General features: G+C 40.8%; 18 protein-coding genes across 27 annotated transcripts; 10 read left to right on the top strand and 8 right to left on the bottom strand.

The window, feature by feature from the left end:
• Positions 1-3,864: 3,864 nt before the first annotated feature.
• On the bottom strand, positions 3,865-6,784 carry LOC113161230 (nuclear factor interleukin-3-regulated protein-like). Its single transcript, XM_026358703.1, has 2 exons — positions 6,340-6,784; positions 3,865-5,753 (listed from the first exon to the last, which is right to left on the bottom strand). Exon 2 carries the CDS (start codon positions 5,693-5,695, stop codon positions 4,424-4,426), a length of 1,272 nt encoding a protein of 423 aa, XP_026214488.1. The 5' UTR covers positions 5,696-5,753; positions 6,340-6,784; the 3' UTR covers positions 3,865-4,423.
• An 8,101-nt stretch (positions 6,785-14,885) lies between these two features.
• klf1 (Kruppel-like factor 1 (erythroid)) lies at positions 14,886-18,706 on the bottom strand. The gene is made up of 3 exons (XM_026359425.1): positions 18,399-18,706; positions 16,932-17,772; positions 14,886-16,840 (listed from the first exon to the last, which is right to left on the bottom strand). The coding sequence occupies exons 1-3, from the start codon at positions 18,471-18,473 to the stop codon at positions 16,665-16,667; spliced, it is 1,092 nt and encodes a 363-aa protein (XP_026215210.1). The 5' UTR covers positions 18,474-18,706; the 3' UTR covers positions 14,886-16,664.
• Positions 18,707-19,889: 1,183 nt separating this feature from the next.
• On the top strand, positions 19,890-24,028 carry c1h22orf23 (chromosome 1 C22orf23 homolog). Of its 3 annotated transcripts, XM_026359428.1 has the most exons (8): positions 20,820-20,899; positions 21,442-21,535; positions 21,706-21,768; positions 22,079-22,252; positions 22,401-22,529; positions 22,609-22,709; positions 22,946-23,087; positions 23,305-24,028. In XM_026359428.1, exons 1-7 carry the CDS (start codon positions 20,855-20,857, stop codon positions 23,042-23,044), a joined length of 705 nt encoding a protein of 234 aa, XP_026215213.1. In that variant the 5' UTR covers positions 20,820-20,854; the 3' UTR covers positions 23,045-23,087; positions 23,305-24,028. The 3 variants fall into 3 exon arrangements, with proteins under 3 accessions (XP_026215214.1, XP_026215213.1, XP_026215212.1); XM_026359429.1 differs by lacking the exon at positions 20,820-20,899 and adding an exon at positions 19,890-19,959 and having other exon boundaries at positions 22,946-24,028; XM_026359427.1 differs by having other exon boundaries at positions 22,946-24,028.
• On the bottom strand, positions 23,251-37,140 carry micall1a (MICAL-like 1a). 2 transcript variants are annotated; one of them, XM_026359422.1, is made up of 16 exons: positions 36,179-37,140; positions 33,088-33,136; positions 31,117-31,258; positions 30,908-31,008; positions 29,628-29,776; positions 28,523-29,115; positions 28,377-28,437; positions 27,758-28,185; positions 26,710-27,065; positions 26,462-26,596; positions 26,230-26,356; positions 25,882-25,972; positions 25,602-25,675; positions 25,025-25,139; positions 24,890-24,936; positions 23,251-24,741 (listed from the first exon to the last, which is right to left on the bottom strand). In XM_026359422.1, the coding sequence occupies exons 1-16, from the start codon at positions 36,322-36,324 to the stop codon at positions 24,608-24,610; spliced, it is 2,748 nt and encodes a 915-aa protein (XP_026215207.1). In that variant the 5' UTR covers positions 36,325-37,140; the 3' UTR covers positions 23,251-24,607. The 2 variants fall into 2 exon arrangements, with proteins under 2 accessions (XP_026215207.1, XP_026215206.1); XM_026359421.1 differs by having other exon boundaries at positions 23,254-24,741; positions 26,710-27,107.
• Positions 37,141-37,245: 105 nt separating this feature from the next.
• LOC113161668 (ADP-ribosylation factor-binding protein GGA1-like) lies at positions 37,246-46,025 on the top strand. Its single transcript, XM_026359424.1, has 17 exons — positions 37,246-37,332; positions 37,997-38,081; positions 38,530-38,605; positions 38,713-38,811; positions 39,142-39,265; positions 39,885-39,985; positions 40,184-40,264; positions 40,812-40,949; positions 41,060-41,141; positions 41,274-41,384; positions 41,475-41,588; positions 41,847-41,890; positions 42,129-42,319; positions 42,502-42,722; positions 42,827-42,996; positions 43,166-43,276; positions 43,453-46,025. Exons 1-17 carry the CDS (start codon positions 37,287-37,289, stop codon positions 43,561-43,563), a joined length of 1,905 nt encoding a protein of 634 aa, XP_026215209.1. The 5' UTR covers positions 37,246-37,286; the 3' UTR covers positions 43,564-46,025.
• A 111-nt stretch (positions 46,026-46,136) lies between these two features.
• Positions 46,137-55,589, bottom strand: LOC113161667 (probable ATP-dependent RNA helicase DDX17). Its single transcript, XM_026359423.1, has 13 exons — positions 55,287-55,589; positions 52,800-52,959; positions 52,585-52,681; positions 52,204-52,337; positions 51,673-51,738; positions 51,414-51,555; positions 51,067-51,227; positions 50,754-50,926; positions 50,509-50,619; positions 50,318-50,379; positions 49,983-50,042; positions 47,575-47,808; positions 46,137-47,446 (listed from the first exon to the last, which is right to left on the bottom strand). Exons 1-13 carry the CDS (start codon positions 55,337-55,339, stop codon positions 46,950-46,952), a joined length of 1,950 nt encoding a protein of 649 aa, XP_026215208.1. The 5' UTR covers positions 55,340-55,589; the 3' UTR covers positions 46,137-46,949.
• Positions 55,590-55,737: 148 nt separating this feature from the next.
• On the top strand, positions 55,738-58,913 carry ntan1 (N-terminal asparagine amidase). Its single transcript, XM_026359426.1, has 10 exons — positions 55,738-55,983; positions 56,344-56,446; positions 56,631-56,696; positions 56,792-56,900; positions 57,011-57,084; positions 57,180-57,233; positions 57,326-57,379; positions 57,478-57,575; positions 57,651-57,764; positions 57,928-58,913. Exons 1-10 carry the CDS (start codon positions 55,903-55,905, stop codon positions 58,093-58,095), a joined length of 921 nt encoding a protein of 306 aa, XP_026215211.1. The 5' UTR covers positions 55,738-55,902; the 3' UTR covers positions 58,096-58,913.
• A 691-nt stretch (positions 58,914-59,604) lies between these two features.
• Positions 59,605-67,165, top strand: LOC113162602 (mpv17-like protein). The gene is made up of 5 exons (XM_026360829.1): positions 59,605-60,163; positions 63,887-63,906; positions 64,039-64,109; positions 64,490-64,519; positions 65,056-67,165. Exons 1-5 carry the CDS (start codon positions 59,880-59,882, stop codon positions 65,299-65,301), a joined length of 651 nt encoding a protein of 216 aa, XP_026216614.1. The 5' UTR covers positions 59,605-59,879; the 3' UTR covers positions 65,302-67,165.
• Positions 67,166-67,672: 507 nt separating this feature from the next.
• On the top strand, positions 67,673-77,957 carry bmerb1 (bMERB domain containing 1). Its single transcript, XM_026360966.1, has 6 exons — positions 67,673-67,921; positions 71,533-71,653; positions 73,691-73,764; positions 74,610-74,724; positions 75,638-75,720; positions 75,826-77,957. Exons 1-6 carry the CDS (start codon positions 67,834-67,836, stop codon positions 75,942-75,944), a joined length of 600 nt encoding a protein of 199 aa, XP_026216751.1. The 5' UTR covers positions 67,673-67,833; the 3' UTR covers positions 75,945-77,957.
• On the bottom strand, positions 76,982-90,752 carry LOC113162683 (meiosis regulator and mRNA stability factor 1). 6 transcript variants are annotated; one of them, XM_026360958.1, is made up of 27 exons: positions 90,643-90,752; positions 89,880-90,090; positions 88,724-89,626; positions 88,371-88,533; positions 87,987-88,201; positions 87,766-87,883; positions 87,485-87,657; positions 86,641-87,198; positions 85,626-85,780; positions 85,240-85,401; positions 84,907-85,096; positions 84,611-84,789; positions 84,384-84,464; positions 84,001-84,240; positions 83,669-83,788; positions 83,392-83,570; positions 83,024-83,244; positions 82,763-82,905; positions 82,484-82,617; positions 82,028-82,230; positions 81,593-81,820; positions 81,240-81,479; positions 80,906-81,148; positions 80,688-80,748; positions 80,497-80,601; positions 80,175-80,342; positions 76,982-79,900 (listed from the first exon to the last, which is right to left on the bottom strand). In XM_026360958.1, the coding sequence occupies exons 2-27, from the start codon at positions 90,033-90,035 to the stop codon at positions 79,695-79,697; spliced, it is 5,544 nt and encodes a 1,847-aa protein (XP_026216743.1). In that variant the 5' UTR covers positions 90,036-90,090; positions 90,643-90,752; the 3' UTR covers positions 76,982-79,694. The 6 variants fall into 6 exon arrangements, with proteins under 6 accessions (XP_026216743.1, XP_026216744.1, XP_026216745.1 ...); XM_026360959.1 differs by having other exon boundaries at positions 84,907-85,093; XM_026360960.1 differs by having other exon boundaries at positions 86,641-87,165.
• A 1,097-nt stretch (positions 90,753-91,849) lies between these two features.
• On the top strand, positions 91,850-95,876 carry LOC113162687 (pannexin-1). The gene is made up of 6 exons (XM_026360965.1): positions 91,850-92,033; positions 92,921-93,042; positions 93,188-93,387; positions 94,366-94,870; positions 94,955-95,114; positions 95,237-95,876. The coding sequence occupies exons 1-5, from the start codon at positions 91,853-91,855 to the stop codon at positions 95,102-95,104; spliced, it is 1,158 nt and encodes a 385-aa protein (XP_026216750.1). The 5' UTR covers positions 91,850-91,852; the 3' UTR covers positions 95,105-95,114; positions 95,237-95,876.
• Positions 95,877-96,293: 417 nt separating this feature from the next.
• LOC113162490 (nuclear distribution protein nudE homolog 1-B) lies at positions 96,294-102,434 on the top strand. Its single transcript, XM_026360639.1, has 9 exons — positions 96,294-96,454; positions 96,807-96,929; positions 97,041-97,194; positions 97,541-97,689; positions 97,869-98,005; positions 98,358-98,534; positions 98,629-98,714; positions 98,840-98,994; positions 99,306-102,434. The coding sequence occupies exons 2-9, from the start codon at positions 96,844-96,846 to the stop codon at positions 99,397-99,399; spliced, it is 1,038 nt and encodes a 345-aa protein (XP_026216424.1). The 5' UTR covers positions 96,294-96,454; positions 96,807-96,843; the 3' UTR covers positions 99,400-102,434.
• An 11-nt stretch (positions 102,435-102,445) lies between these two features.
• On the bottom strand, positions 102,446-129,530 carry myh11a (myosin, heavy chain 11a, smooth muscle). Of its 2 annotated transcripts, XM_026360638.1 has the most exons (42): positions 129,387-129,530; positions 125,856-126,220; positions 125,438-125,594; positions 121,500-121,527; positions 118,340-118,439; positions 116,074-116,166; positions 115,908-115,971; positions 115,463-115,561; positions 114,959-115,102; positions 114,567-114,662; positions 114,350-114,468; positions 114,021-114,173; positions 113,703-113,876; positions 113,397-113,570; positions 113,152-113,266; positions 112,757-112,950; positions 112,256-112,377; positions 112,069-112,138; positions 111,770-111,930; positions 111,500-111,608; positions 111,193-111,324; positions 110,789-110,995; positions 109,892-110,029; positions 109,645-109,768; positions 109,369-109,540; positions 109,036-109,248; positions 108,670-108,814; positions 108,346-108,552; positions 108,126-108,230; positions 107,838-107,990; positions 107,366-107,614; positions 106,966-107,178; positions 106,647-106,859; positions 106,381-106,542; positions 105,652-105,780; positions 105,476-105,564; positions 105,258-105,381; positions 104,934-105,142; positions 104,710-104,818; positions 104,375-104,547; positions 104,000-104,032; positions 103,377-103,513 (listed from the first exon to the last, which is right to left on the bottom strand). In XM_026360638.1, exons 2-41 carry the CDS (start codon positions 126,195-126,197, stop codon positions 104,008-104,010), a joined length of 5,805 nt encoding a protein of 1,934 aa, XP_026216423.1. In that variant the 5' UTR covers positions 126,198-126,220; positions 129,387-129,530; the 3' UTR covers positions 103,377-103,513; positions 104,000-104,007. The 2 variants fall into 2 exon arrangements, with proteins under 2 accessions (XP_026216422.1, XP_026216423.1); XM_026360637.1 differs by lacking the exon at positions 104,000-104,032 and having other exon boundaries at positions 102,446-103,513.
• Positions 129,531-133,295: 3,765 nt separating this feature from the next.
• On the bottom strand, positions 133,296-135,984 carry cep20 (centrosomal protein 20). The gene is made up of 4 exons (XM_026358939.1): positions 135,893-135,984; positions 135,174-135,371; positions 134,916-135,000; positions 133,296-134,530 (listed from the first exon to the last, which is right to left on the bottom strand). The coding sequence occupies exons 1-4, from the start codon at positions 135,948-135,950 to the stop codon at positions 134,401-134,403; spliced, it is 471 nt and encodes a 156-aa protein (XP_026214724.1). The 5' UTR covers positions 135,951-135,984; the 3' UTR covers positions 133,296-134,400.
• Positions 135,985-137,084: 1,100 nt separating this feature from the next.
• abcc6a (ATP-binding cassette, sub-family C (CFTR/MRP), member 6a) lies at positions 137,085-161,624 on the bottom strand. Its single transcript, XM_026360474.1, has 31 exons — positions 161,084-161,624; positions 157,873-158,049; positions 157,582-157,707; positions 153,335-153,472; positions 150,670-150,792; positions 149,493-149,554; positions 149,223-149,354; positions 148,184-148,390; positions 146,689-146,866; positions 146,291-146,452; positions 146,104-146,196; positions 145,344-145,547; positions 144,767-144,913; positions 144,564-144,651; positions 143,928-143,997; positions 143,712-143,838; positions 143,438-143,614; positions 143,179-143,346; positions 142,760-142,943; positions 142,550-142,634; positions 142,335-142,452; positions 141,490-141,697; positions 141,082-141,392; positions 140,582-140,781; positions 140,265-140,391; positions 139,917-140,018; positions 139,664-139,810; positions 139,389-139,547; positions 139,052-139,218; positions 138,678-138,872; positions 137,085-138,437 (listed from the first exon to the last, which is right to left on the bottom strand). Exons 1-31 carry the CDS (start codon positions 161,123-161,125, stop codon positions 138,329-138,331), a joined length of 4,533 nt encoding a protein of 1,510 aa, XP_026216259.1. The 5' UTR covers positions 161,126-161,624; the 3' UTR covers positions 137,085-138,328.
• Positions 161,625-173,274: 11,650 nt separating this feature from the next.
• On the top strand, positions 173,275-175,931 carry coq7 (coenzyme Q7 homolog, ubiquinone (yeast)). Its single transcript, XM_026358897.1, has 6 exons — positions 173,275-173,439; positions 173,822-174,000; positions 174,287-174,401; positions 174,719-174,858; positions 175,173-175,241; positions 175,579-175,931. The coding sequence occupies exons 1-6, from the start codon at positions 173,361-173,363 to the stop codon at positions 175,654-175,656; spliced, it is 660 nt and encodes a 219-aa protein (XP_026214682.1). The 5' UTR covers positions 173,275-173,360; the 3' UTR covers positions 175,657-175,931.
• A 9,884-nt stretch (positions 175,932-185,815) lies between these two features.
• Positions 185,816-189,984, top strand: notum2 (notum pectinacetylesterase 2). The gene is made up of 11 exons (XM_026360355.1): positions 185,816-186,156; positions 186,313-186,365; positions 186,835-186,930; positions 187,032-187,092; positions 187,228-187,340; positions 187,417-187,519; positions 187,934-188,122; positions 188,209-188,309; positions 188,866-189,013; positions 189,111-189,158; positions 189,681-189,984. Exons 1-11 carry the CDS (start codon positions 185,816-185,818, stop codon positions 189,982-189,984), a joined length of 1,557 nt encoding a protein of 518 aa, XP_026216140.1.
• A 1,547-nt stretch (positions 189,985-191,531) lies between these two features.
• Positions 191,532-195,333, top strand: rps15a (ribosomal protein S15a). The gene is made up of 5 exons (XM_026358730.1): positions 191,532-191,585; positions 192,502-192,639; positions 192,905-192,984; positions 193,193-193,278; positions 195,199-195,333. The coding sequence occupies exons 2-5, from the start codon at positions 192,507-192,509 to the stop codon at positions 195,290-195,292; spliced, it is 393 nt and encodes a 130-aa protein (XP_026214515.1). The 5' UTR covers positions 191,532-191,585; positions 192,502-192,506; the 3' UTR covers positions 195,293-195,333.
• Positions 195,334-203,210: the final 7,877 nt, after the last annotated feature.

Below are 203,210 nucleotides of genomic sequence, written 5' to 3'. Positions count from 1 at the left end.
CTCGTTAGTCCACACGTCCACTCGTTAGTCCACACGTCCACTCGTTAGTCCACATGTCCACAGGTCCACTCGTTAGTCCACACGTCCACTCGTTAGTCCACACGTCCACTCGTTAGTCCACATGTCCACTCGTAAATGCATGTTTTGTGCAGTTTCTTTTTCTTCCAGATGTGATGAATCAATCAGTAAAACCGCTTCATATAACATCAGAATGCAGCAGGTTTCTATGAATAAATTGTACTTCTGTACATTTTTACAACTTTAGTCACTTTTTTTCCAGAAGTAAATTCTTATGAGAAATAATTAACCAACTAACCTAACATACATTAACCAGCTGCTGTTTATAGTCTAAATTAAGTTTCTATGGTACCTTTGTCTTTCTTTTTTTACTGTATTAATTACTATGCATTGTCTTTCCCATAATTTTCACAATGTCAAACAAATGTGCACTATGTTATCATATTTACTGTATCAGCTGTATCAAATTCAATATTGTTTACGTTGTTTTCTTAGAGGAGTACTTGTACTTTTGTACTTACAGCATGTCTTGAGTACTTTGACTTGAGTAAAGCATTTGTTGCTTACACACTGTAGTTACGTATAATAGTAAAAAATAATAATATGATAATGATATAGAGCTCAGCTCCATTATATTGCTTAATGAGTACTTTTACTCTCACTGTCTGTCAGTGTGCTGACTTCTGATAATTCTGTTGTTCATATTGTTGATGCAGGGCTTTTACTTGTTTATCACACGTCTCACACTGTCCTTGTGTCAAATGTCAATTAAACATGAATATAATAGTATTTGAGTGTTTATATAATTGTATATAATAATATACAATTATACTATTACTGTTACTCTGTGTAGTGCAACAAAATGACATCAAAATACAACTGATTTTTCCTTCACAGCAGAACTATCCACCACGAACACGTACAACCTGTTGTGTGGCCCATTTGATATCAGGATCTCTAGGAAGGACAAACAGTGTACCTATTGTAATATGTTATGTCATAAGCGGGTAAATATAAATTCTTCTGACAGTGGTTTACGTCTTCCTCCTTCTCACAAACACAGTGTAAATGCATCCTGACTAGCTTCAGACTATCTACCATTAGATCACTGTATGTCAACCGAGTTGTGTTTTCAGTGACAGACAGCAGAGTTTAACCCTTTGTTTACATGCTAAGCTCTGATGATCTAGTTTTCTATTTTGCCTGCTTGGAATAAATCTCACATTTTGTCACAATGTGTTTTAAGATTTGGCATCATGAATAATAAATACTGACAGAGTCTGTCTTTTCTATCTCATGAATAATTCCAACATTTTCTTATTTTAGAAAACAACAACCAAAATAAAAAAAAAACTGACAATGAACTCTAATCACTGCAAATAAAATCAAACAAAAGTAGAAATAAAAATGTGCATACTATATGTATATATTCTTTGTTTAAATAATAATAATAATTCAATTTTAACCCTGCCATCAATTCTAATTTTTTTGTTTATCTACACAGGAAATGGAAGTGTATTATCAGCTTAGGAGCTTTTCTATTATCTCTCATCAACCTCATCACCATCAGAGCTCATGTGCAGCAACGTCAGCCCTGTTTCATATCAGACACACGTCCACTTCCAACCCACTTTCTCACTCACAACCCTTCCCCCTGCTTTGTCTCTGCACACACATGCATCCATTCACCACACACACACTCCATCATCACCACCATTAGACCATGTTGGGGAGACAGCGGCCTTGAACTTGTCTAGCTCCTCCCCCCCACCAGCCCCCTGTTGGAACCACCAACCCCCAACATATTCCTCCATCTCTCCAGCTGCCTCTGCATGCAGGCATTCCCTTGGCAACTGTGCTGGTGTGGTGGCGCCTGCCTAGCAACCAAAAGGCTATCACTCCTTCGTACATGGCTCATGGTGCTGGGGGGTTGCAGACTGGGCTGGATGAAGATTGATCACACACAAAAGACCTCATGCGTATCTTGTTTTTGTGGAGAAGCAGGGTCGAGGTCTAAACAATGGCTCACTGCAGCTGCAGAGGACTGGTGTGGACCTCTTTAAACTGACTCTTTAGAAATTAAAGTGGATTTGTGGTTGTAATTTCAAAGCTCCTGCCTCTTGCTTGAGTTGTGCTTTGTGGATAAAATTGATCATTTAAAGGTGGCAGTTCTCTGCTTCCATCACACACAAAAAATGCGTGCTCTGAATGTGCAGCATGTGCTACAATAGTAAGCACAAGGAAGAAGATAACCTCAGTAGTAAAACTGTGGTGAATGAATGAACAAATGTATGAGCCTGTAGCCTGTGTTGATAGAGACACTAGGCGCCACCTGGTGTAGATTTTAAAAATGGCTGAACACTGAAAATGGAAACTGAAAATACCAGTGATTTAAAAATAATTGTTAATACAGAATAATGTCATTCACCAAAGTGAATCATATTTCCAGAAATCCAGTATTCATCAGTGAATGTATTGCAGCTCTCTGGCTTCCCAGTGCTGTCAGAATATCTGCAGAATTGCACTCTTCCAGGTGTTGCTGTGTTCCTAACCTGTATCCTCCACTTCCATTTGGGCCAATCAGCCTCTAGCACAACTGCTTCAGTGCTAAAAATAGCTTTCTCACTGCTGACGTGATAGATGAGTCATGCACAGTCTTACAGTACTCCTCTCCCTGCATGTACCCCTCTCTCTCTGGCGGTGTCCGACACCCCGCAGTCCCCTTCAGCTTGGTGAGTTCAGTTCAATACAGACGGAGCGACATTGAGGCCGCAAATTAAATTCAGCTGGAAATGTAGCCAAAAAAAAGATAATAATAACTTGTGACATGTTCTCACTCCTGCACAGCTTTATCAGCCCAGCCACACTGAGGCAAACTGCAGTTTGAAAAAGGTTTAAGAGATGTTATATTGCATGTATATAACCTGCCCGTCCAAAACAAGTCACCACCTGGATCTAAATAAGCAAATAGGTAAGAGCCTCTCACTGGAACAACTATGTCTGAATACACATCCTGTGGTCGTGGAAAAGGTGTTAATCTGTTTCAGAAGGGTCAAATTATTGTCATGCATCAAGCAATGAAAACATCTGAGATTGATGACTAAAACTACTAAAACTGGGTTAAGAACTGTCCATTGGAAGAAGGTTGTGTGCTCTGATGAGTCCAGATTACTCTGTTCCTTCTTCTCTGTTGAGCTATGGGAGCATCGGGGTAAGAAGAGAGGAGGGTGAAGTGATGCACCCATCATGCCTAGTACTTACTGTTCAAGCCTGTGGGGGCAGTGCTATGATCTGGTGTTGATGCAGTTGTTCAGGTCTAGGTTCACCAATGTAATGTGTAAGAATGAGGTCAGCTGACTACCTGAATATACTGAATGACCGGCTTATTACATCAATGGAATTTTTCTTCCCTGATGGCACAAGTATAAAAAGGACAACACCAGGATTCATTGGGCTCAAATTGTGAAAGAGTGGTTCAGGAAGCATGACACATCATTTTCACACATGAATGGGTCACCACAGAGTCCCAATCTTTGGGAGGTGCTCGAGAAGAGTTTGCGCAGTGGCCCGACTCTCCCATCAATAAATGTTGTGAGATTACAGAAGCTCATTAAAATGATGCCACTGTGAATGTGTGTTGTAATCAAAGCTAAAGGCGGTCCAACAGGCATTGTTTTACGCTATCATGTTGATGGCTTAAACATATATGTGGCCTATAAACATAAACAACATAACAGCAATATCTCTAAGTCATTTCCTTTTATTCATATATTTTGTTATTTCTAAGTTAGTCATAAAAGATTCACCAGTCTTTTATGTAAAATATATTTTATTTACAAATACAGCTCACTTCAGTTACAGTTCTCGACAGTGACAACGATGGTTGTTTCTATGTAGCTTACAGTCATTATACAAACCAAATACAGATCTAGTTCATCATTACATGGAATCACACATTTAACCCATACTCAACATTTCTTGTGTTCAAAAAGTTTAACAAATATCTCATGTGGACGGGTGTATTGGTGGGACACAAGAGTTATGAATTATAAATGTGCGTGTATCTAACACATTCTTCCAGTGTTTCTGACTGACCTGTTCAGTCAAGTATGTAGATGTTCAGTGGCTTTAAAATCAGCAATAATCCAAGGGCACGGTGACTGACATGTGAAACACCTTTATTGTCATGTTATTTTAAAAGTGTTTTCCAGTAGTGGGGTGTTGACTATCGCTGGACGAACAAATAGACTACTGATACTGCGGCTGTAAATATAGTTTGACATTTCAGACGTGGCGGTTTACACCAGTTCTGTGTGGGCAGACTGTGAGATTGATGATTTGGAAAGATTTCATGTGAAATTTGTTTAATAACTTCCTGCTAGAGTGATTCTCATCTCCACACATCTTACACAATCTTGGAGCGCAGCTGCTGAGAGAAGAGCCTCTTGAGCTGAGCTACTTCCTGAGACAAACAGCTGATCTGTGACCTGAGACTGTTGTCCTCTGTCATATACTTGGGGTCCCTGGATGCCTGCAGAGTGGAATTACAATATCCAGACGATGGACCTTGACACTGCTGCCCAAGTGCATCACAGGCCTCATCCCTGGACCAAGGAGCCTGGCTCTCTGCCTGACTGTGACTGTCGCACGCCGCCTGCTGTTGGCTTCTCACCTGGATGTTTGGCCCCACTGTGGCTACAAGGGGTCCATTGTGTCTGGTATCAGAGGATGGTGACATCTCCCCTCCCTCATTGCTCCCACTGGGGCCTTTGAAGCGGAGCTTGTGTGGGAGGCTCCTCAAACCTTCAGGTGAGTCCTGCCTGTTTATGAACGGACCCTCATTGACCTCCAAGGGACTGATGTGGGAATCGTAGCTCTGCTGCTCCTCCAACAGCTCCCTCGGAGAAGGCCCACCGCGGTCGCTTAGTGTGTCATCAAAAAACACAGGGCTGCCCATATTAGAGCTGCATGAAGTGGAAATACCTGACTCCTCGGATACACTATGACCTGACAGAGGCCCACCTCCCCTCTGTCCATAGATGGCCCCCTGCTGCGGAGGGTGAGGGTGCATGTGATGGGTGCTGAGGCCAGGTTGTGCACTGAGGTATGACTGGGGTGCATCATTGTGAGGCTGGTAGTAATGTGTTGTACTGGGTGGGGGTTGGCCACAGTAGGACCCAGCAAGTGGCAGGATAGAGACGTCAGATGGGTCCTTGACTAGGCCGAAGCGAAACTTGAGAGCCAGCAGCTCGGCCCTCAGACGAGCATTCTCCTCCAGCAGGCCCAGGACCCGTTTCTCCAGCACCATGTCATTGGCTCGGCGCTTTTCCCTGGACCGTTTGGCTGCCTCATTGTTTTTTCTCCGCTTGTCCCAGTAACCGTCATCTTTTTTCTCATCGGGGATGAACTCTCTCTTGCGGCGTGAGTTGTTGCAGTTATCTTCATCGCAGCTGCTGCAAGCCTTAGCTTCTGCGTTGGCGAGGTTTTCCTTGTGTTTCAAGGCAAAGGTGCGACCCAAAAGGGTTCGAGCCAGCTGGCTTGTGGAAGTCAGGATGGACACAGCTTCATCAGTGAAGGACGCAGTCCCACCAAGAGGCCTGGAGTCCAGTCCCTCCGCACCCAGGAGTGAGGGCGCTGACATGTCCTGGATGACTGCTCCCACAGTCTGAGCTGTCATGTTCAATCACTTCAGGGAGCTGCTGGGTCTGGTAGAAACTGCGCTGTAATGGCGCCACCTAGTGGTGTAAAACACAAACACACGATGACCTGAGGATTTGTTGACAAGGTTGCAAAACATTTAATCTCCAGTAGACTGCTGACTGTAGAATGTTTCTTCTAATAATAATAATAATTTAATTAAGCTCATAAGAAAATAATTATTTGCTCACACTGAAGCTACATTGATGTATTATTGTGATAATCCATTGTCGAATTTGATACAGAAACTGTAAAACCATGTGCAAATTTGTAAAAATCAATTCACCTTAAAAAAAAAAAAAACATTAAGAATTGATTAAAAATTGATTTTGAAGTTTATAAAATTGCACATTTATTTGAAAGAGTTCGCAAATGCAATATCTGTATCGCTATTAATCTTTTCATTAAACTGAAAGCATCCTAAAAAGATAATTGATGAGCCATAAATATCTTCTTAAAATAAGATCAGCCTATAAAAGCCAATGCTATATACACCAATATCTGATTTAAATGTGAATATATATAATTATAAACCTTCTTAGAAGCCAATTAAATCGATCTTTGCACAACTATTGCTGCTATTTATCATGTGACAATGAAAATAGAAAAGACGTCTCACTCACGGAGTCAATCAGCTGCACAAACTGTCTCCTCAGTCAGACGCAAGAAACGCGCGGAGCTCCGCAGATCGTCTGGATGTTTCTGCTCCTCAAATGCTCCGCATCCCTCTGTCTTTCCTTCCCCCGCTCATCGGTTCAGCCAGGGTCGGATCCTCACCCCGGGTGACCCCCTCTCTCTCTCTCTCTCTCCTCCTCCTCCTCCTCCTCCTAACGGGAAGCCGGTTGAGTCACAGGAGGGGAGACACAGAGAATAAATAGGAAAAATCCAGGGCTGCTGTCAAAATAAATCCCAACCTGGTTGTTTCAGTAACATTATTTAAACGTGGCTGCAATTGGCAGAGGAAGGATAGAGACAATAAACGAGATTAGGGTTTAAAAATAAACTGTAAGTCGCACTGTAATCCTTCAACCAACGTGAACTGGAAATGCAGCAGATAGTCTGTGCTGTGACTTGCAGCACAGACACCAGTCTGCCACACTTTTATCTGTCAAAGTGGACATGTGATGTGTCTGTGTGAGATGCTCAGCCAATGACAGCCTCCACAGCCTACAGTAAATACCTGCACTACTGTAATTGGCCCTAAATGGCCCCTGGAAATTCACTTCAGACCACCTCTACTGTACTGAGGGTTACACCAGTTACAACACAAATCCCTGTAGGATTAATATCAGATCATTGTATTATGGTTTTATAGCTTAGTGTTTAGGTAACTCAGACAGAAACGTGAACATGAAATACAAACAAGAGAATAGCAGACTGAACAAGCAGGTTCTTGTAAAGCACTATACAATACTTATTAGAGACGCAGCCACGCTACATATTAACGTTGACAATGCAAACATGCTGACGTTAGGTAAATGTTTACAGTGTCAGTGGAGCATGCCTGGGGATCTTTAAAGTTACTAGTCTGCATTGTCTGGGCCCATTTCATTAGAGGTCTCTGAAAAGAAACGTGCACGGTTGATGTTGAAACATTTCCCAGGAGAAGCGAACACTTTGACCTGTGGCTGACGCTCACCTAGATCAGTCAGATTCCTTCCCCCGCTGATGATGAATGTCTGAGCAAAATGTGAGCACAAATGTTCCCAAACGTTATTGACATGTTTCAGTGTGGACCACAGTGTCAGATCAGCCAGCAGACTGACATTGCCACTAGCACGACTAAAAATAGTCGCAAAATCGAATGTCTTATTGGACTGCCAGGACGTCACTGCAGAGCCACTCTGAACGCCTCTACGTTCTTAAACAAGGATTGTACATTTATGTTTTTTCCTGGAGGACATGTTGCTTTAGTTTGTCTTTTACCTGGTTTTAAAGTTGTCACGTTAAACCTTCTTCAATCATTCAATAACCAGTGGAAGAAATCTCAGTGTACAAATTCTCTCTACTATACTGTACACAGGTCAGAAGGAACTTAGTGAATTATGTAACATGTTTGACTCTTAAAATATTCATTAAGAAAAACCAGAATAACCCTCCCACTGCTAATTAGTGGTTTGGGTTATCAGGTTGCAGTGAGACACTGATGATCTTCACAGGACATAGTGTTCATTTTTTTCGCTGAGACTGTATTTCAAGCCGAGCATGTTTCTTCACACAGTGGTAACCACTGCTAATCCACTTAGCAGCTTCTCTACGCCAACACGTCCAAGTTCTCTTTCAGTTTTTCTCCTCACTGTGTCAGATTGGATCATCCAGTTTAACAAGTTGTCCTCGTTTGCTCTTTGCAGGTGAGCGCCCGTAGTAAGCAGTTCAAGGTAACAGAGTTACATGGAAAATGTATTGTGTACGTGCTCGCTTTGTTTCTCTGAAAACACTCCACACGTGATTGGATTCTGATTTCGGTCACAACATTGGAATATCAAAGACACCATCTGTCACTGCCAAACAATAAAAAAGTGCCACTGTGTCACTCACTTTGTTATTGAGCGCAAAAGAAGTTCATCACTGTGTTACTGCACCTGTGAGTGTATGAACCATGTGACATGTGCTGTAAATGTCTAGTGTATAGAGAGCCACACAAAGTGTGTGACTTGAATGCCAGTTCACAGTGTGAATAGAAAAGGGAGCCGTTATGTAAGACACACACAGAGCGAGTGAGAGCATGTGAGGACTGCTCGCGGCTGGAAGTTCAGTTGGGGTGAGGTTGCACAGAAAAAAGGAACATTGTTCCATGAGCGTTCTGCTGGACAGAGATACTTCCTACCCGCACATGGAAATGCTTCACACTGGACCTCTGTCCCCCTGTCAGCCTCACCAGTTTCTCCATAACAATGCAGCAGCGCGAACCCCTCGTCATTTCATGAATGTATGTGCGTCCTCTCTGCGCTATTCAGTGACAACAGTGTCACTGTGGACCTGTGCCCGTGACCCTGACAGATCAGTTGGAACATGTCGGTGTACAGCTGTGACCTGCGGAGGTGCACACACACTCAGAGAAGAGGTTGGGGGGCAATTCTGAGAAAGGAAAACTGTACTGTTGTCCTAGGGTTCACCTGAATGACCTGCCAGCAAATTAGGTTAAATGACACATTCTGACTTCAGTTCCCGCCTCCGTCTTTTTTTTTTTAAAGGTTATCTTCTCTGAAAAGTATTTCCCAGATATGCTCATAACCATGGGCACTGCACATCAAAAACATCTTAATAAGACATCATCATGTGTACTATTTGCCCTTAAAAACATTTTTTTAAAAGAATATCATAATGTGGCTATGATTATTTAACCTGGTTCCAGTTCAAATCAAATTATTTGTTTTTGTGTTTTGCTTTGTTTTATATTGAAGTATTATTTTATTGATGCTAGTTTGGTACTGGTAGTAGTGTGTATTCTTTTCCACAAGGCAAACATTAGGGTCAATATTGGTTAAACATTTGAACTAAATGCTACCATCAACATGCAAACATGCTCATGTGTTACAGGTATGATGTTTAACTGGGCTCACCATTTAGGTTTAATGTGTTAGCATGTAAATAAAATTAAACAAATAAAAGATAATGTGTTAACATGCAAACAAATGAATAATAAAGAGTGGCAAATTACAAACAAATACAGCTGAAACGAAGGGATGAACATTTTGTTTGTGTGACAAAAGTTTCATAATTTCATTTCAACATGTGTTTGAAACAGAACAATGTGCTTCAAGTGTAGACTGTCCATTTTAACATAAGGGTTTTGTCAAAATTACTGTATCAAGCATGTAGGAATTTAAAATCTTTATAAATAGATCCCATTTTTTGGGCTGTAGTAATTAGACAAACTGCCTATAGTCTGGACCCCATAGATATGAGCCCATGCTGGTTGTCTGTCTCTGTGATAGACCTGTGGTGACCTGTCCAGGGTGTTCCCCGCCTCTCGCCCAATGACAGCCGGGACTGGCTCCAGCCCCCTGTGACTCTTCAGAGGCGAAGTTAGGATAATGGATGGATAGATGACTGTTCCTGATCTTCACAACTGCTGTAAAGAGGGTTTTTTCACCAGGGGAAGAATTTGTCTGTCACCCACCACACTCCTCCTGACTTCATTAGTGTGTCCTAGCAGCTGATTTGGCCTCACCTAATGTTTGTACAACCACTACTTTACAGCATGTAATATTTTGTATTCTTCTTTTAAAGTGAAGAAGACATTTGGCATGACAGGTGCAATAATCACAGAGATAAGTCATAACTCTCCTGGTACAGTAAAGTATGTCAACACACAACTACTGTACAAACACTAAATAAAACCTTTGAACATCAACTCTGTCCCTCCATGAAGGTTGGTGGTGTAACCTCAGTGGACATGTTCCACTGACAACGTGTCCACTCTGAACCATGGATTATGTAACCAAGAAAGTCACTCACTTATAGATGATAAATATTCTGCAGATTGGTGGAGGGAGCAGGAAATGACACAGTGAGAGTATTTTAGGATCATATTAAATATACAGATACCAGCAGATTGGTGACATTTTCTTAGCCAACTAACCACTACAGTCAATATTATTTTTTCATTTTGCCTCTGAGAGGACCACTAGTTCATACTGAAAAAACCTTTTTGGAAATTGTTTTTTGCACTGTGCAGCACTGAGGCACTGTGTTTTCTAAGTGTGTTCACTTTTTCTGTCTGTTTCATGTACACAGCAAGTAGCAAATGCAAATCAACATTAATGACATAAGATATTGTACATCCCTGTCAATTGTTTATATTATTTCACATATTGAACGATGTGCCACAACAATTCTTTGTGTGAATTTGTTTTTTCAAAATGTCCAAAAGCTGGCTTTGACATTTGCTTAAAAGAAAGAAAATGCATTTAACAAATGACATGTGACTTTAATAACATACTCAATTCACGTTGCCTTTACTGTCGTCATATTTACATCTAAAACAATCTTTGCACCTGTGGCAGAAAGATAAGTGATTGAGCAACAATGTCAATATTATATGTTACTTTCCACATTGCAAGCTATATCAACCTCATGTAGATTACATTAAAGGGGACATGATCAACTCTGACTTCATGGTTTATTCTACTATCTTGTTCTGTTTTCATCTTTGTTCTCTGCTTCCCGTTTGTTATGTTGGTCTGTTCCAGCCTGATTGCTTCCAGCTTAAAAACACCTGTACACCACATTTAACCTGTTTTTTTGCTGGTGTCTTTCTTCATTTCTCAAGTCCCCCACTTAAAATATATGTCACAGGTTATAGTAAATAAGATTAGGGTTTTATGGACACATCCACGGGCCAGTACAGAAGTCCTCGTGTGTTCATGTGCTTCATTAGATCCTCAAAAAAAAAAAAAAAAAAAAAAACAAAGGCAGAAAGCAGCTAACAGCGTGCTCTCAGAGCGAACAGTGGCCTTGTTTGACTTTGTGTGTGTACGCTTAGGTTCAAATCAGGAGAACCAGCTCACCCCCTACCCCCCCCCCTCTCTCCCTCCCTTCTCTCCCTGCTTTTAACATCCCTCGATCCACTTGGACTCACAGTCCCTCTCAACTCAGTCTCAGTACTGCAGCAGCTTTTACCACTCTAATCCTCATCCTGCTTTTGGACACCAGGCCAACATTCCCATTATGTGAGGTTATGCAATCGAAAACAAACAGTACAGTTGATAGCGCCACACACGCATTTCTAATTTACAGCAGCATACAGGGAATCAGTTACACACAAGTCAAAACATCTGGACAAGCTGATGCTCGGCAAGATTGTGTTTGTTCACGAATATGTTCAGACAGATGTGTCCGTGTGAAGACTGGTATCCGTTTTGTCCTGAAGTGGCACGGCTGAATAATGCAGAGAAAATCAATTTGTAGATATGGCCCGGAGAGACACAGCTCCTAAAAGACAAACACTACAGTATTCAGTGCACTGGAGTCTAACTGTGTGCTTGACTTTGACTGCAGAGGTTTGTTTGCTGAACTGAGGCAGCTCTTCTGTTCTGAAGATGTCCCCGCTTCCTCTCACTCGTTCTCTGTCCTTCTAGAGGGTTGACTCAGTGTTACACTGTCTCTTTGCCCGCAGGACAAGGAAACAATGCAATTTTGTCGCATTAAAATTGGTTACGCGTAGCTGAAGTCGCAGTTTAAAGAGTTCCTTGTCAACATGTTAAAGGCTAAATGAGGTGTTGCGATGACTTCTGACAGCACAGACATCGAGCATGCAGTGTACTATTCATGCAACAACAAGTACTGTAAATGAGGAAATGAAATACCATCATCACATTTTCACTTCTCAACGGCATTACTAAACATCTAAATTCAAATAGATTGTTCTCGTTTTCATTTTTTGAACATATATACACATCCATATGGCCTCTGCAACATCTCTGTTCTTTGATTTCATTAAACAATTAAATGTGCACTGAAATGTCCTATCCTCAGGAAAAAGATAGACTGTAGACTAGATAATCTGCATTTTTCCACAAAGGAAAACAAAAAAGGAAGAGGGAGTTTAATTACACATCTGTCCTCAGTAAACCTTCCCTATATTCTGTAGGTTTTCTTCCTGTTTCCATGTTGATCAAAAGTGCTTCTGTCCTCTGGTGCTGTGGGTGAATGGGAAGAAGAAGAGAAAATATTTCTCTCTTGTAAAACCATCAAGTGAAGTGGTTTAAAGAGCATTTTCCGTTCATAAAGTCCCATTATACAGTGGGGATTTACCAAAAGAAATTACTAAAAGAAACCAAATGCAAGCAAAAACATGAATTATCAGAATTATATATAGTTCATGGTATTCGGACTTTAATCCTTGGCCTTGTCACAAACATTATAATATTTGGTATTTTTGACCTTTGACCTGTTAAGCTGCTGGCCTCCAGTCAGACTCACTGTAAATGTTTCGTGCTCTAGTGCTTGTTTTTCTGACTGTTAACATTTTAATTGTGTTGTGACTTCATAATGCTTGCATGCCTGTAATACCCTCTCTAGATGTACAACATGATGTAAACAGAGAAGGAACTACTAGAAACTGGAAGTATAAAGGGAATTTAATTGATTGTTTGTTTTTTACAGGGCATTACAGGTCAGTACTCCACCTCTGTCCTCATGTCACCGCTAAATCCCAGATCACCCTTGAACGCTGCTCTAAAATAAACTCATACTGCAGATGGAGCATTGTGGCCAGTCGCTAAGCTGTTAGTGTGAGTCGTGTGAGTTGATCTTCTGCTGAATATCTTGCTATGTGAGCACTTCAACAACTTACTAATAGCCAATGTGTGTATCTGCAGCACCAACTAACAGGATTACTTCATGTGTAATTTTGGCCTTGAGCTGGACTGCTGACTGCTGTGTGTGTGTGTGTGTGTGTGTGTGTGTGTGTGTGTGTGTGTGTGTGTGTGTGTGTGTGTGTGTGTGTGTGTGTTACTGGCTCACTTCCCTGCTTGTTTGCTATCATGTCATTCAAGAAGCTAATCACAGCTATGATAGTAGGTTATACCAAAAGATTACCGACTATGCTGAGTGGATCCCATGTAGAACGGTGCAGTTTGCTTTCAGAGTGCAGATTAAATGTAAACTGGAAGGCAGAGTCTGTGGCCATCAGCTTCCTCTCCTATGGAACAGGCTCCCAGTTTGGGCTCAGGACACAGACACTACTCTCTACACTCGGTATAACTTTCCTTTTTGATAAAGGTCAAACTCAAAGGTGAACCATCTCTTAGTCATTAGCTTAACCAATAAACTAATAGGAATTTTCTCTCTTCTTTTCCCCACACTTGCTCTTTGTCTCGATCTCTCTGTAGCTATCCCTGGTTTGGAGGTGCATCTTTATTTTATATATATTATTTGATGTCATTTAGATAAAATTGAATAGCTTCAAATTGAATGTGTTTGGATAGCCTGTCTATATTAGAGCTAAGTAGGAGGAAATTCAACTTGTGCGACTGGTTTTACAAACTTGCTAAAAACTTGCCAAAAAGCTGGAGGACTAATTTAACGGAATTTCCTTCCATTGTTATAAATAATCTCCACGTGATAGCGGTGGCTGTTAGAAGTTGGAACCTTCCTTATTTTAACAATGTTAAACAACATCTCAGCGATTTAAAACCTGTCCAGCATTTAGTCATTTTCTTCTACTAAAGATCTGTACTTTATTCCCGCATTGAACAGGCTGTTCAGTCAGAGTGTTCAGAGCATGACCTCTTCACGCTGAGCCACATTTTAAAATGTAAAAAAAAGAGAAAAATGTTACATTATTGTATCTGTAAAAACTAATTGGTAACTAATACTCTTGGAAAGTACAAGTAACTCGACAAAGTTACTTGTTACTCTACAAAGTGTACTGAAGTGCAGTACTTGAGTAAATGTACTTCTTTATCACCTCAATCAATAAACTGTGGACACATTGTGCTTTTATTTTAGTGTTACTTTACCAAAACACCTGATGCTCAGTGATGTTTTGTGCCATCAAAATGACTCAGATAATGGCAATGTTAGGTCTAAAGTGAATCTAAACAAACTTTTAACAAAAATATCTACTGGTAATTCCCACATTGCTTACAATACATGCAGATTACCTTCTCTGTGTGTCAATAAGTATGGGTTGCTAATGTAGGCATGTGAAGGTATAGACATACATGCTTTTCTCAGTTTGTCTTTGCTAAGGCCATACATGCTTTTCTCAGTTTGTCTTTGCTAAGGCCATACATGCTTGTGCATATCTTTGAGAGGGGTGGGTGGGGCTCTATAATGTGACAACTTCCATCATCTGACATAATCAGGATGAATCAGTGAATGCTGAGTTACATAAACAGATTACTATCCTGAGATCACCCTGACACTGTCAACAGGATAATGACAGCAGCCTGCAGCCATAAGAGCTGACATAATAACAGTCTGCCACCTAAAGGCCAAATGCTGACATTACATTTAGCACATTTTTAAAAACTGGCTTTAGCACTGTGGAAACATGGGGTTGTAACAGGGACAGAAATTAGTAAAAAAAAATCTATCTTAATTAAAATCTTTACCTTTATGTGCTTACTACACCCATGCTTACTTTGTAGAAGAGTCACAAGTGAAATATCTTTACACTGAAGTTACACGAGAGGCAGTTTTACATCATTAGAGGTCTTTAATGGAATTATGACTTCAACAACAATAATTAAAAGACTTTAAAGCACTTTGGAGAATATAAAAAATATTGTACAATAAAATATTAGCTTATGTTGTTAAAAAAACACGTTAATAAATATTTAGCCATTTTTAGATGACAATAAACAACAGAGAAAGATGCAGATTATTTACAGCTTTCAGTTCTGTTTGATGAGAAACAAAACGGTTGACTTAAATCAAAATTTCCCACACAGATAATCATTTAGGAGACAAAATGACTTAAGCTAACATTTACTGTATAATCTAATCTTAAAGCTACAATCATCATTACCATAGGCGTTCTTACATAAGATATCAGATCATCTCACCAGGGGTACAGCTAAGCGGCCATGATAAGTGAGCCATTATGACAGGTGTGGCTCACCCTGGTCCTCGAGAGCTTCTGATTGGTTCGGGCACACCTGATCCAGGAAATCAGCAGTGGGTAGTGCAGGGATACGAGCAGGACTCTGGCTCTCAAAGATCAGGGTTGGCCACCCCTGGATTATAACCTCTGTTACACAAATTATTTATTAGTAGGTCTTTGGTAGTGTTTAAGTGTGCTACACATAAGTCCACATTGTGTACAGTGTTTTCCTGAGTGACTCCTATTGCGGAAAGCATGCTATATGTACACAGCTAATAAGTGCGCGTTCTTGTGCTGGTCTTCGGAGGATCACTTGTGTTTCCACTCAAGTGAGGATAATTTGGCTGCTCCTTTCTTCTTCAGTTGAGGAGTCTTGAGTTTAGGATAACAATTAGATTTAGGTGGAGATTAAGAGTAAGGCTTGACGTCAGGCACGCAGCTGTGTGTGAAAGATTAAAGAAGGTCAAAGTCTGAGTCTGCAACATTGTGTCTTGTCGATGTCCAAGTAACCAGTTTCAGTTCAGTCAAATAATGTTCATTAGAGGGGAAGTAAAGAAAAGAAGTTGTCTCAGGGAGAGGGAGCTCTGTAAAGTCTGCTAAATAGATTTAAGTGATGTCAGCATTGGTTAAGACTCCACATATGAAAAACGTGTGGATGTGTAGTTAGAAAGAAAGAGCTGACCGGATCTCTTTATAAGGCTGCTCCTCACCTGTGTTTAAGGCGAGAGGCACAGGTCTACAATATCATAACACAGCTACATCTACAATAAGATCATTGTAGATTTAGTTATGTTACGCTAGTAACGTTGTGGGTAATGCAGGTACCATGCTACGATATCCCTGGGTTTGCTGCACCAGTTTGGATGCTTTTTTTAAAAAAAGTACTCTGTACTCTTAGTGCAAAGCTGAATTGTTCTTTTTTAAATCTTGTTGGTTAAGCAGTTATTATTGGATGGTCATTCTTTAACAGTAGATTTCAGTCACTCTTTTCCAAAAAAATTGACTGATCAGATGAATTAGGCATTATTTGTCTTTTAAGAAAAAAAAACAAAAATTACCATCAAATTAACAAAACAACACGACGATCACAAAACTTCCCCAGACAGCATGTACCCAATTATTTATAATGCCAACCTATTACAGGTTGTGCTGTCAGTTTTCTTGGCCTAATTGTGGGCCTGTACCAAAAAATCAAGTACAGATATGAAGTTACTGAGATCATGTCGAAATATGTTAATACATGTGGTCACTGAGTCCAGGTTTAACTGCTCAGTATAATGATTTTATGAAATCAAAGACATGTAATTGATTGCAAGTTGTGTGCCTTGTATCCTCTTGGTTTAAATGCCAGAGGTTGTGTGTGTGTGTGTGTGTGTGTGTGTGTCTGTGGGCTTCAGGTGTGTCTCTTCATGTGCAGAGCCAGGTGGTCGGAGCGGGAGAAGGCCCTCTGACACAGCAGACACTCATACGGTTTTTGACCCGTGTGCTTGCGGTAGTGACGTGTCAGCTCATCTGAGCGGGCAAACTTCCAGCTGCAGCCCTCCCATGAGCAGTGATAAGGCTTTTCTCCTGATCAATAAACAATAAACAATTCAACAAAACGATCCAATAAATTATATAATATTTTTTAAATCATTTTAGAAAGACATGTGGGGTTTACCTGTGTGGGTGCGGAGGTGAGCTTTGAGGTGTGAGCTCTTGGTGTAGGTCTTGCTGCAGCCGGGGTATTCACAGCTGTGAATTGCAGGCCTCTTTTTCCCCGTGGCCCTTCGACCACGCTTCCCCTCCACCCCAGCAGGGGGCAGCTGGGGTCCAACCAGCAGGGGCTGTTGGTGATGGGGAAGATGACTAGAGGCCTGGCTTGAGACATAGTCACAGAAAAGGTTGGAGTTGTGATTAAAGTGGGGCATGTAGCCATAGTGTCTAGGATCGGGAGTCACAGCTTGAGGTGGGATGAACCTGCTGTCGGGGAACGTCACAACAGTGGGGTGCTGCTGGGGATAGTAGGGGTTGAAGTCCCATGATGTCATCTTACTTTGGCTTCCTCTGCCTCCTTGGGGGAAGCCAAACTGGTCTATGTTGGGCAGACTAGGAAGTGAAGTCCGACCTGATTGGTCGTTATTGTAACCATGATGGTACAGCTGTGGCTGGACTGACGCTGTGGTTTCACTGGTGGACAGGAGCTCCTCCATGAGGCTGCCACTGTTCACCTGCAGATGCTCCTGTCCAGGCTGTTCCTTAAACATACCCGCCTCTTGGTAGGTTGTGTTTTCATCGAGCTGTGGGAGCCGCTGGTCATTGTTGTCCAGAGATGGGTTGAGATCAGGCGATGGGTTGCTCCAGTCAGACAAGAGGAACTCAATATCCCAAGATGCTCCGCTGTCATCATCCAGGAGCTCCTCTGTTGTTTGTTGAGAGACCTGCAGCTGCTCAGAACTGTTTGGTGGTAGCTTGTTGCTTAGAGAGTCCAGAGGAAGAGAGCCACCCTCAGACTGCCACACCTGGAGTATTAAAAGATAGATTTTAAGATTTTGAAGTCTATATTAAAAAAATACTGACATGTTCATCTGTACACTGAGAGTTATCAGTTGCTGTAATTGTAAATCTATCCACGCTTTTCTATGTCTGTAGCAGCAGACAATCGTGTCTCAGTGCATCCCTCACAAACAAATTAAAGCGAGTAGTTCACATGCAGTACAAGTGTAAGAGCTCTCGAGAACTTATCAGATTTCACGTTATACGTCTGACAATCCTCACAGTGTAATGTTTGTTGTTTGGCGTCTTGATCAACTGCAGTCATTAAATGCGTAAATGCACACACAACTCATGTTTTTGGTAATGTGATTTAAAACTTACAAGAAATGCATCATGTTCAACCATATAATGGAAGATAGGTACAACTGTTATAAATGTAATTATGAAGTAATATGATGAATATATATACAGTATCTGAGGAAGGGAAAAATAATCAGTATACTAATGTCGACCGTCCAAGATAAACACATCTGAAATTGCATTAATTGCTTTGGTTCTGTTTAGATGATGGAATAAATCACACTGGACAAAATCTTTTTTTTTTCCTGTCATTGTGTAGGAATCAAACAGCTGAAGTCAGCACGATACTTACCTTCATATTGTCACCAGAGTGAGCGAGGCTGGAGAAGGAGCTGAAGGACGGGAGCACAGCCTGTGCAACAGCCATCAAGCGCTTTGAAATGACGTCAGTTGACAGTGGTGGCAGCAACAGTGCAGTTTCTCTTTTTGCCTTTTCTCTGATCACTTTGACATGACAGTCCGACCCTCAGCTAACGTGAAGTCAACCCGCGGCTGACCAGGCCTCTCACCCCGGTTACAATCCCCAGAAAGAGTTTCTTAAAGTTACTGTCTCTTTTTCTCCATCTCCCCCCTCCCTCCTCTGCTATCTCTCCCTCCTCTCTCTTGTCTATCTCTGTCAGCTGCAAGTCTGACTTCAAATCTCTCTTTTTCATGTAGGTTTTGACCGTTAGTAGGAGGAGCGTGTGCAATGAGTTATTTAGCTAGTTTCTTTTTTTTTTTTTTTAATATTCAATAAGATTGTTCTCCGACAATCAGTAATAAATGCTATTATCTCACCTCAACTCACTGTCTTCCTGTTCTGTGGGATTGTAGTAAAATGTCAACACTGAGAAAACTGATGCACACTAGTGTGGGATTTTCTTTTAAGAATAAAGACAAAAGATGTGCCTATAATCTATCAGTGCTCAAGTTCTGTACTTAATCTGAGCTCTGATAAATTGTATAAATTTTGCTGAATGGTGGACTGACTTTCTTAGGAAGACTATATTAAACTTTACAACATAAGGGGTTATTTACTATGAAGGTCAGCAAATAACAATGTTATTCAAAATTATTTTTACCTGAACAATATTTTCTCTATAGCTTCAATGTAATGCAGAGTTGTTAGTATGCATATAAACACACATGCATACTCTGTGGGTTTGTGCACGGGAAGTGTGCGCAAAAGTAAGAAAAAAATGGGAAAGTTCAACTCTAATCCTTGACAAGTTAGTATAAGGTTTAAAATTAGGCCACAAATATAGTGAGTAAAAATAAATATATAATTTTTAACTAAAATATATCATTTACGTGGCCACCAGATTACCACAATAAAATCTGTCCAACAAATTATTGTACAAAATGACTTGAAATGAGTCCCCAGCTCTGTTATTTTTCATTCACAAGTAAACATATCATTGCTCATTATCAGATGACAGGCTACTATCTAATGAAGCATGCTCTGGCACATAGTAACTGTTGGCGTAATTACGGTGAAGTGTACAAAAACAAAAACAAAACACTGACATTTTACATTATATTATATAGTGTGCAGAATTGAGAAAAACATGTTGCAGGTAATATTCATTTAAACAATGATTGGGTTTACATTTTATCAAATATCTACTAACAGGCCTTTAATGTGAATTTAGGAAACAAATAAGTACTAACAGAGTAACATAATCAACTTCACATGGCTGATAAACAAACTTGCAATACTTTTGCATGACTCAGGTTTAGGGGTGAGCTCATTCTCTCTACTGGGATCTCACCACTAATAGTTCTAACACTCTGGTTTGAACTCCACAGGTTGGTCTCTGGCTTTCCGGTGAGCACATGCGGCTCTAACTTCTGAGAAGCCCTGTGTGTAAAAGGTGATTATATTCTGCTGTTTATCTTTTGACATGGGGTTGTAGCAGGCTGCTGTCTTCACACAGATAATGGACGTCTGACTGCTGCTGATGGCAGATGACTAGCCCGCCACTGATAAAGACTCTCTTTCCCTCTGAGTGATGACTACACACACGGAAAACTGTGGTGGTCAGTTTCACAACAGATGAGAGAGATGACTGCTACAGACATTTGATGAACTTGTGATTTTGTGCGTATAATCCATTATTATATGACAGTGAATCACTAGAATAACGTGTGCTGTATGAAGCCATACCCTGTGTAATATAGAATCACATCACCACTGTGTTTATATAGCCATCTAAATATTATTAGCCTCTTATTTTATTTTAATGTAATCACTACATCCTTTCCATACCTATTCATTCTTTTTATAATATTACTTATAAAATTCTTTTGAGGCTTAGAGATTTGATGTGGATTTTTAGAAATTGGATTTTTTGGGAAAAGTGAAACTTTGTAACCGAAACGTGCAGAGGAACAGGAAATATTTCAGAAGGTTTAAATTTAATTTCGTGTCATCAATTGAAAATATAATATATAATATAATCTAGATCCTGAGTGTGAATAATAAACGCTCGTATGAACCATCGACTGTCTGTCTCCATCTAGTGGACAAATAGTGTCAGTGCAGCTGCATCTTTAAAAATAACGAGTGAGAAAATGAACGGTGCATCCAATCATACTGTTGTTTTCTAGTAGGCTGTCAGATAAAGAAATTTGTTTAATTAAAATAAAAAAATAAATGAGAACAAAACATCTTATTTTTGCTTTAACCTGATTTGAATTTACTCGTAGCTACTTGGTTGCTATGGCAACATGACTCGGTTGAACCAGAGGACATATCGAAATTAGCTCATGCTAAGTCTGCGAGAAAACTGGGATAAAAAAACAAGTGTTTCAGTAAGTCCCTTTGATTTTTTGTCAACGTATATGTCGTCTAATGCGTTTCTTTTCGTGTATAGTCAACTAGTGATCATACACGACGTGTGAGCCACTTATCAACAGCGCTAACTAGCCAGAGTAAACGAAACTGGCTAAGCTAAGCTAAAATAGGCCCTTTGTTGTTAGCTAAACGGCGTCTAAGTTGTGTAAAATCACTCTCTAAAACATCGTGAATTTAACTTATTATATCTTTAGTTGGCGCATTTTGGATTTTGTTTTTGTGTGACGCATTTTGGAAATATTATTATTATTTTTTTTTGTAATTAATATGCTACTACATATACAGTTCTAGCTCTAAGGTGGAGTTAAAGCCCTGAAACTAAGTGTCTTTCCATATTAATGTAAAATAAATTTAAGTGATTGATCATTCATTCATTCATTCATCATTATGTAAACTAATAGTGTCCTAGGGGCTGTAAATTATTCAGTATATGAAAACTCATTTATATATTTACCTTTTCATTCACATAACATCTATGTTTGTATCTTTAATGTTACAGATGGAGACGACCTCACAGAGTAGAGCTGGTGGGGGACTGTGGAACAATCCCAGAGCCACACAGTACAGCAAGGAGACCCAGGACATGCTGACATGTGAGATGATGTACTTCTTGATATGAAGGGGTGAATGGTTCTGTCCCAGTGGGACATACAAAGAGGAGTTGACTGTGTGTATGTGGTTGCAGTTATAAAGAAGTGAATGTGTTTCCCAGTGTATACACTCTGTGCTGTGTATTTTCATCATGCTCTCTCCTTGTGCCTAGTAATGATGCAGGAGTCAAGGCTCACCACCCTCCAAAAGAAGCAGATCAATGAATGCCTAAAGAGTAAGTTTGAGGCCTTTGGATGAGGGGTTGGGAGAGGTAGTTTGGTGATACTCAATTATAGTAATCAAGATAGCTCATCACATATTGCAACACTCAGCATATGACATATTGCTAAAATAGCATATTGTGGCACAAAGGTATTATAATAATAGGGGCCCTCTGATGATTCCCACCCTTACACTGAAATGTCAGCTAGCCACACATTTGCACTGTGCTAATTAAAATACGTAAGAACTTGCTGCTACTGCACTATTCCCTCTATGGGGAAACTCTTATTAGAAGCTTCTTATTATAAACTGTTCCTTTACAGACGGAGCAGCTTTGCCACTGGCCCCTGACCCCACATCGTCAGCTTCTGTCCCTCAGCCTAAAACCGATAAATCTGTCCAGAGGCACCTGTTAGGCAAGCCTCAAAGACGCAGCGCTGAATCTTGTCGCTCTGGGAACAGCTACGTTAGAGAAAAGTTCTGTCCTGGTCCTACACGTAAGTTCTGCATTTTTGTTTTGACAGGCCAATATTGCAAACATTTATATTGGTATATATTGTTGGTCATTCTTGACTACATTTAAACAATCATTTGTAATCTATTTTGTTTTCTTGTCACCTCTATTCTTTCTCCATTTCACCTTAGGTGACTTAGAGAAGGAGAAGAGGAGGCTTCAGAATATCTTGTCAACTGGACACAATAAACCTCCATCTTCTCCAAATGCTGCATGTCATAACCTAGAACTGTCAGAGGAGAGAGACCGATATCAGGAAGGTAAGGCTGACTGCAGACAATGAAAAGTTATGTTATCAACTACTGTAACAGTCTACATTAATATGTTTTTCTTTTGTAGTTTTGGATGAGATTGAAGAAAGAAGGCAGTTCCTAGCAGATATGGCCTCTCTGGGTCAGGAAAAGAAGTACATCAACATCATTAACACTGAGATATCACAGGTAAACTGCTCAAATTACGGTCTGAACTAAGCCATTTTAAATTTCCAAAAAGCTTTTTGATAGGTTTTTTGGTTTCAACTGATTTATCATGTATATTAAGTATAGTTATGGGGAGAACAGTTAATGCTTAAAATTGCAAGAGCTTCTGATTCCTTACAAACTAAGACGTGTATCATTCATTCACTTTAAAACACAAATGCACTTAAAATCTGTGCTGTGCCATGAATCAAATCCAGAAAATCAGAGAACTGGAGACTCTGGATAAGGCCCGTTCTTCCAAGAAGGATGCACCACCATCTGAGAGGAAAGAGTCAAGTGTAGAACAGATGAGATAACTGTGGAGATGCTGACTGATGGAATGCATTTCTTGGAAATCAGGTGCAAGCAATAAAAGCTGATAACCATTCAACAGAATTTCACATGAAAAGTTCAGATTATGCATGGGTTTAGTGCAAATTAATAATGTCTGATGCCTGAATAATGGTTACAGCTGACAGGCTGTCAGCAGTTGTGCTTGATGAAACTGTGTTGTGTTGTCAAGTGGTGACAGACATGAACAACTTGCATTAACTTATTTTATTCCTCTGCCTTCCAGTGTCAGTATTTGATATAATCCTGCTGCTGGCTTATGACAATGTACAACACTACAGAAGCCCTTAGTTTTAGCTGGACAGGAAGACAGGCACAGAACAAAGGACAAACAGACAATTTACATGACAAAACAGGGTCAGAACAAGTAAACGACATTTATCAGCTGTAACAAATAACATTCGTCAACATTGGCAATTAAATAAATGGTATTCATACAAACTGTAAATAGTGACACATTTGTCCTTTTAGCTTTAAGGCGAAATACAGAAAGGCTTAGTAAAATAAGAATGAATGATTGCATATTCAGTTTCCCCAATTGTTTTAAACTGTTCACTGGACATGTTTTGCTCCAGCTGTTAAAATACTGTATATCTGCCTTGTCTTATATTCATTATTGCATGTGTGACCTTTCGTATTAATAAAACATTCTAACAGACAACTGTACTTCAATAAAATCTTTCTAAAATCATCTCTCATTTTCTAAATCTCCAGTCACACCCACTCATAAACACTGTCTGTGTTCATGCATGTTTGATGATATGCATTTACACAAATGACACCATCACAAAAAAAACCTAAAAACAAAACCGGCTACAGTTGTAAGATAGCAGCTAGATAAGTTATGATATCAATGAGTGACTAAGGAGTTCAAGGGTAGATGTTCGGAACTTTAAAGCAGAGTTCATTAAAAAAAAAAAAAAAAAAAAAACTTTCACCACAGGCTCAAACCAGACATGACATCAAACGTTCAGACATCCACCTACTGACCTTTGACCACACGGAGCAGACAGGTATTCAAGGAGTCAAGATCAAAGTAAAAAAACTCCCGGTTGTCGGCGATGAGACTGCATCCAACTAACTTCCATCAAAGTGAAGTAATCACGCCACTGTTTAAAAAAAGGCCTGAAGAGTTGCAGTGCAATGAGGGTACAGTGAAGCTAGAACATACAACAAAGTAGTGCAGTAATTTAAAAAGCTACCCTACACTTTACTAGTTTGACAGGTCAGAGAACTTACAAAAATACATCAGCTCTTAAAGCACTTGTTTTACCGTGATTCAACACACCAAGGCAACAGAAGTAGTTTGTGGTCATTAAATGGTCAATAAAGAAACTTTTTTGGAGAAGCAGCAACTACAAAGTGAGCAGGAAGTAGTTTCTGGATCTCACTTGAAGTCATTAGTAACACAGTTTAAGGAGATGTCATTGCAAAGTCTTGACCCAAGTATTTCTTTTCTCACATCCTTTTTTATTTGCCTTAGTCTTGTTAGAATAGTCTTACATCCTCTTAGGGAATGTCACTGTTGGTCAGCTTTTCTCCTTGTGAGGGCTGTGGCTTTTGCCCGGTTCTCCTTTATGGCTCAGCCGTTTGAGCACCTTGATGGGTTTGAACTTTGCGCCCTTTTTCTTCTGCTGGTCACTGTCTGGGTCCTTGTGGAAGTCTGATAAAATAAAGAAAATTAAAGTCAATGTTCAAATATGTTCTACACTCAGAAAAAAAAGAATGTGAAGTTGACTTTTTCAAATTGTGAATGCTGTCATCTAAAGAATCTTAAATCTGCAAGAAATTAAAGCTTTTCTTCATTCTACCTTTTTTCTTCAGCATGGCTTCCATAAGTTTATCCTCCTCTTCTTCCCTGTGACAAACGGATGTTAGATTACCTCACATGTTTTATGTTCTCGGTAGCTGCAGATTTACACAATAACCACGAGCTGTTACATTACCTCTGCCTGTCCTGATCCATGCTGTTCACTATTTGGTTGCGCTGTTCAATGATGGTAACCAGGTCAGCCATTAGCTCCTGTTCCCTGCTCTTGTCTTCTTCTGTCCAGTCTTTCTCTGATCAAAGAGAGAAGGATGATGAATAATTCAAGGCCCTTTATATTTATTAATCTACTATCTGAATTGACCAAGTAATTATGAAGCACATATAAAAGCACAAGCACTTAGCAGGTGTTCAGAGGGTTTATAAATGATTTAAGAAACAGTAGTGCAACAGTAATCATACACATAAATGCACATCCTGTCTGATCTAGGAATTAGCATTTATAAATTAGAATTTATAACTGTCTGCTTTCTCCAATAAGATGATTTCTTAAAGTAATGTCATCAGGTTCCTTAACCTCATTGTGCTGTCGATATGACCCAGACACACACCATTTCCAAAATAAGTTCTGGGAGGAATATGTTACTGACCAGTTGGTACTGTAAATCTGCCGTTGTATGTAATCACAGATTTCCAGAAAGTTTGGAGTATACTGGCTACTTACAGAAAGTGAACACGAACCCATTCAAACACACCTGGTTTGTTGAGGAGACACCTCAGCTCATACTCCACATCAGCTTGCCTTTCTTCCAGGTTCTGCTGCTTCGCCCTGCAGTGAGCAACAAACAAACAGCATGTTAAATAGTCTCCTCTTCATTGTTTCAGAAAGTTCTCAAACATTCCTGCAGCAAAATTCCCTGCTCCTGTTTTAGTATCAGAGTCACAGGTCTAATTAAATTCCACTGATGTTAGGAGTTATGATTAATAGGCACAGTGACTGAATGATCTGCCTCTGGCTGCAGCCTGCAAACGTACGTGTAGACCAGCTCAGCTTCTCGTCGCACTAAAAGGTGTTTTTCATGGATCAGAGTGAACCAGTCCACCAACAGGCGTTCCTCGTCCTCATCTGTCAAATCGTAAAACAGATGCATTATTAGTTTGTTTTTCAGGCTTTTTGACTTGTTTTGCTTTTTGTCACAGATCATTTGTGGGCTACTTATTATTTTAGTAATGCTTCACTTTTGAATACAATTGATCACGGCATGTGGAGGTGGTTTCATATGTTTGCAATTTAAAATTACATTTGAAAACATTTACTTGGAATTGTTACATGCTACAATGGAAACACACTTGTACTCTCTCAAAAGCATTGCAATGTGATACCATTAGGGTTGTCTCTTAGCTTCTTCTCCAGCTCCACTCCCCTCTGCTCCAGCTCGTCCAGCTGTTTCTCTAGCTGACTCATTTCCCCGTGGATATCCTCCACTGGTATGTACTGATCTGACTGCACCTGAACAGAGGGTTGGACACAATGGACCATTTGATTACTTCTGTGTCTCACGAAGAATTTAAAACATTTCTATTTTCGGACACATTCTGCATTCAGTTTTTATACCTTGCGTTTGATAAGTGGGAAGCCATGTCCAGGGGCTGGGGGTCTGGCAGGACGGGGGCCTTTTGGCGGTTTGTTTATGGATTTAGCAGGAGAAGGAGAAGCTTTCCTGTTAAATGGATTCTCCTTACAGATCCTCTGAAATGAGAAAAGAGACCCAACTTGAATTAGTATGAAGTATAGAGAATAAAGAATGAAGTATAAACTTTATTTCTTTGTATTGGATTTTAGTTGGTGGGGGACCCCTTTACCTTGTTGTGGGATTGGTTAGCCTTAGTGGCCAGTGGGCTGGGGTTTGCTGGGGGTCGTGGAGGAGGTGCTCTGGCCCATTTTGTCTCTGAGCTGCGACTGGTCTGTGGGGTGGCTGGAGCTGAGCTGGCATTTGATGGCATGGCAGAAGGGTGAGGGCTTAGTGAAGAATGAGGCAGACGCTCGGTTGAGGAAGAGGAAGAGGAAGGGGAGGCGGCGGAGTCGCATGGTGAACAGATGGAAGGCTCTGAGATGCTTTTGGAGAAGGCGTGTTCCTGGTTGCTGCTGATGCTGCCATGCAAGGGGGGCTGGGAGGAGCTGTGGTCTGAGCCAGAGGACAGACTCTCTGTACTTAGTGCTGGAGAGGGAGAGCAAGAGGAGGACTGAGAGTGAGGGAAAACTGAAGAGGAAAGGTTTTAGTGGAAAAAAAAAGAGCAAAGAGAGCAGAGATGAAGCAGGAATCAAAGCAGTTGAGACAGATTAAAAAGGGAGGGAGGGTGGGTAAAAGAGCACAGAACAATAAGCATCGTCATCTCTCTCATTTCACTCCATCACTGTTTAGACAGAGGCTATTCTTTCCATCCTGTTAGCTCTATATTCAAACCTTCTCATCATTGTTCTAGTTCAGCTGTGTTTTATTTAAATTTGATGCAGCGTGAAGATGTTTATCATAGTTACTTAATATAGAAAGAGAAAGTAAACGATTTGAAGCTGCTTCTAGATGTGACATTTGCATCTGTTGTCTCTCAATATATGTCAGCAGAAAGCAAACCGTAGTGAGCATACAAATCCTGAGAGGCAAAAAATTTATTCAAATAATGTACTGACTCTTGTGCATTGTTGTGAAGCAAGATTACGCTGATGAACTCAGCAGATATGCAGGACGTGGTATACCACAGGAAAGCTAATGTGGTAAATGTGATGAAAAATTTCACTTTAATGCCATAGTAGTTCCATTTCTAAATAAATCTGAAACTAAATCTAAATAAATGTCCAAATGTTGATCTTCATTGATGTAATGTAATGACCAAGGAGGAAACTGTAACTGACCTTGGTTACCGGCAGGTCGCTGTGGGGCTGGGGGTGCTGGACGTTTCTTTCTCTTTACACTCTCGGGGCTACCAGATTGGGATGAGCTTGCTCCACATGGCTGATTGTTTGTACCTGTCGTGTCAGCTGCTGAGGTGATGCTGTACCATGGGTGAGTGGCGACCGCTGTGGATGGAATCGTACCTCCTTCGCTCCCCTCTTGCTCTTCTACCTCATTGTCTTCATCATCATCATCATCAAATGGATTGGATGGCGGAGGGGGTGTGCTGGGTCTGGAGCCCTCCCCTTTGAGAGAGGACAGAGAGCCTGTGTTGGGAGGGGTTGCCAGTCCTGCAGGGGGAGGGGGAGGGGCTTTCTTCTTCTTGGACTCTGACTGAACCAGGGCGAGCCAAGGTGGGTCTTTGGGTTTATGGGTGCCAGTGGACAGGCTGGACAGTGAGATACATAGATAGGAATGGAGGGGTCACAGAAGGGAAGACAACAAAATACAGCCAACCAGAGTCACTGAGGTAACAACAACAACAACAACAACAAGTAGTAAAAGGGAAGGAGTACAGTCATACGATGGAGGTAGATGAAATGAAAGAAAAAAACAACTGAGGCAACAAAATTCAGCTACCTTCCAGGAGACTGTGATCTTTCCCGAGGTTTTGGGGGAGTTGGAGGTTTCAGATGTTCACCTGAGATTTGAATTAAAATGTGAGGATCAACATTAACACACATATTTAACTTTCTGAGCATTTATTTTTTGCAATAAGCACACACCGACTGTAAGGCCATCTGATGTACGAGGTAGCCGAACCCGAGGGGCTGGGCGAGGAGGCGGCGTGGGTTCAGATACCCTGCGGGGTGCAGGGACAGGCCGGCTGGGGCCCTCATGATGACTGTCATGTGTCAATGAGGGAAGGTCCCCATTGGCTGTACATTTGTGAGTGTCTTCCTCTTTCGCTCCCTCTTCCTCCTCTTGATCGCTGTCATCAAAAGGGTTGGGAGGAGAAGAAGGACGTGGTTTCTCCTCTGTCTCTTCTCCACCTTCCATCTCTTTTGCTTTTTCCAAAGAGTCTGCTTCATTTGTTGTAACAGGAGTGGCTATAACAGAGTCACTGGTGGACTTGTCATTTGTTTGGCTCACTAGAGAAGGAGTCTCTGCCTGGTCCATTCCAGAGGGCAATGTGTGAGGAATAGTGCTGCAACCAGTGCTGGCAGATTGATCTGCCACTGGTTTCTTACTAAGGTCCTGTCGGCCATTCTGACTGGCTAAAGCATGCCGTGTAAGGTGATGTTTACAGACCAACAAGCCAGAGTCACTTTCTAATTTGTAGGATCCAGGAAGCAGAGTGCTGTGACATTCTGTGCACCTGAGAGTACAAAACAAGACACAAGAGGAGAGTAAGACCTTCAACAAGTCAACAAATCATAATCAGAAAAAAAAAATGTCATGTCAAAAAGGTAATGATACAACACTTAAATGACATGAATCTTATTTATTTCTTCCTATTAATTTTTACATGCTAATTGTTTGATACCAGTAGTTGTTTGGTAGCAAATCCAAATTTTTTTCCACTCTTAAATTTAAAATCCTTAGGATTTTCTTGAAATGTGACTGTTCAGTAAATAAATAAACCAGTTGGTCTCTGATGAACTCTCTCATCCCCAGTTTTGTGGAAACGGTAGTATTAAACCATCTTTGCTGTTACCATGACAACCATGGGTGCTGACAAATTAAACAAACTGAAATCTTAAGGATTAAGAAGATTAAAAGTTAAAGTTTTTTTCATTGCATGCTAAGAAATGTGTTAGGCCTCAACAGCACTGTGCACTCGTAGCTGTTAAACACACACTTGTCGGGAGCCATAGCTGCAGTATTCACCTGAAGCAGTTGCGATGGTAGAGCTTGCTGTCAACCAGGAACCTCTGCACCAGGTGGACATGTTTCTGGCAGGCGGCGCAGGTGCTGCTGAGTGTGTTGCGCTTGATCGCTGCAAATGCTGCTACACCTGTCTGCGCGGACTGGCTCAGCTAGTGCAAGTGACCAGGACATTGTTCGCGACGAGGGGTCAGGGAAGAGACATTAGGGGAAAGCAGGGGAGATGGAGAGTAATGGGGGAGGAGGAGATCAGATACGCATGTCAGGATTTGAGGATGTGGATTGTTCATTCTGTTTAGCTAGCTACATCTCTCTAGTTTCTGCAACATCTACTACTGATTGATGTATGTGGATCAACACTACATTTCTTTTTCAGTTTAAAACATAAATTTCTTAACAAAAGTATGTATGTATGTCGTGATAAAAAAAGTACTATTATTATTTAAAAAAATCTGAACAGCTAGGTTATTCCTTTGGAAGTCTCAAATTTGGCATATGATTGATGCTTAATATTGATATATTGTTTTACGCATTTGTATTTGGTTTGCTTTGAGTAAATTAGAAGGTTAGAAGCAGCATATTTGCAATCTTGGCACACAATGTTAGTCTTTATATGTACAAGAAATTGTTAATAAAAAATGACCCAACTGTTTTGCTTTTACCTCTTAGCCCACCCCCACCCCACCTCCTACTGTCTAGGTTCAGGACCAGAGAGTTGAGGAGGGATCAGATGTAAGGAGGAAGAAGAACAGGAAGAGGTCGGGGTGGAATGAATTTCCATCTGAAGAGGGTGGGAGGAAGTGGAAAATGTGGAGTAGGATGCCAGTGCATGGGAGTATGGGGATGAAGGAAAGAAGTTGTAGGCATGTGAAAGAAAGAGAAACAGGATATAGAGGCTATACACTTACTCTACCTCTGTCTCTTTGGTTTTCCCCTGCTGTGCAACACAAATCCCATATGAGGAAGAACTAATTATAAAACACACATGTGGATATTGTACATTGTTGTACTTAAATGGCCTCATGGGATTTGTATTGTACAGACCAGATGAGTTAATACCCCCAAATAGCACATGCAGAATTAGATATTGCAAGGAATACGATAATACAAAAATATTTCAGGCATCAAAAAGACACCATTGTTAATACCAAGGGATGTATATATCATGCTCATAGAGTTTAGTTAAAAGAGATTAAAATCCACCTTAAAATAATACTCAAACACATGCATAAGAGTAAGTCATGTTTGTCTCCACTTCCTCTGTTGCCAAGTTTTGTTTTTACCTGAGATTCAACCACTTTGTCTTCCAAAGGGGTTGGAGGCCTTTTCTGAGCTGGCTCAATATGACCAGCGGAACTCAGCCTCTTCATGCAAGGCGGGTTTGCTGTGGGAGAGGAAGTACACTCTTCAATTGAATTATGGATTATTCCTGCTAAACGTATGGGAACAATAACAAGTCAAGTCCAAAGCCAGCGGTATGCAGTGTACTTACCTTGAGACTTATTGTTGAAGAAATTGTAATACTGAGAGACATAGGTGATGATGCTGAGCCTGTCAGGCACTTTCATAGACACCATGTCCTCTGGGTCCAACAGGGCGGGAATCCCCAGCTCTGCCTCGGCCACTTCAAACGCCTTTGATGAGGCAAAGACAGAGAAAAGGAGGATATTAAAAGAGGCAGTAAGGAGAGGGAAAAGAGTAAAGGGAGGGTTTACATATATGCAAAAAAATTTAATAATCAACCAAAGCACAATGCTTTGGTTGATTATTACAACTGTTATCACTTTGCTCATATCAGGGATTAAAATCTTAAGTAACAGACATGAATTACTTAAACCTACTCAAACCTGGGCAAATAAAACCAAAGCTACATACCATGGACAAATGGGAATGCATGTTTTTAGTGATTAAGGTGAACCAACCCTTTAATGAAGCTGTCAAAACAATGAATAACTAGATGACTGTGCCCCAGAGTCCCATATGACATTTTAGTCAATATTATCATGGTTTTAACTGAAATACAATTACTTATTTCCAAGTAAACATACAGAAACAGGACGTGAGAATGTAGCTGTTGAATGTTTTCAACAAAGCAAGACACCTGCAATATTCCACTAACCAGCAGATACCTGATGCCCTGATTAATATAATTATGTTGCCAAAACATCAGTTAGTGTCTCATAATGTAACAGACAGTCCTCAAATGAAAAATTCCTCTTAAGCGCAGGTAAGGTTACATAACAGCACACATACAATCACCGACAGTCACACAACACAGACGTAATCCGGCCAACTAATCCTACACATGGATAATGTGGAACTAAACCTAAATTAATCAAAATGCACTGCACTCACAAATGAAAAAAAACCTGCTTTACAGATTAGTGGTACTCTCTTCTTTAGGTTTACCTGCTTTTCTGCAATTCACTGAAAACTAATAGAGAAAGTATGCACTGGACGGAAGACGTATTGCTGATTCACCACAAAGATTACCAAACACCGGTATGCTATGTAGAGTCATAGTTCCCTTCAGAATGATACAATACTGCAGGTTAAATATGTCACCCAAGCTGCCCTTATGCCGTTTACAGCAAATTAGGGATAACACTTTATTTGAATGTGAGTTATGTAAACATTTAAGTGATTAACAACAAGAGAGAGAGAGAGAGAGAGAGAATAGAAACAGCAGGCACACATTTATAGGCAAGCTAGAGTGTGAACAAACAGAAGGAAATGAAACTGACACTTATAGTAGCTGCCTATTCAGTGTAATAGAATTTAGCAAAAATGTATGAAGAAGTGCAGGTGCACATTGCAGTCTTTGACACTGACAGGAAGAGATGAGACATCAGCCTCAAACAACAGGCCGAACCTGTATTCAGGATACCGATGTCTTCTGTATGAAAAAGCTATTAGAAAAGTAATCCATGAACAAATGTGTCACACTAACATCTGGCTCTAAAATAGTAAAATCTGACCTTGAAGCTTTGTTCCTTCTCTGTATTAACAGCCAGGGATTACTGACGCTCAGGCCTTATGGATACTGTGAAGTATTTCACTTATTTATAAAAACCCAGGTGATCTGTTTGTCTCTGGTGCTACTGTCAACTGCCTCAATTTTCCTGAAAGCTGCTGGATAAAAATAATGTAATCAGTGGCAACGAGCTGCCAAAGCTTGGCTGAGACTGAAAATGAGGAGACTTACAGTAGAAAAGTGTTGTGGAAAAGCACAACGTGGAAAATATGAAGAAAGGCTCTTGGTTTTAATGTACTTGTAACATAAAGCAAATTCAGCGTTTTTGCACTTTAAATCCTCTTTACACGGGCTTAGGTCAAGAATTTGTCTTATTCACTGAATGCTCTGGCAAGTACAACCTTCTCTCCACACAGACACGCACGTAAACTGAAGTCACACCCATGACAGCGCATGAGCCTGAAAACATACAGCCGTTAAATTACTCACCAGTCGGTTGTTCTCGTAGACATTCTCTTTAGACAGTGAGCTGAAGTCTCTGGAATGATGAGGACAAAAATTGTTAAACATTCAAATAAACATTAAAATATGTTTTAGTGTGCAAGCTGGTATTGTTCAATTACAGCCTTCAACGGCTGCAGCTCATTGTACCTTTTGGGCAAGGGCCCTTACAGAAGATCATAAAGAGCCATGCTGATACAGGACAGGACTGTATTTAGCTTCCTGACATATTTCTACTTGTGCTATGAACCATCAATGCTATTATTGGCTTGACAGCATGACAGAAATGGTGAGCTGTTAAGCTTCCCAGATAACACAGCAGATAACTGGTCCTAAACTATACAGAAATGATGCCTGATGTGAAAATTTAGGAAGGACAAAGGTAAAGAAGAGCCTGCACTAAAGAGCAGCGATGGCCTGATAATTACAAGGCTCTGCTTTGAAATGCCTTGAGCGAGGAACTTATGCCTGGCTCTCACCAGTAAACATCCTGCAGTAAAACTGGAAAATGTCTGAGGTGTTCTGGGATCAAAGTGTGGCTATGTGCATAAGTAAATGTAGGCTGACACAAGTGTGTAGTCGTTAGGACAACAGTATGGCGGAAAAAACACAGCAACCCTGGTGAGAGCTTGTGGAGACCATGTGGAACTCTCAAGAAGGCGAAACCCTGTGAATGAGCTCCGTGTTAGAGGCGCACAAAGTGAGCTCTGTTCTCTCTAATCTAGTTCCCATGGTCACAAATACACAGAACAGCAGCTCAAACACCAAGATCATGTCAAAACAAGTGAACATTGTAAGATCTACCAACACAGACAGATGGAACTGCAGCAACTTATCCAAATACTACAAAAATAGTTACAGAGAGAGTTTACATTCTCCAGCTTCACAGTACAGACGGTGCCTGCCGACGCTGACACAGATGATGGAGCGCAGTGTGTGATCTGAATTGCAAACCTGATCTGCTGTGACACTGATTCTCGCTCACTCTCAGGTTTATTTTGGGAAAGAGGACTGCTGAGGAAGTGTGTGTGTGTGTGTGGCAGCCGTTTAAAAACCCACAGAACATGAGTGAACGAAGATATTTGCTAAATATAGTTTAGTCAGAAGAAAAAGTATGTGCCGGAGTAGGCAAAATTTGGATTAGATGATGTTGCGATAGTCAAAAAGGGAGCTTGTAAATTACTGGGTGAGATAAAACATTTTTTAGACACACTTCGATGCAGATAGGGCACAGAAAAACAAAGCAAAGTTACACTGCTAAGTTACATGAGAAAGTTTCAAAATGCACTGCTTAGTTTAAATGTCGTTTTTACTGCACGCTGCCATGCACTTGGGTTAACTAGGATGTGGATGATTTCTTGCAGCCATATCTAGTCTCCTCTCCAGCGAGTTGAGTGACAGTTGCTCTCAGCTGAGGTAATTCAGAAGAGGCCTACTGTGGTACTACAGTCTCTCGTCAAAGTGATGTGTTCTGATGAGAATTCATTGAACACAGAGTGCAGGACTACAATGGCCTGTTCCCTGCATTAGGCTAAATCCAGTTTGACAGCCAGAGGTCTCAGCTGAAGATTAGCCTGACAGACTGTCTGTCTGGATCAGAGGGAGTTCGGCTGGGCCACTGCAGCTACACAGAAGTCTGAACCGAGAGGCATGCTGGGCCATCAGCCGAAGAGGAAGAACTTAAAAGCTGGGTGTTTTGGATTTGTCTATTGCCGCATTCTGAGCTTCCCTGCTGTGCAGTGTATTCACATGTACTCCTTTCCACTTGTCCTTCAGTGACTGGCCCAGTGAATGTTTGCTTTACTACCATTCAAGCATAGTCCAATTTGCTCCAAAAAAATCTGGACCACATGAGAGGTGAACAGCATGAGCAAGGTGCTTATTGTCTAAAATCATTCCATCACACCACATTTTTCCCCCTGGCACACAGGAGGGGCATAACATACCGACTGGTTTTACACAAACCTCCTACAACAACAAGGCCTGTTGTTTTATTTCAGCAGTAATTGAACCATCAGCCCGATGCTGTCTGCAGCCTGCTCTACTCGCTAAGCTGCACACACAGCCACATAATGCTACGTAGGAGTAGTGCTTTTCCTCACAGCCCTGCATGAGTCATATGAAGGTCAGTGTTTCTGTGTACGTTCATTATCACACTGAAAATAATGGAAACTTATCAAACCAAATGATTTACCTATGCTGACACACAAGAACTAGAAACATACCTGTAGTAAACATGATTACTAAATACACATCCTCACTGATTAACACACAATTTCTCCTTTTACTAGAACTCACTTTTATGAGTTATGAAATATAAATTCACAAGTGTTTGATTTTTGAAGTCTCCACAAAAAAAAATTGGCAGTCATTACTCCCTCCTCCCTATAATAACTGATTTTAAATTGCACAGATACTGTGGTCTTGCAGTGGCCTCTGTGAAGAGTGTGTTGGTCGAAAATGCAGAGAGGAGAGTGTGTGGTCACAGTCAGGATATGGGTTGTCAGTCTGAGTTAAGCACAGCACACTGGCCTCTCACTCACTGCGCAATGTCCATACAAATATTATTACTGCTGATTTTGGCGGTGATAACATCCAGAGAACAAAAATATGAATAGATGCACATCTACACTGACACATGCAATGTCCATGACATGTTTTGTTGCACGAGTATGTAAAAGTGAAATCGCATCATACTCAGTCAGGTAGATGTAGTGTTAGTGAATTAAAAAGGCTTTCTGCTTAAAATATACATCTAAACCTACAGGTCTTTGTTGACATGTGTTTTACATAATCTCATGAAACTTCTCACAGAATGGGCTAAAACAGATATGATTTCACCACTGGGCCACTGACTTTGCTCTGTATTTGTATCCTGATTGAATTAACATAATCCATTTCTGATTACAGGTTCAACAAAAACAGTCCTCAACAATGTACAGTGTGTTCAGCTCTCACAGGGGCCAAGTAGTTCCCTCTACGTCAAACCACTGTACACTGTTTCTCCACTGTAGTGACCTTTTAGCCCATCTAAGTTACTCAGTACCAATGTGACACTGTTCGACTTCGGCTTACTTACATCAGATCTGGTCTGTAACGATGTATTATGGCACAAAACGCCAACCCGTCCCGAAAGGACGCTGCCATGTCCTTTATTTCCACATCGTTGTAATGTTCACACTGTATCCGACACCACTCCTGGAGAGCCTTGAGAGATCCCATCATACCACTGTCATAGAAATCCAAGTATCCTCGTCGATAAACTCGATGTTTTTTTGTCGCAGGCGTAACGGAAGACAACACAAAGTCTTTTCTCCAGTCACAAACGAGTCATCAGCGAGGTTTCGGTGAGGAGGGGACAGCCAGGCAACACCCGATGCGGCGCTTCGTTACATTCATTAACAGCCAGTGAGTCACGTTCACAGACTAGCCTGACTTGCTATCTAGACATGAGCTAAGTTCACTTTTGCAACAGCGTGCATTTTGTCCGCACTTTGTCTGCTGAGCGGAGTTATTCCGACAGCACAACAGCACTTTGACCAGGACTAAGTTACCCCGTTAGTCACGGGGTGGGGGGGGGGGTGTCCTGGGCTGATAACGGTAACGTTAGCTTGCCAACAAAGTTCTTGACGCAAGTTAGCTAACTTAGCTAACTAGCTACGCTAGCCTGCTGTTAGCGCCCGTCTGCAGTTTGCAGGTTGGCTTGTTTTTTGGTGAGCGGTGCCAGTTCCGGCCGATGCTGCAGTTTCCTTCGACACAGAGGTGATAGTTTCCTCCTTCAGGTGGATCACAAACAGTACAGTTTGTGATGATGCAGTGACCGCAACGCACTGGATACACAGTCTGTTGTTACTGACTGTTTATCCGTTACCCGCGACGCCCTCTTTGTAGCAACAAAACAAAAACATCCCAATCAATGAACGTAGAATGAAGCAGCCCAGCACCCAGTGTGAAACCATCCAAGCTGCACCGACTTGAGCTGTGTGTGTCTGTGTGTCTGTCTGTGTCTCTGTCTGTGTCTGTGTCTCTGTCTGTGTCTGTGTCGAACCTCCCTCCCTGACACCAGCACTCGGTGTCACGTTGTCGTGTCTCCTCTGACCTGCAGGGGGAGCTGCGCCGCCCCGTCCCGCTGTTCACGCGATATCTTACAAAGATCACGCGATAGCGACACTTCGAATTCCCGAAAGATGGCGGCGGCGCCTCCAGAAGAGGCCAGCCTGCAGTCTCGCATCAGTAAGTCCTCATATGTTACAGTATCACAGTTACACTTGAACGTAAAGCGGGGCGTAGGGGTGCGATCGTACTTTGTCACTGTAAATTTACCCGCGTCTCTTATAATAGCTAGTCTCTCTAGGGAATAGTGTTTTTAGCTCAATAGATCGAATCAATCACGTCAAAGTGCGGTGGACGACAGGAACAAACTGTCAGATAATGTTTCCTGTTGGGTCAGATGCGGTCTCTTTTTGAGCTCACACAGTTTAAGGTTAGTGACACAGACGTGACATTTAAACGTGAGACCCCAAGTAATGTCCAGTTGGGTGCTAGCTAGTGCAATAAACTAAGGTATGTTCGTTAACGCTAGCTGCTGACTTACCAGCCAGCTGAGCAAACCACTTCTGCTGTGACCTCGGGATTCAACCAGACATTTTTGTCACAAAGCGGAACTTCATTCATCTCCTCCAAACTAAACCACTACTTCACATATCACAAACACCCAGGGGTGAAAAAGACTTGTACTGTGAAAACCCCTGTGTGAGCTGTCATTATAACCTGTCATTATAACCTGTCATTATAACCTGTCATTACCTGGGGAAAGTTTGACTAACACATGCAGCGGTTTTAAAGTTTAGATGTTGAGCAGATGCTGAATTTAACTCTGTGTTTTGCTTTTACACAGACAAGGCCACAAACCCTCTAAATAAGGAGACTGACTGGGACAGTATCAAGGGTTTTTGTGATCAGCTCAATGATGAACCAGAAGGGTGAGATGATGATGATTATGATGATGATGATGAATCTAAACAAACTGACTTCCAAACAGGTTCACAGCTTTTACAGCTGGATGGGTTTTGCTGTCCTTTTGTCCTATAAGCGACAGCATATTTCATAATCATAGCAATAGTACAGTGTGTATAGCACTTGGCCTCTTGTTCTGAATGAGATACATCTATAAATATCTTTTTGTTTGCTTCTAGAATCTATAATTTACCTTTTTACACCACAACGTTTTATAGACAAAATGGTTACTTGAGAATCAACAGATTAATCAGTAATCATTCATTTTAGCCTTAAAACAACTACTAATTAAATTTAAAGTACAATTTTAGAGTGCATTGCTAAAACATTCTGAAATTACACGTGTATGTAACTGAAATATTCAAGTTTTAGTTATTTACTTTTTTTTTTTGTTTCATTTTTTATACTCATTAGCCCACAGCTTGCAACCAGACTTCTGGCCCATAAAATCCAGTCTCCTCAGGAGTGGGAGGCTATGCAGGCGCTTACGGTGGGTGTAAAGGTCTAGAAGAGTCTGTATCACATGCCATGTGTCATTTGTTTTTATAAGGCTTCTCTGTACAAATGTAAAACTAACCAACTGTAAATAATTCTCAGGTTCTTGAGACATGCATGAAGAACTGTGGGAAACGATTTCACAGTGAAGTGGGAAAGTTTCGCTTTCTCAATGAACTCATCAAGGTGGTCTCACCGAAGGTAATGATTGTAGTCCTATATTCTGTCACTGCTGCAGTTCAATATCTGTGAGAATTTTGAATGATGAACACATGTTGATGAACACATAAAAAAAACAACTTAATTTCTTCATCACACCGCTTAGATTTAAGAGGTGGTCTGGTGGCAGAATGAAGCATTGCAGATAAACACAATGTTATAATTAAGCTTTCAGTTTTTTTGGAACATGTAATATTCTTCTGACAATGAAAGCATGCTCTCAATGTCTAATATTTAAATACTGATATCAGTAGTCAGATTGGAACTGTTGTCACAAAACCCTTGTGTCAGATTATTACCCTTCCCTTCCAGTATTTGGGTGCCCGGGCTCCAGAGCCAGTGAAGAAGAAGGTTTTAGAAGTCATGTACAGCTGGACAGTGAGGCTTCCAGATGAGACCAAGATAGCAGAAGCATATCAGATGCTGAAAAAACAGGGTGGGTGCTGATCAAACCAAAGGTTTAAAGCAGCATGTTTTCCCACATGTGTGATGTGTCTTTCCACACACTGACCACATAGTGGCTTTTTGTGTTTTGTTTTGTTTCTAGTTCCCATATTTTACTGATATTGTGTTTTTGCTATTTTGTTTTTGTTGTTTCCCTTTGGTACTTGATATTTTTATTGGTTTAGGTCATGTTTTGTACAAAGTGGGATCACTTCTCCTTTTCTTTATGGTGATGAGAGAAAAGCATGAGACTAATGTACTTAGTCATGCTCAGCTGATTCTATTGGAGTCAAAACTAGCATAACATTCCTACTGTTCTTATGTTTTTTTTTATTATGTTTGTGCACTAAATCAAATGTCATAAATATATGTCTGACATAATACTGCTGGTTCTTTTTTAAGTAATTACGTACGTATGTAGAAGAAGTGTCAAGGACAACATAACAGCTGTATCACATGCCTCTGACAGTACTGTTACTAAGATGGGACTAATGATCTGTGACTGCTCATTGTATTTGGTGTATTGTAGAAACATATCAAATAGGAGCTATGCTGTTGACAGATTATGCCTTTTTATTGGGTTAAAAGTTCTTATCCTTGCCCTCTTTCAGGCATTGTCAAGCAGGATCCAGTCCTTCCTGATGACAAGCCGCTACCACCCCCTCCACCCAGAGCCAAAAGTGCCATCTTTGAGGATGAGGAGAAATCCAAGGTATGACAAAGAAGCACAAACCACATCACATAGCTTCACAAAGAGAAGGACTTGGTTGTCGTTCCCGTCTGATCCATGAAAATCTTGTGTAAACAAATAAACGCGAGGTGAAACTCCTGGGAAAATTGTTGAGGGAGCAGCAGTTCACAAACTGTCTTCCTCTTTTCTTTCCTTATCTGACCCTTCCTGTTTTTGCAGATGCTGTCTCGCTTGTTGAACAGCACCCAGCCAGAAGATCTAAGAGCGGCAAACAAGCTCATTAAGGAAATGGTCCAGGAGGTGAGTCATCTGTTTTGTTAACCAAATGTGCTCAGCAGTGTGTGATCTCACATGCATTTATATACAATAGAAATAAGAAAAACGAAAAGAGTACACACCTAATGATGTTGCATCATGATATTAATGCACCTGAATCACACTCTCAAGACCTTTTCAAAGCCTTGGTGTGACGAGGCTAGTGGTGTTCATTTCTTTACACTTTTTTTTTTTTAGGTACACCTAGCTAAAACTCGCAATTCTGCAAAGGATCTTGTCCACTCCTTTTATATCAGTGAGGCTTGGCTACAGTAAATAGAAACAGCATCTTTGATCATACAGTAAAATCATATCATCATTGCATATGATGAAAATACTTCCTAAAAATCAGTTATAAAAAAAACCAAAAACAAACGCAGGTTGTTCACAAAGTCAAAAAGAGGAATGATCTGGGCTTAATTAATTAATTAATTAATTAATTAATTAATTAATTAATCTAATTATGGTTATATCCATATAACAAAAAGAACACAAACGTAAATTTTTTTCTATACATCACTCTTCTTCTTAGGATCAAAAGCGCGTGGAGAAGGTATCAAAGCGAGTGAACGCCATCCAGGAGGTGAAGGAGAGTGTCAGCCTGCTCAGCCAGCTGCTGGAGGGCTACAGCAATGAGAACTGCTCCCAGAGCAACCGGGAGCTCATTAAGGTTTGCAGAGCTCAGCATGTTGAAACAGGCTGCAGCTGCAGTCCCCATAATCTGTATGTAACACCCACTAGATGTGTAGTTTTGGTGTTTTGACATGTTTCTTATTGCAGGATCTTTACCAGCGCTGTGAAAAGATGAGGCCTACGCTATTCCGGTTAGCAAGTGATACAGAGGACAATGACGAAGCCTTAGGTACGTTTGCTGATGTTGTGACTTTGACAGTGTGCCACGTTGTATAAAGACATTACGGAAGGTTTATTGTCTTTACAAATTTTTAGCTCAAGACTGAAACAAGCAGTTTGCTAATTAATTTTCTGCTTACAGCGGATATTTTAGAGGCCAATGACAGCTTGACGCAGGTCATCAATCTGTATAGGCAGCTGGTGCAGGGAGAGGAGGTGGCTAAAGATGACACAACCACACCCTCACAGCCAGGTAGTTGTTTCTGTTTTCACGGTCACTGCATTTGACACCAATCAGTGTAGTATACTGTATAACAGCACAGGTGTTTTCTGTTTAAATCAGGCAGCTGTAGCTCAGCTCTTGTCGACCTGATGGGACTTAATGCCTCAGCCAACACAGAGACCCTGACTCAGAATGCAGGCATCAGCCTCCTGGATGATGAACTCATGTCGCTGGGTAAGCACAGCTCATTGCAAGCAACATCAACACAAATGTGGAGCATTTTAAGAAAGCCTAAACAGATGAAGTCAGCAGTATAAATGGTTGTAGTCTGCACATAACATAAGCCACAATCATTCGCAGCCATTTCGCAGTTACCATTTAGCCAAACATGTCAGAAACTCTGACATAAGCATTGTTCTTCATTTGAAAAGTAGTGTTATTTTGTAATGCGTTTTAATGTTATCACCACCATTGTTGTTTCTGTTTTCTTAGGGCTGAATGTAACAGAAAACTGCCACCCACAGACAAGTTTTCAGGTGCGATTTGGATAATAATTGTGTACATATTCATATTGAAACCAGCATTTGTAATCTTTTAATTTTGGCACCACCCAGTGGAAATTTCAGAATGGTCTCTACTACTAATAAAAATAAAATATTCCATTATCACATAAAGACGCTGCACATAGTGACTTTATGAACACTGTCCCTGTGTATCATATCCTCCTCCCATGCGGTCATAAAACACACTTTAACCCTTTATTTCTTTTCTAAGTCTTCTGATAGCACAGAATCTTCTGCTCCATCTGCACCAACACCAGTGTTGCTCCCAGCCGTGATCCGAACACAGAAGGCTCCACTAGCAAGCAGCTCCACTGCTCCTCCGAAAGCCATGGAGGAGCTGGACTTGCTGGGGAAGACGTTGTTAAAGCAGTCCCTACCTCCAGAGAGCCAGCAGGTCAAATGGTGAGGGAAATGACATGTAGAAGATATTTGAGTTGAGCACAAATGTTATCCACTAAACTTTTACAAACCTGTAGCATTATTTAAGTGTAATATAGCTGTAATGTAGGGATTTATGTGATTGAAATGTTTTCCTTTAACATGTGTGCGACCGCTGTAGAATTTGTCTGTTCTTCTCCTTGCAGGGATAAACTCCAGCCTCAATCCAAAGTCACTTTAAGAGATCTCCAGATTAAGTCCAGCACCAATTGTGGAAATGCATCCACCCATTCGGAGCAGCACGACACACTCCTGCTCTCTAATCTCAGTCTCACAGCTGCTGAAAAAGGCCCATTAAACACCGCTGACCCCTACGACAACATCTCCCTGTCTGACGTTACGGTGCCTCTGGAATTAATCAAACCTAGTAAGCACAAGCAACGACGCCAGGCGTAGTCTTGGATACAGATTTCTCTTTATTTCTCTAGATGATGTTTTGATTTTCCCTTTGTTTTTGCACCTTTATTTCAGGCAGCTTATTACCAGTGACTGTATTCGACAAACGCAGCCTCCGGGTTTTGTTCACCTTTGCCCGTGACTGTCCGCCATCACGGCCTGATGTGCTTGTAGTGATCATCTCCATGCTGTCCTCAGCCCCCATTCCTGTTACCAACATCCGCTTTCAGGCAGCTGTACCCAAAGTAGGTTTCCTGTTGTCTGCTCCTTATGTTGACGAGAGTCATACCTAGTGGTTAGAATGCCACCATATACTTTTGACATTCAGTCAGTTGAAAACTATATTTTTTTTATTGCACATTCAAAATGTATTTCCATTGCTGTATGCTGTATTAATGGATGTACATTGTGTAGGTGATGAAAGTAAAACTACAGCCTCCCTCCAGCACTGAGCTCCCAGCTTTCAATCCCATCCTGCCTCCAGCTGCCATCACACAAATTCTGCTATTGGCTAACCCTCAGAAGGTACTCTACATGACCAGATATTGAAATCTCTCATTTCTGAACATATTCCAGATTCAGATCATTAGCTGTGATGTTTGAAATTGGGCCAAATGCTTCAGGTAACCCACACTAATTAGTGAGATTGTACTTAATTGACAAATTTGATTTTTTTTTTTTTTTGTCCCTACGTATTTCAGGAAAAAGTACGTTTGCGGTACAAACTAACATTCAACTTGGGGGACAAATCTCACGATGAATCCGGTGACGTCGACCAGTTCCCGCCTCCAAACACTTGGGGGAACCTTTAGTGGGAAGGACCTCACTCCTGTCATTTGATCTGCTGCTTCCTTTACATTTATGTTGAAGTTGTCCCTCATCACTGGCAGTGGCCCAGCAGCCTCTTTACACTTTAGCGGTTTCTGGTTTGGTAACAAGAACTGACACGAGACCATTTGTGGGAACCAGCTTCAACCTTGTGCCTTCCTTCACAGCCGTCCTGTCCTCATCCTATCATCTTCATGTCCCCGTGTTACATAGTTACAGTACTTTTGCTTCCTCAATAACTAACATCAGTCAAACAATGATTCAGTGAGGTTGACAAGTTGAGCCTTTTTTAAAAACCAAATGTGATCGATTCTCAAGTTGGGATTCAAGTGTTGTCACACTTAGCATGCCTACTGGTTATTTTGAATGTTCCTCGTCAAGTTGCAACAAATCAAAAGTTTCTAGTTTTCCCTTTAAGTGCTTAAAGCAATATTTTAAAAGTGCTTAAAATCTTAGCAAAAGCTAAAAAGCAAAGCCAGTGTTCAATTTGGTGTGGAATGAATGTGTTATATGCAGGTATGGCTGAAACAGCATTAATCAAAGGAAATCTAATTGTCAGTTCTCACCTTAGAAATCTTAATCTTATAGTGTTTTTTTTTTTTTCTCCTTTTGATTCCGTGGCTGAAACAGTTCGATGTGAGCAAATCAACTGAAATGCTATAATATCTGTAAAAGGATGGAAACGGGGAGCATACATAATGGATGGATAGTGGTCTTTTAGGCTTGAACTGGTTTTAATGTGATGTGTTTTGCAAACATTTGTGATCTGTGTGTATCCCTGCTGTGACAATAGGCCCTTTTCAAAGCAGACATTTTGACTTGTCATTTTAGGAAAAGCACAAAGGTTACTGTGCTGTGACAGTGAGGGAGCACACGGTTGCCTGTAACTTAAATAGCTAAGTGGAATTTAGCCATTTTTGAGAGGTATTTAGATATATGCTTTTCCTATTCTGATTTCCCTCAATGTCTTTGCCTTTCACGGAAGGCCACTAAATATGGGGCCTTTGAATTTTAGGTTGTTTTTTTTTAATTCTGTACTTTTTCTTTTTTTTTTTTGTTGAAGAGATTGGGACACAAGCCAATGTTGTTTCACTCAGGATTTTGATTTGGAGACTTATTTTACACAAACCAGACTTTCATGCACTTATTTTGTTTCAGTTTTGCACATGAAAACATTCCCTTTCACCGTACATTGTCATCTTCTCATTTGCTGCCTTTGTACTGTTGATTGACCCAAAGAGGGACATGTGAAGTCATGAGTTGATGATGCTGACATCTAGTTTGATTCTACCACATGTGCCTGAGATGAAACCTTTGATTTCTTTTTCTTTTGCTTAATATGTATAAATGTATAAATGACCAGTTTGATCTTCTGTTTTCGCTCATTTCCTTTGTTAAAAAAGACTTTGTTTAACAAATGACAAATCAAATGATGTTACTGAATCGCTGTTATGTCTGGTCAGAGTAGATGGGAGCACAGATCTAGGATTACTCGTTACGGCGAAAATAAAATACAGTTGGCGGCATAGTGGTTCCACCAGATAAATAAGTGAAATAATAATCATAAGGGATCACTTCAGTTTCCCACTGGGTAATAGGGATTCAATGAGAAACTTACTTAAAAGCAAGTATTAAATTTGAAATGTTAGATCAATCTGGTCACCACAGCTCCACTGACCATTCAGATAGGCCATTTCATTTGACCTTTTATGTTATTATCAAGAAAAGCAATAATGGCACAAAAGAGTAGCCTCAGCAAGCCTCTTTCATTGCTAAAGCAGAATGTAAATACCTTTTTACTCTCAGCATGCTTTATTGTAAACTATGCACTGTGGAGGTTCGTACAGGTTTGCTAACCTCTTCTGGGTGTAAAGTAGCACGTCCTGTGACTGGAGAGGAATTAATCAGTGGGTGTTCAAATTAGTCCAGGTCAGGCGGTCTCAAGATTTATGCAAGTCATCTGTGATTTGCTTTTCTTATGTGCACTGTGCACCAAGTGACAACTTCATGCCTGGGCTTAGTGTTCACTGAAGTATACTTCAAGGTACAGAACAAATGTATTGCCTATACTCTCACCAAACATGTTATAAATACATATCTGTTTAAATTAACCTTTAACTTTAATGACCCGTATATTAGGTTTACAGTGGTTATCGATTGAAGAAGCCTTGATCAATCACTGTGCATGCAATGCAGTCACTGTTGTACAGCTTCAGAATATGTATCAAGCTGGACTGTAACCCAAACTGTATTTAGCAGCTAAACTGGACTGGTACACAACAAAATGCAAAACTTACTGTTGGAAAGTGGAGCAGTGTGAGTGACAAGGCATAACTATATATATTTCAGAGGGAGATAAACTGTCTTTTCCATCTGTGCTCCTACTGTAAATAAGAACATCATGCCATTGTGTATGATAACCAATAAAAGCAACATATGTACATAATGCTGGGTACAAATTGAGAATGCACCACAAATGTGTATTTAAGGCAAATAAAGTTATTTGTATGGAGAATGTATAAATAATTTGGTCAGTAATTCTGAAACAAAATACAGATTTGAATCATTCATTTATTAAGAAACCACTGTAAAAAGAAAACTGAAAGAGGAAACAAGCAACAATCTGCTGTTTAGCTAACAAGCTGCATGAGAGTAAGTTTGCATCAATTGGTCTGCTTATGAAAATATGAGATAAAGGTTGCTACAGGGCAGGAAAAATTTAAATCATGCATGAAAAACCCATCTAAATATTTTTTAATGGTTCATCAGACAGAAGATGGTTGCATGGACAAACTATTGGACATTATTCACAAGTTCATATGCATTGCTTCAACATTTAGAGTACAAATTTAAAATCAATGTAATAATCAAAAATCAAATGTTTCCTTAAACAGAATTAGGTCAAGTTTAACGATGTGGAGGTCAGTAATAAGGTAAATTAGTAAAGGAGGGAGACAGGACTGGAATGTGATGGTATCTACAAGTAATCATTTCAAAACAAACATAATACTGAGGCCTGAGTATATCCTAGTGTTAATTTTGACCAGACTAACAACGCAGCTTAAACTAGAGAAGGGACAACAACAAATAAAATCCACTTCTTAGTGTTTAACTGAATTGAAAACAAACTTGAGCCTCCGTGGTAAATTACTTAATGCAACTGTATGAGATGCTGTTGACAAGCTATGTAGAAGAGATTTTATAGGGTAAAAGTTCCCAGTTTCCTTTTGCATAGAACATTGTGAAATTCACACATTGGTTGTATTAAAAAATACAAAACAACCTTCCATAGATATATGCCCTTGTTGGAGAGTTACAGAGTATGTGTGCTACTTGCACATATTAAAACACATTACCTCTGTGCTTATTTCTATTTCCGGGCTGTTGGAGGGCCTGGAGGAGGAGGGGGTGGAGAAGCAAAAGGATAAGGTGGTTGCCCCATGAAGCCCATGAGTGGGGGCTGTGGTGGAGCAAACGGCTGAGCCATCAGAGGCTGGGGGCCTCCTGTTGGTGGAGGTGGAGGAGGAGGCTGAATAAACTGACCTTGTGGTTGGCTGGACTGATCCTGAACACCCACACTACCTGACTGGCCTCCGCTGCGAGAGTTGTAAACCCCACTGCTGCTATAGCTCTGGTACTGATCCGAACCAGAGTTGTAGCTGTTCCTGCGATCCCGGCTTCTGTCCCTGTAGGAAGAAGAGGAAGTGGAGCAGTCCCCGCCACGGTTATTGCGGCCATCACGGCTGATGCCACTGCGGCTGTCTTTGCTGCCTCCGCCTCCGCTAGAACGCATGCGCCGATCACACTCTTCCTGGTACATCAGGTTAGGGTTGTTGGAGTTGCTGCCACGGTAACGCATTCTACCACCTGCAACAGACAAATTTCAACCCATAGATCACCGCCTCTCCATATCTACAGATATGTCCCCTAAATCCCCATCAGTTAGATTTTACATTGACTATGATAAATTAAGTTAAGAACACTTTCCCTCTTACCACTTCCACTACCACGGCCTGAATCCGCAAGCTGAAGCAATTTAGGATTGATGGCCTGCCGGGCTTCCTCCAACACCCGGACAAGATCGCGGGCCTGCCGCAGGTTCCCTGGGGTGAAGAAGGTGTAGGCAGTGCCTTTGTTGGTACTACGAGCTGTACGTCCAATCCGATGGACATAATCCTCAGAGCAGCTGGGATAGTCATAGTTGATGACAAACTTGACGTCTTCCACATCTTTTGGGTAAAGAATAATTTAGAGCATGGGGGAAGGAAAAGATGATAATCTCAAGGAAAGCAAACGTTTCGGAGAAAGAATAGATTTTTTTTTTTTCATTTTTATTCTTATTCTAATTCAGTGATAGAACACTAAGATTTTTTTTTTACATAACTAAAATGATGTCTTTCCTTTTTGTACTAAAAAAGATACTGTTTATTTTAGGTTAGGAATTAAAATCTGAATAGAGTAACTTACCTGCTGTATCAGGCATTCAGCTTTACGCCATTATAATTTAAGTTCAATACAGTTCACGCTCAACTTCAGGGTTTCATGCTTACTTCACATATAGCAAGCATGACTTTGAGGAGTAAAAAAACCATTTAGGCTTTGTAATCTTCACACCAGAGGAATGGAATGGTTAAAATGTGTGAAGACAAGGAGTCTGTTTCTCATTACAGAAGATGTGGGGCTCTGAGAGCACTGCCGATTAACAAGTCTCCATTTTCCCCTCCATCATGACAAAGGGAAGTCACTTCATCAGCCAAAACGTACTGAATAAAAAAATTAACGTGTGGCAGGACGAAACTGTACTATGCTTTGACTACAATATGGACAGGATGGAAGTGCCTGAATGTATGGTGAGCTCATGAAGGAGAAAGGGGTGGTGAGGTACTTACCCCCTTCATGTTGTTTCTACAAAGGTAGCCATTCCCCCCTGATCAGTCCTGGTTCATAGTGAGGGGCTGAGGGGGAGGGAGACAGGACTCATCCCTCACCTTCTGCACACACCAGCAACATCAGACGGGAGCAGAACCATTTTAGCTCATGAGACACACACGCAATCAGGCACATGCATGCAGGGACAAGCACACAAGGACACGCACATAGGGACAGGCACACAGGGACACGCACACCGGCTGGTTCTGTTGCTCTCTCGTCGCATTGCAGGACCCTCCTCAGACCCTGGCCAGGACTGGATCCAGACGAGCCCATCTAATTCTCTCTCTCCTGTCTGTCTGCTTTTTGGGAAGGACCGATGGGCAGACATACAGGCACCTCAGGCTGCTCCCAAGGAAGGCTCGCTGGATTTTCAAAGTCTGACAATACTGGGAAGAGGGGATTTTAGTTACCCCAGATGAATAAGAGGGGCTTTAATCCCTCTAAAACTAGCTGAGCTTCTACTTTAACGTGACTGAGGGGGCAGAAACAGCAGCGCAGACTGTTAGAGCTGCCGTGTGCTGCCAAACCCTGAGAGGAGAAGAGGGGAGAAAAGAACAATACGGTCATAGGAATTTTGGCAAGTCAAAGACACTTCACTTATTCCCGCTTTTAAGATTTGTCCAGTCAGATGTCAAACTAGCCTAGAATTCCTGACGTCTCATTAGATCTGGGGTAACTCAGTTGCACTACTCAAGTGGATCTGCAAAGCATAAACATTTGTAGCATACGTAGCGTACGTACAACTAGTGGAAAAATCTGTAATATACCTAAAAAACAAAAAGGAGACATAAGATGTGCAGGGGTATCTGACCCACACACCCGTCTGTTCAGGCAGCGTGCCAAAGAGCCCCGGTTAAAGGAAGCATTTTAACTAAAGTAACAAGAAACAGACAATAAACCTGGTGGACCAGAAGGCCTGCAGCCTCCATAATTGACATTACAGTTATATTAAGAGGGTTGTTAAATGTAGCATGTTCATTTTATACCATTATACATCACTAAATTCACAATAACTATACCTTCTGCTTTTTTCACACTTGTAGTTAAAATACAGTGATTACAGAGCACACTGGTAGTCTCATGATTAGTGGATGACATAACCGCGACGTAAAACCTTTTTTTTTCCTTTTTTGTTTTACATTCATATTTATCATTTTGTGACTTGGACAGATTGAAATTTAGCACCAATATGCCGTATATGTAGCAATAAAGTGTTGTTCTTAAGTCAGTTTGTTATAGCTGGTCTTAGCACATGTTCAGGATACTTACCTATGAGTCAAAATAAATTTTCAGAAAGGAACTGTGGTAGTATCTAAACATGTCAATGTGAATGTGGTGACTATATACTTGTTCTTCTAGTATGTATATCAGTATTATTTGCAGAAAAAAATCCATTGCATGAAAATAAAAAAGGGAGAGATTGTGAGATGGGCAGATTTCATTGCATCAACTGTATGTTGAGGAGACATACCCAGACCACGAGAGGCAACATCTGTAGCAATCAGTATAGGAGCTTTGCCACTCCGAAATTCTGTGGAATTAAATGCATAATACATAAGTTTGTCATATTAGAAGAACAAGAACATAAATATAAATGAAACTAAAAACTGAAAGGCTGGAATAAAATCACACACACTTATCTCAGGCAATGAATGAATAGATCAAAAACTAATACCTATTGATGAGCAGTCTATAGAAAGATGTGTTTCTACTATTCGTTGACTGACCCTTCTATTAATGAATGGTGAAAACCAGTTAAATTGACAAAAGGGAGGAAGTGGGTGTCTCGTCTTAGATGATTCTAACCTGTCAGTACCCAGTCTCTTTCTGGCTGGCTCTTGTCTCCATGGATACACATTGCTGGCCACCTAGAAAACAAACCACAATAAAGTGGCAACACAATTAATAAAATAAAGTATATTATAGTGAAATATTTGCATAATTCACATTGGAACTACTGCCTCTATGTTTTATTACACCTGACTATAATTCCTCACCCGTCCCGCCTCATTCTCCGAGTAAGATCATCACAACGCTTCTTAGTCTCCACAAAGATGATGGTTTTGTTCTCCTTTTCAGCCATAATTTCCTCCATCAGCTGAATAAGTCTGTCAGGCACATCAGAACTAATGATCTTAGTTTCAAATATATCAAAATATGAGCTCATATTCTCTAACACTATTAAAGCAGTTAATAAAATTGATCATGACATTCTGTCATTTTAGGTCAGATATTGTCTTACTTGTTGTCCTTCTCACTTTCCATGCAGACATCCACAATTTGCAGGATGTTGTGGTTAGCACTGAGCTCCAAAGCACCAATATTAATCTGGATGTATTCCCTCAAAAAGTCCTCTGCAAGCTGTCGAACCTCCTTTGGCCAGGTTGCACTCCACATCAGAGTCTGTCTGTCAGGCTGATAAACAAAGTGAGAGAAAGCAAGCAACTCATTCAACAGAAAACATTTTCTCTTCTTCCTAAAGATCATGATGAATTATCACTTCAGCAGCCAATGGTAATCAATTAGTAGTCATAGTAACTAAGCCTTTGTCCTACCCTGATCTGCTCAACTATCTTGCGAATCTGTGGCTCAAAGCCCATGTCCAGCATGCGGTCAGCCTCATCCAGCACTAAATAGGTACAGCGTCGGAGGTTAGTCTTCCCTGCCTCCAAGAAGTCAATGAGGCGACCAGGTGTGGCAATGCAGATTTCAACACCTACAGTACAACCATATAAAATCGACAGGACAAAAGTTTTACACATATTATATGTGCTCAGGTAGAACATTTAAAATACTGTATACTGAAGAAGATTTCAACAGTAGTATCAAAAGTTTTTTTTAACAATGCTTTTCATAGAGTTTGAAGAATCAGCTGTATGTTTCCATTAATGAGCATACCCACCCCTTTCAAGATCTCGAATCTGTGGTCCTTTGGGTGCTCCACCATAGACGCATGTGCTTTTGATACGAGAAGACTTGCCGTAGTCAAATGCAACCTGCTGAACCTGCTGTGCCAGCTCTCTGGTTGGGGCTAGCACCAGACACTGAGAAGAGAGGAGGAAGGGTTTTTATGAGTGATCGCTCATGAGAGAACAACACAATTTAGTTAGAAAACACTTTTTTGGCACACTTATTAGATACATTTTGACAAAGGTACTTACAATCGGACCATCTCCCCTTTCTAGATAGGGTTGATGATTAATGTGAACAATAGCAGGAAGAAGATACTGCAGGGAACAACAAGACAAATAGTTAGATAATGTGCAACAGTTTTAAGTCTCTCTCTTAAATGATCTGATCCCTGATCCCTCTGTGTATTGATGTTCCTTTAAAGTCCTGAAAAACCATAAAAAAAAAAGTCACGCCACATGAAAAGCCAAATTTAAATGATTGAAAAAACTGACATCTGTTTAAAATAAGGTTTCAAAATTATGATGGTAGAAGAAATGATAAGAAATGTTTTAATGGTCCAACTCCATAGTTCAGTACTACATTAGTACTTACTTACAAACTTTAGAAACGTTTCTAGCTCTCGTTTTGTTTTTTAACATGTTTAATATGTTTAGAAACAAATCAATTATTTCAATTTGCCCTTTTTTTAAGCTGTATTCTTCTCTGATGCTTACATATTTCTCTATGTTCAGATATGTGATGTGTCATCATCATGCTACATAATAGTCAGGCATACTTACAGCCAGAGTCTTTCCAGAGCCAGTCTGTGCAATGCCCACCATGTCTTTGCCACTGAGGGCTACAGGAAAACCCTGAGACTGGATCGCAGTGGGCTCCTTAAAGTTCTGCTGCATTAGCACATCTATCACATATTCTGCCAGAAGAGGGAGGGAGACAGTTTCTGTCTTGTAAAATACATTTCACATTGCATTTGCAAACATTGAAAATGGCTATTAAAACTTAGTTTATTGTTTTGTTTAAATTTACCACTGGTCTAAAAGAATGAAATGTTGAGGTATCTAAATGCTGGAACTGTTGTATGATTAATATCATGAATGCCAATGTTTCTTTTAAATATTAAGTGCAAATACTGTGGCAGATGCACTTTATGGTTTACTTACGAGGAAACTGTGCCTGGTGAAAAGCAGTGACTGCTTTTGGGCAACCAGAGCCTCTGATGGTGATCTCCTTTTTTCTGCGAAACTCTTCCACTTCATACTGTATAGGACATCAAAACGCAAAAGAGCACAACAAAACAGAAAACATACATGGAAGGATGGTTAATAGTTGTTCATATTTTCCATAATAATATTATTTTTCTGAATATAAGATTTACCTGGCCCATGCGTACGACCTCAGGGTGTTCATTGTAGAAGTTCTTCTCAAATTTTGGCAGCTCATCCAAGTTCCACCTCTTCTTGCGTAGTCGCTCACCTGGATTCCCAAACTTCACTGGTGGGGGTCCACTGCGACTGCTCATGGACCCGAACCGTGGCCTGAGAAATGAGGGTCAAACATTGAAAAGAACTGAGCAATCACTGTTTATACTACAGGTGCTACCTTTAACAAAGAGGTCATCCACTGATCATTTCTATCAGTCCCTTAATTGTCAGAGTAAATCCACATTCCCAGACTTAATTGTTGATACTGGCTTGCTCAGGTACACTTAATGTTTGGGGCCTGCTTTATTATACAGATCTGTGTTTCAGACGGATATAAGGTATGTACGATGATGCATGATCATCTGTATTTCTTAAAGGCATTAATCTGTCTGTTTCTTATATTATTTATCAGCAATTGTCTTTATTTCCATTCAGCTGTTCCCTTTCAGGGATTGCCACAGTGAATCATCTGCCTCCATTTAACCCTATCCTCTGCATCCCCTTCTCTCACACCAATTAACTTCATGTCCTCTCTCACATCCATAAATCTTCTCTTTGGTCTTCCTCTGGGCCTCCTACCTGGCAGCTCCAACCTCAGCATCCGTTTACTGATATGTTCACAATCTCTCCTCTGAACATGTCCAAACCACCTCAATCTGACCTCTCTGACTTTTTCTCCAAAACATCTGACATAGACTGTCCCTCTGATGTACTTCCTGATCCAAGAGGACCTCCAGCTCTGCCTCCTGACTTTTCTTCAGCGCCACTGTCTCTAAGCCGGATATTCTCGCTGGTCTCACCATCGTCTTGAACACCTTTCCTTTCATTCTCGCTGATACTCTTTTAACATAGAACAAGTCTGACTCTTTTCTCCACCCGTTCCATCCTGCTTGCAGACGCCTCTTCACCTCTTTTCCACATTCTCCGTTACTCTGAACCATTGACCCAAAGTACCTAAAGTCCTGCACCTTCTTCACCTTTGCTGCCTTTAACCTCATCGTTCCACTTGGTTCCCTTTCATTCATGCACATTTATCCTGTCTTGCTGCAGCTGACCTTCATTCCTCCGCTTTCATCTCTAGATTTTCCTCTGCCTTCTCTCTGCTCTCACCACAGATCACAGTGTCATCTGCGAACATCATAGTCCATGGAGATCTGTCAGCCTTTTCATCCTATGTTCCTGTCCCTTCTGGAAGAAAGTATTTACTACAGCTATATTCCATCCCTTTTGCAAAGTTTACCACCATTTGTCCTTCTGCATTCCTGTCCTGAAGACCAAACCTGCCCATCACAATCTCATCACCTCTGTTCCCTTCACCAACATGTCCACTGTAGTCTGCACCAATCAATACTGCCTCACCTCTGGGGATGCTCTGCATCACATCATCTTCTCAGTCCAGAATTTCTCAGTGAGACATAACACCTAACAACGTTTAACATCACAACTTCAATTTCCAGCTTTAGAGTCATCGCCCTATTTGATACTTTCTTCACTTCAAGAACATTCCTGACATACTCTTATTTCAGAATAACTCCTACTCCATTTCTCTTAGCATCCACTTCATGGTAAAACAACTTGAACCCTGATCCTAAGCTTCTAGCCTTGCTTCCTTCTTACCTGGTCTCCTTAACACACAGTAGGTCCACCTTTCTTCTCTGCATCATGTCAACCTTCCCTGTCTTAGCCCCAACATTCAAAGTCTGTTCTGTCAGTCCTACACTTTGCCTTCCTCCTCTCTTTCTTTGCCCAACAGTCCTATAGGTCACACAGCAAGAGTGGTGGTCAATGTTAACCAGGGCTGCGGCAGATAGATTGGTTTGGCAAATGTTTTGTGTTGGATGCCCTTCTCCACACAACCCTCTGCAATCATCCAGACTTGGAACTGGCACAAGATGACACTGGATTGTGCCCCCTTGTGGTTGCATTATATTATTATTTATATAAGTTTGTTTGTGTGCATACACTTCAAGACCTACTAATGTCTATGTTATAACGTTTAGTATGAGTTTTAGTTATAATATGCATGTAGTTTGTTTCAGGTGAGTGTATTATTAATGCTCTGTGATGATATAATTATGATGACTTGGACTTTTCCTGACGTTTAACCTTTAGTTTATATTCAACAAGGCAGTAACAGAGGACGTATGGTATGTGTCGAGTCTGCTGACTTGGACACCTTAGGATTCATTTCAGGTTAAAGTTACACTTGTAAGAATGTGCATTCATTTGTAACTTTGAGCGCTGTTCACTGTGAATCTAGCAACAACATTTCATTGCGCATTTTCGCTTTTGTGCTGAATTTATCGGCCCACTGCACAGAAAATAGTTAACGTTACTCGAGTGTCACAAACAGCCATGGCCTTGGCTCAAACTTCGTAACACTAATTTAATTCTGTGTTGTAGATGTATGTGGTGTTTCCTACCATGACCTGAAAACATACCTTTCTCGTCCACGGTCCCTGTCTCTGTCTCCGTAGGTAGAGCCCCCCCTCATTTTGACCAAACAGTCTAGCGTTAACGTTATTTGTAACGTTAGCTTAACGTTAACCTTTGCCACCGGTTGTGCGTTTTAATAAAGTGCAAAATAAACGCTACTTGAGCTTTAAAAGAAGCGCCGTGATAAACATACCACAGTGTGAATAATAAAACGACAACTGCGCTAAAACAAGGCTGTTGTTAAACAATTGTTGGGTGCGTCACGTAGATCGACGGCTTGGCTCCTTCCTTCCTCTCCTCCCTGCCCTCTTTAACGACGTAACTTCATCTACTGATTCTACGTAGCGTCGTTTCGCTAAAACAGCGTTACGTACGAATGTCCACTAAGTGCTAATAGTGAATTGGATTCGTGGACGCCGTCCTCCTGTGCAGCAGCTGGTGGCGGTGTGTACGAACTATTCCGGTCATAACATCGCAGAAGAAGTCATCCAGGAAATCGAGGCTGTGGACGGTGTTTGCAGTTACTCTGATATGTTTATTATGAGATATTAGGCGATTTAAAAATGAAGTTATCGTTTCTTATAATGGTATGTTAAGGAGCTGGATTTAAAGCTTAAGAAAATGCCTTTGTTTATTCAAAATAGAAGAATTGACCGCATAAGCTCGACAGAGGAACTCTTCGACAAATATCCCCACTTAAAGGTTTGTTTCCTCAAAGTGTGGCTAAATTTAGTTTGCCGAGAAGGTCTCACCATCAATCAGTAGTGTTTTTCTTTAAGAATTTACTCTAAAGTGCAATTATAATTAACCTGCAATTCTGAGTGTGACATGGCAGACGCGTTTGTTAAAAGCACAACTATCATGTATTAATAATCAAACTACTGCTCTAGTTAAATAGGAGCAGTCCGATCCCAGAGCTGAAGCTTTATAGTTTGTATTTATACGTGTGAAGTAACACTAATCTTAATAATCGTGGTTTAATGTTCTGGTTTCACATGGCTATATATATATATATATATATATATATTTTTTTTTTTTTTTTTTTTCTTTTACTCGTCACAGGAAAATGCTCGAACATTTCGCTCCAAGCCACTTGTTGATGTTGACCCAAAATGCCTCCTGTATGTCCAACAAAGAGAGTTTGCAGCAACTACACCTGCAGACAGTAAGTAAAGCTACATGGTGATAATCATGACCATCAATCCCTCACTTGAGTTATCCAAATATTAGTTATATAGCTGGAGTGTTAATGGCTTTCTTTTACATACTGCCGTGAAAAACAACACATTTCTGACAATACGCCATGTTAACTATTCTGGCTCCTAATGATGATTTCTTGTGTTCCACAGATTGTGTTTCAGTCATTGGCTCCGATGATGCCACCACCTGCCATTTGGTCGTGGTGCGACACACGGGTAGCTTTCTTTTGTCAAATGCATGCCTTGTACTTTTCTCTCCCTTTGTACGAAGTAAGAAAATTACATTTTAAATCTATTTGAAAAAATTTCAGGAAGCGGAGCTGTTTGCCTCGCTCACTGTGATGGCTCCAGCACTTGGTCTGAAGTCCCTCTACTTATAAAAGCTGTCACATCGTTGAGTAACGTCAGTGAGGAGGGCAGGTATAAAACACAGACAAACACACTGCTACAATATATATTTGGGCATGTTATTATGATTAAGTAATGAATAATAAGTCTTTTCCTTTTATATGTTTCTCATTATTACACAGACTTGAGCTTCATCTTGTAGGAGGATTTAATGATGAGTCAAAGACATCCCATAAACTCAGCCTTAACATATTGGGTATAAACCTTTTAAGTTACTTCAGAAACAATCGAAATATTATGAAGACAGCATTTAAGCTTTGCAATAACTTAAACAAATCGTTGTCTTTACAGTAGAATTCCAGAAACATAAAGAGGATATTCATCTGGAAACATGTTGTATCACAGGTACAAAGCTAAAGTTGGATATTTCATTTTGTTTATAAATTCTATTTTATTCTTCCATTACTTGTCTAATAATTTTATTTCCTATGTTGTAGAAATGAATGACATCATTGTTGGTGGAAATAACAGACCCATAGTATATGGAATAGGTATGTGATGAATATGCCGAAAATTAAGAAGGATGCAATCATTTAATAACATTGAATGTGACCTAAGGAATTGTATCTATGTCTGATTCTTCTCTCAGGTGTCAATGTTAAAACAGGGGATGTGTTCCCTGCATCATTCCCTTATAAAGGGCCTGCAGAGGAGCTGAGATCAGCACGGACTTTCACTGGGGGACAGGTAATTTAAAGTACAAAACAAAGTACAAAACTCAGTGTAAAAGGATCATAAATGCCATTTAACTTTATTTTGCAGATGGCTGATATATATGACTCAAGTCAGGGACATGTCAGAATCGGCCCCTGTAAGTGGTCTCCAAATCTGGATATTGCCTTCTGGTTGTCACAAGATGATGACACAATTTTAAAGGTAGGGCATATAGAAGTAATTACCCTTTAAATGTCTTACATTTATTCATTGTATCTACTTATCTGTTTTTGATTTAAGGATTATGTTGTAACACAAACACATGTTAAAATCAGAGTAACAAAGCACATTAGTAAGAGGTATGGTATCTTTCTTCTCTGTGCAGTACCTGTCCACCTCTCCCATGGCTGAGCCACCGTACTTTGTCCAGCACATGAAGTCGACCATCCGGTTCATTTTAGAGCACCCCAACTCTGATAGCCTGTTTTCTGCAGGTCAGCCACAGCTCTACCACAGGACGGAGAGGGGGGACTGGGAGAGGGTTGTCCCGTAATAGAGGCCTGATCTAATTTTTCACTGAACCTTAACGTACACCTCGACTGTTTTTGCCTGTCAGCTCAGTGGATACACTGTGACCCATCCACCCTATATCTGTTTTTTGTTCACCGTGTCTTAACCAAAAGGTGACCAAAGACTGGACCATATGCATATGTCTGATAAATGGCTCTCCAGCTGGCTGGTCCAGCATAGAGAGAAGAGAAGAGAGAAGAATAAGTGATTCTGATCTTGCCTGTTATTTTTCAATGTTATAACATTTTATTCAATCTCTCTCATCTTGCATGACGTGCATTAGTGCAGTAAGTCAAGTTTAGTGTCCTACTGTTCACTGTCTTACACCATACTGATTGTTTTTTATGTTTTCCAATGTTTGGCCTATAAACTAAAGAAGTTTATCTTTTAAGTTTGGTATTATGCCATAAGAAATTTAACTTTCATAGAATTCACATTTTATTGCCTTCATACTTTTAGCTCAGCATTAAGCAGGTATGGAAATTCTGAATATGAGTAAAGGATTATATGAATTATTAGTGCACTGGTCATTTTAAAGGCTGCTCTCACATCTGACATGTTGTCTTTTCCTAGACATACCTGAATGCAACACAAGGTTAGCATTGTTATGTGATATGCTATCTGAGAGAAATAGATAAAGCTGGTGATTGCCTAGACTGCAAGTTAAAACTCAAATGTCTGAAACCAAATTATCTAAAAAGCTCAAAGGTCAAAACATACATAAAAAACAACTGTTGTGGTCTTTAACTATAGACTGGAAAAAGAGTGAAACTTCCAGCAATAAACTACATACTGCCTGTATACTTTCAATGTCTGTGTTTAAAAAAAAATTGCATGTGTATAGGAGTCTTCTGCAGACAATAAGCATTCTGTTGAAATGGTAGTTTTGTCTTGTTTAAAAGTTTCAAGAGCATTGTCTGACACTTCATAAGGCCTTTTAATCAGTTCTGTTATTCAGACAGTTGCAGGGTGCTTAAAGCATTAAGTGCAACTTGTGTGAACACACCGTAACTGTTGCAAAATAAATGTAACTATACGTTTTCATGTTGACATTTCGGATTTTGTCGAGTTTTCGACTTAAATCACCTCATGAAAACTTCCTCATGGTTCATGGAGTGAAAGGGAGCTCAGCCTTTCTACAGAAGAATGATTTGCAAACCACTCTCTCTACTGCCTTTTAAAAACTACTACTATACGTTACATTTGAACTCAATAAAATGGCTGAACCAGTATTTTGGATGATCGTGATATCACATCAAATTTATATCACTTGAATAACTTGGTGGTGGATCTGATCAGCTTCACGCCTCGTTTTGCCGTGAGGTGAAGTGACTGATTTCCCACAGCAGAAACGTAAACACGTGGAGTATCACGATGTGCTGACAGCTGCAGGTAGCTGCAGGTACCGTCAGGTGCTGTCTTCCGGTGCGGCTCCTCCCACGGTTTGTGGTTTTTTTACGTAAAAAGGGGCGTTTTCGTTTTACGCAAACGGGACCGACTGGCCGGGTGACAGCCTGACAGTCCAGCGTCGGCGGACGGACACTAGAAAAAGCTCTTTTCTCGGATTATAACACCTTGTGGAGTTCAGTGTATGACGGACATCACCTGTTAGTCACCGATAAGCGTTGAAAACCGGACAGAAACGTACAGTAGCCAACTCGTGACGCGGGAGAGACCCAACCTCGTGTAACCACCAGTAACGTTCAGTTAACCAGCTGTACTTACAACGTCAGAGTAGACTCCCCGCGCCACGGTAACCGCAAAATAATGCGGGCTGCGTTTTTGGGACACGTCCGTCGTTTTCCGTGGGCCACCAACGTCACGCTGTACGGCTGCCTGTTCGCCGCGGGGGACCTCGTGCACCAGCGCTTCTCGCGGACGGACGAGCTGGACTGGAGACGCACGATGAACGTGGCGCTGGTCGCGTTCAGTTTCCATGGCAACTTCAACTTCTGGTGGATGCGCTTTCTGGAGGCGAAGTTTCCCGGAAGGTCCGCCGGCATGTTGGCCAGAAAACTGATCCTGGACCAGACTGCGGCGGCCCCCCTGGCCACCACTATGGCAAGCCGTAAGGGCCATTAAACGCCACTTTATAGCACGATTTACCTCTTAAAACGCCGCTTTTTCCGGCATCTAACCTGTCATGACGCCGTTTATTGCGGCGTCATCAAATGTACCGCCGTCAAAAGCGGCGAAAAATCTATTATAAAAACGGCGCTTTTTACAGCGTAAAGGAAACGCCGTCCAAAGCGCTGCTTTAATGAAAACCGGAGCGGCGCATTCGACGTCACTTCCGGTCGCGTCGGACGCCGTCGAAAACGCCGCTCTACTATGGTATAATGATCTCCGCCCTCAGGTTTTCACAGCCTATCATTTAAAACTTGAGTGGCCCAATCACGGCTGAACCAGAACAGTCTCGCCCAAGTGAACACAGATATGCAAAGATAGAAAGTGATGCCAAGGCTGTGTCTCATCCTGTAAGCTGTCCATTACATATTATTAAATCTGTGTGAAGCCTGTTAGCAATTCACTCGCATGGTATTTGTCTTTCAGAAAGTCAAACTATATTTTTGCAATGAATGAAATGGCTAACGATATACTTTAAAAAAAATAAACAACCATTATTCACCGGGGGCATCTGCGTATGCCTGTGCTGGACTCTACATGATAAAAGCTTAAAATTACGTCCCGATGATTATTATTATTCTTACACATTCACTGTTCATGTACTGTTCTTTGCTTGTGTAGAGCTGCGTTGCGAGATGTCATGTCAATTGTAAAAAGGGCTATACAGATTAATTGTTTCTAAAGGAATAGTTCGACTCTACATAATAAAAGCTTAAAACTACGTCTGAATTCCATCTGCCTGTATAGCTCACCGGGAAGGGCGGAGCGCCGGGAACCCGATGGTAACGAGTTCGATTCCCAGTCGTACCTTTTCAAATGTTGTTATTCACCATTTTACTTTTTGGTATAGGAATTGTGATAAAACATTTAATTACATTGTTTATCAATGAATATTGCTAATGTTAACTTTTATTGTACTCCTCATTTATATCTTTGCATCCTGTGCCATTTTAAATAATATCATGTTTATGTTCTTTTTCCTCAAACCTTCTATCTAACCCATGGTCAACTGGCAGCGTGTCGTTGGTGACTGCGCGATTCAACAGGTGTCGGTCATCACAGGACCATAAATTCCGTCTTCTAATTAACTGCTGATAGGGTTTTTACACATGACACTGGGTTTTTACACTCTTCTCCTACATAAGAAGACATGCATCACATTTGTATAGTTACATATGTATTGAAGTGACATACTAACTTAGACCCGGTATGCCAAAATAAAACATGTACCATACGGTCTCAACAAATTCACTCAGCTGTACAGCACTCTACAGACAAGAAAGAGTAATCAGTACGAAGTAAAAGCATTAAAGATGTTTATTGAATTGCTTGTAAAGAATAAAACATTTCAAAAGATATTGATATAGTTCCAAGTCTGTCAATTGTGAAACAACCTTTACAAACACCTGCTTTGATGTATTCCAAATTAAATGTTTGAAAGACTCATTGTCTCACTGTAACTCACTGTGTCCTAGACTCCAAGAAGGATATTAGGTCACATAGGGTTAATACGCCATGTTGTCCTCTGTTACCGCTAAGAGGGTCAAACTGTGCTCGAATCTGCTCCATTGTGGCATTGTCCAAGTTATGCTGGATAGCAGGCACAGTAACCCTCTCTGGCCAGTCTAGCGACATTGCTGATTCTCCAGTAGCAGAAGAAGTAGCAGCCTCAGTAGAGGCAAGTCCAGCATCCGTAGCAGCCACCAAAGCTGGAGTAGCAGGAGCAGTGCCAGGCGGAGCCACCAAGACTGGGTCGGCTGAAGCAGTGAGTGGACCAGCACCAGGAGCCCCAAAGATGTCTAGCATGGCAGTGGATTGTCTGCCTTGCTGTTCGAGACAGCCTCTGACAAACAATTGCAGTGGGGTCATAAGCCATGGTTGTTCCACTGCTTCATGAAGTCCGACAGATCTCTGTTTATCCTTGGTATGTAGATGTAGTGAAGAGCCCAGAGGTGCACTTCATTCTCAAGGTCAATGATGCCTTCATTTTCAAGATGGTGAAACAACCATTCTTTTACCCAGTAATAAAAACGAACTGTGAGGATGGCATGATGGAGTGGACCTGATTAAGTGGTCAGCCAGACAGACAGGTCAATGTAAGTAAGTATTATAAAAATTAGTGAGTCCAAATTACTTTGTTTACTGGTGGAGGGATTTGAGATGCTAGATAAACAAAAGGGAAGATATGGGAGAAAGCTAGATGAGGCACTCGGGTAGTTACACTGTTGTTCATAGAGGTGTACACTTGCATTGAGACAAAGTGCATGGTTTGTTTAAACACTATTCCTAGATGCCCAGAAATTCCAAAATACCGCTACGATTAAAACATGATGGTACACAACAATTGTTTATTTATGAATATTAATTATAATAGGAAGTTGAACTTGATTACAACAATCAAGTTGTAAGTATACAAATGTGATGCATGTCTTCTTATGTAGGAGAAGAGTGTAAAAACCCAGTGTCATGTGTAAAAACCCTATCAGCAGTTAATTAGAAGACGGAATTTATGGTCCTGTGATGACCGACACCTGTTGAATCGCGCAGTCACCAACGACACGCTGCCAGTTGACCATGGGTTAGATAGAAGGTTTGAGGAAAAAGAACATAAACATGATATTATTTAAAATGGCACAGGATGCAAAGATATAAATGAGGAGTACAATAAAAGTTAACATTAGCAATATTCATTGATAAACAATGTAATTAAATGTTTTATCACAATTCCTATACCAAAAAGTAAAATGGTGAATAACAACATTTGAAAAGGTACGACTGGGAATCGAACTCGTTACCATCGGGTTCCCGGCGCTCCGCCCTTCCCGGTGAGCTATACAGGCAGATGGAATTCAGACGTAGTTTTAAGCTTTTATTATGTAGAGTCGAACTATTCCTTTAGAAACAATTAATCTGTATAGCCCTTTTTACAATTGACATGACATCTCGCAACGCAGCTCTACACAAGCAAAGAACAGTACATGAACAGTGAATGTGTAAGAATAATAATAATCATCGGGACGTAATTTTAAGCTTTTATCATGTAGAGTCCAGCACAGGCATACGCAGATGCCCCCGGTGAATAATGGTTGTTTATTTTTTTTAAAGTATATCGTTAGCCATTTCATTCATTGCAAAAATATAGTTTGACTTTCTGAAAGACAAATACCATGCGAGTGAATTGCTAACAGGCTTCACACAGATTTAATAATATGTAATGGACAGCTTACAGGATGAGACACAGCCTTGGCATCACTTTCTATCTTTGCATATCTGTGTTCACTTGGGCGAGACTGTTCTGGTTCAGCCGTGATTGGGCCACTCAAGTTTTAAATGATAGGCTGTGAAAACCTGAGGGCGGAGATCATTATACCATAGTAGAGCGGCGTTTTCGACGGCGTCCGACGCGACCGGAAGTGACGTCGAATGCGCCGCTCCGGTTTTCATTAAAGCAGCGCTTTGGACGGCGTTTCCTTTACGCTGTAAAAAGCGCCGTTTTTATAATAGATTTTTCGCCGCTTTTGACGGCGGTACATTTGATGACGCCGCAATAAACGGCGTCATGACAGGTTAGATGCCGGAAAAAGCGGCGTTTTAGGAGGTAAATCGTGCTATAAAGTGGCGTTTTATGGCCCTTACGGCTTGCCATACACCACCGTCTTCTACACAGGTCGGCGAGTAGTTCAGCGCAAAACGAGCCCTTCGTAGCTGCTAGAAATGGGAATGATCTTTTCCTAAGACATACTGTGAATGTGAAGTACGGGGAAAGAATGATCGCTCAAATGTCTTGTGTGTCTTCTAGGTGTCAGCTTCCTGGAGGGCAAAGACGACATCATGGAAGATTGGAGAAAGAAATTCCTAAATACATATAAGGTGAGAGGAGAGACGGCATGTTTTAGTGAATTAGTTTTTTGTTTTTTTTCATTGTATATACGTGTGACTAAATATTGAGCTATAATATGCTGTCCTAGTTAGCATGTGCCTTTTCAAATCAAAATAAGAGTTGTAGTCAGTCAAAACAGCCCATGTTTTGTATTTCCCTGGCCATGTGTACGCACTCTGTATCATCTGCTATTATTTGGTCTTGTAGGGGACATTATGTGCAGTATGTCAGATGCCTCTGTTCACTAACCTTGAAAGATAATATTAGCTTTGGCATCAGTTGTTTCAGATGTGTTTTTTGAGGGTTTCTCCTAAACATTTCTAAACAAGTCTAAATAACTGGTGGGCTATCTGTCTGTTTCTCTTGTCAGACCGGGCTGATGTTCTGGCCGTTCATGCAGGTAAATATCAACATCTCAACTTTTGGGAACAACTATATATAAATGATGAAAAAAAAATGTAATTGATGTTTCAGCTACATCTCACAGAGCCTGGTGTGTGCATTAGTAAGTGGATCTATGAGTACAGATTCTCTTCACCATTCAAATATCACATTTCCATCAGTCTTGATGATTGTTAGAATATAAGGAAATTGAGCTGGGGTTAGTTTTTTTTCATAGCAGGATTGAATTGTGAAAGATATACCTTAGTAACCCTTAGATAACCCTTAGCAGTTTTTCAATTCAGATGTCACCACTGAAAAACTGAAAATGACATTGCCTGGAGGAGTTTTTCAGCTAGAAGCAGAGAGATATTTTAACATAGGGAGGTTTGAGACCATTCATATAAATATAGCACTAGGCAAGCCACCCTTATACAAGTTTTATTTATTTTACAAACCATTGCTCAATTAATTAATCTGAATTATTTATTGAGATATAAACATGTAATTTACCTGTGCTATAAATATTCAATAATGTCGGTCTGCCTTCCTCAGTTGCTGAACTTTGCCCTGGTGCCTCTGTACTTGCGGACCACTTTCACCGGCTGCTGCGGCTTTGTCTGGGCCACCTTCCTTTGCTTCTCACTTCAGAGCGGCGATGGCACAGCTGGTGCTGCTCTGGTGTGGTTGTTCCCTTTTAAAGGGGATAATGCAGAAGCTTTAAACGAGAATGCAGACACTGAAGACAAAGTAGTGACTCCCAAAGATGGTATGGTAGCATTTAAATCTACTCAGAACTGAAAGAGACTGAACCAGTCGTAGTTATGGAATCTGGTTGAGTTATAGCAACTGGACCTTCTTGTTAGGTTGAAACGCTTTCGCTACTCATCCAAGTAGCTTCTTCAGTCTGAAGATAGTTGGTTGGAGCCCACAAATTCAACCTAACAAGAAGTCCTGCCATGACTCAACTTCCAGAAAACTTCACCTGGATGACTGAGAATCTTCACCGGAGGAGTTATGGAAGGAGACAAAACATAAACCAGAAGACTCTGCTCTGAACAGCATGCAGCCAGTCCAATCCACAGCTGTCTTGTCTTTGATTAATGTTGCACTGTCACTGCTAGAGACTAAAATTGTGACACAGTTTAATGTGCTTGCGAAAACAGCCTCTAGCAAATGGATTATAGAAGAAGTACATTTTTTAATAATTGCACAGAATATCACCTCTTTGAAGAAATTTAATTTAGTCCTATCTTCCAGTGTCCTACTGTGGATAATCAGCACCTCATTTCATTGGCTGTATTTAATAATGTGTTCTTACATTTAGAATAAGATACTACCCTTATTTTAAGGTTGATGTTCCAGATTCCTCTGGTTTTCACCCAAATGAAAAACTGGATTGAGGAGTGTGTGAAAGAATTCTTATCACTATGTGGACTGGCAGCTAGCATTGTGTGACTGATTTATAGGGTGCCAAGACACACAATGCACAGTCAGTTATTTTATAAAAATCATCATTTTATTAGTAATTTATAGTTTTAGATACTTTATACACAAAGAGCATACTGTGCTGAGCTAGTAGGGGAACAACGTGGGTTCACAGAGTGCATCAAAGTACTGAAAACATTAAAACTACTAATACATTTTTAATTTTCCACATTTTGTGTCTGAATATTGTGGTAAAGAGATACTACTAAATATTACTTTTTATGTTGGATTGATACATCCACTTACTTGAATATGTTGCCTGCCTGTTTGCATGGTCTCTGCGGTATCTCTTTGCACAGTTTCTTGATTCTTCAGTTTGATATTGCAGCCTGTTTTTATGGTACATCAAAGTGAAGAATGGTACTTTATAGGTTTCTTTGCTTGCAGTGATTGTTGAAATGTCAGATGCCTTTATGAAGCCTTGTTTTATAAAGGTCATTTTTGTAAATAGAGTACAGCTCAATAGAAAATTAGATATTTATACTTGTCTCTTGTCTGTCTTCTCTAAAAACATCCTCTGCATTCACATGAGATTCCTGGTGTTTCAGAGAGATTTTTATATTTCATCCCTCTACATCTACTAACTTGAATCTGACTAACTAGTAGTGTAGTAGATTGTTTATTTCTTATTCATTCAGTCTTAATTATTGACTGTATATGCACTGAAATTCAAAGGTCGAATTCCATTGATTACTCCCTTTGGTCATATCTGCAACTGACACAGTAATCCACTAAAATCTGTGGGGTTTCTTTTTGTTTTTGTTTTTTGTTTTTGGATGAGAACAGCAGTTTGATCAGTGCAGTTGATTGATTGTAATTTATAATGTATGTAATGTAAGTATTTCATAAAATTTTGCACAACAACTGAGTTAAATGTAGTAGTACAATATTTATTATTATAATAAACTGATAACATCCCATTGATTCATTGTGTGTCTACTGAAAAGCAGCTGTATTTATAGAAGCACAAAGACATTTGAATTCATGGCTTTCAATAGAATACAAGTTGTATTCTTATACCCACTGTTGAAATATCACTTGGGCCTCTGATTTTGTACTGTCACAAATTAAATTAGATTTTTCCCTTCTACCTTGAAAATGTGAGTTAGTTGAAGTCAGGTTAATGTTATGAATTAAATGTAATTAATCTTAAGCGTGCTTGACATCATTTCTATTGTTAAAATAAACAACCATGACTTATTTTGACTTGTATTACAGAAACACATAAAGTTGCTTTGAATGAATGAGCTCTTGACACTACAAAATAAGAGCTTAAATTCTCAACCTGCTAGTTTTGTTTGGTTAAAAACGTCGTTTATTGACTGAGCAGTTCATGTTCATGTTTTCAACTGATCATATTAAATCAAAACGCATAAACTAGATAGTCTAATTTGAATTAACTTGAAATTAACAAGCCACACATGACAAGAGAAAGGCCTGGTGGATTTCACTAAATTCCTACATGAGGTTTTACAGTGCACCTGCTAATAAATCCTAAACCATAACATTTCTAACACACACATATGCACCACAAGAAATGCTGAAAAGGCCATAACACAAAAACTTCAAAGCAACCGTGTGTGTCTGCTGTTTTATTTTTAACACCATCTCGGTGACAGTGGGTGGCTCCCAAGTCCTTACATCCCCGCCCGCAGTGCGCATGCTCCCTGCATCTCCTCTCCATCCTCACGTCGAGGGACCTGAAAGCTTGAATAAAGATGCTCAACGTCTCGGGTCGCTGGAGCCTTGTCACCGGGTGAGTTATCTGGCAGAATTACGCAGAGACGAGTGGCGCAGATCCATCAAGACGACGACCTCGTAGCTTGGTTTCGGCGCGCGAGCGACATGGAACTGAAGAAATCTATTTCGGACACCGAGCGCGCGCTCCGGAGCTACGGAGCCGTGTCAGAAACAGCATGGACCACGGACAAAGGTGAGCATCGTGCATCAAAACATCGAGGTGTTCGACTTAGCCACTTGAAGTCTGTGTTTGGTCGCAAAAGGTTTCAGTCTTTGTGAAGCCAGTGAGCAGGCAGCGCTGAAAGGGTTAATGTGTGACTCACAAAGCTTTGGGATGTATCAATAGCGCTGCCTTGGTGCTGTAAGGCCGATCAACTCCCTGACGCGCTCCCCATGGGTATTGCGCCGTTCGTGATTGGATTGAAGCCACAGAAACGTCTTCTACAGACAACAAGACCAGCGTGTTTTACAGGCTGTGTGGTCACTTAGTTTAGTCTGACGTGATGCAGAAGCACGAAGCAAGAGGAGTCAGTAGCTGCTTACTGACTTAGAGTCACGTCTGAGTATTGTGTGATGTGTGACAGAGAGCGTGTTCCCTACTTTTACTGATGAGTGTGGAGGAGAACTTCAGAGCAGCAGACTCCCTCTGTGGAGGAGCTGGCATCAGCATGTTTCCTCTCCTTCAGAGATGACAGTAGTTGAATTTTCTGTCAGGTGGTGAATCAATGAAAGTATTGATATAAAGAATGATAAGAGAGCTGAAGAATGCAGTTTTGGCAGAAAAAAAAAACATTACACGCTGCAGAGCTGTCGTGTTAGGTGAATGACGCATGTATTGACAAAAGCAACAAAACGACAACAGACAGGATTCCCAGTTGTGTCCTGTACTGAGAAGAATAAGTGGTCACACAGCGGAGCATGGTATGGTACGAAGAAACTTCCAGACGAAGTCAGAGAATTCAAAAAAACATCCAGTGGATATTTTTAGACACAGAACCAGTCTTGCTCTCTGTCTGTCTCCCACACACACACACACACACACACACACACACACACACACACACACACACACACACACACACACAGCTAGAAAACAGCACAGAGGTAACTCAACCCACCCCACTTTCATCTCCTCTTATGTCTTAACACAAATCCTGCTTGTGTTTGCCTTCTACTTTTCTATTTTGTGTTCACCAGCTGTTTTTCCTTTGGAGTGAGGGTGGAGGCTCCAGCAGCAGCAGCAGCAGCAGCAGCAGCAGCAGTGTGTATGTAGTGCAATTGCAGTTTGTGTCAGTGGCATCTGCATTGGCTGTCACATAAATGCTGGGACTCCTGTTGTTGAGCCCCATGTGGCTGCTGCACCATGCACGATCCATGCTCTCCGGGCTGTACAGACCCCATTAAATCATAATCCTGAAGTACAGTGACAAGCAGGTTTGTTTTAATCTAACGGGGGTAATGTTATGTGTTCCTCACCTTTCCCTGGTGAACAAGCTCCTTTTAATTACACCCTATCAAAGCTGTTCTTTCATTGTGATGTTTTGAATGCTGAGTGTGTGTGAGCGGATGAGGTGAGGTGAGGATGAGAGAGACTTAATGCAGCTTGGTTATCTTATTGATGGTGAGCACGTGGCTGAGAGTGAGAGAAGACAGCGTTATGTGCAGAGGAGGAACGGAAGAAAAGATGAAAAAAAAAAAAACGTGTCTCAAACTTCAGCCTCTGCTTTAATCATACAAACTTGGATTTGGCGTCAGCATCACCACGTTGGGTGGTGATTCAACATCAGTGAGACACAAACAAACCAGGCCCTTCTGTGCAGACTTCTGTCGGGTATGGTGAGTCAGCTCCGTCCTCAAGTATCCGTGAAAAGTACCAGAAACGCACACTGCGGTTTATGTTGCTGCAGGACGACCAAGTCCCATAATGCTAAAGGAGATCTTGAGGATAAATGTCATGCATCACATCACCAGGATTAAAGATGAAAATAGTTTATTTACTCAGGTGTATGAGGACCTGTCAGTCTGTGGACTGGAGATTTTGTCCTCTTATAGCTGTGTTAGGGAGGGAACACTTCACAGCCAGTATGGACAGCATGAATATTTAAAGACACCAATATTCTTTCAAATCCAAATAGGCATGTGGAGTGTGTGTGGATAGATAAACCAAAGAATCTGGTCCCAGGCTCTTAATTGGAATATGTGCTGGGTATGGACATAATGCCCATGACTTGTTTTTCAATAGACCTTCCATGTCCACATATTTCAATCAAGCTTTGTGTTATAATTAAAAAAGATTATAAATAACCTTGATGACACAAGCATGACCAGGGTATACATTTTTCAACGACCTCACAGTGATGGTGGCCATTGCCCTCGCACTTGGCCATGAAGCTTTTAATAACTGTAGGACCAACAAGGCCACGGTGACCTGCATGCCCTCATCAGATGGGGTGGAGCATTCAGCTTTACTCAGTATGAGTGTAGTCATTCAAAGGCCGACAGGAATTATGGCATTGTTGTTCGCATCTTAGTCCAAGCACAAGGAGGAGGATCAAGGAATCAAGGAGGCATGTTTTCAGGCATCCTTTCCTCCTAGCCGTCATCTGAAGTGACATCAGTCTCTGATGACGCTAGCACAGCAGGCTATCAGTTGGAAGGTATTAAGAGCTTCGTGTGCCTTGCAGTTCGTATTTGCACAGATAATGTCATGCAGCCTAATTATAATGAAGGGTATTCGTCAAGGCCGCTGCCAACGAAGACGTGTGACTGTGAAATATCTCTGCAAGTTTCCATTAAATCAACATTTTCACAAGCATGTGCGCATTTTGTAAGAACTTTAATGTCGTTTATGTGGTGGATGTAAACAGATACACAAAACCAGAGTCTGTAGCACACAATAATGAGGTGTACACATACATGGGGAAGAAAAAGTATGTGAACCTTTTGGAGTTTCATGGTTTTCTGTATACTGTATACAGTAAATACAACATGTTCATTTGTGTATAGACCTTAGTGGCCAGTCAAGTGGCCTTTGTGCCCTCTGAAACTTCAGGACATTGAAGGTTAAATAGCCTTGTTCTTTAAATTATTTATACAGTATATATTTATTTTATAGCATAAGTATGACATCATCAGAGTAAATGAAACCTTCCTCCTGAGCCACAAGAATATTAAACAAAGGCTATACATTTGCATTTTGGGAGAAGGCACGCTGGATGACATGCAACACAGGTGCTAAAGAAGAAGAAACCAGGATGGGTACAGCACAGTTAATCATTTCATACGTAACTGTGTATTTGGTTGTGTACAGTAGATGCCAGTGAGGTCTGTTTGTAGCAGCGGTCAGTGCGCTGATCGGAGTATTTAGTGAGTGAAGTAAGTGTTTCCTGGACGCAGTGTCTCTGTGTTGGCAGATATGGTGAGTGTGAGGTCAGTGGTTCAGCTGAGGGAGTGATAACAGTCAACAAGAAGCCACAGCTGGTCATCAATCCATGCCAGTATTTTGTCTCTTCTACATCAGCAGCTTCACTGACGAGTTCCTTTTTTACAAAATGTCCTCAAACAGCCTCTTAAATCCAGTTTTTCTGCATTTCAAACCACACTCACATTAGCAGTAACTGTGAAGCAGTCTGTTTGTGTCTGAAGGTTTTTTTTTCTGTAGTTTCAACCCACAATCTCTTGAGCACTGCTCAAGGTGAAGCGTACTACGTGACAGACATGTCCTTGTGGAGGTAAAACAACATTTCCTCCTATAATTTGTATTGTTATTCATTGTTACCGTATGTGCCATCCCATATCCCATAGGTCATTCAGATGTGTCCATGGCAGAGAGCACCATGTCTCCAGAGGAGATCGAGGTGGAAATGACTCGTATCCAGCGCCTGCGAGAGGTCCTGGTGCGCCGAGAGTCCGAGCTGAGATTCATGTGAGTTGCTGAATAATCGCTTTCAGCGTCCCAACAGCTTCTTTTGCTTTTGTTCCCGAGCGGGTGACGAGGTTGGCCTTGTTGCCATGACAGTTGACATTCTCCTCATGACACACTGCGAAGGCTTTTAAGTATTTCCTTGTGATATAAGTCGGCTGTTTTAAGGCTGTTCAATACTTGCACTCCATTTGTTCATTGATTATTCAGAGGGTTGGATGTGCCAATAGCAGCCGAATGAGTCACCAGGATGAACTCACTCTCCTCATCAACATCAGCTGCAAGGATTATAAATCAGTGTTTGGGATGACATACAGTATTTATTTCCTACGCCTAAACCCTCGCTGGCTTTCTCGCAGCAATGTTGTGTCTGTGCTTTCTGGGCAGTGTGACAACCTGGGTGTTGACTAAGGCTGCAACACAGAAATCATCAGAAACTAGAGAAAAGGCTTTTCACACTTTGTTAGAGCCCAAGGTGTCGTAATCCTGTCTTATCTTGTTGGGTGTACTGTGTATGTAAGACACTGTTATTTGAGATTTGGCTTGAAAAATTATTTTAATTATTCATTAACATTTTTATTATTTATGTGCTAGCGTGAGACCTCCACTCTCTCCCTCACCTCACTCTGAGAAATCATACAAATTCGCTGATTACTTAGAAGGATGAGCCTCTCTTTGACCAGGGAGACTTCTATGTTTTGGAACATGTTTCTAGTGACTTAACTATTTCAAAAGTTTCATACTGTACAATATTGTTGTTCTACAACATTACAGATAATATTGCAAATTGAAACACAAGATGATTTTGATAAAAAACATTAAACACTAATTGTTTCTAAATAAAACATGTAGAAGTTGTGCTATTACACATAGATGATATATACATAAAATACAAATGCAACAATACTGTTTTGTTTTATCACCATAGTGCACATTTTGTTTTTTTCTCACACAATAAACTATTCAAAAGTAATGAATGTGAGCTAGGAAGAAATTATTAGAAATTGCACCTGTATAAAATCAAATTTGGTGTGGAAATAAAAGCCACTGTCTCATGCACTTTATTTTTCTGTTAAGGCTTTATTACGCTGTATCAGCCCTGTCACTTATGGAATTGAACTGTGTGTTTTGTAGGTCATTACACCTCTGAAATCTCCAGTGTGACAGTCGGCCGCTGCACATGTGAGAGAGCTCACTCATTTGAAAATATTAATTTAGACGCCCACTTGAAAGGCTTCATTAGACTGCCACGCTGCTTACAGCATCCCTCTCTGATGTCAGGATCTGTGTGACTCAACGCAGCACATAAACACACACACACGCACGCACACACAATTAGCAGATGGAGTGTCACATGGAGTGCAGAAGCTGCTGGACTCCACATGTAACAGTGAGTTAGTGGAACACAGAGAGGGAGAGAAAGGCGCTGAAGGGAGAAGAAGCAGGGAGGTGTAAAGTGGAGCAACAGGGATCAATGCAGAGGGAGGTGGAGATGAGGGAGGAGGCTGTGGATGAGTCATCAGCCTGATCCATCACTGGGAGAATTAGACCTGTGGTAGTTGTCACTGGTCCGCAGAGAGAGAGAGGCGGGGATTTTAGGCATGGGGGGAAAATGTTGAGGCTCCAGGGGCCAGACGTCAGGGCTGCAGGAGACGCAGAGAGCATGATTTATGTTGCATGTTTTTTTCCATGTGCACACACAGGAAGTTTACAGTAGAGCACAGTGACTGGTGTCTAAATGGTCTGCGGATGCAGCCATAAGATCGCAGCATGACACGACACTGGATGAAATGTCAGAAGATTGCCAACGTGAGTCATCTCATAGGAGGGAGTGAATGTGTGGACCATTAATGTAACCACCACCAATACCATCAATTCCAACATATGTTCAGCTTGGTCTGCTGTCCCTTAAGGGTTGGCACCATATTACTCTGCCTAGCATCATTCAGATAGCCAAAGCGGTTGTGGGAGCAGCTAACACAGTCTGTTCTTTTTAAAATCTGATTTGCTGTTTTCTTTCTGTTTTTTTTTTTTTTCTAGGATGGATGACATCCAGCTCTGCAAAGATATCATGAGCTTAAAGCAGGAGTTGAGGCAGATTGTCGCAGTACCAGGTGGAGTTCAAACACACATATTATGACACATATGTATACCTTCCGCCTCACAAACATCCAGCGCCAGCAAAACCACTTTAGACTGAACCAAAAATAGAGTTTCTGCCTCCTCAGCAGGCATGATGGGGATTTATAAGAAGTGTTGTTACACTAAACTAAGCAGGACAGGTCAGAAGTGTCAGTACGAGCTGATGGGAGCTGTCCGGGCAAAATGTCCAAAATAAAATTCACTAAATACTTGTTATTATTCCCTGGACATTTTCCTGCTGCATTCTTGGTGCAGAGTACAGTATAAACTGCTCAGTCAGTTGCAGCTTCTCCTGTGCCTCTGTCTGACATGCAGCGGGAAAGTGCTCGAGTGGTTCACTGACGTCAAATGCGTCACACATTGTAACACATACATGATGCTCTGCATGCAGAGAGCCTGGCAACAGGAGGAAGACACGCCTCCTCAGTGAGTATTTATGTATGTCAGTGTGTGTGTGTGTGTGTGTGTGTGTGCGGGAGGGGCAGGTGTTGCGTTCAAGGACGCATACACTGGGTTTTTTAATTATTTTACATTTTTCTTGATTTCTTTTTTCGTTTTATTGTCCAATTACAATTCTCCACAGTGTTATAAATTATACATGAGAATTCAGGCTCTGTTCATGATGTGACTGTGTTTAGGAGCCAGCTGACTTCGCTGTAAGGTCATTTTGTTAAGGTCAGGTATCTAAACGGTAGCTGCTGCTGTATTTCATGTGAGAAAGTTAAATATTAAGGTCTCCGTTCTGCCTGCTTGCCCATCCCTCCAGACATCTGTTTATTTGCTTCTGACTTTCATTTTCTTTCTTCCCGTCCCCCAGAGAAAGAAAAAACTAAGAAGCACAGGCAGAGGGAAGAGGAACTGATCCTGAAGATCCATAAACTAGTCCAAAAGAGAGATTTCCTGGTGGATGATGCTGAGGTGGAGAGATTAAGGTAGAGCACTCCGACACACAGAGACAGTTAATATCCGGGACGACGTACAGTACAGGGAATTGACTGCCTGTCTGTTTACTCAGTGCTCGAATGAACCACATCCACGGTCTCTTCCTCTGATACACATAGGATTGTTTAGAAACAGTGGGAAGGAGACTCATTAGAGTAAATGTGCGGAACCAATGTGAGCATGACTGAAGGCGGGGGACGGGATCCCTTCATCATCACAGCACCGCCTGCTGTGTGTGTGCGTGTGTGTGTGTGCGTGGGGGGGCCTGACTGATGACCGTGGCGGCGCATTGTCATTTTCTTCTTCATCCTCTGCCCCCACAGATAACCCACAGAGAGTGGAGTGACACGGAGAGATAGATAGACAAGCTATAAAATCCAAGACTGGTTTGAAATCACTGGATGAGCAACAGAAAGTGTTTATTTCCACACAGCGTAATCAGAATGATTCTGTATGCTGTAGCTAGAAAAGTGTTCCAAACACTGTTGTGTCTTTAGGTTGTGCTTTACTTGTAATAACAGAATACTCAAAGATTTAAAAATAGATAATTCATGTGCAATATATTCAATTTATTGTGCAATGAACAACATATTACAACTCTCTTACCTAATACAGAAGTTTAAAAATGACAGGGGAGTAGCTAGAACACATAACAGAGCCATGACATGTACAGTGGCTTCAGAGAGTATTCAGATTCCTTCACATGCTGCTCAGTTTATCGTCTTCATTTCAAATGGATGCAATTGAATTTTTGCCCCTAAATCTACAGTCAGTAATGCATCATTGGAAGCAACCTGCATTTTGCTAGTTGTATGTTATCAAATATAAAACCATTTGAACCCGTCACGATGTGCTGAATTATGTTTGAATTGCCAACTAAGAAGTGACTGTATTGCACCTCAGGGAGAGAGAGGAGGACAAGGAGATGGCCGAGTTCCTCAGGCTGAAGCTGATGCCTCTGGAGCAGAATCTCAAAGTCACGCAAAGTGAGTGAAAGGTTTAATACAACCCACACACAGTCAGAAAGAGACAGGAGAACTGTTACATCCCCCTTCATGATCATTTTCTGTTTTCTCTTTCTTTCTGACAAGATCCTCCAAAGCCTAAGAGACAAATCCTGGAGCCGCCTCCCAACAAACCCTCCATCACCAAATCTGGGGTGGCCATCATTAAGGATTGCTGCGGAGCCACCCAGTGTGCCGTCATGTAACCGACTGAGACTCTTTACGACCCTGCCCCCGTGTCAGAAACACACTCACGTCACATGATCTGCCATACATCACTTCCTGTGTCTCAGAGAACCTCAGTTACGGAGTTTCCCCTCCAAACTATTTAAGGGTCGGGTTTGTAATCTAAATAAAGTTTTAGTCACAAAAGGCCAGAGGTGTGGAAACTGAAAATGGCCGTTCCTTTTTTGCGGTGGCTATGGTATGTAGTCTATGATAACGCATGCATGCAGGTAGATGACTACAAGCACAATGTCTACAAAGTGAAGTCCTGGGGTTCTCTGTCTGCCAGGAAATGAACATTTGTCATGTATTTCTTCTTCCATTTCAGCCATTTATCACAAAAGCAGTGAACTTCCTTTTTCGAAACCCAAATCTCAACATTGCTGTCCTTATCCCAAGTGGGTGGAACATGTGTAGTTCAAACAACTTGGCTGCATATTATGCAAACGGGTACATAAATGCTAGATTGAAGTGGCAGCAAGTGAATACTGTAGTAGATTATAAATGCTTACAAACTGACACACGGTGAAGAGAGCAAATACAAGACTGCTGACACTGCAACAAAGATTAGGCTGAGTATCCTGGTCATACCAACGTCATCACAGCCATCAGCTACCAAGAAATACTGTGGTAGTGTGACATCACTCATAGTTATTATGGATATTGCTGACAATTAGCATCTTCTGAATCTCGTCTTTCGTTTTGATGATAAACACCAGGAATTGAATGCAACTCTTGTAAATGCCTACAATAGACTGTGTGTGTTTGAGTGTATTTAGGACATTAGTGACTAATGCCAAACAAAGTGTTGCTCTGTCACTTTACGTTCCTTCCGATAACCTAGCGTTCTGTAGTAGTAGTAGTGAATTGATGAATTTCCTAATGTTAAATATTGAACAAATATGCAGAAAATAAGCTGAAGCTACCTGTACATATGTTTAAATAAAGAGCATCTTTCAGGAACACACTGTGGGATTTTGTTTGGCAATTTAACCACAAAACACAGACGAGGCAGAAATGATGCTTGTGAAATTTATTAATGGATTTTTTTTTTGGTCCCTTCAACAATGTTAGACTGTTACAATGACTTGTTTGTGTGGTGAGGCAGTAAAACTGTGACTGAGGGGAAAGTGTTGAGCAGGTAAACAAAACATGGCAAGGCAAATGTTTTAATGACACAACAGCACTGACTAAAGGAAGTAAGTATTCTTCATTAGTAAATTGTCAGACTGTAGTTATGTTGTACCTGTAAGTAAGACAAAGTGACTGAAGTAGTAATATCCAATAGACAAAGAGACCAAGACAATTTTCTTTTTCAAACCCCACCAAACACAAAATTTCACTTACGCATTTCATGATACAAAACTATGCAGAAGTGCATATTATGACAGGGACAAGAGCTTCTCACTGGTGTTATCAGAAAGTAGTGAGAAGGCTAGGGAAGTTTTAACTAGGGAAGTTAAAAATACATCTGAGTTAGTTGCCACTGAAGAGCTAGGGTTTGCTCAAATATACAAAAAGTAAGGTGTTCATGCCACCCGATTTAAATCTAGACATTTCTTGTGAGCATTTTAAGCCACTTTCTCTCAATAGTAATTGTAAATCATTAATTATTCTGAGCTGCTCATCCCTTTAAGAGTTTTCTAGACAGCCTGTAAAACACTGCAGGAGAGACATGAAGCATAGCAGCCCTATTTAAAAACCTTTTGGTGAGTTGGCAGGTGGAATCTCTCAGGATTGAAGACTTCATACCAAGTCAAAATTAAGTCTGACAAAGGAAAAACATGTGGTATAAACATCGCTAAACACTGAAAGTGCACAGAAACTGAATAACTGGGCTCTTACCCATTTCAGAAACCTTCTCTCTGAACACAAACACAGCAGACTTTTGACTTCAGTGGTGCCTGGGTTGTGCTAAGCTTCACATTGTTTGGTGGCAGTTCAACAGCCTGCAGTCTGGTACACACTTAGGACAGAAGACAACAGAAAACCAATACACATCAATAAGTAAAAACTAATCTATGGGATGTAAGGGACGAAGGAGGTAAGACGGCAGTTTCCTTCAGCACCGTGGCAAATACAAGCCATTGTAAAAGCCCGGCAGATTCCAGAGAACCGCTGAAGTTCTCTGTGTGTATGTCAGTCTGTTCAGGAGGCTCCACGGAGCCCCCATGCTGCTCCACAAACAGCCTATTGCCTCCTGCTCCATCTATTTTCCCTAAAACGCACAACCATTCACCTTCTCATTAAAAATCAAAACTCAGGAGTGCTCACTGCTCCCCTCGAACTCTTCAACTCAGTGTGGACGACACCTCTGAGCCAGTGCCTAACAGCAGCAAGGTTGACTCAAAAAACCTTGAGCATTTCTGTGGCAACTGGCAGGGTGACACCAACTCTAGCATACTTTAACATACTTAAAACATGGTGGAAATAAAAGACTGATCTTAAAGTATGTCTTAACCATCATCTGTTCCTGTCTGCTCCTCCTGGGCTTACACCATGCATAAACTTATTTATGCACACCATGCACATTTCACACCAACTTCTCCAGTGTAAACCACACACAGACAAAATACATCTAAAAGAACACAAACGCACTGACTGCTGGCTAAAGACAGAGCATATTCAGTTCCTGCTGCCTAAGCAACCATCTGACTAGATTATTAAAGGGCCGCCCATTTCCCTTTCAGGCCTTTATTAGTGGCCTCAGAGAGTTGAGCTTTGCTTAAATTAAGTCAAAATACAAGACAAAGTGCTGAGAGCAGAGCTGTTGCAATATCAATCAAAAAATTCTTTGAATCCAAATTTCTATAACCGTTCAAAGTCTGTTAGCTTCCATTAAAGAAGACACTACCTAAACAGTTAATGCAGAAACTGTGGTTCCTCTCCAGTCCCAACACTGAGTTGCCACCAAACACGCCACACATTTAGGCCAAGCTCATCCACAGACTAAGTACTACATAATAAATGGAACTGAGAATACAATCTTCAAGCTACTTTCCAGCTGAGACAAAAGATGAAAATATACCTCAAAGAGAAGCCACCTGTGTAGAAGAAGAATGAAACAGGCAGGAGCTAACTTGGTTAACATGTCAAGTAAATTCACCACAAATTTGAAATTAGTTCAAAAAAGATTTTCTGTCTTTGGGGTTTCAGAAAGTAAATAAGTAAATAGATAGGAGGGTTTGAATATGACCCATGAACTAAACATCACTTTCTATTATCTGTCACTTTTATAAACTGAGAATGTGGGTAGCTACACTTCTTGGATTGATAAAGAAAACCTAGTTTCTCATTCCTAGCATTTCATTCATTTCTTACTAATACTGTCTAAACAGTGACAACTAACTCAGGTTTATTTTTTGCCTGCAAGCTAGCGAATGCCTAAACATGGCTCTAAGGTGAACATAAATATAAATTAACTTCCATCAGCTTGAAATCAAATGGGCTATGGTAAGTGAATCTAGTCAATTAAAGAACTGCAGAAAATCTGCAAGAAGAAAATCACAGCTTGATGAATGTCATAAGGACACTCAGATTGTGATGCAAAGAACAAAGACGGCCGATGAGTTACAACGCAGAAAAATGCAACAGCCTGTTAGGATGTAGAGTGGACAATATCAATGCTTTGCTTTTCGGGGTCACTTCTGTGTAGTGTGTTTAGTGTAGCCGGTCAACTCTTATTTAGAGTTACACTGCTAGAACTACTTTGTACCTATGTGTGAATGAAATCAGAAGCCTGCTGTGAATGAGAAGTTGGCAGCCAGCTTGATTCTGCTGCGTGTGGTTCTTCTGCTGGGACTGTCCACAGACAAAGGGGTCTTCATGTTGGGGGTCGGTGGGGGTTTGGTGCCTGCAGAGTCGTCTGTGCTGCCAGACTGCTCAGTTGAATCACATGCGGTGTCAGCTGCAGCTGCAAACTCAGGTTCATCACTCTCTGAAATCACACATACAAGTAGAGACTGAGCTGACACCTAATGGAAGACGGAAAAGGTACAAATTATGTGAGGAGAAGTGTGATGCTCTCATTAAAATTAATTTTGTTCTCTCTTGCATGTCATCTCTTGCTCTTCAACATTTTTTGAAAACTAGAAAGTACATATTGAATAATAATTAAAAAAAAGGCTTGCAAAGTTACCACAGCTATTTATGGTGAACTGATGAGTGCAAATGGAATACAAATTCATGAAATACAGAACATTAAAACTAACTTGCTGGTGGAGAAGTTTTCTCCTCAAAGTATATGAGGTCCGCCTGCTGGAGGACAACAGGGTTGGGGTGGAGCTGAGGTGATGGTAGGCAGGAAGGTACAGGACCACACAGCAGGTCCACTGGGGATGCCAGACACAACAGCTCAGACTCTGCAGCTAAATCGTCGCCTGACAGGTAGAAGACATTTAATAAAAACAATGAGAAATGCTGAGGGACCATGTAGCGAGTGCAGAGACACAGGTAAGATTTAAGTGTCAATATATTTTTAAATTCGTATTCTAAACATTTAGATCTTGGGCTGTGTATACAGATGTGTGGTACCTGAACTCTGGGCTCCAGAAGTTTCATTGCTAATAGGGCTGTCTCTGGGGCTTTCTATATTCTCTCCTGGCTGGGGGCTGTTGGGGACTGAAGAGCATGCCTTTGCTAAACACAACACAGAGATCCATATTATAGAGTTTCAATTCACCGTGCAGGCAGCAGCTCAGAAATCACTTCAGTGACACTTTTACCTTTCATATCGTTCTTTAAAACGATAATCCTCTTGTGACCGTGTCCTTTAATCCAGACCACCTGATGATGACATGCCCCAAAACAATTGAAAGTTTTTTTTTTTTTTTAAATGACACGTAAGCTTTGAGTAAAATCTCTGTCTTCCACTGCCCTCACATATGAGGACAGGTATGTCTATGATAAAAGTCTATGATAAAAGTATGGATGTTACTCCAACCTGTGGAATAGCACTGAGTAGCTCATCAGTGCTGGCATATCCATAAGAACGTGGTTCAAGGTTGCAGCTTGTAAATTTGTTATAAGCCCCCTGGAACTCAGTCAGGAAGATCTGGTTGTAATGGTAGGTGTGGAGCAGGGCACGTACATAGCGGGCAAACTGGTAAAGCCTGGTCAGCCTCACCCACCCTTCACCGTGACCACTGGCAGCTTTTCCATTTTCATCACTTTCTTCATGGTATAGCTATTAAAAAGGAAAAACCAAAACACTGTCATTTCTGCCTGTGGAAGGCAAGGTGAACATTGTGGTAGTAGAACTCTTCTCTCCTACTCACCTCCACGAGGTAGGGCAGACTCTTGAGTAACTCACTGAGGGAGAGAAACCCATATTCACATGGGTTGAGCAGGGCTCCGTGGGCAGTCAAGTAATGCTGGCTCAGCTCTTCCACCTTGAGACCCTTGATGACCTGGTCCTCCTCTTGCGACATAAGTATGGCCAGTAGCTGGGAAGTCAGCAACCTTAGCGATTTCCTGTTGATCAACTGCACTTCCCGACCCTCTGACCCATCCACAACCTTAAATTGAAAGAATAAAAACTTCAAACCAACTGCCACCATTGAAAAAGTGCAAATTTCATAGAACATTTAAGGTAATTGTGTTAAAGCTGGATAAGAGATGTGTGTTTTACCTTCACAACATGGCAGAGTTTAGTTAGAAGAGCTGGCAGAGAGTTGGCGTCGTAGTCCTGCAGGCGTAGACCATAACCAAAGGTCTTGCTGTACTCTGTGAGCAGCTGGCTAACAGGAAGGCTGGAGTTTTTCTGAGCCCGAAGCAGCTTGACCAGCTGAGCTGCAAGAGCCTTGATACGCTCCACTTCTGTCAGAGTCAGCACTTTCTCCTCACCACACTCCAACACCTGCCAAAGAAAGCAAACATTAGACAATTAATTTGTCAGAAGTATTAAAAAAAAGAAAAGAAAAAAAAAGGAAAGAGGCATTTAAACATTTTGACAGAGCACCACATGCCAAAAAGTGTGCATGAAATGAATACTAAATGAGAGAACAGGCTATTTTATGTTATCGCTTCTAACCAAGTTGTGGTTAGAAGTGAGTGCCTTACTCACCATCAGTATGTCAGGGATTGCTTCAAAGAGCTCCATAAGCTTGGTGAAACCATAGTAGCTGAGCTTGCACTGACGACCAAAGTGGTGGTGGTAGGTGGGAATAAACTTGCTGAAGGGCATTCGGCAGTGAGGCTGGTGACGAAGCAGGTCCACCACCTCCTTCCCAAACTGTTTGGTACGCTCCATTTCATCCACTGTCCGTTCTGTTGGAAAATAAGAGAAAAACAAATTCAGATTTCTTCATTCTGTTTTAAGATGTTTGCAACTTCGAAAAGCCTCTTGGCATATTTGACATAATTACACAAAACACCAAACAAAAACAAAAAAAACAAAACAACGGAGCATTAAAATAAGGTGTACACGGATACAGCAGGTAACGACATAGGTATGGAATAAAGTCCAACGTGTACTTTCACGTTCATTTGCAAAGTATTTTAATAACTAGTTTGAACAAACCTCTCTTTGGAATAGAGATGACTGTGTCAGTATCTTGATGTGTGATGGTGATAGTAGTGTCAGGGATCTCAGTCAGCAGGTCCATTAGATCACATATTCCATAGTCAATCACCCTCCAGTCCCTTGAGAAGCACCTGATAAACAAGAATTACAGCTAATCACAATACTCAGTTTTTTCAAAACATCTAGTTTTTTTTACTCAATATGAAAAAAACAACAACACCAACAAATAAACTACAAAACACAAAGGCTATTCAAAGACACGCAGTGTTGACTGACCAGTGGTAAGCCTGCATAAAGTCCCTGATTGCCACTTGTTTGCTAGCCTGAAACTTGAGCAGTTTGAGCAGGTCTTGGGTGAAGCGCTTCACCTGAGCTCGATGAGTCAGGGTCAGGAGACGTTTGGTACCCATGCCCAAGATCTGTGGGCAAAAACACAACATTCCACATTAAAAAAACAAAATGTAAAAATCTGACAAAAGAAAAAAACAGAACAAAAAAAAAGGCAAAAGAATACTGTATGTTGCTCATTACATCTACCTGCAGGACATGTGGTACAGCCTCCAGAAGCTCCAGCAGCTTGGAGTAGCCATAGTCAGAGACACGGCACTGCTTGGCAAAGTGATGGTGATATGAGGGTATGAACTTGCTGATGGGCATAATGCAAGATGGCTGACTCTTCAACAGATCGATAATCTCCCGGCTGAACTGGATGAGCTGCGGATTGCCAACTGGACTCTTGCAGCGTTGAATCCATGGCTCTAAAAATAATCAACAAAATTCAAACAATACTTATATCTAGCTAGTAAATATAGCACATTCAAGGTGTGGTATTGAAAGAAATTAACAGATTTAAGCTGAAATGTTAATCAAAATGACAACATTCTGAGACTTGTGAGTGATCTTACCAGAGTTTGGTGCTGGTGGTTTGTTGTGTATCCACTTGATGACTTTGAACCCATTCTGTGCAGTTACTATTGTGATACTGGGAACACAGGTAATTAGATGCTCCAGGGGAACACCACCCTCCAGTGTCTCATTGCCAAGCTGCAGTGGGCTAAATTTCGCAGCATAGCAGTCAGGAAAACTAAATGAAAAGAAAAATACCTTACACAGCTTGTAGTGTGTAGAAAATCTCCCATTTTATCTGAAAAGTTATCCCTCAGTTTCAGAGCTGGTTCTCACCTGAGCAGCGGAAGGGTACCATCGTGCAAGTGCAACAGACTGTGGACATCTGAGGCTAAGGTGCTTAATGACATCACAACAAATGGGATTTTGTAGGAGTCAGGGTCAAAGTCAGCCTCACTACAAAGACAGATACGCAAAAGTTTAGAAAACAGTGAGTATGAAAAATAAGGCTGCAGATCCGTTTTTTCATAGCAAGAAAAAGTGCAATTAAGGTAAATGGCTGGTCAGTCTAAGATGCTTCAGACTACTACTAATAATATTAAACTGAAATACTACAGGTTCAATCAGATTTTATATTATATGTGCATTTCATGTGATAAAGATAAAACCTGAAGTCCTGCTGTGCATAGTGTTGTCTGCAGACAGGTTCATGGTACTCCAGCTCCTCAAACACCACAGGGCTGCCGCTTGCTGAAGAGGAGCCCTCCTGGGACTGGGAAGACCCCAGTGGACTCTGACGGACTTGACTGCTGGGTAGAAGGCACACAAGCCTTGAGCCTCCCTGTTCCCGCACTGCCACCACTTCTGGTAGCCTGTATAAATCCCCAACCACAAGCTTACGGGAATATCTGGAGGGGTGACAAAAAAAGCATATAATCTGGTAGCACACACGCAACTTTGCAATACATGTAATTTGGAATTAGCATTAGCAAGTAGAATCAGAACATATGACAATAGTTTCAAAGCCATAAGTTGAAATCCAGCTTCTTACTTTTTCTCATAGATCTCAGTGAACTTGAATAAGGGAAGACAATTGGCAGGTGCATCCTGAAGAATGCTGATTATCTCCATGCTGTAAAATATACCACAATAAGCCAAACCAGAAAAACATGTATTCATGTACGCATGTGAAAATCCCACAAACCCCATCAGTCAGTGAATGCAAGTTTAACTCAGCATTTTTGCAAAACCTCCAGTGTAACTCAAATCAAAGTGTACCTGAGCATGGCAAGAGATTTGTTGCTACCACCGGTGATCAGAGACACCTGAATACGCTTGCCTCCGATCTTGTAACGGTGCAGGCCACTGACAGCGCTGATGGCCTGCTGTAACGACAACATCTGAATTGTGGCTTTCAGCTGGTAGTCTGTGTGGGGGCTAAGCTCCACAGTTTTCACCTAGAAAAGTCACAACACAACAAAATGTTCTCAGGCAGTGATTGTAATTGTAATTGTAGTTCAAAAAAAAAAAAAAAAAAAAAAAAAAAAAAAAAAAAGCACCCTCTGAAGTCTTACCCGCCCATATCTGGAGAAGGTGTCATGCAGGGTCTGCTGCAGTTCCTTGCGAGACATTCTGTAGTCCAGGTTGGCAACCTGGATCTCTGCCCCCTCAGTGAACGGCTCAAAAGGACCTTCAGGACAAGGACTGCGCGGTGCAGCAAGCAGAGGGGATGAGCGGCTAGACAGGCATGGGGATGCACTCCTGCTGTGGAAGAAGGGAAAGATGAGTTTAGAAGCAAAATTATTACACAACATAAATATAATGAGAGGCTAGAGAATCTGTATATCTGGAATAATGAATCCTCACTTCAAACATCAAACATGACTGATTTACACCTATTACATCACCTGGAGGACCATGAGCCCTGGGAGAGGACAAGGGGACTGAAGCTCCTCTGCAGGTTCAACTTGCTGAAGGCCGAGGGCGTGCTAATCTGGAACTCTGCTGAGCTCCTGTCCCCTTGTTCTACAGGGGATTCGGTAACACGGCGAGGACTGGAGCCCTCCCTTCTACATGGAAAGATGAAAAAGGACAGGGACACATGTAAGAGCAATATCTGTAGCTGTACAGTACTTTGTTGCACTGTTGTTGATCAGTATGGTGATGATGTATGACAACCTTTTAAAATAAGCAACATTACTTTCACTAGTAGCATTAGTTACAGTATGTAGCATATAGACAAAGGTATGACAACCTCTTATTTGTTTACATTATTTCCCTTCACAATGTATACCTTCTCCTGTACATGGATTCTCCAGTGAGACCAGGTTTTGACAGCTGCTCCAAAGTTCCAGCCTCACCATTACTGGGGGAGGAAGCGAAAGCAGCTTGTCCTTTATCCAAATGGTGGAAGTCCGTTCTAGTCTTGCCCTCTAAACTACTCAGCTCCTGAAAGATGCAGATCGCAATATGTTGACTTTCTGGATACTGTTGATATGTTTGTCTTGTAGGATTGTGAAGACACTAAATTTGTTAGTGCAAATGAAAGAGCTTATGATGTAAAAGAGCATAAAATAAAATGTTGAACTAGGGATGGGTATTTAAACATCAACTAGTTTACTAGAAAACAAAGAACCAGCCAATTTTTAACATCTGAAAGTGACAAAGAGTTCAAGGAAACGCTGATGCAGCCAACAGGAATGCCAATAAGGCCCTTGAAGAAACTGCTTTAATACATGATACAGCATGGTCCTCATGAGCATACTGTGATAAACCTGAAATCTATCTTTACAGACCATCTAATGAGAAAAGTCAATGTAAATGCCCATCTCGAGTATTAGTATTATCTATACATGTATGTATGGATAACATGATAACTTCCATGTACATAATTTTTCTAATATGTCCACACTGGTTCATTTACAATCAAGCAAGAAAAGCAAACCAAGTCAGGAACCACAAATAACTGAGGCACACACTTTGGAAAGAACACAGAAACTTGCCACTCACATGAAGTAGTATATCAGCACTGATATACTGGACTAAACACAATCAGAAAAAGCATAAATATTATGGGATGATAGAATGTGTTGATATGAATGATCAAGGAACATGCAGGACAACAAGAGATATGAAGCACTAACCAACAACTACAAATGAAGCTTAGCAAGCAGCCACAAGCTGTTAGTCAAGGCAGCAAGTAGAGGACACTGGGGAGAGGGAATAAGGCAGTGATTTACAAAGCAGCCCAGACATGTATAGCGGGCGATGGATGTTAATGGAAAGCAGGCACTGACGAGTCTGCTGACCTGATGGGGCTTGGCTGGAGCACCACCGGGAGGCCCACTGCACCCCCTCCTGGGGCTGTAGAGCCTTTCAAGCACTGGGTCAGGGGTGTGGCATGGGTGGGTTGCTCGCTGTGGCCTCCTGGGTGACCTGGGCTTCTCCAGGGGCAGAAATGAGAATGAGGATACAGGTGGGGCAGGGGCAAACATTGACTCCTGAGTTTGATAGGGCTGGGGCAGAGTCTGAATTTGAGGCAAGTGATGGTGCTGAGACTGAAGCTCAGGATCAGGACTTGCATCATCTCTGGGCCGTGGGGAGAAGGAGAGGCTGATTCTGTGGCCAAAGACATCCTCATTTTCCATTCGCTTGCGGGCACGTGCAGCTGCCTCAGGGCTGCCAAAACGGAGGACTGCTGTGCCCTGGGACATGCTCAGCACCTTGCCACCGCAGTTGTCTGACAGGCGGCGGAGCCTGAGCTTCACGGCGTTCCGTAGGCTCTTATCACAGTTGACAGGGAGGTTGTGCACATAGAGGAAGTTGAAACTGGGCTGAGGGAGTGGAGGAAGAGACAGCGTGCCTTTCTGGTTTGTATGGATTATACAATAAATTAGCAGTCTTCCCTTGAAAAACAATGTGGAGAGTGGCTAAGAGTGGCATAGCTTAGGAAATATAATATCCCTTTAAGAAAATATTGTACATCAACGATTGAGAGCATGATCTAATTCACATTCCAACTGCCTCACTCTCTGCCCTCTTGCTCCACACTAAAATACTGTTACTTTTACCAGCACCACCTTGCCTGCATTCAATAAAGAGTAGATCACAAGTATCTTTAAATCAAGTCCACCGTATATTTGTGTGACCAACCTGTGCTTTGACAAGCATTCGTGGAGGCAGATCAGCTGTAATCTGCTGAAAGGCCACATGGCGGTGGGCATGCTGCAGTAGGGCTGAAGATGTGTGGTTGCCATGGACCAGGATTATCTGGAAACCATGGCGATGACGGAGGTCACTCAACTCGCTTGCAAAGTTCACATCCGCTATTATTAAGGGGGGAGAAAAACAAACAAACAAACAAACAAACTTTTAGGCACCACGTCTTTTGTGGAAGAAGGCTGTAGTTGATCGTGAATCTGAACTGAACTCACAGGATACTAGAACGACAGTTGCAGGTGCAGTGTGGGTCTCTGCAAAACGTCGTAGGCTCTGGCGAAGCTTGTCATCGGCAGCATTCTTGGCTGTGGCGTTGATGTGTGCAACAGTGACCTTGTCGCGGAAAAGTGGAGACACAGCACTTCAGATTCTCATTTGTTTAATTTACAGCATAACCTTGGAAATCTCCCCCAGTAACATACATTGTTGTATGTACCTGGCAGTTGTTGAGCTCTTGGATGACGGCTTTGCTTTCCTTGCTAATGTCACAGACACAAATGAATTCTGCCTCACGATGACCTTGGAAGAAATAGCTGCGGATACGCTGGACCACAGCTCCAGCAGAGCGTCCACTGGGAACACTGCAGTTCTCAATGTCCCAGAAGACACCCACTGGAGGGATGTTCTCAGGACCATTATTCTCTGGAGATCCTAGCAAGCAGGTAGCAGACTGTCAGCAAAGATTCTTAGCCTAATTGGTTATTTTACTGCCATTTCAGCTCATTTCAATCAAATAACATTTCACATGCTCTTCACTTATATTCCAAAGATTTTTCCATTTCAATATCCTGAAGAGAAAAAAAAAAAAACTGTAACTAACCATACTTCTGGGCAATGTTACCAAGGCTGGTGGATGGCATGAGCAGCATGTTATCAGAAGAGGTACCACAGCCATTACAAATGGGAACAGGGAGAGGAACAGTCTGGGGAATAGGAACATTAGGCCACACTTTGTCTGACTCTGATGCCAGGCTATTGACAGGCTGTAAATAGGCACAAATTGAAGCAAGTGTCAGGATAACATTTGTAAAATATAAATCAAAAGTAATATACACACAGATCAGTTTTAGTTTACATGACTGAGGTTATACATGTGCATAGCCTAAAGTTACCAAAAGCAACTGTCATAGCACACAAATACAAAAAAGCCACAGTGACTGAAGAGTAACCAACCTTGAGCAAGCACTCCTGGCAGTAGTGTGCACCCTTCACCATTACTGTGTGTTCTACATTTAGGTGCAAAGGATTAGAGCGGAAGTGTGCTGAAGTGGTTGTAGTAGTCATGGTGGTCGTGGTTGGGTGATCACCGAGTGTGCTTCTCTGGGGTCTTCTGGCTGACGAGCTTAAGTCGAGATCACAGGTGCAGCAACCAGAAGAGGCCAAACAAGAGCCATGCAAGGGAGCAGGTAGAGAAGAAACAGAGGGAAGAGAGGAAGCTAGAGGGACGGAGGAGGGAAACAGGCTAGCTGCAGATTGACTGCATGGAAGACGTACAGTTGGGCAAGTATGGAGAAGCCCTGAGCAACAGGGGAGGTAGGGGTGTGATGACACAGGCTGAGAGGTAGCAACAGAAGAGGGAAGATGAGGTTTGAAACTAAGACTGAGCAAAGAATTGTGTGCGTCACTTCCACAGTTCAGGTTATGCTGATAATGATGAACAGATGAGGCCCCAGAACAAGGCCCAGACATGCTAATACTGCTGCTGCTGCTGCTGCTGCTGCTGACGACAGGTGCCCCTGGTGAGCCTTTGGCAATGTAAAGTGAGACAACACCAGCAAGGCTGCTACTGCTACCAACAACACCTCCGCCACCTAGTAGCCCATAGCCATCTCTGCTGCAATAATTGCAGTGAGTGCAAATGCTTACTTTGGGACCCGCCCCCTCTTGCTGCTGCTGTGATGATGGCGGCTGTTGTAGGTGGGAGTCTTGTGTAAGCTGAGGAGGCATGCAGGGAGGAGGCAAAGGGAGAGGGGCCAGAGAGAAGGGCTGGGATGACTGGGAAGAGGTATGGTGTAGGGGTGGAGGAGGGACATCTTTTAATTCCAGCACAACCTTTCTGCTCTCCATGCAATTGTTCTGTAAAAGAGAAAATGATCATCTCACATTATTTGTGTGAAAAAACAAGGTCAGTAGTGTAAAGAATTATTACATAAAACTCAGACTAATCTAGGAGCAAGACCAGTTGGAACCACAGCCCATGTTGCCACCATAAACAAATAAATCATCACATATTGTTAAGTAATATAAAATAGTTTGCAATAGTCTGTGTATAGCCCACACATACGGATCCACTGTTTACATATTTAGAAACCTAACCTTAAATACCTACTTCTTTATCTGTGTGATGAGGGGCAGGTGTCTCATTATTGGAGAAGCAGTCTTTGAGTTTCCATAGCAGGTTTGAGGCCTCCGTTTTGGGGTGACTGAGCCATGGGAAGGGTCTAGAGCTGCATATGGATCTCTCCTTTCCCAGTCCTTCCATCATACAACCCAGAGAGATCTTTCACCATACTTTTATCTCTCTCCTCTCTCATGCCTTCCTGTTAAGAGGAAACGAAAGTTTACACTAGTTACGCTGAACGTTACATCACGTTATTGAGTCCTTTAGTTCACAGTAGTCGTGTAAAGTCCTGACTGAATAATATGAGAGCACAGGTCTGGTCATAAAGTATGTTCAACTCAACACAGCTGCGTACATAACCTTTACAAGCACTTGGCAAGGTGGGTTGTTGTTTCTGGAGCCAACTTTACCGATGCGGAACATGCAACTAACCGAGCTGACGATGAGGTACAAGGTAGCTTGCTAATGTTATGCAATTTCTCTGCGTCTATTAAGGATAAATGTCGACTCTTCCGGAAATAGAGAGCTGCTAAGGGCCAGCTATGCGAAATTAGCAATTTAACGTTAGTTATTTATATTTAGCTCTGCTGCCTGGAGCTACCGCATTAGGGTAAGCTAACAACAAGCGCAATTAGTTAGCTTGTCAAAAGACGTTATCGCTCCCCCATACGACGGTTCATCGCCCTTAAATGAAAATGAATATTATTTGCTAATGGCGAACTATTTCTGAAATATCTGGTCGTTGAACTACCTGAGAAGGTCTCGTCTTTCACATCTCCCCCAGAAAACCAGTCTCCCTTTATCTGTGTCCCAGGAAACGCGCACCTTTTTGTAACCTACTTCTGCCAGAAAGCGAGCGAGGCTGTCGCAAATGTTATTATTGTCAGTGAACGCTGAATGTTTTTAAAATGTTGGAATTGGCACTGTCGTAAATGGTACGTTCAATGGGCTAACGAGTATATATGTATATATACTATAATATATCGTTTTTCAACATATTAGGTTTCATTTTTTTTATTTAGTTACAAAATACAGTGGTGAATAAACGCCCTGTATTTTCTCATACACGGGAATGTTATGTTTATTTGCCCAGTAGGCAAATTGCAGATAGACACTTTTCACTTTAATTTTAGCGAATGATTTAATTTCTTCCTTTACAGTTATTATTTATCTGCATATTATCCTACTATTGTACTAGTTTTGGTACAATTTTGTACACATCACTGGGAAATACTGTATATTCACTTAACATCTGACAGCTACGTCTGTTCCTTTACACGTTAAGATACAAAATGAGCATCAGCATGATAAACCTTAACCGTCAATTATAAATAATTAAACCGAAAGCTTAATACAACTTAAAAATACTGCTTACATATTCATACATCTGTAGATCCTTAGTCACAGATCCATAGTGCCTATAGTTACTTGGATAGATGCTGTATTGTATTTTTGTAATACTCCTAATAATTTATAATGCGAATACGAATTATTTATAGGCAATTCAACTACTAAGTGTATATTAAACTGGATGATGTCAAGCCACGCCGAAGGAAGGCTTAAATTCACCTGCTTATTGATTATTGATTGATGACAGTCACCCTGTGTGCTGTGCTGGTGTCTGGATGTTGTTGTGTTGTCTGGCCTGCTCGCTCGCTGCCCGGCGCCGCGGCGCCCTCTAGCGGCCGGCAGCCAGCCAGCTCTCCCTGGCGTCTCCGTTCGTAGCTCATTAATCAGGAGTAACGGGACAGGTCCAACCATCTGTCCCGGTTCAGAATGGAGATATGTAAACAGTAACTGCTCCGCATTTTATGCCTTATTCACATTTCTACACTGCAGAAGAGCTCTTCCGTTCATTTTAACCTCAGACGCTGTCCGCTTTTGGCTTTAATTGAAAAGCGTCTGACAACAACAACAACACCAACAATTAGACAGTCGCCGGCTTTCTGTTCACGCTCGTCATGGCGATTGCCCACTTAGCCACGGAGTACGTTTTCTCCGACTTTCTGTTGAAGGACCCCACGGAGGCGAAGTACAAAGGGGTTCGTCTGGAGCTGGCCATAGACAAGATAGTCACGTTTCTAGCGGTGGGACTGCCTTTGTTTCTCATCTCTCTCGCGTTTGCTCAAGAGGTGTCCGTCGGTGAGTTGTCTCGATGTGTCATCGTGTTGTGAAGAACTGATCCTGTGCAGTTAAAACCTCACTTAACTGTGGATGAAGCGGTGTGTTTATGTGATGTACAGCAGGGGAGTTACATCCAGTGTGATGCACAGACAGACAGAGAGGTGTGAAAGCTGCATAAGGTGTGGTTCAGGTCTCCACCCTTCTGTGGAGGCAGCCATGCCCTGCTGCTGCTGCTGCTGCTGCTGCTGCTGATGATGATGATGAGGATGATGAGGATGAGGATGATGTAACTGTGGGCACATAAGCTGCTACACATACTGACAGACTCTGAAGTCCTCTATCATGACTTCTCTCTCCCGGCTCCTACCTCATTTCCTCCATACAATACTCTTCCCTCTGACTTTGACAATTTAATATGGGCTATATATATTGATTATACGTTCTTGATTTAAACCTTGCTTGGCTAATTTATCTACTTTCTATTCATTAATATTGAAAAAGTTAGTTGCAACTCTATCTATTATCCTCTGAAAGGCAACACTAAAATGACCCAATCATCTCCAGTGACCTGGTAACCGAGGCTGAAAATAGCCGTGATGTGATGTGTTAATCAAGTCATGGACATTGTTCCCTTTTTAAAAACTTGATCTTAGAATACTACAGGCCCTTAACTGCTGAAATATTCATCCGCCGACCATCTGGGTTGTTTTTGTGAACTGCACATGCCTGACTGAACCATAATAGAGGATCATTATTGAAATAAAGCTTCTGAAAGAAAGCCTTCAACAAATTAGGCCATGTGCTCAGTGAAGGGAGGACAGACACATGATGTGGAGTTTGCTTCTTTTTGATGAGTTATCAATATTTTCTGTCAGCTCTGAATAATTTCTCACTTTCTCGTCCAGGTACCCAGATCAGCTGCTTTTCTCCGAATACTTTCTCCTTGAAACAGGCAGCGTACGCGGACTCCTTTTGTTGGGCAGCAGTGCAGCAACAAGATGCTAATTCACCACTATGGCTCCACAAGGTACAGGTGTCCCCTCAACATACTGTACACTGGCATACTTTTAACGCTGATACTATACCTCACAGTAATAATCAAGTTAAAAAAGTCAGCTTTTATAATATGTTCTCTTCTTCTGTTCTGTTTTCTCTGCCACTGTTTACGCCAGTTCTTCCCATACATCCTGCTCTTACTGGCAACCCTCATGTGCATCCCTGCCTTATTCTGGCGTTTTACTGCAGCTCCGCACCTTTCCTCTGACCTTAACTTCATCATGGAGGAGCTGGATCGTTTTTATAATCGTGGCATCAAACTGGCAAAGAATGTGGCGTCCTTAGATAACAAGGATGCACCTGAAGAAACTCGAAGGTAGACACCAAGCTGTCATATACTGTCAGTTTTACTTACTATTAGTCAGTATTTGCAGGAGATGTGATTACACACATGTAAACATGTAGTATGGGCGCATCTTGACTTGTGACCAGTATCTGCTGGGCAGGATATTATTTAAATCTGCAATGTTCAATTTTCGGGCATTTTTTTAACTATTCTGTGCAAAAATGAATTGAAATGTGTACCGAAAACTAATATGAGACTTCAGCAATGAAGTGGATAGCTTCTAAAACTATTTCATTGTAAAATTCTCCATGTTTTCCTGGACAGTGCTTCTGTGTTGGTGAGAACAATGAGACTGAACAAAAACAGTAATTAAACCAATTATGAGCCAAAAAAAACAAAACAATGAAGTAAAATATGTTAAAACAGTCAGGCGGGGAGAGAGCTGCCATTCCCTGGCATTCTTATTACACATAGTAGTTTGATCAATTGTTTGCATAAAATGTCGAGCAGCTTTAAAGTCATTACATGTACAAAAGGACATTTTCTGTATTTGGTGCTCATCAGTGGTTGTGTTAAAGAACCTACAGCAACAGACAGGGCTGAAAACACATATACTGCATATACAGTAGCCATTCGTAACAATTCTGATACTCGTTTTCATCAGGTCTATATTCTGGTGAGTATAGTGGAACCCAAATGCAGTGAGAAACGGTGAGGCAGAATGTGAAACAAAACCCCAGTCCAGCAGTAAGTGTGTGAGCAGTGGGAAAATTACTAGAATAAAACTGAGGTCATTATATGACGGTCTTCAAATTTTATGGAACACAAGTATTTGTTTGGAAATATAATAAGCATTTACTTTAGTAGTACAGTTAAGCAACCCTCTGTTTCATGCTGTGTTTCTTTCAAATAACAAATGATGATATTATTAGGTTTTCCTTTTATTTTGCTGGTATATGATCTGTATAAAAAAACTCAGTTTCATACTAAGCTAACCTATATCTACAGCAGTGCTTTGGACTTGACTGAGGGCTGCTTCAAGTACCCTTTAGTGGAGCAGTACCTGAAGACCAAGCGCTTCTGTCACGGCCTTGTGGTCAAGTACTTGGCATGTCGGAGCCTGACTCTGCTGATCCTCCTGCTGGGCTGCCTCTACCTTGGCTACTACATCGGTCTGGCCTCTCTCACCGATGAGTTTCCCTGTGACCTGCGGACAGGAGTGCTGAAAAACAACAGCATGGTGCCGCCTGAGGTCCAATGCAAGCTCGTAGCAGTGGGTGTCTTCAGGCTGCTCAGCTACATCAACCTGCTGGTGTATGCGCTTCTTGCTCCACTGGTGGTATACGCTGCTCTTGGACCAGCTCGCCAAAGCTCCAGCTTCCTCCGGCCTTATGAGATGCTGCCAGGATTTGGTGCTTTAGGTGTGGTCACACCTTTCTACAATGACCTCAGTATCTATCTGCTGTTCCTGCAGGAGAACCTGAGCGAACTGAAATCTTTTAAATGTCTGCAGGTGGGTCTAGTGTGGTGGTTAAATTTGTTGCTTATATTTGATTTGACTTTGAAAAAGCTTAAAGTTAAAATGTGTTGTTAACAGGTGCTTGAGTTGCTGCAAGAGGCAGGTGATGAGGGGCTCGACACCATGTGCTTACTACGAACTCTGGGTCAGGTGAAGACTGACGTGCTAGACAGTAAGAAGATGCGCTCACTTAGAAACAACAAAGATACTAATAAGCCTGAAGATTGATTCCTCTAAGGTAGGAAAGGAAATTAAGTCTCGCTCTTAAGCTAAATTTGGTTAAAAAATGCATGTTAACTGTAGTGCATTAAATTCATTGAGAGATGGATTTAACCTTAAACATGTTTTTTTTTTTTGCAGTACTCCCTGCGTCGTTAGTGACCTGATGGAAAGAAGAATTTTGAGGACATGCTTGTGCACTTACTTTAATGTGAATTTTTGTTCACATCAGTGTAATGATGTGTCAGTCAGAGGAAACCTATGTCCATTCATATACTGTATGTGAATATCCCAGGGACACGCGTCCTTGCTTGCTTGAAAGGGAACTGTAACTAACCTAACATGAAACATAAACTGTCTATGCCTATGCCATGCCTACTTTTCTCAGGATTTGAAATGCCTTCCATTCAAATGAAGCCATTTTCCTTGTACATTAAATCTTCCGGTGCAAGGGCCTTATACATCCTACCCTTAATGATAGAATCAGGGAAGTTCTTCTGCACTGGGATTAGATGTTCTGGTAATTTGGGTGTGGTAATCAGACAATCAAGTACACTTATGAAAACATTTCATGCAAACTAAGCTTAAAATGAACACGAATGGCTAGACACTACAAGAATTCTAAAATCCACTGGAGAAACTATGTTTGAATTGTAAAGTAAAGATTCTTTGTGTGTAAAGCTAGTTATCGACAGCTTTATGTACATGCTAAAAGTTGAATATCCTTTTGAATAGTCTTTGGGAAAATTTAATCTCAATAATTGTAAAAAAAATAAGGGCTTTTAGGATGTCATGGGGACTTACCCAATTAAAGAATGTTTAATTGTCAGTATCCTTGTTTTTTATTTTATTAAAAGTCATTAGCTATATATACTGTGTATATATATATATATAGAGAGAGAGAGAGAGAGAGAGATGTGTGTGCACATAGTTTGCGCCTCTGTAAATGAGGTGGAAGAAATAATAAGCATCAAACAATAACTAAATGTAAGTCCAAAACAAAACAGTCCATTTAACTTGCACAGTGCATGAACGTGTCTTTGTGTTAGATGTGTCTTTGTCGCTGCAGCAGAACACGAGCTCTCAGCTCTGGAGTCCTGTTTTTGGAGCCTCCACCTTCCGTGGCTACAAGTGCGTTCAAGGATTTGATTGGACAATATTTGAAACGTCACCCGCATCGTCCAATGGCGTCCGAGAACCGAGGCATCGTTTGTATTTGGTTTAGTCGAGCATCGGCGTAACGTTAGAGATTAGTTTGTAGAAGTCACAATACAGTTTTTATACCATCCGCAATATTCTGCATTATTTAGAAATACATTTGTTAGCTTTAGCATGTTTTAATCGTCCGTTTCTGGTCAGGTGAGTGCGCTTGGTTTCTGATAATTCCTGTTTTGTTTTGGGATAGCCCATCTGGTTAAGTGGCTTAGCTAGCTACATTAGCTTAGCTGAAAAGTTAGCCAAGTTAAAGCTTTCACTTTTCGCCTTTGCAATTTTATTATCTACTTGACTAGATATGCACAAACCTCCGACGTAGTTATTGCTTGTCTCTCCCTTACTTTACATTGACAAAATCTATCGCGGTGACATATATTAGCTAACCTCTAGTCTAGTTAGCATCCGCTAATGTTAACGTGAATTGAACTGAAAGGATATTCATGCTTATGTCACATTACCCTCGTATTAAAAGCTTTAATGTGATATTATGTTTTAGTTGAGGTGTCTCATCATCGTGACTCAGAACAGCAGACATGGTAGAGCCATCAGTACACAGGTTTGCATCCCTGGAAGAGGAGCTGGGCTTCTGGAAGGAGCAAGCAGTGAGACATCAGCAAAGGTAACAATTTTAGGCTCCACACCGCTTGTTAATCATCTCGTCTGTCATGTGTCTTAAATAATAAAACATTTGAGTTGTTCCGGGAGAAATTAAACACTGTTTTGTAATCAGGGCTGAAGAGGCTCAGGAGGAGCTGCAGGAGTTTCAGCAGATGAGTCGAGACTATGAGGCAGAACTGGAAACTGAACTGAAGCAGTGTGAGGGTCGAAACAAAGAGCTGCAGCTGGACAACAACCGACTTCGCATGGATTTGGAAAACATAAAGGTAGAGCACCTTGAATATAAATAGGCCTTGGCCCCTCTAGACCTGGATAGTGCTGTGGTGCTCCAGTTAGCAACATGAAAAAGATGTTACAGTGCCCCCTAGAAAGAGACACCCACACACAGAGACGGCTTATAGCCAACCCAAATTTATATCACTGCTGCTGCCTTGCTTTAAACCAGCTGCTATTTTTATTCAGCCGTCCATAGGGAAGGGACCTTAGCTAATGTCTTAAAAATACACTGATCCTGTTATTAAAATATGTTAGCAAGTGTGCTGACAACGAATCAATAAACATAGCAAAGCTGCCGTTGTCAGTGTTCATTTTATGTCTGGCGGATTTATGCAGGAGAAATTTGAGGCCCAGCATTCGGATGCTTTGCGACACATCTCAACCCTAGAGGCAGATCTCACAGAGACTAAAGCCGTTAGAGATCACCTGCAGAAATACATCAGAGAGCTGGAGCAGTCCAACGATGACCTGGAGAGAACCAAAAGGTCAGCAAGAGATCTTATGTTATTACCTTATTAGGTGACTTAATTATTGTTAATGACCAACTGGCTGTGTTTAGTGAACATACTGTACACACACATAGTTAGGCTTTAGTATGCTGAACCAGCACATAATCATTGAGTGTCGCTAACTTTTATTGACCTATCCACTCTGCCTGTCCCAGGGCTACCATCATGTCTCTGGAAGACTTTGAGCAGCGGATGAACCACGTTATTGAGAGGAATGCCTTTCTTGAAAGTGAGCTTGATGAGAAAGAGAACCTGCTTGAGTCTGTTCAAAGGCTGAAAGATGAGGCCAGAGGTACGTACGCACACAGATTCACTATGAATTTCTCTCTTTATGTCCTTTTTTTTTTTCTGTATCTGAGCCAAGTAGTTTTATTCTTCTAGAAGTTTGTGTTGCCTAAATTCACCAGATGTCTTTAGATGTTTTTATGTTTAATTTATATTTAACTGATTAGATATACTTTATAATGTTGTGAGCTGTGCTTTTCCTCCTTTCAGAGATTCATGTTCATGTTTTTCTTTAATTTCTCTGTAGTATGAAAATGAACTTCAAGCTCTACAGCAAATGTAATGAATGCCACAGTTTTTTTTTTACAAACATTTTCCACTGAAGTCTCTGACATGTATGGTTTTGCTGTTTGTGGCAGACCTTCGCCAGGAGCTGGCTGTACGTCAGAAGGAAAGACGTTTATCCAGCAGCCTGAGTAAAGACACAGACCGACTAGATCTGGGGTGCCACTTGCCTGGTAACACATCCATCCCAGTCACACCCTCCAAACCTCTCAGCTCATTTGTCACGCCCCCTGCTTCCAGTATTCGACGAGGTAAACGTATCTCCCATAGCAATAACTACAATCATGCCAGCCCACTTTATATTAACTAACTATGTGTTCACCTGCTCATATTGTTTTGTTTTAGGGGACGGCTTAACAGGGACTCCCCTCACTACGTCAGCTAGAATATCTGCACTCAACATTGTAGGAGAACTTCTGAGAAAAGTTGGAGTAAGAGATATGATGGTTATACTGCTCCTGCATGCAGTGATTATATCCCCACACTACTGAAATGATTAGTATAACTATAATTTTGGGTTTCAGCTATTCATTAATTATTTTTTTTTATGTACCAGAATCTGGAATCCAAATTGGCATCCTGTCGAGACTTTGTGTACGACAACCCTGTCAGCAGACCGGCACTTTCTGCTGCCCCTTGTAGTCCTTCTGGTTTAGAAACGGGCCCTGAGGTCCAAACTACCAGCATGAGCCCTCCTCCTCAGTATGACAGGTGAGAGGAAAAAATACATTTAAAATCTAAAAGTGAAGAACTACAAATGTTATTTTACAAAAGTATATATTTCTACCTAATTCTTTGGTATAACTGTTTAATTAATTGTACAGTTGCTACAGTTGTAGCGTATAATCAATAATAATCAAAGGTGTTGGTGCTCTGCACTGTTGCTTGTGCCCATTTTGTTTCCTTTGTTCTTTTAGATTTGATCACATAAAATCTGCATAATAATAAATGTGAGAATATGAGTTAGAAGTATTTGATCATTTAAAATGTGTTCATGTGAATATGCACTACTTGTTTTGCAGTTTAGTGAAGCGGTTGGAGTTTGGACCAGCTCCACCAAGAAGTCTCTCTCAGGGTGCCCAGTCCCCACAAGGAGGGGTCAAAATCCTGCTATGAGCCATCTCCTTCCTTCAGTACCCTCAGCCAAAACAAACTAAAGCAATGGGACTTTGAGCTGTCTTCCTTTGTCACCACATGCCCTGCTGAAGTGTTGAACAAGGAAGCCGCTCTTCGTACATCACATAATCGGCGCATGAACTTTTAGTATCACACTGTGTCTGTCAAAGGAAGCAGAACTACAGCTTGTGTAAAATCAAGGAATGCAAAACCTACTGCTCACACCATTTCTTCTACTGTATCTTTGACCTGCAGTATACTGATTTGCTTTCTGTGTTTGATCAAGGACAGCAGGGCTTTTGAAACATCACTGCTCCCAGAAAATGCACATAGGGCAGCTACAGTACTTCATCATTGATCGGCTCAAAAATAGAAAGTTAAATCTATCAACAGCCACTAGATGTGACTCTGGTACATGGATAAAGAACCTGGTGCAAAACAAATACTATATTTATGACCAGGACTAAACCAAAGCTGTGATGAATGCAAACCTGGTCAGATACACCCCCTTCCAAAAGTATTGGAACAGTGAGTCCAGTTCCTTTATTTTTGCTGTAGACTAAAACATTTCGGTTTGACATCAAAAGGTGAATATGAGAGAAAAGATCAACATTTCAGTTTGTATTTATTTGAACACACCCATTATTCATGTGAGCAAAACTATTGGAACAGATAGACTTAAAATGGATTAAAGTGAATAAGACTTAATATTTAGTTGCAAATCTTTTGCTTGACTTCACCAATCATTTGCATTTTTCTTTCATTGCAGCCTCTTTCAGTTGTTGTGTGTTTTGGGTGGTTACTCCCTTTAGTCTCCTCTTTCGCAGGTAAGATTCCTGCTGTATACAGTCTAAGTTTGGACACTGACTTTGCCAGTCTAAATTCACTTCCACTTCTTGCCCCTGATTAACTCCTTTGTTGTTTCTTCAGTGGGTTTTTAGTCTTGCTGCATGATGAAGGATCTCCCAATCAGTTTGGCTGCATCTTTCTTTGAATTGGCAGACAAAATGTTTCTGTAGACTTCCGAGTTCATTTTGCTGCTGTCATCATGTGTTACATCATCAATGAAGATTACTGAGCTTGTCTCAGAAGAAGCCATGCAGCCCAAGCCACAACATCACCTCCACTTTTCACAGATGAACTTGTCTGTTTGGGGTCATGAACAGATCCTTTCTTTCTTCAAACTTTAGTTTTTCCATCACTTTGGTATAGACTCATCTTTGTCCATAAAAAACAACCATAGCCTATAAAACTTGCAGCATATACAAATTTCTGTACTTTTCAGCAAATTCCAGCCTGGTCTTCCTGTTCTTCTTGCTAATGAGTGGTTTGCATCTTCTGGTGTAGCCTCTGTGCTTTTGTTCATGATGTCTTCTGTGAACAGAAGGTTGTGATACCTCCACTGTCTGGAGGTTGATGCTGTAAAACAGTTGTTTTAGGGTCTTTCTTCACAGCTCTCATTTGTACAATGGCTCTTCCATCTCCTTTCAGCTTCACAATTGCTTATTTTTCACCAATAGACAGCTCTCTGGTTTTCATGTTGGTTACACCACTTAACTTTAAATCCAGTCTGAACTGGCAAAAATCTGAAACTGAGAGTAGACATTCAGTGCTATTTATTGTTAGAATAATCAATGTAATAGGACACCTGGGAAACAAAACTCTGTCACATGTTCCAATACTTTTGCTCACATGAAAAATTGGGTGGGTTCAAACAAAAGGAGCTATCTTCTAAGTTGTTTATTGGATCCAGATATAAAAACCTGAAAATCAAAGCTGAAATGTTTTGTCTCATATTGATCTTTTAATGTACAGTTAAATAAAGGAACTGGCCTCACTGTTCCAATACCTTTGGAGGGGAATGTATATAAATCAGAGGTTACGTTCTTTTCTTTGTAAACCTGATATAAAAATAATTAGTAAAAGTCTTTGTTTGTTAAACTGTGTGCTTGAATAATGTAGCTCTACTCACAGATACTAATGTGAAAGAGCTAGATCAATTACACAGAGGTCCAGTTGCAAAGTTGAGGTGACGTGAAAGCAGTCAGGTTGCAATTAAGTTTTTAAAATTCCAGTAATGGATTTAAATCTCTTGCTAGTGTTAGAATGATTCCTAAAAGTTGCATATTGTAGCTTGAATTGCTGCCATGAATGGATGGTTTAGCCATCGCTGCCTCTTTGGTTTGTATCCTCTGCTGTAATAGTTTAAATTTATTCCTCTTATTATCAGGCTCTTAGCTTTACGCTGCCTTTTATCAGAGTCAGCAATTAGTTTTTGGTTTAATTTTTAAAAAGTTTTCTAGTATGCAAAGCTTATAAATGTGAAGGACAGGATTTGTCACACCGCACACATTTATTACTCTGATCATGAGTGTAGGATTTAGATTGGTACGTGCACTACTGAATGTAGTGCATGATAATTGTCTTCTTTGCATGTGCGACCTCCTGTCTGTCATTAAGGGTTATATGGTGTGTGAACAGGGAAAAACAAAGCAATAATAGATTTTAGCAGGTGAAAGATAAGCACAGTTCATAGTATATTTGTGTAGGTATATATAATTTATATTGAATCTATACATCTCCTGCCTTTTGGTAACAAACATTCTATATGGAGAAATAGTTTTTGCAGCATCTTCCCAGAGGTGAAAATTAGGAGTTCTCACTACTGCCATACAACTGCTCATTAAGCAAATACTCAAGTACATAATATCACCTGTAAATACCAGTCCGCATACACTGTACTGTATGCAGTAACCTCTGTGTACGAACTGACTTCACACACGAGGGAAGCAGTTTTTGCTCATCTTTGCTGCTTGTTGAAGGACCATGAGCTAACTAGAATTGTAATCTTTGAACACTGTGTATAGGTGTTTGGATGCAGCACCTCTAGAGCTGCTTCTGTATTCAGACTTTAAACTGTATGTGCCTGAAGTACTAAATCCAGCATTTAGCCTGTTGGTCTGCTGCTGTTTTTTTTTTTGTTTGTTTTTTAAATTGAATAAAATTCTGTTGTACTAACCAAGACAGAAACATTAAAGGGAGAAAATTAACACTTTTTAAAAAGTCTTTATTTCTTGTGCAGGTGGTTCAACAATTAATAGATATGAATGGTGTCATGTAAACATCAGTTGATTATATAAAACTGTATCAAATGAGAATGATGTGGTTTAGGGTGGTCTGAGGCTTTTTAAATATGCAGTAAATCTGGACAAGATGTGAGTGCTGCCAAGTGACATTAGGTTCATGCTTTTCTAGTTGGAGTAACCCTAAACCTCGTTTGCCCTGAAACATGTTATTTTTGGAGTAAAATATATCTAAACATCTCTGGGACCAATAAAGGTGAAACTAATATAAATTGGTGATTTTAGAAAACATTTAAAGAGTACATACTGTATTTATCAGGGTACAAAATGCAGCACTGATTGGTAGCAGACTGGGTATAGCAATGTTTGCTTACACATCGAATCTAAGGAACCACGTCAGTGCTGCTCTGAAACACTAACAGCAGTCACAGGCAACAGTACGACAGTCACTGATAATAGCTACAGAGCTATAGATTTACACAATGTCTCTGCTTTATGGTGACTTAGTGGAGACTCAGCCATTGGCTGGCAGGTAAGTGTGGTAATTAGAGGCACCTATGTTTGTGTACAAAACCTTGCATAAGAAAGTATCAGTCATTCAGTGCAGTACAAAACAGTGTAAATAAAAAAAAAATTAAAGGAACAGCAAATCACACATCAGCAGAGCAAAGCCACCAAAACAACTCCCCTAGATGATATGATACGATCAAGTTCTTCTGATTGGTTTGTGTTAAGAAAAAAGTGCTCTGAGACAAGAAGACAGATAACTACTGAAAATGGGAGAAAACATATATTGTGATTTGGTGGAACTAGTTAGCATAACAGGCGTTTAAGTTATTCTTTGTTTTAAGTGGCGGGCCTTGCCCTACAAGGTAATTCTGATCTGGTTATTTATTGTCCCTTACTCCACGGACTTGGTTCCATTGAAGTCGCTTTGAGAGTCAGCGTCCTCCTCTGTGGCATCCTCGACCACCCTCCGGCCTCCACCCATACGGCGAGGTGTGCTGCCAAAGGAGGGCTCATTTCCACGCCTAAAATGTCACAGAGACACATGCAAGACACAAATACAAACACAAGAACACGTTGCCACAGTGTGAAGTGAGGTTATATGACAGTTTCCAAGATGGGAAATGTTTCAAAAGGTGTTACACACTACAAGAGCAACACTGACATACAGAATGTAGAGGTTGTGCTTTGGTTACAGGGTAAGCACGCTGGTTATCTATGTAACTCATTTAAATCCTGGCTCAGGAAAATGAGTTTGGTTTATGACAATTAAACCAAGCACTGAGAAAAACATGGCCACCAAGAAATAGGTGTAATGGAAACCGAATGGTGCAATGTGACTTTACTACAGATTTTTTTTTCCAAGGAAATCACTAGTAGTCGATGAGCCATATTTCTCTCAGTTCGGCTCAGTTAAAGAAATGAGAGCATTAAGAGTGTGCATGGGGGAATGAAAAGTTATGGTAAGTTCATGAGAAATGGTGATGGGTAACTTTTAGGCACAGATGTACCTGCTGCTTTACTCCTTGGGCTCAGGGTTGCCTCTGGAATAGAGATGGACAATATTGTTTTTCTTGTGCTCGGTAAGGTCTTTAATGACAGTTTTAATTATCGTTTACAACCCTCTGAAGAAGACAAGGTGTTCAATAAAAGTCAGTAAACTGTCTTTGCTTTGTGTGAACAGACCTTCTTTTTTTGGTTATAGGGTCTGTTTTTCACATGAATCCTCAAGAGCAAGAGAATTCTACAATGTACTATTTTTCATTCAGCAGTATCTGTGTAATGTGTAAAGCTCCACAGGAATAAAGTTGTAACAGAGACAAAAAAGAAATACTTTATTTGTCCAGAGATAGAAATTTGGACACAGACACCCTCCTTTGTCTTACCTGAGTTTACTCTTGAGAGAGTTGACCTCGCGGCTCATGGCATCATTGGCCTCAACAGCTTCATCCAGCTCCCGCTGCAGCTTCCTGCGGGCGGCTGTAGCACGCTGAGACTCCTCCTCAGATTCCTCTAGCTGCCGCTTAAGCTGCTTCATGCGAGTATTTGACTTTTCCGCCTGGTGAGTGGAAAAGTGGAAATGTAAGCACTCCCCTGATAGGCCACCTCATCAACCCATCCCTGTGCACTGGACTGAAAATATCCATCACTCACAAATACGGACACATGAACTTTACTGTGCACAAGACTCTTGTTTGTGCATTAATGCAAGTGATCATACCTGATCTTTGTACTGTTCTGCTTGTTTTCTTTCATCTTCGACCTGCATCAACAGATCCTTGAGCTTCTTGTCCTTCTGGCGCATACTCTTGGCAGTTACCTGCTTATCTCTGAGAAAAGATCACAGCATTCAAGGTGACTGAGGAATACAATTATAATATATAAAAAAAACGTTTGTAAATGTACTTTTGGTACACAACAAATAACACTTTATTTGTCCCCAACCTGTTCTCTTGCTCCAGCTGCTCCTCCAGCTGTGCCACTTTAGCCTCCAAAGCAGAGATGGAGGACTTGAACTTGGATTTGACCTGATTCTCCATCTCCTGGAGCTTGGCCTTCAGCTCCTTGTTCTGGCGTTCCATCTGCTGCCGAGCGCTCTCGTTCTTCTGAGAGGTGCTGCGCTCCGTCTGCAGCTCGTTGTTCAGCTGCTCCACCTGTAAATGGTATGCATTCAGTTAGCATGATACTGGAGAGGCAAAGGTAGAGAAAGGGACGATTGACTCTCTGAGCAGCCTTAAAAATACTAATGACGCTGCTCTGTTTTGTCACCTGTTGTGTGCTCTTCCTGAGCCTGTCGTTGATGATCTCCATGTTGCTCTGCTCTTCCTCCAACTCCTCTTCTAGCTGGGAAATCTTAGCTTCCAGACGACGTTTCTCATCTGCCAAGGCTGACCTGTGTACAGGGTGCATGGTAGAAAATCAAATGTAATCACATGTTTGTCTATGTCCACTTCATAGACAAAGCAACAAGTGAACTCTGCACTTACTTTCCAGAGGAGTTGCTAGCCAGCTCATCAGACAGCTCGTCTCGTTCAGCCTCTGCCTGCTTTCTTGCCCTTTCTGCTGCAGCCAGTTCCTAGAAACAGATAACAGATTAATCTATTATTTCAAGCATCTGCTCTCAGAGAAGTTGTTGCCTTGGTTGGAATTGACATGATGTTACCTCCTGTAGCTGCATAAGCTCAGCCTCCAGACTCTTGGCCTTCTTCTCACTCTCCTTTGCAGTAGTCAGCACCTCCTCTCGAGCAGCACGGGCATCTTCTAACTCCCTTTGGAAGTCCTTCATCTGGCCCTGGAAGTAGAAAAAGAAATAGAGACAGGAAGAAAATGAGATAATCTGTATCAGAATGTTATTAATTACCAGATATATTTATTATACTTAGACCAAAGGTTGCAGCATTATGTCCCAGTGCTGCTCACAAACATTTAAATATTTGACCACTTATGTTTGGAGCACTTCCCATGTGAGGAAACACTGTGGCATTTTCAAAGTTTATTTTATCAGGTTTAGATAGTCTTTAGTATTTGGCTGGCAGTAGCTCAGTTGATAGAGCTGTTGTCTATGAAACCTAGGATCAGTGGTTGAATTCCTGGTTCCTCCTGGCTACTTGATTCTGTGTCCTTGGACAAGACACCAAAACCCAGTGGTAACACAGATATGTACTGTCTAGCAGCAGTCCAGCCACAATTTCCCCAAGGTGATCAATAAATGTTATTTATTGTTATTTCTGACCAGAAGATTGTGCAAGTTAGAAGTTAGTGATTGTGCGAAGTACCGACCTCCAATAAAGACAAGGGAATAATAAAAATGTGCATCAGAGAAATTACATTAAAAAAAAAAATACTGCAGAGTACTTTATTCGTTTTTGTAGGCTTCATGCTTTATACTTACTTGTAGCTTGCGAAGCTGCTTAATAGCTTCATCTCGTCCCTTATTGGCAGTCTCGATCTGTCCCTCCAGATCTTTCATGTCTGTCTCCAGCTTCTTCTTGGCTGCTGCTGCCAGAGCTCTCTGTTTACGTTCATCCTCCAACTCTGTCTCCAACTCACGAACCTGCAGTCATTGTAAATCACAACTTAAATTGCAGCTCTCATTTATTCACACTGGATCAAATCTGATTGTCCTGGTAGGTGATTCATATTTTTATGCCTCTTTACCTGTTTGACAAGCTGCCTCTTTTTCTCCTCTCCCATCTCATCGCGTCCTTGGAGGTCTCTCTCAAACTGGGCCTTCAGGGCCTGCATGTTGACCTCAAGACGCAGTTTGGCATCCTCAGCTGCCTGCAGCTCATCCTCCAGCTCCTCTAGCTGTGTCTTCATCTCCTCCACCTGGGCTTCCAGACCTCGTTTGGACTTCTCCAGCTCATGAACCTGCCATCAAACCAATATTAACTGTGAAGTGTAGATTTTAAGACAAAACATCTACTTATGCCTTCTGTGCCAACAGATTGAAGTTCTTTAATGTTCCAGCACTAACATTTTTTCCCACATCATCCTTGGAGCTGATGAGGTCCTCCATTTCTGTCCTAAGGGCCTTGTTGGCTCTCTCCAGCTCCTCTCTGGCATCTTGGGCCTCTTCCAGAGCTCTTCCCAGGGACAGAGCTTTGGTCTCCTTCTCTCTGGCCTCGGCTTCAGCACGATCTCTTTCCTCTGCATATTTACTAGAGATAGTCTTTTCTTCAGCCAGCATCTGGTGGCCAGCAGGTGTGAAGAAACAAAGAAACATGGATAAATTGTGATGACCGAGCACAAACACAAAATAATGTAACCAGTAATACAGGTGTAGTTTATAAATGTCTGAAGATCTGATTTTATTATCTCAGTTATCTGTTATCTCAGTTATCTCATAATGTTGTCAGCTTCCTGATTGATCTGACCTGGTCAAACTTCTTCTGCTTCTTCTCCAAGTTTGAAACATTCTGTCTCTGGTTGTCCAGATCCATCAGTGTGTCCTCCAGCTCCTGCTGCAGACGGTTTTTGGTCTTTTCCAACTTATCGTATGCTGAAGCCTTCTCCTCAAACTGGGTATTGGCTGCTTCCAAATCTCTTTGCAGACGTTTCTTGCCTTCTTCCAGCAGTTCAACGTTTCCTATCATTTCCTCTAGCTTCTTCTTTGTGTCTGAGAGCTGTAGACAGACCCAGAATGTGTTCAGTCACTGATCATGAATGAGAAAACATGCAACACATTTGATATATCTTTTCCACTGTTTATGCCAGGGTCAAGAGTAACTTATTCTTCCTACCTGCTTCTGACCTACATTAAAATGTCTCTCTTAAGTGTCTCAAAGTATTTTGCATCATTACATCTCATTGAATTGTTAATTAGTGGCCCTAAGTTTTAACTCTGACCTGAATGTTGAGGGTAGACACATGTCTCTCCACATTCCTCTTAGCCTCCATCTCCTCCTCAAGCTGCTCCTGCAAGCTGTTTTTGTCATCCTCTGCTTGCCGAAGCTTTGTAGAGAACTGCAGTTTCTGACGCGTCTCTTCTGCCAACAGCTCCTGTAGCAGCACACCAGTTACGTCAAAAGTCAGAGTTTTAATTCTCACCTGCTCTCAGCAGTTGTTATTTAATTGTTACAGTTTAAGTTTCATGTGGAGTGTTTTGGGTAATATAATAACACTCGTAAATTTCACCTGTGTGTCTTGAACTTGGGAGGTAAGGCTGGCAACATCTTTGCTCAGTTTGATGTTCTTGCTTTCGGCTTCATTCAGCAGGGATGTCACACTCTCAAGTTCAACCTGTTTGGGGATAAGTTTTTTACTTACATAATGTATGTAGTAGATTACTTAATATATATATTCTGTCCGAATGTTTATATTAAAATATTAATATAAAAAGTAAATATTTATTTACAGTGATCTTGGAGCAGCGCTCGCCCAGTTCAGCCTTCTGCTTCTCGCTGTCGTTGAAACGTGACTGTAGATCTGTAACCTGACCTTCCAATTTTTTCCTCTTGTGCTCCCCATCTTGTTTGGCCTGGGACAGTGAGCGCACCTCTACGGTTAATTCTGACGTCTCCTTCTCCAGAGCTTGTTTAGCCTTCTCTAGGTTTGTCTTCACCTGAGCAAAATGGAGAATAAAACAATCTGTCAGAAACAATTATTAACCTACAGTAAATACACAAGCTATAGGGCATCTGAGCACTTATAACATAGTATAAAAAAAATGCAGGCCTACTCGTTTGGATTGCTCCAGCTGTTCTGTGAGCTCCTCCACAGCCTGGGTGTGTTTCTGTCTCATCTCCTGAACCTGGGCCTCGTGGGTGCGGTTTTCCTCCTCAATGGCTTTCTTCAGCAGGGTTACCTCCTGTTCACGTTTGGCTCTGGACAATAGATGCTTGGGTGATGCTGATGTTTACCTCAAGCTTTCTTTATCTATCTTTGACTTTTACCATTTTACATTAAATTACTGATTTGTGCAGTGAAATTTAGGATGCCCTGAAGATTGTGATGCTAATGCTCACTATTGCCAGAGCATTAGTGAGGTCACTAAACAACCTCCTCTACTTCCTGATCCACATCTGCAAAGTACTGTGTGACTAACCTTAGTTCTTGTTGTGTGGCAGTGGTGTCCAGGGTGTCCTCTAGCTCAGACTTGAGGGCCTCAAGCTCCTCCCCAAGGTCTCGTTTGATCTTCTCTGCTTTATTCCTGGCTGCGCGTTCAGACTCAAGATCCTCTTGCAGGTCAGAGATGTGTCCTTCAAGCTCTCTGATCTTCTTCAGAGCGTTGTTCTTCTGGGCTGTCTCATCTTCTAATCTGGGAATTAGGCATTGCACAAGATACTAGTGAGCATAATAGAAATTACAGAAATAATACTAATTGTTGAGTTACTTAGCTTTGTAGATTCTAGTGTGTTATAGGTTCTCACAATTTTACCTAGCCAAGGCATTCTGTAATTCCTCCTCTTTCTTGGCAAGCTGAGCTTTGAGGTCAGCGATCTGAGCCTGCAGGTCAGCAATCTGTTCCTGTAGGTCATTCGACTCTGCCTCAAGCTTACGCTTGGCCTTGTCCAGCTCCTGTCGACTCTTTTCCTCTTTCTTCAAGCGGACTGTAAGTACAGGACAAGAAGAACATTCAGTACCAATCTTCACTTTTTCAACATAAATCAGTTTCAGGGTGGTGTATACATGATATTGGATAAAACTCGATTACCCTCTAATTCAGAGATCATGGACTCGTGTTTATTTTTGAGCTTGGTGAGGTTCTTAGATTTCTCCTCTTCTTCAGCCAGGTTAGCACTGAAGTCTGCAATCCTCTCTTCCATCAGCTTCCGCTCCTACGAAACATCATTAAGTATATCATGCATTTGCCAAATTAACATTTCATGATACAGAAAATCTATTCGTGGGGACTGAGCATTATTATGGCTTTTCTAGTCCATGCTGATTTTCACACTCACTTTCAGCAACTTGTTATTTTGGTCCTCCATCACCAGAATGTCATCCTCCAGCTTTTTGATCTTCCCGTCACAAGTAACCTTTTCCAGCTGCAGCTTTTGACGGGCATCCTCTTCTTCTTCTAAATGTTCCTCCAATTCCTACATAAAAAAGACCCAACACTTAGTTTATGCTACACTACCATTATGGTATCACAAGTAAAGGTATTATTGCAACATATCTAATTCAGATTTGTCCTTTTCAACATTAGAAAGATCAGACCCTACTATTTGAACTTTACAACACAATTCATTGTGCAGGCTCTGGTCATATCTTGGCTTAAAGTACTGCAATGCATTGCAGACAGGGTAACCAGTATGCACCATCAAACCCCTGATCCCTATGATCCTAAATGCAGGGGCACATCTCATTTTTGAGACGTTCAGAGCCCTGACCGTTGCCTACAAAGTAGTCAACTCAACAGCACCGGATTACCTAAACTCCCTCATCTGAGTCTACAATCCTTTTTTGCGCACCGCGCGCTGAAAAACGAACAATGTCTTGTTGTCCCTTCACCTCACCTCAAAACATCCCTGGTAAAACTTTTCAGCTCTGTGGTTCCATGATGGGGGATCGCCTACCAACCTCTGCACGCTCAGCTGCCTCACTCTCAATTTGAAAATACTTGCTAAAAAGCAGAACTCTTCCCAAACTTTTTTTGCAATGGAAAAAATCACTTATACCCCAAAACTGAAACAGCGCTTTCTAGAGCACTTTACTTTAAGGTTCGCCTTCTTAGCTTAGATATTTGCTTTGCTTTCACTTGTAAGTCGCTTTGGATAAAAGCTGCAAAATAACTCAATGTAAATGTATTAAAACAATACCAACAAACAACAAAAATATAAAACTGATGTGTAGACCTGCATCTGCTGTTGCATCTTCTTCTTATCCACTAGCAGTGCCTGAGCACGCTCTTCCTCTTCATCCAGTCTCGCCTCCATCTCGTGGAGGATCTCCTCCAGCTCCTGCTTCTTAGCCGCAAGACGAACTCTCATCTCCTCAGCCTCAGCATACAGCTCTGTCTCTGCCTGAAGTTGCTCCTGAAGAGCATTCCTCTCTTCCAAAATCTGGAGCATACGAACAGGAGAAAAACAGTAGATGCCTTGGAAGTCACTAATGAGAACACTTTAACAACTGAAAGGCAACATAAAATTGGTGCCACAGGACAAATTCTGTGTTACATGATGGCAAAATCAAACATCAAATCAAAGAATTATTTAGGAAAGTGTTTATGTAATTTTTTCAAATTTCTTATATTGTTTACCGATGTGTGTTTCAAGATGACCTCCTTCAGCTCAGATTCAAACTTCGTAGCAACTTCTTTTGCTTTCTGCAATTCTTCCTCCTTCAGACTCATCTCCTCCTCCTGTCGAGTTACTTGCAGCAGAGGCTTGACCTGTTGTTTAGGAGACATTTTTAATGTAGGGTCATGGCAAGGTAAGTTTATGTTTATAATTTACAAAAACAAATTAAGAATTAACTATAAACCAACATCACAAGTAAAAAGGTAGCTTTAAACACAAAGTTGTACTGTGACATTTTTGAGTAAAGATGCAGAATTACTCGCTGACCTTTGTGAAGAGCCTCCACCACTGCCAGTTCCTTAGTTTGAGGTAAGCAGCACAATTCCTCTGAATCACTTTCATGGCTGTGAGCTGTTGTTGCCTCTTGGCAAAGGCCCTTTAAAAATACATCAGTAAAACCAATACATCAAAATATATGATACAGGTAATAATCTACCTAAAAGACTGTTATGCTGAACTTGCAAGCAGTGTAATGCATCACAGACGGCAGAATATTTAGAGAATGAAGACTGTGTTAGGAGGCTTGTTTATACATACTTTCTGGCCAGGAAGCCTCTAGCCTGAGCCTGGAAGGCGATGATGATCACGGTGATCTTCAGATCTCTCTCCTCCTCGAGCTGGGCCAACACTCCTGTGCGGAAAAAGATCTTGCTCTGTCCGATCCTGTACAAGTTGGGATCCAAGTCCAGATGCTTGATCTATACACGTAGGAGATGAGGCGTAATGGCTCATGAAGAATATGACTATATACAGCACATGAGCACAAAATATCTATGATAGAATGGATTTAGATTTTTTATTGATTAACAAAGGCTTGGATTTTGAACCAAATTTACCATGAGGCAGCAGGCTTGTTTACCATCCATGAAACCCTTGGGAATAGCATTAGCAGCTAAGATCTCATAACTGCAAGAAAACAGAAATATTTAATATGACAAGAAAATCTTGCAGCAATGTTACAAACTAGATTTGAAAACATGATGCATACTTAAAGTTTAGTAAGCCACATGATATTGCACTCACCGTTGGCGGAACTCCTGGAAGACAATTCGGTTGGGGAATCCTTGTCGGCAGATACGAATCCCCTCCAACACACCGTTACACCTCAGCTGCTCCAAGACCAGGTGAGCATCCAACTTTCCTGCCTGAGCAGAGCAGAATTTCATTAAAATTTAATTACAGTGGGTTTTATTAAAGTACTACACACACACATCCCTCAAGAGTAATTATTTTATATAAATTTTGCATTGTTCTTCATTTGTTTTTGTTTTTCAAACTTTCCAACTTACATTGATCTTCTGAAATTCTAATACTATCCAAGGAACTGGAGAGGCTGGTCACATGCAGTTCAGTCATCAGACTTTAAATTAGTTTGACAAATAACAGTACTATAATCACTGCAATAATACTAATCACTAATAACTGTGCTGCCTTCTTCTAAAACAACATGGCTTGTCAAGTTATTTTATCACCTGCAATACCAACATTTGTCCTCAGTGTGTCAAAACAAACATGTTTCTTTACCCTCTTTTCATGGTTGGGGATGATGCATCTGACAAAGTTGGGCTGAGTGTTGTGCAGTGTGGTCATGAGCTTGGCAAGAGACTCTTTGTAGAGTTGTCCCACTGTGCGGAACATGCCCTTTTTGGTCTTTGAGGCGCTTGGCATGGAGGTGTCCGACATCTTGGCAATTGTGTCGAGACCCACCACTCTGTCCACTGAAACAGACAACACGTTATTATGTTAATTGGACATACATTGCCATTACCTCATTTATTAATATAGTGGGTTAAAATGGCTCTATGCAATTTGACTCTTCAAAATGGTTATATCATAATTGTTAATTTCATTAAAATATACATGTAATCAATTATTGATAAGCTAATCTTAGCCAAAACCAACTAAGTCTGACATCTCACCATCTTTCCAGAGTTCTTGTACAAACTGGCTGGAGGAGTTGTTGAGCAGTGATGTCACATTGTCATTTAGAGGGTCCATGTTCTTTGTCAACCAGGATGTGGCATTATAGTCAACCTACAACACAATAAAACATTTAAATTCTGAACGTTAGCATCATTATCACAATGTGCAACTCAAAATGAAAATACAAGCAAGGTTTCATCCTCATTAGGTGACCATATCATGTGTATCTGCTCACACCCACCTTCCCAGCATAATGAAGAATAGAAAATTCAGTTTTGTCTTTGAGTTGTTTAGGTTTGGCAAATTTCATATGGTTCCCTTGGGTGTTCATGAGTTTCTCCACAAAGGAGACATCTGTGGCTTTGGGGAACCAGCACTCTTCATCCAACAGGGCCAGGATACCTGGAGGGTTGTTCTACAGAAAACATGCATTGGATAACTAAGTTAGACCAGCATTTAAAAGAAGACACAACATATCTGTGCTGGGAGGAGAACATAGTTGCATATTTAACCGGCACTGCACTTGTATTAACTCATTGTTACTTACTGGCCTCTCAATAAGCTCGATGCAGGGCTGCAGATCGAGGCCAAAATCAATGAAGTTCCACTCAATGCCCTCCCTCTGGTACTCCTCCTGCTCCAGGATGAACATGGTGTGGTTGAAGAGCTGCTGCAATTTTTCATTGGTGTAGTTGATGCACAGCTGTTCAAATGAGTTGTCCTGCAACAACCAAAGACCAACCAATGGGTTAAAGACGCCTATTCTGCATTAATTTTTTATGTTTGGTGTATTTGGTGTTCAGTTTGTCAAATTAGATTCATATTTGTGTATTTTCTAAGTCATCCATGAGCAACACATCTTTACCTCAAATATTTCAAAGCCAGCAATGTCGAGGATTCCCAGGAAAGAGGCTCCCTGGCGCTTGGTCTTGTCCAGGGCTTTGTTGACTCGAGAAAGAATCCAGCGGAAAAGTCGCTCAAACATAGCCTTTGCCAGAGCTTCAATAGCAAAGTCAGCCTGACAAATTCAGAAAATAAGCAATGAGAGCTATGATTTTGACATTAAGTCAAATTAGTTTTGGGGAGTCATTATAAAAAGCGCTATACAAATAAATTGAATTGAATTATAATTAATTATAACCAGTATTAGTTTTCTTGTTCGTGTAGTTTTACAAAGTGCGCTTCCTTTAGTACCTGCTCTTTGGTCTGTGCCTTTTGCACCACCTCTCTGCCCACTTTAATTCTGGGAGTGAGGATGGCGCGGGTGAAGTCTGTCACATTGATGCCCTGCAGGTGACACACTTTCTGCGCGGCTAGGGTGAAAGAAAAACATATTGATATCTTGGCAGTGCAGGATTAAGTATCCAAAACTATGCAGTATTTTTAGTAGTGAAAGTAAGTGGTGTCTTACCAGTGTTGTCTGGCATAGTGGCCTGCTCTTGGTTCCTCTCTTTCTTGAACTCAATGTTTCCCAGCTGCATGACAGACGAGCACACCTTCATGATATCTGCAACACAAAAATCCGTTAGTTCACAGGGAACAAATAACGGAAACAGTCTATAAAAAGTACTCACCCCCTTGGATGTTTTATCCTTTTATGGACATTATAAATCAAAGTAGACAGTAGTACTGGTATTAGTAAAAATTGGTGACTTTGACAAAACATTTTCAGAAAAATACCTTATTAATGTCAAAGTGAAAACAGGTTTCTACAAAGTAATGTCAATTAAATAAAAATATATATGGTGAAATCATCCAAGGGGGGTCAATACTTTATATAGGCACTGTACTTATCCCCCATACCTATTCTTTCCTCGTCAGTTAAGCCCATGATTTTCATGGCCTCCATTGTCTCTTCATACATCTCATCATCTTGCTGGCCGGTGATCTGGACATGGCCAGCACTCAGGAAGCGGTAATTACTGAAGGGCTCTAGAAGAAGCTCCTCTGAAAATAACACACAATTTAAACAGTTGTTTACCATTGTGGTTCTGGTTGGTTCTCTTTGCATGAGTAATGATTAATCCTTTTGTGAAGTTGTTCCTGACATGAAAAAAGAACATTATTGGTGATTAAATGCACAGAAGGACTATTTCTACTCTCTCATTGGATTACCTTTCCATGGTCTTTTAAAGCTCTTTCAAAGTTCCATAGTATTAACTATATACACACGACAATTTAAAACCAAGACTTCTTTTTCTTTTGATAAGTTTTAATTTTAGATTCATGAGCTTTACACATGACAGTGAAATAGTGGAACAGAGGTAAGAGGTGATTTGTCAGATTTTAGATTTGCTGTCATCTTACCACGCAATTTGTCCTTGGCTCCAGCAATCATGTAGTAGAACATATGAAAAGCTCTTTCTGTTTTTGCCTGTCTGATACAGCGAGATTTCTCCAGCAGGTCTGAGAGCAGTCAGCTGTTAAAGAATACAAACATGCTCTATACTCAGAGGAGAGATCAGTTTGTCCAACTCTGCATGAATATTCAAGTGTAAATAATTTAATTTGACATTTTTTGTCACATGAAGTTATTTACATTGTCAGTACTAGTAGCACTTTTCTTCAAAATTAGGTAAATGATATTATTTTAAAGAAGTTATCTAAAAACACACATCCTGTAAAATTATTTAGGTCTTTTTCAACAACAGGTAAAGTTAAAAAAACTTAAACCAACAACAAAAAAAAAAAATTCTGTTAGCATGACAAAATGATAAAAATATGTCTAATAATAAAGAATAATGAAGGATACAAGTCTCAATATTGGCCCCAACAATATAGCCTGTCACATCAAAGTTGATACGAATAAATTTACCCTGCGAAAAAAACAAAACATATATTAGATTGGTACGGGAGACCTAAATAAACATCACAAGTTAAAATATCTAAATAGATAATTCTACAAATAGCAAACTCACAAATCTAGAGGAGTTGTCATTTTTAATGGTCTTGGCATTTCCGAAAGCCTCCAGGATTGGATTGGCCTGCAGAAGTTGCTTCTCCAACTCCCCCTGATGATAACAAAGATATACAAAAACATCATTTAATAATAGTGGTTGTTTGAGGTGGAATGCATTAGGATTTAAGGTGGGGTTTGGCTGAGTTGAGTTCAGGTTGGAAAGGGAGTACATTTACCAGAATATTAATATACTAATATGAAGCAATTAACAGATGGCTTAATAGGCAAAATATAATCTAATCAGTATCTTGTGAGAAACTTTTAAAATGAGTAGGACCTGCTGTTGATGATGCAGAAGCAATGTTGGGTCAGATGAGGTATCTGATATTAGACATTAGACATCTGATGTCTTATATTAACATATTATATTAACAGCATAAAACCTTTGATGAATCCTTTGAAAAAGTGTTTGGATTCAGTGCATTGACAATTTAAAAATGTTTCAATTTACAAACTGGACTTGTGATTTGCTTTCAGCGTGACTGCAGAGCCTGCAGACCAGTGGGTGGAGCTGGGCGATGGTCAGAAAATGAGGCCGACACCCTGTCACTCTGGATAAAGCTAATCCACCTGATCAAAGGGGTCTGTGTCAGCGTAGCATCGAGGTCAGGTGCTGTAGACCCCCATCTTGAATACTCTCTTGTTTAAAAATACTTCATTTAGCTACCTTGTAAATGAGCTGAAGCCATGAAGAGCTAGAGAGTGTGTCATTAAGAAATGATAATGTGAGATGATAATGAATAAACAAAAATATTTGGTGATAGATATCTTACTAATGATAGTAAATATAAAAAGTCTGTGTTTGTCTAACATATTTGCTGAATATTTTGTTTTACATAAAATTTTAAGGAAGCAATAATAAAAGTAAATCTTTGCAAACTTCTTTAATTTAAAAAAAAAAATAAAAGTCAGATTTTTTGTGAATGTTTATTGAAAAACAGGAAAGATACAGACCAGCTGATGAGGTGCAGTTCAGAGTTGGCAAAGCAGAGAGGGGCCTGTTCATGTATGTTGCTGAGTGAAAGACAAGAGAGAAAAGAAACAAACAAACAAAAAAAGGAACAGAGCACAGCAAATGGCAAGAAAGTAAGTGCAAAAGCTGGAAAGTGTCTTTTTTGAGATACTGTTTACATAAAGATACTAATGAAGATAAAAAGCAGGAATCAAAGTAGTGGCTGAGGAGGAGAGAAAGTGAGATCAAAGAAAAGAAATAAAGTCAATGCTATTTCTGTTCAGGCAAGGTCTGTGGGAGCTTTGAGGTCCTACAGAGGACACAGTACATTTCCTCTGGGTCAAAGACTCGGTGAGTGAGACAATGAATCCTTCCAATACCTACACCGGCGCCAGACCAACACCACAAACCATCAACTTGAGTGATCCTGTCTGAAAGCACTGTTCGAAAAGTTCTGTTAATCACTGTTAATCAAGAGGGTGGCTGGGCTGATTTTAGCTCAGCAAGGGTGTTGAAATATCAGTACAGTCTTATGTCATGGGTGTTTATAGGAATTCCACATGTGCAAACCATAAATTCCAATATGCTATAGAACAAGACAAGTCAATGTCAGGGCAATTGGCAGGTAGAAGGAGGTCAGGAGGGGATCTGTGTTTTATAGACAAGAACAGGACATGGGCATGCTCACACGGTGCTCGTTGATCTGTGAGAGACCCTGTCACTGCCAGGGAGGCTTCAGTGTGAACTCCACTGGCAGTGAAAGGGTGGTCATTAGAAGATGGATAACAGATAACTCAACATGATAAACCAGTTCAGGAGTAAACAACACTGTACGTCCATCACTGAACATTTTGCAGGTTTTAAAAGTGACTGCAAGTCAATGCTATGATGATAATCATGCAGTCTATATCAGCTCTTGTTGGGTAAAGATACAGAAATGACAAACACTAGGGAAAACACTGTCTTAACCCAAGAACAGTAAGGTTTGGGATCTTGACCCTTGGTGTGAGAAAAATTATTAAAAAAATTTAGGTAACTCAGTGACACTATCTTCATGCACTTTTCTAACACACACAAACACCACACACAAAAATACACTCCAGGCATTCCCCTTTACTCACGTAGGCCAATTGTGATCCAGCCTGTTGCTATTTGGAGGAAATGGCAATATACAGGATTAAACTGGGCAGCTTTCTGAATGTTGAAGAGTGAGGGAACTGGTTGTCAGATCCTAACTTTTGATACAACATGATCTCTTTACACAGACACTTACAGCACTGCTGTCCTTCTTGCCTTTGTGTGAGGAGGCCACAACAGCCAGATACTGAATGACCTTTTTGGTGTTCTCTGTCTTCCCAGCACCAGACTCCCCACTAGAGAATGAAAATATAGAAGGGGATTAAAAGATGCAGTGGACAGATAATGAGAGGGAATGGGAAAGAACAAGAAGATAAGCAGGACTGACAGGTCCTTTGCTCACAGCTCAATAAACCAAAATAATTGAATGAAAATCATGTGCAGATAACTGCACCAACACCTGACACAAAGCATAATGTTGTTATTAGGACCTACTAGTAGTTCACCTACTGATATAAGAGAAGTATCAATTGTCCTGACATTTTTATCCTTTAATGAAATGGTTGCCTGTAAATAACACAGAACTAGAGGTCCTACATGTCATATCAACAGAATTAGTGTCTCTATAGCTAAGAGATATTTCTTGTGACATTTGCTTAATGATTATGAATAACAGTATTTTGTTAGAAAGATAAAAGATGGGCTGTAGAGCTGTAAAGTAATTTATAACTTATATTTTGTCAAACACCATCAAAAACACATTCTTTCCAGAAAATGATATTGGACACTTAAGACAAAGTTGAACGATCCCAGAGCCATCAAACAGCAGTTCAACACACTGACCCACCCTTAGACATGGGTCCATATAAGGCATGGGATGCTCTCTGTGTTAGGGCTTGACAGCTCTGACAGGAATCATATTACTCTGTCCTGCTCAGATCTTGTAAAGATGTATGACATCCAGGCCGAGGGCAGCTGTTAAATATCTTTAAATGGTCTATCAAACTGCCACGTCCTGCATATCAGGTTTCACTTAGGATCATAGGATTATTCAAGGAAAGCATAGACTTTATGATATCACCTGTAGAAACACTGTCAATACATGTTTAAGTGTTCAATATCAACAAGACTAAGAACTGCTGATGTCTCTACTGCCAAGTTGAATGGTCCCAAGAACACTAACAAAAAAAAGACAATCCCTGAAGTTTAGTAAGATAAATTAGGGATTTCTTCTATTAATTCATGTGAAGCATGCAAGCCGTCAGCAGGGTCAGCAAAGGTCGTCACTCTGTACTCTTCAGCAACATCCTGCCACTTTTTGACCACCATCTTCATTCCATCAGTCCAGACTTTCACACACCCAACACAAATTATACCAAGGAAACTGGTGACCCTGGTAAGATGAAATGTCAACATCTCAAGAATGTATTTAATAGGCTCCCAGTTATTTCCCAGGGCAAATTCTTGCAACTGTGTGGAGGACTATGGCAAAAATGATCACTTATGTGTAAAGCATATAATGCAGAGCAGCTAACTAACTAACATTATATTTACATTTTCCGTCATTACATTAGAGTTGCCCTTCAATTCTGTCACCATTTTCAAGGTTTTTGTATATGATGGAGTCATACTAGAAACTAATTCTGGGTATATAGAATATATTAACTTCTAGTAGTAGTAGTTTAATTAATTCATTTTTAGGCTGATTAAGCATTGACATACAGCATATCAACATACCCTTCTGCTTACAATACAAAGCAGGTAGGGTAACAATATTAAATCTCTAATGACCTCCTCAGACTATGTTCCTTCTCCTTGCACCTTAGAAATAACATGTGAAATAAGATGTGTCCTCTTGCATGTGTCTTTAAGGTGTTAAAACCGGAAATCCACTGAAATATAGTGATTAAGTTTCATATATACAAGGAGATACAAGGCCTTTCAAATGGACTGCTGTAAAAACAAAAATACACAGCACAAATTAACACACATGCACATACACACAAGGAGTATGTCATACATGACATTCCATGTAGCGCACCAGAAACCTTTCTCCCATATATGGCTCCAGATGCCTGCAGAGGTTGAGACCAGCTGCGCTCCAAAGAGAGGCAGAGTCAGTATTTCAGTTCTACAGTATTATATCACCTCTGGTTTAACTTTATCTTTAGCAATTTTACTGCAAGTTTTCTCACATTAGCATCAAACAACCTAATACACCATTACTGTTAAACATTACTATGTCCATACACAAACAACAACAAATGATACCAAGGTTTTCCAGTGATAAAAAGAACTTGATTGTTGAGGAAATGGTCTGATGTAATCAAAGAATTTGCTGCATCCTGGCATCAGTAAATTTTGAAAGAAAGCTTTGAGGAGGAAAAGTATTCCCTCTCATTCTTTTTACTGTGACTATTGGGTCCTGGGCAGCAAAGGTATAAATGTCAGCTAAAAATGTAAGCTTCAATTTTATAATTAAAAAAAACTTGTACCAGTTGTTTGGTGCTAATCAGACAATTTACAATGACTGTAGTAGACTCAATAGTGTAAGAAAATGTATAGGCCATTTGCGCAATAAAATGATGTGTGTGTGTTTCTACTTTATTATTTTATGTATCTTCCACCCCTTACAAAATGTAGATTATTCTTATGATGTAAACATAACGTATATATAAATATACCCTAAATTAATTGAACCATGACCTGAGTATAAATATGTTTATATAAAACCCTACAAAGCCTAATAGGCTACTAACAAACAACAAAAAAAAAAATAGATTGGTTAATTAGCTTTCTATGAATTGGAGTCAAGTTCATGTCAGTCCACGAATCAAGCTGTTATTGTCAGACAAACAGGCAATTTTTCCCTGGAAGTCCGATCCTCCACTCAAAGTTTTCAATAATTAGTTTCAAATAAATAAACAAACAAAATTGAGCCCAAACATTTGGAGAGCTAATCTTGGTCTCCCATCAGGATGCAGGGCAAACTTCCTGACCAAGGGTTTTGTGAGGGGAGCGAGGCCACAGCCCTCTGGGAGTTCTGCACATGCATTAACACACATTCAGTTTTGCTCCGTTTGAATAAAACTCAGCTCCACTGCAAAATAAACCGACAAAGTGATGCATTCTGCATCCTGCCAGCAATATTAAAATCGTTATTAAATTATGCAGTATTTATGGCTGGTTGAGACTAAGAGACCAGAGAGGTGTGTCATTTGTTTAACACAAGCATTATGTAACTGTTCTTCCAAACATACACAGACAGCCTTCCTTCTAGCATTTATGTGACGTCAATGAAAAAGGTTAAGGAAAGATGACAAAGGTGAGTTTGGAGGTGACAGATTTTTACTTACGTGCAGAGAATGGACTGGTCCTCTCGATCTGTGGAAATAAAGTTAGAGTGTTAGGACCGACAACTCCCTTTGTAAATACACAGTATAGCACAGTTAGTGAATGTTCATGACAGGAAACCAGAAAACCATAGAAATAAAGAGGTGAACCAAAGGACTGTGCAAAAAGTACAAATGTGTACTTTTTATTATGAATTACAAGCTCTCCTTATGATTAGTCTGAGATTATATTTACAGTTATAGTTGTGTGCAAAAGCCGAGCCTGACCACAGCAAAAACACAAGCCTTTTTCCAGGGATAAAGATCAATCTGTAGAATTTAAGTTTGGACTCATGAGTGATTTGTGAAGGCTCTCTCGTGTCTAAGGAAACATGATTTTTAACCATGAAAATCAGCTCTGAATGTGCTGAGCAATGACTCATTATACTGTTTCCAAAAATACTCCTGAGAGAATACACCAAGTCCATTTATGGCTCTTTTGTAACTGTATCCTTCAATACAAAACAGCCCTGGGGAAAACAAGCAGTACTGCTCAATGAAAAGATAACTTCGCTGTCAGTTTCCTACATGAAACTTTGTCACACCTAAAACCTGTCCTATATAGAGAAAGAAACACAATACATGGCATTCACCAACATTTCTTCATCTTCATACATCATTTATGTGCTGTGTCATTTCATAATTTTCCTACTGTGATTTAATATCCACTCAGGTTGAACACTAAGTTACAGAGCACAGCCTGTCCCGAACTATAAACTAGCACGACTGCTGTTTCTCCTTTGCACTCAGGCTTGGCTGCTATTCCACTAGTTTCATTTGTTACTTACACACAGAAAATGCAGCCTGTTTCCTTTTTGCACATCCCAATTAAGGCAGATTAACAGATTAAGAGAGTTGTGAGCTTTTATAAAACATCCAAAAACAACACTCAATCTTGCACCAGTCTCATAGAGAAGAAATGGGTGTGTTGTCAATGCAAAACATTATTAAGATATTTGTGATAATTCAGTCCTGAGAAAACCAACCAAACAAAAATCTGAGGATTTGTGTCTCTGCACCTATATGTCATGTAAAAACATGGGAGCATGGAAGAACAACACATCCATCACTGAGTCATTTGCCACAGGGGACAGCAAGCTCCCTTTGGGAATTTCACATTTTTATCTTCCTGGACATCAAACACTGAGTAACATTTTCCAAGAAATGGGATCTCTGCCAAGATTACAGGAAGAATGTTTCAAAGCTTAGGAGTGTTATCTGGATTTGCTGTAGCCACGGACCACTTCCACTCTAACATGTGAACTGTACTACAGCACTCATTGAGAAGATTCTCCATTGTCTTACTTCATGGGAAACTCCATTAATGCATTAACAATAACAACTCTTTGCCAGGCACAGTGTTATACAACAAAGGCTTGATATGGGTAGTTGAGAACATCTATCTGGGAGCATTTATAGTAAGACAGGGATCACCCTGTGTCTATTGATGTCCATATTAAAAAGCAAGTTCTATTAGATTTGAAGACTATTTTTCAGGTTACAGTGTTAAAGTCTCTGGCACATTTTAATCACATCTCAAACAACATTTTCAAAGGTGAATATTTACTGCCTTTATTGACATCAATTCTTTAAAGCAATTTAAAGTTGAAAGCTGAATGGGTGGTCCACAAGTCAAAATGTAAATTGCAATTAAATATAGTATTTATCGCAAAATGTCTGCTTTGTTTAGTCTGAAATATATGCAGCAAATCAAAACACATTCTTCTTGTGGACATAGTGGTCTGGGTGGTAGCAAGTGTGTGATTTTCTCAAAAACTGAAACTTCTCCAAGTTGCAGCTGTATGGCTTCTTCTGCAAGGACGAGCTGAAGAATTGTAATCCAAATACAAATACCTATCAATCCTGCTCCTTCTTGTTTATTCGTGACACTATGTTTACTCACCAAAGCTGCAATGGTAAATACTATAATTTCCTGTGTACTGGGCTGTTAAACCTAAAAATCCTCCAATGTACACATATTAGTGGCAGCTGCGTCCTTGAAGTAGGAGAATGTATTAAGTATAATTCTACATTATCCAAGACCCAAAACAGATTTAGGATATTTATAATGACAACACAAGCGTATTCAGGAAACTGAATATTAAACCAGTTACAGTATATCTATCCACAGATTAAAGGCAGATATTGTTACAGCTGCACTGTTGGCTTCTGTATTTCCTTTCCCCATGATCTGCCATGTCTAGGAGCCAGCAACATATTGCCATTACAGCACAGTACATTCAATAGGTCAGTTCCATTAAAGCACACCTTAGACCTTTCCAACTAAGAAACACTAATAGTGTGACACTAACTGTCAACATTAGGGTAGAATAAGAAAAATGTTTCAAATGTATTAAACAGAAGTATACACAGCACATAGTAATCGAATTTCTTCTCTCTAACTGTACAGTTACATGACCATGAAATTGGCCTCTTACCTTTATCTATATCATGTAGTAAAGTGAGAAAATGTGAATGTATGTTTTCCCTTGGTAGAATCCTCCAAACCATGATTGAATAACATAAATTAGTAAACTGTCTCATTGCTCATATGGATGCAATTATTCTTTTTATGATGACATATCCTACCATGAACAGACTGATGGGTTAGGGTGGCACAATAAACCATCAGTCAATAATATTTGCGTGCTCTGTCAGCTCTCTCTGTCAGCCAGAAATGGGACTGTGTGCTTTTGGAAGATTGGATAATCTCACTTTTTGGAGCTCTCTAAACAGTTCCTTCCTCACATTACTGTAAGTCTTGTCAAAACATCCTGTTTCAAGAAACTCATCAAACCAAAGGAGACACATACAATCTTAAACCAATTTAATAGGTCTTTTAAACTTTCCTTTTTCCCCTGTGGAAAAAAATCTTAACAATAACCAAAAGAGAAAAAAATGAGAGAAGATTTGAATGAGAAAGTGAATCCTGCTGAAACAGGAAATAGTTTACTGCCCTCCACCCATCGCTCAATGCAGATGTCAGCTCCTCTGAGAGAACATCCTCACGTCAACATGAAGTCCAGTAGGCACAACCCCCTGGAAGCATAACAAACTGATTCTATGGGAAACCAGCTGCTCTATAATCAGACCACTGCCAAGAGCCATGTACTGTAAGCACAAATCTGCCAAAGCCACTATCGTCACCTCTATGAGACACTGACTCTGAACTATTCCATAAAGTTCTTTTTGGATTTCATTATATTTTTATTACCAACTGACTTTGCAATAAGCAGCAATAAACAATAAGCAGCAGGCAGATAGAGCTCTGAGACTGCTACTGAACTGTGCTAAATAATAAAGACAGTTCCGCATTTCAAACTTAGCCTGACAGTGTCAGAAAGTTTGTGGTTTTATCAAGCACTTTGCTAGCATGACAAAGCTTAACACTGCTAGCTGTCATCAACCAGACAAAAGTGAGACTTTTCACAGTGGATCCCCAGTGGTGTAGTGGTGTCTGCAAACATTGTACATGACTTCTCTAATTTAAAGATTATGTAACTCTACATTATTAGTATAAATAAATGTGTACTGTTGTCTATCATAATAATAACAATAATAGTTGCACACATTAACAGTGTGGGGGCTGTCACCACCTGTCATGTTGTTTTCTCATGACATGGTTTGAAATTAATTATTCATTTAATTTTATTATTTACAGTCAAGAGGTTGGAGTCTATCTCAGTGTGCACTGGGTAGACAGGCATAGGTTATCAGCCCTTTACAGAGTTAACAAAGCGCTAGCTACACAGTGTTAAGGTTCCTGTCCGCTTGATTTGCAGGTCTTTGCAGTGTAGGAATAATTTACTGGGAGAGTAAGTGAATAGAAAGATCCAAGAATGACAGAAACCAAATGAGACAGGTTCATCACAAGAGGAATGTAAATTGTGTTAGGATCCTACCTTGCATCATGTTTCTGTAGGCATTATCAGTGATGGCGTAAATATGAGGGGGAACTTCATGTCGTTTCTTTCCCTTGTACATGTCAATGATCTTCTCTGAGTAGATTGGCAGCATTTTATAGGGGTTCACCACCACACAGAACAGACCAGAGTATGTCTGATAGAAGAAACAGTAAGAAGATGTAGAGTTTCTAGGATGGTTACACATGGATTTGTAGGGAAAACATTTACCGTTAAAAAGTCAAAACACATTCATGTTTCACATGTGGGTCAGTGGGCCAAGGTTCACACTGGAGGTGGGTGGAAGGAAGTGTTAGGTAATCAGTTGAGCATAGTGATAATACAAACACCTGTGCTTGGTACTGCTTTGGTGTGAGTGAACTGTTAATTGATTGTTCATGTTTTGGTGTATACTTACATAAATAAGGCCAGAGAAGTACCTCTCGCGGAGATTGTGCAACACAGAGGCCTCATTCAGACAGGTGAGCTCAGCCATGTCCTCCACTTTGCTGAACTTGGGTGGGTTCATCTTCTGGATGTCATCCTTGTTGACAGTCACCTTCTTGCCGTTATCAGCCAGCTCCACCAGCACCTCGTCGCCATGTTCCTCCTTGACACTTGCTGCCTCAAAGCCATGCTTCTCTGATGGGATCCACACCAGCTTCTTGGCTGACCAGTCAGCCTGTGCCATGGGGCTGTTCAGGAGGTCTTTGTCAACAAAGAGGAACTTCTCATCCTCACTCGGGGCCTTCTTGGACATCTTGGATTAAGGTGGAGGGCCAACTATTGGAGGTAACAAATGAATTAGATGCCAGAAAAAGTGAACGTTTAGAAAAAGAGACGGAAGGGAGGCAGAAAGTAAGGAAGGAAGGAACTGACAAAGTAAAAGCAAGAGGCAGAAGCAAGAGGGAACAAAGCAAGCAAAGCAGGGAATACATAACTATAACAGGTTTCAACAGAATGTATTTGACAAAACTGTATATGGCAGCGATGCAGTTAGTACCAATAAATACCGATCAGTTTATCAGAGAACATACCATATTGTGCAGAAAAATAATACAACCTCAATTTTATAATACACATAACTGATTAATAAAACCTTCCTGCTAGAATGTCCCTTTTCATTTTGTGCAAAAAGACTGGTACACAACAGTAAGTGATGAACCTCCAAAGGTAGGTGACACACTACAGATGTCCCTGCAGTTGTTACTCAAAGAGTTAAAATGTTTAATCCAACGGGGAGTTCCAGAGTGCAGTTATTCTCACAGACCTCCACCCCCTCTTAACCCTACACTTTCACACACACCACAGGGAGACACACAAACAATTCACTCCCTAATTTAGATACAATGGCTAAGGCTGGGAATTTGATTTGAATTAACAAACCAGTATGCTTTATCAGCAGACTTATATTAAATATCTCCACAGGCTTAAAGCTCACTGGCATGTATTCTTATTTAATCGTGAAGTCACTGCTTGGTTGACAACATCGATTTTTTTCTACGTCTTTCTTCCTCCATCTCTCTCTCTCTTTGTCTGTCTCTCTGCCACGAGGATTCAGTCTCGTGCTGTGATGACCATATATGGGCCCCTTCTCTGGAGCAGGACTCTTTTCTGCAGACCTAAACAGCAAGGCAAGTGAACACCCAAACAAAGCCCATATAGGGAATAGTATGTCTCTTGCTGGCCTCGTCGTTTACTCCAAAATGATAACAGTGAGGCAGAAAGCCTGAGGGGGGCCCGAAGCTTTAGCACTCATGCATCATGTAGGCCCCTAGTGGCACTCATTTTTAAATGCAACTGTCAGTGGTTAATTATGAACAAGTGTCTGGGTCTCAGCCATGTCTATGAGTTGTATCTGCAGTAAGAATTGATGTAAAATGCACAGTTCTAAAGAAGGAAGAAATACAGACTGTTAGCAAACTGACTGGATGGATGAAATGTCTGTAAGTCTAACTGTAAAAACTTGGACTTGGACTTCTACTCAGTAGAACATTTAGTAGATTACAGACAATGAGTATATCATGCCAATGTGCTGTTACTTCACCCCCATTCTAATCTGTATACTGAGACTGGCACACCTTTTAAAAGAGTGGGATCTATGCAAAAAAGCCACTGAGCCTCCTGAGGAAGCCTTTAAATGTACCAGTGGGACTAAACCAAACCAAACCAAACCAAACCAAACCAAACCGGGGATCCAAGCATATTTAAAAAGAAACAAGGTAGGGACCAGCGGATCCTCAGATGACCAGCTATTTCTAAGGATAAAAGTAAACAGACTATTCCCGACACTTCTTCTGCTTTAATGTATGTGACACTAATCAATGTCCTCCACCTCATCCCCATTAAATTTGACCACCATGGTTTAATACCTTTGTAAAACTCCTCTCTCACTCCCTCCTCTGTGTCAACTTTGTACTCAGCCAGTGTATGCTGAAGACAGCTGTCTGAAGTGGGATTGACAGGACTACAGGTTGAAACAGAATGACTTGAAATTTAAAGGACAACAAATCTGTGCTCACAGCAATACAGTAAATTGCTAAGAATATATCATTAATCTGAACTCATAACTCATAATACACAGGAATCTCACATTCAGCACACAAACTCGCTGACCTGCTTAGATCAGTTTAAGCAACATCACATTTTTGTCAAGATTGCCAAGAGTGAAAAGTAAAATTGATTCAAAAATGTATGATGAGTGCAATTATTTTATCGTCTCGATCAAAAATCACAAACTTTGGAAATGTCACCCAGGAGACTAAGTGACCTTTCTATTTGTGGCCAAAATAGGCTGACCTGCAGGGCCTGTGAATGATTTTACTCATTTCCTCTCTCGACTTTTTCACAAACACTCTTCCTGTTATCTTATTAATAAAGATGATACATTAGGCTTTACATTCCTTTGGAAGACAAAGGATTACAGCTAGAAAGTGATTAAATGATGATAGCTAACATAGACTCATGAAGACATTTATCTTGTCCCATTAGGGCAATGGTTCTGCTCGGGCTTTAACTACAGCACTCTGCCAACAACTCTGTAGCTCAAATACAAATATGGCAACCAAATACACTCCAAACATACCTTCCTTCTTGGAGTTAAAAATGACAGGTCAAAGGAATTCTACTTTGGCAAGAGCATGGTTTGTAATTGCCATTTGTCACACTGGTAATTTGTGCCTGAACCAATTTATCATGTTGCGGTGAAGCAAGCTATCTAATGTGGATAGTAAATATTATTGTATCAGCTTCATGAAATTAAATAAGAATAATAATATTCCCCACATTATGTTGGGTCAATATCAGCGTCACTATGGAGACGACAAACGATGCAAGGAGACCTCCTTCAGCACCACCACTGATGGGTTTAATGTCTGAAAACTGTTATTGTAGGTCTCTGTTCTCACTCCAGCTTCTGCATCTTCAGCCACAATGTTCAACAGTTTGAATGACATGTGGGTTAATACAGCCATATTTGGAAAACAGGAAACTCCATGGTCGATATCTTTACTGATATACAGACTACACTTCCTCTCAGTATGGCCTATTGCACTGTGCCCTGAAGCATAGTAGCAGCATAGTTTTAAAACTGTTAAAGCCCATTTACTCTCAAGTACACAGCAATACACCTCTATATGTCGACATAAAGTACAAATATAAATACGAAAATACATCATTCACATACTTTTGCTTACTGTAGGACCTCAATTAGCGTTAGTTATTAAAAGAAGCGATGTAATTAGCAAACAGTGGCACACCTGTTAATAATGTTGTTTAGAAAATATAGCATATTCAAGTTTTGCTACCACAAAGTCAGAAGCGAAAAAAACCCCATAGTTCTTCTTCCTCTAGCAGAGTTCAAGTTGGCAAAGTGTGTTACGGCTCTTTGACAAGTGCACTGCAGCATCCTGCTCGTCGCTCGGTGCTCCACAGTCACTGCTCTACTTACATGATGGGAAGAAGTCTGCGCTCGGAGGGGCTTTGGATCCGGAGAGTTCGGGAGCGGAGCGGCGGCCGGCGTTGACGAGGCACTCCGAGAAACAAACAGTCCAAATGACCCCCGTCAATTTCCGAGCTTTAACATTTAAACTGCGCTCAGTTGCGCGAGGGTGGAGCCGCGGGAGCCGGCCCTCCTCCTCCTCCTCCTCCTCCTCCACCTCCAGCTCCGGCATCGCGCGTGCGGCAGCAGCAGCATCTCCAGCGGGGCAGGAGGCGGCGGACATGCGCACTGCGGGCAGCAGGGTGTTAGAAGGCTTCGACTTAGAGCAAAGCATCATTTGAATGAAGACTTACTGAATGGAGAAGTGGTTTCTGCACATAAAGACACACATGACTATGGGAACTTAACTGTGCTTAGTAGCAAATACACAACGCCATGGCATTTGGCTGGGTGTTTATGGGTAGACCTGTGCAATAAGCTGTCACTGGGCTTTCACATCAATGTTGAGCAATCACCTTGCTTCACCTTAAAAATCAGTAGGGCGTTCAAAATCCTACAATCACAGTATTAGTAGAAAGGCATACTTTAAGTAACTGTTCTGCAGTAATGTGTCTTGACTGTGATCATATATGACTTTATTACATCGTTTTACTGCTGCAAACTATACTGTATATCTAATATACTGTAAGAATAAGTTGGCTGTGTTGTCACATAACAAATTGTTGTTGACAAGTCAACAATTTGTAAGAGAGTTATTAAAATAATAATCTGTAACATTAATAAAGCATCTATTAATCCAGTACTTTACACGTGTTTTACTGAACTTAAGTAACATAACATAAACACTTAATAACATTATGTTTTACTGGTAATAGACCTTACAGCAGACATTTCGGCTTGTAATAGACTATAGAATAGGACAAGCACATGTGCTACAAACTTAGTGATGACTTTTCTGTTCAAGTCCCCCAGTAGTTCATGGATGTGTGCATACCTGTAAAAAGTCACTGAGAGGTTTAATTGTAGAGGTTTAACACCCTTGGTAAGGTTACATGGCTCACTGTTTGTCATCAGAAACTGTATGACTTACCCGATGGGGCACAGTGTATTTTCAGCATTAGTCTCTATTTTAGTGTGCTTGAGATTGTATAGTTTACCACACCTCTGGTAAAACAGTGGGTAAAAACTGAAAAGGCATTATTATTGTATGATGTACACACACCCCTTGATACCCAGTGGTTTTGTGCTCCAGTCCCACACCAGCTTAGATATTATGTAATCAGTTCTCAGTCCTCATAAGGCAAACTAGCTGTCCCCAGCACAGGAATCCCCATTTACTGTTATAGCTCTTAATAAGAGGTCTCCCCATGCTCCTCCCCAATACACACAACTCATAAGTCACATAATGCATGTGAGCGTCTTTGTGTGTTTGTATGTGAGTGTGTGTGTGTATGTGTGTGTGTGTGTGTGTGCGCGCGCGCATCCCATCTTCTGTTGTTACGCACATCACATTCCACTATCACAAACAGCCCCTCTCCCCCCATCCCTCATCGCTGCATCCCTCCTGTTTCCAGTTTCTTTCCAATGGAACTTCCTATATAAGGACACTGTTCTATTTGCTCCAATAAATCAAGCTGCTGCTTGATAGGTCTGTTTTGTGCCAGACAAGCACAGCACTGCATCAGTGTGTGTATGTGAAACGTAATGACAGACCAAAGAGCAACATGGAGGATCTCCGGGTTACCTCTGGCCAACATCAAGGAGGTGGGGTGGCGTTCACAAAGGAGGAACAAAGGTTGAAAGACTCGAGGGAGACAGGGTGAGGGAAGAGGAGGAGGAGGAGAGAAGGAAAGAAAGCAGTAGATACACTGAACAGAGAGGTTGCAGTGTGTGCCATATAAGGACAGTGGGGTCTGTATGGAATCTCGGCAGCTTTCTGTGTAACTTTCAAAGTCTAGCACAAGCAAGCGCCCAGGGCTCCAGTGACTAAATATGGTCCAGCACCAATACCATTGTTCAAACAAACAAAGTTGCTTCTATGGGGATAACGCTTGTTTACTTCGAATTAACTGACACAGAAAAACGATAGCTTATAAATCTATGAAACACCAAGGTGACCAGGGATTATCTAAAGAAGACCACTGTAAACTGTACATCCATCGTGTTGCTGAAGAGAGAAGTATGAAAGATACTAATGTTTTTTGCATTACACAGCAGTTAATCTCCTAAACTCTGACTCACCTATTCGCTCTTTATGCTACTCCCCACAGGTATATTACAAGTTTGTTAGTCCACGACTGCTGTCGGAGGAAAAGGTCACTTTTATGTTTATCTTTAATGTGATGTATGCCCATTCATGCAGAGGGGAGGGAGGACAGCCTTCTCCTGCCTCAAAATTTAAAGGGTTCACGTGAAAGTCTGAAGGAACTGTATGCTGATAAAAACAAATCTGTCCTCAACTTTGGCCAAAGCATCAACCCTCCTACAGTTCTCTGAGACATAGAGTAATCTCTGAGCGACTCTTCAGAGCAATTAATAAACCTGTGAAAAGTCCACAGGGACATGAGGGAGAAGGGATGCTGGGAGTGAACGTGGATAAAACATCTGAGCGAAGGATGGTGTAATCAATAATCTATAAATCCCACCAGAAAACCTGACATCGTGTAATTAAAAGAATTACACTTAAGTCATAATTATACTGATAAAACATCTATGTGACTCATTAAAAATATACACAATGACCACTCAGTTTAGGTGGCATGTGACTGAAGTTGCAGGACTCGCTCTGTAGCTCAATGCTAAATAAACTGTAAAGCAGAGTTCTGTTGCATACAATATGTTTAGTGTTTTTCCACACCCCCGTGTCCATAGATGGCCATCTATTGGAGAGAAAATATGTTTATGGATATGTCTAACCCCTGTGGAATGCAATTGCATTCTAATTTGAGTCCAGGGGCAAACATCAGTTCACTCTGCTGCAGTCAAAAGACCACAGCATTTGATACTATTTATACAGGTACCTCTTTCACACACAACTAATTTATACAGTGAAGGAGAAATACTACCTAATACAGGGACAACAGCCAGTTGAACAATAATGTAATTGTTCATCTTCCTCTGCTTATATAGCCATTTTGAAGGGAACATTTATATCTGGTGCCAATAAACTAGGAGCCTCAGGTCCACAGCCATTAAGGGGAAATACAGTTTGCTCCAAGGAACTAGTATTTAATAGTTGCATTGAATTAGAAGACTGTATAAAGTTAAGTGTACATTACATCTTTTCCACAAACTGAACTGACAGCGTAAGGGCGCATCCCATATTTTAAAGCGACTTGCTCCATCAGAAGCATAAGAGAATTCAGCAAAACATATTATGACCTCATTCTTTCTTTGGGATAATTTGAGAGCTTGTGATCTCATCCATAGAAGCCGCCACAATCAAGAATGACAGATGTGGACATGGTGGAGGATACAAGATAAACAAACATTCAGAGCTTAAAGCAGATTAGACATGGATTAGCTTAGAGATGGTGGAAGAGGTGAAAGTCAACATCCAGTATCAGTTAACAGGCTGAGAAATAAATGGCCAGCTCTGTACTTTAAGTCGTATGAGATAAGACAGTCAAGTTCCCTTGAATGGTGAGAGAGGAAATGAGATACTAAAATATTAGTTTGTGTGGGCTACATATGGTTGCTTCTTTATTGCATACATGTTGTTGAATAAATGTTTTTTTTTTTTGCTGTCTTTTATTTTTACTTACTGAAACAAAAGGACCACCTTTAATCTATTTCCTGCATAATGAGTTATTCCATACTGTTATCTAAATAAACTAACATGTGAAAAGGGACTTCGCCTCTGCTTCTGAGTTGCAGAGAACACAAAAACAGTAAGGCTGGAGGATTTACCTTCTAACATCAGGACATTTTAATATACATGAACTACACACAAACAGAGAAGTAGTACATTTAGGCCTAGGTAACGGTGATGTGTGGGAGCACCACAGGTTTAGGTGCACACAAAAGCACAAGTGCTAAAATGTTAACACAATCTCAGGAGAGTATAATTAAATGTAATTAGACTTCACTTTACGGTGTGGTTTGTTCAGCACCAGTAAAACTGTTCTGTTATGAAAACTGCCCAAAGCAGCAAGTCCACTTCGTACCTTCAAATACCCTGCTGAAAAAAAAAAACACCTTCTGTATGAGTAAACTCCCAAAATCTCCATATCTTCATATTGTTCAACACACATAACTTAAGTGGTAAGATTATTTTAGCCACAGTTTTAATGCATCTAGTGCTGTACAGTATTTTGACCCTTTATCATAGCACATTGGCTCTAAGGTTTTATTTTAAGGTTTTATTTCTCAGGCATTCAAAGATTATAAAACTTAAAGACTTAATAAGTTTTTAAAGCATGTGTTGTCCACAGTATACTTCAAGTTTTACATGTTAAGGAGCTTAAATGGACAATAGGAGAAAACAGTCTGTTCTCTTGCACAGTACATCATATGCTGGTCTCAATGTTTAATTCTGTGACAGTGGCAGCCCTAAGCCTTATCTTTGCTGACACTGCCACCGTGTGGTACGGAATTGAAAAGCACATCTACAAATTATTCGATTCAACTTGATGTATAAATATAAACATTTATTTTGCCACCAGACAATATAAAAGTAAAAAAAAAAAAAAAAAACTACAGCTGGGTAGGCAAAAAGAAAATTTACTTTCGACCTGAATTACTGAGAGAACGACCAATATGGATTACTGCTAAATCTACTGGTAAAGTCAGGCCTTAAAATCAGAACATATATTAAAGGCCATATGTGCTCATTTGGCAACAATACAAAGGCCTTCATATTCAGCAAAGTAAAATAAATATACTCCAGGCACTGCAATGCATTATACTCAGGGGAAAACACACAGAGGATGTCCAGCAACTTTCTGCAACACTCAAGCTAAGTTTTAAGAGTGTCAATGCTTTTCAGTCCATGCTGCAACAGCACTCAGTGCATCACCAATTTTTAGGCATCAGGTCCAGGTACTGTATTGCTAGCATTGGGCCCAGCTGGCAGAGAGGCACCTCGCAGAAACACTCTCCCTTGATTCTCACTGCTGTTCATGAAGTGGGATACCAAGCCATAGAGAAGAGGTCTGGGAAGAGAAATAGGAGGAAAATGAACTTGTAAGAGAGAGACTGGACATTGGTACATGTTCTAGCCAATAATTTAAAAATATTTTCAGTTTTTCTTGCTGGTACAGTTTATAGGTGATACACAAAGATGAATAATAGAATAACCATGGTTGATAAATACGATACCTATAGAAGACAAACTAGTTGTAGCTTTGAATTAATCAGTAGGGACAAGTGGAAATGATTAAAAACTCTATGTATTTCCAAACCAAACAATAAAGACTGATAAAGGGTTCATGCAGATTATAAAATTATTATCTTTTTACTTATTATTCACCCAGAGAGGAAATAGATTTCTAAACACAGTGTTGGATAGCACAGTGTAATCCTGTGTGACACACATACACAGACTTGGAGCTTGTATCTTCTGCGATTTTCAGCTCACTTGCCAAGAATTGTCTGTCCAAGGGAACTTCGGGTTGGCCTGACTCTGAGAAAACAAACAGTGCTAAGTTTAGAAGTAATCATCTATGATGGTGACTCCTGGTACAAAACAGCAGCTGTAATCTTCAGTCATTTACTTGATGTGCCGCATATGTTACAACACATTTGTCTTAATTGCTGCTAATGTGTTGTAAAATCCTAGGCTTTTTTTCCACCCACCTGCTGTCAGTACCGACGCAGTGTACCTGTACTTGTTGAACTCCAGGTACTCCCGGATGAGTTCGTTGATGAGCAGATTTTCGTGGGAGAGCGGCGGACGAGGTTCCCGCTGATCGTCCAGGGCGCTGAACACCTCTGCCCTGACACGAGCCTTCAGCTGGGCCAGGACTCCACGGGACTCCAGTGTTTCCCTCACCGCTAAAATGTTCATATTTGTCTCCAATTAAGACTACTCACGGATAAGTCAGGGTTACTACTGGTCGCATTAGATAATAGCTTTCTTTTCTGTTTAGATCAGTGAATTCAGAAAACGCTTACTCAGACAAGAGGTTTTGTTTTTTAGACCTTTACGCCATACTCAATTCAATAATTTAGCAAATTAATATTAACGCTGTTATTCAAAAAGCTATAGACTTCATCGAATATAATAAATACCCTTACCACAACCAATAGAAAGCACTCGTCCGTTCGTAATAATTTGATTAACTAAGTGGTTTTCATTTGATTACAATCACACTTTCCCCATATTCATCCAAAATCACAAAGCTTTCTAGCTAACGTTAGCCAGCTAGCAGGCGTTAGCTAGCTATTAGTTAACCTAAGCATTGTGGTCAAGATAACTTTAACATTTAATTGCAAATGCTGTCGTGTACGCTCGTTTTTATTAGGTTGTAGTAAGTATTTAAGCGACATAATGACAAATGATAGCTAGCACTCACCACACTTGAGCTCAGTGATGGTCGCCATTGCAACAAGTGTAAACAAACCACTGCACATTGAGTTTTACGGTGGCCCGGAGGGCTCAGTGCACTGCAACCTAGGAAAACGCATGCACTGCAATGCAACATAGTAGATTAATAACTACAGCTCATTAAACACGAGACCTGTGTTGTGAAGCATATATCTTTTCTTTGTAGCCTGCGCATCTTCCACCAGTTTAATACAGTCCTTCAAATGCTTTTATTGTAAATACTTATAATGATAAACTCAATGTGAAATCAGCATCACATTTCTGTTGCCTTGCATCTAAATATAGGTATTCATATTTCTCATATTTCTGTTTCAGAGGTTTTCCACGTCTACAAAAGTATCATAAGAGACTTTGCCACAATCCCACATTTGCTCATGAGGATTTGTGACTTGGCGTTGACTGCCCTTAAAGGACTAGGCTAGAGATTTGCATTGACAACTTCATATTTCAGATAGGCCTGTCTCAGAACTTCATCAATCTCTGCTCTTAAACAATGTTAACACAATAATCTTTAGCTGTTATTGAAGCTTAATTTCTATTATGTTTTTAGTTACTTAATATTTATTTTACCAGGAGAGCCTCACTGGAATTAATTTATTATAATTAATTAAGTCGTAAACAAATGTATACCAAAATTAAATATACAAACATAAAAAATAAAAAGTTATTAAAAAACGTTACATTAGAACCTCCTTGCAAAAAACATTACGTTGACAGATAGATCATAATGCTGAGAGATCCTGCAGTGAAACCCAAAGAAATTATGTAGGGATACATTTTATTTGCACTTTACAGGAGAAAAATGCTCTGTGAGTGTTGGCATACTAATTTTTATATTTTCTCTTCATTCTTTCTTTTTCATTTCCAATAAATAACTGTGTCATCAGCATAAAGGTAGACACTTACATCTTGCACATCTTGCACACTGATCATTTAAACGTGTTGATTATTTATTCTGTTTTTTGTTTGTTTTTTTTATTCCTTTCATTCTATATATATATGGCACAGACTGGTTGGCACCTTAATCTCGTTGTACGATGTTGCAATGACAATAAAGTTTATCTTTATCTTTATCTTTATCTTTAGCCTATTTATTGCTTAAACAGAATTAAGTACAAGCATAACCATAAAGTAGATTCAAATAAACTTTATTATCCAGCATGATGTATGGTACAAGACAGTACATTAACAGTAAATGGTCAGTGAAAAATGAACAAGCTTGTTATAAAAAAGTATAAATACAATACAATCCTCAGAATTTTAAGGACACCTAATACATTTTGTCAAGTGACATAAATAAACTATAGGGTTTCTCTTTAGAATATATTGTCTAAACCAGTAAGACAAAAACAGTAAATGCCTCTGCTCTTTAAAAAGTTCATACGGTTCTTTCTTTCAATCAAGACTAAGGTTCAATGTGGACTATATACAGTCTGTCATGTCAGCACCAAAAAAACAGCACTGCTTTTCTTTCAACTATGCACATATGTGTATGGCCTGAGTTAGTGTGGAGAAGGCAGAGAGACAATCACAGACATCTATCACAATTGTTTTGTAGAGACATTCTCTTCATTCATGGTGGTTTTCACTACCGGCGTCAGGTTAAATCTGACCCGAAAGGTTTCTATTGAGTTATTTTTATGTGTTTACTTTGACAGAAATAGACAACAGCCACAGCATAGTTGGACGATTGCTAATGTCTTGGCTCACTTCAATGTTTTCTTCTTTTTCCCTGACATATAAAAACTCCAAATTGGCTCTTTCAAGCTCAGACTTCCCCTGCGTTTGCCAGGCATATCAAGGTTAGTGTGTCAGAATATTTCCTGTCCCAGTTTCTGGGGCAATAAGATCAATGTAGAACTACAAAATTGACTCTTATTTTAGTATACAAGGCAAGAAATACGTAAACATCAATCTTTAAGCCTGAGACAACATGAAAAAATATGTCATGTTCTTATCACACTTACAAAAACTACAAAAATAATGTATCTCTCATTTAAAAAGAGAATAAGAATCCTTAGATTTGTGGTACTCTTTCATTCCAGTCTTTCATAATCCATTCCTGGACTAAACAGACTTCACTATTCTATGTACAATATTTATAGTTTGGAGACTCTCAGCTATTCGCTGTAGCTTTATTCTGAATGTTCAACATCTGAGGTGAACAATGTCTTTGCCTGACTTGAGACAACATTTCTCTGTGTGTTAAAAAGCAACCAATACTGTAGGGGCTGTGTCAGCAGCTGCTCTTGAGATTCATCAACAATGCCCTCGTGGAGAAGCATTTTGAGCTGCCAGAAACCTTTGAATGGCGCGATTTAATGTGTGTTACGGAGCCACACAAAAAGGGTGCCACGTCTGAATGCCAGGTCACTAGCTCCATGCTACCAGGCCTGGCAGAGACCTACACCAACCTAGCTTCTCGGCACATTCGGTAAAACTGTCCCCGTTGTGTGATGAGGTTGGCTGGAGAGTCCATCTCAGAAATGTGGCCTCTGTCCATGACAATCACTCTGTGAAGCAGAAAACATTAATTACATTAATAACAGTAATTAAGCACAACTGCAAAAGTAAGAATGAACTATGTCAGAGATTATCATTTATTTTTAATTATATATTTTACAGTTTTCCAGAAGCAAAACATGAAACAGATTGCAGCAGATAAATGTAAATTGAGGTGATAAATGGCTTGATGTCATTGATTACCTTTCTGTTATTTGACTAAATTGACAGTGTAGTGGACTGTAACTCACCTAGTGTAGTCCATGATAGTGTTAAGGCGGTGAGCGATGGTCAGGACAGTGCAATCTTCGAACTGTGTGCGAATTGTTGACTGGATGAGTGTGTCTGTCTCCAGGTCCACAGCAGCTGTTGCCTCATCCAAAACCAGGATCTTGGTTTTCCTTAACAAAGCCCTGGCCAGGCACACAAGCTGGCGCTGACCCAGACTACACAGAAAAAAGAAAGTGGGAGAGAGAAAGGCAGAATCTCATATTAGACAAGGACTGTTTGTATCCCACAGCTTTATTTGGATATCTTTATAACAATTGATTTGTGACTGACTAGCCAGAACAATGGCTTGTGGTGTATCTGCATTGCAACATGTCATATCAATCTCCTTATGTACCTGAGGTTTTCACCTCCCTCTGAGCATTCATGGTTGAGTTTGTCAGGAAGGTTGGAGACAAAGGTTTTGAGGTGAGCTAGCTCCAATGAATTCCACACCTCCTCATCTGTGTAGGTGTCAAAGGGGTCAAGGTTCATCCGGAGGGAGCCTGAAAACAGCACAGGATCCTGAAAGAGAGGATGGAATTGTTACTCTTTGCCAAACTATCCATATTGTGAACATATAACAGACATTTCAAATTGAAATGGCTTATCTTACACCCGATACAGATTGCAACTGTTATAAAAATGTATTGTAATGACCCAGGGCTCAATTTCTGTTATTACTCATGCCATACCTGAGGAATAATAGTAATGCGTGATCTGAGGTCATGGAGTCCAATGTCTGCGATGTTGACCCCATCTATAAATATCTTTCCCTTTGCTGCCTCTAAGATCCTGAAGATTCCCAGAGCCAGCGAAGACTTTCCTGCTCCCGTTCTTCCCACAATTCCAACCTGAAAAGAACGATTTTACTCATAATTTATAGATGTCGTTTTACTACAATTTAAATAACTCCAGTGATCCAATGTTAGGGCGACTGAAACTTTTTATATCACACAAAATAAATTACCTTCTCTCTTTCGTTAATATGCAGGGTAATGCCTTTCAGAGCCAACTCAAGGCCTTTGCGGTACTGCAGCCCGTAATCCATGAACTCTATAGTGCCTTTCTGGGGCCAGGCCAAGGGCAAGGAGCTGCCATCTACACTCCAACTAGCCTGAATGAGACAATAATAAAGGGTGAGTAGGAAAAGTCTTCCTCCTGTTAGGTGTTAAATTTAGTGTTGAAAGCAGTGACAGTGTGTGTATGGTGGGAACACTGACCTCTTTGGCAGTATCAGCATACTCATTGACTCTTTCCACAGAAACAATGTTGTTTTCTACATCGGTCCAGGATCTCACAATCCAACTCAAGATTCCAGTCACCTGAAATATCCAAGTCAAAGAGGCTTTAATCAAAGAGTATTTCCTGCACTGAAAATGAATCTGCTAATCAGCAAAGTGGTGCCTTTGTGGACATTTTCCAGTTAAATCTTCAAATCAAATGAATTCCTACAGTGGTGTGTGGTGTATGAAAATGACTCAGAAGTAATAGGCTGGGTATTGGGACACTGTCAGTGCTACTGCATGAGAATGTTTGCATGTGTACTGGGGTACAGTAGATCTTCTTACCTGGAGGGAGTGTGACACTGCCAAACCAACGATGCCTGGGCTCAGTGTGCTTTTTCCCATCACAGAGAGAATGGCAGCGGCTAAGACCACACCATTACCAACAAACTCCAGATTGACTGCCAGCCAACTGTGGATGCAATATTTGATTTAGTTGTGGGCTGGCAAGTTCCAAAATGTGCCCTCATCACTAAAGCCACATGTAATTTTGTTTAACCATATAAATCTTGGTTCTGGATCATTACGCCTCACAAACTGTTAACTGAGTAAGTTCATCTAAAACCAAATCTAATGTACATTATAATCTTAACATATCTCACCGGGTGGCAACAAATCGTGGGAAGTAGGAGGTTTGATTGAAGTCGACCCTGTCATTGGCCTGCAGAATGAACCTGGACTGCTCCCCAAAGGCCCGAATGACGCTGGCGCCCTGCACCGTTTCATTGAAGTGTGTGTAGATGGGAGATCGACTCACAGCTTCCAGCCTGCGCAGCTGACAGGATGTGGCGACATAGAAACTCTGTAGCCCACAGTGGAAAAGTAAAACACCAGCATTAATGCGTGAAACCCACAGGGATCGCTCAGGGCTTTCCCATAATTCATAGTGAATGTGTGTAAAATGTATGTCAGCAGATTGGGAACAAAATACAAGTGAATGGCAAAATCAGCAGAGTTGTTTTTGGAGCCTCGAGCTTTCCAATAACATACAGTAATGAAACCCAGCTCCTGCTAGGCCAACTTTCACATAATGCTGTCAAAGAAAAAAATAAAGATCAAAGTCATCAGTGGAGAGTTTAAATGTTGGATAGGAGAGATGTACCTGGACAAAGGCATAAAGAAAAGCCAGAGGAAGGATGATCACGGCTGCAAAAGGTGTTGCCATCAGCACTATGATGCAGACCTCCATGAGTTTAAAGACGTAGCTCAGCATCATTTTCAAACCATCGGGCACCATGCAGTCGATAGCGTCAATTTCTTTTGCAAAGCGGTTAAGTAGGTTGCCACTGGGCGTGCACTCAAAGAAGGACATTGGAGAGCGTAGCACGTTCATCAACAGGTCCATGTGCAATTGGCGAGAGGCGATGATGCCGCAGATGGAGATGGCAACAGTTGTACCAAAGATAGCAATACCTGAACAGAAAGAAGAGATGTGTGATCCAACCATAGTCCAACAGTAAAAGAACAATGTGAACTGTGCATTTGTCCATCAGAATTTTATTAAACAGACCTTGTACAAAGCCCAGAGCCCCGAACACAGTCAGCTTCAGGTCTGTATCTATCTGAGTGCCATTTACAATGGGATCATCGGCCCACATGCTGAGCCAGTAGTTGTAGGCTAGTGAGGCGCCCTGCTGAAAGGCATACAGGAAGACGATGGGAATGATGATGGCCAAGCCGATGGTCTTGAAGTACTTCTTGTACATCGCCAACCTCACCTGTTTTAGAAAAACCCAAAAATCAAGCTCAAGGAATTAGAGACGTTGCTTTATCTTTGTGTCACATGGTGAAGTTGTTAGCAAACATTGCCTGTATCAACATCAGACACAGCGTGTCATTCATTTGATAGTGTGTTTCTGGTCACCGGATAAATCCAAATATTCTTTCTATTTTCATCTTTACCAGTGTCTGGTAAAGATATCCAGACTTAATATCTGGCTTTTTCGCTGCTACAGTAAACCAGCCAGCAGACCAGCTAATTCTTCACTTTGTTTGCTGTTTGATGCTGAGCCAGTCGTATAGACTGGTGTTTTCTCTGAAAATAGCAACCTGCTGCAGCCAAAAACAACACAATAAGAGTTGTGAGAGTAAACCATAACATTAAAGTGGCCACTCGGAAAACCAAAACAATGGACTAAAGGAAGCCATAAAGTTCTGTAGAGCTTAGAGGGACTGTAGAGTCGGGTGATAATTCCACCAAAGTGAATGAGCCATTTGACAAACACGTATTCATTTCACTCATGTTAATAAAAACATAATGATCATAGCAGCTTTAATAAGGTATTTGTTAATAGTTTCAGAGCCAAACAAGTTCACACAATCAGAAATTAAATCAAAAGCCATTTTCCGACTTACCCTTCCAGTGTTGGCTTTGTCTACTTCAGTCAGCTTGCCCAAGTCCTCTGGTACCTGTTCTTGGTCTGCTTCAGTCACAGGCTCCATATTTTGTAGGTTGGTATTAGTGGTGTCACCCCTGGAGAATATGAGGAGGCCAAATATTCCAAAAGTTAGTTTCATAAAAGAAAAATCTTTGTGAAGGTTGGGATAGTTCACATGTTTATTTTACACACCCAATGAGCTGCTCCTGTGACAGGTCTCTGGAAAATGGCATGAAGTCGACCATGCTAAGACGAGCGTTGGATCTCCTGGAACCAGCTACAAGAAAGTAACATGTTAATGGTCAAGTGATTATTACTTTTTAGAGTGATGTGTCTTACATATAAGTAGTCTTTATTTTTAAGAAATGTCTTGCTTTATTTATTGCTGCAGTGTGTGTTCACCTCTCTGTATTGCGCTCTCTTTTCGCTCCGTATTGGCGAAGGTGTGGATAAAGTCAGCAAAGGCGCCATGGCGACCGAGAAGCTCCTGGTAGGAGCCGCTCTCTGTGATTTCTCCATCTACCAGGACGAGAATGAGGTCAGCCTGCGGCAGGAAGCTCATCCCATGGGTTACCAGGATGCGGGTCTGTATAGCAAGCCACACAAGTCCGAAAAATAGAATTGTAAGCACAATCCAACACTAAATGGAGGCTTTCTTAAAATAAAAGTGTCAGCAAAGTGGTGGTTTCTATATTATGATAACAATAGCTCAGGTTGTGTGCATGTAAGTGGTTCAGCTGTAGTAAAATTACGTTTTGGCTCTTTGCAGCTGAATTTAAGAAGCCAAATTAACACCTTGCAGGTTTTGTTGCACATATCACCTTGTCTCTAAGGACTCCTTTAGGTCCGAAGACTTTGTCAAAGATGTGTTGGCCCACGTGTGCATCAACAGCAGACAGCGGATCATCCAGCAAGTATACATCAGCCTTCCGGTAGACAGCTCTGGCCAGGCTCACTCTCTGCTTCTGTCCACCTGAGAGGTTCAGTCCCTGCATGGACAAGATTATTAGAAAATTGAGGACATGACTCATGATGACAAAAAATAATTTCATGCAGTTTGTTTCATAACAGTTCCCATACCTTCTCTCCAATTTCTGTAGCATCTCCAGCAGGAAGTATGTCCAGGTCAGGCAGGAGGGCACAGGCCTCTAGAACTCGGTGGTACCATGTTTTCAGCTTCTCCCTGCCGAATAGGATGTTGTCTTGAACTGTGGCGTTCTGGATCCAGGCCTGCTGGGGTACGTACGCCACAGAGCCCTGTGAAAACAGATGTCAGACAAGAGACTGTAAATATTTATTAAGCTAAATCCACCAACTATAATTGGACATTGCATATGAAACATAAATTCAATACCTTGACAGTGACACAACCACTTCTTTTCTCCGTCTCACCGAGCATGGCGGACAACAAAGACGACTTTCCACTGCCCACATGTCCGACCACGGCAACAAGGGAACCTCGTGGCACACGCACGTTGATCCTGTCAACAAAGAAGTGAATTATCCTGTGAGTCACTCCACATTTTGTTGTAGAGTTAGTACTTTTCTAGTTGTTTCTTCTAATTTATACCTTTTAAGACATGGAGGGCCCTCTGCAGACCAGCCGAAAGTGCCGTTTTCTATCACCACGTCCTCTCCATCTAAACAAAAAGAAAGATCTGTGTAAAATGAACAAAAGCAGCATAAACACTGAAGACAAGACATGTTCTTTCAACTCGAGCAGCATACAGACTTTCAAAACAAAAGCCTCCTTTGAAGTTTCCCGTCACAGTGCAGTCTGGGCATAATTACAACTGAATTTGCTTAATCATACAAATTACAGAGCTGTTGCTTTTTCACAAGCTGACATAGGAAGTGTTGACAGATTACAGACAGAGGAGTGCAGTTTTTTTTTTTTCATTTCTCTATGAATCATTATATGTCTGAACTCATGCTGTGATTTACGTTCAACCGCTAAATGGGAATATCCTATAATTACCCTGTCTACCAGCCACCCTGGGACCCAGGAAGTGACAGTGCACATGATCCATACAAGGCTGTGGTACCCCACAGATATAAACAACTAAATTTTGTGGGCTACTTATATTGATCGTGACAGCCTATGATTTCAGGCAGTATGGGAACCAAATTGTGGATTTCTTTAAATGCAATAGTAGTGCAATATAGTAGTTCGTTCATTCAGTGTATACTTGGGTGGGGCTCTTACCAGAGCCCAGTGGAGTCTTTGAGACATTGTCCACTTTGAGTTCTTCTGAGCACAGGTACTTCCCCAGGCGTTTCAGTGAAACCACAGCCTGAAACAGAGTCAGTGAATAGTTAAGTGACCCCTGTCCATCATATTGAACCATGAAGAACATTCCTCATCAGGCAAAAGATAGAAAGTATCACGGGCGTGTAAACATCACCTACCTGCATGGTTGTGCTTATTGCAAATGGAAGCTGACTGAGTGGGGTCTTCAGGATGTTGATCAGCGCCATTGAGACGAAAACCTTTTGTGCATCCAGGACGTTCCTGTCATCCTGCATCACATAGACACCAAACATGGCAAAGGCAATCTAAGGGAGAAAAAAAAAAGAAGTTAACAGGCGGAGTTTTGTGTGATAGGTGATATTTAGAGGCACAATTTAAAGGATGAGACTGGTGTTATTTTAAATTTCTTTAATTGTCAATATAGCCCATGAAAAGACGAGAATCAACAACGATGCATTTAGCCTGTCTCTCAATACTTCTGACTTAGCCACCCTGTCTGTGGCACTCAGCCCATTTGGTGCTGAGGAAAACATAAATCTTTAAAACAAATATAGGCCTATCAAATCATATTTATTCTCTGTTTTCTCAGCACCAACTGAATAGACTAGGCTGCAATTTGTTACACGCAGTTATAATGCACAGACGTTCAATCATCACACCTTGGATGACTGTAATAATCTAATGTGTTGGGAGTTAGTTTCTGTAGTAAGAACTCTTTCAGTTTAGAGCTCTTACCAGGAAAGAAGAGGAGTTAAAGGATGCAATAGAGATGGAGTAAAGGATCTGAGACTTCTTCAGGGCCTTGAGCTCTTTTTCTCTGTATCCCAAAACCTGTTCCAGGAAGGCCTTCTCCCAAGCATAAAACTTTAAGATCTTTATTCCATTCAGGATCTCGTTCATCAGTCTGATGCGGCCGTCCATGAACTTCATTTGGATCTCCTGTTGACCAGACAGAAAGCAGAAGAAGACATGTGTTGGTAAAATATAACTCACCCTAAGCTGAAACAGGGGCACGGTGGAAAGACAATTACAAGACAAAAGCAATATGTTCATTTGTGAACATCGTCTGCGCTTGTTATAGCTGTAGTAGTTTTCCTGAACATCACAGAACTTGTTTAATTCAGTAAGAATTTATTGCTTGTTACATTTTACTGATTTTTATGAGAAGGAAACAACAAAGAGCCAGGAATGTGGTCACTGCATTCAAACCTAAATTTGATTAAATTGGCATCCAAATGTACAGAACTGTCTGTTGTTTTTCCAACGAAATGAAAAATGATGTCCTCCTACTGCCCACCCTTTCCTGTCATTGTTCTTCAAACAAGTTATATGGGTCAGACATCAAAAGGACAAGAGAGAATGTACCATCCAGGCCAAACACCCACACAGCTTCTCAGCCACTATCTAAACCAGCTGTGGCATCCCTGACCTAACATGCCAGATGTCAGGACTGCAGCCGAGTGAAAGTGCGAAGGATTCCTGTAACAGCTTTTACCTGCAGCTTGCTTCTTTTCTTTGCGATGATCCCGTTGAGGGGGAAAATGAGGATGACTGTGGTGATTCCTGCCAAAGCTGATGGTCCAAGGTGCTAAAGAAATGACAGGATAAAACTGTGTTAAGGACTTTTCACTCAAATTATACACCTTTATATTTGTGCATTGTGAAAATACATTTCGACATACCTGCCAGAGAAAGAAGAGACACAGAACAATCTCAATTGGAGCCAGCCAGACAGCATTGAAGTATACCACAAAGTCCATGAGCTTCTGCGTGTCTGCTGAAACCAGATTCACAATCTCACCAACAGTGCAAGTCCTCCTGGCAGCACTGTTTATCACCAAAGACTGGATTGACAATAAAACAGACAGACACATTTAGCCCTCAGTGCACTGTGTACAATATAATTTTATACTCTTATAAAGATTTCAGACAATCATTCATCTTAGGTAAAAGCTGTTAATCATACGTTATGTACTGTTTTCCAGTCTGGAAGGTGCTTTCGTTTTTTGCCACTTAAGGTGTAATTTATGTTGTGTCTATAGGGTGGCAACTACATGTCGTTGGATACAGATTTACCCACCTTTCTGTAAACCAAGCCCATAACAGCGGTCTTCACCCTCATTCCCACTGTGAAGCAAGTGTACATGTACTGATGGTTGAACAGAGACTGGAGACAGGACAGCAGGAACATGAGAGTGGCATAGAAGTAGCCCTTCCACAGCGGGGCGTCTTCGTCTCTCATGAAGCCCAGAAGTAGACTGTGGAAGGTGTGAAGTAGAAGATGAATACAGGATCATTTCATTCATTTGTTTGCTTGAACTCTTTGACTGCTAAGGGTCATGACTGCATTGTATCAAAATCCTATTTCTGTGTATGGTTTTCTGTGGGAAGTAGTGAATGAATCAAATCACAGCAGACACGAGCAGAATTTTATCCTGTCAACACATTGTTAATGTGTTTTTTTTTTTTACATTCAGCCTGATATTATTTGACTGTCATTGTGCGCTTTAAACCGACGGCCTTGAGCGCTGCTGTGGCTGCTGGCTGACTGGTCCACACAAAGTAACTCGGGTTACACAACAGTGCTCAGCCTGTGGCCGGGCTGCCCTCACACTTGGCCAGCGGCTCCCTTATTGTGGTGCGACTTGCATTTCTGCCATTTAGAGCCTCTCTCTCCCTCCATGCTTGTCCTCCATACTGGAGCACAGACGGCTGCGGTTTCATCTACTTTTGTTGCTCACAGCTCCACGACCGTAATTAACACTTCCACTGATCAGATCTGTGAATCAACAACATTCCAGTCTGGCTAGTGGAATGGTATGGCACTGCTGCCAGCCTCTGTTTTTGTTTGGCTGAAGGTGTCACAAATACGTAATTGGAACCAGGACAATGGTAAGATGATTTCTGAGGTGATAACAAACCAGTTGTTTATACAGCAATATCTCTGTATCTGGACTGAGGTATTTTCGTCTTGCCACAAGCTCCAAAACTCGTTTCTCTAACTTATCACCCCAGGAAAACATCATCTTTTCAGTCAAATCTCCAAACTGAAGTGGACAGCGCTGACCACAGAAAACACAATAAAAGTTTTTTTTACTTTAAACTGGATTGCTGTCCATCCAGGTAATTTCAGTCTGAGCTGAGGTTTGGAAATAGTGGCTGAAGCTTTCCTTAATACAGTGCACTCGCTGCCATTTGGTTTGTGGTACTCCGAGCACTGAAAAAGTTACATGAGAAAAACTCAACAACAACATTTCTTTCTAAATATAATGACACACTTTCTTGAAATAGTAGCATTCTTATGAGAACTTTTATTGACTACTTGCTATCAATGCACGACCGCCTGATTTCTATCTTTATGCTAAACATTCAGCATAAAACATTTGTGCACTGTCATTAAAACAGAAGTGTTATTTTTTTGGGAGCTGTCAGCACCACAAACCAAATACCCCCGAGCCTTATGAAACTGGGTTGGGATACAGCTAATATTTCCAAACACTGTCAAGTCACGCCACAGACTGCACTCATGTAGAGAGCAGATATAGGCTTAGGTGCACTCCTCCTTTAAGTCTTACCTAAGCACCTGGGGGATGGCGAACATGAAAGCATCGTGGAATATGATACACAGGGTCCCGGTCAGGAAGTATGGACCGAACTTGCGCACCAGTGTTCTGAACAGGAAGAATCCAGAGCTCTGCTCCTTCTGCAGCTTCCTGAGGAGCTGAGCTTGGTCTGGCAGTCTGCTCCCCAGGGCCGCACCCGATGCCAAGGCCTTCTCCTGCCTGCCAGAGGGATGAAACACACACACACACACACACAGTTAAAGGCAAGACATCTGTGTCAGAGATGACCAAACATAATCCTGGCTCCTTTTAAGTATTTCATTTATACCAGACTGGAAAGAAATCGAATCAAATCAAGACTCAAGAATTCTCCAGCAGCATTATTCGTTGATATAATTATTTGACTTAATAACAGACTTTTAAAGCACTGGATTATGTTAACAAGCCTTGATAATGACACAGGACTCTTACTTAAAATTATGGACTGAATGTCCTCAAATGACTTTTTTTGGACCTATTTTTGGCCCCGAACGCTTCTGGTGATGAGACATCCTGAATTTCAATTTACCGCAATCATGACTAAGTCCTGCTCTGCTCGGGTCATAAACGCAGCCAGCACCATGTTGACGTTTTACCACACTGCAATAAAATGGGATTGAATGTTTGGCTGTTAGACTAAGACAGCAGTAAGTGCTGCATGGTGGATCACAGGCCTGTGTCAAAACAGCAAACCATGATACGAGTTAAGGGAAACATGAAAGACAAGATGTGCATGTCCTGCACATGATTTTACACATAAAGCTCAGTTTACTCCTCACGAGAAGTACTATCCTAGCCTGAGGAAACGGCTGTGTAAATCTTCTGTTGGTCTGGAAGGAGCGTCTGTCCATAAACATAACCCTGATGATGTCATTGAGGGTTATGAAGTAATCAGGGTGAATAAAAAATCTGAGACTTGAAAGACTGTGTTAATAATTCAGGAAGGCTTACTCCATACTAGGTAATTAAAATCGGTATATGGAAACTTCTTTCTTTGATTCCCAATTCTCACTTTTGCAGTTTGGCACATTCGGCCGTCCAGTCCTCTTGCAGCTCAGAGATGATCTTATTTGACGTGTCTTCCTCTCTCAGGGTCCACAGGTCCTCTGCTGCCAGTGGGGTGCGATAGCCTTTCACAACAAGCCTGAAAAAGGGAGCGTGGAGATGATTCACGCACGCGATCGTCAACAAAACACACATATTATGGTAAACAAGTAAAAACTGTTGCTGCAGTGAGTCAGCCGAAGCCTAAAAATTAGTGGGTTTTGAAGAACCATCTTACCCAGTGAACCACCAGAAGAGAATCTTTGACAGGAAAGAAGCATCTTTCACGGGACAGGGATTCTGCAACAGATTAAAGACCAGATTCACTGTTGTTTTCGCAGTAAATCTCTCAGCGCCTCGAGGCTTTCGAGAAATACTCAGCCTCGCAGAATGCTGCACTTGTGAGTGAGGGGTGCGTTTGGGACGGTTAGTGTAACAGCACTGTGCATTGTCAGGTGGTCCACTGCGGAGTGCAGAGGCCACAAACTCCCACATGAAAGACTAAATAGAGTTCAGTGTTCAGCGCGGGATGGAGATGACGTTTTGAGGTCTGGAGCAGACAGAGCAGCAAATGCGTCATCAAAACTGTCCAGCAAGCGGATACATGTAGACACACAGCGTCTTCTCATGCATACTTTATGGCATCACTCTTCCCTGCCAACCCCTCCACAGGGTGTTTACTCTCTTGCTTACCAGCACTCTTGCTCTTCATCCCCTCACTTCCTCTCTTCCTGTGAGTAACTCTAACCATAGCTTGGAGCAGGGAAGGAGGAGGAGGTGGAGAAAGAAGAGCAGGACACACCAAGGACCGACCAATGGGTGTGTCCGCCACGCCAGACTGCGGCTTCTGCACCCTCAGCCTCCTCACCACTGGCCAAGTTAGGGACTTTTCCTGCTATTTTGTTTATCACCAGGGGGACTATTACATCACAAGTCTGTTTGATTGATTACAAAGTCATTTTCATTCACCTGTCATCTGTCCTGCAACTGCTTGCTGTTTTGAGCTTGAAAAGACCCCCCCACCCCCTCCTCCCCCGGCTCAGGTTTGGTGGGCTAGTGAGATCTGTGTGTGGTAATGGTTTTGCTGTTGTGTGGTGACAGGCTCTAAGCGACAGGTCTTGATGTTACACAGTGAGTCGTGAGTGAGTTGTGTTGAAGGTATGCACGAGAACAACGTCAAACACACACACACACACACACATGCACTCGTTCACACTAAGGAGCCAAAGCGGTGAAGTGAGTGTGGGAGAGGAAGGACAGAGGGATGTGAGTCACATCACTTCCTCCAAATGGGAGAAGTGTCTTGACAACAAAAGTTGAAAACCACAAGACAGCATCTTAGACATATTCTATCCTGGGTATTGAATCAGAGTGGATGTTTTTGACGGAAGAGGGATACATTCTCGTCTGCCTACCTTTTCCAAGACTGTTTTTCCCTCTGGAGGCTGGTCAGCAAAACAGCAAAGGAACAGCTGGGCCAGTTGGATTGAGAAGTAGGAGAAGAAGGCAAGGTATCGTACGATGTCGGAGGCAATGCCCTACGGATAAAGAAGAAAGCATGGATTAGTAGCTACAGCTACTACAGAATATTAGTAGCTGTAACTGACTATATTGTGTTTATTTGCTTTACGCCAATCCAGACATGTTTTGAAATTTGCCCCTTATTTTAAACCAGGGACAGATTTCATTGGCTTGATGGTTGAGCTCAAGCCACAGAAAAATAACATTGTTCTTACATCCAGACATAAGGTTTTCAACAGGATCAAAATGTGCTATGGTTGTTTCATGTTTTTCAACATCACTCAACAAATCACACAGCATCCTGTGGTACACCGTGCCAATTATCTGCACTGTGGCTTTGTGTGCCGTTTCACAACAACACTAAATTCATTATACGGCTTTGCCCCCGCTTACGCATTGTATAGCAGAGGATATGGTTTGTATTCCGAGATCACAGACACAGTAAAGAGTATTTTGGATCTTTAAGCTAAATCTGGGTGAAAACCAGAAGTCTTTAATGGTGGACTTTATATCAAAATGAAGCAATAGTTAAAGCTGCCTCTCAGTCACGCTCCTATCTGCAAATAGGGACTGTGGTTTTTCAAACCAGCACCCTTACTTTCAATCAAGGGAGCAGCTGTGATATTAACCACTCAGAGGCTTTTGTGAAATGTAGGACTCACATGTTATTCTTGACATACAGAAATTGTGGGTTTTGGCAGAGCCATTGTTTACTACTGGGTCAACGCCACTGCCACAACTGGTCTGTTGTGCAGCAGTATGTGTATGCATGTCAGCGCCATGGTAAACAGTAAAATGATTTTCTCTGAAAAGTGTGGTGCTGTGCCCAGAAAGGAGATATGAAGGGGCCAAAGGGATCTGGCCACACTGTGAAAAACAGGTTCAGGATGGTCGAAGAGTGGGTGAGAAAAATGTAGGTCAAGTGGCTAAGAATGGACAGTATCCACAAACATGAACTCCGTCAACTTGAGCCATCATTGCTGCAACGGGATTTGGACACTTTCTTTCTAAATATTTAGAAACTGTGTCAGTACCATATACATATGTGAGCTGTCACAGAAATCACAGGCTGAGCTTTGCAGCATTATTTTTGTCCTTTTACCTTTTTCAAAAACCTGCTGCAAAAAAAGAAAGTGGACTTGGTCTAGTCCAAATATCATCGAACTATAGGCTACTGTAACACGAACGCACAGTATACACTGTATAAACATCCGTCAAATACAGGAAAAATGGTTCAACTATTTTACAAAATTGTCACTTGTTGATGCTCATATTTGATGAATGGGAAAAAAAATGAAACAAATGTGGGGATCAAATGTGGAAGTTCAACTTAATTTTTGTGTACACTAAAAATGTGTTGTTTAATATGTGGTGTTAATAAGTGAGCTGAACAGGTGCTTTTAGGTGAATTTTGTTACCTTTGGACAGAGCGAAGTTAGCTTTTGACCCCAAATTCTAGTTCTTTGTAACATATTAAGCTATTTAGCATGAGTAACAGCTTTATAACATCTTGAGTGGTATTAATCTAGCTGAAAACAAGTATATTTACAGGAGTTACTTTATAAACCTCCAATAAAAAGTCATTTATAACTTCACTTGTTTTATTGGGTTTAGGGGACAGGAAGTGATCTTTGCTCCTTGTTACCAACTTGTTCATTTTTCTAGCTGTTGGTTCTTCCGTGCTCTTTTAGCAGGAGAAGATGTGGCTGGTATTGGGACGTTATGAACAACAACTGGGCATGTGAATTTGCCTCATCAAAACGTATGTGGAGGAGAAATATACTGCATGGTGGTTATGTGTGTATTCTATATGCACATGTGTGGTTGTATGAAATGAAAACATCTGTGTCCAAATCCTAAATGGCCTCGTATTATATGAGGATGCATAGATTTCCATCTGGCTGTGTTTACAGCAGTGTAGGCTCATAAACACAGCGCTGGCGTTCCTCTGGTCTGACCCTGAGCTGCCATGTCTCACCAGCATTTATCCCAGGGCCATCATTACTCTCCTCCAAGCAGTGTGGGAATGTCACACAGAGGACGATAAAACAGAAATATGGATGTGTGTGTGTGTTTGTGTGTTTTTATAGAAATGCAAATGTGACTGCCCCATGGCTGTGTGTGCCTAAATAGAAACTTACCCCATACAACAATGATTGCAGTGTCTGACAGAAGACACAGGAAGAAAACGAAAACTTAAACACACACAGGCTTGACCAGAATTGGCAGTGTCATCCTCCAACACTTGGTTAACTTTAGGTTACCTTGGTTAAAAGTGGGGGATGAAATAGAAACTCTTTGCTGACACAGGGTATATCTCAAGCTGTGCTGCTGGAATCTTCTGTCTAGACTTTGGGTAGGAGCAGACCTGATTAGATATCCCTGCACAGTGTTTTGACACTTTAGGTTCAGTGAGTTCATACCTGACAAACACACTCACTTCACTTCATAAGAGGATTGTTGAGAGGTTTTGGCGAATAAGCCTGTACATGGTCATGATATTTCTATTAAATGGTATTGTGGTGAAGTTACATATTAATTATTAGACCGAGTACATACCTCATCCATGGCCAACTGGATCTTAGCTCTGAGAGGAACCAGAGAACACACAACAGCCAAGACCCAGAACAGGAAGAGGAAAACAGAAGAACGACAGCCTCGTATTCTTTCCAACTGGATGATGCACAAGGCCAGAATCTAAACAAAGACACACAGAGCGACAGAAATAATTAATTTAAGAAATCAAGTGTGGTTCATACTTTGCAGGAGCCAGAGAAAATATGTAGTTGCTCTGGGAAAATCTTCTTTCCAAGCTGCCATTCAGTGCAACTCAAATATTAATTCAGCTGGAGGAAATAAAACACGATCTCCCGTGTAGCAGCTGCCAACATTTTGAGAAAGGACTTTCTGGGATTTCCCTGGCCATTAGTGCAGATGTGATTGGGCTGACTTATGCTTATAAAAAGGACACATGGCCAGTATGCTGCATGCCTTACACACATTGCTCTATGTTATTATACACTTTCCCGATAAACACGTTTTATCAAAAATAAAATTGATTCAGTCACGAATGTCTGTACATCCTCAAACAAGTCACACATCCACTATAATTGAGTGGTTGGCCAAGTGAGACGTCACTTTGTCATGCCAGCTCATCACCAAGTGGGGAGAAAGTGCAGTTTGGGTTTCATAATGAGCACCGCATCGGTTACGCTGGGATGAGCCACAGCACTGTCCTGTTATAAACTATAGCGGTCAGGTAATTATATAAGTTTTGTACGTGGAGATGTGTACACATTTCTGTGTGGTGGCCAAGAGGCTGAATATCTTTATATGTCCTGGTTGATGTAAACAACATCAAGAGTTCCTGTTTGTTTGGTGTAGGGCCCAGTTTATTTTTTGTTCATTCGGTTTCGGTAAAGACTTGATTCTTGCCAGTCCATCGAAGAACACAGGCAGGCATGCCCCTTACCTGTGTGGAATTTAGAGCCTCCTGCCCAACTGACTAGGATGTCTTTGGGAAGTTGGAACCAAATGCACACCAGCAGAGGGGATGTGAATACAAGGACAACATGGAAAGTCCAATCACATGAATGTCCAAGAGGTGAAAGTGCCTAAGAGTCCTAATCCTAATAAGTATTCTAGTTACTAGTAACTGTGCAGCGTTTTACAGAAACTGGTGATATGAATTGATTTCTCACAGCACATGGTCTCCCTAATATTGAAGAGTTCATTTAATAAAATTCACTCTCCCTTTAGCTCTGCTTTGGTCTTCATCTCCACCTGACAAAAATATCTCTTTAACTGATAGAAAGGTAGATGACAGTGGCTTTATGATAGCTCTTTCTCTGACAGCTGTGGCCTCCTTTTTTTACAGAAACAAATAAAATCAATGAGAGTGGTGCAATAAAAACATTAAAGACTGAATAAAACAATTAAAATACTGATATTGCAGCTTTAATATTAAAATTATATAACAGCACTTTAGCACTTTGGGAGGGAATTTCACTATTCTGTCCATCCAAATGAGATTTTGGTTAAAGTCTTACACTACATCTGGATTATTTTGATCAACTCTAGGGAAAGGTCTTATGCCTTCCTTTAGTGTGTTGCTTACACTGATTCTGATGGCATGTCTACTACATCTAATGGCTCTGCAGTATTTAGTAGTACAAAGAGCTGGTACTTGTGATCAGATGAGGTTGAGGCTGCATCAACTTCAATCCAGTGAAGGAAGATGTAAATGACCTTGGGTCAGCATCTGACTGGTCCCTCCTACTCACATCCTACCACTCTGACTTGTAATATTGCTGCAACCCTCAGCTTGTCTGTTTGTACAAGTCAGTGGGTGGAACTAAGTCCATCACTCAGCTTTGATTCAAAACCGGGCCATATAATTATATGGGAAGTGTGCAGTGCTGGGGAAGGAAAAGGAGCTTTACGTCATGGTATTGCTGATTATAGTCAATGTCACGTGTGTTCTTTTCATCAATATTGAACATGTTTTGTTTGTGGGCAAAAGTCTTCCATTACATTTGAATTTAAATTTTGCCAAAGAGTTAGTGAGAGCAGCTAAGTGTTCCTGGCCTGTACCCAGGGAGCGGGCATTGGTGAGTGGCTACAGTCATCATCTAGAAAATGATATCCTTTAATAAAGATAGTCCTGGCAACAGGATTTAAAGTTTGGTGACATGCTCTTAATATGATTTATTACATGTTTATTGTCTGGCCCCCTGGGGTGATAAATGATATCCTCAAAATAAACGTTCAGTTTTGCAATGTATTCCCTGATACAAGAAACGTCTCAGTGTATTTTTACCCAAACACGTGCTGCTATTTACTCAGGAGTCTGAAAAGACCACAGGTGGGCAAGGCTGTCTGACTGGGAGAGAGGGAGACTGTGCAGGACCTGTATACAGCTGCAGAGACAGGAAGCTTTGTGAGTAACGCGACAGTATACAGCTCTGTGGGTTGGCTTTAGAGGCTCAAAGGACCACAGCAAACCTCCCTATCTATGCTCAGCACCCTTCTACTGCATTGTAATGCTTAGGAATCCCCTCCTCAGGCTAAATAGTGTTCTATACTATTGTTTTGTCATACCACCCATGGCGTGAGCTGTACTCCTCTTTTGTTTGTGCACAGTCATCAGTAAAGCATCATTTAAAATCTCCTCAAAATGAGTGGGATTGATGTTTTGAGAAAAATTCAGGGCCACTTCCATCAACACAACCTTGAAAACATTTCTCTAATTGCACCCCAGACCGTATGTTCTACAAATAACGTTCTGTGGCCCACCCTACTTGTCACTCTTGTTAAGGGGACAGTAGTAGGGGACGTTACAGTTCGATTCAAGATGCTTGGACATTTTTAGAGATTTCAGATCTCAGAAAGGTCTTTCACTGATTGAGAACTAAACATTTAGCCTGATAATTTTACCTCAGACAATGAGCAAGTCAGTGTGCATGCAATGGATTTTGGCCACAGTTTCGTTTTTTTGATGAATGTTTCAGCCTTTATCTTTTCTTCCTACATTTTTATTACAGTTAAACATGTTACACCTTAAATACAGTTTTGCTCAGAACAATGGCACTCAAAGAAGAAAGTGACTTCTAACTTCCCCTCCAGCAGCACACCTGTAGCCCATATGAAGACTGAATCTTTCTGTGTAATTACGTCTACCATAGACTACAATAGCATGCAATCACCTTTTTGAAAGATGAACTGAAAAGTTGGAAGAGATTCATTTAAACTTCACTGTCACCACAGAGCATCTGATTTGCAATGAGCAAACACTATAGTATAAGCTGTACTTGGAAAAGAATAGAAGCTGCATTTAGTCTATAGGAACATTTGAAACACTGTGTTATGTAACCAATCATCAAGACATACGCTCTTTCACTGGAAAATCACCCAACAGTTATACATTTCATTGCACAGGAACTTTTCACATGCGTACACTAAGGTCCACATCAAATAGTAATTGATGTCTTTACAAGTTCTGTGCACTCTTATGAGTGATGGTCAAACTGAGGTTGGATTTACAGGGTACTGTGATATTTGCATTGCCCTCAGTACTATAAATCTATCCATGGTTATGCATCTTTGCACCTCTGTGTCTGGCCAACACACTCTCCAAACACTATATATATTCTTTCATGTGCTTGCACATTGACACGTGAGCCAGCAGGACACTGAATATATTCAGGACGCTGAAATATTCCCCAAAAACATCTCCGTTACCCAGAGAAGGACGACGCAGCAAAGTTGTCAGAATGCATATTATCAGTAACAAATTAGTGACACTGCTTAATAGTTTCTGCTTTTACATACACAAACCATGAACACATTGAGCTTTTAATGACCAGATAGACTGATTTCTTGTTAAGATCCTTTTCAAGTTATGTTGTGCTTGCACAGTCTTCCTTAACAGTCATGTGAAAAGCTGATCAGGATTAAAGTAAGGAACAGCTATCTCGCTGCTTATAAACAGAGACTGAGGGTTACATCCCTGTGTGCTAACTATTTAAAATAATACATAACCAGATTTCAGTAGCAGCATTTCAACTGTGCAGAGTTTTGCATTATAATGCAAACATTCAGCACGTATTACAGTATTTTCTGCGCATGACTATACATTTTGAAGATTTTTTTACAGGTTCATTACCTTGCAGCATGCTACTTATGCATGAAGTGCCATGCAAAGTTAGGGGAAGAGGGGTAATGTTTACCCAAAGGAAACCTAATGAACAAATATATACAATATCTAGTTAGAAAAACAAAAACAAATAAACAAACAGAGGACTCACCACTGTCATGCTGCGTATGATGGGGCTGAGTAGAAAGACCATGTGCTGCTGGATCTCCTGACTCCTCTCCAGCAAGATGTAGAAGAACTCCACAAAACCAAAGGAGGCAAGCAGGAAACCAAGCACCTGACAAGGAAATTAACTTAATGAATTAAGACTGATCAGAGAAACTTTATGGATGCACACATATTACAATATTTCTGTTGATATTGGGAATGTTGAGAGTCTTTTGGATCTTTAAATTAAGGGAAAAATCTTGAACAATGGCCAAATTCTGTGTGACAGTCTCACCATTTTAGCAGTGCAGAGGCAGGACATGTGAATGCGTCCACTGTCATGGCAGTAGAGGTGAAGGCAATAGAACGGGGCCAGCAACCACAGATAGACACAGGGAACCCACACCAGCACTGTGTTCTGGAAGCACTGGGTCAGGTCAGGGTTTGCTGTGTACCACGTACGGTTCCAGTCCTGCAACAGAGAGAAAAGAAAAAGGTCAAAAGTTTAGATCAAGAAAAAATATAGTCAGAAATTGAGCTCAAACTGTGACAATTTGTTCATCATCTTACAGTGAGAGGTGGCGATGGCCAAGGTCAGAGAATCCAAACATTTCATCCATCAGCCAGTGGAGAGTAAAACCACAGCAAGTCCACAGAAAATGTGTCTGTGCTCAAGCCTTTTTCTTTTGCCAACAGGCTGAGTCAGTTTGGGACTTTTCTGAACACGCCTCTGCCTTGTTTTTTAATTTGAGTAGGACAGTGTAAGCTGTCATCACATTAAACTATGAGGTCAAGGATTATACTAATAATGAAGCCTATAAACAATGGAGGCCCAGGCAGACGAGGTGTGTTGGGCAAATACTGCCAGAAAGTTGAGATTACATAACAACAGCAACAGAACCAGAATAGGATGTCTATGATAAAAAAAAACAGAAAGAAACAGAAGCAGCTAAGTGGCTTGTTGTTGTCTTGCTTCCCTTGTTTATCACCTCACTGGTCTAATGAGGGGCAGGGTGTCTGGCTGTGCTAACGAGACTGCCCTGCGGAGTCACCACAGGAAGTGGTTTAAAGCTTCGAGCACGGAGCAGTAGTCTGGCCTTCCTGGTAGGCTCCCAGCTGGGATAAGGGAGAGTGGCCACAGTTAATGGCCGCTGCAGGATTATTCTGTAACGACTGTCCACACACAGTCTTGCCGGTGAACCACAGCAGGTGAGCTGCACTTCACGCAGACAGAGGCTGCCGCGGCTCGGTGTGGCGTGCCCTCCGCACAAGCACTGATGAATAACAGTTCGGCATCAGTCACTACTGCCTCTGGGGCCAAAAGAAAGTCTGAATCATGGTCTGACTGTGGGTTACCTGTTTCAGTTCAACTCAAAGCTGGTACCTACCTCGTCACAGGACCACTGAAGTAGTATTCTCACCTAAGTCATTATAGCTTATAATAACGTACTAAACAAGAAATGTTGCACATGCTGCGTACTGATGGTCTCCGGGCACCGATGTACCAAAATCAGTTTAAGTGATAAATGTCTTGAAAGCCAGGGAGTGGGAGGCTAATTTCACAGACCCTTCTGACTCCTGTGGTCAACGGCAGGCGGATGAACACAGCACTTGTCAAACCCTCTCCAAGCTCTTTCTTGTGCTTTCAGCTCTCTACTTATCCTGTTTCTCACCATTGCCTGAAGTAGTTGCAGTAAACTAACAGATGCCAAAGACTTGGGTGCTGCAAGGTGTCTATTTTTACCTGACAAACACAGTGATGTGAAATGGGGGACTTTAGCCGTACTGCAAATCTGCTGACTATGTCTTTTTTTACACGCTCTCACTTTGATAGACCAGCTCAGTGACCAATAACCTGTTGTGATGGAAATCACATGCTTAAAAAAAAACTTGCACTATTGGTTTGAACAAAACAGTTGTGACAGCAGCATTATGCACCTATTACATGTATGTGGCCTTTATGACACAATAATTTTAGAGATTATAGATCACTCTCTTGACAGCTCCACACAGACTTTGACCTGTTGTTCAAATTATAGGATGACTTCATTTGAGTAGGAAAAACACTAAACACACTGTTAGTTTCTAAATTGGTTCCTTTCAAATTCTCAGAATCCCTCATCAAAAGCTTGTAGGCCACGTGTTTCTGGATTATGTCACCTCTGTTGAGTTGGATTTTGCCAGAGTACTTAAAGCGCCAATATGCAATTTAGCACAACACTTGAAATCAATCCACTCTGCTCTGCCCAGCCCTCCTTCTCCCTGCTCTGAAATTACAATACATAAGAACGCTGCTAAATTTACTAGTCAAGCAGCAGAACATTGCTGAGACTCTCTGATTGGTTAGAAGGGTGAGCCTCTCTCAAAATGATGGGAATATCTCTGCATTGCTGGCAGTGCCGTTCTGTGAGTCACACTTCACATGTGGCAGCGCTGACAGCACCTCTCCACAAGAAAACCTACATATCTCTCTTTTTGAAACAGGTTACGTACTATACAGTAGCTTTATGTTATTCCCATCTCGACTGTAAGGCTGTGCCCAGCGAGTCAGCAATGAAGCCATTCTAAAGGTATGTGAGAGGCTGAATATTACAGTTAATAACTCAAGATACTGCAGCCAAGTCGAGACAAAAACTTCTGTCAAAACACTCTCTATGCTCTGTGATGGGTTGTAACAGAGAACATTACATTCTGTACTTTGAACAGTTCTGGCAACGATACCTGCATGAGATAATATACAGTACTTTCACTTTCTAAGCAAATATTTGCATGTTGAGAAACAGAGGACGTGGGGTAAAAGAGGAAATTCGGGACTGACTGCATCCAATAATTTTGGGGGATTGGTGGACTGCAGCCATTCTTCTGTTGCGCAAATTTGGAGGTTTGTTAACATTCAGAACCTTTTCCAGCAACAGCAGCTTAGTCAGTGTGACGCAGTCTCACTTTACAGCATCGTATTGTGCTGAATCATAGATCAGACTGACGGTATATGTGACTCTGACACGCACCAATGGAGAGATCTCTCATTCAGACTCGGTTTAGATTAGACTAATGCACTCACACACATCCAGGCATCAAAGTGAGAAGGTCAGTGGATGCAGGTAATTTTCTTATTATACTACTTAGTGCTGACTACCAATCCGATCACTTATTTGTAGTACAGTTATAAGCGCTGCATTTAAAAACTAATATATAAGACAGCAAGCAAATGTGGCTATCGCTAATGCTTTTAATAAGTGAGTCATGTCAATTCTAAAGATAGAAAGGATTACAAGACAAAGGGAGCAAAGGGAGTGTAATACTCTTAAGTTTCTCTTTAAATAAATATTCCGATTACTTACTAATAGCATGTTAGCATACAAATGAGCTATATAACATAAGAACTTTATTTTCAATCCCTAGAAGTGAATGGGATACTGTTTAAAAGTAGTAATTAGGAGCAGAAAAAGATGCACACTCACTAAAGGCGTATGAGTTTGGGGTCAGTGAGCACATCACAAACTCACCCACAGAGGGTCCAGACCACTGAGTCTGCAGAAGGCGTCCATCCACTCTCTTGCTCCTTCCTCCCTGATGCTCCACTTGTTGGGGTCGAACAGCCCTTCTCCTCACGCTGGGTAGCACACACACTCAGCACCAGCACCGGCTCGTGTATGTGTGTAGGGGGAGATGGAGTACAGTATGTGTGTCCTTATTCGATTTTTCCTGTCTAGCTCTAGGTATTTCTTGGATTAAGCCGGTTCCTTCTTGTCTGTCTGGGCAGCACGCTCTATATTTATTAGTGTGTGTTGGAGTGTGTCTGTGGGACTTTTCCTCCCTTTTAATTAAACATCTTCTCTCAGTGAAACTCTGTGTCTGTCTCTCTGTTTGAACTGCTGCTGCTGCCCTGAGATCCTGTGTCTTACTGACTCTCACTCTGTCTGCCTGCTGTTTATGAGTGTGTCTACTTGTTGGGTGGGTGGAAATATTTCTCCCTCGCTCTCTCACTCTCTCTCTCTCTCACACCCCTCTCTTCTCTCCCACATCTGCTGGATTTCAATCAAAACACCACAGTTACTCCCCTCTATGGGACGACAGTCCCACACCCAGACATACTCCTCCTACTTTCGCTCACTGGCCCTTACCTCCTTTCTCACTCCTTCTTTCCCCCACTTTCCCCACATCCCAAACCACCAGTCGTCTGACCACACAGTGTCTGTTTGTGCTCAGACATACCTTTTAAACTGGTGCTAGTGACACTAAGATAAATGCTATTATTTTAAGATCTTCATCTAATTTGAATCCAAGATATTAGCAACACTAGTCACTGTCATGTTCCATCTATTCATATGCATTACATACCAGCATGTGCATGTGGATACCTTCTAAAACATACTTGACAACTCACAAAATAAATATTTCAGTCCAGACACATGGATCCCACAGATATAGATTTACTTTTTTTTTTTGGAGTGGAAATTGCTGTCACATGTATTTCCAAGTGTTGCAAAACTTCGTCGACATCATGATATGGGAAGTGAAGTGGATGAATTTTGTTAATTAGTCATCTTATTGGGTAAAACTTGCACTGTAAGTGGAAAATATGAACACATCGCACAACTCTGTCACAAAGTGTCACACTTATTTAGAGGGTGGTTAAGGTTTAAACTTATTTTGTCAGTGAAGGAACATTGGGTAAAATATGACTATGCATAGGGCACAGTGACATGTTGTGTGTTCTTAAGAATAAGTGTGACAATTTTTATAGCTGAGCAACTCTGACGTATACAAATTACCATAAAATATAAATACAGCAAAATCTTGCTCTAGAAATATTATAATACTCTTTATAAGCTCAAAAACAAGAATGTGCCCCCAAAACTCTTTGTAGTCTGCTGAAAAGCATCATCAAATGGTCACTGGTCAAGACACGAGGGAAAACTTCAGCACAGCAGCTGCGCAGGAAAGTATGACACTGTCTCGACTGGGTCTAACAACACCACCACCATCATCACCGCAGAGAAGAAACATGGAAAGTTCGGCAGAGAGGCAGACCACCACCAGGCCCTGTGTCTCGCCATGTGCAAATATGAGATTATTATTCTTTTAAAAATGAGTCATCGATTCGTGTTTCTCTTCCAAGCAAGCAAACGACTTTTATTCAGCACTTCAGCTCCTAGTGCAAAATGATGAGAATGATGTAATGTGACATGTGAATTCATCCTTTTTTTAAAAATGTTTTTATTTTAATGTGGGATTTGAAGCTTTTGTTGCAATTAAAAGTGAAAATATAAAAGTAACTATGGTTTAAGCGATTGCTTAGATAAAAAAGTCATTGTTCATTCATCAACACCTATGTAAGCACAAATGTTTTCTTTGTACTACAAAAAAAAAAAAAAAAAACAATATCTGAAGAGTCTTATCTCTCAAACAATGGGAACAATAGGAGTTCTAAGTTTTTATCAGTTTGATTTAATGACCTTGAGCCATCTATTCAAGTTAAAATAATGGAGAAATGAACTCTAACAACTGCTAATAATGAAAAACTATGCATTTTAAGTTTAGATTGACAACATATTGCTGTTAATTAAAAAATATTAGCTGAGTCCACACAATTCCTGAGTGAAAATTTAGTAAGTAGAAATTCAAACTGTACTTTAGTATTTAGTTGCTTTCCACCACTTCTGGTGAGAAGCAAGGTTTATCTTGTTGGCTCAAGTCTAAAGTAGCTGTCAGAGAGGTAGAAACAAAACAAATAGCCATGGTCCAACTCTTGTGTTATGTCTCTGTCCCACTGCCTGACTTGAGTGTTTCTACCACCAAGAAATGGTCCGAAACACCTCAGGCAGTGTACCACAGCCAGCGGGGTGGGCGGTGTGTTTGAGAGAGAGACTGTAGCACGGGCGGCACTGTTTACAGTGTACCTTTTTGTCCCAAATAATACCCAGGGAGAAAACACTGAGAGAGAAAGAGACTTGGCATGAGTTCCTGTTCATTCTGTTTTTCATGAATCTCTGTGGCTCAGTGTGTTTGTGTTTTCCATCCATCCCTCTCTGTGATCCACCCATATGGTGCCCTCTGGAAATTGCTGCATTATGTTGTCCATAAAAATTGTCAGGGAATGTACATGCTGTGTGTCGTGTATGTATTATTTTTTGATTGGACGAGAGACGCATTAAAAAAAGACTCCTCAGCTGATCGAATGCAGACAGGAGCTTGAGGTATTGCAACAGATGTAGTGAAAGGGGCACAACAACATGTTCACAGATGCAATGAAGAGCAGGAAATGTGCATATAGCTGGTACATGTCCAAAGCAGGTTAATGTAAACAAATGTACACGTCTGGCCAGTAAATATGACCCACATGACGTGCCAGCCGATGACACTGGAGCGAGGCCACTTGTGGTCATGGCGTGTAGTAGTAGAAATGTGCAGAGGGTGCTTGCGGGGGTGGCAGTGGCCCAGCCGATCCATGGTCTAGCAGTGGTTAACCAGGCTAGGTCACCTACACTTCCTCTGGCCTCTTTCCCTGGAAGGAAAAACAGTCTAGTCAAAATAATGGTGTCATTTTGGCTTCTTACGTTTGAGCAAGGGGAGACAAATTTAGCAAATGTAGCAAAGAAGGGAGGAGCCTAAAACAGATTAAGAAACATGTGAACAAAATATCGGTTTGTTTTTTTCTCTCTTTCTCTCTCTCTTAAATAAGCTGTGTTAAATGAGTGGCACGGTTCCAGGGCAGCCTGTAAATTCAGAAGTGTCAGCCTACGCAAGCAATTACAAATGGGCTCTGTCTTCCGTTTCTCTCCCTCCTCCTTTTACCCACAGTGCCATCTTAATCTGTCCTCACTGTTTTCTTTTTTTAGCTGAGACTGAGTTTTGTCTCTGATCTGCTTCCGGACAATTGGCAGGACTGCTGTGCTCGGCAAATTGATTTGATGACGTAGATACTGTCTGTCTGTGTGTGTGTGTGTGTGTGTGTGTTTCCTCACTCTGCAGACTTAAGACCTTTCTCACATGCCTCTGTGAGTGATATGATCCTGAAAGTATTTATCACCCTGCTGCTCTGGCACCTGCTGAGGAGCTGCTCATTCATAAGAAGCCCAGATACTCTCCGTTTCATTAATCGCATACTGTTAAAGAAACAGTGAGACGCAAAATGAATGTTGGGGAAAGACCCATTTACCTGAGAAGTTCAAGACAACTCTCTTGCCTGCTCGACGGTACACAGGCCGGGCCGCTGCCAGCAGTCAGATAGCTTAACAATTAAACTGTTGTTCGGACACAAAGTGAAGAGAACTTTATGTTTTTTATATTTTTCATTGGAGAAACCACCCCAAGCTGGCATGAACTAAGATTAAGTCACATCTGTGTGACCTAAAAAAGTCAGACATTATCATTCAGTTTCACATGGATACAGAGCAGAAACAATAAAGGAGAAAGAACTGTTATTTTCTGTGATTATCTGAGTTAAACTGCCACAAACAGCTGGAGCGTCTGTTTTTAGCCAGCCAACAGCTAACTTCTCTAAAACTGGCACTCATGAATGCACCAGTCAATTTCAGGTTATCTTTTGACAAACTTAAATATCTAAATATCTAATTATTTCTAGTAATGTCAAAGATCCCTGTTAATCAGTCTGGACAATAAACAGCACAAATGGCAGGTGATTCATCACATTTTATATTGACAATCTGTATCTTTAAAGTGACTAGAGTAACTTAAACTGTCAAATAAATATAGAAATAAAATGATTTTTCCCTCTGAACTGTAGTGGAAAAATACACCACTTGAGTGTTCGACATGGTATTTGCTGCCTATTCACAATATTACCAGAACAATTCATTGCATAACCCATTTATAATTAGAAAGGTAACTGCCCGGCCCAAAATGTTTAGTTTTTGGTGACTCCAAACTGAACCCAACATCAACAAGCCTCAGACACAATAAAGATGCTCTTTTTCTTCCCAGACAACAGGAGGCTTGCCATCATTTTCCCAGCTGCTGTGAAACCTGAACGTGAACGAGACTATGCTGTGATTACCCTTCAGAGGAAAACCGTGTGGGATGACAGTCAACCAGAAGAATGGCAGAGGTGGTGCTGGACTTGCTCTCAAACAAAGTAACTAAAATAGCCTACTTCAAAGTCTGTTTTTTCTCACATTCGCTGTGTCCTGCTTGTGTATCCTTATATGTACAATCATAATCAACAATGACAAGGTGCATTTAGATTACTCTCTCAATATAATACCCAATACATTCAATTAAACTTAAGGTTTAATTATGTTATCAAGAATTAAATTAGGTCTCTATGATAATGGTGGAAAAAGTTATTATGTACATATGTTGGTTGCTTTGGCCATACGTGTAGTGACGTTCAGTCAGTTTTTGTGATCATAATAATGAGCAAAGACTAACATTAAGTAAATTCTGTTCACCAAATCTTTAGGTTTTCTTCTGTTAAGGATGTTTGTTGTGTCTCATTCTTTCCCAGAAAAAGCACAGTGTAAAGAAATCACTGAAAGCCCAATATTACCGTGACACTGATGTCTATGTTTTATTCTACTAACCGAAAACGATAACGCACATTTTGTCAGTATGGGTCTCGTTCAGGCACTTCTGTCGTGTAATTAACATGACATTAGTTGTACAGGAATGTGACAAATAGCTTTTGTTATATTTTCCAGTGTTTAAAAAACACTGGAGTCCTCAGCACTGACTCTGTGAGCAGAATCAACATAACTCTGCTTATAAAGAACCACATTTCTAAAAAAAACAAACTTGCACATTATTATTTGGAGGCTTAGAAGCTTTTTTGTTTTAGGAACTCAGTTGAAACCACCTACACAATGTTACTCAGTTGAGCTTCTTGTGTCAGCCAGTGGTCAGTTTTGGTTGGATGACCTGCCTGTGCCTCACGCTGACCCAGCCACAGTCCAACAGTTTCAGGAAGCTTCTAAACTAATCAAAGATAGACGCTAGACCTTTCTTGATTTCAATTTCTAATTTCTATCTGTTAATTTATGAGACAGGATTTCTCCATAAGATATAATTCTGTAATGTTTTTGATGATTACTTATCGCTATTGCACATAAAACACAGAACTGTCAGTAAACAAGTGACTCAATAGAGTATTTGTAAGAAAATTGACAGTGGCTGTGAGCCAGGAGAGAAATCAAACATTAACACTTCTATTGCTTCAGTTCTGGTGGTCACGTTTTTGTCTGGTCAATAGAAGTTGTCTGTAGTAAAGATTATAAAGTACATTCTTAGAAAACGGTGTGCTTTAGTGAGACATCATAGTTAGAGGTAACCTGTCCGGCCTTGATCTGTCCTTTTTACCATGTGCAGAGACTCAGTAACCTCTGTTTAACCAGCCTCAGGTCCGCTGAGTAAACACTACTGAATTACTGTAAAACGACTTAATATGATATTGTGGCTGAAAACTGAAAACAGACCTGCTGCTGTTGCTCCAAAAATAGCAGCGAGTGGAAATCCACGGGACGGGCCCCCTTCCTAGTTGTCCAATAACGTGAGTGACTGCCTCATGCCTTAATAGATCCCGGAGCCTGACTCCCACTCACTCTGGCCTCTTGTGACGTAGGAAGGCACCAGCTCACTGCGAGTCATCACACTGAAGTGGTAAGACAAGCATCAACAAAAAACAATTCCTCGCCTTTTCACATTAGGATTGTGGACTGAGCCCCTCTAAAAATACCACCAAGGAAAACTGAGGGGGAGGCTGGCATCGTGGTTGTGACATTTATTAGGGAATCATCCACTCCCTGCACACTGTAAAAACAGCTTCTTTTTTTTTCAGGCTGGAAAACAAATGGGTTGAGTACAATGAGGTAAAAGTGATGACCAGCAACATTTGCTAACACTGGCTCCAGTTGTTATAATATTGTATTTTTATATTCTGACTACCACAGAACTCAGCCACAACCTTAATTCTGGCCTGTTGTGCTTCTTATTTTATGTCTTTTGGAGTGCAGCCAGCTGTTTAGCACTTATCATGAGGCTGTTTCACAATACCAGCAACAAAGATAGTTTACATGTGCTTCCTCGTCACAGCAGTATTGCCTAAGTAGCAAAATGACCCCAAAATATATTAAATGTTGTTGTTGTTGTTTGTATTGTTTTATTGTGCTTGATTTGAGTAATGATTTTAACCCTGCATCTTGAAACAAGCAACTCAACTACTTAAAACAAGGTTAAAATATCCAAAAGAACAGTTAAGAACATTATTTCCATGCATTCATACAATCCTTCACTATATCCCTCCATTTTAATTGGGCTATAAAAATGCCAGCAAAACTACTACAACTTATACAACATTACATTTTGTATCTGCCCTCATATTGTACCCAGACTTCAACAGTAGCACTAATCACTCAGCATCCTACTGCAGGGCCATTTGTTTTACAGTATGTACTCTGGTAACCCACAGTTAGCACTCTGTAAATCAGAGAGTACAAACATGACTTCCGGAAAACCATATAGGAGAGCAAAGGCCCGGATGGCAAAGTAAAAGGAGCCACATCCTGTGGCTAACAGGAAATGCTGGTTAAATGACAGGTTTTATAAATAAAGGGCTGCTGGGCTTTCCATCACACCCTTAAAATGAATGTTTCCCTATATTTATCTGTCTCTCTGTGTTTGAAAATGTGTTTAAAAGTGAAAAGTAAAAAGTGAAAACCAAGCTATTGTGACTGTATAATTTAAAAGGAACAACATATTCTGTTGACATATTCTTGTCAAGAACGTGGTCTTCTTAGTTGATAACTGATACTTCATGAAACCACTTGTAAGCCAAGGCTTTGGGGTTCAGTGTCATTCTGAACACACCTTCTTTACATAAACTAGCTGATGCGTGTGAGCATGCCATAAGTTAAGTGACTGCTGTAGGCTGTATTTGGGACTCATTTTCCCAAGCGTGTTTACATCTTATCTTATGTCAGGTTGCCACGAATGTGTTTCCTCCATGGGCTTCCTGTCGTGAATGGTAGTTATTATATGGCTGGTTCTTTCAGAAATCTCTCCGAGTGTTTTTACAAGGATTGCCTCAACACGCAGGAGTTTTCAATGCCCCCATAGATTTAAACATTATCTCCTATCCTCTTTGGTGTAACAAAAAAAAAAAAGATCGCTGAAGGAATAGAGCCAGACAGACAAGGGCCATTTAACTTGTACCAGACGAAGCTAAATACACTCTCCAGTGTCCATGAAAACAGGCGGTTTAGACTGTGATTTAACTAGGTCTGTACGGGGCACAAGATAGGTTTTGGAGTGTAAACAATTCAATAATGGAAGAGAAATCGCTTTCCTCTGGTTTTAAACTTGTACAGCCATCTATAAAAAGGGTTAGGTGGCTTTTTAGGAGACTTTGTGAATTTAAATCAGAAAATGAACTATTTGGTAGTATTTTATGAGACATCTTGTCTTTTACAGAGGGATACCACCAAACCATAAAATGGTTGGCTTTTTAAAACAATGTTGCATAACTTTAATTTCTCTCTCAAACCTACTTTTGCAACAATTTGGGATGAATAACTGTTGTTTTTAAGGGGAATACTGTGGAGCTGGAGGAATTTATATTGTCAAGAGCAGCCACATCAATATTTGTGAACAACAACAATGAACAATGCTCCACCACTGTCATAAAGGAGAGCAAAGTGACAACACTAACTGTGACAGGCTATCTAAGGCTGAGTACTATTGCTCATTGTGCATCAAAACCAAAAGCTAATTTACACGGACACCTGGCAGGCTTCATTGAGCATCGAGAGAAACCGAGAAACAGCAGGCAGCAACTCAACTAGCCTGTTCTGAGGGACTGTATGTGTCTCTTGGGGTCACAGGTCACAAAGGTACGCAAGATTTGTGGAGAAGGGTCTCATAACTGGACACATGCTGCCACTTCCTCACCACCATCTTTACGTTCTACTATCATTTCTGTATTTTTGTGTGTGAAAACACATACGTTGGATGAACTGGAGGCTTTCACTCTACCCCGTGTGGGAGTGAATATGTTTGTCCAGGGATATGACCCGTCCCCGAGCTGTCCCTTGTCTTTTTTAAAAACAACAGCTCATTCATGCCGAGAAAGTGTAAAAACTGAAAGAAGTCAAATTGTGTGTATCTATTTTGGTTTCATCTTGGAGTTTGTACTGGTTTTGTGTGGTTTTCAGAATGTGTTTACAGGAATTTTGGATAATTCTGTTTCTCTACAACAGGAAGAGAATTGCTACTTTTAAAAGATGACATGCAGTCAATATCCAAAGGGACAATTCAGAAACATTGTTTTGTCAGACATATAAAGACGTAGGAAAGGGTGTTCTCAAAGAATATAAATAACTGTAACATCTGACCTTGTTTTCATGTGTTTCTGGTATTTACATTGAAGATTGTGCTACAAACTGTGGGTAAGATAGATCACCTGATGAGGTGATAGATCACCTGGTCTGATTTAAGGTTCTATAGACAGAGGGTGCCACATGTTGTACAGACTATAAAGCACCTTAGGGCAATTTGTTGATATTGAGTTACATGAATCTAATTTCACAAATACTATCTCCCTGTTTTAAACAGTTTAAATTTCTTATAATTTCTTTGTTGGGCTTTTGTGTACAAGACATTCTCTCCAATCCATACACCCACACTGTGCCATTTCCAGAACCACTTAGAAAATTTCCACTTTGCGATGATGCAGATGTTGACCCCAAAGTAAAATGTCATCCAGGGCTAAAAAAGATCCTAACAAAATCAATTGTTTTTTCCTGTGTACTGTATTTTTGCGTGAGAACAATATTTCGCGTGTCAAAACAGCCACTGACGCATATTGCTGTCATATATTCTACAACTTTGTAAATACTTTTTTTTTTTTTTTTACTTAGCATCATATATGCCACACACACCCACCCTCTCACAAATGTAGACCCACCACACCAGTGAGGGACCAAATGAGACAAGACCTATCATGTCTCCTCTTAGTGAGAGCAGACATTGTTGACTCACTGTAGTCTAGAGGCGCTCAGCCTGCATCCCACCACAGCTATGCACTGTCTGACCAGAGCCTTAGAGCAAGGGTGTGCAGACTTGCACACGTCCACGGATGTATGAAAACATTACACAAACACACACATACATACAGGTACACACACATAAGCTAGTCTCCCTATTTCTCCAGCTCTGCGGTTTTGTGTTTAATCCAGAAATCAGTCACAACACACTGCAGAACAAGAAGAAATGCACTTTCTTCTGGTCTTTTCATCCCTTCAATTGCACCACTGAGCGTTAGACCTGTTACTTCATATAGCTGTTATAATCTGAGAGGGAGTGTTTACTCTTTGGCCATAGACATTACACCTGTCAGACGGTTCCTGAAAGCGCTGCTGAAAAACCACTTGTGTTGAAAGGCTCCGTTTTCTCTCTGCAGATCCTCAAACCATGTGGTCCAAGCGTGCAGACACTCTCCAGCCTGTCCACAGACATCAGGCCCCTGTGTCAGAGGCCCAACGGATCAGGATCAGACATTATAGTGAATAACGTAGTGTTCAGATAACCCTGTCACTCCTAGTTCTACATGCACATACTATGCACTATAAAAAGGAAAAAGCTGACAAACATAAACAAATTTAGAAGGATTTACCTTAATTTTCACATTAGGACTTTGAGTTTTTTTAAACTTGTTATTTTATATCTCTGTTGACTTATTCCTAACACAGTATTTCATATAATCACAACACAACAAAATTTTCTGTTAACTGACTGATTTTAAGTGAATCAAATCTGTGTTGTTTTCACCTGAAATTATTGGTTCACAGATGGCCTAGGATTACTTATATTGTATTATATAAAATATATTGTCAATAATTATGACAACCATCACCACAATGGACGATTTGCTGTACTGCCAGCTGTCACAACAAGCTGGGGCCTTTGTTTTTCATTATGACACCTTAAGGCTTGAGTAGGAACAGTGTAATGAGTTTATTTTATTTTATTTATGTCTAATATTTGATGAGAAAGACAACCAATCTGGGACACATACGTAAACAAACATTAAGGGCCCCCAACAAGCAATCATTTTTATATAAATAAGAATTCTGTAGAATTTCGACCTTGATGACATGAATCCTGGGAAATACATGAAGAGTACATTCAAATAAGTGAACAATGCTTCTAACAACTCACGTTGTTGAGTTACTGAAACAGACCATTGGATACTGGGTGAAATTCATTCATTCTAATTAATACATGAACGTTTGCTGAAGTTAGAGACAAGCTTGATTTTTTTCTTTAATTGCAAATAACTTAAATTCCTAAGGTGTAACAACTTGTCACTTTTAACGTGTCAGCAAAAGTAACAGTTTTCTCCTTTGTGCATGTGTGCATGTAAGTGATGGTTAAGTGCCACAACGTTTTGAGCCTTATGTGATAAACAACATAAAAGTGGTCAGCATCAAGCAGCAGTGACAGTACACACTTGACATGTAAAGTCTTTACAGGCCCGTTTTTTAACCCAGTCTCACCCATACAGTACCTGTGACCTACACATTCACACACACACATTCATGCAAACAGGACAAAAGGGAACCCGCACGTACCAATGTGCAGCCACACATGCGTAGCCACCCACAGTCAGACAGTCACATAGGGAAACACATAAGCGGTGTCTCACCACAAACACATACACAGACAAAAACGACACACCCCACCATTCACTATCCCGGCCTTGTTTACTCACGACCATCACCGCGCTGCAGCAGTCAACCCCATCATTCCGCAGATTCCTGCGTTCCAGCAGTATTTCATGTGCTTTGTGGAAACTGTTTTTTGATCATCAAATACAGGAGTCATACATGCATTGCCAAATAATCCACGACAAGCACATCAAATGGTTTTAAGTCATTTTCAGACATTGTCACAATTTGTTTTACTGCATTTGAAAAGATGAAATCTAATTGTTTTCCACTTGTCTCGTTTGGTAGTGATATATTAGACTGAAAATCAAATGGCAAGTAGAATCTAGGGTTAGTAAAAGTCAGACAGCCTTTATTTGTGCAACACTGCCATCTGTAGACCATCAACCTCAACTCTGATTGCGCCACAGACTTGCTTGACTGTTTTATTGTCAGGTTCGGCCTTACATAACACGCCTAAACAAAAGATGCACTCATGATTTGTTTGACAGAGAAAAACTGAGAGTGTCTGGCCAAAAGGTAATTTTCTATATTTACTTCAGTCCTTTAAATGATTGGTTTCCTCCCACAGGCCAAAGATATGTTGGTTCAGGTGAACTCTGTGAACTCTAGGTGTGGTTTTGTTTGTGTCCAGTGACAGACTAGTGACCTGTCCAGGATGCAGAGATAGAGTCCAGATGACGGTGTGACTGTCCACAACAATAAACAGTCAGAGACAGAATGAGTGATTATACAGTTGGCTGCACTAGGTCCTTTTGAGAGAAGGAGGGAGAACAATTCAAAGTAAAAGAAAACACCAGGCTAGAAATATTATAAGATACAATAAACTAACAGTGCCAAAAGCTCAAATTGATTTCTACTTTACTTATTGATCTAACTTTATGCTTTATCATGATGTACACTGGATGCACTGTGAGCTTGAGGTGTGTGTGTGTGTGTGTGTGTGTGTGGGGGGGGGGGGCTGTGCAACTTCAAGTCGTGTCGTTCGGCGGTTACGTCATACGTCTGCGCCACGTCCACCCTCTGACATTCAATGACAGTGTGCACTCATGTTCCTGCGTTGTTTTGATAACACGGGCAGCTAAAGCGTAAACTTATCATCATGCAAAGAGCCACGCAGACAGCCTTATGTAACTGGTCTCAGCTCGTCGGTCCAGCGATGCTTCGCCAGTGTTGCAGAGGTAACCAGTGGGTTTGTACTTCCCTTAGCTACAGCTACGAGCTAAAGTGCTAAAATGCTAAAAACACTAATCTGCTCGAGTTTCCACGGTATGTTATATTTTTTACGACTGCTGTTCACTGGCCATTATTATTAAGCCAGAAGTTAGGGCTCCCCCCCTTTAACAGTAGCACGACATTATTATTATTATTATGTTTCCTAACAGCCCTGCTGGCTAACTCTTACTTTACACCAGCGTCATGTTCATTTGTTAGCAAAGAGACAGAAATACAGTTTTCTTCTTCTTTGTAAGGACTCATCTGAACTTGTAAGTGAACAGGGTGAGATAGATCGCAGATCCTTGTCCCACTTTGAGCTTCATCCACTTGTTGTTGCGGTGTCAGGGCCCCTGCAGCGGACCTCGCGTGCTTACAGTGCGGTGCCGCCCCCGCGCGACGCCGAGGAGAAAGAGATGTTGCACCAAATCCTGCGCGTGGACCATGCGGGCGAATACGGTGCCAACCGCATCTATGCGGGACAGATGGCAGTGTTGGGCCGATCCAGGACTGGACCCCTCATTCAGGTGTGGACCTGCAGGTCTAACAGTTTCCACTCGACCTGTGAACTCAGTCGCGATTCTTTAAGCTGCACAAAAAGGCTTCAAATGTCAAAATATTTGCAAATTGTTCAGTACTCTGAACAAATAATCTGAGCTGCTGGTTCAGGATGCCTTCAAATGAACAAATTCCATCAAGGGATTAGAAAGATCTGACACTAATTTGTGCTAATGAGTACACTGGAAAAGTATCTTCCTAATGGACTTAAGCTCTGTGTGTGTGTTTGTGTGGTTTTCGTTTATTCTTCTTTAGGAAATGTGGGATCAAGAAAAGAAACACCTTGAGAAATTCAATGAAATTCTAGCAGACAACAGAGTTCGGCCCACAGCACTGTTACCTTTCTGGAACGTGGCTGGGTTTGTATTAGGTTGGTACATCCCATAAACATAAGACGGAGCTAATAAAGCTGAAAGAGAACTTACTTCATGATATTTGCACAGTTCTGGATTCTAACACATTGTAATGTAACTTAGGTTGGTTTGGATTTTTATTATACTAGGTTAACAGTTTAAACTTAAGAGATGTGTGTCCTCAGTAGTGTAGAACTGCGCAGTTTAAACAAGTTATTGTTGGTGCTGAGCTTCAACTCTGTTTCACTTATTAGCCTGCTGCAGTTTTTATGTATCCAGGTGTTGCTCTATCAAACATGAACTGTGTATTTCTCTTGTTTTAAACCTCTGCTAGGAGCATCCACTGCACTGCTGGGAAAAGAGGGAGCCATGGCCTGCACTGTGGCGGTGGAGGAGAGTATCTCGGAGCACTACAACAGCCAGATAAGAACTCTGATGGAGAAGGACCCAGAGAGATATACTGAACTGTTAAATGTGAGCTACTTTTATTAACTTTGTCACTTGTCATGCTTCTTATTTCAGTCTTGGTTGATCTGACAGCAGTAAATGTGAAGCATTTTTTGAGCAGCTAATTTATCAGAAAGAAATTAGAAGGGCCACTGGTGTATCTTTTTTACAGTGCAGAAAAATCAACCTGTGAACAGGCAGTATTCACATTTACCTTGCAGGGATCCAGCCAGGCCACTCACACTGTTTTAACAAACCCGGTTCAGGTGTAACAGATCTTATTACAGTGTTACATTACAGCACTGGAGCTTTATTGATGATTTATCTACTCATTTTAATAGATAATAAAGGAATTCAGGGATGATGAGCTGGATCACCATGATACAGGGTTGGAGCATGATGCTGAGTCAGTAAGTATATTTTATAATATTTGTGAGTCTCGCCTCGTTATTAATCTTTGTGTTCTCTGATATCTAGCATGTATTATGCATGAAGGACATAATGAATGGTAGTTTCACTGCACTTGCACAATCAATTTAAATACTTAAAAGCTACTGTATTGCATCAAATTATGCACACTATGTAAAGTGTAAAAGAGTAAAAATACATTATTAATATTATATTAGTATTTTAAAGAGTCAAAATACATGAGAATTACTCAAACTACTTTTCTGTATTTTTTGTTTTAAATGAATGACTGAAATACCACAATGATCTAAATATGTGTTTTTATTTTTTAAATTTCAGCTACCTGGCTACTGGCTCCTGAAAAATGCAATACAGCTAGGCTGCAAAGCTGCAATATATGTTTCTCAACGTGTCTAACTCTTTATGTAAAATTATTAGATTTTTCAAATGTTTATTTTGATATTTTGACTCAGTTTTTGTAAATGATCCTCTTTCTATTCAGATGCTGCCCCATTGTCAACAATTGTGATGTAACACAGTGTTGTACCTTTGACGGATTATTGTATACAAACATTCACTATTTCCAAAAATGTACATACATTTGACTGCTGTGGACCGCTTAAATTTATATATGGAGAGTTCGGGTGAGTGGACACGACTCTTCTTGAATTAAATGTCACATCTCTACACTGTTTTGTGAGTGTAGGTGATTCTTTTTTTGTTGCAGTATTGTTAATATTCTGTTGGGAGGCATCTCCTCTCACTAGTCATACAAAAGAAACTTGGTGGAACATATATCTAAATCAAGATGATTTGCGTTTACAAAACATAATCTTATCTAGTTACCTTACACGACCACTTTTAATGTGCCTATTGTGCCTTGAGATACTTCAGCAGTCCTGTGCCTGCAAGTGCTGCAATGGACAATGTTTATCTGCACTTTAAGATCTTGCCTCCTGCCTTTGACCAAACGATAAATACCTAAAATACAAACGATAAGAACATATTGATACAAGCATATGCATGCCATCATACCTTTCAACACACTCTCCTCTTTCACATGTAATAGTTCATATATCACGCTGAGCAATAACTTGTCATCCCGGCCTAACAGCTCAGCGTCCTCACACAGCTGTTCTGCGTACATTTGGTTACTGAGAAAGATGGATTGAATTGAATGGCTTGTCCAGGGCCACCTAATCTATTAGGCCTTTCAACATGTTGAGCAAAGTATTCATTCCCCTTCTAGTCAGTATCAGTTTATCTTCACTGTACATTGAGTATGGATCTGTAGCTGTTTTACTCAGGCTTTAGCTTTTTCAACCAGAGGGGACACAATGAGGCAATGATGCACCAGGAATAGGGGTAGGGATATTTTATTGAGATAGTTTGATGGTAATTTGTCTTTTTGGCTCTAGTGAGCAAGGTTACAATGTTTTATAGTGGAGTCATACACAGTTTCAATCTGTGTAATCATAACCTTGCACTGTAAAAGTAGAATTCATGGCAGAGCTGCTGTATTGGATTGCATTAAATTGTATAGGTGTGCCTAATAAAGTGGCCAGTCAGTGTATATCTAAATATAGATTGGTGACGAAGGAAAACCCAACATAGGGCATAGTGCGTTGGCAAAGAGTTGGGCCATCACAAACTGCCAGAACAGTCTGCGAACTTACCTCATTTTGTGTTTTCATGATGTTGGTGGAGAGAGAGAGTGTATGTGTGTGTGTGTGTGTGTGCGAGAGAGAACCAGAGCTACAATAACCTGAGATATGTTTGGAGGATTAAAGGTAAGGCATTTAAAAACCAAGAACAAGGCACCTACTGTGAAACACGGCGGAGGTAACGTCATGCTCTAATGTTTACTGCCATTTGACCAGGTGTATTGCACAAAGTAGATGGATTACCAGTAAAGCACTGCTGCATCAGATTTTTTCAGTGTGACCTCAAACTATGAGCAAGATGACCACTACCACCAGATAACTTGGAATTTCCGACAGGAATTCTGCCATAGTTACTAAAGGCATCGTTATACTTGCTAAGAGACATTTAACCAAATTTTAGATGAGCCATATATGTAGTTTGGAGTCTGTAGTATCCTGTAACAAACTGTTTATTAAATATGTATAATCATCCTCCCTGTTATATCCTACATCCAACAATTAATTAATTGATTGATTGATAAAGAAAATAATCAACACAGTCATTAATGAAAATAATATATACTTGCATATGGTTTTATTTATGACTGCAAGTAATTATTATTACTACTTGATAATGTTTACAGTCCATCAGTCTACGTAAAAGCTGAAATGAAACGAGTTTTTCTACATACTTGACAATGCTGGTTATTGTTATCATTTTTACCTGTATGAGTATTTGTATTATTATTATTTTCATTGAAATGATTTTGATTGGCTAGTTTTGCTGATCACAGTGAGTTCCTGTTATGGCCACTGTGTGCACTAGCCTTCTGGCTATCTGAACAATAAAGAGCAAAATACGTTTTTATCTCCATACATTTGGAATAAAAAGGCACAAAACTCACTTTAGTGGTTCTCGGAGGCCATCCACCAACTTTACATAAGCAACATGAGACAGTGGGCAGCTTTACAAATAAAAGGTAGAAGATCCTCTTAATTACCTCTGGCCCAGATTAATAGTGCTGACAGTTTTATAGCAAGGTGCAAGTGTTAAAATGAAGCAACATATGGACAGCTCCATCTGTAGCACCATCTTGGGTGATGAAATTACCAGTTTATAAAAAAAGGAGTGATGACTCAGTCACAGAGCCAGTGTTAATGACTGCAGACTGTCAGCTTTACATCTAAATTAGCTACCATGCATAGACATATATAAGTGTATAAGAAGTGTGCATATATAGTGTATAATACACTTTAATAGTGTGATAAAATGCCTTGTGCATGTTATTTCCCAACTGGGACAAGTATAACAAAGAAATAAAGAAAAATAAATAAATCTATGTACAGCTCATAATACCTGTATATAATACACAGTCTCTAAAGACTACTTTCTGTGGCTGTCTATGGCTGTGAGGAGTTCAATTGTTTAGATTCTTTTCTCAGAATTACATCCAAAGGAATCTGCTGAAACAAGGGCTGAGAATCTGAAATCAAGAATTTGAAGAGGGCCATAAAACTTAACTAAACTGGGACTGTCTTACTACCCGTGAATAATTGCGGTTGTAAATTTGTCTGCAGCATGAATTATACAAATCCCTATAAGTCATAAAAAGGTTTCGGATACAGATCCTATTGCTTCTTGGCCTGGACATATGCAGAGTTTCTGGCTGCGGGGTTTCTGGGGTTTAAATGCTAATAGGTAGCATAAGGTCAATCTGTAAGACTGAAGAGCCACAGGGGATTGTGTACGCATTGCTTCATTTTAGAAAGAGCAATTCAGACAACTTTCAATATTATAGATACAACGATTTATTCTTATTTATTAGTTCCTCTGAAATCATGAAATCATTCCCAATGATCCTTTAAGCAAACATCTCCTGCTCTGATGAGAGACAATAAGTTAACAGATTATTTGCTAGACCAAGTTAAAATGTATGCTGTTTAGTATAATAGTTATGCAACAAATCCTCATTTCGTGGTGGTAATGTTCTTGTTTGAATAGTTTAAGAGAGGTGTTATTAAAAATACAATCTGTAAGAATTTAGTACTAATGACTCCTTATTATGCTTTGAAATTCATTTGCATGAGCAGAACACCAATGATTTTACTCTATTTTTGTGGATTTATTTAAAATGGCCACATTATGGAACCAATTCAAGAGTCTTCATAAAACAAAATACAGAGAAATAATGTGCTAATCAGTAAGTTTACAATTAATCGTGGCTGCTGAAGTCAAACCTGTGTCAGTGTTGATGTAACTTTCATTCTTTTCTTTTTGTTTCCAAACATGATTATTTCTTTTTTTAAGACAATTAATTCTAATTGCATTCAGATGTGCTAAGGGACCATGGACACTGGGTGAAAGACCTATGTAAATCTGAGTGTCATCTACCTAACTGTAGTACACAACTTTTTTGTCATGTGGGATTTAACCAAGTTTGAGTAAGTAGAGATGCTGGTTAATGGTTCTTGCTGCATTTGAACACACCGTGTTTCTACAGTGTTTCTACTGTTTATGCATTTTTATGTTGCTTTTATCTAACGCGACTTACAAGTCATGAGCACACAAATCTGCATCTTCCCCAACGATATTTCAACATTTGGACAGGAGGCAGCAGGGATTGAACCACCAGTCTGCAATACAGGGGAAAACTGCTCTACATCCTGAGCCACAACTGCCCAGCTGAAAGGCTGCTGCTTCATATTCACTGCAGGGTATTTAATAAGCCTTTTTTCCAACATGTCAGACCTTGGGAAACTGGCTCTGTTCATACAGACATGCATCTTCTACAGTCCATGTTCACATCCACTGTCTCTCTTTGTTCAGGCACCAAGTTCAATACTTTACCAGCCTCATAAATGTAAACTGGGCATGATGGTACATTTTGTCTGACGAGCTCAGCCCAGTTTACTGCTATTGGTCACAAAGCTAGCACAGATGCCCTCATGTCACCATAACCTCTATGTATGAATCATAGGCATACTTATTAGAGTATTCTTTGCCTTGACCGTTTAACAAGGTGTTCTCAGAAGTGAGGCAGTTGAACTTTTCATATAATTTTGGTTATCCAGGTCAACTATTCACATACAGCGGCATTGTCTGAAAATCAGTCACACTCAGACCGGGAACTCTATAAATAGTAAACAGTAAAAATGTTTACTGTTCTGTGGTATGTATGTGCATATAAATACTTGTGGTGTGATGTCACTGTAAGCTTTAGATTACTGTGCAACACAGATAACAAATCTCAAATTCATAACTTTTGTCTTCTCTTTCTGCCTTTTGGGTATGAGTGAATACACATGCACATACAATGCATGTGTTCACGTCCATGAGCATCTTCAACCCAAGATAAATCTTTTGGATGACTGGGGTTGGGGGTGTGTGTGTGGAGGGGGGGGCTGGGAGAGCTGAGATCACATGTCCACGTGCCTTCACAGTGTGAAGCGACAACACATGATGCAAAGGGCTGACATCACTTCAACAGGAATCTCAGATTTACAGTCTGTCACACTGCCATCTCCCAACCACCCTGGTAAATGAAAAACACACCAAGGTCAGTCTTCAGGGAAGGTTCACGTGTGTAAAAATTTCAAAAATTAAATTTCTTCATCAAAAGCGATGTAACACCCCATTTGTCGTATCTCCATTCATTCAGCTGGCCACATAGAGCTACAACAGACAGACATTAACAAACAACCAGAGAACATTTAGGCTGGGATACACCTTGAATATACAGTACAGTACTGATGTAATTGTACACATGTAGCAAATGATTGTTGCTCTGACAAGCTGATTTACAATACCTAGGCTTTAGACTTTATTTTTATTGTAATGTTTGATATAGATATTAAAATAATGACATTAAACTGACGCCAAACAAAACAGCATATGAACACATTGTCTTATCATGTCATTACTTTTGTCAAAAGTAAAATGTCTTTCTCCAGTTAAATTTTTTTATGTGAGAAAATACAGCCTCAGCTATATGTTGTGTTGTGTTAAACTTTAATGTCTATGGGCTAAATCAAGATCGTGAACATAGTACACAACAGCCTGGCTAAATGAAAACTGATTCCTTTATTCTACATATTTATATTGTAGAATCCTTTTTCGGGTGTGGAATTTATGAAGATTTTATTCTCATCTATATCTCATTAAACAACTGGCATTAAATGGGTAAGTTAACATCAAGGTGACATTTGCGTGCATCTCCTGTTATCAGATGCTTGTGCAGCTGTTTGTACTCAGCGTTGTGTGATCGTTGTATTGTTGATCAAATAGGAGGACTTATGTGGACCATTGTTGAGGGCTGGAATTGAGCATGGTGTGACCCCTCTGCTGGTATCCGTCAACGCACTGACAGGCCTGGTGGAGTCATCCAGCATGACTCCAAGGCCGCGTTGCAGCTCCACTCTGTCATGAACCTCAAAGACACTTCAAGCTGTTCACTCAAGCACAGTTTGCCCACCCTTTGTAACCAGAGGCTGACTTAGGTTAGAGGACTTTATCAGTGGCCATGAAATAAGGCCTGCAGAACTGTGTTTATTGCTGCTCTATCGACTGAATGGCATCCTCAGCAGGAAATGGGGTTAGGGTTAGGGTTAATAATACATTTATTAATAGAGCTCTTTTCTAAACATGTGTTACAAAGTGCTTCACATAAGAGACAAAAAACAAAACAAACAAACAAACAAAAAAACACAGGTAGCCCAACAAGTCTCAACTTGAGCAGGCACTAGGCAACAGTGAAGAGGAAAAACTCCCCCAGAGGAAAAAACTGGGTTAGTCGGCCATCTGCCTCGACCGGTTTGGGTGCGGGAAACAATAAACAATAATACAAACCAAATTTACAACAACTACAACATCGGTCCTTAAGAAAAGGATAGATGGGGGAAACTCAATAACATTTGTCCAAGTTAATTGGAAGTCGTCCTAAATAAGGAAAGGGTCGCTGGTTTTAAGGAGAGATTTAAAAGATGTTACTGAGTCATCTGATCAGGTACATGCAGAAGCTCTCTACCAGTGGATCTCGGGCTATGTGGCTGTACATAAGGCTTTAACAGCTGGGATATATAGTTGAGGGAAGGCCATGTAGGTTATTGCCGGTAATAAAGTCTTAAAATCAATCTTAAGCAGCCAGTGCAAAGAAGCTAAGGCAGGAGTGATGTGTTCATATTTTCTTTTTCATTAAACAAGCGTGGATGGAAGTGTGCTTGGACAGAAAACATAGATGATTGTGACAGTAAAGCAGAATGAGCTGCAGCTTCCCCCAGCACAAAAAAACATACTCACTTGTCAACTATCCCTTCTATGCATGTTACATCACCGCTCTGAATCCAACACTTTGTATCCCTGCCATCAACCTCTATTCCATCTATCACACTGATGCATTGGCATTTTGCAGAAGGTTACCACGCAAGGCCTCTTAACACCTGGTAGACATAGTTTTGCTCACCCCACCTGCTAGCCTTCTGCAGTGGCCCAACACTTTACACCAATCCCGCTAAGACTCCGTCTGTCATCCTCACTGATTAAATGGAGAGCTCTGGCCGTGTTGCTGTTGCCAGATCCCATACCTCTTGCCTAGGGCTTGTTTTCATGTGGCTTGTAAAGGTGCCACTCTTGTCCCCTGTTAATCATGGGCTTCTTTCTCCAGCTATGCTCTCCACTCCTGGTGACAACATAGATTCAGAGTGAGGCTCATTCAGATTGTCAAATTACACACAAAATTTCCACGGGAGATGCCTGGCACGACTGTGGTATGCATCAACAACCTTATTTAAAGGTTTTTTTCATTTATGGTGCATCGTCTTAAAACAAGAGTTTGCTGGTTGGACCACTCTATGGTTTGAATGTTCATGTTGTTTGATCGTGGAGGTGTAACCTGTGGGTCGCAACCTTTCTGCGCTGTGCTGCAGATACAAGAATCCAGTATATGACTGCTGTCTCTGGCTCGCCCTACTTTGAAGCTATCAGCTGACAAATATCCTAGCTTGTGGGCCGGGGGCCTCGGCTCTTGAGGCTGGTGATGACACACATGCTCAGCAGACAAAGTGCCGGGACCACCCGGGCTTAAGGTGTCCTGACCTTGGAGGTTGGCTGTGAAAAATAACATAAGAGGAGAAAGAATGCCTCCTATGCTGCACAAGGGGTCAAGCAGTTGCCCTTGTCAGGGTGAAGTTCAGCATGTCTCATGAACACCCCATGGGTACAGACTCCGGAGGTGTGTCGGGTCTCACTTTTTGTATATGTGTGTAGTGGTATGCCCATAGATGTTCAGAGGGACGATGTTTGACCTGATGCAGATTGTGGGAGCTGAATCGCTGAAGGCGTAGAGCACAAAGCCACTTCAGTTCATTGATGTGGAGCCTGCTGTGAAAATCATATCATTCTGTCCAATTTCATATCAAAGAAAAACTAAATAGCAGTAATGCCATCTCTCAGTTCATGACGTTCTGGTGAAACTGTGATAGATTTACGGCAGCTTCTTTCGTTTTTTAGCTATTTGAGGTGTCTGTTAAACAGATTGTTGCATTGATTCCTGGGAAGACAGATGGTGGTGTGCATGCTTCAAGATAACTGAAGGTATGAAGAATTGTTCAGCTCAGTAGATCAAATTCAGTATAGTGGTGTCCTTAGGGTACATTTTTATTGCGCGTAGGTGCATACAAACTCACAGACATATTTTTGAGTAGCTTTGTTTTCTTTCTGGCCATAGTTGAAAGTACATGAAATGGCATGAAATGCTTGAAAATGAGACAAAATACCATTTTTTTCATGCCAGAGCAATAAGACAAACCTTAAAATATCTGCCTGCCTTGTTTATAAGTCTTTAAATGGTTGGTGATTATGACAGCTTAGTTTAATGAGACAGCACACTCATAATAAAGACAGCTATTTTGCCAACCATTTTACAGTTCCCCTTTGACCTTATCATGAAGTCTTTAAATAAAAAATCAAAATTATAAACTATTTATAACATATAAATTGTTGCACGGCCCTTTGTCTGTTTAATATTCTGCTGTTGTCAGTGTGTCCATTCTCCCGAGGGGCATTTAAGGTTGATTGCCTTCATTATAATGTATTTATTCTTTTCTTCTGTGCTTCACTCATTTTCAGAGGCATCGCCACACTGCAGCCCTTTAAACCCCAGCAGCCCCACGCAGCTCGTTGCAGCCTCTGGCCTCCCAAGCAATCATTACTTGCTGTGATTGACATGTCAGGGTGGTGTGCATTTCATTGATGAGAAGTTTAGAGCCCTGGAGCTCGTGATCTTTCGGTGATAGGTGGTACGTCACCCTACAGAAATCCCAGGGGGGACAGTCCCAGATCCATTACAAATACTCTGTCTCTTTCTTGACCAAAGGCAAACTGACCTAACCTATCATCCAGAAGACTACAGAGGCCAGCCTGGAGGTGGATGCAGCCATAGGTAAAGACACCTTTCAAACTACAGGATGGATGAGGTCTAATCTAATCTGCCTGAACTACTGAGATACTTTTGTAACTACCACTTGGAGTACTGTAGTTTCTAGGGCTCTGGGATCCAATAGTGGATGTAGCAGCATATCTATTATATCCACATAATCTATCCAAAACCTCCTTTAACTGTAATCTGTACCTCCTGTGTCTCTGGAACCCATATTTCTGGACCAGTATACATTTTGTCATGAGTTATCTATATTAACAAGAGTCAGTAATTTAAAAAGTATGCATATACATTTGAGTTAGTCAAATTAAAACAGAAACTGAGTTTTGAAAGTTGTGCCCACTAAGCAAATTACCTTAAGAAGAATGCATGGCAACCAACTTTAATCAGTCACATGAGCCAACAAAAGATTTAGTTTTTTAATTTTACATTGATTTTGCCAAACCTTTATCTAAACTTAATGAGTGCTGACATGGCAATTCACAGTAGAGTGGTTATAGTGTTTCCTAGTTTACAGGTGTTTATTGAATTTCCCATTGAATTGGAATTGTGATAATTGAGAGTTGCAGACAGTTTTGTTTCAATCGTTGTGTATGACAGTAAAAATATCACTGTGAATAATTTTCCAAAACATAATCAAACATTTATTTATTGGAAAACAGCTTATATTTGGCAAAAGTCTCCTATTGATACTTCTAAAAGAGAAGTCCTTGGTGGTGCGACTCACTCGAGTATCCAACACCTTTGACTTGAGAGACAGTGTGGGAACCATACACTGCTATTCACTCCTTTGTCTGAAAGTGTTTGAGGTGTGTGCCCCAATGATCTTTGGGTCACATACCACGCCATGTAGAAATTTAAATCAAAACACTTGCAATCAGAGGTGGATGGTTGGAGGTAGAAGAAAAGAAGGGATGTGGGAAAGGAGAACTTGTTAGGCTTGTTTTTGAGCCACGCTCAAACGGGAAAGTGCCAGCTGTGTGCAACAACTGGAAATATGTTGAAGACGCGTGTGTTATCTTTTCTCCTCGCCACTGGCCTTCCAGTACCTCCCCTCGCTGTGTGTCGTCAGCAGTTTATGTCATGTCCTGGCATGAGCTGCAAGAGAAGATGGGAAGAAATCTGATCCATATGGCGGCCCTATAAAGCTCCCTGCTGATTTGCAAGCCTCATCAAATCCTGGTCAAGGCTTCATCACTTCTCATGACTGGCATCCTCCTCTCATACCAGGTCACTGCACTCTAATCTTCAAACTCTCTCCTCAGCAGCACCGATTCTCTGCCTGACCCCGGCGGCGTCTCAGCAACAACCATCGGAATTGATTCTTCTCAGGGAGGTAAGTTCATTTCCATGTGGACAAGTGATTTATTCAGACAAGTTATGGACCGTTATATTAGGAGATCAGGGATTTCTCATGTTATGCTTAAGCATCCATAAAGTTAGATTTATAGTGAGTAATAATGGATTGCAAGTGTCTTTTTTTCTCATGTTGCCTCAGATATGAAGATACTGGGCCATGTTGCTTTCTTGCTTTTGCTCGGGGGAATCTGGTGTCAGAACAACCGTAATGCTAAAGCGAGTGGCAAGTCCACTAAAAAGTCTGGAGGGGGCCAAGGAGGTGATGCTGTCCAGGCTCCCCCCGTAGTTGATGTGACTCAAACAAGCACTGGAAATACTGGAGGCACTGGAAGCAATAGAGGGACTGGAGGCCCTGGTGGTACAGCGGAAGCAGGATTGGGGGGAGCCGCAGGAGCTCAAGCAGCTGGACAACAAACAGATGATATGAGGCTCCACTTCCTTAAAAACACCCAAGTTACATGCAATGATGGAACAGTAGCAGGGTGAGATGCTCTGCATGTAATATTTTAAATATTATATAATATATGATTTATATTATTCTATAGTAGTAGAGTGTGTTTTTACTAGAGCATTGGTAGAAGAATGCATGGCCGCTTTGTCTTGGTCTTATCATTCCTGTTTATTTGTGGTTCTTTTAGGTTTTACCTAAAAGAGTTCAGAGGAAGCCGTCGATGGCTCTTATTTCTGGAGGGTGAGTATTTAAAACTCTGACTGTTTAGTATGGTTCCTATAGGTCAGCTTGTTTTGGCATGACGCTCCCCCATTGGAATTTTGATGGGCCCGTCATCCTCTTTGGTTGCTCACTGTCACTTGAATAGACTTGAGTGTGAATCCTGAGAGAACTGACGATGTGCATGTTCAATTTCCCAAACATTTTACGTGGCTGAAGTGACAGGATTTAGGATTTAGAGTGTATTACTCTTTAGCCTAATTTTTCAGGTTGGATTCATTTGTCTCACATACTGTATATGTTGAAGAAAGCACTCTTTTTGGTTTGTCTAACTCTGAGTGAATGTCAGTGTAAATCTCTTGCATGCAGACCAGACTACAGGTGCATTCCTTTCCCCCTCCATTCCTCACAGGCCTCTGTGATGGGCTAACAAGGGTCTCGCTTTCTGTGCCGGATGTGAATGTCTAATATTAGTCTCTATTATTTTTAGGTGGCTGGTGCTGTTACAGCAGAGAGACCTGTGATTCCAGGTACCAAAATATCCCCCGACTAATGAGCTCATCGGGGTGGCCCCAAACAAAAAGAGGTAGGTCAACCGGCCATGTTTTAGAATGCATGTCACACCCAAAAGTTTTATGTGAAGAGGTGAGAGGACATGTGTCTGATCTCTGATTGTTGGATTTACAGGAACTGGAATATTGTCTTCTCAAGCGGAGGAAAACCCACACTGGCATAATGCAAACATTGTGTAAGTACCTGTTCTCACTGTGTTTCTGTGTGTACCCTGGCTACATATGCACATGATAAAGACCTTTCCTCAGTTTACCACACTTGGTCTGGTATGGTCAGCCTATGGCTACACATGTATATGATTTTCCTGCAGATTTATCCCATACTGTTCTAGTGATGTATGGAGTGGCACTGGGCTTGCCCCCACCCCTCCTCCTAGACCACGACAAGGCAGAGAGAAGGAGAGAGACAGAAACGCAAACGGAAGTAAGTTCCTGCAGATCCTCGTTTGTGGAGTTGTTGTGTTGTTTGTGGATTATTTGATGTCTCTATTTATCATCAGCTGAGTACACCTTCATGGGATCCCAGATCATCCGCGAGGTCATCAAAGACCTCATCCCCAAAGGAATCAAGCTGGCCAAGGTTGTCATGCTGTCTGGCACAAGGTGAGTTTGTTTTATCTCTCACACTCTGCTGCGATGATGCCCACAGCTTTTGGAGAAGAGACCGCATCCCCTGGACCATCTGGACCATCTCCATGGCCAACAATAAACGAGAGAAGCCCTATTTTGGATGCATCCTGTTGTCAACAACAAATATATTTACAGTCAACTGAACAATGACATCATGTCTATTAAAGGGCCTTGCCCTGTAATGGTGAACATTCCTCCCAGGTTAGCAACATGGTTGGTGGGACGCCCACAAGGCCTCAAACAGTTCTCACTGTCTCAATGCAAGGCTGATAAATTTTTACTTCTTGTCTGTTAGCTGACATGCATTTCATTATCATTTTGATAGTCCTAGTGAAAATGTTGCTTTCAAAGCCAAATTATTTACTGATTTTCTCGGCTCTCCTGCAGTGCTGGAGGGACAGGTGTATTGCTGAACATAGAGAGGGTGGCCAGTCAGCTGGAACAGCTGGGTGCAGAGGCTCAGGTCCGCGGTCTGGTGGATTCTGGCTGGTTTCTGGAGAGTAAGCAGCAGAAATCACCTAACTGCCCTGAGACTGTTTCTTACTCACCTGAAGACGCTATCAAGATAGGACTCAGGTAAGGAAGTGCAGTGTTCTGATTACAACTCAGTCTAATCTGAGTTGTAAATGTGAGTTTGTGAATGGTGTGTATTGTTTTTCCAGGCTGTGGAATGGGGTTGTGCCTCAGAGATGTCGTCAGCTCTATAAGAGAGGGGAGGAGTGGCAGTGCTTCTTCGGACACAAACTGTACTCTACGTTGACCTGTGAGTTTTGGCTGATTCCTGTGTATATCATGGTGTTGGGTTAAAAAGGTTCATCAATATAATAACTGACTGTTGTTTCTGTTTAGACGTAATGTGCACAGAAAAAATGAAAAATTTGATGAAGAGTGTCCTTGACTTTCTAGACAGCTCATATTTTATAGATCGGACAGGTAGGACATCCCTACATATAGTGATGGGAACTAGTGGACTACATGTAATTAAACTACATTTTGCAGAATTTTGCTGCTAGTTCAAGTATCAAATAAGACGATTATTTAATAAGACGAGACAGCAACACGTGTTCAGACAAAGAACCATAGAACAAAGCAAAAAACAAACAAACTGAAAATAAAAGTGTCAGGTTATGTTGTGTGCCCTAAAACCAAAACAAATATTTAAAGGAAACTATAAAGCTCTGTAGAGATAGTAGAAAGGTCAGGGTCTGGTTTCATTAGTACACTACTTTGTTTACATTAAGCACAATCATCAGACTTGTTGTTAATATGAAAACTATTACTTAGAGCAGCTTTAATGCTGAACTCTCTTTTTCCTGTAGCCCCTGTGTTTGTTGTGCAGTGGCTGTTTGACGAGGAGCAACTGAGGGGGGAGAACATCTATGTGGGAGGACAGAGTCTGTCTGAAGAGCAGTGGCAGTACATACAGAACCTGGGCAGTGAGCTCAAGAACTCCCTGAGCGATGTCACGTAAGTTTCCAACAATTTATTCCAAATAGTAACATCAAACATGAATTATTAATTTATTAATAAAAAGACTTAGACGCAGCTGTTTGTATGTTTTCAGGGCTGTATTTGCTCCGTCCTGCCTCTCTCACACACTGATTACCAAGAGGTAAGAATATTTGACTCCTGTGGTGCTTATACACTTTTACATGCGCGTCACCTTTTTCAGTAGCCATGAGCTCATGCTGCTGTTTCTGCTCACTCATTCATCATGCCACATTCTTCTTGTCACCAGCAGCCATTTCACACTTTCCCTAACCCCTCGGTACCCCTAGAACATACTCATGTCTTATGCTTCACACATGGACATTGATGGGTCAGTGCAGTCTTTCACTAAGTTTAGTAAAAGGGGAGACTTGTTATAGGATGAGCTGAAGGTCAAAGGTCAGTGTAGGTAATGTTGCAGTCGTTCTTCTGTGATGTACTGTAACAATGGCTGCAAGAAATAATGAGTCAAAAGTGGCCAAAGCAAACTGCAGATCTTGTGATTACACCATGATTCTATTTTCATGGTGCTCAGTTATTAACCCTATCTTACCTTTTTCTACATTTGCCAACTTCCCTCTTCAATTTTTTCTATGCCTGTCTCTCTACATCAAATAGCATAACCTCTGCTCTGTTGTTCTTTTAGTAACTGGATGAGTTTTCAAGTTAGAGGCACTTCTCTGCCACGAGCCCTGCACTGCTGGGACAGGAATCTGGAGGCAACACGCAACAACAGGACCCCTGCTAAAGGTTGCCCTTTTCACCTGGTAGACACCTGCCAGAGGCCGCAGTGCAACCCCACCTGCCCGCCTTTGGTGGACCGGGCCACCCAGCAGGAGCTCACGCTGCTCCAGATGCTGGTAGCCATGGGTCTTGACCTTAAGAAGCTGGGCCTGAATCCTCAAGGTGATGCAGATTCTCTGGCCAGCATGGTCAGCAATGGTGGCTAAGTGTAAAAGTGGATACCAGAGATAGCCAAGCAAAGGCTTGACAAAGTGTGTTGAAATTTTAATGTAACCATAGAAATAGTGCAGAAATCTGGTTACTACGTTTTGTGCTGCTCAGCATTCCATTACGCTCCATGTGTTTGTTAAATTGGTGACTTGGCTGGTGGGTATGTCACTGTATGTGGGTCTGAGTGGTATGGCTCCCCCTCTACTGGACATCAGGGGAAAGAGCTCTGACTATAAACCAAAGGTGTTTCATTCCTATTGGTTGTAGAGCTTTGGGTTTTAGCAGATGAGCGGACATGCTTCCTCCAACATTTTATCCCGATCACTCTACATGAAAACTCAACTTCAGAGCATGGTAGTAAAGTTGACTATGTTTAATATATAGAGGCTTCTGCAACAAACATGTTGCTTAGACAGGAGTCATCAAAAAGAAACATTTTTTATCATTTGAATTAGCTTTAAATTAAGATTTATTTAAGCTCTTCCTTCATGCTTAGAACTATGCCGATTGTTACTTAACCACAGAATCCAAATACACAAAAACTATGTTTTTTTTTCACACATTTCCAAAGACATTGATTGTGAGTTTTTGTTACTTTATTGTAGTCTGTGGCTTCTGATGCTATGCTAATTTACCTATATCACATGATATATTAACATATTGTATGTGCATGTAACACAAAAGTGTTTTTAGTTATTGATATGTTTCTGTGTCTATGATCATTGTTCTACCAAAATTGTGTTTGCAATCTATAAAAAGCATTTTATGTTTGACATGTGAAGTCTGCAATAAAAAAAAATCCATAAAACACAATGACTGGTTTATTACTGCTCAGTTGGGATAGTCTATATTTATCTTCCACAGATGTACTGTAACTATGTGTATTATTTTAATCTAGGTACTGTAATCAATGATGTGGCACCTGATAAGGATTTGACTAAAATTGTTGCTAAAATGTATTAGACTGAGTTGTTACATATGTTGAAACAGAAAATTAAAATGTTTGCATCCGTAAGGTAAACAGTAACAACAGTCAAACAAATGTAGTGGAGTAAAAAATATAATAGGCTATTTCCCTCTGAAGTGTAGTGAAGTAAAAGTGAAAGCAACATCATTTTGAAATACAACTAAAACTACAAATATCTCAAAGTACATTACCTGAGTAAATCTAATTAGTCACTTCTCATCTCTGGATTTCTTAAGACCATAACGTGTCCACATCCTAAATTAATGGCCAGAAGTCAAATGTCTCAGAAGTCTGTAATAATGATGGAAGGATGAAAAAATACCAAATGAATGAATGAGCATGCAATTATTCATCCTCAACACCAGGTGACGCTGCTCTAATTTTAACACATTGAACGTGAGTGTATTCAATTGTGACACCTGGTTGCTAAAGTCAAATTTTTGTTATTTGGTTTAATATTAATATTTTCGACAGCTTTGTGTGGAGGTTGTGGTAGGGTAGAATTGTATTTAAGTATACATAATAAAACCTTTACTTACATCGTCTCGGATTTAAAAAGTCTTGGAGTTTTTTTTCCCATATTGCATTGCAGTTTTTTCTACTTCCTCTTTCCGCCATATTGCAGAACCGGTAAGATGTCTTTTCACTCTGTCACCGTCAATCTTTTAAGTATCAAAAGCATCTGAGTATTAAATGTTCAATTTGTTTGATCGTCTTGAAGCCAGAGTACGTAGTAATGATTTGGGATGAACATCGTTTCGATAAGTTAAAGGGATTAATCATATTTGGGGTGTAAATTTCAGCTGGTACTCCTCCAGCCCGGCCCTGGGAACCGATGCGTTCAAGGCGCCTTGATAAACGTTTTGCTTGCGACCACATGAGCGTGTCTTTTATTTATAACGAATAATTTATCCAAGCTTTTATCGTAAGACTTGGTGTAGCATATTTATGTGGTCGATATTATTTTGACAACAGTAACTGAATATAATGAGATGCTTCGCTAATGTAGTCGGCTAGGCTAGCCAGCTCTTCTGTGTGCTCATGAGAGACCATGCTGTGAGTTTCTGCGATTTATTTTACTAACTCAAGCTAAAGCAGCGTTGTCTGGTAGAAGTGACATCGATCTGCGGTCAGATAAATATATACTCAACGCAACCTTCTCATATTAGCCAAGTTGCTAGGTAGTATTCGTGAAAATGCAGGCGTAAAGACATATTTAGCTAGCCAGGCTTTGCTAACTGAACGTTATGCTCCTCACTAAGTTGTTGTTGGTAGAATGGGTCGGGGTTAGTCTCCCAGTCAGTGTATGTTAGTGTGAAGGAAAACATGTTTTCTAATCTAGAGCTCATTGACTGACAGGATTTGGCGGCGTGATGACACTGGCTGGGTCACCTCACCACAGTCTGTTTAGCATTGACCGATGAAAAGGTCTGAGGACACTGGCAAAGGAGTCCAATAATGTGTGGAACTAGGCACTGCTAAGTTTTGTCTAGCTTAGGCTCACATGGCTCATAGTAAACAGCAAATGTTTTTTCTGTGTCTACAGGCATCATGGTGCGCATGAACGTTCTCGCAGATGCACTGAAAAGCATCAACAATGCTGAGAAGCGTGGGAAACGCCAGGTCCTCATCAGGCCCTGCTCCAAGGTTATTGTGCGCTTCCTAACCGTCATGATGAAGCACGGTGAGTTACTGGTGTAGTTTCAGTGTGTATAGTGAGCTGGTAATCTGAGGGACTTAAATTTATCCATGCTAAAGTTCAGTTCATGTGCTGATGTAGAGCCACTGCAAGGAAACATGTAAAACAAAAGACAATGAAAATGATAAAAATAAAGGTTGCATGTAGCTGAAAAGCACTTGATGTATCAGTAGGATCAAATCTAAGATGGACCACACCACATCTAAATGCCTGCTTTTTTATTTATGACTATTGTCATTTGTTCCTGCAGGTTACATTGGTGAGTTTGAGATCATTGATGACCACAGAGCTGGAAAAATTGTCGTCAATCTCACAGGCAGGCTGAACAAGGTACAGGCTACAAGTTGACCTTCATTGCTTAAGTCTAGACTATTGTCTTAGTTAATTCTATGTAGTGTGTATTTGAACAGTTTTGTCAGAAATGGTTATTGTAGCACTTCATCTGTTTGTAATTGGCTAGATATGTTTTTCAGACATTTAGCATAGTCTGTTACTTGAGATATGTAAATGATGAAACCATTGTTTCTTCTCCTTTTAGTGTGGTGTGATCAGTCCACGTTTTGATCTCCAGCTCAAGGACCTGGAGAAGTGGCAGAACAACCTGCTGCCCTCAAGACAGTTTGGGTAAGAATCTGATATAGTGACTCTGTAGTTTATGTTACAGTTAACCAGAAATGGATTTCAGACTTTTGAGTTGCTGTGAATTAGCATTGTGGTTTGAAGAGTGCTGAACTTGAGTCATGTCGCTTGCTTTAAGCTTTTACCTTCACAAGGGTCAATTTGAGCAGTTGATCTGCGCAATAAGAATGCCTGTGGATAGTTTGGGAGTTCGACTCCGAATTTCAATATGACCTTCACTACAGTATTTGTAAAACTTCAGTATTGCAATATGGCTAATGTGTGTTAATTCTGTAGTTGGTTCCCAAAGGCCTTAAAAATGATTGAGGTGACCTGTGTTGAGGGGCTTATGTGTCTTTCCCTATTAATGCTGTTGCTGAAGTAACTTCCTTGTGGTGTTGTAATACATATTTGTATTAAGTGATACCTTGGCCAATTATGCCTGCCAGCCAGTAGATAGACTCACTGACCCACAGGAGATCAGGGTTTGAACATTGCAGCTTTGCTGCTTGAAAATGTTGTTCTGCTAAATTGTAATATTGACTTGTAAACAATTAATTGTTGAACTCTAATTTGATCAGTTGAGTGACAGCAGGTTTGGTAAAGGATGAAATTATGGAATTGATCTTTTTCAGAAGCAGTATATGACTGAACATAACTGCTGCAGATAAAGGATGAGATACAACTGGTGACAATAACTCTTTAATGTAGTGCAGTGTAGTGTGTTTGTTTTATAGCTACTTGTCATTTTCTGAGTGTGAATGAATTTAGTGGTCATCACCTGTTGTATCACTCTATAACGAGGAGGCTAAAATTCTAATTATAGAAAGTCTTGTTAATTGGGTTTGATTAGATAAATGCGGTGTAAGCAGAATTGTGTGTTGATAGTGGAAAATTGGTTTGATTTGAAGACATGTATCTCAGGCATTGGCTTATTTACCAATATCACATTTTAAACCATTTACTAATATTGATGGCCATTTACAATGTTATGGAATGGTGATAAGTTAAACTACAGGATTGTGCTCAGTGGATGGTGCTTGTTGGAAGTGACACATTTCTGTATTACTGCAGTCTCTGCACTTTCCGACACTGCCTCACATAATTTTCTTTGTAATTAAACATGGCTTTGTGTAGCCACGAGTATTACATACTCCTTTCTTTGAAGTGTTTATTGTGCATTTTATCAAAGACATTTTTGTCGATGTCGCAGAGAGCACAGGAAATGGCATCTAGACCAATAGCTGGACTAAAACTTATAGATTACAGGTCGTCTATTAAGCTGGTGTGACACTGACTTTTGAAATAGTTTTCTGTGAGTGTTTCCAAACCTTGTTTTAGGTGTTTAAGTCTGGATTAAGCCAAATTTGAATAATTACATAAACCTGCAAGTGTATAAAATGTATAAAAGTATTCAAAAATCATAAAATAAGCAGTGGTCTAGTCTGAAACATGGGGATTGTGTCCAGCCCAGCAGAGCAGTTTCATTCAAATTGTCTGTAAGACATGTCTGAGCTCTCTGCCACCCGTCAACTTCCAAGAACTTGCCTCATCTGTTGAGATGTGACTTTTATCCCCGTTGAATGCTTAGGCCTCATAAGAAATTCTTTAGAAAAGTTTAGGGTCTTTCTACAGTTTGTAAACTGACTTTGTAAATTGGATAGTTTAATGTGAGGATATCCTGTGGAAGTCTTCACAGTATGTTCTAGATGTTGATGTAGATTTGTCTATATTTTGCTTCTTCACACTTGGAATTGGTGTCAAGAGACTTTAAAAGTCATAATATTGCTGACATGATGTATTTTATAGTTGAATCGAGCAGGTCCTATAGTTTGTATGAGTTTTAATTAAACTATGTAAGTGTTTTACATCTCAAGCACATGCAGTGTGGTGAATTTTCTAAATGAGTTTGACTTGTTTCCACAGATACATTGTGCTGACCACCTCAGCTGGCATCATGGACCACGAAGAGGCCAGACGGAAACACACAGGAGGCAAAATCCTTGGATTCTTTTTCTAAAACGTAAAGAAGTGCAAATAAAAAAAACAACCATGGGAAAACTGGTGGTGTGCTGTTGACTTATTTTATACAGAGGTGTCTGTAGAGAAATGGCCTTTAAAAAAAAAAAAAAAGCCTCTGATAAGAGCTGCAGCCTCAGTAGCAGTCATTTGGACAAGACAAAAGTCCTTGGAGAGCACACACAAGGGTTGTGCTGTTTGCCTGTCTGATAAAAACACAAGTTGACAGTTCAAATGCTGAAAAAGCATTAGATTCTGTCCAGATTCACATGGGCTAAACAAAATATAAATGACTCGTGGAAAAAATGCACTTGACAAAACATTGGTGATGGGGAGAGGAAGCCTTGTTCTGAGGAAAAGGTTTGAAGCTTTGGGGCCACAAACAAACGAAGACATCTGGCGGCTTGTAAAACGTGCTGATGCTTTTAAAAACGGAGACAGAAGCAGTACAACACCTCACTGACTTTAACGGTTTTAATCTTGTGTGCACTAAAATTCCAAGGAGGCTGCGTTTTATTAAAACTGCTTCATTAAAAGTAGATGTTGCTATGTGATACGGTACCATCACTTCCAGAAAACCCAGACAGTAGTTTTGCTGCAGTGTGTGCGTGTGTGACTGTAAATTGTTGGTTATTTAACATAATTTAACATTACATTTGTAATTGTCAGGTCAAATTTGTCATTCCAGTGTGTTTGAGTGATTCTCTTATGTCAGAAACTTCCTAGTTGATAAATTCTCAATTGTAATGAAGGCATCTACTGAAGCATCAGTGATGACAACAGTCGTGTCCTTTGACTCAAGCTCAGACTCACGACTCTCAACACTGAACCTCCACACAAACCTACTGGTCCATGATGCAGCTGTCCCCCCAGTGGCCAATACAAGCTCCTACATCTCTGCTACACTGATTGCTAGCTTGTATAAAAAAAAAAAAAAAAACCTCTTGGCTCTCTCCTTCAGCCCCTGCGATCCTCTCATCAGTGTGACCGTTTGAGGTTCTCTGTGCATTTCATCTTGTCCTCAGCCCGGCTGCCGACCTGACGTTAGACTGAAGAGGCGAGGTAACAACCTGCTAATGCAACTGCCCTGTCCAAGTGCTCCTTGTGGGCTAAGAGCACACAGGCTCACTGGCTATCTCGTGGCTTTAGAGCACTTAAGCGCTGCCTTGTAAAGGGGAAAAAAAAACAAAACAAAAACTCTGATGTTGCTGTTTTAAAGACCAGTGATCGCAGCCAGAATACCCAGCTCTGCAGGCTCAGAGAAGCTGCACGTCTTTAATGCCGTTAACAGTGAGCCGACACCTGGGGTCAGCTGTCTTGACAGCAAGAAATAAAACTGTTGATGTTGTGTAAACAGATAAAGCAGCTAAGTTATTAAAGCTGTGAGGTATCAAAAGCTGAACAAGGAAGGAGTAAATTCTCCAAAGGAACAGCTTCCACACAAAGGTTCAAAGGCTCTGCTGTCTACTTCCTCCATGTAGAGATGGGCCAAAAAACATGGCATGCCAGCGTTTGCAACACTCAGTGTTATCTGAGTGTTTTTAATTGCTTGGATTCCTTTTTGGATTGTGATCAGTGTTTACTCTTGACTCTCACCACCCTCTGGAACTCTAACTGGGAGTGAACAGAACCATCCAGAACCACCGGGCAGGGAGCGAAATAACAGAGAAACACACAGAAACACATCAAAGAGGCACTCAAAACCTTTAGGTATCCTAACTGGGCTTTCGTCTAATCCAGGAAAAGATCTAACAGGAGGACTTCAGCTACGGACAGGAACGAAGACAACAGACGTAACAGCATTTTGATTCCTCATGTTGTGGGGGTGCTTGAAAAGTGAAATCAACACAACAGAAGAGCCGGTTCCTCAGGACAGGACTCAGCAGTCGATCTGCATCTGAAAGACGAGGGCCACTCCTTTGAAGACAGTAATGTTCATATTCTGGTTCAAACGAGGTGTGAAGGAAGCAGTTTACTGCAAGATTGAATGACTCATTAAACAGAGGAGGTGGTCCCGGGCATAATCTATCACCCACTTACAAAGCAGTTCTTTCATCACCACCCGGGCGGCTTCACAGTCTTTCATACTGTGTCTCAGCTGGTCGCAGGGACACACATGAAAGCCGAGTGGAAACAACAGGTGACCACGGAGTGCTGATGAAGCTTCTGGATGGAAGGCGAAACGTCCATCTTTTCACACCTATTGCTGTGATTTACAAATACTATACATGAATGCTAATAATCAAAACAATCACCACTCTGTTAGTGTTTATAGTGCTGGGCTGGAGCAGTTTCATCTCCATTTAGAGCACGACTTGGAGTGGCAACATCAGAGGTCCATGGTCTGGTGAAATTCACAAGTTAGATCCTTTTTCTTTTCTTTCTTTCTTTTCTTGTCTTGCGGCCGTCGACACAGTAGATGATGGTCCGCACATTTATTTGGCACCCTTTTTAAAACAGGCGCCCTCCTTCCTGATGCAAGCGTCTCTAAATTTGCACCCACAGTGCACTGTGGGCCTTTGCAACCTCAGTGACAGGGGTCTTCTTCTGGGTTTCTTGTCTTGACATATGGCCACGTGTTTTTTTTCCAGGACACATTAAGAGAACTGCTATGGATTCAGTATTAGAATGATTGCAATGTCTTTTAATATTCAAAACATTCACTCATTCGGTGGATAAAATACAGTATAAACACCCAACCGTATCTGAAAAGCCTCATTTATTCATCTAAACCTTTCAGTGTCTGTGGCAAACATTATGCTACCATCATTCTAGGAATGAGACAGTCTCCGTCGTGTGTCCCCAGTCTTCACCATATGTCAGCTGGATCCCTGAGAGGACCCTGAAGGGCTTACAGCACTGCTGTGGAGGAGAGAAGATGTGCAACTCTCCAAACAAATAGAATACATTAATACCAAAACAAAAAGGCTGCTGTTTGGCCGGCTTTGATAGAAAGAGCCAGAGGCAGAAGAGGGAGCATCTCGCTCGTGTCTTCGCTGAACCTTTGTTGAGCGCATGGAACTGAGGATATTATGAAAACATAATGACCATTGTATTTCTTCAAATCTCTTTAACACAGGATGAGAATAGCATACAAAAACAAACACAGCTGAACAGCTTCACCTGTTGGTAGAGAAACTTAAAGGGACAGTTCACCAAAATCAGTATAAAACCTTTTCTACTTAGCCCTCTGTTACATAGACAAACAGATCCTGTTTTTTTTTACTCTCCACTCTTTCTTAAACTCCTGCAAATCACCAAATTTGGCAATTGTGTATATATAAAAAAAAAAACATTTAAATGGCTGACACAAGATTTGAATGACTATATCGCCCACGTGGAACACAATCACTCCGTGTTCATCCAGTTCCATTCTTGTGAATGCAATACGTGGAGAATGGTTGAAGGAATATCTACCATGGAAGATCACAGGCAGTGTGACCTCATGTATGTCTCATTACTGTCAATGCTATAATTTAGAAACACCTTTTATTACATCTGTGACAAACATCTGCTTGAACTCCTGCATTATTAGAATATGAGTCTGGACAGATATGATTGTAAACTACAACATCACTGGTTAGCAGAGGTGTATAACAGCAATGCAGTAATCCCACTTTATTATTACGAGCCTCTCAAACGTTTTTGTGCCAGAGCTGATTTTGACACAGTTGTTATCTTGTTACAGTTGCAGAGTGAATAATTAAAGTCTCTTGTACTAGTGTGATAAAGTCAGTTGTCAGTGGAAGAATGTGAGTCAGTATTGTCTCTGAGTGTCAAAGTGTGGAGTAAATAAGAGATATTTTGCGAAGCGTTTCTCCAGGGCTGAAATAGTGACGCTCTAGTCATATAGATTTTTGTCCCACTTATGAACCTCTGTCATTCCTTTAGACTAAATCTCCATTGCATTGAGTAAAATTCTCTTTGTGCCTTCGGCTGAGAAATGTGCAAATTGTGGTCTCTCAGTGTTCTTTCGCAGCGTGATGGCGAAGGAGCTTGAGTACGTCAAACCAGTGTTACAAATTCCTGGCAGGGAGAAAACATTTTACAGTTGACACCAAGGTCCTTGTGTAAACATCATCTCCATTACTGTGCAAAACCGAGAGCCGGACCACCAGAGGCTGGAAACTTATTAGCCCCTTGCTATGGCAGCAGTGTGTCAGGTTTTGTACTTCCTCTACTGAACACTTGAGGGCAGTAGAAATATATCTCTTTTTCAGTATTTCATCTTCTGTCCTTGTCCTCATATTGTATTCAGGCCAGGCTGGTTGGCAAAGAGCAAGACTAATTATGATTGATTCAGAGATAACAGAATTAATATTGGAATAGCAGTAAAAGTATGAAACGTGGATTCAGTCAAAAGAGAGAAATCCACATTGTCTTCTACCTCCATAAATCACTTAGTGGTTCACAGTGAAATGAGGGAGAAAAACAAAGATGATTAGAAAAGTGAAAGCAAATGTGGAAAAGTGATTTAAGGCAATTTTGGGCTCATAGATTCATCCATTAAATATGTTTTTAATAAAAAAGATTTAAAAACATGGGTGGGAAATAGCCTGTTGGATGTTAACAAAATGTTTACAAGAGTTCATCAAGAAATAGCTCCGTTGTTGTTGTTGATGCTTTTTACCTAAAGATGCTGTGAAGGGAGAGGGACTGTGTAAACTCGGATCAGCGCTGTCTGAAAGTGAAGGGTACACAGTCTCAGGCAAGGCTGCCTCTGCACCAACACAAACACATGTTAATGTTACCATACTGGTGCGGCAAGATATCCTATCCTGCATTACTCCCTGCAACATACTCTGCCACCCAACGCCGCTCCCACTGATGCAGTATCTACAAAGACCTGAGGATAGTTTGGAATAAATGGTGACCAGCTGAGAAGAAGATATAAAGACGTAGCTTTTGTAGAGACGGGGAGAGTAGGGCTGCCGTCTCCCACCCAATACGGATGAATTCATACATTCCAAGGAGAAATACAGGCCTGTGCGTTGTCACACGGTCATTTCACTCCTACACGTATCTCATGTTTTTCACTCTCTGCCCTATCTCTGTCTGTATGCCTTATTTACTAGGGCGCGCCATGGAGGCAGCAGTGGTGGATGGGAAGTGTGTGTTGGTGTATTTACGGCGCAGAAGAGTCTGGTGTGCATATGATGAATGAGATAGTTAGGAAGCAGTGAATTTATGACTGTGAATGCAGCTATCCATTCTGCCCTGCAGTCCCCAGCTGTCCTCAAGGGTACCATGCTCCTCCGGGTCTCATCTTAGGTGGCTTGCTGGGGATCCCACCACTGCAGCGCGCTGTGGAGGCAAATCCCGGGTCATCCAGGTGAACGATGCAGCAGCCATTCTCTGCATGTTAAGTAACGGTTAATTAGCAGGCGATGAACATAAGCTGCTAATGTACATATAATAAGAGCAAGGCCAAGGGGTGCAAGCGAGAGGCTGCCGGTATTAATTACGCCTCTTATTTGTCCGCTATAGATCACTTTACGCATTACGGTGCAGTTTATGTGAATGATGTACCCTGCAGTAAATCACCACATAAATAATTTATGAAGAGTGAGTAATGTTGCTTAAGGTAAACTCATCATATCATATTACATAACAGTTTTACCAGCCCCAACACGTACTGCAAAGTAAATAACAGAATGAACAATAGATTGACTTTCAAGATGATCCATGTGAACATTTTTCTGGTTGGAGGGCGTCTGTCAAATGCTAATGCTTTAAATACTAACACAGCGATAGCAGGTTTATTGTTTGCATTGTTCACCATCCTAGGTTAGCATGTTAGCATACACACATTTACTTATTTATAACATAGATCATGTTTTTACTTGGACGTGCATAATGAGTATGAATGCATTTGATTTTAGCTCTCCACTCACCTATGTATTGTACTTCATTGTATGGGGAACATACAGTCAATAGTAAGTAATTGTTATATACAGTATATCAGTATGGACTAAATTGGTTTACAGACTGATTACAGTAAACATTGCATTTCAATTTAGAGCCAATTTTTAGAACATCAACACCAAGCTCTATTGTATAATTGTTATTGTTAAGCTATGGTAAATTTTCCTTCATAAAAGAAATACAGCCGATGAGTCGTCTGAGAACGGTTACTTGCATCTGCTGCAAGTCCTTAGCTTCTTCTTGCATCATCTACCTGATTGACATTTTCTGTGCAGTCACTGCTTCAGGCTCCCATCTGCCGGCATCCGAGTCGGTTTATTTTTTGCAGGCGGTGAATCATCCTCTTCAAGGTTGTGCATTTGCCGTATTTCAAAAATAAAACGCATTTCTTTCTGTTATGTCCCCTAACATAAGCATTTCACTTAAAATGGTTCTGAAAACACCTATTGAAATAAATCAAAGCCTTCTCAAAGCCAAGGATTTTTAACGAAATAGGTTAATAGTTCCAACATTCTTCCTAGTCATCCAGGGAGGATTCAGGGCCATTCCAGTGTAAACTCTTACTGCACAGAAAATCTTATCTTGAAGTGCAATGATATGCAATCTCCTACTTTGTTCAACTCGTCCTCCCTGTTTTACTTCACTGTGCTGTGTTATCTTTGTTTCAGAACAATCTGCAGTGGCTGCACTTGTTGCTGTTTTGGCATTTGCTGCATGTAGCAACAGTTACTGGGAAATTTGCTGATGCTTTCTGAACAATAACTTACAGTCAGCTTGAAATCGGTCTTCAAGGACACTTTGATAATAGTGAGGCATTGGTGGATACAAATGAGTCTCCTGTTAACTGGCTCTCTCTCTCTCTCTGTCTAAGCACCGAGTCAGAGACGGTGGGTCAGCTGCAGAGTCTTCATCCTAAGATTTTTAATCTGCAATGCTTTGTAATTTGGCCTCAACGCCGCTGTCGATGTCCTCTCAACACCAAAGACCTTGTTAGAGTGACATCACTTTCTAATTATATCATCCTGTTTGAGTCGGATAAAGAAACACATAAACATTGCTAGCTGATGTCGATGAGTACTCTGTGTTTGCTGTGTGGAGAGAACATTAGTAGTCTGAGGGCCTGTGTGACAAGATGTCTGCACTCACTGGAGCTGGAAGCATATTGGTGTTTCTGGGGCGCATGTGAGTTTGTGCACTTTATGTAAGTGTGTGTGTGTGTGTATTAGTGCGTGTGCTTGACAGCGATAGGAAGCTGTAGCAGCTGAGGAGCCGGGGGGCCCCCGAGGCTGTGGAAGACGTCAGACCCAGCTGGACGCCCCCGGGGAAGGTCATGATGTGTTGACAGCTTCCCGAGGCAGATGAGAGAGCAGAAGTGGCTCTGCCTATCATCTCCAGCTTGGATGTCTCTGAAGAAGGCACAAGCCACCACATCAGGTTTCTCTGTAATTAACACCTTTTAAGGGCTTGTTGATGGGTAGCTGTGTCTCATGAAGGGCAGACGGTGTGTGTGTGTGTGTATATATTGTAGGCATGTCTCATCGATTCATGTAGAAATGTATTTGTAAAGTGCATATGTGTCACGTCTTTGATGTCTCATTCCTATAAGATTTGTTTTGGTATTTATACTTGCATGTGAATGGGCCTTTTCTCGCATTTTTTCCTGTGTTTAATTATCTTTATGAGGCAGCTGCCTAACAGCAGACGTCATTTCCACATCTGAGTCACAATCTCTCCAATCTTCTCTTAAAGAGAGCTCTACCCACCATCATCACCACCGGCTCCCATCATTCACAGCCTTAAACAAACTACCTCTAGGTGCAAAGGTCACAGGCTGCTGTGATCCAGGCAGCCACCCCACCAATCTAGGTGCCTTCCTCTTCGCTCGGCAGACTCCATATTGATTTGATTAGTTGCTAATTAAAACTTGGCAGGCTGGGCCGGGCAGAAAGGAGATCGCTCAATTAGCGGGGTGTCAGAGAATCTAATTCTCTCTC

Source organism: Anabas testudineus, chromosome 1, assembly GCF_900324465.2.
Source record: "Anabas testudineus chromosome 1, fAnaTes1.2, whole genome shotgun sequence".
Taxonomy (NCBI): Eukaryota; Metazoa; Chordata; class Actinopteri; order Anabantiformes; family Anabantidae; genus Anabas; species Anabas testudineus.
Note: the sequence above shows the minus strand (reverse complement) of the source record. Positions and strands in the feature narration are given on the sequence as shown.

Excerpts from the sequence above, each read along its gene's own strand:
- micall1a (XM_026359421.1), bottom strand. The coding sequence starts at position 36,324 with ATGATGGGATCTCTCAAGGCTCTCCAGGAGTGGTGTCGGATACAGTGT. Across the intron at positions 27,108-27,757 it reads GCGACCTGCCGGTAACCAAG|TTTTCCCTCACTCTCAGTCC; the intron begins GTCAGTTACAGT and ends TTTCCTCTTCAG. Across the intron at positions 26,597-26,709 it reads CTAACCAATCCCACAACAAG|AGGATCTGTAAGGAGAATCC; the intron begins GTAAAGGGGTCC and ends TTCTCATTTCAG.
- LOC113162490 (XM_026360639.1), top strand. The coding sequence starts at position 96,844 with ATGGTAGAGCCATCAGTACACAGGTTTGCATCCCTGGAAGAGGAGCTG. Across the intron at positions 97,195-97,540 it reads TGGATTTGGAAAACATAAAG|GAGAAATTTGAGGCCCAGCA; the intron begins GTAGAGCACCTT and ends GGATTTATGCAG. Across the intron at positions 98,006-98,357 it reads GCTGAAAGATGAGGCCAGAG|ACCTTCGCCAGGAGCTGGCT; the intron begins GTACGTACGCAC and ends TGTTTGTGGCAG.
- cep20 (XM_026358939.1), bottom strand. The coding sequence starts at position 135,950 with ATGTGCAGTGGTTTGTTTACACTTGTTGCAATGGCGACCATCACTGAG. Across the intron at positions 135,372-135,892 it reads CATCACTGAGCTCAAGTGTG|CGGTGAGGGAAACACTGGAG; the intron begins GTGAGTGCTAGC and ends TGAACATTTTAG. Across the intron at positions 134,531-134,915 it reads GATACAAGCTCCAAGTCTGT|ACCTCTTCTCTATGGCTTGG; the intron begins GTATGTGTGTCA and ends TTCTCTTCCCAG.
- rps15a (XM_026358730.1), top strand. The coding sequence starts at position 192,507 with ATGGTGCGCATGAACGTTCTCGCAGATGCACTGAAAAGCATCAACAAT. Across the intron at positions 192,640-192,904 it reads AACCGTCATGATGAAGCACG|GTTACATTGGTGAGTTTGAG; the intron begins GTGAGTTACTGG and ends TTGTTCCTGCAG. Across the intron at positions 192,985-193,192 it reads TCACAGGCAGGCTGAACAAG|TGTGGTGTGATCAGTCCACG; the intron begins GTACAGGCTACA and ends TTCTCCTTTTAG.
- LOC113162602 (XM_026360829.1), top strand. The coding sequence starts at position 59,880 with ATGCGGGCTGCGTTTTTGGGACACGTCCGTCGTTTTCCGTGGGCCACC. Across the intron at positions 63,907-64,038 it reads CACCACCGTCTTCTACACAG|GTGTCAGCTTCCTGGAGGGC; the intron begins GTCGGCGAGTAG and ends TGTGTCTTCTAG. Across the intron at positions 64,110-64,489 it reads AATTCCTAAATACATATAAG|ACCGGGCTGATGTTCTGGCC; the intron begins GTGAGAGGAGAG and ends TTCTCTTGTCAG.
- myh11a (XM_026360637.1), bottom strand. The coding sequence starts at position 126,197 with ATGTCCAAGAAGGCCCCGAGTGAGGATGAGAAGTTCCTCTTTGTTGAC. Across the intron at positions 113,877-114,020 it reads CTGGCTTTGAAATATTTGAG|GACAACTCATTTGAACAGCT; the intron begins GTAAAGATGTGT and ends TGGTTGTTGCAG. Across the intron at positions 110,030-110,788 it reads AGATGCAACAGCAGATGCAG|GAATTGGAGGAACATTTAGA; the intron begins GTCTACACATCA and ends TTTTTTATGTAG.
- c1h22orf23 (XM_026359428.1), top strand. The coding sequence starts at position 20,855 with ATGCTAAGTCTGCGAGAAAACTGGGATAAAAAAACAAGTGTTTCA. Across the intron at positions 22,253-22,400 it reads GTTCTGTCCTGGTCCTACAC|GTGACTTAGAGAAGGAGAAG; the intron begins GTAAGTTCTGCA and ends ATTTCACCTTAG. Across the intron at positions 22,530-22,608 it reads GAGAGACCGATATCAGGAAG|TTTTGGATGAGATTGAAGAA; the intron begins GTAAGGCTGACT and ends TTTCTTTTGTAG.
- coq7 (XM_026358897.1), top strand. The coding sequence starts at position 173,361 with ATGCAAAGAGCCACGCAGACAGCCTTATGTAACTGGTCTCAGCTCGTC. Across the intron at positions 174,001-174,286 it reads GGACTGGACCCCTCATTCAG|GAAATGTGGGATCAAGAAAA; the intron begins GTGTGGACCTGC and ends ATTCTTCTTTAG. Across the intron at positions 174,859-175,172 it reads GATATACTGAACTGTTAAAT|ATAATAAAGGAATTCAGGGA; the intron begins GTGAGCTACTTT and ends TCATTTTAATAG.
- ntan1 (XM_026359426.1), top strand. The coding sequence starts at position 55,903 with ATGCCTTTGTTTATTCAAAATAGAAGAATTGACCGCATAAGCTCGACA. Across the intron at positions 56,697-56,791 it reads GGTCGTGGTGCGACACACGG|GAAGCGGAGCTGTTTGCCTC; the intron begins GTAGCTTTCTTT and ends AAAAAATTTCAG. Across the intron at positions 57,576-57,650 it reads GGACTTTCACTGGGGGACAG|ATGGCTGATATATATGACTC; the intron begins GTAATTTAAAGT and ends TTTATTTTGCAG.
- LOC113162683 (XM_026360958.1), bottom strand. The coding sequence starts at position 90,035 with ATGATGGAAGGACTGGGAAAGGAGAGATCCATATGCAGCTCTAGACCC. Across the intron at positions 87,658-87,765 it reads AACTGTCGTTCTAGTATCCT|CGGATGTGAACTTTGCAAGC; the intron begins GTGAGTTCAGTT and ends CCTTAATAATAG. Across the intron at positions 81,480-81,592 it reads AACTCTGCCATGTTGTGAAG|GTTGTGGATGGGTCAGAGGG; the intron begins GTAAAACACACA and ends TTTCAATTTAAG.
- bmerb1 (XM_026360966.1), top strand. The coding sequence starts at position 67,834 with ATGGAACTGAAGAAATCTATTTCGGACACCGAGCGCGCGCTCCGGAGC. Across the intron at positions 71,654-73,690 it reads GAGTCCGAGCTGAGATTCAT|GATGGATGACATCCAGCTCT; the intron begins GTGAGTTGCTGA and ends TTTTTTTTCTAG. Across the intron at positions 73,765-74,609 it reads GCAGATTGTCGCAGTACCAG|AGAAAGAAAAAACTAAGAAG; the intron begins GTGGAGTTCAAA and ends CCCGTCCCCCAG.
- LOC113161668 (XM_026359424.1), top strand. The coding sequence starts at position 37,287 with ATGGCGGCGGCGCCTCCAGAAGAGGCCAGCCTGCAGTCTCGCATCA. Across the intron at positions 38,606-38,712 it reads AGGCTATGCAGGCGCTTACG|GTTCTTGAGACATGCATGAA; the intron begins GTGGGTGTAAAG and ends AATAATTCTCAG. Across the intron at positions 39,266-39,884 it reads TCAGATGCTGAAAAAACAGG|GCATTGTCAAGCAGGATCCA; the intron begins GTGGGTGCTGAT and ends GCCCTCTTTCAG.
- LOC113161230 (XM_026358703.1), bottom strand. The coding sequence starts at position 5,695 with ATGACAGCTCAGACTGTGGGAGCAGTCATCCAGGACATGTCAGCGCCC.
- abcc6a (XM_026360474.1), bottom strand. The coding sequence starts at position 161,125 with ATGGACGCCTTCTGCAGACTCAGTGGTCTGGACCCTCTGTGG. Across the intron at positions 149,555-150,669 it reads GAAAAACAGTCTTGGAAAAG|AATCCCTGTCCCGTGAAAGA; the intron begins GTAGGCAGACGA and ends AATCTGTTGCAG. Across the intron at positions 143,615-143,711 it reads GTGGTTGTGTCACTGTCAAG|GGCTCTGTGGCGTACGTACC; the intron begins GTATTGAATTTA and ends CTGTTTTCACAG.
- notum2 (XM_026360355.1), top strand. The coding sequence starts at position 185,816 with ATGAAGATACTGGGCCATGTTGCTTTCTTGCTTTTGCTCGGGGGAATC. Across the intron at positions 188,123-188,208 it reads GCTATCAAGATAGGACTCAG|GCTGTGGAATGGGGTTGTGC; the intron begins GTAAGGAAGTGC and ends TTGTTTTTCCAG. Across the intron at positions 189,159-189,680 it reads CACACACTGATTACCAAGAG|TAACTGGATGAGTTTTCAAG; the intron begins GTAAGAATATTT and ends TTGTTCTTTTAG.
- LOC113161667 (XM_026359423.1), bottom strand. The coding sequence starts at position 55,339 with ATGAGGGGGGGCTCTACCTACGGAGACAGAGACAGGGACCGTGGACGA. Across the intron at positions 52,960-55,286 it reads AGGGACCGTGGACGAGAAAG|GCCACGGTTCGGGTCCATGA; the intron begins GTATGTTTTCAG and ends CTCATTTCTCAG. Across the intron at positions 51,556-51,672 it reads AAAGGGGAGATGGTCCGATT|TGTCTGGTGCTAGCCCCAAC; the intron begins GTAAGTACCTTT and ends CTCTCTTCTCAG.
- LOC113162687 (XM_026360965.1), top strand. The coding sequence starts at position 91,853 with ATGGCGATTGCCCACTTAGCCACGGAGTACGTTTTCTCCGACTTTCTG. Across the intron at positions 92,034-92,920 it reads TGCTCAAGAGGTGTCCGTCG|GTACCCAGATCAGCTGCTTT; the intron begins GTGAGTTGTCTC and ends TTTCTCGTCCAG. Across the intron at positions 93,043-93,187 it reads CACCACTATGGCTCCACAAG|TTCTTCCCATACATCCTGCT; the intron begins GTACAGGTGTCC and ends TGTTTACGCCAG.
- klf1 (XM_026359425.1), bottom strand. The coding sequence starts at position 18,473 with ATGGCTGTTGCACAGGCTGTGCTCCCGTCCTTCAGCTCCTTCTCCAGC. Across the intron at positions 17,773-18,398 it reads ACTCTGGTGACAATATGAAG|GTGTGGCAGTCTGAGGGTGG; the intron begins GTAAGTATCGTG and ends TTAATACTCCAG. Across the intron at positions 16,841-16,931 it reads TCACCTCCGCACCCACACAG|GAGAAAAGCCTTATCACTGC; the intron begins GTAAACCCCACA and ends TTTATTGATCAG.